We start from the raw sequence: 288,358 nt of genomic DNA, 5'->3' as shown, positions 1-288,358 counted from the left end.
AATGATGGACACAAGGCGAGACAAAGATGGCACCACAAGAAGCAAGAGAGATGGCTATAGGGGAATTCCCTGAATATTTTGTCATCTTCAAATGGGATTTATGCTGCACGGCACTAGCAGCACGACGGTGGCATTGTCATTCAACGCGGTCAGCATTTCTTCGTGGCACTCCTTCAACTTTAAAGTTAATTGGAAATTTTTAGCAATTTCCCTGGCCTTCCACCTATGATTTCCGCTGCTTGTTGTTGTCGGCCAATCGTGAAATTCGCCGTAGAAAATATGGATTTATGTCAGCAGCAATAACAACAAGTGCAACAAAAGACGTGAGTCACAACAATGTCATGTCAGGCACATAGATGTCATTTCCCCGCCCTTCTACACAAATAAAAAAGAAGATTTAAACGTGTAAGGCTCTTTGAATATCTGTGTGGCATGGAAAATCGATCGAAATAAATAAATGTAAAAAGTTAAGCATAGAGGATCGCATTACGCCATTCTTTTCAAAGGTCTTTTCGGCATATTCGCACCTAAATTTGGTATGTCATCTTTGCCTCTTTTTCGCTGAGTGTAATGCTCTTCATGGTTGTCAGCTGCTGGCTGTTGGCAATGCATCACTGATTATGAAAAGCTCGCTAAAAGCTGGACTCGTGATATATTGCTTTTGTTGTTGCCCCCCGCCGTGTTGCACGTTGGTGTTGCCGCTGCTGCTACTGCTGCTGCTGCTAACGCTGCTGCTATTTTGCGGTATCATTGCCGCTGATGCGACTGCCAGATGTTAACGGCATTCTATTGCCATCATCGCACGTAAGCGACACGACGCAATAATGAAGTTTTATGCTTTGCCACCTGCAATACATATACTCGTACCACATAAACCAATCCACCATCCAGTGGCTCGGTGGGCGGCCGGAGGTGGCACAAAGAGGCGTGGCGAAAAGAGACAATCCAACAACAGCACCTGCAATCAACTGAAAACGCTAGAGATTTCTTCTGACTTTTATATGTGCGCGATAAGTACGAGCATGCGAAGGAGCTGAGCTGTCTGGGAGTTCGTTAAGGGAACCGTCATCAATAATACCTGCAACCGGCCAGAGAGATAGTGCATCCAGAGAAGAAGCTGACTCAAGGACAGGAAGGTATCTGCAGATAATGAAAAATAATAACCTGTGGTCCTAGCTGCTTCATAAGGATCCTAGAATGTACTTATGACAGATGCGAGATTCGTTCCCATTAATTGATGCATTGCAAAATGTGGAAATATGAATTAAGAAATACAAAATCGTTTAATTGGTTTACTTATTTTACTAATATGATTTCATTTTATTGTTTTATATGCTTAATGCATATTCCGATTAATGAAAGTGCAGTAACAAAAAACACTCATAAGTATTCCAAAAATAATGTAAACGACCAACTTATTAAGGTCACATGCGAGTTAATTTCCCAGGCATTATTAACTATTAACCCACATAACCTCTTTGGGGCCCGTTTGTAAATTAACAATGGTGCTCAGCCACACCCAATTCAATTCTCTGGACGTCTCACCTGAAAAGGTGTGAGCTGACATGACGTCAGGTGGCATTAATGGCAGCAGAAATAACAGCAAGCCCCGCTAAGCCAGAAACTTCAGGTGACAAGTGACAAGATTAATTAACTGCCTCCGACAAACAGAAAAAAGGACGCAACAGAACGAGGACGACAGGACAATGAAACATAACTGAACATGGCCATGAAACAGTTGTGAAATCACAAACTGTCCAAGGACTCACAGGAACCCCACCCCACCCCACCCCACACACACACACACACACACACTCGCACTGTGCAGTTGCCACGTCACACGCCCTGGATTGCGGCTCGCTGAGGGCCACATACAACACACCACATACAACAGGATACGGATACGATCACGAATACGAACACGGATCCGGAGTCAGAGAATCCCTGCGCCTAAATGACAATGGCAAAAGTTGCCGGTGCCAGGTTTCGTTATCCTAATTTTAATTAGCTGCAACAGGAGACCACAACAAGTTGGGGAAAGCGCTGCGCACGCGGATTCTAATATTTGATACTTATTGATATGGGAATAGCCAAAGTTTATCTGATTTGGCTAGCTGTTTTACTTGGGAGTTTTACAGAAGACTGACTGAATGATCGATACTCAAATACCATTTTTAAAAATTCAATACTCAGTGGGTTGTATTTCAATCATTGTATTAATACAAAAGCAATACATAGTTCGTAAATAAAAAGAAAATTATTACTTATTTAATGTTAGTTTTACTAAAGTTAAATAGTTAAGCATTTGATTACATTCTTAAAGATTTCACTAACAACCATATGTTTATATAATATACCTGTAATCACACTAATAATAAATAGAGTAACTTCTGCAGCAGCCATAATTAAAAAAATCATTTTCTCCTTAGATCCACAAGTCCAGCAAAAGCCCGCCAAAAAACGCTAATTCGAGGGTATCTGGGTTGAAAGTGCCCCGCATTTCTTGCCACATGAGTTTGCCAAGGGGTAAATGCCGCTTGCTGCAGGTGCGTGTAGCATTTATGAACTCGTTACACGTAATTAGGATCAGTGTGTCTCTCCCGTTACGCGTTACCTCTATCGCTCTATCCGTCCCTCTCCACAAGTTGCTATCTCCCTCTCAGGATCTCCTGCGTTTGTGTTCGTGCGCGGAGTGACAATTAATTACTGAACTGAAGTTGGGATGAACGGACAGTTGGACAGTTGGGCCTATTGAAATACAAAACCGGGTTTTTGGGCGCCGCCATAGTCATAAAGCTTCTTTATGTGTTGACTTTAATTATGAGTGCATGCACCTGGAGAAAATCTACTTATAATTTCATTTAAAAGTACCAATAACTATTGATTTATTCTGGTACAATTTGTAGGTATTACAAATTTTAACTCATTTAGCATTAAATGGATGGAGTAAAATTATAATCATATCCAAAATATGTGAATATTTATGTAAGTAGTACAAAATCATTAAGCATTAATATTTATAAGCAGTATATTTTAAGTTATTTAAAGCTATAGAATCGACTAAAATTATAAATATGTGAATATTTATGTAAGTAGTTCAAAATCATAAAGCACTAATTTTTATAAGCAGGGGCACATGTAAATTGGGGAAGTTCAGGTGCCACGCCCCGCCAACGAGCCAACTATTTATTATGGGAATTTCATGCATGTTGAGTGGGTGTGTCGCGGTCCTCTTGGCCAATGGCCACCTTAATTGGCAGTGGCCAGTCGGTTTTAATTAGTTTTCGCAGCGCTTGAAGCCTGCTCCTGTTCGGCGTTACTGTTCACTGTTCCCTGTTCAAAGTTCCTGTTCCAGTTCCATGCGTGAATTATTATGCCCAGCGCAGTATATTTTATAAACCGTCGACTCCTGGCAGCGGGAAATTATGCAACAGCGAATATTTAAGCCACACAGTAGCCGTCGTCCCGCCGAACTTAATTGAGTTGCATGTGGCGCTCGCAACTCCCCATTTTCGCTGCCCCTCCTGTAATTTTCCCATATGGTTTTCATTTTCGGACCGCGGATTCTGGCCCCGTTCGATTCAGTTGACCAACAGCAAGTTAAGCTGTTAATAAAGCGAACCAACGCACCAGCGTTCCAAACCGGGCTCATTTGTCAATTGTGCCGGCCTGGATTTTGGCACTAATTACATGGCCAGCAATGGTTTATTGTTTGGGAAGAATTGGCATTGCCTTCAAACCGAAAAGGAATGCAAATGTAACGGAAAACTGTTGATCAATTAGTTGAAAAGCGGAGAGAATAGAAGTAGACGTGTTCTTTGAGTTGGAAATTTATTTAAAAATTCTAAATACTTTATGTCGTATATACAAATTGAGCACTATTTGATTGGGAATATACCCTAAATCAAAAATAACACGAGAAATAACAAAATACTTAAAAATTGTGGCTTAAATAAATTAAAATTTAAGAATATTGTAAGACTTAAAAGTCAGATATTTAAATACCTCAACAGAACTAGATCCCAATTCAAGGAGTGACCTAAGGTGTGAGTTAGTCGGAAGTAGAGGCAACTTGTGATGTCAAAGGTGAGAGAACCACTTGATTTCAGAAGTGTTTGTTTGAACTGAAAATCAGAAAAATTTACTGCAAGCCATCGAAGCGTTAAGCCCACAACAATCAATTATTTGGAAAAGAAATTAACAAGCAAACTACGGAAAAGTGTTATCCCAGAATTGCTGGGCAGAACAACCGAAATACTGAAAGAACCAACTCATGAAATTTAATGAAATTATTTCAAGCTGCAGACTGACTATATGGAATTGGAATAAACTTTCTACGAAAGTCCCGGCTCACTTGGCTGTGCATTCAATTAGAAATATTTCCGATGTCCAAATGATGTGGGAAAGCGTACATACATACATATATGTATGTATATATTTTACAAACAAATCAAAGACGAAAGGCAAGCGTTTTCCATACAAGTCTTGGACTATTTTAATATGGAAATTGATATGAGGGGAACACTTTGCGTTCGTTCTGCTTTTCATTTTCTTTACTTTGCTTTGCTGCCGAGCTTATTTATGCATGAAGATGACTTTACATTCCATGGCAACGGCAACACTTTTACGGTTGTCCGTTTGCTCATCTGTTTGGTTACGGACTGTTGGACAGTGAAATCCAGGGAGATATAGTAGAAAGGGCACGGTTAAGGCGGAGGGGGCGGGGGCGTCCTGAACGAGTTGTGTCTGTGAAAAAATATTTATTTGACTACCTTGAGAGAAGACTGTCCGGCCCAGCGCAGTCCCTGAAATCCCTCTGCGATTTATAATGCTGCAGCTGCACTTGAAAAAAACTACCTATACTAAATAAAAGTACGAAAAACCATGTTTTTTGTTGTAGAATATTTAACAAGATTTGATTAAAGTTTACTGATTGAATAATATTAAATAATTTAAAACCTTTATATGTATCGCAATGATACTATTATTATTTCACTGCTTATAATATAATTATATTTATACTATATATATTTTATTTCTAGAATTAACCATTACACGTTCTAAAAACATTTTTGAAATTGTTTCCGCTTTTCCCAGTGTTTCCCAAGCGTCTTTCTTCTCGAGTATCTGTATCTTTTGGAGCGTTGTCTTGACCTTTTAGTGGTCAAAGTGCATACAAGCATGAATCGAGAGAGGTCTACCTGGAAATGTTTTCCTTCTTGGCTCAACCCTAGCTGTCTCGCTGTCTGTTTGCCCTGCTCTCGTATAACAGGTTTCCCGGTTTTCATATGGGTTTTCATGCCGTCCCCACACTTTTCCAACTGCTCATTTGATAGATGGTCGGGTTGTCTTGAGCCCCGCTCCCCGTCATAAATATTGATTAATACTATAGTTTTACATTCGCTGGAATGCACTTTAGGGGCAGCTGTCGGTGGATTTTCCCGGGATCATCATCAAAACAACTTCATTGTGCAATTGACTCACTCGGCGGACAATGGAACATCCTGGGCTAAGTAGCTCTTGGATGGTCGAATTTTCCGGGGTTGTTTCATTCAGTTACAGGTGTTGTTTCCTTCACACGGTTTCCTAAGGGTTTTACTTTCTGGCCTACATCTTAATCGCGGGTGATGTGTATTTATTACTCGATTCGGTTGCAGGCCAAATAATTGGCCCTGTCTTGAAGTCTCATATTGTGGTTTGGCTTCTTAGGGAGTTTTCCGGCTTCGGTTCTTAAGCGTTCCCCTGAAATGGATCTGAGCTGGTGGACTTTATAAGTGATCTTAAGGGAGTTGTTTTGAGGTCTCGGGTTTTGCATAATGTTACCTTGTGTTTTGGAGAGTTTCTTATTTCCGAGAAGATATTTTTTATAGGCATTACAAAAACATTTATACCCAAACAGTTATTCATTAAAACTCTGTATGTATGATAGTTTTGTTCTTATAGTTCCTAAAGTTGTTTGTCTAAGGTCTTTAAGACTGTCTAACCAACTAAAGCTCTGAGAGAAGCCCGGTGACCAGTTAAGCGGCTGACTCACTGCTGGCCATTACCCAGCCCCAATTGGACCTTAACCCCTCGCCTTAACCGCCCTAACACTCCAATTTAGCTGTCTTCGTGCCCTTCGGAATGGGTGGCACTAAACAATTAGAGAACTTTTGCAGTCATGCATTAACACAAGGACAACAATTTAAATGAGCTGACATTCGGGTGGGAAAAAGTGTCCGGGGAAAATCACAAGCTGCTGCTGCTACTGCCAGGCTAAAGTAACAATAAATTAATTAAAACTTTTTAGCCAATTCAATTTGTGTTGTGTTGTCGCCTGTCGCCTGTCTGTCGACTCCTCGCTTTTCCTCCAGCCTCTATTGGGTTTTTATCTATTTTCCCTTTTTCCTGTTGCTCTGTCCCTTTGAATTATAAATGCACATAAATTGTTGCGTACTGGCCAGGATTTCTGGTCCTCCTGTTCCCATTTTATTGCCTGATTTTATAAGTCTCCGTTCTCTCCGTTCCCCACTGGCCGACACATGAATTTCAAAGTGATCTCGCCACTTAACAGATTTGAATAGCAATCAAAGTTTGTTTATGTGCAAAGTTTAGTTTTAGACGGAATTAAGTGAAATTTATAATGTAGTTGGGACTGTTGGGGTACAGTTGCATTGGTCGCAAAAGAGATATGATTTAGTCTTATATAAGTAATTATTTAAGCAAAATCAAATTACGAGCACTGAAGCACATGAACAAAGTTTTGTGCGTTTCAAATAAAAACCATGAATAACTTACATTTTCTATCCTAAGCCCTTTCTGAAAACATTATTACCTTGCCACCTGAGGAGTCTGGACCACGTCTCACAAAGCGAAGGTTCAATTGCACAAACTCAAATGGAACCCACAAAAAAGGGTCTGCGGCAACAACTGTTTGTTGTGCTGTGACATTTTTATTGAATTTTAATTTATACCCCTTCGAGTGTCGGACGTTCAACAAAAACACACAAAACACATCAAGTATTTATTGTCTCAGAGAGAGAGAGGGAGAGACAAATCACAGAAAGTCAATAACCTGACCAGATTTTCCCTATGATGCTGCGGCAACAAAAACCAATTCCAGCTCTTGAAGCGTGACATCAAATGACATCGAAAAAGAATCTCCATTGGACACGGGACACCCAGGCTATCGAGGAGGAGCGATTCAACCTCTACCTGAATGAATCTGGATAGATTATTGACATTCTGTCTCCCGCGGTGCGATAGTTGCCCCAGAGTTCATTCCCCCAGAAATCTGAGATTGAAATGGATAGGAAAACTTATTATACTCGGGACCGGCACTTTTGGAGGGCTAGGATAAGGAATTGTTTTTTATTTCATTTGCCGAATATATTTATGTAAATTTTACTAATCAGAAATTCCCAGCAGAGAGTAGAAAAATTCAATTTTCACACTCTGCTTGGTCGACTAGGCAAACATGTGGCATTGGCTAATAACCTAAGCAGCAAGTAAACAAGTGGCAAAAGTCGTTTGTCCTTCCCCTTATTGCTAAATCTCCTCCATCCACTCGTAGCTCTCAACCGACTAACCAAAACCCCAAGTATGTCCAATGCACTTTATCCAGATCCTGTTGCTGACAAGAGAAGCGTCAGCTTACATGGCAACAAATTATTTTTACTTTATAATAATAATAATAAGGTTGCTCCATTATAAATTATCAATTGAAATATATTTAACTTTATGTGAAAGTTAAAAGATTTTCGTTTTAATAGTTTATACTGGTAAAACCAGAGAACATTTCACTTTGATACCTATTTATGGATATATATTTGCATTGGAAACACAATTTTCCAGATTATGTAACAGTGCACTGGGAGACAGGAGCAAAACTCATACGAAAAACTAATAAAGACAAGTGGCAAGTCAGCACCAGCAACAGGACATATAGCTCCCCAGACATCAGCTTCCCGTTCCCTGGCTTTCCCGCAGTTTTCCCCCATTTTCTCCAGCATTCCGCAGCCCTTGTGTGGCCAAAGCCTTTGAGCAAACAGAATACTCTCGCCCATGTCTCTGGGTTTCCCCCATTAGTGCCAAGCGCTAATCGCCATTGTCCACCCTTGTCAAAAAAGAACCAGGACTTCCAGCTTTCCTCCAGGCAGTCCCCCTACTAACCATCTAACCACATTGGCTGTCACAGAGATCGTAGCTAAAAAAACCAGCGTGTGTGGAAAATTTATCTCAGCGTGTGGCGAGTTAAAAGCGCAAATAAATAATCAGCAACAGTTGCCGGATAGATCGGAACTTTTTCCCCCAATGATGTGCTACTTTTTTGGGGGGCGTTACTTACTAACGTGACTTGTCTGGGCGGTTTGTCACCATCTAATCCGTGTTGCCCCAAGACATTAGCCACCATCTCAGCAGCGCGGCACAATAAATTGCCAAAGATTATTGTCAGCAAGATTGCAGGAGCAACCCTCGCATTTGTCACACTTCTTATGTGGGTGTAATCTCTGCGCTGCATGCGCAAACCGAACCTAAACTATATATTGAAACAGATGTAAATCGTCGATAGGCGGGCAATGAAACCACTTACGGAAAGCCAATGGTCCACGAGTGGCCAGCGAATGGATATGGATTTTGTATGGCTTTGCTAATTGTTTCCAGGGCGCTGGAAGCCCCATAATTGAATAAGTCCCGAACGCAAAACAAACCAAATTTCTATTGATATTTCGTGAGAAATCAAGGAACGCTGGAATTGCAGTGTGAAGTATGGGTGGTTGAAAAATTCGGATAAGCCCAGAAGAGATTATTTTTATGATAGGGAATGTAATAAATATGATTTATGTCCTTCTGCGCCTTGAAACGTTACCCAATGCCCTCACATATAATATATATGTACATGTGATATTTCAAGGCAAAGTATTCATAATTTTCTTGTTTTTTATACTAGCCATGTCCGTCTGTCCGTCCGTATGAACGGTGTGATCTCTGCATTATAGAAGCTAGAAAGTGGAAATAAGGCATGCTGATTGCAGTGGAAATCAAATAAGCTGAAGCCCTACATCCTTGAGCTTTGATCGTTATGAAATGTATTATTTTCGTATAGTCTCTCAAGTTTTACTACTTAAAAACTCACCAATAAAGTAAGGAAAAGTAGCAAACGTTTGCGTCTTCAAAACCATTTTTTTTTTATCAATTAATAAATTATAACCGGAAAATTGTACTTTTCCCACAGAAGTGTCATAATTATTATGAAGACTTGCAACGTCGAAAAGAAATAAAGCTAACAAAATATTACTGGTTGTTGATTCTTGTATTTAAAAATTTAGACATTTTGATTATTTTTTTTTCAGTAATTATTAGGCAAATATACCACTTCCTATAAATCTGAAACACACTGAGATGAGATTTAATTATCCGGTTCCAATTTCATCCTGTTAAAACAAGCCGGAGCCCGACATCGTGGAACTATAAGCACTAAGAAATGTTTTATATTCGTAAAGTTTCACCAGATTTCGGGTTTTTAAAAACTTACCAATGAACAAAAGAAAATTAGCGAAGCTCATATTGTTTCAAGATGAAATAAACTCTTTATTGAACGTGTTCGTCTTTAAAAACTATTTTTTCATCACTTTATATTAACCGGAAAATTTTAATTTTCACACTAATATGTCTGCTGCTTTTAAATGCCAGCATAAAAAAACTAAAGCTAACAAAAAAATTCCCAGTGCGATTGTTATTAATATTGGTTGTAAATACTTGTAGATAAAAGTTTTGAAAGACATTATATTTTTTTTACGAAAGGGTATTATTTGGGTAAAGCCTTAGCAATGATAAAATCTTACAAAAGGAAGTAGACCAAAAAGTGTCGAAAACATCCGCCCCAACCGAAAGCCAAAGAAGTGACTTTGCCATTGTCCATTTTCCACGGGCTTAACTTTTCGGTTAGGACTACACCCGTCTACCCAAACGATTCTTTTGTGGCCTTTAAGGCTGCCTCAGTTCCTAAATTTTGCCCCTCGATTTTTCCACATGCGTTCCCCTTTTTTCAGAGGCACTGCGGTCATTTGCAAGAGTCGGCAACATGCCCCACCACCTGTGCCATCACTTGCCACCGCAAAATGGCAAAACATTCAACATGCAGCACGAGGGGTGTGCGTCCCAAACAAGGTTCCTTTCCTGCACCCCCAAAGATAATGAAAGATTCTCTTCGCTTAACCGTAACTAAAGTTAAAGTAATGCTAGAAAAATCGAACCTTATTTTCCCATTTTTGCATCGAAATCGTTTGTAGAAATAAGGATTGGCAATATCATAATTGTATATGATCAACACAATTGAAACAATGTAATTTGTTAATTTCTTAACCCTTAAAGATTTGGTACATAGAGTGTGCTTTTTACATCCGTTGCTCGTAGAGAAACGGGGTATACCAGCTTCGTTGAAAAGAATGTAACAGGTGGGCGGCAGCGTGTCCTTCCCTGTGCCAAACCTTTTGCTGCACTTCCACTCAATCTGTTCAAATATGCGAGCCGCAAAAAAAGTTCAGCTTGTGCAGACGAAAAGTTTACGCCCTTAATACATATCATATTGTCCAGGAATAACTTTTTACTGCTCCTTCTCTTACAAACTTCGGCAACTTTCGTTTAACATAAAATTGCAGGCCAAAAGCAAACACAGTTGGCTAATGTATTGCCTCCGGGTCACAAAGCCCCGCAGCTGACCATTGGATATTGGCCAAACCCCAAATTTTACCACACTCTCGGCCCCAAGTAGTTGCAACTTTTAATTGCGCTCACGGATTTACTGGCAGCGTTCTGGACAGGGCCAAGACAATGGATAAAGCTGAGGCCCTCGGCTCAACTTCAACCCTAACTTCGACTGCGCGTAGACAAAACTACTAAATGTCAAAAGTGTCAAAATTTTCTTAGAATTATGTCTAGCGAACATCAAAAGTTGCCCGGGAAAAGAGCGCCATGTTGCTGTTAGCCCCCAAAAGTTGCGGTGGCTAATGCACTGCGAGCAATGTGATGAAGAAAATGAAATACTTTTCATTTATCATGGAACTTTGAAGTACGATTCACAGAATAAACAAGCACAATGTGATGTTCTTGAATTGTTAGCTTAAATTAGTTAGTAAATTTAGTAAAAGATATTTTTGGACTAATATAGTAAATATAATATATATATGAAACTTCGATAAATCTTTCACCCTAGCCTTAAAAAGTATTCTGTGTATTGAATTGAGAGAGGGCTATAGTTACTTGGTGCCTTAATTTCCTCGCAGTGCAGGTTCTGTTGCTATTTTGGCGTTGCTGCCGTTGAGTTGTGGAGCTCACAAGCCACATGTTTCTGCTCGTAACATTTTCGACACATTAACAGACTCTGGCAGGAGAACAGGGTCGCAATCGAGCCATGGCCAAAAGCAGAACACCCCGGCATATAGCACATATACATAGCATATAGCAAACAGCGCATATGGCAGGTAGCGAAGCGTCGTCTTGGATTTTAGCCTGCTCGAAAACAAGGAACCCAACCGCTCCAAAGCGGGAGTTTCGCTGGGTTTTTGTGTGGCGACGAGACGCTTGTGCTAGTTGGCCATGCGATATGTGAAATTGAGAACAGTAATGACGTTGTCAACTGGCAACACTGCTGGCGGTGCAGTTGGCCAAGACTGCAGCAGCAACAGCAACAGCAGCGCGGCATCAGCAACACATCACATCGCATCACGTACGCAGACCAGAACCAAAAACAAAAGTCGGGCCCCAAAGCCCATGGAGAATGGTAAATGGTAGACGGTAGATGGTAGATGGTAGATGGCAATGGCAGCATTACAACTTACCCGGTTTCGGCTGACTCTGTGCAACTGCCGGCTTTTTCAATTATCCCCAGCGTATCAAGCAAGAAGCCAACTTTAAAGCCGGCCTATGACGAAATGAAATTTAGCCAGCAACAGGCGAACAGCAACATTGTGGCCAAAACGGTCTCATCGATGTGTGTAGGTATGTATGTCAATGGGAAAACTCCTTCTGTATTAGCGGTTTTACTGAATATTCATATATGTATATACATACATAATATACATATCCTTTTTTTGTTAAGTTATTTTAAATAACTGAAGGTGAGTTATTTATGCATATTTATAAAGTACATACTTATATTGTTCTGACTGTCTGGTCGTCCGTATGGACGTCGATATCTCGGCAAACATAGAAAGATGAATTAGGCATGTTGATTCTAGAGCCGTAGCTCTTTTCTTTCTGTCTTTTTAACTGTTTTTGTGTAGTGTTATCTGTTGTTTATTAGAGCAATTGTTAAACAGATTTGGGAATCGTTGACCAATCCTCGCTTACAAATTAATCACCCTCGAATAGCTCGATATCCAGAAACATAGTTCATTGGAGCACCATTTACGCCAGCAACATGCTAGCAGCAACATGTGCGTAGCCACCGACAACATTTAGTGAGAGTGGGTGGCGTTGCTCTTCTTTTCATAATTTTTGTAACATTTTGTAAATGCGGCAATAAACGCCCCAGGCAACACCGAAAACGAGACACCTACGGTGTGGCAGCAAAGCAATTACATGGAGAAAGGAAAAGGGGGAGCACGGTGCTGTGCTGTGGACCAGGTTTGTTTAGTTTAGGCCAGGCCAAAAATAAAAAACTAGAGAAAACGAAGTCGAACTGAGACGCATTGAAAGCGAAGCTTTAAGAATCAGCGGGAGATGCGAGGGAAAGATGACTCGAAGACGGAGTTAGAGTAGAGAACTGGGTGCGACTTGCAACAGTAGACGCCTGTGGTATACTACATGGTGCATGGTAGTGGGGGAAACCTGTTCCACGCGTATGGAAGAGGGTCCCTCGGGGGGAGCACAAGACTTTTTAGTGACGACACAAACGGGTTTGGGTTTTCAGAGGGGCAGATATGGGGACTCTAAAGTAAACTTCACACTGCCTTCGCCTTATTGTTATGTTTTATAATATTTTAGAGACAAAAGACAGAAACGCAGACTTTTGGAGTTTTGGTTAGGGAGTTGCAGTGGCTGCACTGAGGGAAATTAAACAATTTTAACTTAAAATTAAAACTTTAGCTCCACTTTAAGTGAGTTATATAATAATCTAAATCATAAATATCGATCTCTCTTTTAAAGATCGAGAGTTAAACAAACCAAAACCTTTACTTTCCCGATAAGTTCTGCTAAAAAGGAGATAAGATCTTGATTGATGATGAAATTCTGAATACTTTTTTGGGAGTCCTTTCAGAAACTGCTGACGAACACTCTTATTGATTTCCAGAAAATGCCCTGATTACATAACGATTTTATCGCAGTGCAAAGTCGTTGAAGTCCGAGTCTCCGAGGCGACACTTTAGTTATTTTCCACTTCTTGCTGCACTCCACTTCACTTTTCAAAGGCCGCATTAAAATGCATGATAAAAACGAGCCCATGAGCCACATGAGTTGGATGGAAATGATGACGCCCAAGGAGGCGGTGATGATGACGACGGACATGATGAAGAAGGTGGGAAGCTGGAGGAGTACGATGATAATTCTCGTACTGATGAGGCCGAAGCCTCCCCGAGGCGAATGCTGCAACTGGTTGGATGCAACCATGTCAGGATTGTTGTGGGTGCAGCATATATAAAACATTTTACATGTGATGTGTGCCCAGCTCCTTCCCCGACCAACTTTCCCCGCCCTCCTTTTCCTTTGCGTCGGAGTCGGCGTGGGCGTGGGCGTGTTCCCTGGGCAATTGTTGAGCTTGAGCCTGAATCCGAGGCAGAGTCCGGAGCCGGAGTCTGGCGTTGGCGGGTTAATGTCAGTGTCGGGTTTTGGGTTCAGGTTCCTGGCTCCTATCTGCCAGCCATCTCCTGCAGTTTGGCTCGCTCGAAAGGTTAAGTAGTTGGGACAGACGACGCCGTCAACTCTTCCCCACTCGTTTTTAACCCTTTACTTATACACGGCTATAAAAAGCAATAAACGGATATAACTTTCAAAATATGAATATCATATATTTTATATATGTATTTATTTCGAACCTACATATATACAATATGTGGACTAGATTGTAATGTAACATTTTTAAAAACTACAAAAAACATATATGATGCAATCTACTAAATAGAAGATATTTTTTGTAATATGTAGAAATCTGTAACTTAAAATATACAAATTATAGTTAAAAATATTGAATGTGTATAATTATTTTTTCTGCTAAAACTATTCACATAATTTAAGTGTAGATCTGCTTAGCCTTGAACATAGCCAGAAGTTAGCTCAAGACCTGGCTGTTGCTTTTATGTTTTATGTATAATTATTAGATTGCATTTTAGTGCTGGATGCTTGAGCGCGTAGTAGCCGAAGGGTTTGACCTTTTTTTGAGCGAGCAAATAAGTAAGCAGTATACATCTCTCAGCTTCTCCCCCTCTAAATAGCAGCTCATGGAATTTGTATCTTTGTATCCGTATCTCTCGTATGCAACTGTATCTAATCTAGCCTGGCGACCAGAAGAGAGAGACAAAGCTCAAACGTTGCACGTAGTTTCTGAAAAGGAGAGTAATCTTGCTGGCAAACAGTGAATAAATAAAAGACCAAGTCACAATTTGGTTTCAGCTGTCCACCCGTCTCTTTCTGGCCCGCAGTGCACCTCCTCTCTTTTTAAAGTTTGACCGTTTGCTGGTTTTTGGTTAAAAAGAAAATGTGGTCTGGAAAAAAAACGTAAGGCAAATGGTAGCAGCCAGGGCAAACAAACAAACAAAAGATACGGATACAGAGATACAGCTAACACAGATATAGCACACATACATGCACGTACTTATACAGATGACGGGGCAAAAGCGCGCGTAAAGAGCATTCGAAAAAGCCAGGGAAATAACAACAACAACAAATCCAAACCAACAACAGGTACAACAAAAGGTACAGTCACAAATGACGGGGCAGAAGTGGTTAACATTCTGTTAACTTACAGTCAAATTTAACAGAGCTCTTTATTGGACAGTACTCTATTTAAGCTACACTAAACTATTTATAAATATTTAAAACTATTCTGTTGGACAATAAATTTCATCCAAAGTTACATTTTATTCTATATATAAATAGTATAAATAGTAAATATAATATGTAATGAAATTTAAAAGCACAAATCTGTTAGAGCAATTTGAAACGAATGGAAGTGAAACTCATTGGTCGCATGTTGCCTGAGATCACTACTGCAGCTACAAAGTTGCTAGGCATCTCTCAGCAACATTTGGGAGCCACTGGAAATAAGACTCTGATTTGAAAACTAATGTTGATAAAACACGAAGAATGCAAATGATTTAAGTCATATTAAATGCGACTCTAGGGTATTGTGCAAGCGAGTGAATTATTACTATGCCTTACAATGTTATATATGAGTTCGTTTTGATAAAAACATTTAATTAAGAAGTTTTAATTATTTGTATCTTTACATTAAAACTTAGCTTTGGGCATCTTACATTTTCCAGTCTTTTCCAATTAAACTGTTTTTAATTAAATGATGCTCTGCGTACCTAGCACGTGCCTCACACAGCCTTACCCGTTCGTTAAATATGCATTTGTATCGTTAAGTGCGCAGATGAAGAGACTCCCAGCCAAGTACTTATGCACAGCCAAAATTCCCTTAACCCTTGGCCAAGAACTTTGTGCTGATCATCGCGCCCCTGGCCCCTGGTTCCCTGGCTCCCCTGACCTCCCGCATCCGCCCTCAGCCACGCCCCTTTGGGCTAATGCGGCAGTGCCAAAAGGCGACAAGTTGGCAAAGTTTTTTAACCACAGCTGGAAACTGTTAACCCATTGCCAGTTGCCATTTCCCATTTCCCAGACGGTCACCAGGCCACACTCGCTGGAAGATGGACGGGGGGGCGGAAGGGTAGTAGTGGTGGGAGGGGCAGGGAAATGGAGACACTCACAGAAACACAATTGGCTGAGGTTGTGCAAGTTTCGCACACATAAATCTCAATTTGTAGCAACACTGAAAGTGCGAATAGTTTGCAGTTTGCTGGATGCCGCAGGGCAGGGGGCTTTGGGGGGTTAGGGCGGAAAGGGGGTGCGGTGCGCTAAAGTGGGAGGTGTTATGGGTGCACCGGCAAGGACAACTCATAAGCTCTCTCCCGCGGAGGACGACGTCTCTTTTTAATTTATGCTCACTCGAATCCCAATTGCACGCAGCCGACCGCAACATGTTGCACTGCATCAGCAAACTTTTGTTTCAAATGGGATGCACTCCGAGAAAATGTTGCTATGTTAAACAATTTATTGAGTTTTCTATTGAAATAGGGTAATTGCTTTAATAGTTTCCAAATATTATCAAGTGCAGCATACATCTTATCTATTGAACACTAAAAATATTTTAATTCGTTTTATTATTGTTCAATAAAGTCAAGTGCACGATTGCTTTAAAATCAGAACTAAGCTAGTCTCTTCTACGTAATTGCGATCGAAAATAATAGTTCACTTGAATTTAAAATATTGAAGCTTTTCATTTTTTCCAGTGCTAGAACTGGATTGCTTATGAAAGGGCTTTCTTCCATCCAAACTAGTACAGTTCCCCCTACAGTCCATTCACAAGTCCTGGAACAGCTATGTACCCGACTCAGTAATACGTTTTTTCTCCTTTTAAGTGTGACATAAAATCCAAGCTCTGACCCGATACCTTTGCACACACTCATTTCGCACAACAAAAGACGTGGGTGTGGGGAGGCGGCAGAGAAGTGGCAGGAAAAGGAGCTGACTTTAATGCAAATTGCCAGCGGCGCAAGCCTCCACCCACCGAAATGTGCAGCACCACCCACACATGCTGCACCACCCAGGCGGCTGCACCACCCACAAGAGCAGCCTCCTCATCAGCAGCATCATCAGCGAGGTGGAGAGCAGAAATTCTCATTACAAGCGCAGTTTAATCTGTAGCCTAGGGGCTGCTGGGTGGTGTGGTTGGGTGGTGGGTGGTTCCATGGGTGGCACCATAGTGCTGTAGGGAGCGAGTCGAATCGAGTCAAATGTGTTAAGCTGGCTGTGAGTGACCCAACTCCAGTATTTCATTCTTTTTCCGCCCCAACTGCACTTACTATTCGCTTTGCCCAGTTTGCTGCCCACTTTTCCTATACTTTCCAGCCCGAAGCCCCACTCCCCTCTCCCCACTCCGCCTGTGTTAAACCCATCACTTTTTTTATCCTGGATGTTTATGTAAAACTAAGAAATATAACTCAACACAACAAAAAAACAACAAAAACTGGGCAACGAGGACTGCGAGTATAAATTCATTGTTTCGCACAATATGAACATGGTTCCCTGCAAACCACTCCTCGCCCCCCTCTTTAAAGGAGCCCAGAACCCAGGACACCCCTTTTCGAACTAGTTACTGCCACAAAGGCAACAGGGCTAAAACGTAACTCAATTGTAATGCAAGGTCTCACTCGCTCATCCGCACCAGCCACATTTTTTCACCCCCGCCCCTGGATGCTTAATTTACATGTTTTCGGGTAACTTCATATAGAAAAGCTCCCCTGGCTCTTTGGCTTTACATGTTTTCCATAACGCCCACACCTTTCGGGCCCCACATTTTCCACTTTTGGACTTCTAAGCGCTACTCATTTCAATAAACTGTTCCTTTATTGTTTTTGTTCGGTTCTGGTTTGCGGACTTTATTTATTTTTTGGCTGCGAGGTGTCATGGAAATGACTTGCAATGCTGTTGTAATGAGATTCACTTGCAGGTTGACAGGTGTGGGAAATGTTCAAATGCGAGGGTTTGACATTTTGGAATAATATTTACAAAAAAAAAGAAATGTTTTTTAAAAACTTATATAAATTTAAATTGATCTTAGCTGGTTGCACTTTTATAAAATATTTTCATATATTATATTATCGATACTCTTTGTAATGCATGTTTTTTTCTATTTGTTGTACTTGGCCAAGTCACTAGGAGGGAGGCTTAAATTTGAAGTAAAATGGCATGCAAAGCAAAAACTAAACGCAAGCCTCAAAAATGTTCCATGTTTCTGGCTGCTTTGGGCCATGGCCGCTTCGATGCAGCCATCACATGTGGAGAACAGAGTGTTTCTGGAGCAGCAGGACCAGAAGCAGCAGCAGCAGCAGCAGGAAAATAGCAAGGAGACCAAGGATGTGCCACTGGCGGGAAGGGGGGGACGCCTGTTTGTTTTTGCCGTCTGCTGGATGCTATTCCGGCTGCTTTTCCGGGGCTTCACACGCCGCACTCACAGCTACGGAAAAGCTACGCCCCCGCCTTCGGCTCCCCCCTTCTTCCTTCGCCCTTCTGACCATTACACATTACGTATAATCATCATTTTGCGCTGGCAATAAACACATGCTGGCTGCTCCCAGCAGCTTGGCTTCCTTCCCCTTGTTATCATCCCCAACCGATCCCATCCCCCCTTAAGCCCGCCCATGGACACGAGCACACAGCAGGAATTTACAATTTCCAGTCCTGTGCGCCCTGAAATCACACGCCTTGTAGCATGCGATATTTTTATTGCATGCTAAATGCAAACCTAGCAAACAAAAACATTAGTTGAAAATTCAAGTTGAAGCTAAATAGAGGGGAACTTCACTTACTGAAATGCTCTAGCATTTTCACAGATGATAATTTATAAACATCAACATTACAGGAGCTATATTCCTTCCCACAAGTCACGCGACTCTATTGCAACGTATAGGGTATGCGATTTCTATGCATTTTTCATTGCTTACCTTTTCAAAGTCCAAATATTGCCCAAAGCTTATTGAATGTGTGCGCTTTGATTAAATTTAAAATGTTTGATAATACTATTTGCTGCCTGGTGTGCGGGGCACAGGGATGCACGATGGCAAGTGTAATAATGCAGAAGTAAATACATTATGGGGCAATGAATCGAAAATGGAAATGGCACAGGGTGGGGGTGCGAAAATACGGGTCACTTTAAATATTCCGCAGTTGATATTTTTCCGGCGATGTGACATTTTAGAGTTACGCACAGTATAGTTACGTACAGTAGATACCCAACCAGAAGATGTGCTAGCATTTGCTCACTTAAATGAAATAATTTAGTTAAATGTGTTTATAATTATTAGGTAAGCTATACACGATCGCACTATTTGATACCTATTACAAACTTCCAACGCCGCCTGGTTTACTTTCTACTGTTTACTGTTCTCGCCATAAATCGAACCTGCACTCACATCGTTCCAATCGAAGTGGGTTTTAGGTCACAGTCCCTTTGCGGGCGACTCTGGGACTCTGGGGACTCTGGGGATCTGGAACTGTGGCAACGCAGCGGGCAGCCCTCAATATTTGCGCCAGGGAGCGGGAAACTGGGAATCGGCAACCAGAACGAGGAGCCACTGTGCCAAAGACTCGCTCTCGGTTGGAATTTGTATGTGTGCCATTCGACAACACGACAGGCAAACAAAAGCCGGCGAAATCCAAGGAGGCGGCCTGCAAGGGGGTAGATTATCAAACGACAAATAGACAGAAATCCGGCAGTTGCAGCAGCAGCGGCGACAGCCTGAAAGCAAACTTGGCCAAATCAACAACAACAACAACAACAACAACAGCAGCAGCAATAACAACAAGAGCCAAAACTGCAACGGCTATACACAACACAAGAGCCAAACAAATTCAAATCAAACTAAACAACAAGAACGGCGGCGGCAAAAAATATTGCGCTGTATGGAGTGGACTGTTTAAATTCTATTCACTGCTTTCCTTGTTTTTGTTGATCCAAGATAATTTTTCAGTGTCCACCTAATTTGTGTTTATTGATTTGCCTAACCTGAACTTATTGGGTTTTGACAAATTATCAAGTGGCACTATTGCCTGGTGTTTTCTTTTCGTTTAAGTAATTAAATATTCACTTTCTTACGTTCTTCCCATACTTACCGCCAAAAACTCCAATCTTCCTAAGAATTTATCAAAACATATGTGTATGTGGGTCAAATACAAGTTGTTAGCGGCTTCTAATAGGCTTATTCTACAACGAAGTAGATAATTTACTACGCCATTTCCATAAGTAATAAATTAGCGCCTTGCTAACAAACTTAGTTCGATCTCCAGTGACGATGCATAGAAAAATAGAACACGTTAGTCACCCAAATTTTTCCACCTAAATAGATGTGTCATCAACACAGGCTTAGCTGTAATGAGTTTGTTATTTCTAACAATCTACTTAAAACTTTAAAGTGTAAGCAACAGAACTCATATTTATTATTGAGGCACACTATCTAGACTGTGCTGCTATTTAAAGCCTTAATAAAAGATTACAATCTCCTTGCACCCATTTTCTTAAATGACTTAAATAATGTAATTAAATATAAATTATAAAAAACTCCAGTTGCTTTAAATTAGCAGCACAACGTTAGAATAGTAGATTTGAGTCGATACACCTCTGCAGTTTACCCTGCACACAGGGTATTTTCGCTGTAGGCGAAAACTAGAACGAGCAATGCTGCTAGCTCGTCGCGCATGTAGCGGCAGCAACATGCAGCAGCAACATCTGTGAACGGCAGCAGCATGCAACATGCAGCTGCAACCCTGACGACTGCATATGTAAAAACGCATACGCTGCATGTTGCTGTGGCATGTTGCTGCAGCATGTTGCCGCGTGATATTGCTGCCGCTTTGGCAACTTTATAAACACACAGCGGATTCAGTCGTTTGGTAACTGTTGCTCCTATCAGTCGTTCTCTGTCGCTCTTGGATTGCGTGGGCACATCGGTCGTTCGGCTTTTAGGTTCGGCATTTCGGGATTTGATATCGTGATTCGGCTCGCCGTCGTATAAACCTAAACCTGCGTCCGTGTGCGTTAGCCGGCCATTGAGCACTATCGCTGCCACAGGCATTTGGCCCACCGTGTGTGTTTACGAGTGTGGCATAATCTTCGATTAGCGCAACCCGACCGATCGGATATACCCCTTGAAAATAGGATATAGTACCGCAGAGTTAACAAAGAATCAAAACACACATTGCGCACCCCGAGCACACACACACGTCACATAAAAAGTATAAACCTAAGCCCCAGCGGCTGTAAAGTGCCACCAAAAAGTACTTGGCCGTGTATTTTATGCATGAAAAGCTAAAGCAAGTGCAACCAACCGCCGAAGTGACACCCAGAAAAAATATATACATATAAGGAGACCCAAAAAACAAACCCGGGATTACCGCACACTCACACGCTCACGCTCAAACAGAAACAGAAAAAATACGCGAAGCCAAAGGAAGTCAGCAGCAGAATCATGTCACGGATCGTTTTCATATGTCTCGCAGCCATCTTAACAGGTAAGAACAAACAACGGCTCAGAGGAGAGAAAACCAAAGTCCCGCTCATGAGGTGATATCACGCGCTCGTTTAGGAGCCGCGCGAATGTGTGAAAAAGTTTAGCTTACTTCCAGATACTTATGTATTTGAATAAGAAGATGCCCCCCGAAAACGTGTTCTCACCTCCAGCGAGCTGTATAAAAATATCATAGTTGAACGGCAAACTTGATTGATGAGAAGACATCGCCCCGCGGGGCTGCGGAAAGTGTTGTCTACATGAAAGTGATGATTGAGTGAAAAGTTCGCTGTCATAATATCCATGAAATTGATAGTTACTCCTCTTTTGGCGGCTGACCCCGTTTGGTCCATAGCTCCAACTGCGCATGCTCAGAGTGTGACCGAAGCTGTTTCGAATCTGTGTCCGCGCCAAGTGTGACCTTTCTCGTGTGGGGTTCAGCTGGCATTTGCCATGCGCCAGCACCGGTTGAAAAGGTCAACCACACTTTGGTGTCTTTGGCGTCTTCTAAAGTAATTCCAACGAAATCGGGCTTGCCCGAAAGATCGCCGCAGATGATTCACGCATAGTAATTGATAGCTTTAGTAGCTCTTTAATGGATTTTATTTGGCTTTGTGTTTATACGTGAGAGGGTTTGATAGCTTTGTGTTTTAAGAGAGGTTAAGAGGTTTGCTTGGCTTTATGGCAGTATTAGGCTGTTTAATAGCTTTACTTTATGGGTATCGACATGTGATCATTAATGAGATCTTCAAATGGAATGTTTTTATTAAAACCATAAGATTCACCATATTTAAACACTTGCCCCCCAAAAATGTCACAAAGTAAATACCTTGTGAATTGCAATACATCTCAATACTCTCTGGACTGTAATTAGTCTTTATTCGCCCCTTTTTTAATATATTCTAAGTGCCGCATCTTGAGCCAGCATGCATCCTTGAAATTAGGAGACAACATCAGCATCCACTTGAGCATTACTTTCATCTCTTTGTACCACGTACGAATGCGGATATAAATTCTATGCCCCCGTCAAGGCCCAAAAAACGCTGTCGGTTCTATTTAATTAAAATCCTTCAATGTTTCAGTCCGTGCTTATTATTTTGTACCCCCTTATTACGTCCTTGAAGAGCGAGAGGGATATACGAGTGCAGAGCTAGCTGGGGAAACTGAGACAGATTTCTCATTAGCTGAAAAGAAGATGCTGGTTTATGCCAAAGCCTAACAACATTAGCACAACACACGGCATACGGCACATGAAGCTGTTGCTTTTGCAGCTGTCTCATTACTGCCACATCCCCTCGGCAATTCAACAGCCCCTCCTGCGGGAACCGCCCAATGGTAAAGCCACCCACCCCATGGAACCCATGGAGCCCATGGCACCACCCACATGACGTGACTTTAAGACAGCCGCGTTTTATTCAGTTGCTAAGCCTGCCTGCAACCTTTCAAAGGTTTACGAAAATGTAAATGCAAAAGTGCACGGAAAAAACCAAACTAAAGTACACCAGGAAATCCACTGCAGGCTCAGCCCTTCTCCTTCTCCCTATCTCTTTCCGCTGGCCAGTTTCCGTCTTTTTCTAGCAGGGCTTTGCCACTTCACACTGAATACTTTTACATTTTTATAGGACTGACGCATCGCAGACATCGCATCAGTTGACTGCCGGCTGGCTGTTGTCTTGTAATTATAAATGTTTAATGCAGCTCCGGCCAGGGCACCATGGACCATTTTTTCAGATGGGTATGGGCCGGAAACTCAACTATCCGACCCAAAGGATACGCTTAAACGTAATAAAATTATTAAACACTATATGATGTTATAGGGAATTGAATTTCCCGTTGTTATAAACCATATCTGTTAACATGGCATGGTTAACCAACGAAATGTTTTATTTCTCGCCACCGTTTCTGGACATACTCCAAGTATACGTAGACTTTAAATTACTAGCTCTTGAGATAACTATCCGCATTTTTTAATAAAAATAAACTCTCCATGGCATACTCCACTTTCACAACTATATATGTGTATGACCAGAACCCACATAAAAATCAACCACAATTTCCTTTGCAAACTTCCCATTCAATTTTATGGACGCTCTTTGTGCAAGGACATAAAAAAGGGATGAAGGAGACACGAACTGCAACATGTGCAGCATGTAAATAAGGCATTGCATCCAAAAACCATTCACAGTAATTCAAATGGCCAAAAGGAGCTCCAGTCGTGACGTATTTAGTTATGACTGCCTCATCTAGGAGCGAACAAAAAGCGGTTCAGCATTTATGCATTTTAATGGCCACCAATTGAGGCATGTACTATGCTATATTTTGTACATATACATACGTACGTGCATATATGCCAGCTGGTGTGGTCACAAAAAAGATTCAGGCATTGAATTAAATACGTGCAGTGTTGTTCGCCCAGTTTGCTGGTTCTAAATGTGACTCGGACAGTGACTGTTACTGCAAACTGTGACTGCCCCTATATCTATTCCTTTTTGTTTTTTGGCAATCCAGTTCATACCACACCACCCACGGCCCCTCCCACCCATGACATACATAATTTTCAACTCTCTTTTTCTACCTATGGTAATTGCAATGGGAATCGCAGAGAAGGGCTAGCTCCTCCGTCTCTCATTCATATTCATAACATCGTTTCATTTTGGCTTTTTGCTTTGCTACCTGGTCAACAAAAAAGCGTCCGAGCGACCAGCTCAAAATTTTGCAGTAACTGAAACGTTGCGAAAAAAGGACTGGCCATGGGACACAAAAGCTTTATCGCGCTGGGGGCTTTAGTTTACCAAAAGGTATTTCCCAAATGAAAAGCGGGGGTTTTCCCGCTTGAAGCTGCGAAAGGAAGAGCCGGTTTATTGCTAACGGACTTTCAAATGCCTTTCTTCGCCACTTTATTGTTTGCTTGGCTTGTAAGTCTGTAATCAATATAGGATTTATGGTTGGGCATTGTACAAATTGTGAGTATTTTATGATGGATCTATATTGATCTCACCTCAGCAAAATCAAAGTTGTTATATGAAAATGATACCTATTTCTGAATGCACTCGAAAATAAGTCTATGTATCCAGGGAAAATGTAGTTTAAATGTAAATATTTGTCTTCTTCAATTTTCATTATAATTAAAACTACATTGTCATGCCGAAACTTTCAACGCTTATCCCTTTCCAAACGAATTGATTTGTTTCCCAAAATTTGCTCTATCATTTTTCAATTCGAATTTCCACATTGGCACTTATATATATGGCTGAATAATCGCCGGCAGCCAATTTTTATTTACAAATTTAGCAATTTGGGCGAGAGACAAATAGAAATGCACAATTTCATGACTAATTTGCTGAAAAATGACTGAACATTGTCAACAACAACTCTTTGCATGCATCCCTTGTACATGTGCATACATACCTATATATACCAACGCGTTTATCTGCATGTTTGTCTGTCCCTCTGTGAGCTTGTGTGCGTGCCCAGGAAGTTGGCAGCGCTTTGGGCCATGCTGGAATTTTCGGGCCAAAAGGGTTGGGAGAGAGGGTAGTGCGATATTGACAAAGCGTATGCCAGGCAAATTAAATATAATGGGGGATCTACCCTATTTATTCTGCTCCTCTGCCGCACGACAAAACAGTTGAAAGGACAATAAAGAAAGAAAAGCGGCAAAGCCGGCAAAAAGTTGCACAGCTTATGGAAAAGTTACCCGTTTCCTCTGCTGCTTTTCGGGCTGCAACTGCAAACAAGTGTGTGTGAGTCTCGGCACAATGAAGCGAACTTATGATCGATTCGGCGGCACTGAGTTGTCTTTATGAGCACGTACCAGGAGCGTGAAAACGTGGCCAAAATAAGGGAAACCGACACAATTCCAAAGGCCGACACAATTGCAAAGGAGTTCCAAAATATCCGCTTCTGAAGGTGTTCCGTAATGAAAAGAGACAAAATTATGGGGATGGGAAACCAATAAAATAGATTTAAACCACTTTCTTGAAATCATAAAATAAAAAGAGTTTGTAATGTCTATTACGAATATTTAAAGTTGAATCAGCGGGGCTTCCGAGACTTGTTATACTAGAAATATGTGTGCCCTCAATTTGAAGGGTTATCAGCACGTTTCGTTGTAATTCCCTTTTCATAAGTGACTTCCCCCTTTTCAAAACTACTTATATAGTGTACTTCACTGCCAAAGTTATTTATATGAAAGCGTACAATTGCGATGATAATTGCACTTATTGTTTTTCTCCATTTTCAAACAATTATTATTTATTCTGTGGCTGTTGGTGAATCATAAAGCTCGCAGGTTACTCATGCAAGTGGCGTACAAAGGCAGTAATCGACTAATTTGACGTGAACAGAAACTCGCTTGATTGACTCAACTTTCTATATCCCCGCACGCTTCTTCTATATCTTCCCATGTTGGTCAGCCCCAGAAAATTGTGTCAGGTTTGTTTGGCTTTTTCCCGTTCTCATTGATTCTTTATATTTGCGCCCAATGCAGTTGGCTTTGATTTGGGTCACGATTTGAGCTGTTGATAAGGCGCACACTGAGAACAACCAGCTTAAAGTTCTTTCTTTAGTTCTTTACCGAAATAAATATCTATAATAGTTCACCTCTTTAATATAGTAGAAATTATGTAAGAAATAGTTGTGTATTTACAACGATATCAAATCGACCATCTTCTTTAAATTAGTCAGAATTTCACTCTGTGTACATCACCTGCAACAGTCTCACCTGCAATTACCTCTTCACGATACACATTCAGAAGTTGCTCTGTATTCTGAATTCAGTATTCTGGTTCTGTTTTTGTTTGGGTCGCATGGGGAAAATGTGAACGATTAGATAAGGTTTACGTGGGCAACACTACGAGTATAGAGTGGGTGGTGAGAGAAGGTATACAAGGTGTCCCTTATCTGCTGACAAGAACACTCTATGCTCTATGCTAAATGTTGATAATAGTTCTTGGGTATTACTGGGTCACCATTGTATGTATGGTGCATTAAGCATATAATGTGGCGAATGCAATTCGAATCGCACAAGTCTCTGCACGGCAAGAAAATATGCTCGAAAATCAAATTGCTAATAATTTGCTAAATACGTTCGATTCATATCAACCCGAACAATAGAGCCAGCTTTCAACCCTGCGAGGGCTGTCTATTCATAGTTGAATATTAGGTAATTGGAAATGTAAAATGTGTGCGGCAACACAATCTGGTCCATAATGCAATCTTTGGGCTTACGGGCACACATGTATGCATATATCGACATTATTGGTAATAAATTCAATTAAAATTTTATCAATGTCGAAATTGCTAAACATTTGCACTTACATCGCTTTCCATTCATGTGGCACTCCCTCCGTTTCTCTTCGGAAATTAAATCAATATGTGATATGATTTTTCTGCTATATTATGCCTCGCCATAAAGTGACCGATTGAAGGAACACCAGAAATGCTCTATAATTGCTGCATTAAATCGTAATCTGTAATTTGAGGGTGTGGGTGTGGCTTAGGGATTTCTATATACTAATTAAATGTGCAGTTCTAATTAAATTTACATGACTGTGTAAATTGAATGGACTGGCATGTCAGGCAGACTGACTTATTGCTGCGTTTGGGTAGGTGGCTCGGGTTTTTGGCCTTTCGCTGGAATGAGGCTTCCTGCTAACCCCGAAAGTGAAAAATAATTGAAAATAATGTTGCGCCGGGCATTATAATTATTAATTATATCAAATCATAATGCATTTGTTCACCGAACAGCACAGAAACGCAAATAGACGTCCAAAAACAGACGTGCAGAAAAAACTACCGACTGCGGAAAATGCCAGCCGTTAATTAAATATATTTAGTGTGTGCAAAAAACGGGGCTTAATAATACGAAACCAGCACCTTAAATGCAGTAATCACGCGGTATTAACATTTGGATAAACAGTCAATCAATGAAATAAGAGAGCTGCGGCGAAAAGAAATGAAAAGATTTTGCAGATTTGCATGGAAATCGAACAAAGAAAATTGTGATTAAGAAATTAAAACAGATATGTATAATAAGCGAGTAAAGAGCTTTTAAAGAGGTAATGGAACTGATTGATGTGTGTAAAAACGTGTATTCGTGAATGCGATAATTGGATTCATTCAAGATTCACAAAGATCTATAATTGGTTACGACTGCTAAATACAAAGTGAAACCTGTTTCACAGTGAAATTAATACAGAATTGTATATATTTATAAATATTTATTTAGTTAGGGCTCATGCAAAATTGTAATTTTAAAATTCTGCTTAAATCGCAGCAGATCGGCTTACATAATACATAATGATTAAGTGATGTAATCACTTAAAAACGCCGTATGAAGAGTAATCTGACTTTACCATATGGCCCCACTCTTTATTCTAGAACCTAGCAACAGGTACGAGCACCGTGCCCCCAAATCCGCATCGCAAAGTTCAGAGACTCGGCTTCTCGAAGAAGCCATTCATTGGCCTTATAACCATTTCTTGGTATTAACTCCCCGCAGACCCCGCAGACCGTATTCATCATTGGGCTCGGAACAAAAGCTTCGAACAAAACGCAATCTTTAACCATACATCTCAGAAAATGCTAAAGTTTTGCCCACCTCTCTCCCGCTCGCTCGCTCTGCGTTTGGATTTTTAATTTCGTATTTCAGTATCTCACGGATACACAACTTTAGCTCTAGTAGCTCCCGAACCGGTTTTAGTGCGGTTTTTCAGTTTGTCAGTTTTTCAGTTTTTTTGTATTTCAGTTTCAGTCTTATTTTATTGTCTTTTATTCGACTTTTCATGTTGTCGGCTAGCTGTTCCAACTAGTTTCCATTTTTGTTCATTATTACTTGCTGTTTTTATTTCCCCAACCTTTTCTACAAGCATTTTCAACGTTGTTTCTTTTTGTTTTGTTTCGTTTGTTTTTTAATTTGCCACAGTCTTTTCTCTTTCAAGCGTAAAAACCAAAGCACGCACACATGCGCAATGATTGCCGTAGCTGTGTGTGTTAATATTTTTAACTGTTATTATTGTTGGTTTTTTTTCCGTTCTACATTATTGCCTTTTATTTGGTTCTGTTGTTGCTCACTTCTGGTTTTTTACTTTACTTTACTTTTTTTTTGTTTACCCAATGGGTGTTGGCAGTCAAAGAGAGTAAAAAAGAGAGGGCGTGTGTGAGAGAATTGTTAAAGTTAATTATTTTATATTTGTATTGCCTGCACGTTGTATTTGCTCAACTTTTTTGTTCGCCTCTTGCTGTTTGACTTTTTGAAAAAAAGTGCAAGAAAATACAGAAATACTCGTACAAAAAAGACGAATTAAGCTCCGTAAAAAGTCGGTGTGTGCCCCCCTCGTTGGCACCACCCCCTCATCATCATTCCCGCCTGGGAGCCACCAATTTGACAGTTTCGTTTCAGGTTTCCGTTTTGACCCATTTTATTTTGTTTATTTTATTTGGGACCCACTTGGGCGTGGTTACTGAACCTAGATCTCAAGCAAGTCGAGCTTAAAGCCCAGAGAAAAAATTAAAACGGAAATGAGGAATATTATTAGACTATTAACGGTCGAGAAATAATTTTCAAAGTTGAGATCCTAAGCAATTGAGTTATTGTGTTAATTGGAAATTAAAAAGATGGGAATACCACCGTTTTATTTGAATATTCCACAACTCATTCCACAACCAGCATGTATATAATATATAAATTTCTAATGAAAACCTTTGTTATTCATATTATGAGAATAATACTAAGCGAATAACATTCCAATTAGGCACTTTCATTTATATAAAAGTTGGCCCATGTGTATGTTTTGTTAAATTCTTTCTGTTATTTATTACTTATTTCTATAATTTATGTGTGCGTTTCAGCAAGCAATAACTAATCTCTCTAAACCCACCACACAGATAATTAAAACATTTCTGGCTTGCAGTTTTTCTGTTGCTAATGATAATTCCTGGTGCGGACAGTGCCAAACATAAATGTCTAAATTTGTGTTCCTGGCAGTTAAAGCGGTTGGGCAGTGGCAGTTTGAAGAGGAGATGGGATGACATGCCAGAGGCTTGAATCCACACCTTGGCCACACAAACAGTGTTCTCAGTGCTCCTGTGTGCTGGCAATCTCAGCCATCTCCCTCAAAACTCTGTTTAATTTGATAAATGTCTGGCGTTCGTGCAACAAAACAGTTGTCAGCTGGCTGGCTATCTACTGTAACCGATGCACTGAAGAAAACTGCAATTAATTAATTAATTTATATTTATGGTAAATAATTAACCACAGTCTACTAAAACTCGAACATGGCCGCATTAATGCTAGTTTACCTTCAACTAGGACCCATAACATACCCCACTTTCCTCCAGTGTACTGCTACTGGATATCCAGATTTACTGGTGTCTTTGCTATCGCAAACAAGCGTGGGTTTGTGTGCCTGTCATTTACTCATTTATTGGCCAGACAATAGTCTCCACTGAACAGAAAGATTGACAGAGGGACTGGACCAAGATTAGGATTGATGTTAGCATATTAACATGTCAATTCAAGCGGTCGGGGAAATTACTACAGGTGGATTTTAGCTCTACAAGCTGCGAATTCGATTTCATTGAATGGGCAGGCAGGTAAAGGGTTTTCACGACTTTCCTCCTCTTTCACGTCTTTATTTAGTTTTCATTACGGCCTAATGGCGTGCGTGACTAGGCCCTGAAAAAAGTGAAAAGCTTTGCCCATAAAAGCGATTGCGATTTCGGCCGAAAAACACATAGAATAGAAATTTAATTTAAATAAATTTCACAACTCACGCACTTCTCCTGGGAATTAGCCCTGTTTAGCCCTTCTTCTACTTTTTTGGCCATATTTTTTAGGCAATTACTTTCTAAGTGAGCGTGTGAGTGCGTGAGTCAGGCCGCCAGGCCGTCAGGAAAGTTTTTCACTTTATGGCATTTAATTTATAAAACTTGTGGCAAAGGGCTTGCCAAGGCAGAATAACTATAAAAAAGAAATGTATAGTAGAGAGAGCCAAATGTCAGCTAAAAGTTTCTCTGTCTGTTTTTTCTTAACTAGCTTTGGGCTTAGTCACGCCTGTTAACTTATCGCTCGGAATGAATATTCCCACTTCTTTCTGCTTTTTTCTGTTCGCGTCTAGCCAACTCTGATAGTGTTTACCTTGTGTGTGTGCGCATAGTATTTGCGGGATTTATCAGTCAGCGACTTGGCTTTATATAAATTCTATTTTTTATTTGCCACTTTTGGCCCGGCAACTGACTAAATGAAAACTTCTTGGCGGCAGAAATGATAAACAAAAGTAATGGCAGCAAAAAAGTTCAAGTTTGCTGCGGTGGATTATGGGGGAAAATTCCGAAAGTTTAGATGATGGATGAGCAGAGGATGGGGCGGTATTCTGTCTTGAGGGCAAATAATGGCAATTAAATATTAATGCAATGTTATGTCACAAAGTCTTGGAAAATAATTTAACTAAGGCATTTACTTTCTCGTTTGATAAGAAAATAAGCTGGTATAAGATAGCAGGCAATGAATTAAATTCTATAAATAAGTGTATTATGAAAACATAAATTTTGTTTAATAATAGACACCCTACTCCAAATGTTTAGTTCTCACACTTGGTGTAAAACGCCGATTAAAAGTTTTGCAAGATTCTCACACAAAAAAATTGTGTTTGTAATAAATATCAAATGAAATGATATGTTCCCAAGTTTATCATACACATACATTAACTCTCCATTCTTCTAATTTCCGCATTTAATTCGGTAATTAAAAGCTACCGCACGCAGACATAAAACAGAAAAACTCTTTTACAACCGAGAAGCAGAAACAACTTTCACCTTGTAAGCAGACAGTACAAGTATTCACCGACATTCACAGTGCGGACAAAAAGTTTGCTCCAATCATAACGCTCTATTCGAGAAAAATACGAAATTAAAGGCATGAAAAACTTTGCGAGAGGAACGCAATTCAACAGGCCGAAATTGCATTTAACTCCCACCAAACAGGAGTAATGAAAATGTTTGCAAACTAAATAGATGCGATGCGAAATAAAGTGGTGGGCGATAAAAAATTTAATAATTTCGCGCATTTAAGCTGAATTGATTATGAATTTTATTTGTTCTATTAGCAGGCAGTCTGGCCAAATTTGATTGCTGTAATTATGCCTGTAATATGATAAAAATACGAATTCCCGTGGCTACCACTTCATATGTACATATGTTCAAATTATATGCAAGTGTGTTTAAGTGAAAAATTATTTTCATAATCGAATTATGGCAATTATTTTGCGCCACAGCCCCTGTGCTTTGTATAGCGCAAATTTCACTAAAATCATTTCTAATTTACCACAAAAATTCGAACGTTTATGCATTGTTTTTGTTGCCCAAATCAAGGAATTATAATTATGAAAAATTGAGATTTTTCATTTAATTTAAATATCAATGAAATCAGCGAGCTGGAATAATACCACTTTATTTTGAAGAGTCACGGGCAAAACGTTTAGATTCAATATTTTTGTTTAATCAACAGATAGTTTTCATGCCAAGAGAGATTCTAAAAAACAAGCTAATTTACTCAACTTGTCTATAGATAGATGCTGGCAACTGTTTCAAGGTTGAACGGCAGCATTTAGAACTAGTTTTTGCATCTTTTGCAATCTAGTTTGCTTTAACTTGTTCTGCAATCTGCGCACTACACAAGTTGTCTTTTTTTTTCTTTTGCCAGACAACGGATGGCTCGTAAATGGTTTACAACTTTGTCGCCTAACTAACTGAAAGCCTGAAAGCGGCTAAAGTGAAAGGCCAAGCGATTGTAGCTGACCCGGCAGTAAAACGTCATTAAGTGCCCAAATTCAATTTTCCCTGCAGTTAAGCGATTGCAGTAGACGGCTTAGAAGTCGGGAGAGCATTTGGGTAGGACCAGTAGCGAAGCAAAACCAAATCAAGGCCAACAACAGTTGAACCTCTAGCGGCAACTTGAAAATCTGCAGTACCAACAGCAGTAACACCAGCAAGTACAGCTTAAAGAAAATTGCTTATGGAACAGCAGCAACATCGGTTGTTTAAGCACCAGCAACATGGCTGCCAAGAGCAGCAACATAGGCTACGAAACAGCAGCAACAGCAGCAACACCAGCAGCAGCAGTGGCAACAAGGGCACACAGAGAAAAATGGTGTTGAGAAATTGTTTTGAATTTTGATTTTATAAACAAATAGTTTAATCAATGTCCCTTAAATATATTAAGTCCCATAATACTCACAATTATTTTATAATTAATTTAAATAAACTGCAGAGTTTAAACATAGTCCTGAAACACAAAAGTGATTTTGACCAAATTTGACCAACGACGCCCATTTCTTTTTTGTGCAGCAGCTACTCAAACTATAGCTGGTACAAACAAATCTCCGGCTTTGCTATAGGAAAGCTACTTCCATGGCAAGTTGCCGCTACTAAAGCCAAAGCCAAAGCCAGAGCAAAGCGACCCACTTTGCCGTGCCCAACCCGAAGCCGACTGCTCCGCACTTGACTGGGTCAAGTAAAACCTTTTTGTCAGCGATAAACAGCGGCTGCAACCAAGACCAATTTAATGGTCGGCCATAAACCGAGCGACTGGCTTGACAGCAGCCCAACAAAAGGCAGCAAATTTGGCCAAGTGGTTCTAGGATTGGGCAATTTTTCCCTATTTTTCGCGGCACACATAAAAAAATTATAAATAAATACGGTCGTTAGCATTAAAACATTTTCCTGGTCTCCCCCCAAATTAGCGGTTTTTGCTGTAATTATTGCTGTTGCTGTTTTGCTGTTTTGAGTTGCTATGCAAAAATACCAGAGCAAAACAAAAGGCAAATGGCGAATGACATAAGACCCTGTGACGTTCCTAAGTGAGAAATAATTGCCATATTCCGAAACGTAGTGAACTTTTTCCTTTCATTTCGCTGACATTGAACGTTTTTATGAATGGAAACTGACTCACCAGCTGTCGCCTCACTCGCATTAATTGAAAATGATTCACGAAGTGGTCGTGAGTGTGAGTCGCTCTAATCAAAGTGCTGCTCGCCCCGTTTTCGGTATTCGCAATTTCCCCCCTTGCGGAAAAATCGCAGCTGCTAGTTTGTGGGACCCGTTTTAGCCGAGATTTCAGCCCGACCAGACCAGCAATTGTGGGCTATGAAACGTGTTCTTAGGCATGGAGCCAAATCCGGGCCAGGCCTTTCTCTGTGCGACGGTGGATTTCGCCCAGAAATATTCGGTATTGCATTTTTGGGGAAATGTCTATAAATTGGGCATGCAACCGAGCAACCCGAAACGAAATGAATTTTGTTGGCGCCAGGAACGCAAAGGAAATGCAATGGAGTTTACCAAATGCTGACCAACTGATAGATGAGTGACAGATATTTTTAGTGAATTTCGGTGAGCAGAACAATTTGAAAAAAAAAATATCAATTGGATTGAAAAACAAGTTCATAGACTGGAAGCTGTTTTCCTTTCAGATGAACCTTTAATAGATTTCTATTCGAAACTCCAGGTTGGCTTTATGCAAACACGGTATCAGTTGTTTTTAATAAGCAGGAGTTTTATATTCTGAAACAATTAAGTTGACTAACAAGAGTTCCTGCAGAATATTGACTTAGGTATTATGTACTTTGAAATTCGGGTTTCCCTCTTATTTTTAGAATATACATTTCACTTTATATATCTCCTGATAAATTCCAGATCAATTAATTCGTAAACCTTAAAATTCCTAATTAATTCCCCCATTTCTTCCGATTTTTTCAGGTAAGCTGAACTTCTCATAGATTTTATTCAACCTCCGTGATCTCACGTAAGTCAATTCGAAATTTATGTATCTGAAGCAAAAGTTCTGTGTGGAAATTTCGGGAGCCAAGACACGTTCACAATAAATGTCACTTGTTGGCGGCTGGCTGCCGGAAAAACTATCAAAAAAGAATTATCACCTTCTCGAAAATGTCATCAACACGATACACGAACCGTGAAAAGGGAAAAATAGACGAGGCGAAAAAGAAAGTTGCTGTCACAATTGGTAAACAGAAAACCGCCTCAAAAGCGGAAGCGAATTGTAAACAAAAGCCGACAAACGTTTGCTTCTTCAATACTTTGGTTTTTGTTTTTTAGAAATTCAGAGTTAAGTTTTTAAATGCTGGGCTGCTGACAGCTGTTTCACTGAGCCGAGTCCCGTGAAAGTGGAAGGCTCTTCGGTGGGTCGAAAATGCCGAATTGTTTACGTTTTCGCTAGGGAGAAGTTCGACCCAAGAGCGAGAAATGTAAACAAAATAGGAGCGAAAGCAAACGAACACGCCCATAATTAAAGCAAAACAAAAGGCGTGAGGTACACGCATATGAGGGCAGGTCGTAAATATCTTTTAACCCGAGTCGGAAAATCTTCTCTGTTCACTCGCACATGGGATTTTCATTAACAGGAAGGTTGCGGCCATTAACACGTCCCGCTGCGAGTTTTCCAGAACTTCAAATCTAAATCCAGCAATCGGAACTGGTAACTGTTAATGATTGTATTCACACACTAGTACTTTCTGATTTTAGAACTATTTTACCACTTACTAGTTCTATGGACGTTCCCTCGGAGCTATTATATTTTCCTCAGTGCAGGCCTCAATTAGTTTTAGCACGTGTTTGAAACAAGTGCAGGCAATTGCAATCCGATTACGATTACGATTCGAATCAACTGCAATCAAGTGCAGCAACTGCAAATGTCATTGCCCTCCTTTGAACTTCACTTGGCTCGCAGTGAGTGTTACCTTTCTATTTTCCCTCCCCGCTTTTCCAGCTGCCCTTTTTATTCAGCAAGAGTTTCCCGGTGCGCTTTCATCAAATTGTTTTCCGGCTTTTGTTTTCGTTCGCTCCCTTAGCTGCCAATTTTCTCCCCCAATACTGCGGTTTCTCGTGATATTTGCCTTGTGATATCGTTTAAGTACATTTTCTGGCTTGGGGGCGTGGCGAAAGCAAAAGTTTAACATGAATTTTATGCAATTTCACTTGGGGAAAATGAAAATGTTAAAAAAGGCCACCCAATTCAATTAAAGTTTTCGGCCCCAAAAAGTAACGTAACAAACTGAAGTCAACTCTAATTGAATTCCAAACGCTCACCAATTGCGGTTGTAGAATTTGGCCTTTTCGGGTGGCCTATGACAAATCAATTGACTTGCAACCGAATAAAATCAAATGTTTGCGGCCCAAAAACCAAAATCCGCAAATGTTTTCAATGTTGTGCGGGTGTTTTGTTTTTTAATCTGTCGCTTCGAATGTGACACAAAACGCAAACAGGCGAACCAAATCCGCAAAATATTCTCAATACAGAGATTTAGAATGGTTGGTCAAACTGGTTGGGTTGAACCACAATCTGTTGCACACATGATTTCATTTTTATTTCCTATTAAAAACACATAAAAATCAAACGCAAATAACAATGGCTCGTGCAGGCAAACACAGAAATATATAGGAGAACGTCTAAAAAATATTTATTTGCCACATATAAATATCAGAGTAAGAAAATTGGATTGGGATTTGGGGAGCGATGGCGCGGGTTTATCCCTTTAATTTTTTATTGGTTTTAGTGGTTAGGCGGACGTTTCGTAGCACATTTTACATAAAGGGTTTATTATTTTCAAATTGAAATTGGTTCGTTGTGGCCATTCGGTTCAATGAGAGCGCCAATCGAGTTAGTCTGGCCAATTTTAGTTTTACATAACTAACGTTTCTATAATAAAGTTCTAAAGTCATATACATACACAAATAGACTTAAAAATATCCAATTTAATCATCGCTATTTAAAAGTAACAAATTCCCATTATCTGACAGTGACTTCGTCGCTTCTCATTTGTAATTATATGTCATGCCTGATCCAACACTTTCTTCTGATAATCTCTGAACACATTTCTCTAACCTATAAATAGACCCAAAAAAACATCGATCGATTCTAAGGGGCCTCCCTTCTTTCCGACCGAATGCGATGCAATCGAACGATCTCAAGCTTTCCGTTCTGTAAACACTTCACACAGACAGTGCCCATCTTGCATCTTTCAGATTTTTCCGACTATTGTGCACCATACGGCCCAGCCCTTTTGTGCTCATTATTCTTCATTATTTGTATTTTGATTGTGTTACTGCTGGGCCCACCTCTCGCCCGCAATGTAAACTCTGTTTAATTTCAAGGAAAAATATTTATTGATTGCACTCCCAGGAAATGGAACACACAGATGTAGGGAAAAACCTCGGCTGGGGAGGATGTGAATTTTTGAAGAATGCCAATTGTGATGGGCATGTGGGTGGAAAGATAGGGAGTTTGGAGTGATACCACTTGAGTGCCAGACAAGTGCCGAGCTTTGCATGCCAAGTGGGGCTTGCATCTGTCAGATTCGCTGATACAGTGGGACTTTTTTAACTTGTACTGACAAGTGTGTATTACTTTTTTTGTGCAGGTACTAAGGATTTGTATCTTCTGTTATCTATTGAATTTTAGTTAATGCTTTGCTGGGCATGGATTGACAATTTATTACACCCTCATTAGTCATAATCTAGGGGCTCGACATGTTGCAGCCTCTTGGGCTAGAACGTTTCTAGTTAATGGGGGGCGTTACATAAATCTCTGAATAATGGGAGGGCAAAATGGGAGTACTGACAACTGAATCTACCACATCCACGCCCCGTGCCACAGCCCTTATCATTCTCGACATCGCATGAAGTTCCGCTTGGCGGGCCGCCGGAATGATTCCTCGGATGCAGTTCGACATTCTCCAATCGTTCTCGTTTTCGCTCCCATTTCTCCAGCTGTATCTGCATCGGTACGTTTGTATCTTTGTGGCATTGTATCTGTATCTCAGTCATCCAGTGGCATGTTTCATTTGGCATGTGTGGCATACACACAAGTGCCTTTCTCTCAAGTGGGCTGCAGATTGTTTGTTCTTTTTGTTTATGCATCTTTGTCGATGCCTGTCCCTTTTTTCTGTGGCTTAGTTTTGCATTTCGCTTTGTTTATCCATCAATGACGCCTGACAAGAAACATGCAACACCACCAACGACAACAATAAAAACTACATCGAATAGGTATAGACAATGGAATCTGCTCTGTCGATTTATGTTTTTGTTGCCTCCTGCTCAATTTAATTTCCTTTAATTCCTATGGCATTGCGGTCCTCTCCTTTGCGGCTGCCAATGTTTATTCGATTTATTCTCCATAGGGTTTTTATGAAAATGTTTATAAAATATTTCCGTTCGATTTGACAAGGCGTCGATTGAAATGGGTTAAGGCAATCATTAGCCATCTTGAGAATTCGATTTCGAAGCAATTGATTTATGAGTTGTTCAATCATCGAGCCATTTGATTGCGAATTAAAAAAATGTATATTAAATGCGGAATGTTGACAGCTTTAAATTACTTATTTATATTGTGATTTGAAGGCATTATTAAATATTTGATGAACCCAAATTTGCTTCACATCTCTCCTAATTAAAAAAATCTGAACACGAAAATAGGTTTATTAATTTGGTGACTACACTGACCGTTAGGTTGTGTGGAGTAATCCAGTAAATAAAAAAAAAATCATGACTGAGCCAATTTGCGCGCTACTTATGTGAAACGAAGTCAATGCCCTAAAAAGTCAGTTTTCAGCATTCTCATCACCTCAAACATTGAGAAAAACAAGCAAACCAAATATGCCAGATGATTTCCCAGGCCCAAGTCGACGATTTCATTTACCTTCAATCTTGGTCAGTGATTTAGATATTTTCTTTAACCTTAACGAATTTTTATGTAAATGAATGTTTTCTTTTGACTTACATTTTGCGGAACTCAGGCACCACAAAAGTTAATTGTCTGGCAGAAACTCATAAAAATTTCTGCATAATAATTATGGGAAAACGCAAAAAGGTGAATTAATTATCAGGAAAAGTACACAAAAACGTGAGTGGAAGCTAGCGAGAACAAGGACTTCCTGGACTCCTAAACTTGCAATTGCTGAGTGTATCCTTTCGAGCTTTTTGTTGCGAAAGTTGTACTGGTTATTCGTGAAGTTTATGTTGTTTAATTTCATTGTTCAAGTGACGAGTGCTTTTCGCCCACGAAGGTCAATAATTAGCTCTCACAGCTGTCTCTTAATTGACTTAATTGCAATTGCAGAGTGTATCCTTTCGAGCTTTTTGTTGCGAAAGTTGTACTGGTTATTCGTGAAGTTAATGTTGTTTAATTTCATTGTTCAAGTGACGAGTGCTTTTCGCCCACGAAGGTCAATAATTAGCTCTCACAGCTGTCTCTTAATTGACTTGAATTAAAAGGCTCGCCTTAGTTTGTTACTGTGTAGGCGTTTCTTTCAGTTTCAAATCGATTAACAGCGTATTCAAGGTGGAACCAAAATGCTTAGAGACTCACTTGACAATTTCCTGCAATTTAGCTGTTTGTTTTTTCCTCTTATTTTTAATTTTTCGTTTTGTGTTTACGTATCTCTTGCCTGAATGAAGTTTTGTGCAAAGCAACAGACACAAAAAAAAACAGAAAAAAAACTAAAAACAATTAGGTTGTTGCGAAAACACAAAGAGAACTCCGTTTTAGGGGTAAAACGGGGTTTCGGGGATCCTCTACATGTGCTGTTGTTAAACTTTTTCTCAGTTTACTCGTTGTTCATGTTGTTTTCGCATTGCTTTTGTAATTGCAACATAATTTGCTATTACATGCTACTTTTTGTTGCTGCCTCAGTTTTGTGGGTCTCTGGGTCTCGCAGCTGTTGCGAATTGCTCATAGAGAAAGAGAAAACCCGGCAAACGGGTAAGAAAAGACAATTACCAGCAATTAGAAACGAATTGCTTAAGGAAAAATAAGAATAACTGCCAACGATAAAAGAATACTACAGGAAATTGAGTGCTCTGTAAAGTTATTTTTAAGAATTGCCGATTTAAAAACTTTTTTAAAACCAATCCATTTTTAATTACATACGAACTCTCTCCTTTTTATATATAGCAATAAAACTTTATATAAAATCAAGCCAAATACCTGCAGGTAAAAAACCTACCAAAATAAGTAGCTTTCTGGGGAAAAGATAAATCTGCTGCTTAAAGCAAAAAGCACAAAAACGGAAGTTTAGCAGATTACACATTGAAAATATTGACTTCCGGCCAGAACCATTTGGCCATCTGCCCTCTCGCCATCCGACAGATAATCCGTAATTAGTTGCATATTCAGTATTCAGTGGGCCACATATGCTGAACTCACATGGCCAGAAAAACAAGCCTCTGCATTTGTATCTTTTACTCTCCAGAGGACGAGTACCGCAGGCACGGATACGCTAACTATATATAGATAGTTACTCGTTGTTGTAAATAAAAAATACCAGTTAAATGGCAATTCGTGTTCTGTGCTTTGCGACGGCACAGTACAAAAATAAATTCAACACGGTTCACGAGCTTAGTCAACTATTTGTATTTTCCTGTAGCATTTTTCACATTTCCACTGGCCGAGTGTGCGCAAGCTTTTTGCACATACTGTGTAAGGGCTGCGAATTGATGTTGCTGTGTATGAAAACGTAATTAACAACATTTTACGGTAATTTTTTCCAACTTTTAAACTCGCTGGAAGGGGGGAAAATCTGTGGGGGGCCTGCCAACGCAAAATGGCATAACTTATGGCCTCGTTTGCTCACTTGTGTTTTTTGCTTTGTGCAACGGCTGCCTCGACAATTAACTCACTTAAAATACTTTTGCCCTAGAGTTGCATTTAATGATTAATTTTTTTTTCCGTTTTTCCGTCAGAGTGGCAACAAAAACAATTGACTGCAGGCTTTGCTTTGATTGCCAAAACAGGAATTAATAAAATTAATATGGAATGGCCCATCAAAGTCAATGATTGGCCGCTGCCCTCAAACAAATTGGGGCCCGTCGTAAAAATGAAAACTATTTCCATGCTCAATTGATAAAGTTCGTGGCCCCGAAGAGAATAAAAACCGACTGCCTCAAAAGGGAACTTGCCACTTGAACTTTTTTTAGTGGAGGAGTAGAGAGCATAATTTAAATGAATATGCCAGAGGGCAAGCAGCAAAAAAATGCTTTTCAAGTGACTCACTTGGGGATTAAGCTGATTCATTTATGCAGAGGTTTGCTGTCCAAAACTGGAAATATTCATATAAATTGGGGCAAGTCAGAGATGATTGGGAGACCACAGGCCGGCAATTGGCATAGCTCTAAGTCAAATATATTTATTGAGGTCTAAGACTACAAACAAATGTGGAAAATGGTTGTTGGCTATTGAATTCAAATAGAGCAGCTTTAGTTTGCCAGGATTGAAAATGCCTAAAAATTAATGCTGCTAGAAAAATAGTCCGTTTAAATTCGAGTATTTAAGTTCATATATATTTTGTATATTGACAATACATAATGGTATTGATTTTAATTGATATTTTTATAGTTCGTTATAAAATTTGCATAAAAAGCAGAACTGTTGAACTTCAGTTGCTGCGAGATGCGAAAAAGTTTAAATACTAGTTAGGTTTTCCCTTTTTAAATACGCGGCTCAACCGTATTATTAGGGTTAATTTGTGGGTTCTTTGGCCGACTTCTTTGCGGCAGTTTTCCACACACGCTGCCGGTTGCCACGCGTCTTGCATAACATATTATGGCTGCCCTGTGTGCGTGGATATATGTAATTATGCCTATTTCCTATGTGCGCCACATTTCCATGGGAGCTGCGCTGGTATATATATGTTAATGCACATATTTTTTAATGCCACTTAAAATACAAATTGCCTGGATCTCAGTCTGAATGGCACACGTAGGGCTGCAGGGCTGCAGAGTTCCCCATACTATACGCTATATTCGTAATTGTCTCAATTATTCACCAAAATGAGCCGCCATGCAACTGCATTTGTGTGTTTGCTACTGATTTCATATGCGCCTTGTCTGCAGAACTTGCTTGCTACCAAAACCGCCCACCGCCACCCAGCACCGCCGGCCCCTTAACCCTCGAACGCCACCCCCTTAACCCGTCTTATCCGAGCTGTTTGCATTTGGGGCAAGAGCGCGCGCGTTGCAAATTACATTTGTATGCGTTTTGTGCACGCATTGCAATCGCTTGCATATAAATTGCGCCGCAAATGCAAAGCCACAACAATTGTTGCCTCCGTTGCAGCACCGCCCCTCCCCACACCCCTCACCCCACAATCCTCTAACCCACCATGAGCCTCCTCCAAATCCCCTGGATCCCCCCTTCAGGCAGTCATTAATGCGCCCGCCATGATGATGACTATCTTATGCTTATGCATGTTGACTTCGACTACGGCTCCCTGCACACTGAGCGAAATTAGTTCCTCGTATGGGGACTAATTCATAAGTACTAACTGCGATAGAGAGATAGAAACACTTTCATCCCCACCAAGTTCTTTTTGATTTAAGCACAGCTGAACAATATATTTTAAAGCAATACTTGATAGTATACAAATCAAGTTCTCAGTGAGAAAGGGGCATGAGGCAGTTGCAATTCAGACGGCGCCTGCTCCACATTTGGCAGTTAAAGCCGACTTGGAATGCTGTTTGCTGTTGGTTGAACGCTGATGACTTGATGTTGACTTCGGTCGATTTATTTGCTGAGCTACGATTTACATGAAAATTTACCACACAAATTTAACCAAGTCTGATCCACGCCCCCTTTAGCCCCCCTTTTGCCCCGTTTGTGCACCCAACCCTCTTGGCACTGCAATTAAATGTTTTTTCGTTGGTGGCCATATCGGCGAGCTAACTGGAAACTAGCCAAGAATGATTTGGACTTTGGCTAGCTCAAAATCTGTGTAATTAGTGCCTTCCCCTTCATTTGATGTGGCTAACCCCCAAACTACTCGACTACGTCTGCGGTTTATGGCTGGTCTCAAGCTGATTTATTCGGAAGTTAATGCCTTTGGGTCGAGTTTAAATATTATTAGCCAATATCCGGTCGTGAAATCGGAATTCAAATTGTAAATGGGTTATAAACATAACATGACTCTTAAAAAGTAGTATTTTATGTATATGCATGTATATCATTCAACCAGAATTGCCATTAAAATGTGCCACCTCTTTTTTTAAATAGTTCACATACTCGTACTTTACATTTATGTTTTGAGCAGAAAATAGTCCATTAACATGTCTTTCTAATTAATTGAGTTTAAATTAAAACTGCAAATGCCGCAAATAGCAAACATTTTCATTGCTGCGACTGAAAAAATGATTAATAAATAATTAAATGCCAATTAAAAGCAGCCATCAAAGACGGCGACGACAGGCATTTGTCGCAAACTTTCACTCGAAAATGGCCACGACCACTTAACGCCCTCAAAAAGGTTTAATAAAATATGAATTGTATAATTTGCAAAACCCACAAGACTAAAAGCGAAAATTACTTTCCCCCGGCAAATTAATCACTGCCAAGATATGCATTTTCCTTAGGCCAGAGCAATCAATCTAATTACTGTCAATTTGCTAGCGACTCACTGCGAGAAAAGCAACGACACTCGCACTTCAGTTAGCCACTCGATCTCCCCACCTTTTCCACACTCAAAGTGCAACGCACCGAATTTAACTGGAAAAGGCTGTCAACTGAAAATGGAAAGCTAACATCTATTATGCAGGCGACTCCGACTCTGGTCTGTCCAGTTTTCCACTCTTGGACTCCCGAACCGAGGCAATTAATTTACGAGCTCAGTGAACACGGGCTTAGCTTTCACATCACTCGGGGCAAATAGATAAGAGCCTGGCCAAAAAGTCGGTCTAATCCATGGCCTGGCCTACACTTGGATCTCGCGTCAGCTTTATGGCATTTAGCTGTTGCTTTTTATGATATTGCCTCTGCTGGATATTTGCTGGCAACTCGGCCACTCCGCCTGTAACTGTAACTGTAAGTGGCTCTAATCCTGTCCAGCAGTTTGGCAGCAGTGACCCGGCAGAGCTGCCGTTTCAAAGTGAAAGGGTTTTAGCCCGAACCGCAGTTGGCCATTGGCCACAGAGGCAAACAAAACATTCGCATCGAAACAAAACGCTTGGTTGTGTTGCCGTTTTCGGGGTCACTTTGCAATCGTTTGTTTGTTTTTCCTATAACACTGCAGTGCTCCAACATTTTCATTTCCCCCCTCTGACCAACATCCATGGCATTTTCCGTGGCCTAGTGTGGAGCTCAATTTGGCTCAAAGCTAACTAATCTTCTGACACTTTTGAACCATTTTGCAGCAGCATGCATAATATCAAAGGCATATACTATTATTTTGGGCCACAGAAACGACAGGTTCTCACTGGCTGTTACTCTGGATATATTTAGTATTATATATATTTGCAAATTTTATGTTTAGTTTTTTTCCCCCTTTTTATATTAAACATCATATGCAATCTTACCAATTAACTTGCTCCACATAAGCAAAATTTACATTTCCATGCTTCCCTTAGAAAGGAGCTCCTTTTTAAGCCCTTCAGTCAGACGTTTGCCACTCATTCAATTCCACCATGCTGTGATCATGATGACAAAAACTCTTTTGATTTCCTACCAACTTTTACAACGGAACTCACTCATACACCGATTTTGCTCAGGTTTTCCCGCCCCGCCCACTTTCCGCCTTAGCAAGTGCTGTGTTTGGGGTGTGGCATCAGGTGGAAATGGCAGCCTTTGTTTTTCCATTTGGACATGCAATGCCGCACTTTTTTGTCTCCTTCTCTCTGGCAACACTTTTCGGTGTTGCTTTCAATTCTGTTTGTTTTGTTGCCGTTTTTATTATTCTTTTTTTGTGTTTTGTGTTTTTGGCCTCTGCAGTTTCCTTTTTTGGCATCGGTAGTTGTAGTCGAGTTTGCCATTTCCGTGGCGCTCATGCGTATAATTTTGCTTGGGGCTGTCGCCGAGTACGAAACTATGGGGCCACCACCCCCGAAAACCCCACTTTTTACATTTTCTTTCCTTGCTCCACTCTATCAGTTGGAAAAAGTCGAAAGTCTGAAGTGAAGCCAAAAACTGGGGCCACCGTGACGTATGCGCAATGTGACAAAACAACAGCAGCAACCACAAACAGAGAAGGAAAATGCCAAAAAAATATTGAACCTAAATTGCAAAATGTAAAGCACTCCAGATGGTGTGGGGCATTTTACTTTGCTTTTAATTTTCATGCAAAAATCAAAGTTCGTTTCGGTCTGTTTTCTCTGCTTACAATTTCCAGAGGAACATCGGGAATTCCTCCACCGTTTTAAACCTTAAATTATGGCCTTACATTGACAATTGTCACATGGCTGGACACAGCATCGGAACTGGTAGGGGAGTGGGACTTTTCCAGAAAAGCCTGGGCGGCTTTCCACGCTTCAATGCCCCCATTTCAGGGGCTCCATTCTCGTTCGGGAGTGGACATGGCTGTGTTAAAGAATCCGTTTTCCACTTTTGTCTGCACTTTTTCGCCGGTCTTTTGTTAAGGCAACAACGTGTTAATGCTGCTGCACAAAAATGTGCATTGGAAACCTTTAAGTATTTTTCTCTTGCATTTTAAACTTTTTTCTTTTTCTTTTTCTTGTTGTTTTTTGTGTTTGTATTTGCCTTTCGTTGATGTTGAAGTTTATTTATCTAAGTTTAAGATCAACACGAAGGCAACCCCTTGAGAAAGTCCAACGCGGGTTTCCTCCCCCTTTTGCAACATGCAATCATGCACCACCTGCTGCTGCTGCTTGTGTTGGTGTTGCATGCACGACAGCAACGTCAAAAGCACGCAGAAAAAATGGGGTCACTTTGCTATGCTAGGATCAATAATAATGAGATAAATAGTGCTGCAGGATTTGCAAGGAAGTTCTTATTATCCAACTTTAAAGAATGCGCACTCCATTTATACAACTCAGAACTTATGTTTCATTCATTTCTGGAAATCTTACTACAAATCACAGTTTTGTTTCCTGTGCATCTGCAACAACAAAATGTGGGAGTGCCTTCAGCGCCATCATCGTCGTCATCATAAATGGCCGATGCACAAAGCTCACGTTCTCCTCGTTACGCGGGTCTGCTTTTGCCTTCTCAGTTTTCCCTGGTTTTTCTTTCATTTTGCATTCTTTTTTTTGGTTTTTCCAAGCTTGGGTTTTCCTTTACTAGTGGTCCCATATGCCTCAAAGTCGTTGCTTCTGGTTAAAGGTTTTTAGCACGGAGCCACTCTCCGCACTTCTGCGGCCTGGAATTGCCTGTCAGGCAGTCAACCGTTCTACCTCTTTCTACCTCAGTCTCTAAAATATTCCCTCCTCTCCCTCCTTTCTATGCACCGCCACCCCTCCCTTTGTGCTTCACACTGAGCGTAGGCGCATTAGGCAATTTCTTGCAGGCACATTACACGATTTACTTTTCCATTTCAAATTCGAATTTCTAGCCATGCAAATTGCCGAGCGGCACAGGGGGAAAACCCTCTGAGAAATAGACAGAGAAAAGCAGAGGCCCTGGCGAAAGAGCAGGAGAGAAAGGCAAGTCGGCTAGAAATGAAAGAAACAAATAAGAATTTGTGGCTACCACAATGCGGCCAATGATGCACGCACAGTGTGTTCAAATCGGGCGAAAAGAGATGACAATTTAATCGCAATATAGGGAGTGTTTTATTAATGTAAATAAAGGTGTTTCCAAAAATTGAACCATACAGTTAATACAAAAATGTCTTTGGACAAGTCCGTTGAAATTGGTATGTAAGAAGGAGTCTGACAAACTTTAACCACTGTCCAAGGCGCCGAGCACAGTCCCACTGTGCCTAAGCAGACTTGGCTGGCTTCTGCTTCCCTCGCTGCATTTAATGCACACGCTTGAGGGAGTTTATTGAAAAGTCTGTCGTGCCAAAAGCATTTCCTGCCCCTCGGCACAACTCCCCCGACCAATCGCGATGTTACACAAAAGACAGGTAATACCTATGTCGAGCATATTGGGCTGGTGGTCCATTGTTGCCACTCCAACACACGTACGCACGCACACACACACTGGCAACGCAAACGGCCGCACGTAAGTAGCTCTGCGATTTGGCGGCTATAGCTTTCGATTCAGAGATCTTATGAATGCGAAGCATGCCGATAAGATTTCCTCCTTATTTTTCCGCCAGCCACCATCCCCTCTCGGTGATAAGCGAAACGTGTTTGGGACGCGTTATGGGAGGGGGGAGCGGAGTGTCGAGGAATGTCCATGGCGACGATGATGGCGATTATGAAGATGGAGGTAGAGATAGAGGTCGGAGATAAAGATAAAGATGCTGCTGCACTGGGGATTCCTTGGCGTTCCCAGGTTTCTCGGCCGCCCTTCCATTCGCATTTTCCTCCTTTTTTATTGATTTAGTCTAAAGTTTTCTGCACTTGTGCCAGCGCCATTGTTCGACTTTGGCCCTTTTGTTCGCCCAGCGAAGTGATTGGCTGCGTATGGGAATTGAACGCGAAAATAGCTTCATTATTTAAAGTAGATCCCCAGTGCTGACTGCCGGAGATGTGAATAACTTCGCAATTGAGCTGTGCTCCGGGGACGGACTTCAGTGAGTGCGGGCCCTGTAAATTGCCTAAATAATTTGTATGCTTTTGGGAGACTTGGAGCATGTGCGTGGGAGTTGCCAAAGTGCCGAGCAGTCCACGGGAAGGAATTTAAGAACGGGTTAAATAAGTGGTGATTGGCCGTTGAAAATCTTTCCTTAATTCGAATTTTATCGGATATATTCAGAGAAGTTTGAGCCAGTTGAAGTTCCGTAGGCTTTGCATTCAAAGTGAAGCCAAACTTAAATAATTAGGACTTACAAATGTATCACAATTATTTAATAACAAAATATAGGTACAAATAAAATATATTATTTTGGCGCCCATGAAAATTGAAAACTTTTCGGCTCACAAAATAAAACAACAAGCTTGGGCAACAGTCGAAGCCAAAGTTCAACTGCCAATCTCGAAGCCCGCGCACTCAATGCACAAAAATGGGAAAATAAATGGGAGCAAAAAATGAGGGAGTGAGCTGGAAAAAAATTTGTTTGACTGGGTGGCAAAAATTTGTCATCGCTACAGGAAGCCGGAAACTAGCAACAGTTGCTGTATCTGCTGCTGCCAAAGAACTTTTGTTTGTTTTTGCAAGTAAAACCCCAGATCCAACACACACCGGACCCCTCTTGTAGCTTCTGTTTTCTGGCTTCTGGTGTTTCGCCATTTTTTATATTTTCCCTGCCTGCAATCATTGCAGGTTCAATGTACCTGAAATACAGATGAGAGCAGCCAGAACATGCATAATGTATGTAAATTATGGCATAACAAACAGCAGCGCGAAGCTAAAACTGTGGGGCGGATTGGGCGGAAAATGCAGGAGAACGCAAAGTGCGAAAGTTACCATATTAACCACCTGTGGCTGCTTTTTCGCCCTTTCTTGGCAAAATGAAAACGCAAAAAATAAGCAGAGGAAAACAATAACAAGCTGCGTTTATTATGTGTCTGCTGCTGATGTTGTTGTTGTTTTTGTCTCTGGCTAGCTGTCTAATGGGGCGTATGTGTGATGCACACAATATTAAGTAAATAAATGTTCTCGGAGGAGCCTGCGGCGCCTTTGCATAGGAAAGTAACTTGCTTTGACATGAGAAGTTTCTTTTGTTCTTATTCCTAGTCGTGGGGGATGGCTTCTCCATCTGCATTTCGCTGTGAGGGAATGGGTTTTTGACATGAAATGAATAACACATGAGCTAAGGATATTACTTTCAGTGCACAGACAGCGCATGACGGAGCATTTTGCGGAGGATTCTGCTTAATGATTTAACAATATTTCTGAGATATTTTACAGTGATTCTAGCTTGTATTACTCTATTAAACACACTTTAATTAGGCATAAGTTAAAACACCTTAAAGCAGTACACAAATTTTAAATTCCAATTTCTTTTCGTTACAGGTATGTGTTTTCTCCATCAGCGTGCGATTCAATTAAATTAAAAGTCAGATAATCCACACTTATAACTCAAACATTTGCTCGATTACAACTTAGACTGCGACTCAGGTGAGAAAAAATGAGGAAATGGAGGTGTAAAAGCTGCGGAAGCAGAAATCAAAAATGCAAACGAAGAAAAGTCGCGGAAAAGGCAGAATCGCAAGTAGTAGCACTTTGCTGGTGGGCAGCGTAAAAGTGAAAAGCGAAAAGCAAAAAGTGAAAAACAAAGCAAAATCTTTGCGCCAACAATTAAGGCAGTGAGCGAAGGAGAGGTGCTGGCCAAAGAGGGAAAATTCGAGGGGATTCCCACTCAGCTACAGGCCATTTCTGGACAATTGGGTCAACAGGGGCCATCAGCAGCGCCACCTAGCGGCGTTAAGCGAATTACAAGCAAAACAAAAAGAAGTGCCAGAGCCAAAGTGGCATAAAAATAGAAAAACCATTCTCAAACGCCGGGGATTGCATACAAAGTGCAGTCTCCGACCATGGATTTCCCTCTCCTCCTCCCCTCCTCGCCCATTTTCCTCGCTTTTCTTTCCACCTCTGTCTAGTGTTTGCAATTAAAATGAGGCCAAGAATGGGAGCCATAAAAATGGTAACCAGAAAGTAAGTTTTCAGGTCTGCGCGACCAAATGAAATTAAAGAAAAAAGAATCTTGCATGGCTTCGTTCCCTCTCTTTCCTCACATGTGAGGGTCCGTGGTTCTGTCTCTTTCCTCGGTCATGCTTGACCGTAAAAGTAGCGTTCCTGACCCAGAAACGTGCCAACTGGTCCAACACGCATTCTCGACTCTTCACCAGCTCCGAACTCCGATTGCGATTCCGATTGCGACTCCGATTCCTCCAAACTCAAAAGCCAGCCACGCTGACTATGATTGTGGCAATGATGACGGTGATGGCTTTCACATTCCAGAGGCTCCGCCGCTGCTCACTTGACCAAGCTTACTTCCATTCGCTGACAGAATTTATTCCGGCCAGCGCGAGTTTTCACTGAGAAAAATTGATTACAATCTGCGAATGGTTTCACAGTAACTTGTTTAACAAGGCGCCTAAGCTACCCATTAGCAATGAAAAAACTTGAATGAAGCTTTTCCAATATTCTGCATCTTCTTAAACAATTCAGCCCATCTAAATTTATTGAAGTGCATACTCTACCCTAGCCAGTCCCGAGCCTTCAGAGGCACTCAGGCCACTTTCCTGACAACTATCCACTTGTTTTACCCAACCTCCAGGCACTCTTGGCCTCCAAACAACCCACACACAATTGCAGTTTATTGGATTCCAGTGCGAGTTATCCGACTGTCGCCTGTCGGTGGTACAATTTTGTATTTTCTAAACATTTTTACATTCCATTCCCCGCGCATCTGCCCAATATCCGCGCTAAAACGTTTAGCGCTCTTTGTTTGAAACAAGTTTAGTGGAAGTGTTCAGCTCGACGCTTCGCGGTCAAACACTCTCTGTTTGCATTTTCCTTTAGCCGAACACACCGACTAACAGACAGACAGACAGAGAGTTTTCCCCCACAGCAAAGACTCGCTCAGCGTAATTAAAGTTTTGGGGTTTTCCCGCGCGAAAGCAAATGAACATTTTTCTCTTCTGGGGGAATTAATGAAATGCGATTTTGGCCATTTTAAAATGCTTAGATAGCAACTAAGTGCTACAGATGCAAAGCAATTGACTAATTGTATTTCACTTGTACAGTATTAAAATTAAATTAAATTATTAAGTTTAAGTGTGGCTAAAAATCAAAAGTCCTTTCGCAACGAATAAAAAGCTTCTCTTGCTGTTTTAAACCTTTTCAAACTGTCTGTTATGCAATGATAAATAACCTCAGCCAAGTAAATTACCAAAAAAGTGCAAGAAAAGAGCGCGAAGAAAAATGAAAATGAAATTAATTTAGCTCCCTCACTTTTATGAAGAAGCTATTAATTAGCGCTGCTTACTTTCGGCTAGACACGCACTTTAATATCACAGCACAAAAGAAATAAAAGGAAAAAATACAAGAAAAATATTTTCGGTTATAAATTGTGCTCAGCTTTGAGTGTTTGGAAACATTAGAAGCTAAGACGAAATGAGGGAAACAAAAGTCGCTGGCTGGCAAATTGACTTTCACTTTAATGATGTCTTTAGCAATAAACTCGTAAATTAATATGGAAACTAAAAGGCATAAAAGTGGAGAGGGGCTGAAAAAAACAGCATTGACTGTCAGTAATAATTTATTTATTTCTATTTTTTCGCCAGAGAGAGAAAAACTTTCAAATTTGAATATATGAAGTGCACGTGCATCGACTGCAGTTTTCTGTGCCCCTTTTGTTTACTTGACCGGTTTGCTGGCTTTCTGGTTTTCTGGTTTTCTTTTCCGAATGCAGACCATGACTTTCAATTGGGGAGCGGTTCGGCTCGGCTGTGTTCGGGTTTGGGATTGGGTTTTTGGTTTTTGGTTTGACTTTGCAATCGGAGTCGCCATTGTGTGCCAAGTTAAACATGCAAATGTTTCGCCCAGAGTGTCTGCCATGAGTTTGCCATTTGTCTGTCGGATTTTCCGAGGGGTTCCGTGTACCGGGGCCATAACCATAACCATAACCATAACCATAACGATAACCCCAAAGGCAGGCGCAGTGCCATAAATGTCTTGTCCATCAGAATGTTCTATTTGGGTTACAGTCTCTGACTCTCTGACTCTCTATACTCATATATCCATCCGACATTCGGGACTCGCCTTCATTTCGCCTGCCACTGACTTCTCCCCCTCCTGCCAAAAATTGACACTTGGACAATGCAAGTTCGGAGCTTTGATTTGGCCTATTCACAAGAGCGGGGAAAACACCCTCCAATTGAGTTATTAATGCTTATTTCCAGCCGACTTTGTTTTCTGGGTAGGCCATATTTCGTTCAGATTTATGACTCTAATTAGTTAAATATTTTCCCTTTTGTTTTGTGGCTTCGCAACATGCAATCCCCAATCCCAGATCGGGATTTTATGTGATTTATGGAACACATGTTGAGAGAGGCGCCTTTCTTTTAAATGGTCAACTAAGGCAATTGCCCCAAAAATGTAATGCTAATAGCACCAAACAATCGTGTTAATTGCATAGCGTTGAAATAGCCAGCGATAAAGCGAAAACACTACAAGTGATAGTAAGGAAAAATGGAAAAAGGGTAGGAGCACTCTTAAAAAGCCATCGAGAACGGTAACGTTTCGAAGTGGGCTATAAAAGTGAATGGATATTTTTTATGATATTTTTAAACTAGAAACCAAAATACTCTATAAAGACGACTTTCCACTATTCATTTCATCTCCAACTCTTTTACAATATTAGGTTACGAAGAGTAAAAGCTTTGCTAGTCTACGAAGGTGATATTAAAATAAGAAATATATTTGCTTTATTGCAAAACTTGAACATTTTGCTCAATCGATTAACTTAAAGTCCCTACCTCAATACCCTCAATGCAACAGAGTAACCACACATTCCACATGCCCATTGCAACGCCCGCTGTTGCAGGAAACATTTGCCACCGCCAGCATGCAACATCGACAGCCGCTGCAGCAACCTGAAGCGATTGTTCAAGGTTTTCGCATAGAAAACATATTTACAAAGTGGCATTTGTGTGCTTGTTGGCTTGTTTGCAGCTACTATTATTAAATTTTCCTTTGGCTTCATGACTTTTGCCGAGCGTATCTTGCGGCTATTTGTTGGACGTTGCTGGGCGGGTACCATTATCATTTGTTGCCTGGCTTCACTTTAAATAATCATTGGCTCTTCAAATTGTTTTGTGTTTCGCTTGTATTTTACTCTTTCTTTCTTTACCTCTTGCTGTGTAATTTTTATCAAATTTCTGGTGCTTGTGGTTGCTGCAGTTGCACAATGTGCAACATTTGTGTGTTTCCCAGCGACTGGGGACAATGCGAAGATGACGTTGATGAGCTTTTTATGGCCCAGCCATTAGGGGGCGTGGTTGAGGGGGGTGGGCGGTGGCGGAGGGGTCTGCGCATTGTTTTGTGAGGCATTCGTTGTCGCTGTTGCAAGTTGCAGCATTAGCCTCTCCTCGCCATGGTTGTCATCTTGATGTATCTGCATCTCCCTACTCGCAACCGGTTTGGGCGTGCCAGTTTGCGTGTGCCAGCAATTTGCCTGAACGTTTAACGATCTGTTTATGGGGTATCTCGTAGGGTGCCCACTTCTTGAAAGGAAAAATTAAACTTTTAGAAACCCTTTACTTGCATTCCGGCCTTTGCTAGCAATCAGCTACTGGAAATCTAAAATCGTTGGTTCTGTTTTCTTGCGTTCCCCTGCTCTTTCTTTGATTTTCAAGTGGACAGCTTTGCATAACTGAAGCCGCATAAATTCAAATGAAGTACTCCAGCTGGAGGCACAGCATATGTCGAAAGATTTCTAAGAGATTTCAAACAATAGTTGGCCCTATACAATAGTTTTTTCCCTGTGCTGCCTACCTATTGCCTTTGTCATTCAAAAATTCTCTGCTTATCCGCTCATCTTTCTATCTGTGGTCTGAAAGACATGAATTTCTTGTTCGGCTGCTGCATGAGTTCTTAAATTTTTTATAATTTTTTTTATCGATGCTGGTCGAGTTCTACTGCAGTCCTGATGGCTAGTGTTGACCGAGAGTCAATAGTTCTACAAAAGAAATCGTCGCTGCCTTTAGGCACCCACATCCACCAACACGCTCGATTAAAGCTGAAAATATATCCACAGCTCGCCCTCTTTTCCATTCATCTTTCATTTTCATGCACTTGGCATTTCTTTTTTCTCCTTCATCGCCCTGCTTTGTTTGCTTCCCATTCCCAATGCTAACCCCTTGCAATACCCCTTTTTTTGTCGACCGCATTCAAATGCTGTTTCAATGCCAAAGCTGCCCTCTTTGCATTCCGGCAACTTTCGAATGCCTGCAGTCAGACTTGTCGGCTTAGGCCGCACTCTTTTAGCCAACTCCCCCTGATTTGCACCCCTTGCCACGCCCCTAATCCACCAGCCATCTTCTTTAGCCCTTCTTGATTCGGTTCTGGCCCACTCCAATTCATTCCACTCCATTCCTCACAATGGCCACATACACGCTCTTCATTTCGAATGCTTCTCCTGCCTTCTTATGTGCACGCCCTTGTTTTACACTACTAAAAAACTTTTACAATCTGGGTCATTACGAAATAATACATAATAACAGTAGGCAGAGTACAAACGTCTAGCTTACAAGTAATAAAGAAGTAATAAACCGCCTATACCGGAAAATTAAAGTGTACGTTTATGAACAATTATTTGAATAATATATGAATTAAATCAGGGTCGTTTTAAAAGAACTATTTAAAATTTATTAGTTTGCCAAGTTTCTCAAATAAGGCACGAACCTTATATTCTCTGCGTTTACACGATTAATATTTCCCCATTAGGACTTACTCAGTTCTTTGCATCAGTGTGGGCTCAACCCGTTTCGTGTCTTGCGAGTTACGGTAGTCATGTAGGCCTTGTAGGTTTTAAGTCCTGCAGCTCATAGTACTTCCTTCCTGGTTGATTCCGGGCCCCGAGGACTGGGATCCGAAGTCAGAGTCAGAGCCAGAGTTTCGCAGTTTATTCGTTTATTCGTCACTCAAGAAGCAAGTTTGGTTGTTCTCGGAAACGTTTAACTCCGTTGATTGATTGCAGTCAGCAGTTTTTTGTTCCTTATGCAACATTTATTTGCTGTTATGCGGTTAGTCACAGGTCTTAGACTAAATCCCTTTTCCCTTATTTTCCGAGCTTTCCTCTTTTCCCAACTTCGTTAGGCTATGCTAATGCATTTTTTGCGGGCGAAGTTTTTGCTGCCGCCAGTTATCTTTAATTGGCTTTTGAGTCATTTTATTGTTGGTCGTAACAACGTTACGTTGTTTGTGTTCTCGTTTTTGTTCTTGTTTTCTCTGAATGTTCAACATATGCCCATAGCTATAGATCAAGTTACATAAACACACACACACACACGCAGACACACCATGTGCACAATCAAATTGACAGGAAAATACGCCTACAGACCCGCCCACAATTTTATAATTGGTTAAGTGCTATGCCCTTTCCTCTTTCAGTGTGTTCAATGATTCATGACTAAAGATTTGAATTTGTTTTCTAGGCTGGAAAATGTTTTGATTTTCTATTGCGTGGAAAGCTCAAAGGGGAAGGCTAAACTGGCAATAACTTCTTGGGCTTACAAGAATTTAAAATGTGTTTTGCATTTTTAAGGCATATTGCTGTAGTGTATATTCGGGGTAAAACAAAGATCGGCTTTAAATATTAATATATTCAAAGGCACAACATTTTCATGACTGTTTAGCTAAGGGAAATCCGGTGCATTTGTGCGCTATTGTTTTATTATTTTCGGCACGAGATTAGTTTTATTATTTTTTGTAGAAACTTTCGAGCTCTATACATTTATTATATTTCTATAGATGCATTGAACTCAACTTTCTTTGATGGAACAGCCCACACTAATGAAGTGAATTATTAACGACCTTAGAGTCAACTAACCAGCACTGTTAAACATCATTCAATAAAGTTGCATCGATTAAATTCGAGTTTTAATTAAATCCCGCTTCAACTGCAGGATCCCATAATTAAGAAGTGACTGGGAAAAAAGCGGAGGAAAACCAAAGCGCACTCAAAAAAAATAATATAGAAGGCTGAGTACTGCAAATTAAACACTAATCGAAAACGAACTCTGGCCGAGGGAACCGGTGGCTCTGTCATTCGTTTATTGGTGACTTTTTAGTTACGGAAATTGATTGACATAATAAAATAATCCTTGAGAGTTAATTGAAATGGACGAGGCGGCAATGTGATAAAGAGGAGCAAAGCGTGCGCTCCATTTGATAGACAGCTGGATCAGGTGAGACAGGTGCGCAAAAAGGGCAGCAGAAAACAGAGGGTATAAAAATGGCAATGGCAATGGCAATGGGGGAAAAAATTACGGAAAATAAATGAAATTAATGCGACTTTTATTGAAATGAAATTTGCCGTAAAAACAAAGCTAAAAAGCGAAACAAAAAGGAATTTGCGACAAAATGAAAGAAACGCTCAATGGGCTAATAAAAGTCCGAGAAGGACGACTCGTAAATTCGATTACTTGCCAGTTCGATTCCATTCTACTAAGCAACAATGTAATCTTTAAAGCTGCTCGCCTTCAATTGAATTTCAAAATTATTTCCCCGAAAAGGATTGATGTGCATCACCCCGACTTATTTACCATCAATCAACGGGGCAAACAAAGCCAATAGCAAGTTCAGGCCCGGGAAAAACTTGGCTATAATCTGCCCAGGGGCTTACAGTACGAAAATTTTAATTATGCCCGGCTTAATGCTGGAAAAACTTTTGCCACGGTCAGTTTCCCTCGCCCTCGTCCTCGCCCTCGCCCTTTGCCTTTTGCATCTCCCTTGACAACACAACTCAAATAGCTAAACTTTCGCAACATTTTATTTATTTGCCAAAAAACGAAATACGAAAGCATCTAAGGAGCAAAACAAAAAAAAGCGAAAGAGAAAAGTTTAATTTAGAAAACCCTTTTTTCACAAAGCTCTAGAGATTTTCCCGCCGGCGACCGGGGAAAACTGTCAACCAATTTTAATTGACTCGCAATCCCCAAAATACAAAACAACTGCTTAAAAGAGACAATATCAAATACGCATTACTTTCTGCACCCAATTTTAATTGGCCTGGACCCAGAACATTGCGCACTACAAAGTTGGGGTAGGGAAATTTATTTCTGCCCACTCTGGCGTAAAATTGTCTTGTGTTTTCCTTTCGTTATTTTTTATTTCCGTCTCAATTGCTGCACTAAATACTTTGCACAAACATTTCACAAAAGTGAAGCGAAGCGAGTGTGGGAACCAGTTTTTGCACCTCCCCGGAATCGCGTGTCCCAGCTCAGACATATGTTAATTTCTGCCTGAACTCCCGACAGGATGATACTTTTATCAGCCCTTTCAGCCGAGTATAGCCCTTTCGCCTTGCCTGTTAAATTAGCTAGATATGCTTATTTCCAGCATTTTCAACGCTCGAGCGAGAAAACCGTGGCTAAATCAACATTTGACCGGGGTTTGCGAGTTAACAAGGCTCGACAGCTGTCTTTCGCTAAGGGATGAAATTGCAAGTTAATCTGTGAGGGTTGTAAGCCGATAGAGAGGGCCAAGATTAGGCTACAAGTTAATCAAATTATAGCGCAGAAAACCATGCAATTAAGGTTTGTAGCTTTGGGATGTTTTTGATTAGGTAACTTGTATCTACAGTTAGCAGTTTAAATGGCAAAAATAAGATCTATTAAGAAATGCCTCCCAAGAACAAACATTTTTGTTTTATTTGCTGTTTTTCATTAGCATCCCAATAAAATGATGTACACATTTTAAGTTTTCTATTCTGCCATTGCGGCTGCTCTTCGCCAGTGTCAGTACTGTGAAAATAGGAATAACTTCTTAACCTAACATATTGTCTATCGGCTCAAGACTTCCAATCAGTTCCGAATGAACATTTGAAGATACGTTAGACGATGACTGCGACGAGGAATGAGACGAAGACTCCGACTTGGACTGCGACTGAGACTTAGAGCTCGATTGATCCAGTAGCAAGGAATTCCCGTTGTCTGCCTGCCGTCGTTGTGATCCAGAATTTGATGACGACTGTGATGACGAACTCTGCGAATTTGCTGAGTGGCTGTGTGAGCTCGAGGAAGAAGTTTTCCGTACATGATCCGTCTGGAATCGACCCTGCTGCTTCAATCGTTGAAAAGCTCCGCTATTATCAGTCTGCGAGCCTGAGGCTCCAGCTTGATGACCCAGCTGTGACTCCAAGTTCTGGGAACTGGAGCCACCGGATTGTGACGGTTGGTTATTAATTGATTTCTGAATTTGTAGTTGCTGTTGATGGTTGTTTGGTTGCCTGTGCTGCAAAAGGTTCAATAAATTTACATTTTGATGCTTTCTTTCAATGATGTTTTCTGGCTCGATTCCCTCGTTTCGATTATCTCCAGGTATTAAATAAATAGTGTGCTGGGGTCTTATACCGGCTACTGGCACTTGTTCCAGTAACATGGGTAGTTTCACCTGTTGCGTTTGACGAAGATTTGGATCCCGCTTCAACTGTAATTGCGGCTGCGATGGCTTATTTATACGACTCTTTATAAACTGATCAAGGTATTTCAAGTATAACAGCATTTGCTGTGGCTGCAACGGCGACTGTGGCTTTAAACTGGGCTGTAAGGCAGATCGGATCCACTGGTCCTCTTCCGCTTGTTCAATTTTTAGTAACTGCAACACTATTAGTTGTTCTAACTCCGATTTGAACGGTGACTGCGGCTCCAATTTGGAGTGCAGCTGGAGAAGGTGCAAATTTGACAGAATCTGTTGCGCTAACTGTGACTGAGAGGCAGATTGCTCATCTAATTGTTTTCGATGCACTTGTCGAAGTTTTGGTGAATGCAACTGTATCAGTCGCTTTAGCTGTGACTGCAACTGTGATGCGAATTGCGACTGTGAGGCAGATTTGTCATCTGACTGTTTTTGCAGCAACCCTTGAAGAATTTGAACCTGTGACTGGATTTGATTTCCTAGCTGTGACTGCGATTGTGACTGCGATTGTGACTGGGATTGTGACTGTGATTGTGACTGGGATTGTGCCGATTTTTCATCAGACTGTATTTGTAGCAACAGTCGCAGAATTTGCAACTCCGTCTGTATCTCTTGCTGTCGCTGTGACTGCTCTTTCGACTGCTTTTGTGACTCGGACTGCGATTCGGACTGTGACTTTGATTCTGATGCCTTTGTCTGCGATTCTAATGCAGGTGGGTTTTCGACCAGTCGATTTTGCACCTGTGACTGGGATTGAGATTGTGAAGATGTCTTTGATCCAGATTGTGACTGGGTCTGGGACTGGGACTGAGACTGAGAATCTTCATTTATTTCACCGATTTTGTACTGAGGAATCGTTTCCAAATTTGGAATGTTTGTTCCTTCTTTTAGTACTGGCCCTTCAAATCTAATATTCAAGTTATTGTTTTGAACTTGTTCTTGATTCTGACCTTTTTCTAGGAGCTCCAGGGCTTTATAATTAGGAAACGGCAATAGCTGTCCGCGAATTCCTATCTCATTTTTCTGATTTATAGAATCAATTTTTGGGTAGAGTATGGGCTTAAGTATCAGATCCGGTTGATGCACGTGAATCACTCGTGACGACTGTAATGTTAATATACTTAATTTCTGGATTTAGATTGGTGGAAACTATCTAATTACCTCGGGGTTTTGGGTCACTTTCGGCTGCTGCACTTCAATCTGTGGAGGTTTGTATCCAAATGTCGGATGAATGATGTCCCTTATAGTTTCGCCAATTTTCCTGATACAATTGGGGCACAAAAAGGATTCAGTGGGCATCAAGGTGCCTAGAAGGATTATGGCGATAAACTGTTGACACGTCAAAGTCCACATTTTTGGGTCAAGCTCTCTCGGTAAAGCGAACATCAAATTGAAAATATTTCTTATATAGGGCCTGAGGGCATAACACCGTGAAATAAAATAAGCCATGCTTAATGTGTGTTTTTTACCGAAGATAAGCCCATTATTATGCTTTTACATCACAAAAGGTTATAGATCTCGAAACCTTGAGGTTGAGGAAGTTCTGAACAAAAAAAGTTTATTGTTAATCGTTTTACCTAGAACCTTATAATCTTCTAAACAGCCCTTTTTGGTTGCCGGACCTGTCAAATATGGATTCATGTAAATTACATCTCAATTTAAGCAAATTTGATAAAGTTTCGAGTAACTGAATTCCCATTTAACACCCCCAAGCCCAATACCCATAATAGCCGCAGTGCATCTTGAAAAAAGTAGAAAATAAATAAAATGTAAAACAGGCCTGAACTTGTTGAAAAAAACTTAATTAAATTGAAGGCATTGAACGATGCAACAACTTTACAACGCTGTGCAACATAAATGGGTGAACTGCATGGAAAAAAACATATATTGATTAATAAAAAAGGAGGAAAGAAAAAAACGTGAAATATATAAGTGGAGGCTGAAACTGAAACGCAGTCTCTTCAAACGGCTGACTCAATATAAATTTTCCGAAACTGCTTGTGTAATGTGAGAAAAGCAAAGTTTTCAGTCTGATTGTTTTGAGTTTGCCTGCGTGGGGAGGGGGAAAACTATTTGGCGATGACAAAAGTCGGTTTTTTACCGAGTCCTAAAGAGATTGCCTGCGGGGCGTTCGTCTATTGTGATTATGCGATGGCATTCCGCACTGACAGCCAACCCAGGGGGCAATCTGCAGTCAAGTCAAGCCGCACCGAAGCAACAAGCAACAACCTCGGCTGCAGTAACGTGCAACAACAGCAGCAGCAACACCAGCAACACCAGCAGTACCAGCAACATCAACGTCAACAGCAACTTCAACGCTTCATTACGAAAGTCTGGTCAGGAAGGAGGCGTTTCCCAAAAGAGACCAACGAGAAATGAAAAGCCCGATAGTGAGAAAGAAAAAGTGCAAATAGCAAAAGTCTCTGTGCTTTTCCTTCATCTTCAACTTATCTGGCAGATACAATTTTCCAAATTGCCAAGTTACTCTCTCATGGCAAAAGAAAAGCAAAACATTCGGGGGAAAACCAGATGACTGCTTTCTGCTCGAGTCTCGGCAGGTGGCAATTGAAATTATGCAACAGTTTCCAGCAAAGTTTAAGTGGGAAAGCTCTCTGGGCAGCCACAACATTTCGCAATTCTCTCACTTACTGCGGATTTTGTTTCTTTTTCGTCCCTGAACCTTGACATAGTTTTATTTAATTGAGCAAAAGAACCCATATAATGGAGTTAACTCCACAGCCAGCTGCTTATCAGCCCCTATCTAAGACCTCATCAAAAAGCAAACACTGTTGACAGGGAGGGATAATAACAGGGAGTTAGTTTCAGCTAGATCTAGATAACTGTGGCAGAGTGATTCAATTAAGGCAGTCGAGAGACTGTCACATCTGACATTTATTAAAGTGCAATTGTTGACAGTTCCTTTCGGGCAGACCCATTACATTTGACTCCTATTTCTATATGTGTCCTTACTGAAGGTCTACAGGTACAGGATATGTGCTCATGGGTTGCGTTGTCATGCGGGCTTTGGTGGTTGCCAATTGTTGTCCGTTCTGCTCGGAAAATGAGTGTAATCTGCGGTTAGTTATCGCCGGGGGGTGTCTCGGGAAAATTTGAATGGTTTGAAGCCAAAGTAGAGGGAGTTGGCCTACTGCTGGGCTTCTGCGCTGAATGGCCTAATGAAGTTATTGACAAGAGGCGGTTATCAATAATTTCCAATTATAATCGCACAGATGAGCATTCAGAATGAGACTCTGATCGATCACATTAAGCCCACTCAAAGAAATATACCACTAAATTCTTTGCTCAAACAAATAATATCTTCACCATTTTACTATCAAGATATATGCTACATTGACATGTACACATTTAAATTAAAAACAGAATATCATTCGTAAAGGCAAAATAAAAGTAATAAAAAAAATAAAAGTCTATATACAGTCTTCGGTGAATTCGTCTAGCTAATTCCACTTAATGGAATCCGAAAAGAGCTCAGATTTCACATTGCACACGAGCAATTTCCTTCCGGCGCACTATCGATGTAGATACCTCAGATTATATATATTGCCATTAGAGCGTATATCTCGGTATAATTCCCTTAAATCTGCTCATCCCGAACATATCTATGTACATACACATGAGTTGGCTCTGCCAAACAGTCGTGTTGACAGTGCATCTCCGGGACCTCCGTCTCTCTCTAATCGCCGGTCTCCAGCTGAGCCAGCAGCTGAGTTTTTCCTGACGCTGCTTCCACTTGAATAGCAGGCTGTTAACATGTTGCAACATTGCGCACACTTACACGCGTCCCCCTCAGGAGTTTCGCAGCACCAATGCAACCATTTTCCGTCTCAACTGATGTTGCTGCTGCTCTTGCTGTTGCTGTTGCTGTTGCCAGTGTCATCTGTCAATATTGATTTAAAATCAATTCATCTCCCGTTGCGCCAATGTCTGATTTTCGACGGTCCGAGCGCACAGCTTGAGGTTTTCATTAGCCGGGAGAATTTTTCACCAATTTCCCCCCCTAAGCAGACAAATTTGCCGCAATGGCGCTTAAAGCCTTGCCAAACTTTCGCATTTCGGAAAAATTTTTACTTTACTTTTATAAACATTTAATGGGTTCAAGTTACAGATGTGTATAAAATTCCTTACGAACGGTCTTTGTATTTTATATTTCCTATTTTTATTTGAATTATTCATGTGGAACTCAATAGAAGAGGGCTGCGTAGGAATTTAAACCAATATCTAAAGTCTCACCTTACTTCTTTAAACGCCTTTAAGCCAGCCTTTAAGAATGCCTCTTGAATTAATCAAATTTAGAGCCTCGACGACGCACCTAAAAATAAAATGGAGAAAATGTAATTCATGTGTAGGACTGTGGGTCGATGACGATGGCCTCATGACGATCCCTCATTCTCGGCGTTCATGACACTTGTCCATCAGTTGGCCAAACAAAACGGGTGGAGGCGTCATTTGAGACGTGTTCGCTCCACCCAAAACGACAGCGATGACGATTACATGGCGGACACAACCGGGAGAAACTACTGAAACTTCTGAAACTACAGAAACTAAAAAGCAAAAACCAACCACCCACCCGATCCAGCGACTCTGACACGAGTTCAATGCTCCTTCGCAAATATGCAAATTCCAGCTCGATGCGATTCCACGCTTTTTGTATTTTTTTTTATATTTTTTTTTTATTTTGGGTACGCGCACGCACAGCCAACTTGAAAAGCGGCTTAAAGTTGTTCCACAGCCTTGTTATTTAAGAATTACTGGGTAAAAATAACGTTAACTTCGCTCTCACCCATGCAAGGACTCACTCGCAATGCAAACGAGTAGAAAATGCGCTTTTCATTTGCGATTCTGGACCCTCCGACTCCTCATTTCAATTGCATTCAACGACGCTTAACATTTTCACTACCAAAATGAATTGCACACACAACGCACTCATATCAATAAATTTTCGCACAATAAAAGGAGGCGGGAAAAGGGCTTTCCACTACCGGGGGAAAAGCCATGAATGACATGAGGACTACAAGGCCTCGGATAGCATTGAAAATATTTTATTAAATGGAATCGCCATTGAGCACCGAAAAATAAATTTAAAAAAATGTAAGCAGTCCACATTCGTGTAAAAGTTACACGACAGTATTGAGAGAAGGCGAAAATAATTATTTTCTTTGTTCACTTGCACTTTTTTTTATATTGAAGAGCTTTTCGTAATTGGTTTTTGATTTAACACATGCTTAATTCAATTGAGACAAATTTTTGCTTGTGCCTAATGAAACGCAAATAGATTAAATAAATTAAAGAATGTATTAACCCATTGCGGGACCATCTAACTTACTTAATTTGTAAATGACATTTTAGCCTCAAATCTAAGCCAGAAAAGCTTATTTAGAATCCTTAAATTGTTAAACACAAAACCCTTTGCATATATTTCCATTTGCCGAAATAGTCGAAACAAATTTTGACAAATATCAACACAAAACACAAAGTTTTCTGACAATAACAGAAATTGACAATTATAAAGCAAATTGTGGGCAAAAGTAAATGAAATTAGTTTACTGGTTTATAAGCCCAATTCAAATGCAAAATGCCTACACACAAAACTTTCGTCACACATGTTGGCCATAAAATTTGCATACACACAACTACAACCCTTTATGACTTATAGAGAGCCCCCAAAAATGTAATCAACATTCGCCAAATGTACCATGTGAATTTAAATTTGCGATTTAATTAAATCAAAGCATAAATTGTCTGAACTTTAAATGTGGTTGGGGCATAGATGGCCCCAAGGAAAATGATTTTGGTCGGGTTTTGTGTTAAGAAAGATATGCACGTGTTGTTCTTACAAATGAGTTTCCATTAAACGCAGACAATTGAAAATTCAATTTTAATAACTCTTGGTGTGTGTTTGTTGACATTTTGATTATCCATTAGATAACTTAATAAGGAGAGAAGTCATTTCACTGAATGCTTCATAATTACTTAGAAGTCATTTCCCTGAAGGATTGATAATTATTCAGAGTCGTTATATATAGTCCCACAGAGCTGTAAGACTATTTTGGGTTCTAAAATCTTCAGATAGATTGTATCTAAAAAGTAACCAAAAATTTGTTGACAGTTTCATAATATATAATTGGAACACATAGATGAAAACACAACATAGTCGTTGCCGCAAGTAGTTTTGTAATACATTTTGGCCTACGTTGTTGGCACCTTAATTCACTTAGACGGAAAAACTTGTAAAAATGTAATTCCATGAAAATGCCAAGACAGCAGAAACATGTAAACTGATTTCTGTTGAGTGACATTCCCATGAGCAGAGGGAAGGGAATGGTAAGGTAAATGCTGCATGTGCAACATGCACATCCACACACACGTGCGGCCAATTTTGGGGGACAGAGAATTTTAAAGTTTTGCATCTCTAATTAAATTAAGCAAGAGGCCAACTAGAAAAGTTTTCCAACACCTGTGACAGCCCCTTTCGGACCTCCCGATTCATGAAAATTCCCATGAACAGTCTACCACCACTTAAGGAGGCTTTCATCACCTGTTTTCGCATAGGGTTTCAGAGACCCAATTTACTTAAATAATTACTGAAGTTGCCTAAGCCAAAAATTTGAGATTTATGTGCCTGAAGTGCAAAAACTTTTAGTGTCCTTTCTTAAGGGACATTTCTCAGGGAATAAATATTATGGTTCTTGTAAAAGTTCAAACCAAAATGTATTGAAAAACTGAACGATTTTTGCCTAATGTTTATTTTAAGTCGGAAAGAATTTAGTATTTTATTCATGTTAAAATGCGCAGTAAGATAGTGAATAAGTTTCGCTAGCTCAAGCTATTGTACCAATGTTGCGAAACATTGTTGTCGCTGCAACATTTGGCTTAGATACATTCGCAGGGGTGCAAATTCACCCCTAAAATTGTTTAGCAACATTTTGTGAACTGCAGCCAATAGAAACTTTAGATATTGGGATCTCTTAGTGTGATGATGCTTGCTTTCTGCGATGATGATGATGATGTTGATGATTTGATGAGGATATGGTGGATATAGCGGCAGATTGCTCACCCCGAAAAGCCGCAGGAAACCCAATGGCCATCACAGGTTTCTGTGGCCCTCAACGGTAAAAGTAAACGCAATTTGGTAAGCGAAAATTTCATTAGAGCTAGCGAAATTTAATAAACCCATAGCGACATCGTGCGGATGGCAAAAATGGCAGCACAGTAAACATCAGCTTGAGGTGAACGGCAACCACGGGGTTAGAAGCTTGCCATGTCCGCACCTTATCGAATAAAAAAGGGAAATGGTGGAAAAACCTTCAACAGTTGAAAATTAATTTTTCCAACACAGGGGTTGTGATGGTCGTCGTTTTCAAAAAAGGGGGATAAAATATACATATGTATGTACATATCTCTAAAATTGTTCATGGTACAGCTTGTTTCGGGTAAATTCTTGGCATATTTTTGCGTTCCATTTGCATTGAGGTCATAGGTCACACATCTCTCTCACACGGCGGGGCGGCGACCATTTTTGATTTATTCGACGCGCCCCGACACACAAACATAAAATGGAAATTTATTGGTTGCACCACACCATTTTCCGCAAAAAGGTGAATCAGGGACAAAAAAACCCAGCTTTACTTTGTGGATTTCAAAAATGGTGGCTTAGCTGGGGTGTGTGGCTCAAAATGGCATTGATGTGGGTTAGAAAAGCATAAGCTTGTGCTAAGGATAACGAATGGCTTATATATCGATGATAGTCTAGTACAAACGATTTTTACTTTTGTACACTTTATTGTTTTATTAAAATTAAAGGGATACGTCATGACTTTAATAAAAGCAGATGCACAACCTTTTAATCATGCCAAACAAAAAAAATAGTCCAAATAGATTCACCAAATAATGTCACTCAGAGCTTAACAGATTGGCGGGCAAGGCAAATTCCTATACATCACATTGTGTGGTTAAGAGCTCACTTAAATTTGTCGTTCAATTTTTCGTGCTCTTGCTAAACAACTCAATCGAAAACTAATGCACCACGAGTCACAAAATGCCACCTCCGGATTAACCCGTTTGCACTCACTTAACCCCCTGGTTCACATCTTGTTAACAGCTATCTAAAATTCTATTCGCTTTGGTTGGCAATCAAACTATGCGAATTGCTTTGAATGTATTAAACGCCACAAATTGAAAGACTCATCTGTGAGGGAGAGAAATTTAGCAAAAGTCCCGAGGACAGGTGAAAAATGCGACTTCATTAATTTGGATGTGATAAATAAATACGTGAAAAATTCTCTCATGTTTTGTGAACATTTTTTGGGGTCTTGGTTTTCCCAGTCGTTGGCTTCCACTGCAAATAAACGTAATTTGTAATGAAAATCATCGCGAAATACAGGCATCAGAAGTTGACTGTGGCGCTCCATTTGGGCCACGGCTTGTGGCATTGTTGGCATTCCCAGTTTCCAGTTCCCCCGTTGTTTCAGATACAGTTCTGCTTTACTTTTTTAATTTTTTGTGTCTTTTTGCATATGAAATATTTCATGATGGCACTTTAAAGCTTTGTATATATAAGGTGTGCTCGGTTTGGCGACGGAAGGGCAATAAAAATTCCGCAATGGCGTTAGCATTGCATACGTACAGCAAAAATCCCCAAAACTGTCGCACATTCCCCTTATTTTATTTAGTTTCTTTTACAATGAAATAAAACTAAAATCATAAAAAATTTTTTGACTATTTACGAGACTATTTATGCACCAGCCAGGAGATCTCTTTTCTCTGTTGCCGTAACTCCATGAAATTGTATTACTGCACGCGATTCCCCTGAAAGCCATTAACCCAAAACAAGACCGAAAAAGCGAGGAGATACGGTAGCTGTATCTCTATACCTCCCTAAGCCGCAAAAGTTTTCGTCGGCAGGAGGGGGTGTGCGAAAATATTCTGGCCCCACAGTAATTAGAGTAATAAGCCGAGATGTATGACCCATCGGTGTGTTTTTGTGCACATATGTGGCTAGGAGGGGTTTTGGAATGTATCCTTCTATTTCAGCCGATGTCTAGCCCTTTTTTTTTGGCTGGCTATTTCTTTGTTTGTTATCAGTTTAGTGAATATTTTCGCTAATATGAGACGTAATACTAATTTAGTTATTTCCTTTGTTTCTTTACAGGTAATATCACATTTCAATTAAACCTCAAACCAGATTCTTCAGCACAATACTGCAAATCAAACAATAAAAACCCTTCAAAGGGCCACGAATAAATTTCGAAGAAGGGCCATAATGAATTTGCTCAATTAATAGGCAATCAGTAAGTGCCCCATCTTAACCCTTTGAAGCCATCGTGACCTCAGAATACACACACACATGCACAAAGGCCCTCTTGTGGTTTGTGCTCCTTCATACAGAAAAGTTAAAATGCAAATACAATTTGCCACTTTAAATCTACATAAACTGAAGTGTGGAGGGGGCTAAGAAAAACAGAGGGAAATCGAGGCATTGGAGAGCCTCTTGAAACAGTTTACAATAAACCAGAGTAAAGGCTGGAGAAAAGCACCAGTTTAAAGGGTGTTTCGTGTGGAAAGAAAATCAATGAACAAGATAAACGCTCCCTAAAAATGAGTGCTATTACTCGGTTTCTGCGCAAAATGAAAGTGTGACTAGAGCAGAGGAGAAGTGTGTTAGCCAGCAGAAAAACTGTGTGACTAAAAGGTAGTTGTGAAGTGAAAAAAAGTAGCTTTGAAAATGGAACTGGAGACTCTATGAAAGCCTATATCAAAAGGAGTTTGCAAAAGCAAATGTGATTGATTGCTTTGATTTTTACTTGTGCGGATGCAAAGAGGTCATTATAAATATTAAAGAAATTTAAAACGTTCTTCCTTCTGAATTAATCGGAGCATTTTATTTTTCTTTATGAAAGTTATCTCTTTACCTGATTTACCTTTTAATAATTTTATTTGGCCAGCTGTTGGCTGACATTTCCATTCAGTAAAAGGCAAAAAATGTTCTTTGTAATTACCCAGAAATCGTAGACAGAAGCAATCGCGTTCCATAATAAATTCATAATTGACAGGGGCTCGATGAGACCGTACCCTTCCCAGTTACTCCCCTTTGTGGACTTTGTTTGACAAATGTCCTGACGCCAGTCGCCAGACGAATTTCACGCATAAACAGGCTGTTTCCACTGCCACTTCCTTCACTTCCTCATCCTGTTCAGCCACTCCAGTTCTACGCCTCTCCAGCAGAACTTCCGGCCAAACACGGAGAGGGTTATTTTCCGGAACCCTTTGGGTAATTGCAAAAACTATTAAGCCAAATTATGGGTTTTACTTTACGCCGGCGGCAACCCCTTTTTATTTTGCACTTGAGAATTAGAAGTGCCGTGAAAATCAAGAGCACGCCAAATTATTATATAGATTTACCCCGCTCAATTCCCAAATATAATATTTGCAGCTCCTGTGGAATGAGGCTAAATAATACATGTTGTGCATGTGTGCGAAAAAGAGGTTAATATTTGCTTGCCTGCCCTCGTTCACACACTGAATAATCTGACTGGATCTCGAACCCCCGATAATTCCCATGGCGCTCTTTAAAGGGCCCATAAAATTGGCAAAAAAGAAGAAGGGAAAATCCAGGGGAAAAACAGTAAAAAATTTGTGGCGCCAATTGATGCACAACAACGGGAGTGATAAAAGAAAAAACTGCAACCATTTACCCCAAACACACTCAAACGCGGAAATGTGGGTGGTGAAAAAATGAAAAGTCATTTTCACATATTTGTGGAGCTAACGAAACATTTTTCACTTTCGGCTAGTTCGGTTTGGTTTTTGTACACTTTGGGTGCTACTTTTTTCCCGTAAAGCTCATCAGCTGATAAATAATTTAAGCTACCGTATTTAAGAGGAATTATTGGCTGCAAAATATTCAATGGGGCAGCTAGAGGGAAAAAGGTGAATGATTGTTGCGACAATGGGTTTGAATCCGACCAAATTGCAAATTAAATGCAATTCTTTATAATTTGATTGCAATGAAATTGTACTTATTTCGACGCAGAGAAATTTCCAACGGTGGAGATTTTCCAACAGCAGCCAAATTGAATAGTTAATGGAATAGTATTGAACAGTGTTTTCTGCAGTAAATCTACAACCAGAAAATATATTTTTATGTTTCTCTATCGCTCCCATTGGATGCTTTACTTAGCCACGCGGAAGAAAATAATTTTCATTACATCTGGTCATACATTAAAATATAACTTTTTGCATTGCAAATCTAGCGAAATCCTCACATCAGCGCCTCTAAAGTATTTCCGAATGGAAATTCCCTAAATGCGTGTGCGCGTACGTACTTTTTCCGAATGCCAGCCAAAAGGGTCCCATGGCCTGTTCACTGAAATTTTAATAACTCAATTACGCACACATTTGAATTCATTAGCGCAAAGCACCCGAAAGGGGGAAAATCAGCAGGGATAGGAAGGATGTTAAGGGTAGCCAGGAGGCAGTAACAAATATATACAATCAAATGTATATAAATCACATTTAGCGCGGAAATGGCGTTGAGAACCGGGGGTTCCTTTTTATTTCCTAGTCTTAAAAAGACCACAGGGGTGCATACAAAAATTCATACACAGAATTCGGAAAATTATTACCTCTGCCAGAAGGAAAAGAAAAACTAATAACCATGTACGGATTTAATAATAAATCAAGCACGCGCGAGAGAGAGGGAGAGAGTGAGGACTCTATGTGGCACAGGAAGCGGAAGGAGGGACTCATGGCACATTCTAAATCCGCATTTCAAATAGACAAATGAAAGTACGCACAGTAGCCTGCATATAACAATGGCCATTAGCCGGAATTATTCCTCGCACTCCCGAAATCGGACATTTATCATGCGTATTGCACAATGCTTTCCAAACTGGCAGTTACATATGTCCCATTGTGGTGCTCTGCGCATTTCATTCATGGGAGCTGCTGATCTACCGAAAAACCCCAGACAATGATCTCGAAACGAATGCGATGTTTTTTTAGGCCACTTTTCGAATTCAGGTAGCAGTTTCTAGTATAATCCTCTTCCTCGGCGAGTTTGCAAGTGGAGATTTTCTACCCTCTGATCCTCTCGTTAGGAGGGATTAGCAAACTCAGCGTGACTGCTATTATTGTTATTTTTTGCATTCACTGTTCAATGAATCGAAATTGGGTTGTTCCAGGCGATAATTGACAGCTCAATTGGCAGGGTGGTTCGGCCTTATGAGGTCACTTAGAGGTCACTCGAGGGCTTATCGCTGCCCATGGAGAGGTAAAAGGAGCAGGAGGGGGCCTGGTTCCAAAATATCAAATGAAGAGACATGGTATGCGCAATGATTGCTTTCAGTTCCATAGATTTAGATAAAAAAAAAAAAAATAAAAAAATTATATCTAAAATGCAACAAGTGTGTCTAATGTATATTCTTATATAATATATTGACTGAATATTTTCCCATTCCATTATTCGTATTCGTAATTAATCGCCCAGTATTATGATGCATCACTGCAATGATCAAATTGTTGGCATATGACCTCATTCATGTCCATGAGCACTAATATCAGTATCCTCATAGATAAAAAGAGACTGTCAAAATCAAATGAAAAATGTATGGCATATGCTTCATCATAGATAATAAAAAAAACAACAAAAAATAAGACAAACCACTTATTACTATCTAAAAATCGCAAACAAAAAGTTGTGTTCTAAATGTATATTCTTATATAAATATATATTGACTTGAAGTATTTTTCCCACTTCCTTTCTTATTGGTCACATAACTTCATGTTCCTGATTAATTTTAGTTTCGTAATTAATCGCCCAGTAATGACTCACACACATATTTTGCATACTTCGAGCATAATAATATAATATATAGTAGTAAGCCAAATGCACAATAGTCCGTATTTATGTTACTAATCTCATTAACACTTGAGTTCATTTTCTCTCTATTGTGAGCTTATTCTAATGAAGCCTACTAATCAGTCCAAGGCTTTAATCAAATTTTCAAATTTTCAACGAATAACAAAAGAGGACGCCGCGCATATGTTCAAATTTTGATACTTTGTGCTACTGCCATTTAACCATTTAAAGTCATTAACTGTCATTGTGGAAATTTAAATGAAACTGAAACTGAGCACAATGCTGGCTCAGACACACATTAGCTAAAATGCAATTTTCACAGCGCAGAGTGGCAAAGAAGGCAGATTGTTTCAAAGTTGCATGCAGACAGCACCTGTTTGCATTTTCCCCTATTTTTTGTATACGTCCCACTACGCTGACACTTTTCCTGCTATTTGGCCTCAGGTAACGAGAAGAGGAAAACTTTTCCCTGCCATTGTTGTGGCTGTTAAATCCAACCCGTAAGTAGCCCGAAAACCCCCGATCTAATCCGGACAAGAAACCCTGAGGCCCTCTTGACGTCTCAATTTCCAAATGACCAAGCTAATCACAAAAGGCTGAGTGAATGGATTTCCCATCCTTCTTTGTTTCGTTCGTTTTCCGCTTTTCCCTGATGACATAATTCGGAGCGCTCGAATTTCTGCCGCCTGACTTTACACACTCTGACATAATTAGGGTGAACTACCCCCTGCCTCTGGCCTTTGGAATCCCCTATTCGTGAACCCCCTTAAAATGGCATCGACACACCCCTGAACACTTGTGTGCGCAGCTGGCTGTCTTCATTTAAAAATCAAATGCCCTGCGCTGCAATTGTTTAATGAAAACTCCATTTTTTGTGTAGTGTTTAATTTAAAATTATGCAAATTCTCTAAAGCATTTCTATGCACCCGAAGAAATAATATGGAGAAACATGCAGGAACAACGAAACTCAGTGTGAAGTGGCATTGGCTTAGCTGGGTTTTGTTAATTAAAAATATATAATTTGAAAGACTTTTTATCTGGAAAAAAGTTACAAGTTTCGGCATGACATCTTAACTTTTAAATCTACATGTCCTTCAACTGATCAAAATAATCTATTTATCCTTGGTTGTTGCAGAGTCTTTTGCATAAGTTCTTGAATAAGGTATCGCATTATCCGACAAGACTTACCCTCACCTCAACCGCAATAAAGTTGGAGTATTCCCCAGGACGAACTGACATTTATTACGGCTCCATTTCCCTTTTGAGAAAAGTCCTGCCCTGCATAGAAATGCAAGTCAGTAAAGTCGTGGAAAATCCACAAGGATTTGCTCGGTGATAGCTGAAAGCTTTTTCCCATTCCCCACATAGAGGTTTGGATTTCCCTTTCGGGGATTTTCCGATTTTGCACTCGTAGTTGATTGTTGTCAAAGGTCATGAAATATGCAAACAATATACCAGCACATTGTTTGTTTCCGATCCGATACGATTAGCTAATCGAAGCGATAAACTCTGTATAAAAATCACGGCTGACCTGCTTTCCATTTTTAATGGCTTCGAAGGTCCCTGGCTATTAGTAGATTAATAGTTCGCAGGCTTTTAGTCGAATTGCAAGTGCTGACTTTTCAATTGTCTGATGCCTTGGCTAATGGAAGTAGCTACAGTTAAATGCTAATCACCAAATTGCCATTTGATTGATAAACTGGCAGACACCCACTCTGAATCGAAAGGACAAGCCACAAAAACCCGAATCGGAAGCGTTTCCATAGTCCCGACCTCAAGTCCGAGCAGCAACCATAATTAAATATTGCTTGCCAGTCTGGTTTGCAAAGTCCAAACTGGTTTCGGCAATAATTACTGAAACTTGGCACGAAGCCACACCAGAATTGCGATTTGCAAGGATGGGGAGTCGAGAACAGTGCCCGTGTGCACTTCAAAAAATAATGCAAATGAATCATAAATGTTTATAAAATAAGATTTATGTTCAAGTGTAATAATTGTAATAAGAGTAGGAATAGGATATAAGGATGAGGATTCTTGGAACCTATCCCGACTTAATTCAATAGCTAAATGGCGTAGATTTTTTTTGAGTGCCTCACCGACATGGACAGGGATAGCTCATCATCATTAACACCCGTCCTGGAAATTCTCGTCGTCGATTGAGATGGGATGTAGACTTCGCCATTCTGCTGGTCGGCGGTCGGAGGATTGTTGCTGTGCCAGCATAATAATAAGGCGACCAGGGGAATCGATGACAACGTAAATCAATGCTCTAGCTGTAAGCGAAGGCGACTCGAAACAATCATTAATTAATGTCAATCGAATCGAATTGAAGCGAGCTGAAATGAAATTTGGCGACAAACGTTTTCCGCTCGAAATCAACGTAAATGAGCAGGACTATGGAGCAGTTTCGGGACCGGGAATCTGCGGGTTCTGCCAGGTATGAGTTGCCAGCAATCCCTTGTATTCGGTTGAAATATGTATTTAATTCGGATTGCTTCACAACTGCCAGCAGCTTTTCATTTTCCCATCGCAAACGTGTTCGCCGTGCTGGCAATGGAAATCTGCAGTAAGTTCTGGGAATCGCAATCGGAAGCGGAAACGGGCTGGAAGACATGACAACAAGTTTTTGGCAGAGCGAACATCAACAAATGTCCTGCAATTAATTATCTTCTAAATGTCTGCACAGACGAGTTGAATATTAAATGGCAGAATCTGGGGCAAGTTTAAGTAAAAAGGAATTTGTAAAAGTGCCGGAACAGTCATTTTTTGTCTGATCAAAAATGCAGTGTTTTCGGATGCTTCAATGAAAGCCACTTTTGGCTTACTAAACCGCTGGTTGAATCCTTAATACATATTTAAATTATTCATTTTTCTCAGAAATTAAAAAAAGAAAACCTTCAATGTTGACGTCCTCTTTTTATATTTTTCAATGCATTTAAAGGAACGGCCTTCAGCTGGGCGTCGCATGTGAAGTAATATTTACACATTCAAAGATAGCATAATAACCGCATGAACAACTCGTGCAGCCAATATTAAAATGCATTTTTAATGCACTTTTGCACTTTGTGGTTGCCACTACCCCAGAAAGCTGCAAGTTGACTTTGCTTTAATTAAAAAAAAGTGGTAAACAGAAAAGGAAGCGAGCGAAAAGGTTTTGTAAGTGCAAACAACAGGCATACGCACTGTAAGCCTCCTGACGAAATACTCACAGCCATTTATCAGGCTGTTGAATGCTCAATGCCCAATGTTTAATACTCGCCGGTGCTGTCAGCGAAAGCAACAGCATAATTGCAATTTAATGCACTTTTATTGGCATTCAATGGGCTGCGAGCGGAGGAAGCATCAACGTCATTAATTAAAAACACTGCCTCGCAGGCGGTGTTAAAAAAATAAACTTTATTCCCCTGCTAGTTACCTCTCAACTGCTGGCCGTCCAACTAAAACAGGAAGGGCTTGTGTATGCAGTTGGCAAATGGCCTTGAGCCATGTCAAGCAAAATCATACAATTTATTAAAACGGCGAAGCTTTTAATTAGAGAGCTACCTGGCAAATCCTGTGTGCCTATCCCTCCGCCAACCCTCGTGCATTAAAAAGTTATTCCATCATAATAAATCTTTGGCTTGCGCTGGGTTTGCATAATTAGCCAGCAACTCGGACAACTTAAACTCCCACCTCTGCAGACGTTTCCCGGGCCCTGTCATAATTATGCAAACAGTGTGAAACTGAAGCTGTAGGAGAAAAAGTTAACTAAACAAACCTTGCCTCATTCTGCTCAGGCTTTTGCTTTGGCTGCTGTTGCTGCTGTTGCTGCTGTTGTTGCTGTTGATATCCCCGGCTCAACTTTCACAACATAATTCGTTATTTATGACTTCAATTATGTTTGCCTGTGGCCACACACAAAAAACCCAAAGGTTAAATGGGCGCAGCGAGGCAAAACTTAACCCCTGCTCAAGGCATCACACTTTAACCCCCTGTTGGCCCCTGGGCATCCTTCACATTTGTCGCCACCTCAGTCTTTTGGCGAATGAGTGACCCCCCAGGAGAAAAGCAAACGGCAGGAAGATAGCATTTTAATTACCGCTCTAACGAAAGGTTCCACCTCCCTGAATATTCTTGTGATAAATTATTTCGGAACTTCGGTAGAAAGTGGAGCCGAATCTTGGCTTGGTCAAAATATTTCATTACGACTCAATTATTTATATTGTTAAATTAATATAAACACTATGATGCAAAACAAAATCGTTTCAGAAACAAAAGCTTTAGTTCATTTTCCAAACGCTGTGGAATGTGTGTATGGGAGTTTTATTTGGTTAGATAATGTCAACACAGCTTATGAAATATGAATGCCTGTGGCAAAAAAATCATACCGCTGGTCCAGCCAGTCTGTCAAAGCGCATTAATAACAAATTGGCGCCGCATTAAAAATATATGCTATTTTTTATTACAATATTTTCACAGTTAATATGGAAATATTATTAATAAACTTTAATTACCAGAAGATGACATTTTCTGCGCGTCTGTCATTTAAAATTTATACGGTCGGCGCAGATAAAAAATGGATTTAATAAATGATTTCCCGGGCCGAAAATAACACGATTGTGAAAATTAAAGGCAGGTGTATCGTTAGTGAGGTGGCGTGTCATACAAATACATAGAAGCCACAGTGGCTAGCCTTGGATGAAGACAAGCCACGTCTTCCAGCGCCGACTGCATTGGCAGTGCAACTTGGACAACTCTCAGCCTTGGAGCTCGATTTTGTTGGTCTGGGAAAACATGTTTCCCACTTAGCGCTGGCACATTTGCATGTGAATGAAAAGCGAGTCATGGACGCCGACGAATGTTGCATTCAGCTGGTGTTGTTGATTTTGTATTTTGTGAAAAGCGCTTAGTTGCCAAACTGTTTTCAAAGTCTCTTCAAGTGGGCAAACACAAATGCACACAGGGCAATTAAATTAAAGACGAAAGGTAAACAGAAGGCAGGGCAAAAAGTTGATCTTGCCAAAGTTCAGACAAAGTTTATTTTAGCTGGAAATTCAGCATTCTGCTTTTGTCAGCATATTATTTTATGCTTTAATTAGCAAAGCATTTCAAACGTGCAAAAAATTCTATTTCGACAATTTTGGGTCAGCTCACACAGAATGAGTCATACTCTATCGCAGATCAGTGCGAAAATCAAACAGAAAGCAGAAACACTTCAACTCTGAAAACTTTAAGCTGAAAGTGGGTTCAAAGACACACATGGCCCAGCCAACCGTTAAAACATAACTGTCAAGCTGTTACTCATGAGCAAGCAATTTCTTTTATGTGCTTTTGCGCAAATGAATGAAAAGAAATTGCGAATATAAATAATAACATATTTAGCATACAAATTAGTTTTGCATATTAATTATGCAATTTAACTGGGCGCGCATATGGAATTCCACGGCGCGAAGAAAAGGTCGAACTTAACACAAAACTGTCGCATTTAATTTGACCCCGTTAATTGTGTGGGCAATCAGGCGTTGGGCGGGAAAGGTCGCACAATGTTTTAACGCAGATTGATGGATTTGAAAAAAGTGTTTAAATAACACGCGGTTTTTGTACTGAGTGTAAATTCCAGAGGGTTAATTACAATCTAGTCAATCAAAAATTGTCAATAATTTTCTGTGTATTTTAACAAAGCCAAGTTGAAACATAATAATGGCTTTTATTTAATCACACTTATCAATAATGCCTTATTTTGAAATACATTTTCGATAACTATTTATTTACATTTATTTTGACTTATTCGTATTGGTTTACTAATAAACTTGCATTACTTCTCCATAGTTGCTTTACCGAATGGTCTTTAAATTCCCCAACATTAAACAAGCCCCATTAACAAACAGCCATAATAGTCTGGCACTCCCCTAAGGATATGTCAACACCAATGGAAATCAATATCCTCCCTCCACCTATATGCGTATTCCTTCACGACACAACACAATTGACAACAGGAATAATTAATTGATTTCGCTTGCCAGTAACATAAAATTAATGTCAGTTTCGTTAACATTTACAAGAAGAGCTATTCCAGAGCTATTTTTTGGGAGCGAGGGCTGGCATTCTCTGATTTCCAGCCATTTGTCAAATTTCGCATTCAGCATTTTACTCTCTTTCTGCCCCTAAGAAAGGCTCATAAATTATAAGGCCAAAACCACAGATCAATTTATTTTGTTGCCGAGACAGGTCGCCATGCCTTAACATCCTGTGAAAATGTCGGCGAAAAAGGAAAAACAATTAAAACCCACTCGCAGACACTTTTTATGAGCACCGGCGACGTCTGGCCTCCATTCATATATATATACTCGTATATACGTATATATAGAACTTCGTTGACTTTATCTACCTTTGGCCCGGGTGCTGATGTCGGTGTTGTTTCTGATTTGGCTGAGCGAAATTTCAGTCTGTCTGCATAATTTCTCTGTTTCTCTGTGGTTTGATAAATGTCTCGCAAATCGCCGGCGACACTTGGCGTCCTTCCAGCCTTTATCCCTAAAAAAGTAGGCAGCAACAATTGCGAGACAGTTTTTTTAGCATATATATTAATAACTGTCATTTGGGTGGGACACTGTCATTTTCCCATCCCCCACAAGCACTCACACAATTTCTATGATATTTTGTCCTAAAGTTAAGCAATTCATATGTCTCTCAAGGTTCTCCTTCCTTCGTTTTCCGTATCACCCAGCACTTTTTTCCTTCGGCTAGGTTGAGGTGTGGTTGCAACTTTTGGCGCGTGTATATGAAAATTATGTTAATTTATACTCCGCTTGGCTGCGGATCCTGCTGTTTGCCTCGTTCTCTGGAAGGTTTGATGGCTGCTTCCCCTTGGGGCGTCTGTTTGGGCTAACATAATGTTCTAGGGGGTGTCTGCAGGGAGTGCCCGACTTCTGGTTCGCTTTGACCAAGAACAGTTGAGATTGCTATTTGGAAAAACCGTAACTTAAATTCGAAAGTATAATTCTAGTAAAATATTTGTTTAAAACAGATTTTCTTCAGGTTTTAAAGAGCAGCGATGGGTCAGTGGGCAGTGCCATTATAAGTTCAAATAAATCAAGAACTTTGTGAATGGTACTGGGTAATACAACATTCTCATCTTAGTCCCAAGCTTCCAGCCACGTCTGTTGCTTGCGTGTGCGTTTTTCTGCATTAAATTAGGCAGCCTTCGTCTGGTCTGGAATATGTTATTTCAGACTTCTCCAGTTTGGCAGACGCTGTCATCGTCACAATTTGTATAAGCTTCTTAAAGGGTTAAGGCCAGAAAGCGAGTTGCACAAGCAGGCGACCGCATATTAATTTGGCCGGTAACATGTTGCACAACGATGGGGAATAATATAAATTGCTAACTGCAATTTTGAACTAGTATTGTTGAATTTATGAGAAATATAGACCGCAATATTTATCACATGGCTAGTGCCAAGTTTAGCACTCCTTTCTCTTTGTCGACCTAATCGTACGTGTAGAATATATTGTACAATAATCCTGGACTTAGCACAAATTTCCAGCTAGAGAGCTGGACAAACTTCTTCAGTCCGTGTTGCACTTCTGTTCGGGGCATTAATTATGATAATATTTCTTTGACTCTAATAAGCAATTGGTATTCAGGGGACGCTCGAATATGCAAGCAGTACTCCCTGTCCTGCCAACGCCACTTAACTTCATTGTCCCATAATTACAATAAGACGCTCACAAGCTCATCGAAAAGTGGAGTGCCAAACGCAAGATGCAAATGGTAGAGGACCACAGACCTCATTGTCTCCTCCACATTAATTAACTGACAGATGTGGATGTCTGCTGGGGCAGTTGTCTTACTTTGTTGTCTCTGTGGCTCTGCGGCACGGCTCAGATAAATCTGTAGCGTTTAAATGGCCGAACGTCTATAATTGCGAAAACAAATGTGGAATGTTTGCGTTGTAAAGGGGATATTAAACTGGAGCATGAATAATGCAATTGGTGTGCTGATGACTTGAAAGTTAAATAAAATATAACAGCATAATGATTTATTGCTTCAAACATATATGCAACAAGTTCAGTGCTTGAATGTCAAAGCGACTTGAAGTCCAAATATTTTATGGATATGATTTGTAATGTAATTTCCAAAACCACTCCAAATAAAATAAAAAAAAAAAAAAAAAAAAAAAAAAAAAAAAAAAAAAAAAAAAAAAAAAAAAAAAAAAAAAAAAAAAAAAAAAAAAAAAAAAAAAAAAAACCAAATAATTAATATTACATACTTGAATTTATTCATTTTATTATTTGTCCTACCAATTTATATCGATAAGCCAAAATGACTGTTAAACTTTCTCGTTCGCACTTCCACTAAAGGGGATCCGATAGTTGAGAAAGTCGACAACAGCGTTCACTCTTGTTATTAGGCAATATTATTATTTAGGTAGAAATCTTGGATATGTTTCTTAACGTTGAAGCCCTGACCTGCCTGTCACTTTTACATCTAAAAATGCTGCTTGCATACTGGTTGCTGCTGAAAATTCCTTTGGTCTTGCCTAGCAATATTACCACGGGTAATATAAACCATTATCGCGAGCCAACCTATAGTCATCTGAGTTCGTATCTGGTATCCTTGCGGACTCGTAAATATATCCACTCTCCTGGAGATAATCACTTCTGCACCGGAGTTATCCTTACCAATCGCCATGTGCTTACCTCAGCACACTGCATTACGGAGTGGGTACATCATACATATCTATTTACCAAATTCATTGCCAATTTTAGCATCTTTAATTAGTAAAAAGGGAGTGATGATGAGCCCTAAACGAATTGTGGTGGCACTGTGCGCGGCCCTTTTTAGGACCCCAGAGTCAGAGGAATTTGTTGTAGATGTTCAAGATATGCTTATCCACCCGTACTACCATAGGAACCAGCACAATGATATAGCTATAATTAAGCTGAAGAGGTATGTGAAATTGGACGGCCATCACTTGGCTCCAGTTTCGCTTGGCAACTCCTCGCTGGAGGTGGGAAATGATTGCAAGACCATTGGCGGAAACTTCGGCGTACGAGTGGGTACTTTTCAAATACTCAAAACGATAATGCCACAAAACCCTATCCCTTAGAGGCAAAGATTTGGATCATTTCATAGCATGCTGCTTGTGAATGTCGAACTGCGGCCATTCGACGATTGTCTGAAGGTGAAGAAGAGTCTGATGGATGCTAGACCAGAAAACGAGGACCTCATATGTGTAAAGTCCATGGATCATCAGCTATGTACCACAGATTTCGGTGGTCCACTATTCTGCGATGGTCAGCTGTATGGGATAGCTCTGGGATCCATTAATTGCTCCAGTCCAGATCCGGTGTTCTTCAGTGACGTGTCGTTCTACAACAGCTGGGTGTCAAAAATGATATCGGGGGGAGTGGAGTCAAGCCCATTTATCGATGCGAGGTTTTCCCTTCATTTATACATCATTTTATTGATTAACGACGTTTTCCATTTATTCCTACATTATCTGAATCAGGACAGGGAAATATAACTCTCTTTAGAGGAAGGAAAAATTGACCGGCCCCTGCAATGCATGGAAAATTGGGGAAAACCCTAGGAAACTTTCACCTGTATTGCACCTGTGTGCCACGTGTGGCACGTTCACTTTCCCCCAAATAAACCGCTCTGACTTTCCTTTCAACTCCAACAACCTTATTTCCAGTTGGTGCTCAACGCTTTTACACTTTTGCATTAGTCAAGAAGCAAGGAAAACTGCCGAAAAACTTAATAAATTTGTACATAAAACATGATTGATAAAGGCCATAAATAATCCCAATAATAAATAGAAAATTGGTCAAGAAAAAAGTAAAAGGCCGCGACACGGCAATTTGATGTAACAACCAATCATTATTAATAGCCACGAAACGCCGGAAAAAACCGACCCGTTAAGGTAACAAGAAATTGCACACACACGCGATAATATTGGCCGAAAAAAGGAAAAGCCAGAAGTTAACAATAACATGTCTGCGCTGAACTCTCGTTGCTTACCTCCCATTGACTTTGAGTTCAAGACTCGCTGTCAGTGGTCGGATGGAAAGCCAGCCATAAATCGGTAATAATTATATTTTTTGTTGCTCTGCAATTGCCCGAATGCAGGTAGCTGGGTATCACAAAAGCTGATAAATCGATGCTGATAAATTGAAAATTACCAGCCAAGCGATATATAATGGTCTGGTTGATAAGCTCACAGATTGCACACCCAAATATATACGTACTCTTGCATACAGCATTTGATTTTCCTTTTATACTGCTGAAATTGCATACCAATTTGTGGTAGCCACCATCCCAGACTTGTGTGCCCGATTTGCCTTTCTCACTCTCTTTGAAACTTGATGTTGAACTCAGCAGTGGGATAAAGGAAAGACACACGAAGGTGTATTAATTAACAAAAAACATTTATTAGGGGTGTTAATAGTTGAACCATCAAATGAAAGAAAGCCTAATATTTTTTTAAAAATCGAATATTGTGCTTGTGAACTGATATAGTGTTTTAGTAAAGAATATACATTTTAAAGGAATTCCACATGTTATAGGTGAAGTAAACCAATTAAAACAAAGTGATAAATATCATATTGTAAAATGGTATTCTTTATTCATTCCACTGTACGCAGGAAAAGCTTCGAAAACACCCAACTAAAACTGTAGTTGAAAAACCAAAGTACCCGAACACAAAATTCAAGTAAAAATCACGTTCCAAGCAAAAGACGCTAACGTGGCCGAAAAATAGGAAACAAAAGCCACAACAGGGAGACGAAGCATCGATATGGACTCACAGACCGAAGTTGATTTTTATTGGGAAGAGTGAGGGCATTAAATTAAATCTATTTGTACAATTTATAGAGGGGAAAAGTGAAGTGAAGTGATTTCTATGGCCACACACATGTGTGTGTTGCAAAACCATACAAAAAAAATCACTTAAAGTTGGGCCAACGTTTCCGCTGAGGCCAGACCACTGAACTGGACAAACGTTCCTGTGAAAACTGCAGACATGGCATCAAATAAAACATGGGGACCGACGGAGGAGGAGAATACAGTCGGGATCTGTAAATCCAACCCAGAGGACGACGATGGTCCGCTGAAATTTTCGCCTGCGAAAAAAAGCTAAATAAATAAATATCACCAGCAGGGGGAGTGGATAAAAAATAGATTTGTGCTGTGAATATACTCATGGATACGTAGCATATGTCGATGATGGAGGGGAAAGCGTGAAGAGTGTACCCAATGAAAATAGCCATCAGAAATGTGCTTGTCTTGTAAATATACCTTCTTAACAAAGATACCATTATGCTTGAACTTGAAAACAGAATGTTTTGATCTCGCAAGATTAAGAAGAAAAAGAGCACGCAATAAAGTGTATTTTTCCAAATAAAATTCTCCATTTGTATACAATCGGTGTTTTATCACGCGCTCATCTCTATTCGATGCAACGTCTCGAGTTCTGGCGTTTGTTTTCATAGCTGTGAATGTGACATTGTCCAACTTCAACTTCCACGTTTCCCCCACATTTTGCAGTTTTTTCGAAACTCGAGCCACAGTTTGTTGCAATCCCCGTTTTTATTTGTGGGAGAAAGTGTGAAACCGATTTTGCTGACTCTGGACTCTGGACTCTGGAAATTCAAGCTGCAGCAAAACTTCTCGCCGGCATTTCATGCAGCCCTTTTGAGAACCCTAAGTGGTTTTATAGGGTCTACGAATTCCAGTGTGAAAAAACAGAAACAAAAAGAGCGCGGGAGTCTCATAAAAATATCACAGGCAGCAAAAAGGAGTCTGCAAGCGAAGCAGGCAAAAAATTCACTCACAACTCAATTGTCAAAAGTTAAACGACAACTCATGGGGCGGTCGAAAAGTTTCGAATTACATGGCCAGCTGGCTGACCCGATTTTTAAAGTCGAATGCAAATGCTGTTGATTTTCCGCACGTTTCCGGCTGACCAAACAAAACTTCACTCAACCAGCAAGCCAGTCAGTCAATCCGTCATCCAAAAGCCAAAATGGGCAACGGGATCGAGCGGAGAAATCAATTCATTTTTGGCCAGCTGCAGTATTGAGGTTCCCCTCACAGCTCCTCCTTTTTTCACCTCATGTTCCCATCAGCTCCAAGTCTGCAGCTGTTTTCGATGCCCCACCTCTCATATTTCTGCCACAATTTGAAATTTTGCGTCTTTGATTTACAGAAATTAGTCGGCGATTTCAGAAATCGTAGCCTGGCGATACACGAAGGCATTTATACCAAGAACTCCTAAAAATTTAAACATTTTGTGCGATTAATTACGCCTAATAAAACATTATGAACACATTTTGATACCTAGCTATATTTCACTTAGAAAATTTTCTTTTGTTTAAAATTCATCGTTGAAAGAATAGGTCAATCTAAAACCATATGAACCATAAATCATCTTTTTAAATTAGGCTTTTATAGTATTTCTTTGACATCCTAGCTAGAATTAGTCTTAATCCGCTTATATGTTTGCCTTCCTGAGCTGAAACACAAAACCCAAGCAGACAATCCAACTAAAATTAAAACCAAATCATTTAGCAGAATCTGGATAATCCCGAGTCAAAATTGCATTAGAAATTAGGCTCCACCGACATATTTGCCCCGCCTAACCGACAAGGCCAAAGTCGAGCAAACAAACAACCAGGCAAACAAACAAGGCAAAGAGCTCCACTTTTGCTGGAACGTTTAATGCTCGACTTAGAAAATTGCTCAAATGTCTTAATTGGCAAATGGGAAATGCTTAAAAAGAATGGCAAGCAACTGCAGTTGGTAGAACTTTGCGCCAAACTTTTTCAACTGCGGCAATGGGAGTGCGGAAACATTTCCCAACAAAACCGAGAAAAAAGAACGAACGAATAACTTAATTGAAACTTAATGAGAAAATGCAGCCGCATTGTTTGCAATGGCAAATAGAAAAACAAACTGCGATCTCTGAGTATGCGATGCGTATCTTAAAGATGCAAACGTGCAGGTGTCTCCCGCTAAATGCTACAGTCATTTGCCTGATTGCCGAGACATTAGGACAGCGTGTCGAGTGTTGCATGGAACGTGCCGTTTTTTGTTGCCCCTCTGGCGAAAGACAATGCTTTGCAATATGCGATACCGAATACCCAGATACCAGATACAAGATACCTAAGTGAATTGCACAACAGCCACAACCTAATCGCCTCTTTTGTTTGCACTTATCTTTCAGATGCACTCACCTGGGCCCAGGTGAACGTGGAACCCAACACAGCGCTCCTCAACGAAGGCGATCGCACTGAGCTGCTCTGCCGCTACGGCAGATCCATCAACTACTGCCGCATCGAGATTCCCGGCGAGCAGAAGGTCCTCAACCTGTCGCCGGAGTGGAGCAAGACCCCCGGATTCACGTACTTCGGAGCGGGTCTTACGGCCGGACAGTGCGGCGTCAGCATCGAGAGGGTCAAGGCCAGCAACAATGGCCAGGTCAAGTGCAGTCTGGGCGTCGAGGGAGAGGAGCTGTCGGGCATCATCGACCTGGTCGTGGCATGTAAGTATTCAGAAACCAAATCACCTGCAGTTCATAACATTTTTATACATTTTCGTAAGCTTAGCTTACGTAGCTTTTCAAAATGTTAACATTATTGTTATCTACTCACCTTTCAGTGCGTCCGCAGCAGCCCATCATCGAGCTGCTGTCGCGGCCAAATCGCGAGGGCTACTTCAACGAGGGAACTGAGTTCAGGGCCCGGTGCAGCGTTCGCGATGGTCGTCCGCCGGCGAACATCTCGTGGTACATCGACAACATGCCGGCCAACAAGCGCACCACTCAACTGAACGTCATTTCCTCGACCAACGACAACGTGGAGCTATCGACCTCCGTGCAGGAAATCCAGTGGCACCTGTCGCCCGAGGACAGCAACCGGAAACTGGTCTGCCGCTCCCACCACCAAACCGATCGCGAGAGTGTGCCGCCCCAGGAGGCTGCCTACATCATCAACGTGCGCTGTAAGTGTGCCAGCATAACTGAGCACTAATTAGGCTTAAGCTTAACCCCTTAAAAGTAAAATCTTGAATTATTGTTGTCTAATAATATCATGGTTAAACGGGACACTTCCTATATTCCAAGCTAGAAACCTATGTAGTTTTGAATAAATTAACTGGTGGATTTTAATACTAACTTGTACCCCTCCCCAGATGCGCCCGTCCACCAGCCAGACGCCGCCGTGTACGGACTCTACCTCGAGCACACCGCCATTGTGAACATAACCATCCGTGCCAGTCCGCAGCCCAAGATCGAGTGGACCATCGATGGAGCCATCGTGGGGCAGGGACGCACCGATGGACGCTACTCGGCGTATGAGCCGCAGTATCTGGGCAACGATGAGTACAACGTGACACTGGCCATTGCCGGTCTGACCCTGGAAGATACCACCAAAATCTACAACCTGAGGGCCAGCAACGAACTGGGACTGACGGACTACCAGGTGCGCATCAGTTCGTCCAGCAAACCGCCCAGCAGCAGCCTCGATGTGGCCGCAATCGTTGGCATTGTGGTCGCCGTTGCCGTTTTGGTCCTGGTCGTTTTGCTGATTGTGTTTGCACGGGCTACGGGCCGATGGTGTTTTGGCGGTAAGTAGACAATGTTTTCTCGTTTCCTTTTTTTTGGTTTTCCATACACACAATTTTGCTTATTTCGTGGGTGAACATCGTCATTAGCTTCTCAGCCACATCAACAAAAACAAAAACAACAGCAACATCATCATCATCACGACCATCCACCGCCACTATTGTCTCATCATCAGCTATGCTAACAATAAATTCTGGCTTTAGGTTCCTCCCACCCAAACCGCTCAACTCCAGCACCCATTTCCCCCCCAAACTCCACCACTCATCCTGCAACTCATATACGTACTCTTTGGTTTTTTGGGTGGGCCTTGGGCCCGGCGCTTCTGCCACAAGCCGTTGTTAACTTTCGACACATTGTGCGGCTCTTAAATTTTAATTAGCGTTAACATAGTATAAGGAGCAGCTGAGCGGGCGGCGGATGAACGCAGCAGCCCTAAAAAATTCATCTAATTAAAAAATTTCACTTGACTTTTCGGGTGAAGTTTTTGTGGAAAATTGTCTTTGCCAAGTATGTGGCACGGGCAACCAACTCAAATGTGGAGCACATTTAGAAAAGCAAAGAATTACTGGGGGTTTTAAAAAATATACAAAAAGGAATTGGTTTAATTGGAAAAAGGTAGTTAATAAGTAAGTAAAAGTGGACACAAGTCAGGAGCAAGGTTAAATTAAAAATTAAAACCAATTGATTGATTGATTGAGTAAAAAGACTGTTTAAAGTGGTCGATAAATTTAAGTCCACTTTATTTTAACAAAAATCTAGTCGCCTATAAACGTATTATGATAAAATGTGAAATGCAACTCGAAATATGTAACAAGCTGAAACAAAGTAATGTACTTGGCTCTGAACCAAAATAAATTATCTAATCATAAACCTAAGTTTAACACAACAATTGTACAACTCTCTGAGAAAAAGTGTCTACAAATGACAACAACAAGAAGAGCTAACATTGAAAACGAAAATTGGTCACTAAAACTTGCCTGGAAAAATTCCAAATTATGTGTAAAAACGTGTGTTTGGCTTCTTATGTAAGAACATACATGAAGATAAATTGTATTTCTCTGTTTCTTATTGCTTTCCGTACTTTTTGCCTGATAAGCTTTTTGGTAAATGGACTAACCTCGACTTTAATATGGAATTTTGGTATCTTCGAGATCGAAATCTTCGAGATCTCGCTCTGTCTCTCCCTCCTCTGCCTTTCCCCTTCTCTCTCTGCACACAAAGCTAAATGTTAGTTCTTGTTGTTGTCGTTTTTACAGGCGCCACTCTAAACACGGACATCGGTCCCGATTCCGAGGCCCAAATCCACCCGGAGTTCAATGACGACGAGGAGCTGGATGGTCGCGATAATGGCGATGAGCATATCGATACCACCCAGCAGTCGGAGGAGGCCACGCCCCCCGTAACCGATAAATTGGAGGCGCAAAAGAAGGCGGACCTGAAGAAGAGTGCGGCAGCCACAGCGGCAGCGGTTATTGCCGCTGGAAATGGCAGCCAGCACAATTTAAACGGGATCGAGGCTCCCAAGCCGCCAAATACTTCCGTTTGAGCCGTTTAGGCCGCCTTTGCCACTCCCAGTAAAGGGGCGTGGCTCTTGGCCAGTTAGCTGTGTGCCCCATTTGCTGAAAGCAGAAGGGAAAAGAAACAAAATCGAATAATATAAATCCTTACCACTCTTTGCTCTCAAATAGTTGCTCTCTCATACAAATTACAGAAATCTCGAAAGGCGCACAACAAAAAGTTATATATAATCTTACTATAAACAAAACAAAAGCAACAATTTATCTTAGGCCAAGTAATTTTAAGTGACCAATTTCGTGAAATCGCGAGTCTCGCAAAACCTTGAATTTCCCTTGTCCACTCGAAAAACAACTAAAACAAAACGTATAAAATATATAAATTACGAATAATGAATCAACAATGTCCCATTTATTGTATTATATTTTGTCCAGCAATATTAATGTTCATCCATGTATTTATTTAAGCTATAGGAGCTGCCAGCATTTTGCATTTTGCTTATTCTAATTTTTATTTTTGTCGATTGGCAATATTAATCAATTTGAACGTGGCACGCAACGCAAATTAGAAAATTAAACATGCCTATGATTTATTTTAATTAGTTATCCGCGTCACACTTGTGTTTTTTTATGTTCTTTGGTAATTAGCAAGACGAAACAAATAAACAAAAACATGAAAAATACAAATTTGGTTTATGTTTAAGTTTGGTGTGGCAGAATGAAAGCTGATGATGGTGTTGTCAGGTGGGGTACCTATTCCCCGATCATTAATCATGAAAATCATTTTTATCTAGTATGCATATGACTCTGCAAGTATTTTAAATATGCCTAATGGATTTTTTAAATTTCTCCTCACAGGCAAATCAATCAAGACGCCCACAAACGAAACGTAAGTACAGTGAACTCTTCCATCAGTCCTTCAAAAGTAAAAATAAGCTCAGGAAAGTGCAATAAAACAGATGGGGCCATACAATCATAAACTGTTTTCACGGATCCACAACTAACCCGTCGACGGTATCTGGTTTGCTTGAATTTGCTTAATTTTCGAAGCCATTAATCTGTATGCATTAGTTTAATGTTGCGTAGCTCGGATGTGTGTTTGTTTGTCTATTTGCATGTGTCTCTTGAGTGCATTTAATTTTCGATCTCACATTAACCGTCTGCCGAATTGGCAATCATCTATAGATACATATATGTAGCGCAGCTCATTACCATTCTAGGCTAGTTTGTAGTTCATTTTAGTCAAAATTCGACTTAGACTTAAGCACACGCATACACATACGCATAAGCACACCACACACCACATTTGATAAATCCAAAAAATGAAGTTCGAATTCTAATTTCATAAAAGCGAAATCGGTCTCAAATGTCTCACGCTGTCTCACACACACCATACACACACACATACATGTGATACACTTCTGAACTTTCACTGTAAAACGCTCGCTAGTCGCTCTGCCACGCCCACTGTGCTCGCCCGCCCACCAGAAAAAATAAACAAGAAGTGTCGGTCTAGCTCTGTCTCTCTCTCTTACCCTCTGAACATCATGAAGCTCTCTTGCTCTGTCTCACGCATTTACTAAAATGTCAAAAATGTCGCTGTCCCAGTCATTCAACCAAAACCAAACCAAAAACATAAAATAGAAGTCAACAAATGCATTGAATAAAACAACTCTAGTGTTAGAGCCACTTTGCTAATGCATCACAAAAATAATAAATAACAACAAAATGCTCAACCACAAAAAGAAACGAAAACAAACTTCTTGCTATGTTTTGTCTTCTTTTTCCACTACTTTCATATGAACAACAACCCACCAAAAACACCTCAAAAAATGTGTGATGGATCCCAAAAATGAAAATGTTTCCTTGGTTTTTGTTTCCTAAATATTTCAAAAAAACATCGATTTACAATCCGTAAATAGTCTGATCGATAAGCAACTGGAGTTGGGAACCCAGCAGAATCACGGTCAAAACGTAGCGCTCTTGGAAACCCCCAACGGCATAACCTTGTTGGGAGCTAGTAAGCTGCGAGAGGTCAATGGAAATGGCCAGCAGGATCGGTTGTCGGTTGAAAGACGCCATCACGACGAAGACGATAGCTTTGAATACGGAACGGATCGGGAGAGCAGTGTCTATAACCCCACCACGCGACCTCTGAAGAGCATTCTGATGAGCCAGGCGGCAGGACGCAACTCCCGGAGCTCTGCCAGCGATAAGGAGGATGGCAACGAGAACGCCGATCTACTGCAGAAGGGAAACCAACTGGGGATTCCCGAGTCGCGCTTCTCGCGATGGCTGCCCAAGGATCAACGTGCGCTGATCGAGAAGCAGGCAATGTTGCTTTCCGGAAGGGGCAAGTCGCCGGCGCCTGCCACGCCCCCCAAGCCCCAGAGACCCCAAGTCGGAGGCACACATACCACTAACTCTACCACAACGACGACGACTCCGACGACAACACCGACGACGCCAAAGTTGCCACAGGAAACGGAAATCTGAGCGCACAAGGCGTTCGTATTTATTTATTTCTTTTTCGGTACAGGAAACGCCCAGCAGGATTAAGAATGGAGCAGTTTTGTGACCATCGGGAACTTTTAGGGGGCAGCCTTATGTGTCTGGACCATATGTCTTATCAACCGATAAAACTTTAGTTTAGCAGGCATAGGCAAACCATTTCACAACCCACTGCATATTATCAAAAGAGACCTCCATGATGTGAAAAGGATTCATATTTTATACTGTTTGATAAGTAACTATAGCAAAGTATTTCGATCATTTCACAACTGGAATATGAATATGAAAACCTTTTCCTATAATAACTGGACTTAATAAATAAGTACTAGGCTGATATATTTCCTAACAAATTTTATTCGGATAGAATTTGGATGATTAGTCAATTCCCAGATGAAAACCTATTAAAATTTAACAAGTTCCGGCGCAAGACTGTCCCCATATAAGATTCTAAGCTTGGCTTTAACTCACGAAAGTCTATTTCCCTAAACAACAAAAAACAAACGAAACATTAAGCCTACAATAAATTATCGAAACTGATTTATTTTATAGAGATTAAGCCGGCATGAAGTTAAGTTTTTATCGAATACATTTAAACGAAAGAGTTTGCATGGCAAGCATGAAGCAAAAAAAAATTGTTTTACGCAAATATTTATTGTAGTCATTGTAGAACAAAGTCGTCAAATGAGTGTTCAACTAAGACTCGCACAATTTACTCTAAGAACAGAAAGAAGCTTCCACTAATTTTCGATCCTTTTAGTTGGTTACAGTTCAAGTGCCTAAAACTAAACCTAAATTTAGTAATTTAAAAAGCGAACGATATAAAATAGTTTAAAACTTTTATACGTGTGGTTTTTCTTATTTTTTTTACAAAACGTATGTTTAATATTTAATTAAGAAGAATAAATATTGTTAAAAGTGCGATAGCTTCCTGTTTTGGATTTATTTATTTTGCGAATGCCTGAATATGTATGCGTGTGTGAAGGGCGAGTTTTGAATAAAAGGGAATTATGTAAAGTTCACCGGGCCCTGAAAGGAAATTGCTAACAATGCGGCGTATCAAAGAGGAAATCCCCGTACAATATTCCATTTTCCATAACAAAAGCAATATCATTAAAATACGAAAGGAGCGTTTCACAAACTAAAGCACGAACACACAGACACGGCACACACGGCTAGCAAAATGTATCCATGAGATACTTGTTGAGCTGGCCCAGACAGCAGGCAGACATACAAATGAGCCAAAAATATTTATAGAATATAGATGAAACTCATTTTGGCCAAGCGAAAGCAATTTACTTGACCAGCCCACGCCAAATGTAGGTTTAAATGGGGGATGGAACTGGTTAAAGGGTCCATAAAGGGTCAAACTCGGATTAAATTTCCCATATGCCATTTCGTACGGGCATTAGGTGTGGCACAGAGCATAAATTCTAGGTTATTAAAATATTAGACATTTAAGAACTTTTGTAGCGACACATTAAGCAGCGAATTATTAGTCCTAGGACTTTGATTTTGAACATCGCTTAAGCACAAATACAAATTGTGAGCCACAAAAACAAATTAACAGGGATACAAATATTTTAAAGCCTGTGCAAGTTAGTTCAGTTATATGGACTGTTTTCCAGGTTTTTACATAAGTAAAATGAGATTTTAACCTTTCCACCCGAATACTTGCTTTCCTAACACAATTTGGGTTTTAATGGTCCACACACGAACAACAATAACAATTACGTCATAACCAAAACACAAGTTCTTAAACCCACTAACAACCACCAGATAAGGTTAGCTCCAAAAAGGCAGAAAGTTGCCGAGAAAGGACTTTAAACCACACGACTAACCCCAAACACTACAATGGCTATCTTTTGTTGACTTATTTTTTACGGGAAGAAATTCGCACAGCAGCGCACAGTAATAAGTATAATAAAAATAAACAGAAACATAAACTTTCATACCAAAACAAAATCATGAACCCATCCAAAACCTCCTCACACTTTCACAACCGACAAGCAGCAGCGACACCGAAAGCGCCGATATAAAAGCCACGTCAACAGCCACTGCCACAACCACCATGGGCGGAGTGGGCGTGTCGGCCGAGGGGGAGGAAACCGTTAACGAACAGGAGAGCCCGCAGGAGCAGCAACAACAGCAGCAGCAGAAGAAGGCCAAGAGATTGCCCGCGTTTGCCGCGGCAATTTTAAGGCGTTTCAATGAAAAGGATTCGCGGAAGTACAAGGATAATCAGGAATCGTTGAATATTGTAGAGGGAAGCGTACAGGAGATTCCAGCCACCCATAATGCCATCGATGGCAATGACAATGAACCAAAGGTATTGAAAAATCTTCCCGATTCCGTCCTTCCACCTTCCCTTTCCAACTTCTCTGTTTTTAACTGGGCACACGGAAAATAATATCTTTAAAAGCCACTAGACAATCGATATTGTTTCCTGTTGATATCCATAAGATAAAAACTTAAATTCGTAGATTTATGATAAAGTTTTTTAAATGTTGAAAACTGTTTTGATAGAAGAACCATCTCAATGCACACTATTAAATATACATATGTACCTCATTGTTTAAATATTTTTATCATACATCTTTCTACTTATAAATTAAATGGTTTTGTAAAAACATTCCAAACTTACTTATGGAGTAAAGTTGTATAGTTTTTCATAGTCACAATGACAGACAAATACATAATGAATTCCTTTCAAAGTTGAGATGGTAATATAGAATTAATTTAGGTTATACATAATTTCTCGTATATGTATTAAATGTGTGCGTGTGTTTGAGTGCGAGCTGTATTCACCTTAAGCTTAGCATAATACTTTTATCTTAGACGCAAGCTTTAAGCAAATTTTAAATTCGTTCTTTTATAATTTTCCTTTTGCTATTATCACAAAGTGTTCTACATAATTTTCTTTGCCATTTTCTGCTCTTTCCGTTAAAAAACAAAAAAAAACCAACCGCATGCCAAATAAAATCCGTTGTATAACTTTGTATATATACGCAAGTAAAGGCTATAGTTTGGCAGAGCACCTCACCAGTGTGGACATTTAAATAAAGAAAAGCAATAAGCAGTTGAAAAAGGTATACCAAATTCCCCTATATAGAACCTACGATTATCTATTCTGTAAATATTCACCCATATAAGAAAAGTACTTATAAAAGAATCTCTCATTTATTTCCAAAAACACAGCAAGACAAACAACTCGTCTATGCTGAACTTGTACTAAAACCAGCCAATGAGGCGACGACCGCAACAACACCAGCACCAACAACAGCAGCAGGAGCAGCAGCAGCAGCAACAACAACACCAGAGGGCCCCGGAGTCGGGGTCAAAAGTTCAACGGAATACGCCGAAATAGTCTATGTGCAAAAGGGAGGCGAAGGAAAAAAATAATCTAGCCCATCAATATAAATCCCTGGGAGGCTGACACAAGTAACAAATAACAGATGAATGCACAAAAATTAAAGAGCAGAAACGGAAACGTAAACGGAAACGGAAACCCAGTGCAGCATAAACATAAACTCTACAATGATATTAAGAATGCAAAACAAAAAGTGAATAAAATGTCAAAGTGGTTTTTCAAAAACTTCTTGAATGTGTGTACTAAAATTTAAAAAAAATGTGAAACTAAGAACATAAAAGCGTAAAAATAAACTTATACAGAATAAACTTACTTCTCCGCACAGAACTCTTGACACAAGACACCCCTCAATCAGAACCCCTCCTCCTCCCTCAGCCCACACATTAAATCAAATTTACAACAAGATAAAGATACCAAGAACCTTAAAAAAGCTAAAAGAAAAATTGCAACAAAAAAAAACTAAATATATATAAATAAAATTTACATAAACATAGGCAAGAAAAAGAAACCATTTGAAAATCTCAATTATTTACATAAATGTCTCGCATTTAAGCTAAATGTAAATTTAAGACAAGAAGCAAGAAAAATATAAAAAATACGCGAAATTTAAGAAAACCTATTTAAACCATCTTTAAATTATTTTTACGCAAACATTTTTACACATCGCCGTTTCGAATATGCAAAATTAGAAACAGTAACTATTTAGGCAGCCAGAAAAAGCATTTAAACAAATTAAGGACAAAATTAAAAAGGGAAAGTATTCACCGAAATCTCTTACAACTGAAAGTATTCTATCATAAATAATTTTGTTTGTCTTGTCTCTCAACGACGTCCATCCAATTTCCTTACAACTGGCAATTTATGTTATTATTTAACACTTTTTACACAATTACGTATTAATTAATTATTGAATAAGTTAAGTGCATAAATAAATTACGATGTACTCTCATGATGACGATTGATTTTTGTAAGTTATAATTTGTATAAAGTTAAGCTGAACAAGAAACTTTTTGAATAAAATTCTTTACCGTATGAGCTGTGTGTGTATTTTATTTGAGTCCCAGCAAATTTTGCCATTGCTAAATACAATTTGTAAGTATTTATTTAACCATAAATATCAGCATAACATTCTGTGTAATCCACTATCGAGTGCTGACTTCTCAATAACAGAATTGCTTGTCCAATGCCAAAGTTAAAGGTAAAAGAAAGCTAGTTAAATGAAATGTCAAGTTTAGAAAGAAATTAAAATGGCTGCTGAAGCTGCCGGCAAAGGTTCTCTGTGGCATCTCTCTCTGGCCTTTCAAGCACCGGAAGACTCACAACAAGAAGGTTGTCAATTACACTAAGTAAAGGCGCACTTCTGATCCGATCTGCAACGGAAAGAACGATAATCATATCGCATTATTCATAGCCGCATTGCCTCGAATATATTTTGGCTAATACCGAAAAAGAGAGGAAACAATAATAATAAAATATGGCGAAGTTTTGCAGTTGACTTGGCTTTCTCCACTGGCGGATTTGGGTATCTGGCTGTGGCTGCTTGTCAGTCAGTCAGTCAGTCAACTGCTCGGTACTGCGGCTCCCTCAACTTTTTCTGACATTTCAATTTATAAAGCTCAAAATCTGCACGCGTTACCCGAAGCGTCGCATTTTACATTAGACAAAAACAGAGTGAACGTCGTATATTTTATTTTCGCCAGTTCTAGGGGCTGGTTTTTTTCCACTGAGTCCACCGCGATGGCTTGAAAGTAAAATACAGTTTTGCTGTTTTTCCCTTTGTTTCATGCCAAATGCAGTACATTGAAATAGACTTGAGGGCGAATGAAATGAAACTTTCAAGGCTTGTGCAATGCACAATGCAGAGAAATGGCAAACGAAGTACTTTTATTTGCATGTGGATAGAAAAAAGTGGACTGAACCGTTTCCCCCGTGAATAGAACTAACCAAATATACTAAGTGTTCACCATTGGTTTTATGCATTTTTAATGATTGCAATACGAGCTACACATAAGACATATTATATATACTCGTATACTATACTTAATTTTCTATTTCAATAGTAAGTATATAAATTGAGTTTTTAAGCCCCCCTTTGGCTATCCGTCTTCCTTTAATCTATATCCCTGCCACAAGCCATATTGTTAATTATGTAATCAGGCTTAGGAATCCGCGACGCATTAATTTCGCTTAATTAGTTTGCCATTTGCAGTCAACTGACTAGAAACCAGGTTGGATTTGTCTGCACGTGCTACTGCTCAAATTGCATATTAATAAACAATGTTTCAGGCACTGATTCAATTACCAGTTAACCCACAACCGCCCATAAATATGCATGCAACGTCAGTTTATTGTCCACTAACTAACCAAATGCGAATTGCTCTTCAGCTCAGGACGGCAGGTTCCCTCAATCTGCATACAATCTCGGCACAACAACTGCTCTAAAGTTTCTCCATTCTGAGACAATAATGACAACAACAACAGTCATTAGAAGAACAAACCAAACTCAGGAGGAGCAAGAAAATATAGAAGGCGGAAAAAGACAAATAAAAATCAAACGAAAATTCAAAATCAAGGGTCGAGCAAACTCTGCAGAGCTCTGTTAACAGCAGGGGAATCAACAAAGTCCCCGAAAATATGCAACACAAAAGTTTTTGCTCCAATACTAGCCGATTTCTGGTTTCAGGTGTTGCAACATGTTGCCTTGCAAGCTAGTTGGCAACGGTGCGGATGTGTAATGTCAATACGCAATCCAAAGAAAAACAAAAATAAACTTGTAGCTTACATATTACCACTAAACAAAACCTATACGGTTAATGCTTAATAGGTCCATGTTCTACAAAAAACAGGACTTTATACCTATACATAACTAAAATCTTATAGTTAAGTAAAGATTTAAATGGCGGACAGAATAAGAATTTGAATTCGAATTAAATTTTGTATTACCTCTTCTCTTTCTGACCCAATTCATCAAATTTACATTTTAGCGATGCAATCTTTTGCTCCAGTTTACAGCAATTGAATTCGATTCAATCAACCCACAGAACACAAAACCTACACGCCATTCAATTCCTTTCAAAGCTTTTTGGGAATCAGCTGTTCCTGTAAATCCTTATCAGAAGCTTCCAATCCACAAGAACTTTCTCTTCGCTGAATATAAACAGAGGTTAAGAGAAGGTCAAAGAGAAATTGTGGGTGGTAAGCTCTGAGCGATGAATCTCTTACCTTACAAGCTTTTAAGAGAGTTGAAGAACATTTCGAGGTTCTGAAAGGCTTGAAATGAGTAAATAGAGCTAAAAAACTAAGTCATTTGGACAATTGTGACAATTACTGTGGCAGGCCCACCAAATTGGATAAGCTCTTAAAGTTCTCACAGCTCGATTCAGAGCAAGTCACAAAGTTACCGAAAACCAGAAAGAGATATTAAGCTGAATGTGAGACACATAAAGGAACTGTGCCACTCGAACAGCCCCAAGCTTTTTCCACTGTCATTCATAATTTGCACTGGTTGCCATTTGTTGGGCAGCAACAGGTCTGATTAAGTTCTCTTTCCAAAGGAGGCACACAAAACATCAATATGACAAACTTTTATAAAGAATTATCCTTCACCGCAGTCCGATGTAAATTTGCCAAACTTTTAGGTCAGTTTTTCTGAAACCCGCTTACAATTGCGCTTGATTGCCACAAATTGCGTAAATTAAAACGCGAGAAGTACAAAAAATAAGATACAACAGATAACAGAGGGCAAGATGGAAAAGAGCACAAACTTTTGTTCTTTTGCTCCTGAAAGGGCAACTGGGAGCATACTTAATTATAATTCGAGCTGTTTATACAACGCTTTCCCACTCAGTCTGCTTTCCACAACGTTATGGTTTCAATATAAGCAAAACGAAACAAAAGCAGTGCCTCATGGAAGGGACACAATTAATTACAATTTGGCAGAAGAAATCCATAGAAAAGCCAAGAAACAGAAAACAACTGTGCAACAAGCTTAACTTTTCCTGCGAGTTTGGTCAGTGAAAATGTATACGTACATATGTAAATACTTTCTAAAATAAAGGGATTCAACAGAATTGTTGCGAAGGTATCAAGTAAACTTTTGCTTTTCTTGATGGAAACCTACCCAGGTGAAAATGCGAGTGATGAATTTGATCGAAGAACTTGCCAGCCGCAAAAGGTGCGATTTTAAGTGGGTATCCATGCTTGAAGAGTATTTTATGTACATAATAATACACAGATGTGGCTTCGGAAACTAATTTAAAAAATGTTAAAGGTACGTATTTATTTCCTGTACTTCAACATATATACTATAAACGATGTCTGACTTTAAGTTTTTTTTTTAAATTAATTATTAGTCACTGAACTTTTTTATCGAGGATTACAAGTAATTGATATTTAAATAACGCTTATGTGAACCTTTAAATAATTATTTGAATGCTGTATTACTTTTAATTTTTGGCAGCAGCGCAAATGCATCGACTGGGCCTACAAAAATTTAAAGTCAACCCGGCTCAAAATTTATTTCGCTTAATCCAAGGGCATCGCTCAACTCGACTGACACTTTCGTTGGCCATTCGGAAAAACCCTTTCCCTTTTTTCATCTCTGTGTCGCCTACTCATTTCATGCTACATTAAATATTTATACCCGAAAATGTTTGACCCCATAGGGCCGCCGCATATTTGTGGTTTTCGGTGGGTTTTTTTCGAATTTTATGCTTGTTTTCATTACATATGTGCGTTATAATATTCTCATGCAAATGTGGAGTGTTAGTCAAGTGCATGGAATATTATTTACATTTTTGAGCTAGCTAAAATAATTTTAATGAACTCGGCATCTGCTGGAAAGCGGGGCACAAATCTAGAGCAGCTAAAACTGGGCTTCCGAATGGGTCAAAAGTTGCTTTTTTACCCCTTTTCCGTGGCCATTTTCAGTGACATTCAATTTGGGAAATGTTCTCGGCGCTGCGGCTTGGAGCGCGGAAATTGAAAATGTTGTGCTGTCCCACACACAAAACTGAAACTGAAATGCGGCAAGACATTGTCGGGGCATGTCGGTTAAACAATTCTGTTTGCTGATTTCCTTTTTAAGCGCCCCGCCGGATGCCCGCAACTTTTGATGCTGCCATTATAATTAGGCTCAAATTGGTGCACTTTGCTTTGCATTTTAATTACTCAACAACAGCTCGAGAGGAAGAAAGGCATCTCGGAAATGTTGCACAATTAGAGCGAGAGTGAAAACGAAAACGAAGACGAAAACGAAAAGAAAAACGAAAAGGAAAATAGCACGAACGGAGCATCGCTAACAAGTTGCTGCCTCGCTGCCTTGTCATGGGCTGCCTGTTTCGTCCTTCCACTGTCACACCCACACCCATCCAGCCACGCCCCCATCGGACGCCCACCGGCAGTCGTCAGAGTAGCATTTCAAGCAAAGTATTTAATTTCCACATCATACACACGGCCGCCCAGGCAAACAAAGGGGGCGAAAAACATAAAATGTGTGCCAAGGCGAAGGCTGCCAGTTGATGGTCCATTCAACTCAGCAGAAGACGAGCGCTGGCCTAAAACATATCCACCTTATTTCCCTAGAACCGAGGAAAGTTTTTGTGATTTTCCAGAAATTTAACAATTAAATAAATTAATTCCAGATAAGTATTATTTTAAGCCCCAACTTGGTTGTGTTCGCCTTAATACAATTGTAATTTAGCATGTCAGCTAAAGGCGCTTTTTCTGTTGGACACTTCAGATTTTAGCGTATATCGAAAATGCTTGGAATTTCTCAGCCGAAAAGAGGGCTCACGAAAGGTAACTAAAAGTTGAAACTATGACTACTTGTGTTTCTCTTGGTTTTCGGTCACGAAAACCCTTAAGCCCGAGTAAACTATTTAATGCAATTTTTTACTTGCTAAACATCCATAGGTATTTATTTTTCATAAATAATTTCAGACATTCTTTGTAGCAATCATTGTTTCTGATATGTACTTAATCCAAGGGGCGGAAATTTAAAAGATACAATCAGATTAAAAGTCAATATTCGTGTAAAATTAATTGTTTGTCTCAATGCCAATTGTGCTAATTGTGCGATACATTTGGAACAACTAAATGCTGACGCTACCAAAACTGACCTAAAACAATTCCCTAACTTCTGTAAAAATTGAGTGGTATTTAACTAATATGTAACCCATATATCAACTAATGAATTAAAAACATCTGAAACAATTCATATTTAATATTCTTCTATATTTCAACCTGACTATTAGGTGATTTTTAGGAGTAATTTTTAGTTTTACTAGGGTGAGCTATTTCCCTTGCATGCGGCTTTTCATGCAACCATTAAATCGAATAATCTCAACGCCAAGACTGCCAAAGTCACATTTATTCACAGGTAACGTAGCCAAATCTAGAAAACCCGAGTCTCCTTGTTATTATTGTTACTTTTTTGGTAGCTTAGTGACCGGATCGTTTTTTCCCTAAAATGAAGTAATTTTACCTAAATTGGCAATCACACATGTCTTATTAATTGATTTATGTAACGTAAAATTGCTTTGTTATAATCATATTGCAACTAAACCAACAATTGGTTTTAACTGGAACGAGGTCAAATTGTGTTATTTTTTATTACAAATAAAAACAAAAAAATAAACAATGTTTCCTTTCAACCACTTTAACTCTAACAAGCAACTTTTTTCTTTAGCTATTTTCCCTTTTCGGTAGGTGCCTTGCAGCGAATGGGATTTATTCAAAGACTTTGTCTGCTTTTGGCGATAGAAGAATATTGCTAGTGCTTAAACGTGACATATTTAGACTTTGGTTTCGATATTTAACGAATCCTCAGCAAACTATAAACTCCTTACATGTTGCTTTGTATTGACAAGGAATGTTAATGTTCCCTACTAAGAGGTAGGAATATTTTCAGAATACCTCCTTTCTTCACTATTCAACTCTGCGATTCTGATTCATATGCTGTCGCTCAGGTTCCGCGCTTCATCCATTTTATTGGTTTAATTTTGTCACGTTTCGAGGGGAGAAAGTGCTGCCAAAGAAAAGGGAGATGGAAAATATCTGGGAAAAGGGCAGACAGGCAGGCAGGCCGGTGAAAGGTTCTTGCAAATCATTTCCATTTCCATTTCAGTTTCCTTTTCTTTTGCCTCTGCGAATAAATATAAATAGCGAAATTTGCCATTTTGTGCAGCGACTTTAGAAAGTTTTCAACGAAAGTTTTCGTTGGGCAATTGGGTTTTTATACATTTCCATTTTTTGGGTAAGAAACTGTTTTTTCCGGCACTCAAATCAATTCGGCGCAACTGAAGTCCTTAAAGCTCCAAATGATTTAAGGATTTGTGTGCATTATAACGCATATCCTGTGTATGAGAAGGTAGTGAGGTGAGGTCAGGTGGAAAATTCAAGGGGAAAAGGGCAGACGGCGACGGTGACCCGCTGCCAAGTCAATAAATTCTCATTGCCTAAGCCATAAATCAGCATCATGGCGCGCTAAGTGTCATTTTTTGTGACGTTTGGATGGCTTTTTACCTGGTCAAACAACAGGGGCGGCTCCAATGCGCTGGGGCGTGGCAGGCGAGGACTGAGGGAAGTTTTACACTGAAAGAAACACAGATGCCAATCCTTCATAAAATATGTTTATTATAAACACTCTTTCCTAATTAATGCAATTCAATAAAAACAAAAAGAGTAAAAATGAAATAAAAGTTTTTCATCTACTGATTGCTTCCTATTTCCCAGTGTAGATTGGCGGAGAATTGGATCTGTTACTGGCAGCTTCACAATGCGCGTTATAATTTACACCGGGCGAATAGCGAACGGCAGGAGCAGCCAGCCGCCAACAACCTCAACCAACTACAACTGTCATTTGACCTTAACCAGACTTCGGTTTCCATGGGGCGGGGTGCACAGGGGGAGGGGGTGGACGGAAACGGGGGGAGGGAAGGTAATCTTTGTTGCGGTTGAGGTTGGCTGAATGGGGTGCAGATCCACACACTTCGGGGCGTTATATAGTGCCATGATATATTCTTCACTTAAAAGAGCAATTGCTTCATTTGAAAATTGTCAACTGACAAAGTGGAAACGAATTGGAGGGAGACATATAGAGACGAGATGTCGTAGGTGGTTTGTCTTAACTTCTCCGGTGATGGATGCCTTTCAACCTCGGTTGTGCAGCAGAACATTCGTTGCAATGTTGCTGCACCCCCAGCAATGAGATTGAAAAACGCTTACCTGTAAGGGGGATAATTTTATTAAGAATAAATGCCTTATTGGTTTTGTTCAACTAGTTCGCTCAACTCCTCCAGCTCACTCGGCTTTCCTGGAATCGATGGACTGTAAAAGGACTAATAAAATGTTCCAATTAAACCAAATGCGATCAATAAAGGACACAGGCGCTGGCAACTTAAAGCTTTACGCTTATTGAAAGCCCATCTATCTGGCTCTTACTGCCAGTCGTGCCCCCGGCAACACTCGCTCTTCATTCTCCTATTACTCCAGGCAGCTGCGTTGATTGCCGTAACAGCTTTTGAAATTAAGTCGCTGCAAGTCGGCTATAGTTGGGGCACGGCACTGGGGCGACCAGGGTAACGATTGCAGTACCGGGGGACAGTTCCCAGAAAGAGGAAATGAGGCTCAGAGCTAGCTCAGGCCACACAGAGAAAATGTGTGATTCAAGGTGACTCTACCCTTTTGTAGCTCACTAATGCTATTGGAATTCATAACTAGCTCTAGGTTAGTTTTAGTATTTCTTGGTTAATTTTGTAATGAAGCTATCTGCTATAAAAGCTATATTTGAAGTAAAATAGAACCACACTTCATACTGTTAGTCTCTGTGTAGGTCCACACACTAGCACAATTGACGCAATTGCAGCGATACTTTGATTTTATTTCATTTGCCGAGAACATCTGAGGGTATGCCATGGGTGTCAGGGTCGGGAAATAAACGGGGCAAGTCTTTGTGGCCCAGAGGAGGGGGCTGAGTATAAAATGCAGGCAACAGAGGAAGAGATGAAGAGCCAACCGGCGAAACAGTTGCCAATAAAAATTGCATTGAAAACGCTTAACCAAGCAGCGTGCATCAAATTGATTTCATGCTCTTCCAACGTTGACTGTAGTTTTACAACGTGCATCATCCTCACTCGCGCAGATAGCGCGATGGCGCGAGTCCCAAAAAAATATGCTACGCTTTTCCCGAGTCGCACAAAAATATTGTCTGTCAATATTCGAATACCGCACATCGCAATCCACACCACCCAAGCCCCAAAACGTGGCGAAACCAACCCAAAAACCATTGAGGAGCGAACGGTAACGAAATGTAATTTTTGTTTTCCCTTCGCTTTTCCACCTCCCCCCAATCGCCCGCGTGAAGCGCTGAAGCAAAATAAAGGAAAACAAGTACTAACATTTTCCGGGTGGAGACAACCAAACTACGAATTGTATTTGCTCTGGTCATTTCAATTGGTTGGAATCTTTAATTGCACCAAAGCAAATACAAATCCTATTTACTTTACTCAGTTGCAAAAGATATTTTTGACACAACTCGAATGTTATTTGAGCACTCAAATAAACTATAACATAATGAATCTTTTATAATGGCCTAAAACAGCTCTCAAGAGAATATGTTCATATTAAGTATGTACCTTCATTTTACCTATTTTAAATTTCAAAAACTTCCAACGCTTACTTAAATAACGTGAAGCTCGTTTTACTTAAAAGTAGAGACCTACTATAGCCAAGCATTAAAGTGCGCATATCTGGAATGTTAGATATATTTTTACCAAAGTGTTCATGCCACTTTTTAAGGGTATTTGAAGGGGGGGAAAGCAAAGATGGCATGCGTGAAAAACGTGAAAATTGCCGCCGCTGTTTTCGATTTTTATACTCAATCCCTCAATCAGTGGCCGCCTTCACACCCCGCGTGCCCCCCGGTTCGATCAACCAATTCATGGCGCCAAAGAGGGAATCCAGTTATCCTGGCATTGGGAATGGCGCATGCCTTTAAACTTGTTATTTCAAGGATATGCACAGCGCTTTGGTTGCAAACCGAGAAACAGACAGGAGCTGACTCTCGAAAAATCTGACAATCGCGGCTTTGGCAACAATTTCGCTGTGTTGTTGCCAGATTTCTTTATCTGCACATAAGCATCGAATAAGAATGAACTACACACTACAATTGAGTTCAGAATAATAGTAATTTTACTAAAAGTCATCAAGCTAAATTTATTTATATCAAATACTTTTAAATTTCAATTCAAAAATATTATTTTATTTGTATATATTTTTAATATGGCTAAATATTTTCGGGAAATTTCTTTTTAAACTTAGTTTTATATTCCAGCAGCAGCACGTTCAAACGTCTATACAAACTTAGCTCCTTTCAGCATCATATCTATTCAATTTGCAACTCTCAGCGTTGTTTGGCATGTTTAGCAGCTCACTGAGCAATTTGGATACCAACCAATGCCAAAGCAGTTGCCAATTGCAATGTGAAACTCACCAAAAAAATGCGCTTGATCCAAGCCGAAGGATCAACTTAAGGCACTAACGTATTTATGGGAAAATATTTAATATGCTTGTTCGAGGATTAAGGTTGGTAAGCTTCGCATATCTTGCTCTTTCTTTTTGCCCAATCCTTTGTTTTCAAGTGCATCTGACGTTCGTAAAATTTCATGTTTATGACAAAAATAATATTTTATATGCTTCGAAATGCAACGCAGCTGGATTCGAAGTGCAGTTTGGCATCACATTCACATCGGGAGGTATGTGCTTTTTGCTAAATTGTTAGGGGGAGAACATTGTGCGCATTAAAACTAAATACGAGGAACATGTTCGTTTGTGCTGGGTAATAAAAATTGAAATATATACCAAATGTAATGTACACACTATTTGGAATTAAAACAAAGGAGTTTTCACCTTATGGTAATCACACCACAGAGTTTATGAAAGCTTGAATGCATTGCAAAAGTATTTATACGGCAATTAGAGTTAAGACCCGACTATTTGGAGCCACTTGTCAGCGACAGGTGATTTTGCACCTGTTCATCACACACGCAAACGCACACCACATCAATCAACCCACGAAACGAAAGGGATACCCAGCAACAATCGTGTGGCAACCACAAATTGGTTCTGGCAATCGAAGGCTAATCGAAGGAGGTACTCGGATGTGGGGCTGCTCGAGTGTGGTGGCATCGTTGAAGTGTCAATGGCAACATTCCATAAAGCTCAACCAACACTCCTTCCTGTTCTTTTTCTGCACCCCAGCTCCCAGCTGAATTTGATTTAAGACCAAACTACTACTAGATTTTCCACGACGAACACACAAAAAAAAAACTGAAATAGAACCCAGAGAAAAACGCAACTGGAGTGAAAAACTGACACTACTCAAACACAAACTCACACATACACACACCAACTCGCATATAAGTTCGGCAGATACGCACACACAGTCGATGGGCGGCAGGGGCGGGCGTTAGAACTAGTGGGCGTGGCGCGTCAAAGTCAGTCAAAGCGAAGGCAGAACCTTTAGTCAAGTTTGAAAGATTGATTAGTTTTTAACAACTTGTGACTGGGTGCAGGAGCGGGGGCGGGGAAACTGGGTTGAAAAAGGCGGCGAAGGATATCGTTCTAGTTCTGCTTATGCGCTCCACTTCGCCGATAAATTATGCGAAATTAGAGAAATGTGAAAAGGTGAAACTGAAATTAGTTCGACATACTTTGAAAACTCATTCGTTAGTTAAACGTTTCTTAAGTTTTAGCTGTATGACGAATGGGCTTTTCAGCATTTTTTAAGAACTATTTTCCGCAGTGCAGAGGGTGAGCTCAACACGTGCACTGAATTAACCCAGAGTGGATTGCAGCGGGGGAACAGACATTGGCAGGCCGAGAGTCCTGGGAAGGATATTTGTCGAACCAGGAAGGCTGAATGGCAGCAATTAGCCACAAGCCAAACCGGCCACATGCAAAAATGTCAAAGAAACTTGGAGAAGTGAGTGGACTGTTCCAACCCTGTGGGCCTGCCATAACTCCGGATTTCGATCTTGGCTAGAAAGTGGGTTTTAAGCCCCCAGAAAGTGACCACGTAAATCACGCTGCACTCCCACTTTCACTCCTATTTTTAATGCATGTGACATACTCCTGCATTTACGGAGCTGCATACGGAATCACATTTGATATTTGCATGCGAAATGTATTTGCGCTCCACGAAGCACAACAATAAACATTGTAAATATATTTCCCCCACATTCTTTCCTTGTTTTTCCCAGCGTTTCCAATTTTATTTATGTTTCATGTTATTCGTCCTTTGCTCTTTTCTGCCTTCGGTTGTCGCTCAGCGTTCTGCTGGTGTTAGTTTTTATTATTATAGCATATATTATTCAATTGTCGACCAGGACCATTTGAAAAAATGCTATGTTTGCCCCGGTCGTTGAATTTTTTTTACATTGGCCGCAGAAAAAGCAAATCATATAATATCACAAAAAATTGATCAAAAACAGGAAACGATTACATTTAACCCTTAAATCAATCAAGTTGAGTGATTTTTAGATGGCGGAACAAGAAACATTTAAAGATAGATTAAGTAAATCACTTTTGGAAAAACATCACTTAAATGAATATATATTTAAGTATTTTTAATGTTTATATTTACTTGTACAGTCAAAGCGTTAAAAAATTATCTTTAAGCTAATTTTCATTTAAATACAAGAGAAAAAGCTATTGTCGAGTTCTCCGACTATCTGATACCCGTTACTCAGCAAGTGGAAGTGCAAGGGAGAAATTACAACTAACATATTTTTTGCAAATCGAGATAAAATATCAAAACATTTTTTACTCGTGTGGGCGTGGCAGTTTTGGTGCGTGGGTCATTCGCGCTGCGTCTATGTCTCTGGAGACTGCATGCTGAATCTTAACGTTCTAGCTTTTATAGTTCCTGAGATCTCGACGTTCATACGGACAGACGGACGGACAGACGGACAAACGGACATGGCCAGTTCTACTCGGCTATTGATCCTGATCGAGAATATATATACTCTAAACGCTTTCTTCTGCCTGTTACATACTTTTCAACGAATCTAGTATACCCTCTTACTCTACAATAACGTGTATAAATAGATATAAAGTATTCTGGATTTATTGTTCTCTAAAAAAACTCATTTGTTGATTGCATACCCATTTATTCCTTTCCGTTCTGTTAGCTAATTAAAAGGTATCTAACAGTCGCATCCTTCGCGTTTACAAAACGCGTCATTTGCTGGCAAATTTCAAATTGCACCAGCTTATTAAGAACGAAAGGCAAAAGCTCTGAGCGTAAACCGCTTCCTCCATTTAGTTGATTCAACTAATTTGGTTAAGTTCACATTAACTTCACTTGCAGCGGCGGCAACAACAACAACATCAATTAGCATCACGTGTTGCTGAGCAAAGTGGAAAATTCAAGTAATTGAAAAAAAGAGCGGAAAATAAGGTCTCAGCGGACCACGGCAAGTGAAACAGATCCAGAAGATAGCCTGGCCAAAACCCAAGGAGCAGATTCTAATTAAATTCGCGCTCGCACTTTCATTTAAGCAAATTTACAACGTGGCACTGGCAACTGCAAAAGGGAGGCGCAGAGGTCGATGGGGCGTGGGCCAAAGTTGAAGGCAACATTAATTGCAAATCCGCACAGGCCACACAGCTAGTGGGTAGGTGGGGATATGAATGGGCGGGAAACCAAAGCCGAGCCTTGTCAACCGGCGATGTCCTTTGGCGGCGCATCCTTGACCCGCTTTGCGCTCTCTTTGCCGCGCCGCAATGCCGCAATATTAAAATGACTTTTTCTTACTTCATTTCATTGCATTTCATGAACAATTTAAGCCAATTGTGCTCGTAGCTCGTAGTCGCAAAGTGTCCTTGCACACAGGACCCTATAAATTAATTTCGAAGAACGGTTTACTGCAGTCACAGAAACCGGCTCACAGAGTCAACGAAACTACTAGCCTGGATCTAATTTAAATACATAACTTAAAGGGATTGGCCAAGCAAATGAAATCAATAAAGCAGATTGAAAGCGAGAAATGTTGAGTTTATTTGGGTTAAGTTCTTCTAAATGTTTCTAAAACTAAATTTTACTTTACTCTAAGCTTGTTGGTAACAAGTATAAATTCAATTTAAATTTCTTCTCAGAATCAAAGTCCATGAAACTAAATTCGCACAATTTTGCATTGAAATGAATTCAATGAGTTGCAGGATATATTTTGCATTTATGTATATGTATATAACCCACACATCACGTCTGGGACCTCACACGGTTTTTAATTAAATTGGAGCGGCGTCTTTCGTGAAACTTAACACGAAATCTTATTTACACGCCAACCGCAATTTAATGTAGCATACATTTCAGCTCGCCCGTGCGCAACCTTTTTATTTACGACTTCAATAACATGAAACGCGCCTACTTGTGTGGGCGAGGGGCGTGGCACTGGATGGGGGTGGTGTGTCAGTGTGCGTGTGTGTGTGTATTAGGAGAGAGCGTCAAAAAGTTATTAAAATGTTCCAGCTTTGAGCCCCAGTCCTTCCTCATTCACTCTCGCCCACTGTCTGCGACTTATTTATTGGGGCTCCGCTCGCGACAGGTGGTTGCCCCACCAATCTACTTCACTTGGCCACATGCTCTAAGTGCTGCGGTGGTGTGGTGGTGCTGATAATGGTGGTTCAGATTTCTGTGAAGCCGCCACAGCAAGAAAAGGCGAAGATTTAACGCTTAAACAACTGCTGCAAGTTCTGCAGCTTAATTCAATATTTAATATTTCACACAAGCCGCCAATAAACTCATTGCCAAATAAAACGACACCCAAGGGAAATATCAAAGAAATCTTACATTTAAACCAACAAATGAAACGAATCTTTGAGGTTATTTCGCAACATTATTGACAGCAGAAGGCAACATTATGACGGAATTTTCACCACGAATTCCATGTGGCTTAGTTGCACCTGTCATCTCTTTTGAATTCGTATTGACCTCAACCTCTTAACTGGTTTCCAGACGTGACACAAAAAGATATTTGCACAGCACTTGCAGCTAACACAAAAATAACACACACACACACACACACAATCGTAGGGGAGTGCCATTGAAGTTGGCTTTTCAATTGCCAAGAAAAACTTTTGCCAGAAGTTCACTCCTTTTCCTCCGTTGACTATTTTTATATAATAATTCTTACTTCAAGCGGACCGAAGAAAGAGAGCGAGAATTAAAATAAACATCGCAAGTCCTGTGAAATGCATATAAACAGTCGTGGGCAACACAATAGCACCATTTGCATTGCTTAAACATAGCAACATTGTAAAAAATCAGACCTGCATAGGTGTTTAAATTGTAAATCTGTTTGGTTTCACAAAACATGTTTGTGCCTTTGGATCACTGCGAAAAAATGTGAGCCAGAGCCCATAATTATTTGTGTGACCACCATTGCGTAGTTCAAAAAAAGAAGTTCGAGCTGAAACCTTCTGCAGGGAATTTGAATATTTATAAAGATTTTTGCATTTTTGGCCGAGAGAGAATTTCTTCATTGAAAAATTGTTTATTTGCTCGAGTCGAACAACTGCCAGAGATCGTCAACGCCGCGGGGCAGCAGGGGGTTAAGGGGATGTTGGGGATGCTGGGGTCTAACAAAACTTTTGCCTAAGTCATGCAAATGCAACTTTGAAGTTGTATTAAAAAGTTCAAGCTCGTACCTCTTGTGTGCTCCGTAAAGTTGGCTATATTATGCGTCCAAGCGTTGCAAGTCTATTAAAAATTACTTGTACATTTCCACAATATACAATCGCCACCATGGGTTAAAGCTGTCCCGGCAATTTGACGGCACGAAAATAAACACCAAACTTTTTCCCAATTCCCATGCTAGAGTCATTTTCCTCTAGAGTTTAAGAGACGTTTCTGGATGGCTGGATTTAATAGTTTTGGGTTCAACAGTTGCCGTTATTTTTTTGGATTTATGCTGGCAGTTCAAAAACGTCAAGTTTGGCACTCACAAAAGTTTTATGGGTTAATTGGAGTTGAAACAACTAAATTTGGCGAAAGGAAAATCTTTACAATCATTTATTTCAAAACATATACCTCAATCTCAGAATACTATTCTATGAACAACACAAATACAGAAGTGTGCACTGTTAGATTGCACAAAGTCAGCTCGAAATATTTGTTCTGGTTCGTGGACAATTACTGAAAACCCAGAAACAATTTAGCACAAAGCTACCTACAGCGCATGATTCTTACACGTAGGCTAGATAAATATTGGATATTTATACAACAAAATCTATAGCGACTAGCTGGCAACTAGAGCACGACCCATTCAACACTTTCAATTAAAATAAAGCACGGCTTTTCCGCCCCATCCATAAACAAGCGGCAAACAAACGCGCGTCGAAAGGCAACAAATGCGTTTAATCAAACATGCAAGAGATCAAAAAACTGTACAGAAAGTATCCCCTCCATTTGGAACGGGAGTGCATCAAAGCTGGGAGGGATTTTGGGTGCGAGTCAACCTACATAGTGGCCCCGAGCAATGGCAGAGGAAAAATAGAATGCGATCCGGGCATAAAATGCAGAAAAATCAAAAACCAACAAACAGCCTGGGCAAATATTTGTCAACTGTAATGAACATTTCATATTTCGCCCCCTGTTTTCGCCCCCTCGCTCCAACTCGCATTTCAGTGCACGCTTTTAGAATTCCTCAGCAACTTCATCACCAGTGTTTTTCCTGCCTGCTTTTCACAGCCCATTTTCTTTTCACATGCAAAAATTGTGTTCAGAGTCCAGAACTCAATGAGCGAATAGGCATAGGCTCTCACACCTTGCAACCCAGTTTGTTCTCCGCCTGCCGCTCCTGCGTTGCACTGAAGCACATTCCGCAACTTTCCGATAATAATTTATATTTTGTATACAACATAATTCACTTTTTGATTGGGTTGTTGAAAAAACTAATCATCTTTTCACTTGTAAAAGTGAAGTGAAAAATGATTGCAGTTTCACAAATCTACCTAACCCTTTTTGAAGCTAATGCTTTATGCATCAAATCAATTAGAAATTTAAAAAAAAACGTACACTTTAATATCTTTTTAAGAAGAGCCCCAATTTCGGTGCTGTGCATCCGTCTCACGTCGTAATAGAAATGCGACAAAACACATGTTGCTGTCCCGCAGGCAGATTTCACCAATTCCCCGCCGCTTTCTCCTTTCTCCTCACGCTGCGTGGCACGTGTAGACAGTCGCACACACTCGAACACACATCCATCTGTGTGTGCTAGCTGTTATCACTTAACAACACAAATCGGTGCGAAATACGTAGCCAGATTCTAATTTATTTTCAATTTAAAAAGGTAAATGTGCCAAGCAGCAGCAGACGGAAAAGAGGTTGCAGAATGAAGTATAGATGGATAAGTGGGTGGTGGTTGCTGGTTCGGTGGTTAGGTGGTAAGGTGGTTGGGGTTTTAGGTGGCTAGGTGGCTAGGTGGGTGGTGCTTGGGCGGTTTCATGGGCCAGCCAACAAGCAATTGCCCCGAGGCAAACTATTTGAACACAAAAATTGTTGCCAGCAATTTTTCAGCAGGTGAGAGGCGATGGAAAAGGATGGTGAGAGTGGAGGGAAGGGAGGGGAGGGGGAAAAATGTGACACAAAGCAAATGTTTGTGTGAAAAGCAGAGGCCTCTAGCAAATACCAGCTAAAAGAGGAGGTGGACCCGCAAAAAAAGGGAAGGTTGAAAAAGAGGTATTACCAGACATCGGGATCAGCCTTTGAGTGCTGTGCAAATTGTTTAGCTGGCCGTCAGTTAGAGAAATTAAAACGCTGTGCACAATTTAACTTCGCAGAGGCCGAGGCAAAACAGTATCCTTCCACTTTTGCCAGCTGAGATGCGTAGATGCAGTTCGAGATTTCAGTTGGCTGCTTTGAGATATTTTAGGCAGTTGCCTGTTTGCATGTTTGCTTTGCATTGAAATTGCAGCGCAACACAAGGAGCATGTTGCATCTTTGGGATGCTTCTGACACAAGAGACTAGATTAAAGCGGAGGACATTCGTATTCCAGTCGCTAAAAATTCACGATTCAAGACATTTCTTCACGCGCTTATTAGTCTCTAACTCAGTGCTTAAAAAGTAAAGAAGTCTTTGCGAAGCCGAAATTATTAAAGTAGGGGTAAGTGTTGGATAAATATTATATAATAATATGACGAGCAAAATGCCTAAACTGATAAGCAAGTGTCAGGTCTCGCCCAGCTTTTCAGCTCTTATTTTACAGAAAATTCCAAGTAAAAATGTTGTCCTCGGGACCCAAAAAATATTGAGATACAGGGCAATCTCTTTCGCCTGAATTTATAATCCATTTGCCTAACATTTCATCAGCTTTGGCGCTGCTTTTTACAAACACAACTCACGTACTTCACCTGCCACTGCTGCCGTCCTCCGACGTTTTTGGCCAAAAACAGTTTTAAAGCCCTAAAACACTGACAGGCGACAACAACATTGAAGTGGCAACAAAACGGGAGCGAAACAGCAAAAGTAACAGCAGCGACCTCAACACGCGGCTGCTTATCAGAGCAACAACAGCTGCGACCAAGACACAGGTACAGTCAAACGTCTACGGGTCGAACTTTAAATGTCCGACTATCCTAGACAAACAACTTAGCCTTAAGATACATACTGTATTTAGTTAAAAGGCTGAATGTCTACAAGCTGTTGTGGGACTACTTTAAATAAAGATTGCTATGATTATTATTAGACAAATTTAATAATTGAAAAAAATGTTTTTTTCAATGGAACCAAATGCACACAAAATTTGCTGTGTTAGATGAGTTCAAATGATTAAAAGTATAGACGGATATTTGTGTGCAAGGCTATAGAAGTTCGACTGTAGACACCAACACAGTCACACATGCAGATTGCTGTGTTACATTTTGTGTTGCATAAGCCAAGGCGCGAGTGACTCTAAAACAGCCAACAGCCATTTTATTATTATGTGCAAAGTTTTTCAAGCGCAACGCTGCTGAGAGAAATATAAAATAAATAAAAATAAAAAGGAAAACGAAAACACAAATTCTGTGGAAACTGGAAGCTGGAAACTGAAAACTGAAAACAGAAAATACGAGAGGAAAAGCGCTGGCTCATTTATAACCGGCGGGTGTGAGGGTGATAGCCGACACTGTGAGAGCGAGACAGAGAGTGACAACGACACTTGATGCATGATGACAGCAGCAGGGTAATAATGACAACGACGACGACGACGACTGCAATGGAGCAGACAACGCTCCAAGACCCAAAGACCCAAGACCCAAAAGCCGGCTCCCGTGCACAAGGTTGAAAGCTGCAAGCCCGCTGAAGATGGAGTGCGCGCGGCAGGCAGGTGGAGCATTTTAGATGCATTTCGCATGCAAATGTTTGCAATACCAGATAAAAATGACTTTCACAGGAGTCGCTCGGCGCAAATGAGCGAGGGAGGTGGGATGGAGATGGAGATGGAGATGGGACAGAGCGCAGCGGAATTGCAGCTATTCCGCAAAATATTTCACTGGAAAAAACTTTATTTCAATAGAACTTTGGACCAAACTGAACAGCTAACTAAGCCTAATTTACTTAACTGAATGTGTACACCATTTCAAGAGATTTTATATAAGATCTGTCGCTTAGTACCTACAAGTTTTTCAAGGTGTTCCATTAGCCAAACCCGCATTGACCCCAATGACAATCAACGAGACACAAAGCAAACTTTTGGGAAGCACAAATGCTCCCCTTAAAAATGGCGATAAGGCAGAGCCAACTCAATAGAGGAAAACTTTCCCCCACACACACACATACACTTAGATGTCCTGGTCGAAAACTTCATAGGAAAGAAATTACGATTTAGTTTTAGACCATTGATGGATTGTTATGTCTGAGTTCGCTTAGCTTGACACAAGTTTTGCATGGCACTACACAGGCAAATTTAGATTGATCTGGCTAAGCAACTTGGCTTATTAATTTGCATCAGCTAGGAAGCTGAAAGAGCAGCAGCTGCTGGGTAAAGTTTAAATGGCATTGAAATGGCGGACTAACTTTTTGTCAGCAAAAGCAGTTTTAGGGGCAGATGAAAGATACAGACAGGTGGAGAAGCCGACAGAGAGAGAGAGAGAGAGAGATGGCTAGAAGGTGCGCGACAGAGAGGGAGACAGGCACACACGTTGGCTCACTTCAATCACTTTAATTGAAACACGAAGTCTACGCATTTATCTACATCAGCTGCAAATATTACTTTTTTGCCCCAGTCGCCCGGCTTCCTCATTGCAGATAATGATGAAGGATCCCCCCATTTTCCACCCAACTCTCCAATTTCGTACGTGTGTGTGGGTTGCGTGAAAAGACTTCAATTAGGCGAATTGTGAGCAGTGGACGGGTAGAGGCAGAGCATTTCCCCAAAAATGTTTATCTCCCAGACAGGAAATTGACACAATTTTTTCTGTCGCCCGAAAAAGCTATAGGAACATGTGGATGAATCAGGGATGCAGATTCAACAAGTCCTTGTGGCTGCTGACGAGAAAATCGATTGTCTCAATGAGAGCAAACGAAATTAGTGAAATAATTAGTAAAAAATAATGAAATAATAATGAAACCAATTAAAATCATAGCCAGATTCTAATAACAATTGGCTGGTTTTTAACCTTATAAAAATTACGTAGATCCTGAATCTAAATTATCCAGTTCATTATTTAAAAACACGTAACAATATTCGCGCTGCATTTAACACACACATAACAGCTAAGCCAAAAACCAATCGTTGGCCAGTAAAATACACAGTTTGAAATGTGCATTTAATTAAATCGACTTAACATAAATAGTAGGACGCAAAAAACCAATTTGCCAATTCAATAGGCCACAATAAAACAACATGTTTGGTGGCTAAACAAAAAATTCCACTTTATGAAAATAAGCAGCGCAAGTCGGTGTAATGACACATGCAAATTGTGGTTATCAAATTGTGCAAATTAATTACAGTATATTTTTAAATCTACATGGCCTAAGTATGTTATACAAATGGTCTTGCAAAAACACCAATAATTAATAAATAAAATAATTATTTCAAGGTAATACACAAGTAAATATCTATAGAAACTTTTGTTATTTTATTCAGAACTGTTCTTTCTTGTTAAAAAGTATCAAACAAGGTGTCTTCAAGCCCCTTCAACCCGAAGCGTATTAATTTCTCCCTCATTAATTCCCTCCCCTTGGGTCACATTTTCAAAGTTAGTTTATTGGTGGAAAATCCTTAACTGGCCATACAAAAACCATTGCCATTTATGGCCGCCAAATGGTTTGAGTTATAATTTAATGGCGGCCAAGGAGAAACGCCGCTGGGCTCGTCGTTATGTCTGAGCCATAAATTGACGGTATTAGAGAGGTGGCCAAAAGCTTTGTCAAGTGTCTCAGACGGGCGAAAACGGACGCCCTAACTCCAGGTAATCAAAGAAACTTACTCTTTGCGAAACTCTGGTTTAAAATGCCAATAATATTTCGGCCATTTTTCCTTGTTCACAGACTTAGGACGTTATTAACAACACGCAACAAAATATTCCCAAAATGAGACAAATATTTTTAAAATTATGCGTATAATAAAGTTTTTCCAGGCATATGTACATAAAGTACGTGTAAGAGATTAAGTCAAAAGAAAACAGAATAATCAGATAGGTGGTAATCTGTGCATGTTGGCCAAAAACCAGTGCTGAATAATCTTAATGCTGATATTGATTATTATAAATCTGAAGATATTTCTTAAAGCTTTTTCCTCTTGTCTGGGTGTTTTCCCCATTAGGGCGGCTGCTGAGTCACCAGACATCTGGTGGCTCTGGCCCATTTGTCCGGCAGAGTTCTTCTTTCCTCCCAGGGCGGACTACTATTTTTATCACTAATAGACGCCACTTTGTTGGGGATGTTGAGGATGGTCAAAAGTAAAAAGAATCACAAGTTTCGCTGGCCAAATTGTTGACAAATTTCGAGGCGCACCTGGAAGACAAATTATCAAAAAAGTGGGCAGGGTACAGCGACAACTTTCTGCACGGTAATGAAATGATGACAAAGCTACCGAGGAAAATTGGGAGGAAGTGGGTGGTAAATAGGAAAACCAAAAAAATTCCCCTTTGTTTTGTTGACTTAGCTGTGGGATGTAAATTTTCCTTTTCTTCTATTTTTCCCTCCAACGTCATTAATTACACACTTTGAAGGACGGTCAGTGTGGGAGGTTGAAGGTGAAGCAGGGGCGTGGCAGCCATCGCCGAGAAGACTGTTATATACCTTCGAATAGGTATTTGCTCTGAAGTCTGGATCTCAGGCTCACTTCGCTCGTAAAAGCCAAATGTCTGTCATTTAGTTGATTACAAACACAATTAGCCAAAGGTTTATTTGATTTTCAAGAAGCTATGCAAAGAATGTCTAAGATTTATTTGCCCATTGAGGCGAGAGTCTGGAGTGGACAAAGGAGGACCCTTGATGCTGGGCAAATATCAACGCGTCTGTGGGTAGCAAATTGCGATCAATCATCTCAAGTAACATTTGCAGGTGACAGGTGCAAGTCTAGGGAAGAAATTCTTCCTAAATGACATTTAAGCGAATGAATTTGTAATATCTTAAGGAATCTGTTGAATTGACAGCCAAATTAACACAAATAATAAGCGAAATTCTAGACTTAAACCAAATTTTAAATTTAATTGCAATATTTTATACCCTTTACTCATTCAGTTAAAGAATATACATTATACTATACAATATAGAGGGAAAAGGAGGCGACACCAGATCAATTTAGGTATCTGGATCGACTCAGTCATGTCCAGATTTTAAAAACTAGCGCAGTACCCCGGGGAAAATACAACATTTACTCAAAGCCAATGGAAACACACTGCAATGGAAATCCGTAACAGGCAGCACTTTGCAGCTATGCAATCTATCAGTGCAATGTGGAGAATCCGGGGCGAAATTTCTGCCTCTCCTCATTTCCTTATTTCCATTCACCCATCTATCCCAGCGACCTGTCAAAAGTTGGTAATCCGGAACTTCATCCCCCGCCAGACAACAAAACCAATATCAATTTCAGGCTCCAAGCAAGTGTTGCCTGGACAGGCTCATTTTTAATGCTCGACGACAGCGTGCATAATTATGCATGATCCTAAGGCAAGTCCGGCCATGCCACGCCCCTGGCCAATATGCACTTGGGAAAATAAAGTGAGTTAAGTGGGAAAATTATCATTGCCAAGCTACTTTTGAAATAATAATGGAATTCGAATTGTCATTACAAAAAATACACGCTAATGATTGTTAAGCATGTAGGTAAATCAAATGAATTTTTTGAAAAATAGAAAAGGAAAGAATTAATTTGTTTATTTTTTAGAATTATATAATATATACTTCAGCAATTGTTGTAAGCTTTAAAGTAACTTTTTTCCAAGTGATTCCAGCGTTTCCCGTTTTATTTCCCCCGCAACCATTTAAGCCACCAATCAGCGTCATTGGCAGCAGCGCCCAGTCGCTTCAGTTGCCCGGCTAATGCCAACACGGCTGGTGCCTGTTTTGAATTTTCAAAAAGTACGTGAAGGACTCCCTCTATCCACAGGCTCCTCCTTATCAAACGCCCCACAAGCCCCCTGCCAACAGTGACTGCATTGCCCAGGACCAAACTGCACCAAAGTATGGCAATCATTTTTGCTTTAAGGCTCGCGCTGAGCTCCTGGGCTCAGATCCACGGACTACGGCTCCATCTCCATAGCTGCGCCATCTAGGAATGACCAACATTTTCAATTACAACAAAGGAATGCCGGTCATTATTTATTATGCCGACCGCATGGCCTCCAGACTCCGAAGGGAGGAGACTACCTCTCATTTCCTTGCCATCAGCCGGCGGACTTGGATCGTTGAATGATGCACAGCGAAAAAAAAACCATCTTTAGACCTGATTCATTAAATTCATTAAATGTGTTTTCCATTAATTTGTATTAAATTCAATATTCATTATTTAATATAAATAGATTTGAACACAATATACAAGAACTAAAAACAAACATTTATTTCCATTTACATTTGCTTTTGGACAAAGGAAATAATTACATATTTTCTTAATAGATAGTTTTTAGTGTTTTAATAATAATTCTAATTTGGGACCTTACCTAATAAGTGGTAAGAGCCAGTTGCGGGACCTTAATTATTTTAAGGTGTATCTTTTGCATTGCTTTTCCCTCTTCCACAGCTCATTTCAGTTGGCGCGAGAACTTAAGCCTTCCACAACTGTCCCTTAGCCTTTTGGCCCTGCCCCACCCACTCACCATCCCATATTCATGAAGAAAGCGCTGGCTGGTATATATATACATTTTGCAGCCACTGTCTGTGCTTCGTCATTTTTCAGAAACAGCCGAGCAGAACTCCGGCAGCCCCTCGCCGAAAAGCGGCTTTTCATAATTTTCCGTTTATAAGACGTGCAAGCTGCAGTTACCACCCACCGTTTACCACTGGAATCCCCTTTAGTCCCGTCAATTTTATGTGTTTAAGGAATTTTTACGCTGCATATTTCTGTTTGTGTATACGTATTACATAATTTTCCACAAACAAGGCAAAACTCCCATAAATCAAGAACAGGCGGAAAACAACATCCCCCATCCTTGAGAGCGAGTTTTGGCTCTGTTTTTGGCCTAAAAAGTGCGAAGTTCATTTGCTCCCCCGAAAAACGGGGCGAACATTTTAATTGCATTCTGAAATACTAGTTTATTTCCTTGCTGCCAAACGTTTGCAAACGCTTCAAGTGCACACAAAATGTAGTCTGCTTAAAAGGACATAGGGTCAGAGATATATTTTAATATTCATGAGCCATAACGGCAAACTGCAAAACAGAATCTGGCCTGGACATTCATAAATGGCCAACAAAAGGGCATGTGGCCCTGACTTGATTAAACTGTTTATGGCCCATAAAACATTCAATGCGATAAGGCTTAAACTTTCTAAACAGAAAACTCTTTGATTGGGATATTTAAAAAGTGACTTCTTGACCAAGTTATTTGAATGACTTCACAAAAGCCCTTGGCCTTGCCCTCCTTTGGACTTTGTAACGCTTACTAGCTACTCTGCTTATGTTTGATAAGTCTTTCCCTTCCTTAATTCAAATCCAACAAGTAGGTCGGATTTATTAGAACCCATTCAAAATCAGAATAGACAACACATCACCCTACGCTGATGCAAGGATATTGTATTTAGGAATTATAAATACTCCTTGAGTTAAATAATGTTTATAGTGTATGGCGTTAATAAATAAGCAATAGAACCAATATGGATATAAATATTATAATAAATTATAATAATTTAAATTTCTTAGACTACATATTGGTATTCTTTTTAATATAAGTCCGAATAGTTTTAGACTTTTGTCAAAATAAAACCACCCGGATGAGTAAGTATTCTAAGGAGAACCTCGTCATCGCTATTATTTGTGTGTCCTGGTTTGCTTTCTTTTCTTTTACGGCGCGTTTTTTATGCTTTTCTGTACTCAGTGAACGCAAAATTAAGTTGTACAAGCTAACCCCAAAAGGCAAATGAAAACAATGATGATGACGACGATGACAGACCAAGAAAACGCTACTAATTTGCTCGTTTTGTATTCATGTTGATATTTTCCCAGCCATCAGCCATCGGCCGACAGTAGAGCCTGCCTAATTGTTGACCAGCCCTGACACAGAAAGCCCAAAAACAACAACAACGGCAACAACAATTAGGGCGGCAACAACTGCCGAGTAAATCCAAACAAAAGTAAAAACCCTTTCGGTAAAGCCAAACAAATGAGTTCGGTCAACAGCAACAGAAGCAACGTGGCGTATGCGTAATATTATTTGTGCTTGCGGCCTCTTCTCTGTCTCACGAGCTCTCGATTTGATTATGTAACAAATAAGCCGCACAAGTGGTTACCCCAAACGCAACAATAAGTTGGCCAACAACAATGGATAAACCACATATAAATATATTTTTGATTTATTTGAGCGTGTAAAGGGACACAGGAAGTGAAGGCAAACAACAGAAGCGCCGAAAAGTTTGTTCCTTTTTGGTTCCTTTATATGTTCGGTGGTAAGATATGTCAGATGAGTCCTAGCAAATGTACGATGCGCTCTCTAAGATCTTAAAAAAAAGGAATGCCATTTCTAAAGACTTTCTTAATAATAACCTAAAGTATTTGTTCAACAAAATACTCTCTTAACCGTTATAATAAAATATATATTTTTAATCGGATAACAGAATAAAATGTATTTAAATTTGTTTTAGACACTTAGACATAGGACATTGGTAGTCCAGTTGTGAATTTGAATACTCTTTTTTGTCTGTTTTTACGCTGTTCTCTCTTTTTTATCGCAGACAATTGTTGGCCGTGTCCCCACGCTTCATTCGCGTCACACCTACGATAATCCTGTTAAAATTTGTTTGTTTCAAATCGTAAAAGTTTTTTCCTCGCCGTCCTTTTTTCGAGGCACCAAAACAAAAACTTTGCCAGGTTAACCAAACTCAAATCGATTTAAGAGCGATGGCAGGGGCGATATAGCAGCAGCAGGAAATTGATTTCGTATGCCAAAGACCCATCACGTATTCAAGCCCGCCCCACTGAAATCCCCCAGAGTCGTGTTCTTTGGAAATGTTGCAATAAAAACACGCCAGAAATCCGAAGAAAAATGTTTCTTTGATTCGACGCTGAAGCGATGAGCAAATTAGCCAGCTCCATAGTTGCAATTTCCCAGTGCTCCCCTTACTTTATCCTGATTTTTTTTATGACTGACCATAAAATGTTTTTGCGCGAATTTTAATTTAACTGAGGAATAGGGAAAAGAAGGAAGTGCTTCCCCATCAACATACATTTTCCTTTCTCTCCGGGTGTTTTCATTGTTAGCTTGTAACTCATTTGAGCGTAAAACATTGTTCCACTTTTCTTTTGGTTTTTTTCCCTGCCAATATTTCGCCTCAAGAGCTGCACATGGCGCACTTGTAAATGCAATCGATGTGATTCAATTTGTGTGGACATTAGATTCGATTTATTAATTAATTTTGTTACTTCGCACAAACACAGCTTGAAACAACTTTCGCAAACTAAATAAACGCCGGGAAAGCTGGGCTATAGATGAATGGTTTAGGGAGAGTTTTGCGATTTGTACCGTCGAGCAATTTAGTTAGTTTTGCACACTCGGCTCATTGAAGAGTTCATGAAAATAAGTTGCAAAGCCATTTTACACGAATTTTTCATATAGTTATAAGCTCAATTAACATAACTGCAATGTAGTTATTAGGTTTATGTCTGTATGATTATATAAATACAAATTATGAAAGTAAATAACACAAATTTAATGATTTTAAATAGCTGCACTTCTGTAATACAAGTTTAATTTGAATAAAATGTAATTAAAAAACGTGATTTTACAGCCATTCATTTTTCCATTTTTGATATACAGTTCTAAAAATTGCTAAAAGCATAAAACAGTGCAGCTTTTTCAGGCATCTCAACTATTCGTATTTGTACAAGTGATTGCAAAAGCCCACAAGTAAGTGTAACTGAGATTACTCAGAAATTGTGGATACAATGCTTACCCCAAAAGGACGACCTACTTTATGGGCAACTTGAGGACAACTTAATAACTTTGGCACAAATGGGAGTGCCATTACTACCGGGGAACTGCTGACGGTTTATTAAATATCCCGGCCAACAGAAGACTGAAATTACTTGTAACATATTTAACAGACCCAACCAGCAAATGTTTCATTCGGCCAAAGTAACACTTGAAAGTCATTAACTTTCCCTCTTGAGCTGAAACAATTTGGTGATGATGAAACGCTTTTCCAGTTCTCCGTTTCGGGAACTATTTCTCAACGATATTAAAAACAAATTATTCGACTATTACAGCATTTCGGACTGACACAAATTTATGTAAACGATAACGAAAAAATATTATTATTTTCACAAACTCACAAATCTCCTATATCATGCGAGCGCATAATTTTCTTTTTTCTTCGTGCGAAAAACTTTTGCAGGGTGAGAAAACTAATCAATCTTTACGTCGCAAACGAGCAACAAGCTACAAATTTGCGTGTTGTTGCTGGCGTCGTTGTCATTAGAAAATGTTGCAGGTAAATGGCTGCAAAAAAAATATATTTAAAAAAAAATGTTCACACAAGTGTAAGAAAGATCGGAAAATGTACAAACTTTAAGGGGGCGTGGCATCGAGTGAATTTGACAGTGCGTATTTTTGGGAGAATGACAAACGCGCAGCTTCGTGATTGATGTCTCATCATCCAACTGGCAAGAGAGAATTCCTTTCTTTTACACAGAATTTAAGGTTTTCCTTTTCCCCATGTTATTTCTTTACTTCTTGTTCCACCACCACCCTTTTAAAGCAGCTTTACAAATGTTTACAACGTTGCGTGATTTGCAATTGAATGAGAAATGCGAGGATAGGGAAAATGTGAAGAGGGGAAGTCGGTGCAACAGGGAGAAGAAATGTGAGAAAATCCTTCTCTTGAAATCAGATGGGAGATGGATTCGTGTTGGGTCACAGAAAGGTGAGAAGTTCATCGTTGTGGAATCCATGAAAAGGGGAGGGAAACTTCAAATATTTATAAGTACTCAAATGGCTTGATATATATTGGGAAGAGAGTGCGTTGTGTTCTCGGATTTTTAACAAATTAGTTTAGATAACATAAAATTATCTTGATAAATTTAACTCACTTAACTCAAACACTTTTCGTTTTTTCTCCGATTCATTCCTTAATAAATGTCTACGCCCTTTACTTCGCCACCTTGTTCAACGCCTTTTTCAATCCCCATCGATTGAGGGTCGTCGTGGCAGTAATGTTTTGTTATCCAGTCAGATTTTGCTGTAAGCTGACAAAAAAAAGTAAGACGGAAATCGCTTAACCTTGAAAGGGATATAACAAAAAAGGCAAAATGACAATAAAAATCGAATTTATAAGAGGGCTACATCGAAATCCATGAATTTAAATTTAAAAAGTGTACTTTCTTTTACTTAAATTATTAAAAAAAATTAATTCTTGTTATGTAAAAGGACTACACGCACGGAATAACTTTAAGAGACCAAAATGAACTATGAATAATTATAGATAGCTTATGTGCTTAAGTAACTGTTAACTTAAGTAACACTGTGTGCCAGTATTTGTTTAAAACATATATATATATTTTTTTAGCATTTCCTATTTGATTCCCAGCCACAGAGGCAAGCCCACCGAACATTTCACACGCAAATCCCATAAATACAAGTAGCAGCCGCCGATGCCAAAATAAATTATCTGAAACGTCCTCAGAGCCGCCGCACGCACACATGCACACATTTACCCCACGAACATACCGCCGACGCATGCGATAAACAACAAATACAAATACATACTCCAGATGAAATTGGCATGCAACATCCGGTGGCGTCTGCGCTTAGAATTGCAACAACTGCACAGCCCCGAAAACAAATGTCGAACTGAATGTCAGAATATTGTTTGGCTTCTGGGGGGCGGAAATCAGGGGGGTTGAGCTGGGGGAAAGCGACAACAGGATCCCGGGCAGCTTTTGTGTGTAAGCCAAAATGCATGTCAATGAAGAATATTTTTGGCGTGAGATATGCAAACATGGACCAAAAATGAATTTACTATACAGAAGGCGGAAAATCGGAGGTCAGGATATTTCCAAATATTATGAGGCGCTGCTTTTTTATATTTTTTGGGGCGGCTCCCGTTTCGCTTTTAGCTATTTTTATGCATTTGTCATGACTTCTGCGGGCTTTCAACTTTGCACAAAAAACAATTCAATTTGTTTGCAAACTTTGCAGACAGGAGATGGAAAAGTGGCTGGCATTTTTAAATGCAAATCGGAATGACAAATCGGAATGACTACTAAGTCTCACCTAGTTTCAGTGTTTGTTACAGCAAAAATATTAAATACCTACAAGAGTTAAGAAAGTAAGTTTCCATATATGTACTATATATATAAGAAATCATTGGTAATTTAAAATGTGGAACAAGTTCATGTAAAATAATAAATTAAACAAGTGAAGCATGTTCAAAGAATCCAATTAAAAGGACCTAATACATGTGCCAACCGTATGAAGTGTATTTAAAGCATCCTCGAAATTTCACAACATTTAATTGGAAAATCAAAAGCAGCCACCGCAGCGGCTGGAAGCCATTTTCCAGGGAGCCCAAAAGGCCAAGTCCCAGCAAAGTTTCTTTTCCATACAAAAACTCTGTCAGGACCAACCCTTTTTTTGACAGTTTGAGCTGCAAGCTTCAGATACAAACAGAGACAAACAAGCTGCAAAAGAATGAGAGCATTTTCAACCCACACAGAAGGCACACAAGAACGGAGCGAAATACTTTTCATATTACGTATACGATTCACATTTGTGACCTGATTTCGGCCTTATCAATGCAATGCTTTTTGTTATCTGTGGTTTTTCCTGCTCCTGTGGCACTCACATGACAGTCTGCCGGTACACGGTCGGAAAATTAAATTGTTGTGTAATGGAAAGATCAATCCGGGAAGCAATAAGAATAATAGTAATGTTGTTTTTTAAAGATACTTTGATGACTTTAACAGACAGTACACGTGGTTTCCCGCTGTTTTCGGCTAAGCAGAATATAGAAGCCCGTACATTCAAAGATTATATACTTATGATACCACATTGAAACACATTATTATATAATCGCCACAGCATAGGGAATTTTCCTCTGTGCCTTCTTGTGGCGTTGCAATCTGCAACACAATCTCTGCTCAACGACGGAAAAATGAAGTTATTGGAAATGACTGTCAAGCAAAACGTCCACCAGCTCGGTCTACACAATCCCAAGTTCCCGGCATCTCAACATATTTTTTTACTCCCTTCTATAGATATTTTTTGTTTTTTCTTACACTTTTTGCCCGGCCTGCACAATACGAAATGTTTGGCATCCTTGGATTTCCTTTCCTTTTCTTGGGCATTTGTTGTTTTGCCAGGACCACATGGCAGCATTTTTTACTGGTAAGCAACAATCCCAGAACCGTGTCGATAATCAAACGTCAGCGTATAAAACTCAGGGCTTTACTATTCCTGGCATCTCTTTTCTTGCCGGTGGACACTTCTCGGGTTATTCGGTGCGATACAGGGCTTTTTGTTGAGAAATTTGTTGGTTTTCTTGGCTCGAATTGAATTTGCGAGAATTCAATTTGGTAGCAGAATGCATGGGTTCAAGTAGGTGCTGTATGAAGTGGCCATTTTACAAGGAGTTGCAAGAGTAAAGTTTATGTTTTAAATAAACACCGGCAAATCCTGCCAAGCAACGAATTTCTCCCGAATTTTTCAGTTTCAATATGCGGTTCTTAATTAATGCCTAATCGAACCACATAGACTTACCTCTTAACCCAACCTGGTTTCTATGAGCCTTTTATTTATTTTTCATTTAAAAACACACCTCCGCTGTGGTATCAACACTTTGATTACATTGTCAATTAAATGTGCATTGAAAAACCGCAATTATATTTGCCATTCATGCCCTTCCGCCCCTCCCATCATCCTTAAAAACGGTTAATTGATTTTGATCAATGAAAATAATTTTACATCCATTGAAGTAAACAAATGAAAAACAAGGCTTGAAATAATATTTAATTAATTAATAACATATTGACAATAAATGGAGCAATTAACACAGCTTTGATTATGGGACAATTCTATTGATTATTGCGAGAAATCCAGATAAACCGATAAGTATGAGAATGGGATTCTCATTCGCAGTCCCACGTACGCTTTTTATATATTTATTCTTGCATTTCGCTGCACTTTGCTTTTATATTCAGCCATCGTACGGTGCATTAATGGGCAATTAATTTTTTATTTGTCAAACCAATGCCAATTGAGGCGTAAACATTTCAATGGATAACCAGACAAGAGAATTTTGACCAACCGACAAATTGTCCCCGTAAACAATGTGAGTGGACCATATTGGCAGCAAAAAAAACCGAGTCATTAAATAGTTATATAAATGCAAAAACGGAGACCACCCCGCTAAAGACCAAGCTGCTAAATTCCATTACATTTTGGCTTAATCAATTGCCTGAAAAAACGGTTGTCGGAATGGGGACTGCATTTAAAAGTGCATCAATATGCATCCAGATGAGTTCTCCAATTCCACCATTTTTAAATAAATAATGCAGCGACACCAGATCGAAAACGTACCATTGCCATTGCCTTCGCTTTATCGGATGACGCATTTTATAAACCAAATACATTATAAATATATATATTATACTCGTACATTTGCCTGATTTCACTTCCGTTTTCAACTGTCGTGCGCACGTAAAATTTTATTTTTTTCATCCTGTTCATTAATGAATTAATTGTTGCACCGGATATTTCAAACATTTTAGATTTGTGGTTTTTAATTTCCTGCAAAATAATCGGCCAATGATTTTAAATAACCACCTCTGCCTCGTGCTGGCGAAAATCAAATGAAATTTTATACGAATGTAAACATTTTGCGGTAATTTCGGTTTCAGCCTTCCTGACTTTAAATTGCCAATGCAGGGAAACGGGACAACAGCAAGGTGTCGGGAAACGGGGGAAAATGTCGGAAATGCGAGAGAGATGGCACAAATGTTGTGACAATGGTTGGCCAGAGCTGCCAAATGACTGACAGAATGTGTTTCCCTCGCCTATAACTATGTTTGTATGTATACGCCTGTCTGTTTTTTGTGTTTGTTTAGTGGTTAAATTAGACTAAGTGCAGTCAGCCAAACGTCAGTGGTGGGGACATTTTTACGATCTGGCAAAACTTTCCACTAATAGAAATGATAAAATTGTGAATGTGCTAAGTGCCTTTTATATAGCTTATGAAATGGTAAAGAGAGTAGTAAATCCAAAATACTCTGACTCTAGTTTTGAAAAATTGAAACTATGGGGACTGTTCAGAATTCAATATTCAAAAATCTGATTTTAATTTATACTCCCAAATAAACATACTTATTCCCAATAATGTAACTGCATCCTTAAACACAACACACTTCATATTTATTTTCGCAGAATTTCCGTTGAGGTACCTTCATCAAAGATGATTTCGCTAAGCCGCTTAACGTAACAGTTTTTGGCTACAGCTTTTGGCATTTTCTTTGGACCAACTTAAAGACTTTCCGAAGAATTTTGGCAACATGTGAGAACGAGAAGTACACCCGCCCCCCGAGTTGGCGAGTTTACCCCTCGAGTTTCCCGGCCGGCCAAGTTGTTTGCTTGCCATGTGCAGCGGGCCTACAAAACATATTTCCGTTTCATTTACTGGCCAAAAGGAGAAAAAGTAAATATAAAAACCGAACCCCAGAAAAGGCGATATGAAAATCGCCGGCCAAAAAATACCAGAACAACAAATTCAGAGCGGACCGAAACTCCATAAACTGGTCGACCCCAAGTAGAAATTGCTTGTAACCTATTTGGCAGCCAAATTTCATCATCGAAGCCCAAAAATTTGCTCGACCACAAAAATGTTCTCCTCTCAACTTTCTTTTTGGCTTGGGTCTATTCTTTCCTCGGGGTTTCCCTACCGAATTTTCCCCGCCTACCCTCCTCCTGCTGTCCCACAATGTCAGCATGTCCTGCGAAAGGGGAACTGGGTTCCCGTTGGCCGGCTACTTCATTTTCAGCTTTATGCTTTCCATCGTTAGCACAGGCGACGCCAGCGAACCTAAATGCGCTTTTCCCCGCATTTCCCGGCTTTTCCCATCGTTTCGAGAATTCTTGGCACCAGCTGTAGGTGCCGTCCGTCTCGCTCGCACACCCTAACCCTATCCCCGTCTCATTCATGGGCCGACAAGATAAACAGCATTTTAGGCAAAGGTCCTGTCCAGGACTTTTTTCCTCCTGCCTTTCGTCGCGATAACTGCAATGACTATTGTTTTTTTTTTGTTTTTTCGTTTTTGTTGGTCGCTGGCTTTGTGTCACATACATATGTGTTCATTGACCGCATTTTAAACGAACGCTTTTCATTTTTTCCCTCACTTTTCCACCCACTTTTCCGCTCACAATCGCATTGAAAGTGCATATATCTAAATGGGCAGTTTCACATTGATTTCGTTTTCGCATAAAGTTCAATGAGTTTCTAGAACAAACGGAAACATTTTGGCCAGCCAAGAAATAGCTGCATATAAAACGTAGAAATATTTATATGGTTATCTGTCTTTGGACTATGGAGCACAGAGATTATCCTGATAAACTGTTATGGGTGAGCGTTTTTGGGATGCCAAAATTCTTGGAATCATATTTAAAAGATTTGGTTTGGGTTGTATATCAATATTTTCAAAAGGTTTGTAATTGAATTGCTTATCTTGATTATTTATTTTTATAGCTAATCGTTCCTATTTAGTTTATGACCCTACATGTACTTGATTTTTTCCAAAATTCTGTTTGCATTCACCATAAACGCCTGAGCAATTAACTTATCAACTTAGAGACGACGAACGCAGATTAAAATTTTGCAAGTCTGACGAAGCTGAACCACAATTAAAGATGCTAAGCTGTTTGCCAGAATAGCACATACTCAGCTCAAAATAATTTTATGATTTAACTACTTATTAATGAACAGGAGGAGAGAAGGAGAGCAGAAAGCGCCTTCTGTTCAGCAAACCAAATGACAAACCACAACAAGTCAGCTGCCATTAGAACCGAAATAACCGGAAAAGCCATGAAAAGACAATAAATAATTTTAAAATGACCGCAAGATTTCCATGCGAGTAGGCAAACATTCTCGCTGGGAAATTCCTTAAGAGATTTGCCCAAGTGTTAATAGCTCATAAATATTTGAAAATGTTTTGCATTTTCTTTGGTGCTGCAAAGCGAGTCGGAGCGGACCGATGGAATCCTTTTAGCAAGGACACTCATGTGGGGTCATAAATGGAAGACGACAACCTACACACGGCCTCCCTTAAGTGTGACATAATATCTAAAATATTTTGTGCAAAGTTACACAAAAGACGAAGGGAGTCAAAGGACCAAGGGCGCTCACATGTGCTTGGCTTGCATGGCCATTTAATTTTGCAAAATGTTTGTTTGATGTCCTTAATAGGCTTAGAGACGCTACCTTGCAACCGAAAAATGATGAAATATTCAAAAGCTTGTGGCTCGTGGGGAGGGGAGGTGGGTAAGCCAAGAAAGCTGCAAGTCAAACACAAGTTTTCCCAAGATTTTTTTCCCATTTTCCTCGGCCCGCTTCCTTAGCTTTCCACATATTTCACTTGATAATGCCACGACAAGCAGTCCAAGTCCACCTTCAGATATCCTTTTAGCCCAACCTTATCCTGCTGCTCTCGAATTGCATTTGCCTTTCCACATGTGTACACAGAGAAAATGAATAATACGTAAGTATAAAAGTAGAAAAAGTATATACGTATGTACGTATATGTAAAACAATGACTATGTTTATGAAATGAACATATGTTTATTTAAGAAAGTTGTAACAATATAAAACCACACAATTAGAGAAGGCTAACTAAAATACTTCTTTATGCTTTATGGGACGTAGAAGTTTGTTCCAGTGTAACTCTAGGATTCCGTGTGCAGTTGTCGCGGGCGAACTGAGAGCAAAACTTTGGCACATTGAGGTTGTCGAAAGTTTGTCTATTCATTAACCCAAATACTTTGGGGGGACACAAAGCGATGCGAGCTAGGCCAGGTTTTAGGCGAACTTCCAAGAAGCTAATTTGCATATTTGAGTGACTGCACATAGGACTCTCGCTTTTTTCTTGTCTTTTGTTGGCCATGACAGATGACAGCGATAAGGCAAGAAGTTAGGGTTTAATGGGTTTCATCGTTTTTGCGGTTTATGTTGTATTGCAATCAAGTAATCCAATTATAGTCTACTCTCCGCACTCAAACTGATTTTTAAAGAGGTTAGTAATCGGTACGATAAATACATACATTTCATTATTTACCGCATATTTACTTTTTGAGCAGGTTTAGTAGTTTTTCCACTGTCTGTAGCAGCAGGATAAGCACTTGCAAGAAATCCTTGCAGGATTTGAACTGCCAAATGAGTAACAACGTCAAGCATAAGCGAGTTAACACCATTTTAATTTTTAATGAAATCAGATTTCCTCTTAACTTTTTATCTTTAATTGTATCGCTTGCTCGGACTGAGATTGAGCTTTTGTGGCTCCATCTGTTGGGCATAATGGGTTGAAGTGGACGCCGTCCCTGATTTCTAGGCATTGACAGCGAGACATGGTCGGTATCCTGTGCAATAATTCTGCAGAGAGGCCTGAATATGCAGCAAATCTAGAAATCCACCGATTCAACCGATTCATCAGCAGCTACGTCATTTCAAGCACGTGCTTTGATCAACCAGAACCTGACCTACCTTAACCTACATAAGTATCAGCAGCCGAAACCAATTAGCGATTAGCGACCATTGGAAGGGTGGGCGAAAATGACCTCCAGGACATTTAAAGAGGCATGAAAGAGTATCGGCAGGGGGAGAAATATAAAGTTTTGCTTTCCAGCAGATCGTGGGTGTGTTGTTTACCGGTATAGCTTGTCCTTGCACGCGATATATCTAATTATCCTTATTAATAGGCATCAGTGAATTCGAGCAAGAACATCACTTTCATAGCTCGTATTTCACAATTACATTATGCACAGTGTGCAGATTCGTTACACTAAATTAGTTTAATTCTGTCAGAATTCGGTTGTGGAAAAGCCAGAGTTTCTTCAAAATGGAAATCACATTTGTAATTCTTAAACTTAACCTTTAATTCTTTAAGTCTTTATCTTACTCTTTAAGCATTTTATGCAGTCCTTGAACACCCTCCATGCTGTTCCATTATCAAATCCAACATTTTTATCTCATAACAGCACATGATTGTTTCGTTTCCTTTTATGACAATCAAGGCCGCAAATCAAATACGCCCAATTAAGCACCGCCTATTTTTAATCCTGACGAAGCCTTTGCCTTTGCCTTGCCGTTGGCTGCCTTTCCGTAATTATTTTCCAACAAAGTGAGTTGGCTGGGTAAGGGGCATTGGCATTAAACGTTTAACGTTCATAGAAAGTTGAGATAGATTGTGTGAAATCAGCGCCAACCAATTTCGAATCAATCACCAAACTCCAGAGCCAGAGAAAAAAGCAGCCCAACGAATTGAGGATCTAATCGAGCGTAATGATTGCGTTGGCCTCAACCGAGAAAAAGTTTCAATTTCTGCTGCTGGTTTTGTGCTAAATTAAGCGCTCATTATTTTAAGTGTGTGTCAGAAAGGAATGAAGAAATTTGGAAAAGAATGTTTAAAGAACGTATTAAAATTTGTAAACCTATCTAAGTTTCCTTTTGAATCGTGAACTAGTAGCAGCCCAAAATGTTGGACGCTTACACGGTCCTTGGGCTGAGGTCACAGTTTGGCATTAATGAACACATGTTCGCAAGACATTAAAATTAAATGTACCGCTCATTAAAATTTGAAACATTCTAAAGGGACCGGCCGACAAGTTTCGAGGCAAATGTAGCTTGACATACGCAATTTGGTGGGTTGAAAAGGATTTTCCTCCGACTTTTCCCCGCTCTCGGCCATGCATCATATCACAATAATAACGAAGCATTTAATTTTAAGTGTGAGAGAAAGGGTTCCGGTTCCAGGTCTCCGCTTTCAGGCTTCCACCAGCGTCATCATCATCATCGTCGCCAGCAGCATCGGAAAGTCAGAGTGATGGCTCGATGCAGGAGGTTCAGGAGGTTCAGGAGAAGATGACCTCCAGGCAGGGCCATAAAACAAAACCGACAGATTGCTGGAGTGCGAAAAGGACAGACCGAAAGGGACACCCGCCGAGTGACCGGCATGAAGTGACTGACATGGAGATTGTCATGGACGTGGGACATGCTCGGACACAAGTTCAATTCAATTTTTCGGCCATGTTTTTGTCATTTCCATATATGCAAATGAATATGTTGAAAACCGGAAAATCAGCCGAGGGGCGGTGGCGAATTCCGGCAGAAGGAAGGGTTTCAGGGATACGAGTCCCGTGGATTTTGGGTTTGGAAATGAACCGCGTGTATAAACAAGTTCGACATAAACACTAGATATTCGTATATACGGACTGATTAAATTACATTGCCGATTTTAAAGCATGGATGTTAAGAAAAACATTTATTTGCTAGAATTTCCACTATAAATACATTTCGTTTAATTCGTTTTAACGTCCATTTCAGAGCCTGCACCAAAATACTCAAAATTCTGAAAAACTCTTCTGATATACTCTTTTACTTTCTACAAAATCGATAAACTTTGAAATCCTTTATTGCTGGACGTAGGAGAAATAGCTCATCATTGATGACAAAGCGATATATGTAGCAATGAAGTAATGCTGGAAATTTTGGGGGGCACACTACAATAAACATTTAGCAGGGGGCTTGAACTAAAAAGGGTCCCTGGGCTTAGGCAAACATTCAACGCTGCCGAATGATTTGCAGCTGACGAAAAGCCAAACAGGACGAAGGCAACAGTTGTTATGCACGGCGAAAATAATATATGTATATTTATCAAAAAATATGTTATAGCAATAGTGGAATTTTAAATTGTTTTTTTATTTGTATGATGAAAACAGAATGAGTTAATTACAACGGGATTATTTAATAAGACTACACATCAGATAGGGCAATTTTCCAGTGCAGATGCCGCAGAGAACGGGGAAGAGACGAAGTGCGGAAGGAAGAGGGGGAACACAGAATGAGTCAGATGGATAGATAGATAGTTAGATAGAGAGCGATACAAAATACAAATGAACATACGCAATGCGGCAATCAAAAGCCAACACGCACAAAGGAGCTTTTACGGTGGATGGTTGAGGGGGGAGCGGTTGGGGGCAGGGGGCGGGAAAATAGGGAGGACACTGGGGGAAAGTGGGTGGGAGTTTAGAGCGAGGTAGCGCCTGCACAGAAGGACATCCGGTCTTTGGCCGTACAACGACAAATGTCATCAAGCAGTCCAAATAATAATAAAATATACACTTAAGCCTCGTTTTGTCTGACTGCCTGTGTGCGTGTATTTTGGCCACATGTGGGGTGCCCCTTGCCACCACCCACCACCTACTAACTCCCCCCCAGCTACCACCCATCTATCCCCTCTACTCCGCTCCCCCCGCCCGACTATGCGTGGATTTAAATAAAACGGAAATTTATTTCGACAAATGGCATTTACTTGCAACGGATGTGCCGCCATTACAATGACACGGAAAGGCTATACAGACACATGGGCACGGAGAAAAACGCGGTCAACATTTGATTGGCACTTTGGGTTTTTATTAGTATAAGATTGACTGCTATAAAGTTGCCCCTTAACTTAGTTTCCCTATTTTATAAATCACTGAGCGTAGTAGGTACATTATTGACCTCCTAAATTATAGATTAAGAGTACACCAAAATGAATGGCGTTTTTCTCTGTGTAAATACAAGCAGGACTCCACAGGATCTCCGCTCAACTCGTGCGCTATTCAAAAACGAGCGCCGACTGGGAAAGCCAGCGTGAAGCCAAAGGAATCGCAAGGACCAACAGTCTGACTGACTGGCTGACTGAATGCCTTCAATGTGCATAAGTGGGATAATGGGTCAGACTAAGCCACAAGATATCCAAGTGGCTGCCGTCACGATGATGATGTCGGTGATGATAATGACGAAGGATAATGTCCCGTACCGGAAAACCCCACACGCAGTTGGAGAATGCGAGCCGGGCGAGTCCTGGAACACGCACAACTCACTTTGCAGTATGATAAATTGCAGAAGATATCACGGCAGACTCTTGCATATGTACATTGTACTTTATAATTTCGCACTGCCAAAAATACCTAAAAAGCATGACAAGAAGGACTCTTTATCAGGACTGTTTACTTAAACATAGAATTCGTTATTATATAGACAATACATTTAAATAGTTAAACTATTCCAAAGTGGTACATAAAATTAAGACTCCTGACAATGTTAAAAAAAAAAAAAGTAATTTCTTTCTGCGTAATCATAACCGGAGGCATAAAGGCTTTCTCGCAATGTCCCTTTATCATATTTTGCCTCACAGACGCTCAGGGCATTTAGCATTCATGAGATAATAACAACAGCAAAAATTCAAAAAACAAAAAAAAAGGCAAGTGGACAGCAATAAATGATTTCGAGTCCAGGCCGAAACATGTCATGATTCTTGGTATTTTTTGGTTTGCCTTCGCTAACACAACACTGCGTATACGCAATCGTAAGTGAAAGTCGGTGTTTAGGCCTCGGGCTATGGATAATTTGGGTTAAGCTCACGCACACGCACACATATGTATGTGAATGTGGCACAATATTTTCAGGCCAATTTTTACTTTGATCCATTTATGGTTCTCTTTTTTTCTGTTTGCTTGGCTTTTTATTAAAAACAAAATGTTTTATTTGACTAACTTGTTTATGTTGGGCCTTATGGCCGACCCTTCCCAAGAAAAGGTCCAAACCGGAGAAGGGTTTCTGATTGTGCGTATCAATTTTTATGGCCATTGGGATGGGGATTAAACGGTGGATGAGTGTGAATAGCATAGGAAATGAAATTCTTATCAGGCCATTTGGGGATTTCCCGTTTTAAGTGAGATAGCCAGTGGTTGCGTGTTGCTTGGGTGATGGTAAATTTAATTTATTAAAGCGTTGGTGGTTACGAATCAAAGCATAAATCGAAGCTTACAAAAATTGCAAAGCTACCTCATTTATATCCAATAATATTTGTGATCCTTATTATGGTTATATTTAAAAAAATAAATGTTTAAACGTATCGGAGTAATCTAATTAAAAGTTCCAGCCTCTCGCTTTATTGTAACTCAATCAGTTGCAACTTTTTCAATTAAGAACACATTGCTGCCGATCCCAAAACACTTTCACCTTTAAGGACCGAACCGTAACCGCAATTTTCCAGCGCCCCTCGGCTCCCTTTTGCCCCTGCCCCAGCCGCAGCCCCAGCCCCGGCAACCAACCAACGTGCCCCACGATAATTGAATTATGAAACATCATTTCGCTGTCTGCGTTAACCATAAACGCATTAAGTTCGCGTTAATGAAGAATTATGCAGATGATGTCCAGGTCCAGGTCCAGGTCCAGGTCCAGACCTCAGACTAGACTTCAATACAAAGGCGGGAATGAGCGGAGAAATATAAACGAACCTATAAAAGCCTCGGCCATTAGCAAGTCTGGTCCATTAAAACTGCACACACAAAGGATGAAGGAGCTGGGTAGAAAGTTCTGCAGTGAATTTGCTGAATTATTAATTAACCTCAAACAATTAAAAGTGAAATATTTAAAAAATGCTCGTATAATTAAGCAATGCGCTGGCCAAAAAGGGCTGAGTTAAATATTTGAAAACCCTGTTACGCGTCCCAGGCATTCGCCGAAGGAAGTGGTTGGAGGTTTCAAGACCGATAAACAATGTAGATTGTAATTAACTTGACCGGCTGCCCCACCTGCCCCATCTGCCCCACCTGCCCACTTTTCCTGCCATTTCCCATCGGCATGTAAGAGTGGGCACCAGCGAATTAATTGCATGCACGAAATGCACGACTCGAATGAATGACATTCATTTTCGACTCGCTTCCACTGTCTTTGCTGCACTTCCGCTTGCCACACACACAGGAAGGCAGCCGAAGGATTCATCCAGGATAAAACTTGGTGGGTGGTGAATGAAAGTTAAAAATCGAAGGGGCGTTGGCAGTGGCGGTGGAAAGGCATCGGGAGCCATCAATGTTGAGCAATTGGGTCGTCGCCCCTCTCGAATTTCATAAAGCATTCTCATTGAAAATAATTAAAATGCGTCAAGCGTTTAAAATCAAGCAGCGTGGAAATTTAATTGTATTGAAACGAATGCAGGAATGCTCACCTGTTCCCCACTATTTTTCCCCATTTTCTCGCCCCGCTATCGCTGCGAATGAATTGGTTCCATTTCGCAATTGGGCCAACAAATGAGTCCAATTCTTTTATTTTTACTTATTTATTATCACAGTTGACCGATTCGGGGATGAATAAAGCAAATATGGAAGCTGAGTGCGATAAGTGCAAATGATCAAAGGGAAAGAAGCGAGAAGAGGTAAAAATTGTTAAAGAAAATGTGTGTGTGTTCTTTAAAAAAGTCTTGATGGAGTTGTGTTGTTTACAGTATGTGTAATATTCAATAAAATACTTTTTAACCGGTATACACTGATACAGAAACATTGACTGTATGATTAAACAATGCACTACTTAAATGCAGAAACTGTCAATCGAGCAATAAAGTTTAAAAACCAGCACTCAATCGTGCTATTTGTATTTTTCTTGAATTTCTCTGCCCAATGATTAAAATTCTGCTTCCTCCCCCACGCACACTCGATTACAAATAAAGGCTTAACATTCATATGCATATAAATATTACTTTCCGTCTGTTTTCCTCATTTCAGCTCCACTTTGCAGAGGACACATGCCACATTTCCCACGGTCAAAGGGAAAAGCGAACAGAGCCCAAGGCCACGCGAGTACAGTGAACACTGGGTGGGGGGAAGAGGTGTTGGCGAAGGCATGAAAAACCCGCAGCTGTCATTGGCAATAAAAATAATAACACCCATCGAGTGCTCGAAAGCAACAAAAGCAACAGCAATCAAACATTTTCGCTGGTTCGGTTTTTTATCAATCACAATATAAACACTCAACAATGGAGGGGGCGAATATATGTACATACATATATGTTTATGCATTTCAATGCAAACGTTTTTTTATATTATCATATTTATTTATAGGTATCACATACCCCACAGGAAGCTGCAGGCGTCGTCATTCGCGTTCCACTTTGATTATTGACGTCAAAAATACATAAAAAAGCATTTTTAATTTCCACACGAGCCTTTTCTCCGCCAACCTCTCTGCCATTATTGAAGAAAAAGCCAACGCCATTTGATTATTTGTATATAAATAAAGGAATGCTGTTTTTACGATTTGTTTGACATGGAATCAAGCAACACAAAAAGCCAGATGTAAGTAGGCGGCAAAGGGAAAAGCTCCCTTCACGTCCCTTCATGTACAACCATATTTCATTTCCACCGAGGCAAAGAAAAATGAAAAGTTCACAAATATATGGCAGTCTCATAAATAGGAAACCAGAAATCAATTGACAATTTATTGTTTGAGACATAACAAATGAGCGAGTCCAAGTTGAGAATGAAAGGATGCTGGCTGGGTTCGGGGAAAAAATCTATATTAAATTACGAGCCGGCTAACAAAATGTCAAAATAATAATAATAAAAAGAAGACATTGCAAAAAAGAGTACAATTGGGCAAACTAAAAGATAGAGGCAACTGCAATACCGTTTGATTTAAGTAATTTTTGTAGGAGTTACGTTATATCTTGGAAAGAAACCTCCAATCATATTATGTTAAGCTCAGTATATAAGCCGCTGATGGTACGGATTCTTAAACGCTTATGTTAAGAATCATATCAGCAATACGAGTTCTTTTAATGATGTTAAATATTAATAAGGACTAATTGTATGGGAAAATTGTAATATAGCTTAATAGGGATTGTAATAAGTGAAATCAGTAAAATCTTTTCCCTGCCCGTGGCTGATTCAGTGAAAGCAAATACTCCCATTAAAAGAGCTTTCCATGACATAGACATACGAGTATACGTATCATACCCATTTATATATAAAGAGATATTGTATGTGCATTGATTGACTTTTTGTGGCCATTGTTGCTCGGTGGCTGTTGCCGATGTTCTGGTTGTTGCTGTTGCCATTGCCGTTGCTGTTGCTGTTCTCTGGTGTGCCCAATTGCCTTTAAATTGTGCCGAGTGTTAAGTGGCGCACGTTAAAAAAACATTTAACGTTTTTATTTACGATACAGCGAGTGGCCAACAACAGAAGCCCCAGAAATAAAAAATCCTAGGACCGCCGGTGGAGGAGGCAGTGAAAGTGTTTTGTTCTGTCCCTGGCATTAGGGACTCGCAAAAATACATGTATATCTGTATGTATGTACGTACGTATGTATAGGTACAACGAAAATAAAGGGGATATTGGAATCGCAAGCGAGTGAAAGGCTCCAGCCCGGCAAAAAATGAAACGGAAATTAAAGTTAAAATATGGCAGGAGTCTGAGAGGCTGCATGAGCGATTGAGGGTTAGAACTAAAGGACGAGACAATTGCGAGTGGAAATGTGAAAATGGGAAAGTGAGCAATGGCAAAAAGTTATCGCCGCTATGCAATAAAAAAATCGAGTATTTGACTATAGAACACGCCTACTGAAGTGGAATAAGTGGGCTTGCAGGCATTTTATATGTATATTATAAACAAGAGAGAACGCTATAGTCGAGTTCCCCGACTATCTGATACCCGTTACTCAGCTAGTGGAAGTGCGAAGAAGAAATTTCAACATTGACAGTTGTTGACGGTTTGTGGGCGTTAGAAAGGGCGTGGCAAAAAGTTTTTTAGCACATCGATAAAAATTTACAAGACTAATACAAAAATAAAAAAAATTTAAAACATTTTTTAAAGTGTGGGCGTGACACTTTTATGCGGTTTGTGGCTGTTAGAGTGGGCGTGGCAAAAAGTTTTTTGGCAAATCGATAGAAATTTACAAGACTAATACAAAAATGAAAAAATATTAAAACATTTTTCAAAAGTGTGGGCGTGGCAGTTTTAGGCGGTTTGTGGGCGTTAGAGGGGGCGTGGCAACATGAATCGACAAACTTGCGCTGCGTCTATGTCTCTGGAGTCTGTATGCTTATTCTCAACTTTCTAGCTTTTATAGTTCCTGAGATCTCGACGTTCATACGGACGGACAGACAGACGGACAGACAGACAGACGGACGGACAGACGGACATGGTCAGATCGACTCGGCTATTGATCCTGATCAAGAATATATATACTTTATATGGTCGGAATCGCTTCCTTCTGCCTGTTACATACTTTTCAACGAATCTAGTATACCCTTTTACTCTACGAGTAACGGGTATAATAAATGCTTGATAGATGAAAACAGGTTTAAAATGTAAATATACGAGTAAATTAAGTTGAACAACCTATTGTTATGAGGTAGGACACAATATAATATTTTGCATAATTATATGAGGTTACTAAATTAAGTTATGAATTTAAAGTTTCCACTATTAGTAAGTGTTCTTGATAGAAGTTATGTATTATCATTTTCCCTAATCCAATAGCGCTGAGTGAACTTTCTCAGTCTCACCAGGAAAATGATGAAGCCCCGAGGCAAAATCGAACTCTGATTCGCGACCTATGCGTCTCCAAATACTTTTTAAGCCTCGTCAGTTAAGGAGGAAATTGAAACCATGTTGTCCTGCGAGACAATCGCGATTGGGAAACGGTATTCGGGAATCTTTACATGGAGCGATTAATACGCGGACTCCGCCATTTGTGCATTGGGAATTCGGTGGGATGGGATAAACTTATTACAGGATATCATACCAAGGATTATATGATAGGCGTTTAGGAGAAAATCCTTGCATAACAAAGCGAGCTTTAAGCAATCAATAGCAAAGATAATTCTTACCGATATCTTTTTATAATTATAATTAAAAATTGTACCTATTAAGGGTATTTCCTCCAGTGAGTAATCAAATCAGTGTTCAACTTTGAGCCCTGCTCATTCTCCTCATAATTTTCATTAGCACTTGAGTGTGCTCTATTTAATTTATGCTAAATGATCAACGGCTGTTGCTTGTGTCTACGTTTTATTTTTATTTGCCCGGCAAAACGAAAACAATAATTCAGCTCAGCGAGCTGCTGCTGAACCAGCAGAATGCGACGAAAAAATTGCTAAGGCTCAAGAAAAAAGGACGAAAAGGGGTAAGCAGGAACAGGAAGTGTACACACACTCATACACATGCATGTGACCCATTGGAGGCAAGTCCTTCATTCCCCCTTGGCCCACGACCACGCACTCATTTGCCTTTGCACTCACGTCTGTGTAATTTATGCCAAAAAACAGTATGCAAGGATGTACCCTAGGAAAACGCAATTGCGGTGGGTATATTGGACTGTTTAAATGCAGCATGGGAAGAAATGTGCTCGATCAGACATTACAATTCCCAATCGACATTATCAAAATGATGATCAATCAGCACCATTTTCAAATAATGAAACATTGAAAACTCTTTTAATTTCACACTTTAGCCGCACTTAGAATAGTGTATAAGTGATAAGATACACACATATTTTAGGGAGCTTTTTTTTTAATCTAATCTAATGATCTAATAAATTAAATCTCAAGAACTACAGCATTTCTAGTTAATGAGCTAAAAGTTGATGCGTATTTTACATTTTACATGGCACTGTGGCGCCACCGCGGTGGAGCATCGATACTTTGCTTTTCTACATTTAATTTTACTTACAAGGCGTTTATTTGTCCAAAAGTTCCACTCTTACAAACATGTAGCCCACATTAAAGGGTTGTCTTATTGGTTAAATTCATAGTAGTTTACTCTTCCTCCTGATTCCTGGATTTTAAGTAGGTGGTGGCCGGAAATGAGATATCACACACGACTTAATCACTGCCGAACAGGAAACAGGTGGAATCGTCGATGCTGCGTGTCAGCTACGTATGAGTAGTTAAGAGTTAAAACCACATTTACGGGTATTAAAAACCTCATTGAGTTGTGTTCACCTGCTGTGAATTGTATGGTCATGTTTAATATAAATATAAAGCTTGCATCTCAAGGGTTTCCTTCCAAAGGCTTTTCTTAGTCAGGAAGGACACTATCACCCAATAGCAGATTTCTCCATGTACATTCAAAAACCGCACCTTACATTCAAACTCACCTTACTTATCCATCGAGCATTTTTAACATTTGGAAAATAATAACTTTTGCTTGGCAATCACCTACATTTATACTCCGCATTGCATATACAATTAATAATCTGCTTGGTTTATGTTTGAATTGCCGATTGCCAATTGGATTGTCGATGTAAAAGCAATGAGATGGCAATAGATGGGAATGGGAATGCAAATGGTAATCCAAGTTTATTACTCGCATATATTTTTCAAGCGGGCCTCACTCAAGATTCAATGTCACTGGCCGTCCAGTCCAAGTAAATTATCTCCTTTAACTGGTTTACCTATGATTAAGTGTGGTAATGGCTAGCAAGTGTAGGTGATGGTAGTGAACTAGCTTTTCGTCAAACCTAATCTGCCTCGGATCGTTCCTTATCAAAAGTACGGTTGTTTGGAAGAGCCCGCCAAAAAGTCGGACTCCATCACTAGATGGAAAGCTGCATTCTGGAGGGTCTACTTGCTGATCCCTTTCTCCGAACAATAACTTTGTGGTTCCAAGTAATTGGTAGTGATTGTGGGTACAAGACACTGAATACGCTGTAGATTTGAAGCCAAGACGCTTGTCTCGCATGGTTCCAAAATAGAAGTAGTTACATATTTGTAGGTTGTAGCTGTTTCCCAATGAAGCACGCTGTTTATTTGAAATTAAAAAAGAACTGGGTGCATATATTTCGTCTGCTTATCTTGGCGATTCCGCGGTCCCAGTACGGAAGCGGGATTCCGGCTAGACTGGTAGACTCCATATAGAGATGTCAGGGGCTGCACCCAGTGCTCCTCTCCGGCTGGACGAGACCTCTACTTCCTATTCTGGTTGTTGCGGGCCATGTCCTTGGGGAAGGAGCGCAGTGGCGGCGTGCGGATGCGGCGGGCCTCGCGGGATCGGTTACGCACCACCTTGGAGTGGATTGCGCAGGACACGCAGTAGTGGAGCTTCGCGTAAAGCTTGGGCAGCACGTACGAGTCCCAGATGCTGGCCTCCGTGATGTCACGCACGGCAGCAGCCTCCACGATGTTGCGGATGACGAACTTCTTGATAGCCTTGTCCTTGGGCACGCAGCGGGCGCAGTTGGTGCAACGCACGGGCTTCACATGGCCGCGGTTGTGCTTGTTGCGTCCTCCGTTACGGCGCTTCTTGGTCATCTTGCCGGCTGTTTTTCAGTGGATTGAAACAGTTTGCACGTCCATTAGCATTTATCACTGCGTTTGCGGTGCGGATGGCTGCCATAATTACCTTATTTATCGATTTTCAAAATCCGCCCACCGAAATCCGCGTGTGTTCACGTTTCGGGAAACGAAAAGAAAGAAAATAGTGTGGACACACCCGGCGAAACTCGGATAAACGGGCTAAAAAATACCGAGCCGGCGATAACAGCGTGGTTGGTAACCAGGGCTGCCAAATTTTCCCGTAAAAGCTGTGCTGCTCTCTACGTTCCTCGCATTTTCTTTCAAAAATGAGGTAATGTTAAATATTTTTCAAAAATCCCTTCCGCTTAAATTGAAATGCGTCTTACGGGAATATCAATTAAAAAAAGATAATATATAATGTTATATTTCTAGCTATTACCCTGTCTTTTAGCTAGTTACAGCTTTAATCTGATAACAAGTTGGCAACGCGACACTGAGTGCCCAGGTTTCTTAACGGGTCATTTCATCAAAATAAATAAATAATAATCTATAAATTGCTTTCTGTTATGTTTTATCTTAAGGGTTTTACTATGTTTCTATTGCGATCTCTTTATTTTTAAGTTTTCCTAATTTTTTTTTTTAATTTCAACTTAATTTTTTATGGCAAAATTTGCGTTTGTTTGTTTTTATTGCGATCTATTTATCTTTAAATATTAGGAATTTATTTTTTTTAATTTAAACTTCATTTTATGGCAAAATTGTTTAACAGAAAAAAGTCTACGTCGCATAATATGACGTAGCAATATATTTATGATTCCACTTATAGATTTTATTTATTATTACAAGTTAAAAATTAATATTAGAAATCTTGTTAGAAAGTAAACAAAAACATAAGTTCCTGAAAAAAAGATTAATCAAAACCTAAACAAAATGTAATTTACATTGCAGCTTTTTTATTATTGATGAAAACGCGAAAACGTTTTGGCCCAAATCAGTATAGAGAGGCGCAATACTATCAGCTTTAATCACAAAAAATAATTCATTAAAAATAGACGTGAACAAAGTTAGGATCGATTTTAAGATTTTTTTCTTAGGTAAGGTTTACAAATTATGAACGATATTTCGGAAGGAGGACGATATTAGTCAGTAAACCGATATTTATTTTACATGTTACTAGTGTAGTAAAATTCGTAGAGAAAGAATTGAATTGAAACATAAATATAACTCACTAGCCGAATTATTTTGGCCATGTCCGTCCGTTTTTCCGTATGAACGCTGTATTCTCGAAAATTAAGATTAAGAATTCTGATTGGCCGAGATGATGCTGAGATACGTAGATGCGCGCAAGTTTATATCAATATATGAGCCCGAACCTGTCACGCCCCAAAATCAATTTTGAAAAATGTGTTAATAATGTTTTTCTGGTTGGTATTTTAAATTAAATTTTGTATTTTTTGTTGCATCTAGCTTGAAGATTGGTTTCTCTTCATTTGAAAGTTTGGCCATTATTAGTCGTAGGTCGTAATGGATATTTTATGTTATACAAAAAGTCACACAATTTGTTCAAATTTGCATTTTGTACATTTATTTTTGTTTTATCTGCTTAGTGGGGTTTCTTTGTACACAAGTAAAAGTAAAATATTTAACACAAATATTCATATGCCTTTGTTAGTCACGTCACGGTATCCAGACTCCAGATTCAACTGCGTCCCTTGGAGCGGCGTGAGTTGCGCTCTCCTCGCGACCGATCACGGGATTCGTCACGCTCACGGGACTGAACACGGTCCCGGTCACGTTCTCTCTTACGTTCCTTATGTCCCTTCAGATCACGATCACGATCACGATCACGATCCCTATCCCGTTCCCGTTCCTTGGCACGATTGCGTTCCTTTTCATGATCACCGCGATCTGACCTCTCTCCACGCTCTGACCTCTCGCCACGATGTGAACGCTCTCCGCGATCTGGCCTCTCGTTTCTGGAGGAACCGTCACGCCGGCGGCTTTCTTTTTCATTGCGACCACTGCCGACCCGCCTTTCGCGAGGAGCAGAATCCTCTCTTATTGGGGGTCTTTCATAAGAAACTGATCGATCCCGTTTTCGTTGTCTATCGTAGGAAATTGAATTTCGTTTCTTCCGTTCTTTTTCATATGAACTCTCCCGGGTTCTTTCTCTATCGTACGAAGAATTCCCTTGGTTTCGTTCTCTGCCAATTGAGATGTCTCTGCGTCTCTGGCCATTTCCATTAGACTCTCTAGATCGTGGACCTTCTAGATTGAATTCATCACTATCATGATGCTTTCCTCGAAACTTATTTTTTTGGACATTCTCCTGGCGCTTGATCTTCGACTGAGGTTCAGCGTCGCTTTCTTCACTGGAAGAATTCGAGGACGACGATTCGGAGGAGGACTTATCGCTGTCTTCACTGCCGCTGGAATCCGAGCTCTCTTGACTTTTTCTTCTGCGCTTTGATTTCTTTTTGGCAGCCTTCTTTTTCTCCTTCTCACGCTTTTTATCCTTCTCCTTTTCCTTTTTGCTCTTTCTCTGCTTCTCTTTTTCTTGCTCCTGCTCTGCTTTCTTCCTCTCCTTTTCTCTTTCTCTTTCCTTGTCCGCCCTTTTTTTCTTCTCCACCTTTTTGTCCTTGCTCTTTTTGGCCTTTTCCTTAGTAGCTTTCTTAGATTTATTTTTATCCTTGTCCTTGCGTTTGCGTTTCTTTTTAGGTTCCGAGCTAGAATCGGAGCTTGAAGATTCACTAGAAGAGTCGGAACTGCTGTCCTCTTCACTGGAGTCTTCGCTGTTGGTGTCCGAAGACGACGATGACGACGATGTTGGCGCCATCTTGGTATTTCCAGCGGGAGCAGAGCCATCTCTGAACGGGTTCCCCCCGGCACTGGCCAGAATTTCAGCATTTATTGCGGGCACAGCTTTTGGGGCGTTTTTAAGGAATCTTCTCAAATCGTCCGTTAGACCACCCAAACCAATCGAGGTGAAAAAGTTGATGGAGAAGCGGGTATTCCGCGGATTATCCTTGGGAAACAAACCAGCTAGGCTTTCCACCAAAACATCTTCCTTCAGCTTTGCGTTCAGTTTGCCCAATCCCATATACTCAGCTAGCTCCTGGAACAGAATTTTTATGAATATCCGGCTCGATGACGTGGTATCATCCTCGTTCAGTAGGATGCACTCCAGCACATCCCAACTAATGGCGTCGGTAAATAGCAGATGGGCGAAGAACTTACTGACGTTCCGTAAACGATTCGTATCCAATCGGTGGGTGGTTTGATAGGTGTCCTTAAAAATCTCCTCGAAGGGCGGTATGTAGATCTTGTTGATGTTGCAGAACCGCTGGGCTAGCAGTCCGTAAAACTTCTCATATGTTCTCTGTTCTGCACAGCAATCGAGAAACATGTGACAGAGCTCAATTTCTTGTCCGGGTTTCAGTTGCATCTTCATCAGTTTATGGGCACACTCCTCATAATCCAAACTAGAGTTGATTGTTAGGTAAATGGTACGACGCAGGGCAATCAGATTGGTTTCAGTGCTGTCAATAATGTCACCAGCTTCGGCTTTCTTTTCCGCATCGGAACCGGATTCTCCGTCCGAATCACTATCCGAATCTGATCCAGAGCCCGACCCTGAACTACTGCCATCGTCGCTGCCCAGGATCTCGCGACTCAGCCCTTTGTATTTTTCCTCATTTTCGGCATAGTTATCGTCAAACTTAAAAACATCTAAAATAACAAGTTGAAAAGGATAAGAATAGAATATAAATTAACTTTTTCATAGATAAACTTACTTAGTATATCTTCTGTTTCAGTGGCTTCATCTAGCATCATCAGATGCGTGAACTGATCGTCCTCCTCAACGAGCTCTAGTTCCGAAACAACAGCCTGATGATCCTTAAAGCCATCCTTTCGAATCTGGAACAGCACCTCAATCATGTACTGTACTCGCTTGTCCAACTTTCCCTCGTGTAGGATGTTTCTCAGCATCTCGAAAATGGCCCCAATGCCTTTGGACGAAACCTCAGTCAGTTTCATACCACACTCTTTCAGAAAAGCGATGGCTACCTCTACAGAATCATCCGTTGGCGTTTCCACCAGCAGGGTAAGGATTTCTAGAGCCAGAATTTCATGAGCCACCCTCTGGTTGACCAAATGGCCAATAAATCGAGTGGCCGACATGCAAACCAACTTATCATTACGTCGAAACGCCCTACGAAATTGGATGACCAGGCGTTTGAGGAGGAGCTCTCCTATATTCGGAAACTTTGAATTTACAATGCTCACCAGAGCAGCGTATACATGGGTGAATGTGGGCGAAGCAGCCTGTGCTTGGATGATACTCCTGCTAAGTAAGCCCCTTCCCCTGACGATATTCTCTCTTAAAAGCTCTCTGGTGATAATCGCTATATTCGTTACATTGACTTTGTTAATGTAACCATGAATAGATTTCTTGAGGGCCTCCCAAGCGATTCTCTGATAGGCAGCGGATGCTTTGTCCGTGATCTGTGACTGCATCAAGCGCAGCTTCGCCGGCGGAATATAGGCGCCTCCAGTCCTAGAGGTCAACACATCCACGGTCTTTCGTTGCCGCTCAGTAATTTTAGCTGCCGGTTCGGTAACGGTTTCATTATCTGCATTTGTGGTTTCGGGCTTGCGAGTGGTCTTTGAGGATTTGGATCCCGGACTGGAGGAGTACCGATCTCTTTTGCGATCTGGCGACCTCTTCTTTTCCCTGGAATCATCTCTACGCGTGCTGCTGGACTTGTCACCCTTTAGATGGCGTTTTTCACGCTCCTTGGCTCGTTCCTCATCACGTTTATCTCGCTCCTCATGACGTCTCTGTCGCTCCACACGCCTTCTCTCCAATGAATTGGATCTCCGACGGATAGGACTTTTACTTCGACTCCGGCTTCTGCTGCTCTTGCTCCTCGAGCGACGTCGACGACGACTGCTAGGTGACGGACTCCTGCTGGATGATCGTGGCCGTCGCCGTTTGCCATCCGGGCTGCGGCTTTGTTTTCGATGGGTTTCATTGGATGGACTCTTAGCCACGACAGAGTTCTTACTGTCTTTTGTTAGTTTGTCATCTTCGTCTTTCTAAAAAATTTAAAATTTAAATGATGTAATATAAGCATGTATGATTTTCCGAGATAAAACAAGCTCATCAAAGATTGCGTTGAACTTATAAGTAGTGTCAAACATGCTTACGAATTAATATGCTTTGATAAAAAACATATTGAATTTCATTGATGACGAAATAGTAGACCTGAATACTGAATCCTAAGCAAACATGAAAAACATTAGAATGCCTAAGGACTTACGTCGGTTATCTCGCCCTCTTCTATGTGGTCTGCAGTGGGAGGTTCCTCTGTTTCAGCAGCAGCTTCCACCGGCGATTCCTTGCTGCTTCCATTGGTGGTCGCCGGCTGCTCATCATTCTTCCTCCGCTCCTCTGATTTCAGAGCAGCGCTTGGGTCTTGTTCCTCTTGGGTCTTCGAGCTGTCCAGCTCTTTCGTCACACCTGTGGCTTCTCCTCCCTCTTTTTGTTGGACAGGTGTTTCCACTTTTTCCGCTTCATTTAATTTCTCGCTTTTCGCTGCAGCAGCTGCTGCTTCTTCTTGCTGCTTTTCCACGCCAGCAGAATGGGAAATGTGCTGGCGTTCCGAACGGGGCTCTTCCGCGGGAGTTTTCTTTTGCTCAGCAGGATCCTTATCCTTTCCAGACCCTTTCTCCGTGACGCTCTTCACCCCCTTATTCTTATCGTCAGTTTTCTTGGCGTCTTTGGCGGATTCCTCCTGCTTTGCTTCCTCTTCCTCCCGCCCGCTACTTTCGGAGGACGAGGACTCGCTCCTGGCATCACTGTCGCTGCCACTGGAAGTGTCGCTGCTGCTGGAATTGCTGCTCGAATCGCTCTCGGCTTCGCTTTCCCCCATCGCGCGCTTAATTCCGGAAATTTTCTAGGAAAACAACGATGAAAATTACTCTGCCGCAAAAAACACAACGCGGCGATAGAATTAGAGCTGGGAACTACCAAACTGGTGACGAAGTTATCGATATATGCGTTTGAATCGATAGTCACCGATAGTGCTTATCCTTTAAACAAATCGAATTTATAAGGAATAAACATATTTTTTAATGAAAGCTTATACTCAAGTTCTAGATTAGAAAACATCATAGTTTAACATTAATTTAAAAATATGACACTAGCCAAAATTTGTTAACACAGCATGTCTCGATCATTTGCATACCTAATGTTTAACTTAACTAAGGGTCAAGATATATAATATGTATATATTTTTGTATTATTTATCAAATGAAGAATCCGTGCATCATAATATTGCATCTTAACATAACTTAAGTGCATTTATTTTTTTGTACAAAGTGAGGCGCCTTTAACTACATTTGTATTATGGGAACCAAGTCTGCAGAAATTTCAAAAATGTTACCTTAAATTAATTAAGAATTCCGGGAAAATCAACATGCAATTTGAAAAAAAAAAAACGTATTTTAGTGATTTTAAATCTCCAATCTTAAAACAGCATGCGCTTTTCCAATTAATTTGAGGATTTGATTTGGGAGGGAGACTGAAACGATTTTAAGACAGAATTTTTAAATTAGAAATCAATCCCGAGTCTCGGAATTAGTAAAAGGGACTCTTTATCGCTTAGAAATCCCCTAGAAGAATAACTGGCAGACTTTCGCAACAAAACAACTAGATTTATTTTAGTTTACAAATGTTTATCCATAGTAAATACTTTAAAAATAAGCTTTAATCACGACGGGCTAAACTAACGAAGGACCTTTTACAGAAGTCTCTAAGCCTTGCTGTCCGGTTTGGGTGGAACGGTTTCGGGTACCGATGGCGACACATCGTCGTCGCTGGAGGATGAAGAGGACGACGAGCTGGAGTCGTCGGCCTTTGTTCGCTTCTCGGGGATCGTGTAGGGGAACTTCTGGGCTTTCTCCTCCACCGCCTGCTTTAAACGAAGCAGAGCTGTCCTGTTGATGTTTTCTAAGGAGACGTCCTTAATGGCATTGGCCAACACATCCATCGCCTTGTCAGAGTTTCCCTTGGTAGTCTGGATGTCGATGAGGCAGGAGTACGCGTTTCCGATCGCTCCCTCGGAGATTTTGCTCTGCTTCAGCTGGGAAATGACTGTAGAGGCCAGTTTCTCGTCCTGCTGCTCGCGAGCCGTCTGCAAAACGCGCTGGAACATCAGCCTTGGGGCATTGGACAGGTGCTTATCCCAAATCTCTTTTGAAGCCGCCTCCTGACCACTGGAAATGAGATGCATCCATAGGACATTCATGGGCCCCAGTTGATTGTGAGCAGCAAACTTCTCAGCGAGGGATTGGTCTGAAAATTATATGAAATATTTATAGTTTTAGCACTTGTATAATACCAGATTCTGAAGACTTACACTGCGGCACCAATTCCGGGTGTTTTTCCAAAATGCCTACGGCTCCTCCGCGTGGAAACTTCTCGGCCAGCTTGGTTGCCTCCTCAGGAGTTTTGGCTGCCTCAATTTCCGTGGTCAGGTGCTTGAGAAACTGCTCCGCCTTTCCAGCCACTATATTAGCATGGCAAAAACGATTGTCAAAAGAAATCAGACGCTTTTGCTCCTCATTTAGTTGCTTGCCAATTCTCTGCAGTGTTTCCAAATCACCTGCAGCGGCAATTTTGTTCAGGTAAAACTTAAAGATCTTGGGCTGTGGGTGCAGCTTATCTCCCAGGAGCTCCTCGACATATTTAGTGGCCTCTGTTAAGCGATCTGCTCGAACCAGGAGTTCGATCAGTCGAGAGGTGTCCAAGGCTCCAACTTTCTCACCACTTAGGACACTTTGTTTATGCGAAATGGCTGCATCAGGATCATTGGCCAGGATTGCTTTGCGAAAGCCTGCCAAATGGGAGGCGGTTTTGGCTGGCTTTTCTGTTTCCGTTTTAGCTGGCTCCTTTTTCGCAGGCTTCTCCTTGGGTGGGTCCGCTACTTTTGGAGTTGCTGTTGCAGCTTCTGTTGTAGTTGCATCTTTTGCTTTGCTTTTTTTAGCTTTGGTTTGTTCTTTTTGGGTCTCTGGCACCACAAAAGGCACGTCAATATTTTTCCTTCTCAGGATTTCGGCCAATTTCAAGAGGAAAGCATCATTCGGTGTCACATTCTCCTCCTGCATTTTAGTCCACAACCCAAGAGCCTTCTCGGCCTCATCTGCCTTGTCGTAGCTTAAAAGAAGGGTGTAGTAAATCTTATTCCTGTCAATATGTCCCAGGTCTTTCGTTGCTTCAATAAGACCTTCCAGGGGTTGTAGTAGTCCCTCGTTCTTGTAGCGATCACAGGCACTGCTGATTCTTTGTGGACGGGTACGCAACCCGGGGGTTTCCAGGATCTTCCTGGCCTGCCTTACACGGCCGCACTCCACAAAGGAGAAGACCAGGTCGTAAAGGCTGTTTACTTCACCATGGATGCCTGTGCTCAAGTCGGTTAACTTTTGTAGATTCGTGGCATCTTCTTTCTGAATTAGGCGACAAGCCAGCTCGTTCTTCCAAGGGGTAGATTTATACTTTTGACAAATCTCTTCGAAAGCTTCGATTGCCTTAGGAATATCATCCTTGACCAAGTGAACCTTGATCAGTGGACCCAGCAGCACATTGGTGGGCACAATATAATTGGCACCCACCAGAGCATCAAATAATTTTCGCAGCTTTTCCGGCTGACCAGCCTCGGCTAGTGAATTCAAAATTCTCCACACGGTGCTCACGTAATTAAAGCTTCCTTCGGCCTCAGCAATAGGAACATCCTTCTTGTTCTCCTCCAGTACCTTAAAAGCTGCATCCACGCGTTCCTCTTGCAAAAGGAGATCAGCCAAACGAACAGCCTTTAAGTTATCTAACTGGAAAGTAGCGTCTTTCGCTTTAAGTTTGCCGTAAGTTTCCAATGCCTCAGAGCTTTTCTTGTGATGCGTGTATAGATCGATGAGCTGGGCATAAATACCAACGGGGATCTGGAATTTTTCAACCTCGAATTTCTCGATGACCTGGAGGGTCTTTTCCAAGTTTTGGGAACGGAAACAGGCGTTCAGAAGTTGCCTCTTGATGTTGTTGGCATTTTCTCCCTTGCCCTCCACATTGACTATGAATCGCTCGAGTTCTGTATAAAAATATATAGGCTTTAGATATCGTTTTTAACGACAAAAGGGGCCATAACTTACCATCGATGGACAACGAATCCAGGCTTCTCTTGCCGCTATTTGGAAGAGGAACTGGTTCCAGTTCTCCAGAGCTCAGTTTACCCAAAAGTTCGGAAATCTTTGGAGTCAATTCAGAACCCAATTGCTCGGACAGCTGGGTGGCTTTGGCACTGCTAATGGACAATCCCTGCTTGACCAATCCCTTGAGGATTTTCTCCAGCGTGGCTCCGCGATCTCGTCGGAAATAAGTGGTTGCCTCCTGGACAATTCCACCAACAACATCGGGAGTGATGCGCTCCGTAGGAACGGCAGCTCCGCCTTCAGCCTGCTCCACTTCCTCCTCCTTGCCTTGCCTAAATTGCAATCCTTCGTGAATTTGGCGGACACATCGGATGAACGAGGCATAATCGTTCGTGTGGCTGAGGGCCAGAATCAGAGGTTGTTTGAACAAGAAGGGCACATAGTAGGCCCTGTTCTTCTCCATAATCTTGGCTGCTTCGGCAATTTGGTGGGTCACTAAGGCGGAATAGACGGCCGAGGTGACAGCAGTGGAGTTGGGAACTCCAGCATCCCTCAAAGAGGTGACGATTCTTTCCCAGTTCTTTTCCTTCAAGTTGGGGATGACATAATCTCTGACCGTTTCGGAGTTGGGAAATACTGAAAACTCCTGCTGCATGCGACGTACGATTTCCAAAACCTGGTTAGATTCCGCGGAACAGATCAATGGCCAGAAGTAGTGCTGTCTGATGGGCAAGCCAGCATTTTTCATTTCCTGCAGCAAGGGTAGGGCATTATTGACCACGCCATTGGTCAAGCCAGCTTCAGTGGCAATAGTCAAAGCCTTGGGATTGAGACCCTCGGACTGCAGGGTCTTGCAGATAGACAGGATCTTTTCCACTGGCCTATTAGCCTTAACCATCTGCCTGATAAAGAAGGCTCCGACATCAACGGGTTCGCCGTTCACACGACTGCTTCTGGGCATCACTCGAAGGAGTTTTAGTCCCACATCTTCGTGCCCCTTGTTGACCAGCCGCAGGATCACATTCACTGCATCCTGATTAAAACCAGGCGAGAGACGAAGCTTGGGCAGCACCTCATCAACGTGTTCGCCATTTCCGTTCACTGTAAGGGTGTACACAATGTCCAGCAGATCCTTGTCCAGCAAAATGATCTCCTTCTGCTCGCACTCAGTTAACGTTTCCTTTAGGGCAGCCAGGTCTCCGTGGCGGGCAAAGGCGCACAGGAGAGTGGTGTAGGTGTCAGCACTGGGCTCCAAGCCCGCCTGTTTCATTACTCCCAAGATGCCCTTGGCGGATTCCAAATCGTTGGCCTAATTGGATTGTTTAAAAAGTAGATAAAACACATGATTACCATGTAATTCTTTGTGACTCACCTGCGAATGACCCAGGATAAGAGAATTAAAGACGTTCTCATTGACGGGAAGACTTTTTGCACGCATAAATTCCAAAATCCTAGTGGCGCCTTCGATGTCTCCCTGCTGGCAATAGCGAGCAATCAACCGCTGATAGGTCACCCTATTGGGCTCGATGCCTTTCGCCTCGATCTCCGCCAGAAAATCGGTGGGAGCGAACCCATGCTCGTTCTCCAAGTAAACTCGCAGCAGGGCATTGTAGTGGGAGATGTCCATGGGTACGTTCAGTGCATTCAGCGTCTTCCAGATCTCCTGGACCAAGGCCGTTCTCACCTCAGGAAGCTCCTCCGGCACCAGGTTTCCGCAGCAGCGAATCACCAGCAGCGACTGCGAGCTGGTGGCCGTCCTGTGTGTGCGGATCTCATCGAGCACCTCCTCCAGATCGCGTCGGGAGATGCGTCCAATCCGGCGAACATCCTGGTCCAACCGGCGAATCTGTTTATCCAAGCTCAGCTCAGCTTTCGCCGCCGCATTCGTAGCGAAACCACTAGAGGGATATACAAAATTAAAATATATTAAATATTCAGATGCAGTATGAAAAAATAACTTGGGTATATCTATTTATTTCCTAAAAGCTTTATAAACTTTTCTGATGATCAGCTCGGCTGATCCTAATGGGAAACTAAATCGTTGATGAATCGTGTTGCTTCTAAAATAAAAATAAGATATTTAAGCTCCGGTATACACACTTAGCTCAACTTGATACAAGAAAAACACTCGACTAAGGCAAAATTGGATGACCACATAGTAGGCGCTCCCAATCCGGATGAGGTTATGTAAATACGTGGGCTATAAGTCGACTGCCATTGCGGTGATCCTGGGGGCAGGTCCACCGCCTTTCGGGTTTCAATCGTTGAAAAGTGGATGGTTCCCCGCTATTTACATAAATACTCGACTGCATTGCGTAATGCCGGCGCTTTGTGGCCAGATTTTACTCACTTTTGGAACTGGCCGCACATGCAGGGCGCATTGTTCAGCAGGCTGCTGGTCTCGTTCTCGCGCACTGAGTTTACGAGCACGTTTCGCGTGAAGCCGGCGAAGTAGCGCAGCAGCTTGCCCGTCCTCAGGATGGATGCCATGGCGGAAGCGTTCGGTTTTAATTAATAAATTGAGCTTATTATTAAAATTACGTTCGCACGAGTGCGGCAGAAACCGATGTCTGTTCGGTCTGCGACAATCGATTGTTTCGGTGTGACCAAAACGAATCAATTTAGTGACCCGGCTAGCGGCGACACAAGCCAAGGGATATTCGGGCAATGCATAGCGCCCTCTATCTGCCAGCTTAACCAATTTCAAATTCAATTTGTGAAAACAGGGACTTTCTTTCAAAAACAGCTTTTTGGACAATAATGCGTTTTGAATTGGTTTGCTATTTCAACTTCGCAAGGTAAATTTGACAAAATAAAATTTCTTATTGAATATTGCGCATTACATTAGAATTAATGAAATATTGGTAAACTTCAAAAGATGCTTGTATTATTTTCGCTCGATTTTTATAGGCTTTTAATTTCAAACGAACTTCTAAACATCGCTGATCAACGTATAGGCGCAGATGTTTGCGGCGATGTGTTTGCAAAACCAACAGTGCGCTGCAAATGCACCGGAAAAAAAGAGAAGCCACACGTACACATGCAATTACAATCCACCTGACTAAGAGAAACTGCAAACTCTCTTTTCACTCGCAAATAATTTTTGCTGCTGTGGCAGAGCGTCATTTTTGCAGCGGACGTCAGCGTCGACGTCGACGTCGATGTCGACGTAGCTTTCTTTTGTGGCGATTTGGAAACTGAAAATTGCATTTCATTTGCAAAAGTCTCGTTGCACACGGCGGTTCGCGAATCGCGCTTCCTCTTCCCGCTGCAGCTGTGTGCGTGTGGGTGTACTCGTATTGGCTGCGTGTACGTGTGTGCGTAACTACACTGCAAATTGTGACGGATTCTTGTGGTCTTGAGGGGGAAATAACTTGCTTTTGACAGGTGCGATCGAGTGTGCCGTCTCAAAAAAATAAAAAAGAAACGAACAACCTAGGATGTCTGGTTGCATTCTCTTTTTGCGCCACTGGTAAGCGAGAAAATTGATTAAAATGCACATTACAAAGGGGAAATATATTAAAAAATATATGTAGCTCAAATCTTAAGTATTGCCGAGTGTGTGTGTATGAGAAAGACGGAAAGAGAGGGAGAGAGAGAGAGAGAACGGGAGAGTGCAGCCAGAAATTGCAATACACACAAACAAATTGCCACGCAAAAAGCGGCCGGCTTGCCCTCCCCCTCCCCTCCTCCACTGCTGCCCCCCTTCGTCCACCCCTTTGTATGTGTGCATTGGATGCACTTGGTGCGATTCATTTGCTTTTATTACCATTTTTGCCCGTCTCCGCACTCTTTTTTCCTTATTTCGTGGGGCCTTCTGCGCGGTGGCAACCCTGGCAGCGAAATGCGTTGGTGAATAAGTTCTCTACCCTTTTGTCAGTGTGGGACGCGACTTTGAAATGCTTGGAGCTGACGGTGATGCAGCGGTAAATGCAATGCAAACGTTAAAAAATAAGAAATAATATTAACTGAAATCAAAGAACTTGTCAATATGTTATACTTCTACTACGCTTTGACATGGTGATCGGCCAAAAGAGAAAAATGAACAAAAATGTGCGTGAAATGTAACCAAATACTTAAAACAAAAGTAACACTTATTAATATCACATAAATGAAACACTCAACTAATACAATATAAACTTCTTGCCCTTTAAAATGGATCTAATAAAACTAGGATTTATATCAAAAAGTTCTGCTAAATTAAAAATTGATCCGTTTTTGTATTTAATCTCAATCATATTAGGAATCGCGGAATTTAAAACCATCTTGTGTAATACTCTTTAATCTTGGATTATGTGACAAAAGTCATACATATTCTTACATTTGAATTAAATTCTATTTTTTTAAATTATGTTTTTCACCACGTTTTAGTAGATTTCAGGATTGAATTAATTTTACAAACCCTTTTTATTTAATATATAAAATCAATCTTAAATAAAATAATATCCCTCTGCAATTTTCCTGCCGAAAACCAATTGAAGGCAATTAAAACGCATTTTCTGTGCAATTGATGATGACCTACGACAAAGGAAATGAAGTCATACCCATACACACACGACTCTTACACACACATCCACACAGCGAGAGGCAAAGTGCAAGCCAAAAGCGAATAAAGAACAAAAACAACAAGCAGGGGCCCTACGAAAGCCCACAACAACAAATTGCAATTGGCAGTGCGCATGCACATGCACTCACACATAGACAACCGCAGCACACACAGATACTCCAACTCAAGGCGAATTGCAGTGGTGTTCGGGCGCTTTTGTTCTCCTACGAAAAGAAAAAGCAGCTCGAAAAAGTACTTAAAAATATAATTCCAATTAAATTTTGCTTGAAAGTATTCGAAAATGTCTACAAAAGTGGGAAACATTAATAAATTAAAATTTTGTCCGCTCCCATCCCTTCTCTTTCTACCTTCCTTTATTTATAATATTAAAATGCGCGTCATGCCAACGACAGTTGAATGCACTCGGCCTTTGCCTCCAATGGCTTCCCCCTTGACTGATAATGATAATAAACAGATTATTCGCTTTTTCCAATACATTTTTGTTTTTAAATCAAGCTTTGGAGCCGCTAGCTTCACTTTTATGCCACAAAGCCTCTTAAGTAGTATTCGACATTTCAAACACTGAATGTGTGAATAAAAATCAACTTTTTTTTTTCTTTATGTAAGAAAGGCTGTGAAGAATATTTTCCATTCGAAATTCATAGCTTTTCAAAAACCATTGCATTTAAAAACTTAGTAAATCTGTTGATATTCTTTGTCTTTAGAGTTTCTGAATTACTGATGTGGTATCTTATCCTGAACGAGCTGCATTGTTCATATTTTATACTCTTACTCCCATGAACTAAATATTCTGACTCATTGTCCGACGGCGTTTCCTTTCGACCTTGAGTGAAGTATTTAAAGTAGAATGGGCAGTGCAATTATTAAATTCTCTGCGAGCCGCAGAGGCATTCCATTGCACTTGGTGGTTGTCCCTCTCTCGGCCATTTGCTCATGTTGTGTATCTACAACTAGAATTACTCATCATCAGCATTTCCATAGAAATCAGAACTCAAAACAATAAACCAAAGTAGGGACGACTGTTTAATTATTAAATAAAATGGCTATAATAGAACCTTTTCTTGCTATCTACTTGAAAACAGTTCGACTACTTTAAGTATATTTCTAAAAACAAAACCTGTTGTAAGAAAGAGTATGAAATGCATTGAAATTAAAAAGATCAAAAAGGACTTGAAATCTAAAACTATATAACAAAACAAACTATAAAACTTGATATATAAATGATATTGAACAAAGGACCTAAAAGCACCATAAACCAGAATGCTTACCATTTCAAAAACTAAAATCAAAGTAAATGTGAATTTATAGAATCCTTTCAGGATTGCAAGCAGAAAGGCAAAAAAAATAAAAGAAATGACAGTACTTTTCCTACTTCCTTCTTTCGTACCATTTGAACTCCACATTTTTTGTTGGGCAAGTGCAAAAGGGATGGGTAGAGGTGCCAAAGGACAATGGTTCAAGTGCAAAGAGGATGCCAAGCCGCATGCAACAATGCCAACAACAAGGACCGAACGAGCGCCGAAGGACATGCCGTGCAATTTCCTTTTCTGTGGTGAGTTGCAGCTATTGCGTATACGCCGTGTGGTGTACAGAGCGAAAGAGAGGCCACTATGCCGTCTGGATAGACAGAGAGAGCCGCTATTTAGAGCAGGGAGCTCCAAAACCGAGCTCAGCCTTGATTCCGCCCTTGAACTAACATTGCTGGGGAACTATTCCTGTCTCTCCAGTCCCGTCCCGACCCGACCCGTCCCTTCCCATCCCCTTCCATCCCGTCGCGTTTTCGTACCCTCCGAACCGCCCAGCAGTCATCACAGCTGGAAACCAGTTGGGGGAGCACATATGAGGAGGATGTGCCAGGGGAATACTGGGTTTACAGGAGGTACTTGGGGCATCCAGAACCACACAGAGCCACGCAGAACCACAGTGCATATGCTGCCAGTCAAGCGGTGATTTTGAGTTGGCAGTTCGCTCTTTCGCACTGTCCCAAGCCCCATGTCCTTGCCCCGCCGAACTGAACTCAGCAGGCTTTGACATTGATTTTGTGCATCCTGCAGCTGTGTTTGTGCCTCCGCTCCTATTGCAACCATTCCACTCCCACTCAACTCTACTCAGCTGTCAGCAGTTGCTGATGTCATGGCTGTTTATACAAATAATTTGATTGTTTAGCAAGCACTTAGAAATAAAAGCTTCAAAGGCGGAAAGTATGATAGCTGGTATAGGATTGGAGTTATAGGCGAAGTGGGATCGATTTACGGATAATATTTAACCTTGATTTTGTTTGTGAAATCCGCATTAGCTGGTATCGAAATTGGAGAAGTTGTTTGACTAGCAGTTGGATTTCAAACGAGATCAATATATATTTCACGCAACTCGCATACACAAATTGTAGGCATTGAATGAGCCGGCGCCTCTTTTGATATATTACGAGGATAATCAAATCCGAATTATACTGAACTATAATTTCTTAGGCTCAATTAATTTATAATTATTTGCCAAGAGTTGGCTAAAATCTATTTTGCAATTGAGTATAAATACTTACTCCAAGTTGTGATCGAAATATGTTCGGGATCAACTGGAGTCTTATTAAAAATCGCCCTTCAATATTTATTTAAATTACATTCATTGACTTAAGAGTCATTCTCTGACAGGCAACTAAGTTACTACCTGTAGCATTGACAATCACACTCCTTCTTGTATAAATTATTAAAATTTAATGCGTAATAAATGCGAAATAAAAGCAAAGCTGGCTGATGAAACAGAAACAAGAACCACAATTGAAACTTGAGCAAACAAAGGGCTGCGGAAAATGTTTGCAAATTGAGTTTCAAGTAAATATGAGCAATGCAATGTGAAAAGTAAATACACGGAGAGAAACGCACACCAGTAAGTCGCTGAGAGCGCACATCTACAAGCGAAGTGCTGCACTCACAGATAGATGAATAGACTGAGGAAAAGTCTCTCAGCTTGTATCTTTGTGTGTGTGCGAGCTTGTGTTTGTGAGCATCTTTGTATCTATCGGATGCAGTTTTACGCTTTAAAAGGAATTCTGTAGTTTATGCATGCGATGCGTTGTCTATATAAAGTTTTTTCCCCAACCCCCCTCTGCCACCATCTGCTGCCGTCTCTTTCGCTCGCCAACAGACCCTCTCTTTCTATGACTGTACTCTGGCAGCCATGGAAACGACGTCATCGCATCATCGTCGTGCGTTGAGATGCCGAACCTAGCTAGCAATGGCGGACTCCTCTCCAATTCCACGTTCCACCTCTCTGTCGCCGGAAAAATGCAACCAAATTGGGAATCAATATGGGCAATATTGAATCATAATAGCTTAAATCAGATTTATTCATTAAGTCTCAAGAGAGCGTACAAAATAAAACGGTAAGCGGAGGGTAAGATAGGCAAAACAGTGGATAACTTTTGCTGCGATAAGATACTTTAAAGATGACAGTATATGTTTCTGCAGTATAGGGCGCAGAAATGATTTCCTAAAGAACTAGCAGCAGCAACAAAGCAAGTTCTAGTACTTCAGCACTCCGTCTCCCACTTAAATTCCTCGTTCTTGGTCTCTTGTGTATCTGTGTATCCATGGAATACGACGTCTTCCTCTTTGTCGTTTTTTGCCACATGCAGCCGTTAAAAATTAGAAATAGCGATGGGAGATGGAAGATGAGGTGACGGGACTCATAAGCAGCTTAACGCTCAATTAAAGCCTTCTTTCCTTCCTTTATTTTGAGCAAAAGCATTTCAATTAGAACATATAACGCATACGCCACGTTGTCTGTTAGTGAGAAAGAAGCGGATTAGGAGCCTCGCTTAAAAGCTAAAAAATCATCAGAAAGTATTATTAACGATGCTGAAGAATGTTTGAAAAGTGTGGCTGATGCTTAGATACAGAAAGAAAGGAAATATGTTTGCTACTTGACGAAGTGGTAAATGTAGATATTAATAATACAAATTTTTATTAAAAATTCTACTAAAATTCTGCAGCTAAAGCTGTAAACGATAATTGAGTTAATTCTTGCTTAATTGCCCTGAAAGCTTGTAGCTTGCATTTGCCATCGAAGCATGTGCACTTAAATATGTGTGGTTCAATAACACAACGTTATGAGATCACATAATCCAGCAAGTACATAATCCTCAAGTGACTTTGCTGATGTCACAAACTGCTGGTCAGAATTGCGTATACGCCATATTGACTTTCACAAAGTGCCACACTAACTGCACCTGTTCAAAGCTCGGTCTCCTGCTGTGTCATCAATAACTAACGACCATAATCCTGGTCACCCGCGGCTGGTTCTGTCCCTTGTTTCCTTCTCTCACTTGCTCCCCCATTGTGTACTTTTTGTTGCCAAGCACTTGGAACGGAGATGAATTCAGAGCGGTAGACTGACTGCAGCGGAGGGTCGACAACAGATTAACCCTTGGCGAACTGCTTGATTGACTTTGGTGCGCATGTGCAGGAGGATCACCCTCTCGAAAAAAGGTTCCGAACTTGTCCCATAACTGTACTTGTGCAAAAAGAAACTAAACCGTATTCAGAGCATGACCATCAAACAAAAGGGGGAATCCGCATCGCCAGATACAGGGAAATGCAAAGAGGAACTAAGAAAGTGAGCGAGAGTCAGGGGGAACACATAGAGATTGCATTCCAAGTCGTATGAAGGGTTAGCTTTGTCTACGTTGCAATTTTCGAAACTTTTCCATATGTACGTTTTTTCTGCTGCTGTCGCTGGTCTCGTTCAAATGCATCGTAATGAATGTCATCCGTTTCACTTTGAATTATGTCATCCACTGTGACACACATTTGCAAACACTACCAGCTTGGATACACACACCCAAGTGCAATATATAAAATCGTATATATATACCATCATATATGTAAATATAAACATGCATAGCCCAACCAACTGTTTCTCATTAGCCATAGAAAATGACCCCTTCCTTCGCCTGGTTCCCCATTTGGTCTTCGGTTTCATTAAGGCTTTGTTTCCGTTTTTGTTACACAAGGTTTTCGTATACACATATCTGAAATCGAGACGGTTTCGATAACTGCTTAGCTAGAGCATAGCTAATATACAATTAATAGAATAACAATAAAATACCTTCTTTTGTGAAATAATTATTTCGTTAAGAACACGGAGGAAGTAAAGTATGTAAACAAATTACAATATTCCATATGGCTGTAATATATTTTTCTTATTAACTTTAAGCATTCTATACATTCGTTCATTGTGTAATCCGAGTTGATTCCACAACTACAACGAAATGCAGTACATTAGGGAATGTATTCCTAGACCGACCCGAAACAATGAAAGCAATTTTAATCGTTAAAAAAGTGGACTAACCGACAACAATAAATAAATTCTCACAACCCCCTGTTTAAATGAGCAAAATTGAAATTGATGTGAAAAGCTGGTGCTGGCAAAAAACGATTACGTGGGTAACAAATAATCCATACATTTCAGTGCACCAAAAAATATTGTTAAATTTGTTGTTTTCTTACTTCACTACCAATAAATGCAACCACTAACTTCACAAGGTTCTAGCATCCTCTTTACTTGTGAATGTTGGAAAAAGAAGGATAACAGATAAATTTCCTTGATTCCACAGGTTTGGTGAATTCTTCTGTGTGACTTAGGATTGATTTTGATTTGAATTTCCGTTCCTACCATTTCGTCCACGATATTTATTCATGTATCAAAACGACTTATCCGAATTTCTCTATATACGAAAGGAAACCGGATTGTAGATAGTGAATCTGCGGATGCATCATTTTAATGCACGTAAAAAACGTTTTCTTCATTTTTGTTTTAACCAATTCAGTTGAAGCTGGCAAACTAATTTTCTGCGCAATTTCTGAGCCTGCTCATTACTAAGTGGATCACTGCCAAATCATGTAACCAATATAGTGTAGGTCCCAATTTCATCAGATGTTATCATAAACATAAGCCCAAATTACCGCCTTCGTTCAACACCAGCAGATGCCTTGTAAAAACGCAATCGTTCGCTTGTGTCGACCAGAAATTGCCCGAAAATTATATAGTCGCTATCCTCAGCCCTTACTCCGATCTTCTGTTGCTGTCCAAGTTGCTACATTTAACGGTACAACTAATTTATGCCGCCAACCGAAGAAGAAACTTCTAAAGAATTGGCCCGAAACAAAGTCAGAAAAACAGACAATGAGCTCGAACTGAACAGAACTCTGCTGAAGGCGGAAGTTCGCCAAAGAAGCCAATTGAATGCAACAAAGTTTAATAAAAAAGGGAAAGAACGCAAAACTCGAGTCAAAAAAGAAGTGCAACTCAACGAGGCTTTAAAGTTTTGGTGAAAAATAAAAGGAACGCACTTTTACCAAATACTCAGGCAATATAAATGTGAAACTTATTTTTAATGACTCTAAATAAATATTATAAAATCAATACGACGTGCATGGTCTTAACTTTAGTATTTATTCGTTTTATTAACATTTGTAGTACAATCACAATTCTAAGCAAATGAAAAAGAGAGGTATTGTTGGAACGTGTTTTTAAATCAAACGAGCTAAGATACAAAATGACTCAATAAGAAAGGGCTCATTTCTAACAAGCAAAGCAAAAACACACGGAGTAGAAAGGAGTTTGAAACCATAATGGAGAAGGGAACTGCGGTAATTGGCAGCTGCCTTGAGGAGGCCAACAGAAGGAGCCAGGAGACGGGTCGAAAGGATAAGTGAAAGAACTGCAACCGGTTAGCAGACACTTCTTCCTCAGCTTCTTGGTTAAATTTATTTGTTTGGTCTACACGGCGTATGCGTAATTAGATCTGTGCATATACATTAGGTTCGTTTGCTAATTGGACTAAAGTTGCTAAGCGCACTGCACTCGGAAGCTAACAAAGGCAGCAAAATGAAGTTGGTGAAGAGAGAATTAGAGAGGTATCAGAGAGAAATACACTTAAGAAAACATATTCGGTAGTTCTGGGAGATGTTTAATTTTTAAACATACATCGTAGATATGTTTAATTGAAACCCAGAATACTCGAAATTGCTATTTGTTTTGACACAATGAAATGTAGTTTGACAAGCAACGTTTTAATGATCTGGTTTGTTGATTTACGAGATTTTAAATTTCCAAATTGCTTAAAAGTCAGTTTATTGGCACATTCCGAGGTCCGTTTATTGGCTTAGGATTTTACGTGGTGCTAGACACACATTGGCATTGAATCGATGTTGATAGTGGCGAAGATGATATTCAGGTTTTGGCTTTAAACGATCCTCGACCCCTGGTTGCTCGCCAGAATGTTGGCCTTCTCTTTGACTTTTGCAGACCCCTTTTTGTAACCCTTTCCCCCTCAGCCAGTGACGTTGCATTCATTTTCTGCAACAGCCATAAAACGAGTTTTTGCCACCGTTCTTCCCGCTTTTTTGCCGCTTCTTCACGCCGTTCTTCCCCCCTCAGCACATACACTCACATTCTTCTGGCACTACCCTCGAAGCCCCCTTTCCCCAGCCTAACCCCGTTTTGAACCCCTTCCGAACCGAACTCCCCTTCCGCTGGCCACGCTCTATTGGATTCTTGATGTGGTGCGACTTTGGTTCGTCTACCTTCTGGCTTTTGTTTAGTTGCCATGTTGCATAGGATTTTGAACCCGTTTCGCTCACCCCCTTCCTTCCTCCAACCACCGCCCATGGCCCATTGCATGTGGCGTCCCTAACCTAACCCAACTTTTTAGCGCAAACGCTTTGTTTCTCTGCTGTTCTGTGTTTGTTGTGTTTGCCTTGCACGTTTGCTGCTTGTCTTCACTCACACAACACTCGTAAGAGGTATAGAAACCGAAAAAATCAACAATATTTTATGAGCTTTCATTGTGGAAATTGCATTTGTGGCTATCTCTCATCGGCGGTGCATGTGTTAATTGTTCAATTAGGCCGATTTTCTTAGAAGCGGTCGACATTTAAGAAAAGCTTCCCACATTGTCTCCTTTTAAATCGCTGAAATTCAATTAACTACTAAGTCAATGTATCTCTTAAACTTGAAGTCACTTCAACTGCAGATTCTTATATGAAAACTCAAGCTATATAAAAGAGGTTTTAAGAACCATTGTGGTCTTAAACCCAAATACAATAACTGATAAATTTATCAGTTATATCATCGACGTCCCAGAAACTAATTTAATTTTGCCACTTTCAAAATTTTTCACTGGGATTCTTGACAACTTTCCTGCCTCCCTTTTACTTTCAAACTTTGGCTTGTCAACTGCGAGAGGACCGCTGCTCCCACAGGAAAAAGATCTCGTTTTAATGGAAATAATTGCAATTTTGTGCCAGATTTATGACCGGCACCCACGCACACTGCCCGAAAAGTCGAGCAGAATCAAAGTCTCCTGCACTCGCACTCATAACTCACTCAAGCCAAAGACAACGGATGCTCTCTCCCGCTTTTCTGGCATATGAAAATTTGCAAAAGTAATTTGTGGCACATGTGGGTGGGCTCTGAACAAATGCCAGTTGTGGGCGCCACGAGGGGGGCGTGAAATGCAATCAACTACAATGAGAAATTACGTGCAACAAAAATGAAAAGGCAACAAACAAAAAGACAGCAGCAAATGTGTGTAAGCTGCGCGTATTTCCTGTTTGCCTGTGTGTTTGTACGCAAATATGCAAAGTGAATGAAATCGTCAGCGGTCTCCCCAACAGGAATGCACTCGAAGAAATCATTGCAAAATTCGGTTTTATCTTGCCTCTCTGTAAGATACGCTATAAAATTTATTTCACAGCTCAAATAAAAGAGAGAAGTTAATTGCCTACTGATACTCTACAAGTACTTAACCTAAATGGTTGCTGCAAATAAAAAAGTCCTTTATGCTTTAATCGCATAACCTAAAAAATCATTTAAGTTTTTATACTTAATAAATAAAATTGTGAACCAACAAAAAACAAACATCATCAAATTTGTAGTTAATATTATAAAAATTGTAGTTCAGTAATAAAAGCTCTGGAATATTTTAAATACTTAAAAAACAAACCAATATCGTAAGCAACCCTTTTTTAAGTCAAACATGAAAGAACTCCAATTTTAAAATGCAAAAATTTAAGCACCAAAAGCTATTGCCGAAGAGAGCGGAAGAGCGCATTCTCTTAGGTTCTCTTCATCGCGCATCGCTGCTGTTGCTGCTGTGCTGCTGCTGCTGCTGCGCTGCAAGTTGCGTGTCATTGACCTTTGGAATTGCATGTTGCTGCTGCTGCCGGCGTCGCTTTTTCGCTTCCTCGATTTCGCTTGTGTGCCGCCGCTCTCCTCCGGCTACGTCATTCTACGCTACTTCGCACTGGAATACTGCCACTGCCACATTGAAGTTTTTTCATCTTGCCACATGAGGCAGCCTGCCTGCAGTTGAGCCAGTGTGTGTGTCTGCCTGCTCACGTGCGCCCCCTCTTTCGCCCTCTCTTGGAGTGCCAAATTATATCAAGGAAGGAATAGTGCGCCGCTTATCTTCCGCCTCCATTGTTGCCCCCGAAAGTTATTTCAATATCTCCGGGGTGCCTCACTCCCAGCTCACTTCGCTCCTTCCAGGTTTTAATGCACTTTTTCGTCCAATATCTGGGGATTTCTTTTGGTTTCAATTAGGTGCTTAATCTTTCACTGAGAATAATTATTTGGAACTTTTTATTTAAATTTGGTTAACAAGAATTTTACATAGATTCATAGCATTCATTTATATTATTTCATATAACTGAAAATTTGGTAAAGTTGAATTCTCTCAAAAGGATTTAATTTGTAAATTAGAAATGGTGGGCATTTAAAAAAGTTTTCTTATGGTGTACACTTAATCGAAGCAATCGAAATACTTGCAGGAATTGACCGAGAAAAATTGCTTAAGTGAAAACCATATTTAATTGTTTGCTACCAGTATTCACTGAACTGATGTGCATAATAATATAAATGCAAGTTAAGAAAAAACTATCAAAAAGAAGATAAAATTCAATAAAGCCCTTCTCCATTGTTCCGCCACTGAACCATTGACCATCCGGCGGATAATTCGCGACAAACTCCAAAAACGAAAGCAGCTGAAAGAAGGGAAAAAGTTTGCCAGCGATTGTCTGGAGAGTCTTGTCTCAGGGTTTCAGTCGCAGAGTTTCCGAGTTCATTGAACGCCTTCGCCTTTGCCATCGTCATCGCCATCGCCATCGCCTGCGCCCAGACATAAAGCAAACGCAAACTCAATAAGCGAACGCACGAGCAAATAAACAGCAGCCAATAAGAGATACGAGTGTGCAGATACAAATCGCAGCCAAAGATACTCTTCTCCTGCTGTCACAACAGGCCCAAGAAGAGCCCAAGACGGCGAAGATGCATGGAAGAAACTGCGGCCAAGCCGAGGGAACAGGTTGAGATGGTCCCAGCATCAAGGGCCATGGGGATCGATCGATCAATTGTGTTTATAAGTTGGATTCTGAACCGGAATGGGACGATCTTTAGAAAAGCGAATGGCATTAAAGTGATTTCATTTCAATTAAATTTTGTTTTCACTACATATTCAATTATTATCGAAAGTGTAAGGTATTTTCCAGTAAATATGGGATGTTCATTGTAAAAATAAAAATGTAAACGACACACGGTCGCTACATACGGGCTATATTTTAAGAATATTAATAATGTCATTTAAAAGGTTTCCCTGAGGAAAAACAATGGAATTAAATGCAAGGAATGCCCTCAGAATCTAAAAATTACAACACGTTGAGAGACACGCGTCATCTGCCATATGATTTAATTGGCGACAAAAATATTGCACAATTGTGGGCCTGCAGCTAACAACCGAGCGACAAAATGCCAGTCAAAACACGGCAAGTGCGGCTGTCCCAGGCCCAGAAACAGCACAAAAAGCCAGACCCAGACCCAGACTCGGCCATAAAAAAAGCAGTCAATGTACCCAAAAACCAAAAAACACAAAAAAAAAAAAAACAAATAAAAAGGCAAGGAAACGCAAAAAGGAGAGGAAAAACAAAGCAAAGTTAGGAGGAACCGTAGCATGACGCGGCAGCCATGACCCACACCAACAAACAGGAAGAGCGGAGCGAAAGGCCAAAACAACTTTTGGCCAAAAAGCGGCAACTGTAATAAAAGTGCAGGAGCGGTGCGAGTGAGGTGGCAGCACCCAGTGGGAGCGAGAGGGGCTGTGTGCATAGAGAGCGAGCATTTACTCGCATCAACGCCAAATTTCAATTACTATTACCAACGCGATGGAGAAGGACGAAAAGTCCAGGAAAAGTAGAAAGTTTACATCACCAGGATAAAAGAAAAGTGCCTGAAAGCAGGGTCTCAAGTAAAGTAAATGTCGACTTTGGTAAGAACTGACTTTTTCTTTGCTGCAAGGATTAAAGAGTATACCTCTTATTGAAATGAAATATTAATAGCAATTTAAAAGCTTTAAAAATAAAAGAGGTAAAATAACATTTGTATATGCATTTTTCTAAATGGGAAAATAAATTTGAATATGTTTTTTTGTAAAACCTCCTTCTTGTTAAATTTATCCAAAGTACAAACTATCAAGAAAACATAGATTTCGAATTACCCAAGACCGCTTTTTTCCCTGTGTAAATGTTTATGTTGTGGGCCAGAAGGAGTTTGGCGGCTTAGAGTGAATGAAGCATAAGTGAGCTGAACTGCAGATGGAGGTTCGTTCTCCGGATTCTCTCTGCTGTTGCTGGATCCGTCGTATAGTCGTACATGGCCATTAAAAATGGCTGCTAACATGGCTGCGAACAACACTCACACAGCCGTACACAGAGAAAAAGAGGAGCATCAGACACTGCGGAAGGAGACACATAAGGCACACAACAACACAAACAAACGTGGCACACCAACACAAACGCCACTTGCGGCAGCATTTAAATCGGAGCAGCTCCACGAACGGAGTTGCAAAACAGAACGCCCAAAGGTTAATCAACTCTGCAACTCTCGACTCTCCCATCTGCAGTACAGGGTTGCCATCGCGCAACTCCGCATTTTGCTGTTGTCTGTGGCAAGAAAGGGCGAAAAAGGGGGATTGTTGCAGGTGGAGGCGAGTGGGGGCATGGAGCAGCGAAGGCCAAGCAGCAGAGTCTAATTGAATTGGTTGGTTGGATGATGTTGACTCTGCTCCACTCTTTTTTGCCCACAACTCCAAGTCCTTCTCTGCTTTCTCCCCCTTTCCACCCCCCTCGCGACTCCGATGACAATGGCATTGAGTAAGAGTCACAGGTCTCTCTGCAAAGAGAGCCCAAAGAGTTGGAGCCCAAAGTGTGCAAAGAGCTTGGCGTATTGCATAATTTTGTGCAACTCCCACACACATAGGCGCTTTTGATCTGTCTGTGTGGAGGCTCCTCGCCCTGCACGTGTATTCGTGTGTGGCATTGGCTTTGCTTGTGTGTCGGAGCTTTGGCCTTGGTTTTTTGCAACGCTGGTGTCGTCGTTAATAGGAAAATCAAATCAAATATCACGCATTTGGATGATTTGCGCATTAACCGCAAATGGGGGACTTTTTATGCATAATAGAATATACCAGAAATCGAACATTTTTAAAGTAAATTACAATTTAAAAACGACTTTTTTGTGTGCATCTATTTTAAAAGAATTTTTAATGTATTTTATATTAGTTGTGTTCAGGCCAACGCCGAAAAAGCTCAATCACAGCTAATAAACATTGCAAATGTCGCGCTTTTAATTTAATTTTCTGCTGCCAGGGATAAATGAAAATTAATGGCACAAACGCCGCTTGACAAGCAGCGAGTGAAGAAAAAGCAAACAGCTTCCAGATGATTGCATCCTGCCGACTGGACGCAAATGAAAATGTATTTTTGATTAATGAGCAAAGGGCCAAAGGATGACTCCTTTTTTCGAACGTAAATAAAGAACTTTTAATGAAATTGGCTAGCAAAAAAGTCATTTAAATATGACCATTAAATTTATGAGGACAGCGCACACGGCGTATGTGTGATATTTGCGATAAAATTGATGTTAAGTTAAATAGCAAAGGTAAACACACAGAGAGTGCTACCGATGGGGTTAAGAGAGCTAAAGAGAATCGAGAACGAGTTGCAAAAAAAGCATGTTGCAAAAATTTGCAGCGCTGCTCTGCTGCTTCTGCTGCTGCTGCTGCTGCTGCGGACTGTTACCGGTTTTTAATAGGAAGGAAACCAGAAAGCAGCGCCTCATGCTGGTATTCGTGTGCCTGTGCGCTAGTGTGCGCTGGTGTGTGTGTGTGTAGCGTCTGTCTGCTGTGAATTTGTTGAGGCAGGTCCTGGCTGAAATACGCGAAAATAGGTACAGCCAACGAACTGCGCTCCAGACGACTGTCTGCTACCACCGAAAGAAGCATTGAAAACATGTGGAAAAGTGGCAGGGCCAATGGGTGAAGACGGCTAGAGAATCGCATCAGCAGTACCCAGAGCCGAGAACCCAGAGCCCAGAACCCAGAACTCAGAGCCCAGAACCCGGTACCCCCACTAGTACATATGTAGTATGGTAGCTGCAACATGGAACTGGCAACTGGCAACTGGGAACAGGGAACAGGGAACTCGGGACAACAACACACATATAGCCAAAACACTCGATAGATACAGCCGCAGTCGCCGCTCTGCCGCCGCTCAGCCGAGCATAGTGGCATAGCTATAGCTTCAGGTTCAGCCTCAGTTTCGGTTCTGAGCTTCAGCTGCAGCAACGTTTCCTCACCCAATCCACAGCTGCACATAATATATATACCACCATCTGTATATACCCCTTCTCCGTGTAGCTCACTTGGCTAGCTTCGCGTCGAACTATTTCTTATGTTCCTATACTTTTTTTTGGTGATTCTTCCACGTTCGTGCAAAAAGATGAATATGTAATGCAATTTTGCCATTGCTCGCTTTTCTTTGTTGCAAATTGAATCGAACTGCAGTGAGCTGCCCGATCGGCTTACGTGGCCGTGGAGGCAAATCTATGGGGGATTAGGCCAAGTCAAGTGGAATTGTTCTTTCACAAAGCTCCCTTTGGTGCTTATTCATGGTCAATGTGCAAACAAATAATAAACATTCAAACATACAAGACGCTTAGGCAAAGATTTATACGAAAGAAACCAATCTAATATGGATTTTGACAAATGTAGTGACATTAATTTTCTGCATTCATCTTCTCTTGCAGATTATCCGAAACTCAAGTGACAACAATCAGCAAATAATCATAAACTAAATGGCAATCGTGGTAAAGAATAATTTAATTATTTCTCTATTTTCTCTTATCAAACTCAATTCAATACATCAAATTCAATTTTATCTAATTATGTAGACAATTTAATCATTGACTTTGTCGTGGGAAGGATCAGAGATCTAAGCTCAAGGTAACTATTATTCAACGCGTTACAGTTAAATATATATTACAATTTTCCTTTAACTTTACAGTTTACTCAGAGGATTCCAATTTCACAACTTCACTTAATGGATGAAAGGGGTTGCTTCTTGATCCTCCGAGACCAATTGAATTTCACGACCTCCCTAATGATTTCTTATAACATGAAATGGTGCATACTTACATATGGACCATTAACAGAAACCCGTAAATCCGAACTTGTGCTGTTTTATATCTGTTACAAGACCGGCATTATGGGAGTCTGTCAATGCAAACAACTGGTTTTTGGCAACAAAATCAATGACAAATCTAAAAAACGAATAACGGCGGAGTAAGGATAAAAGTTCAACTTAAAAAAGGATTACCTACGAAATACATAACTTTAAAAGCTAAAGATGACTAAATGGCCAAACGAAGTATAAAAATAATCAGTAATAGCCTAACAAGCAATAAATAATCCTAAAACTTAATTAAAACGGTCAGATAATCTCATAAAAATAATAATAATAATAATAATAAAAAACGGCATAATGAGAAAACTTACTATTTTATAACCAACTTCAGTTTCAATTTGAATAGCACTGTTGTGTTAACTTAACTTAAAGACTCATCTTATGTATATTTCATTTGACAATCAAATTGAACATATGTATATCCTTTATAGGCGCTTTTCAATATGATTTATCCCAATTATTTTCGTTCTGGTTTGCCAACATCATTTCAACCCAAAACCGAACCAGAGAAATCCAGAAGATCCTTTAAAAAACCAAACCACCTAGCAAAAAGGACTACACCAAGGACCTTTTTCTCTCTGGCAAATTGAGGTAGTAGGTTGTATAGTAGTAATTACACATCATACTATACAATGTGCTAGCTTTCTTTGCTTGACTACAAGCCGCATTTGATTAAAGAATCCCAATCGAACCGCACCACTTACTACACCCAATCCCAGCCATACAAAAGTTGGTGGTGCAACACATTTTGATTGTGGGCAACGAAAAAGTGTTCTGAGCCGGACTTTTGTTCAATTTCATTACGAATGCCTTAAGTATGTAAATGCATCCGGGCATATGTAAATATTGGCATTGGTGACATGTGCAAATGTTTGTATGGCTGATTCCCTGAGACCCTAACTTGTGACTTTTAATACCAGTTTCACAAGTTTTGATCTCCGGTATTGGACGCAAACTTGCTGATGTTAGTAAAAAATAAGGCAACAACAAAATTACTTTGAAGGCACGAGTATCGGAAGATCAGAAAAGTTTTCCAGAAGGTAAAAGCTCCCACAAAACTATTACAAACTATATAACCTAAGATTTCAATTTCTTCAACAGACATATGCTGTTCTGCCCGTTATTTGGTTTGGATAAGATCTGACCTTATTGCAGAATTACTCTTGGATCGGATGTAGTGACCTGTTCATAAGCTGGTGTTCTTAATCAATATTTATCTAAGAGTGTGTGTATTAGAAATATATTTGCAATGGAGGCCAAAAGTATTTCGACAGCATTAATAAAGGTGCATTATGACAATGGTGGATGGAGTTCAAATTTCAAAAAATCATGACCAGATATAGGGTAATAAATTCACGTAATTCATTTGGTTACATTAAGATTTTAAAGTGCAGTTCAAATACTTTTGCCCTTTATTGAAATGAATGAAGTGATCTAGCTTGTCAAATATAACAATAGCTTGCATTTCTTAAATACACGCATATTCGATTTCATTTGTTTAATTCCGTTGTAGTCAATTTGAAATAGTTCTTTAGAAACCCCCATTTACAGACAAGAACAGTTATTTAAATAATTTCTTTAAAAAAACATTTATTGTTAGCCCAATGATTTTGCATATCAAAAATATCACTGAAACCACACATTTAACTATACATGATATAAATGTATTTAAACTACAAGCTACTTCTAAGTTATAGAGATACAATGTGAGAAAGATTTGAATAAATCGATAAAAGTTACGATTTTGATCTGAACAATTTCATTGTCAAGAGAGTACAAAACTTATGTATGTATGTAGGCATTGTAATGAATAGGTGATTATGGTTCACTGATGCGTGCACTTGTCCTTGGACTTCTTTTTACGATCTTCACTTGAATTTGATCTTCGAGTACCCTGAATTGGCATGTAAGGCGGAGTGGGGCTGGCACTTTGATCTGAAATGGAAATATACATCAATATATAGCGATACATTCTACGAAGGGTCTTTCTATACATATATACCGAAATTGCCGGACTTGGAGTACTTCATGTGCGGCGATACGTCTTGGCCACTCTGATGCGAGCTGTCGTGGGATCCGGCTTCTGATCCATAATGCTCGGATCTGTTGTAAGTCGAATGAAATTAAATCGAATTAAAGCATTTGGCAATAAGTAGGAGGGCACAATTTTGTTTTGTTGGAAACATCCATTCCATTTACCCGAAACATGGTTTTCAGTGAATCTAGTATACCCTCTTGCACTGCGAGTAATGGATATACAACTTGCAACTCACCTGGTCATGGAGTTGTGGTTATGAACTGGTTGCATTGCCTCCGTCACGTGCAATGAAAGGGGCCTTGGACCTGGCCTACAACTGTCGACGGGCAGCGTGTAGATATCATCTTCTCCTCTAATGGGCACCATGTTCCTTTGTTGTCTCTGCATGGAACTGTGATTGGAGCCCGAGCCCCCATCTCTGGTCAGGCTGCCATTGGTCAAAGGTCCGGTGTGGGGCCGCTGTTCACGACTACTGTTTAGCACGTCTATGGGATTCGAGTAGGCCTCCACATCGATGTCGGCCTGTGACTGATTGGCATTGCTGGAAAGGCAATCCGGGGGCAGGGGCAGCAGTGGACCGCAGTGGGAATTGGTGCCACAAAGCAGACTACCGTTTCCATTCGCAGCCTCTGCGGCTTCCTTCTGCTGCGTTTTTCGCAGGCGAGCCTTCTCCTTGGCCCTCTTGGCTTTGGCCTTTTCCTGGAGAAACATATGACATGTTGTTGTAATGCACATAACAGTGGAAATTACAGCAATTAACTGCATTTATGATTCAAATTTAAATGCATATCGGCGAAAAAGTGTATTGAGAACTTGAAAATCGCAAAATAAAAACCAGAAAGGATGTTGATATACCCTTACAGTAAGTTCATGTCTATAAGAAGTGTTATACACCGAATAACATCTCATTATGATCAAAAACAACGAAACAGTTTTTCCTTTTTACTGCTTTCCTTTAATTTTGCTACTGTTTTTATTTTTTAAGCTCGATTTTAATTAAGCTTGAACCAAAATCATATATTATCAAAAAACTTGCTGTTAACCGTTTAATAACACTTTATGATCATAAACAACAAAAGTAATTTTTTATACCCGTTACTCGTAGAGTAAAAGGGTATACTAGATTCGTTGAAAAGTATGTAACAGGCAGAAGGAAGCATTTCCGACCATATAAAGTATATATATTATTGATCAGGATCAATAGACGAGTCGATCTGGCCATGTCCGTCTGTCCGTCCGTCTGTCCGTCTGTCCGTCCGTATGAAAGTCGAGATCTCAGGAACTATAAAAGCTAGAAAGTTGAGATTCAGCATGCAGACTCCAGAGACATAGAAGCAGCGCAAGTTTGTCGATTCATGTTGCCACGCCCACTCTAACGCCCACAAACCGCCAAAAACTGCCACGCCCACACTTTTGAAAAATGTTTGGATATTTTTTTATTTTTGTGTTAGTCTCCTTAATTTCTATCGGTTTGCCAAAAAGTTCTTGCCACGCCCAATCTAACGCCCACAAACCGCCCAAAGCTGCCCAGCCCACACTTTTGAAAAATGTTACGATATTTTTTCATTTTTGCATTAGTCTTGTAAAATTCTATCGATTTACCAAAAAACTTTTTGCCACGCCCACTTTAACGCCCACAAACCGCAAAAACTGTCAGTGTTGAAGACTCTCCTGCGCACTTTCACCATCTGAGTAACGGGTATCAGATAGTCGGGGAATAGTCGACTATAGCGTTCTCTCTTGTTTTTATTTATAAATAGAAAAAAGACTTTTATTTGATGCGAATATATTTAATATAATATATATATATATATATATATAATATAATATATATATATATATAATATAATATATTATAGAATATAATATGATATCAAGAATATGCTACTTTAGTATACTTTATATGACCGCAAGCTACTGACTGAAATCAATATATTCTTTGCATGGGAATAATGCAAGTTCATAAATAAGCCAGGAATAAAATAATTTGTGTATTAATATGTGTTTGATAATGGATAGCTGCAGTTCGTACTATGTAATCCTATTATGTTACATTGAATAAACAATTTACCTTTCTGATTCCTAAGTAGTTGTACCTACAGGAAAACAGTTTTTTGGAATTCATCTATGTTTTGAGTACCAGAACGGAAATTAAATTTGGAATAAAGTAAGGGGAAAGCTTAGGTTAGTTTAAAAGTAAGTCCGAATTTTCCCCTAATATAAAACTAACAATCCTGTGGTAAAACTATCTATTAAATTTGACAGAATTAGAAATATATAATTTTGCTATCTAAATTAGACTTGCATTAGTCTTCCATTGTAGGTAGATCGTGTGCCTTACCCTATCCTGCAGCATTTTGGCCAGTTCCTTGTCCTGTGCCTCAATGGCCAGCAGGCGATCCCTGTGCTCCTGGCGCACACAGTCCTTCGACTCAATGGCCTGCAGACGGCGAGCCAGCAACTAAATGAAAGGCCAATTTAGTTATCAGGTTATCAGGTGATTCATTCAAAGCAAATACTGTTACCTCATCCTTCTGTTCCTGCTTCAGCTTCTTGCTCATCTCCTGAATTTCCTCCAGCGGCAGTCCAATCTCCCGCAGACTCGCATAGTCGCACGGATCAACGTAGAGCTCAATGTCATCGGCGTGTTGCTGCATGTGTCTCTCAGCTGCCTTGGCCGATCCGGATCCGGATCCCGATCCCGATCCCAATCCTAATCCCGATCCCAATACAGTTCCAGATCCAGATCCCAGACCGAAATTGCCCACAAGTTGATCGTACTTCTCGGGTGACAGTTTCTGAAATTTGGGTTCGGTTCTTAGGAGATTTTCGTGTGAGGGAGAGCGTTGTTTCTGAAGTGATGCTGCAGCTGCATCGACAACGCTGGCCGATGTTGCTGTCGTGCTCGTGGCAGCGATGGTGTAGTCGCGAATGCTGTCAGCAACATCGGCGTAGTCCACCAGCTCATCGATGTCAGCCGAGTGGGTGGTGTGTGTGGGAGGGTGCTGAGTTATGGATGAAGTGCTGGGCATGTTAGGTATTGCAGATGTGGTGGCATTTGTTGGTGCCCGACGTGCTGGCGATGATGATTGATGTTGCTGCTGCTGCGGCGGCTGCTGTTGCTGCTGCAGTTGCTGCTGCTGTGCATGGTGAAAACGTGAATGATGTTGCTGCTGCTGCTGTGGCGATGATAACACATCACTCACCAGCAGCTGATTGTGTGCCTGTGCATTTCTACTGGGAGTGGTGCATGCTGCTGCCGCCCCTGGCAACTCAACAATATTTGGTATTAGCGATAGTCCTACATAGTTGTCTGTTTGTGAGAAGTGTTGCTGCTGCAGCTGCAATGGTTGTTGCTGCTGCTGCTGCTGACTGTGATATCTAGCCTGCTGTGAGGTGCTCGGCTCTGGCTGATGTTGCTGCTGTGTCGACTGTGTCTGATGTTGGTGCTGCTGCTGTTGCAGGTGTATACTTGCTTTGGCGGGACGGGGCGGCGGACGACTCTTGTCCCGAGTGGCAGGCGGCGGTACGGGCGGCAAATTAACATAGATTTCCTGCAATCGGGTAAATCGCTGGTGGCAAAAGAAATTGGCAAGATATCGAAGGTACACACCTGCATTTGCTTGGCTATTATCTCGCTCTGCAACAGCTCCTTTTGCTGCTGCTCCTGCAGATCACGCTCCAGTTTGTCAGCTATTTCTTTGGCCACTCGCTGGTCATGCTCCTCCCTGTTGGGATATTGTGATTAGTTCTATTAAAGTAACTTTTATATTTGAATTTTGTTTTAATATTATCAAAACTCACTGTTCTGTCAGACGCCTTCTGTAGGCATCGACTCTGCGCTGTGCCTGTTCCTTTTCCTTGATTTGTTCGTGCAGGGCAGTTGGGAAGTCCTCACGAACCACTGCGTTTCTGTACCGGTTTCCCTTGTAGAAGTCATTAACTGGGGGTAATGATTTTGTGCATTAGTTTGATGGTTAGCCATTAACTTTACTCAGGTACTTACTCTCTTGGGACTGCAGTTTATAGGCCAAAGCGCCATCCTCTCGCACGAGCCACTCCTTGCACACTGCAATGAGGAAATGAAAGAAAAAAACAGTTGAGTACCTTGATCGCTCTTTTTATGACAGACATAAACAGTATCTAATAACAAGTGATATTTAATGCTGGAACTATCAGATTACCGGCCAAATCTCTAATGAAGCCCTGTAAGATCGTAAAATTCGGTTTGCTCCACTTGATGCCCCGGTAAGCGGATGAGTCACCTTCGAGATGCAGTCTTTCGAATCGGGGACAAACCCGGCCTCGAACAAAGGAATTCCATTGAAGATGTAATGCAGCTGGAGTGGGAAAGTTTTCAAGAAGTTGGGGCAGTATTTTGATCGATTAAACCGCCATAGAGCGATCAGGGCTCGTTGATAAGCGAAAGCGTGGTATAAACAGCCTCTTAATTGTGTGTGTAGAATTCGGGTTGGGGTACGCTTGGGGTTATTTATATATGTTTTTGTTACTTTGCTTTTTATTCGAATTCGGTCGTGTACTCATATGCTTACACAGGGAAAACATTTATTTTAGATATTATTTTTATAATTTGTATATAGCACTTTGAATGCTTTCATAAGTTAATTTTAGAAAAACTCTTGTGCTTCAGGGCGAAAGGAAAAAGTATATGCTTTCAAATTTTAAAAATGAAATTAATATGTTATTGTGTTTGGAAAAAGCACTAAATATATTCAAAAAAAGATTTGTAAATCCTTAAAAGCAAAGATGACTTTGTTAATCATTTATATTTTTCTTCAGTGCACAAATGGACGATCACGCAATTGGAACCGTCTGGTTTGGTGTTCCTGTCTGTTTCTGAGTTGCTGTCATTTATCATTTAATTTAGTTAGGAAGCCTCGACTCTCAGTCACTGTCTGTGGAAAGTGGAAGTGTGGCAAAGTGGGAAAGTTGTTTGCCTGATGCGAGTTAAAGTTGTATTTTCAAGTACGACTTGTTATCGAATTGATAGTTTGTGTTTAGGTAGATATGAAAGTTATCTACTGATAGACAATGACAGCAAAGGGAGTTTATTGGAAAAGCGTGAAGTCGAACTATTTCTTTTGAATGTATGAAATATATATTATATTTTACTTTTGACTATTCTTGTATGGCATTAGTAACGCTTAAAAGATGCATAAAATGTTTTTAATGCGTGCTTACATATTTACATACATATACATACATATGTACATATTACTTAAATATTTACATATACTTTCTTCCTTATAAATACTAGTTAAGTAACAACTTTTTAGCTTCCCAACCATCTTTTTATTTGTAACAAACTCTTGCTTACTCACTGTATATCCATAGTTTCCGGAACTTCCCGCACTTTCAGCTCACTTAGCTTCTTCCATTCAGTCCATCTATTACCACACTTAACTTTCTTATCTGGACACTCCGATCACCCCATGGTGACACTAATTTAAAGGTTCTTTGGCTTGAAACTGTCAACTGGCAATTAGTTGAACTCTGGCCCTAGAATTCTACGCCATCAGGGCGAGTGCAATTAGAACACTCCAGCTGAAAATGAATTATGGTTCGGACTTTCGGGGCAGCTAATGCATTTAGAGCCGATTGCACTTAATTAACAGCAATTCGAAGTTAAACTGCACTTGCAGCAGGAGCACGGAAACGATGGCAGACATAATCAATTTAGTTGTTTGATTTCTGACTGCACATAAGCACTAAGTATATACCCGCAACTACATAGCTAAGCGGATTCTATATATGTAAGCATATGCACGGGCATGATACTACAAAAAACACTATATGTTGTGCCGCTGCATAAACTGAAATACAAAGTACGTATTTTTTTGCAAGCTCGCGCTTTTCTTGGCCCGCTCGGCTTGCTGAGTGGTTCGGCCTGATTGCTCAGCTCAGGTTGCTTACCCCACCGGCCCCCAAATCCCATTCTCAACTTTGGCTTGCCACTCCCCAGATCGCTCAACACTATGCTTATGCCATAGAAGAGTGTGGTAATTCGAGACAGTTGTTTGCAATGACTTCAAGAACAGGGTATTCAATACTCGATACATCAGGAATCTGAATTCAATCTTACTTGGCAAAAATGTGGGGATATTCTTTTCTTATATTTTGTAAGCGTTGATTGTCTCTTGTATTCTGAGAAGTACATTCCTGTATTTTTTAATGTGACATTATTTGGTGTTAAACGTATGTTTTAAAGGGTATGCAAATCTTCGGTTGTATAAAGCGAGCTTCAGTCTTGCTATTTCATACTTTCAGCATATAACTTACAAAGTCTCGAGTAAGTGCCAGTATGTGTGTATACGATATTCTCGTTGTTCTTACGTCTCTGCACTTTTTCGTTATAATTCCCCGTGCAAGCGCGGCTTTTTATTATGCACAACGGGCAACGGGCAAAATACGAAAACAAATTATACAGAAATACAAAAAAAAAATGTGTGTATGAGAACAACACAAAGAAAACCTGTGCTGAAATGAACTTACTGTACTCCATACGGTGGCCGTTGAAAAATGTTTCTTCTTTAAGAGAGAGGAAATGACCGAGTCATTAAAATCGTGCAGCATATACATAAGTCTAGGAAAATTATTGCCAGAGCCATTTGAATTCGCCAGTTGCCATAAAGTCACACGACAAATTTACAATTCTTTCGATTTCCTCTTTCGCCACTGACAGCTGACTTATTGTGGCTGTCCATATGGGAGATATACACTTTTTAGCTGGCCCTGGAACGGGTTTTACCAAAAACAAATAAAAACTTTTAACCTCTGCTGCCCCAAAAATTCGCACCACAATGGGTGGTGCAATGTGGGTCAGCAAAAGCATTTTATCGACTTGACCAAAAAAACGACCTGAGAACGGGTTAGTAAGTCAAGAAATGCATGATTCATGGAGCTTAAGGTTTCTGAAGAATTCTCTCCACGGGCGTGAAAGCAGGTGGTGGGGAGGGGAAGAATTTCCTGAAGAAATCATCTGAGTGAAGGTTGATTCGAAACTGTTGATTGGGAAGGAATGATTTTACCACATAAATATAAAAATATTTGAAATAAAATTATGAAATTATTTATTCTAGATAATCATCATATGAGTGAAGGTTGATTCGAAAGTGTTGATAATGGAGGTTTTTTTTTATTGGGAATGAATGATTTTACCACATAAATATAAAGTTCTGTGAAATAAAATAATTTGTTCTAGATAAACATCTGAGTAAAAGTTGACTCGAAACTGTTGATAATGGTCTTTGTTTAATTTGAAATTAATGATTTTACCACATAAGTATACAAATCTGTTAAATAAAATTATCAATTAATTTATTCTATGAAGATAAGATAATAATATTCCAATATACAAGTACACATTACTCTTTTTGTTAATTTTTTAATTAATTTGCTTAAACATTTTTTTTTAATTAATATAAATTATTGTTGTTATTGGTGGTATTGAAATGTGAAAAGCAATAAACATAGCCAAATGGTTTATATTTACTCCCAAAGAACCCCGTTAAACGATGCCCCTAATTATAAAGGTGCAGCAACAATTGTTTAGATGCCGCCTCTCTGCAATTTGGTTGAAAGTGCTTGGACTGCAACCTTTACAAATTTGCCTGCCACGTTCAATTAACCTTGCTGGTCAGTCCATTTGCAGTTCACAGTGTTTTTGCATGGCACTCGCACTCTTGGCACTTGCAGGGCTTCCCCACCTTACTTTGCGTTTGGTTTTCCCCATTTCTCCGATTCATTATTCCTGATTGGCAACCAAGTTCAGATGGCTGAACCGCATGAATGGCCGCCGATCGCGTGAAGAGTTACACAACCCGAGATGGTAATGAATATGTAAACCTCTGCATATGCATATATTAAGAAAACTATAAACAAGTGAGGAAAGCCAAAATTAGAAAGCAGTTTGACGGGAAAATTTATGAGAGAGCCCCCGAACAAAATCCAGGAAAATATGTGTGTGCGGCGTGGAAAAAATGCTGTTGACGCTTGACGACTGCAACTGCAACGACTGCAACTGCAGCAGCGAAGACGCGGCGCCGAAAGTGGAAAAACCTGACTCAAGGTTGTTGAACATGCCACTGCCACTGGACGAGAAATGCGGCCTGCAATGTCGACTATTTGAATGTTGCATCTGACAGATACAGATACGGCACACATATACACATGCGGATACACACCGGCAGTATATTTAGCCAGCCTCACATTGACCTTAGCCCGGGTGCATCGTCTCTCGAATTTATTTTATTCAAGTGAACTCACATTTCGGGTTCAGTTTCAATTTCCGCTGATTGATTGAATTGCCTCTCAGGCACTCATGAGCCTCATAAGCCAAGTTATGCATATCCAAAGCAGAAAGGCCAATAATTGTCTATCCAAGTGCGGTGTTGTGGCAACAAACCAAAGTCCAAATTAGCTTTATTTCTGTTTCATGCTACGATACTTATGAATTAAGCCAGTCAAGCTTTCACTGCTGTCAAAATGAGGAAGTTTGCTTTTTAGTCTGCCAGTTTGAAACTGTAAGTATTCAGAGTTTGTTTTATAAGCAGGTTTTAATTGTTGGTTCATTAATATTTGTAGTTATTTATTTTAACACGTCGCTAAGGCCTTCGTAAACATCAATAAACACTTTGTAAATATTTATTCTTTACATATTGCCAGTTCTTAGCTTTAAACTCGTGAGTCACATTTGTTGGAAGAGCTATGATAAAGAGGAACATATACCTGAGACAATATTCTGTTTTCAAGTATAGTTACATTGTTTAAGGTAAGCTTGAGGGCATTGGCTTCATTATCATTATGTTTTACCATAATGATAGGAATAACTATTAACAATTATTAGCCCCACTTAAGTTGTTAATAAGAATTCATGAATTAGTTTCTCACATTAAAAGGGGCAACAGGTAATCCTCGAGGTATTCTTTACATTACCTAAGTTTGTGTCTTAAGTACAAGTGCAATTTTTTCCATAGCTCAATTTAGTTATTCATACTTTCATTTGTGAGCAGCAGCACTTGCGGTGTGCAGCCAAACTCCTTGGAAACTCCATTATTTGGGCTTCTCAAAAAGTTGTTTTGTAGGCCAACGCAAGTCATGACAAAGCGCCATCAAAATGAGAGGAGCAGAGTGAGGTTTGTGTTTCCTTTAAGTGCTATCCCCATAGAAATGTTAAGAGCCAAATCCAAATGGAGGAGACCTCCTTCCTGACACTCGCACATCCTGTCATCGTGGCCTGGCAAGTGAATCATTCCTGGCATGCAGCGATAAAAATGTGGCAAAGAAATAAACTGCATTCAGGCGGCTCGTCATGCAACTGCTGCTGTTTCTCTCGCCGTTGGGGCTGCTGCTCCCCGAAACCCCCTTCTATCTGGGCCCCCTCTTCCCAAAGAAACCCCTTCACTTGTCAGTCAGTTAGGCTGGTTGGCAAAAAAGGGGAAAAAAGAGGCCAGCAGTTCAGTGAGTTTCAGTCGGAGGCACGGCTATTTCAAACCGAGGGCCGACTCTTTGTGGGGGTCTTTTGTCATGCGTGCTTGGGCGCAAATGAAGCGGCTGCAATCCCCTCGGCTAACCGTCAGCTGTTGCCTGCTGCACGCGCTGAATCTTTAAGATACAAATGCTGGGAAGCAGCCTTTTTGCATGCTGCACTGTGGGAAAATCTTAGCGAAATCGGTCGACTATGGTGCTTCTTAAATTACCGACAGTTTCGTGATTACAGTTAGAAACATATTTTTAATTTTGAGTAAAACAAAATTATATTTAAAGACGTTACACATTGAGAATGAATACTTTTCTAAAAATGTTACTTTAGGCGAAATTTCATTCAATTTATACAGTATCATAATACAGTATCGGGGAAGTATTTTATGGAACAAACTGTTTTTAATTGTGGACTTCAGTTTTTTCTTTAGGTGCATTCATTAAATGGAAAGTGCTCGCGGCAATCATTTTTTGCACCTCCAAAAGAAGAAAATGAGTATGTATTTTCCCTTTCTGTGGCGGGGATCGCTCGGCTTCCCCTCAATTGTTCTAAAAGAAACTAAATAAGAGTTCGCTGTTTGTTTATTTTTCAACTGAAATCTCTTCTTCACAGCTCTGTCCGCTTTCGGTCGTTGGTCTGTACTATGCGGTTTCTTCGGCTGCTGACTGGCAGTCTTTGTTATTGTTTATCGTCTCATGAAGACTTTCAAAACCGCCCAAAAATGAGGAAACTCGCCAACTTCTAGTGATTGTGACTGAGAGTCGAGAAAGTTGTTCGGCTCGCGTTTTCTACGTATTATTTTGTTCGTTTTTGGGCAATCTTTTTCATTAGCATAACAACAAATACTACTCACATAGTAGCCAAAGCGATTTGCACAACAGCCATTTCTTTGTCATCGAGCATTTCGTATTCGTTTTCAATTAATTGAGCTTATTCAACGAGTTGAATGAGCCAGCTTTCCATGTTGTAACATTTTTCCTATGCAAACGTTTTTATTATTACTTAAGGTCAACTCAGACGCGATAAGGGAAAACGTGCTGGATATGGTTTGTTTACATCTGAATCAACAGAAAAATAGCTTACATTCAAGCCCCAAGGCACCAACAAACGGCACAGAAGAAGTTCTGAGAACTCGAGTGTTTGTTTTTGGCTGATGTCGGCATTCAAAGTCATCGGATCGGTGGAATTAATGGGATATGGATATTGAAATGGGATATGGCATTTTATATTTTCATTTATTATTTATTTTATTCATTTACTTTTTCATTCACATTTTCGATAAGTAATATATTGCGCCAAAAGGTGGAATGTATGGATTTAGGCCTTTTCGAGTTGCATTAATTGGCAATAAACTTTGATTTCCTATCCGAAATATATTTTTAATCAATATTGTTATAATCAATATAGACGAGACAAAAGGCTCTAACATTCTTTATGAATAAATACAAATACAGCAAAATAGTTTACAATTTAATTTGATCGCTGGAGATAGTTAAAGATATACCAAGCCAGGGGAAGGAAACGTTGAAGAGGAATTTTAAAAGACCTCAAATTAATCACATCTATGTGGTGCTCATGCCCCAGCCCAAATTCTTTAGCCCCTTCATCTCAATAGCTCCACTCAAACCCAATCAATTTCCAATTATCCAAGGCCCGTACGAAATTGTTCATGTTCAACCAATTTCGAAATGGTTTGCTTCGGTTCGGTTCTTAACCCATGCTTACCCTCATTAACATGTCCTGATCGGGGCAGCGCTTCCTTTGGTGGTGCGGCTGCTGTTGTGGTTGTGAAATTATTCATCTCTCTCCTCCTCGCGCCTCCCTTCTCTTTCTAACAGGCTCTGGCTGTCTCTTTCGGTGGCTCAAATCGCTATTGAGTATTTGTATCTCGTTCTAAAACAGGTGTTTAAATTGGGTAGCTCAAGGACGCGCCTTCCACTCCAGTGAATTTTAATTTGTGTTGGTTTACTTGTTGAAGCGGTCTCGCAAAATAGATACAAAAACACGGGGATACAGAGCGTGAGTAAACTATAATTTCATCTAATTGCGTCGCTCTTGGTGCAACTATTTCACTTTCACACTTCCACACGAGAAATAACGCTTATAATTCCACAATTTCCATCAACAACACGCGCGCAACAACGACAGCTGCAGTACAATATTCGTTTCGATTTAGGTATTGTATCTCAACGATACGCGACTAACCGGCGGCCGTCGTTCCACGAAAGCAGCAAAACAGCTCATTCAACAGCGAAAGCCGCTCAGCGAATGGATGTTGTTTGACTTGGCCATCCAGTCCAGCAAACTGGAAGCCACAATAATACTGCAAGCGGCACTGGAACTGGAAGCAGATACAAATGTATCTCGAAAGCGGCACTGCAATGGAAGCGAGCATAAAACTATGAGAGAGGAGAGAGGAAGTATAGAAACAGTGCTGCCAAGTTTCAAAAAGAATTTAAAAATAAATTCATAAAGTTTAAATCTTACAACTGGTTTCTGAAAGCATTAAAATATATATGTATATATATATTGATTTTCTTTCTTAGTTTCCTTTATATTATTTAAATTCTAAATCAGTTCGGAACAATAAATTTCCTGTGTCTTTTCTTTATGTATCTGGCATTCGCTATTTAGTAAAGACATACACCATCACGTTAGCTGAGCAAGGTTTCAATCCTCATCAAATACTACACTTACAAAAATTTCAAATAATTGATTTTATAATAATTTAGTCTCAAAAATTTATTTTTATGTTTGCAAGTTAGTTGTAAAAAGAAGGTATTACTATTAAATGTAGGAAAAAAGAAAGCTTAAAACCGTAATAATAAATTATATTGGGAAGGACCAGTTCTGAGCGACAATAAAATACAGCATTTTAATAAAAGTTATTTGAAATTATTTTTGCCTCTACATAATATTATTATCAACGATTTTGGAAATTTTGGATTAAATATCCGCACAATTTTAATTCATTTGCCTCGTTGTGAGTCAGTAATAAGACTCTACAAAATTGTTTTTGAGGTTCTGCTCCCGAGTTGTTATTTATTTTTATTAGTCAAATCGCTGCCGAAATTTAAGCAACTGAAGCCGGGTTCAAAGTATTCCGAAGTCGGGAATGATTTCACTCGAAGAGCAAAATAAACAGTCGATCGCAGACACACAAATACTTGGACTACCTGCCACAGCATAGATATAGAGATACTTTTGCATCTACAATCGACGTGAAAAAGGTAAACAAAAGTCAAGGCACGGTGCGGATGAGTGTATATTTGAGATAGATGCCTCGGTGTGAGTGCTGAGTGGTTGGTAACAGCGAGCGATCGAGGCATTTCAGCCAGTAACGAGTTGAATGTGGCTCAAAACGCGTCGCTAACCGCTGGCTAACAACGTTTAATGCTAAAGAAAAAAAAGTGAAATCATATAATATCGGTGTAAAAATACAGAAATAAATCTGAAAATTAAATCCCCGGATATCCCCTTTAGAAAAAGTGTGAAAATGTGGAGAAACTAACAGGAATACTATGAAGCATGCTGTGAAACTTGGCCAAGATAAACTCGTTTGCACCAATACACATGTGTTTATACATACGTATAAGGGCAACGCAAAATACTCAGGCTCCAGAAGCCAGCAATTAAAAAAGAAGTTAGTCAGTTAGCGTCTGGGCCGCGTTACTGGTGTATGAATCATACTTTGGATACCTTTAAAAATAACAAAACAAACGCCTTCCAAGCAGGAAAGAGTTGTAACAGTGATTCGATCAAACTTAACGGAGAGAGCTCGCTAAAAACCCAAATAGCCATAACAAATAAATTAATCACACGTTATAAAATACCTCAAATGTCGGTGAGGAAGTTAAGTGCCCTATCGCTCTCCATTGGTGGAGCTCCGCTGATCCCAAGTTTTTCCTTGGTAGCTGCTGCAAATGGAGAGAGTAAGGATTGTCATGGCTCGATCTGCCATCCGGTCAATGAATTTTGCTATGTTGCAACGGAGAGCTGCCATCCGTGCACCGCGGTCTGTAATAACGAAACCCACAACTACGACGGGTTTCTGTGCGCCAAGGAATGTTCAGGCAAGTAGATTCCGAAGATTCCCCAAAGATTAACTCACGATGCATAGGGTAATTTGGCAGGTTTTATGCGGGTTCAGGTTTTTCCAGCCGGATTCAATTGTATTTCAATTACTCGCTTAAGCGAGTGATTAACTCATCGCCCATGAGGTGATAAAACAAGCAATGAGGCAATTTTAACGATTTATATTATGTACATATGTAAATTGATTTGTTTATAATAGTATTTTAGTATAAATATTTTAAAAGTGATCTCTCTTACGGAACTCGCCTTGTAAAAGTTATAACGGGAAGATAAAGTCAGTTCATATTTGCAGTGGCAATTTTTATCTGACTACGGAGTTAAGGGTAGATATATTGTCTTGCTATAATAGTTAGTGATGGAAGAAAACGTTCCTGTTTCCTGTGAATTATTCATCTAAAACGATACTATTAATACTATTAAAATGTGTCCCTTGTGATGGTTAATAATTTCGATATCAACCCACAGCATACAAGACATTCGAGCCGTTGAAAGCGGAGATGCTGGACATCCAAAATACCCAGCAGCTGATCCTCCTGCTGCTAACTATCCTTCTCGTCCTGATTGCGCTTCGCTGCGCGTTCCAGTTCCTTCGGTGGCTGATAAGCAACCGGTGCTTCCAGAAGCTGTTGCGCCGTCTCCAATCGAAGGCCTACCCGCATCCGGCAACTGCAAATGGAAAGGATCTCAATGCTACCACCATACAGAACCTGAATGCCATTAACCATCCTGGCAGCGACCTTGAGCGAGCGCAATCACAGATCTACAGTGTGGCAGGTAAGTGTAAGGATCTACCTGTCCGGGTTTTCACATTAAAATGTACACGCTAAAACTGCATTGATTTATTACAGGTGCCGCCGAGGGGTCCGTTGTGACTATGACAACGCCGGTGAGCACTCGCTATCCGGCGGAAAACAGCACCACGCCCACAACGGTTATGACGGAGATCGGATATGGATACGACAATCAGGCCATGGTCGTAACGCCAGTTTCTGAGAAACCCTCACCAGCGACAGTTGCCGTCGCCTTCTAAGGCCATACAAGTACTTAAAAACTCTTATTTCTAAATCAGTCCAGCGAAAGCAAAATGTGCACCACATTGAAACTAGTGATATTCTCCTAAGTTGTTAAGCAAAAAGTCTTTTTTGACATGTTATACATAAACATATTTGTAGGTTGTAGGCGTAATTTACAAACAGGATTAAATGTGTTGATTTATACATGGAACATGTTTAATAAACCCATGCGGCCTTAAATACTTATATTCGATCTGTATGAAATTGTTAATTAAGGAATTATACATATTATTTTAACTAATGGAATGTTCAAGAATACCTTATTTTACTATATTCCTTTAAAAAACAATAATACAACATCACATGAACGAAGATTAATGTTTATAGCTGTTAAGAAACATATTCATTATGATAAAGTTATTATCATGCTACATTTCGTATGTGGAAAAGTTTTGTAACATTGTAACCACACTCCCATCCGGTTTAAATGGTATCGAATGCAAGACCTAAAAAATATTTGAATTTTGAAATAAAACAAGGAATTACGCTTAAAGGTATTGTCATTTATTGTAAAATGTATTCCACGTTGGCAAACACAATCCTAAGGCTAAGTTAAGTTGGCTTTTTGAGTATAACTCTTGTTCTCGTCCTTAATGCTAATCGTTTGTATATGACACGCCAGATATGTATGTGTGCTTGTTTCCATACTATAATTATTGTTTTCTTGTATAAAATGCTTCACTTCTCACAACGAATCTCATAAATCAGCCTTAAACGTAAGCTTATACTTAAATAAATAACATAGGACTAACTCCGATCGAATTGGACACACTTATATAGATCCCTTTATTGCAGAGCTTCCGGCTACACCCTACACCCAATACTGATTCCGCCTAAGTAGTGGATTTGTGGGCGGGGCCGAGGGCGGTGAGCTGACCGATCCGGAAATACTTTGCGGCACAGAGGCATAGCCCGCAAAGTCATTCGCCATATCGCAGGACGAACTCCAGGCATCGTGCTCCAGGTGGTAGGGATTATACCTCTGAGGCAGCATCATTTGCTGCGGATCGCACTGATCGTCCGTCTCCTCCTCGTCGGGATCGTAATCGGGATACTCATGCTTATACGACTCCACGGGTATTATCTTGCAATGGGGAATATTGCTGAAGCCCGGCAACGGTGTTGAATTTCCGGTTGCCGGCACTGAGTCCGCCTCGGAACTTGCGTAATGGTGGCCATGATGATGGTGCAGGTGGTGCTGCGGACTCACAGAAGTCAAGTCTGGTGGACACGGCAGCGCCGGCGGCTGATCCTTGGATATGTCTGCCTTGTGCTTCCTCAGTTTCCTGATTTTCAATATCAACAGCACGATAAGCAGGCAGATCAGCAGGATAAATATGGCACATCCTATCGCTAAGTAGTTTATGGATAATCCTGCACTGCCCAAATGAACCGTTTCGGTTTCCTCCACGCGACTTCTATACTCAATCGAGACGGTGGCCTGAGCCGGCTGAACTGTTTTAATGAGCAGTTGATAATCGAAACTATCATTATCAGCTTCTGTTTCCTCGACAGAATTATGGGGCACAAAGTAGACCACGCCACTCCGAAGCTCTTTATAGGAGAATAAGTTTGTGGATCTATCGCTCAGGCCATCGGTTGTCAGTCCAGTGCTTCGAATTATCTTTCTGATTTGCCCAGTGGATGGCATCCTGGTGATCACAAACTTGGGGTTGAATTGGTTGAGCGTCAACGACAGAGGATTATCGTTGTCCAAAGAGGTCATTAGCTTTATTTTACCTCCAGAGGATTCAGCATCCTTCATTACTATGTCATTGATTTGTATCACAGGCTCCACCTCCATCACCACATCCACACGAGCAACGTAGTTGGTGCCCGGAACAGAGGCACTGATCTGGAAGGAGTCATTCGACCTGTCCAGGGTCGTTTGCATATAGCTTATCTGCGACGTTTGCAACTTCTGCTGCGTGAAGCCCAAAGTTACTTGATGATTGTAAACCAGAATACCATACATCGGCGAGTTTGTGACATTGTAATACAACCTCTCCATGTGCACATTTGTGGACACTCCGATGTGATCCAATCTCATAATAGTAGAAGTAGCTCCTTGCTGAACCTTTACTGGCGCTTGGATTGCTGACGGTTTCAGATTTATAGAATCTATTTTAATGGTAAATATTTCGTATGCAGGATTGGATTGCCCGTCGGATACAGTGAAGCAAAATGTCGTGGACTGTGGCATTCCGAAGTGCACGTAAATAATTCGATCGTTGTTGATGTCCGCTTGGGTAAACTGATTGGAGAAGGACAATAGATCCTCAGGGTGCCCATCGTTTGTGATCTTTTTAAGTACCCCCAATGTGGGACCACTCATCACATCGTATATAATTTCTTCGGGAGGTGTATCCGCATCCTCGGTTAGTAAATCATTTCTGGTTATAGTGCGATTCTCGCCCTCGACGACTGTCATTTGTGGCAGGTGGGTAACCAAATGGAAGGGTTGATCGTTAATGGGGTTGATGGAAACGGGAATTGTCAGATTGCACAGAAAAATGTTCCTGAAAATAAGAACATATCTTATTTCAATAACTGTTTACTTAGTTCAATTCATTGAAGACTCACCCTTGTGTCAGGTAAACCGACATGAGTATGGTATCCTCCAAAGTGTCCGAATGATCGTGTATGTAGTAGACCTTCTTGGTAAAGAAATCGCTTGGGTGGTATCTTTGCATGTGCTTGAAATCATGACCCAGACCAATAGTGCCGTGTGTGGGTTTTTGGATGGCTTCTATGAACAACTCCGGATTATTTATGCCAGCTTTGGTTTTCAGATACTCCAGAATCTTTGAGAAATCCAGCCTAATCGGCACCGAACCACCTTCGTCTACGTTGAGCTTATTAACTGGTAGAAATCTGAGTAAGCCTCCGGAGGAAACCGATATCTCAATGTTGAACTTCTGATTCAATAGACGATCGCTTCTTTCAGCAACCACATCGAAGTAAAATGAATCATTTGTTCTGAACTCCATGATTACAGCTGTGTGTTCGTAGAATATATAGCCATTATCCACATCGTTTTGGGTAAATTCACTGACTTCCTTGGTGAAACCGTTGTCTATATACTCATTCACTATGCGACCCAGACTTGGAGGAACTGTAATGTTGTATCTGATCTCTCGCTCCTCGTCGGAACATTTGAAGTGCAAGTAGTCTCGCAGAATTTGCTTCTTGGTTAGGGGAAAGACATGCAGATTTTCATTGTGGTCGGCCAGAATTTCTATTGGCTTAATTTCAATATTCAGCATCTGAGTGGTGGTGTTAAATAGCCCATCTGTTACCACGAAGGATAGCTCGTTTCTCCTGGAGTTGGAGTCGTGCATGAAATATATTTCTTCGCGGTTTATTTCAGCCTGGGTAAATTGTTCGATTTTTTGGTGAGGTGCGGAATTTCTGGCCAAGTAACCGCCGTATATGTGATGCACCACAAAAGTGAGATTCTCCGGGGGAGTGTCGTAGTCTTGAGCCACTGAAAAATCATCAAACCAAAATTGAACACTTTAATTTGAGTTGGGTTAAATAATATTTGTCAGCTTACACAGGTCAGTATTCTTGATGACATAGCGTCCGCCGTTCCACACCTGCAGACCCGTATTGGTGACCATCATGGGCTCCTCATCGTTCACTTGGACCACGGCGAACTCCAGCTCGAAAGGAACACTTTCCTTGTTCCTGGCCATGGCCACCAAAGTAAGGCTATCGGTGGCGTTTTCGCTGCCATTGTGCACATACTGTATGCTACCCTGCTCGAGTTGTTTTTGAGTGAACCTCTTCACCTTTGAACTCCCAGCCAAAACGTGACCGGAACTCGGAGTAATGGTCACCATGTACTCCAGAATCTTTCCCCGATAGTATTCGGAATAAGGCTGTATATCCGTGGGGTTCAGCTGGACAGTCTTTCCCTCTACAACTGAAATAATATTTGAGTGCATATACAGCTTTTCTGGTATGATCACAATCTTTATCATCAGTTGCCGTAGCCACGTAATGCCATTGGTAACATCGAACACAAAGTAATCTGTGGATTGGTTAACTCCTGCTTGAATATAAAACATCTTTTCAGTGTTCACAGAGGACTGATCGAACACCTTGCAGTTGTATTCATCATCGAAAGACATGGACTGCATTTCCAGATAACCATGCATGGGAGAAGATGTTACTAGAAAAGTAATGTCTCCGGGCGAAATATTAGGATGAACCACCTACAGAAGGAAAGTTGGTTAGTGAGATTATAGGTTTTCTGAAATAACCATATCTACCTCTAAAACATCTCTGGAGATTAGTACACTTGTGGATTCCTCCACGTAAAGCGTGTGGTTCTGCTTCACCTGCAGGGGTTCCCAATACGCAGATGGATAAATCCGGAACATGACCTCTCCCTCAGCAGTAATGTTCTTGATATGTACCCGATATCTGTGGGTTTAAAATAAATGTAATACAACTTGTTTAATAAAATCGGTCCCGTTCTTACCTAACTTTATCCATCGAGGCGATCTCCGTATTCCAGTAGACCAATCTCTCCCGTTCAATATCCAAGTGGGTAAAATTACTCAGGGACGTATAATTTGTTGCCTTATAGATGGTAGTACCGTTCTCTCCCTCATTTGCCCTGCTCAAGTACATGAGTATGCCATACGAAGGGGGCTTGATCACTTCGTAGTAGATTTCATCCAATTTCATATCCAAGTTTGTTTCCAAAATAAAGTCTTTGTTCTTGAGGACGACAAATTTACCCTCCTGAACTATGGATGCATTGGTTGCCATCATGGAGACGAAGGGATCTGAGGCACGGATCTCCAGCAAACCATTAACCTCATGCTCACGATCGGTGACTATAAATGCCGCCGTTCCAGAGTCAGCACCCGTATGCTGGAACATAATCCTCCTGTTTGCTATGTCGTCCTGAGTGAAGCTATCGATGTAGTGGCCACTCTTGTAAAAAGCTCCATTGTTGCTATACACGTGGATATAGTGGATATCTGTGTGATTGGTGTTGACGTCAGCATCCAGATACTGAAGTACTGATGGATTGAGGGTCCTTATGCCGTTCCTGACCACATGGAACACGCGCTCGATGGCCGTGCGATAAGGCTCATTGTCGTTCACTAGTTTTATGTGCACTTCCATGTTGGAGACAAACTGAAGATCAGTTTCGTTTTCCGAGAGTATGAGCAACTCAAATGTGTCCCTCGTGGATTCGGTGTCGTCGTGGCAGTAGTATATATCATTTCGAAACAGTTGTTCCAGGGTAAACATTTCCACTGGGGTGGTGAGCCCCGTCTGTTCATTGTATTTGCATATAACACCGTGTTCCGGGCTCGATGAAACCTGAAACTGCAGACTTTCGTAGATGTTAAAGCGTATCCCAAAATGATTCTTGGTGATGAGAGCCCTTTCTCCCTCCTGCACCTGCAGAGCCTCGTGGTTTTGATAGCCCAGCTTGCTGATTAGCTCATCGGGGGGTCTGTAGCTAATCTCCAGAGCTCCCGTCACATCATCGCATTCTGCAACGGACACCACAAACTCCAGGTGATCACTGAAGCTGGAGTAGCTGGTGTGATGTGTTTGATATCGGATTCTGCGCTTCTCTATGTCCTGTTGGGTGAAGGAGTCCAGCTTCTTGGCCGCCTTCCGCGAGCCCTCCACATAGATGCCCCCGTATCGAGTGGGCTTCGTTATCTTGTAGATCACGCTGCGCGAAAAGCTCCCGATGGGCGTGGTCTCGTAGGAGAGTATATCGCTGGTCAGCAGAATCTCCCGGCTGCCATTGATCGCTATCTGCGAGGGTCTGGTGCTCGTTATGCGCAGGCGCGTGAATGTGATGCGGAAGTCGAACGTTTGCGTGGTCACAAAGCCGAACGAGGCAATAAACTGTGAAAGTGAAATCAATGCAAATTTATTGGCTACTCTGGACAGCAAAAGTGTTGGACTGAGTTAACAAAACTAAAACCATCAAGGGGCAGTATTTTACTTACTGCTGGACTTAACAGAAAAAGCAAACGAACTGGTATTTAACAACCAAAAAGTTGACAAAAAATATTCTCTGTACAAATGAAATGGCATATGAGGCTGGTCCTATTTTCAGAAGCAAGTACTGGTTAATAGAAAACTTTTGTAAAATTGGACACTTCCAAAAAATACCCTGCTTAAACTAAGAAACATGCAACATAGTGTTGGCTCACTGCCCATTTACGGCCCAACTCGTGTTTGATTTCTTATCCCCCATACACACCTTGAATTCGTCTTGCCAGGGGAAATCGCTGCTGTGCAAATAGCGAATGTGGCCAAGGAGCAGCTGGCTGTCGCTGAACCAGTCCACGTTCACCCAGGACCCATCAATCTGCCGCAGCCGCTGGAGAGCTCCATGCTGTGGGGCCTTTACAATATCGTAGCGAATGTCGATGTGGTCATCTACAGCGTTGGTGCCAATCGACAGATTAGCGGGAGTGATTGGCAAGGAGCTCTTGTGGATCATTATGAGGCCCGTGTTATTGACTAATCGCAGCTCCAACGGATGCACCGAAACTGGCAGATAAACAGTCTCACTCGTCTCGATGCCGTCGGATACTTGCAGTTGCAGTTCATAGCTAAAGGACTCCGCTGTGGTGGAGTTGTACAGGTACGATACTTTTCCCACATTCACTTCGGCCTGGGAGAAGGCTGAAGTGGTCGCACCTCCGACCATAAAACAACCAAAGGTCTCCTGTGGACTCTGAGTCGGCAATATGGTGTAGATCAGATTCCCAGGCTCGCTGTCCGGATCGTCGATGTTGAATAAGTCCACGTCTAGTACCCTTTCAATTCCCTCGATCACTCGCAGGATTTTATGCGAATGCAGTCTTAATTGCGGTGGATCGTTTATGGGCGTTATATTGGCGTGTAAAAGAAACCTATGTTTGCCCAATATATTCTCCGGTATCTTGTGCACATCTCCAAAGATCTGCATATCCAATGTGGCGTGATCATTGAAGTTCTCTTGTCCACTGTGCACATACTTCAATTTATCTGTGGCCAAATCAACTAAGTTAAATGTGCGGCAGGGCACAAATATGGCCTTTTCAGCTGAGTACTGCAGGAGTTGTCCATATTTCGGCTGATGTACCACGTGGAAAATAATGGATTGCTCGTTCAGACTTGGATAGCGTCGTAGATCGAGTATGATGTCTATGAAATGGGGCGATAGAAAGGCAGTTCCACCTTCTAAAAGCTGCATGGGGGAGACATAGAGGAGCTCCAGCTCTGGACTCGTTTCGGTGAAGATCTGTGGGAGGAATGTAAATTGTAATGAAAGTGGAAAGAAGCTACTTCAATTACCAAATTAAAGAGATTATTATGTACTACGATTCTAGGAGCTCCTAATGGGGCTCCAAGCACCCAAATTAAAATTCAATATCTCTTAAACTAACATAGCTACATGTGTCTTTAAATGTATCTACTAAATACATGTTTCATTAACTTGTAGGTCTTAGGCATATTTTGTAGATACCTTAAAGGGTCCTTGGAAATCGGCCTTGATGCAGTAGGACTGGTCGCAGTAGCAGATGAAGCCGTCCACTCCGTGCTGACTGCAGATTCCGCTCTTCAGGCAGGGATTGAACTCCACGCACGGGTACTTCCACAGGCAGTTGAGGGCCAGACTGCGAGAGATGGCCATCTCGGAGAAGCCCAGTGGAAGATCGTTGACCCGGATGTCGCGCATGCAGCCCTTGAAGCTAATCTCGTTTATCCGCAGTCCCTTGCTGATGAGCCGGCGGCGCATCTCCTCCTGGACGCCGCCAAAGAAGACGCTCTTCTCGAGATTTATGCTCGCCTTGGTCTCATTAGCGTGAGTGCCCCGATAGCCGCTCGTGGCATCGTCGAGGACTAGCTCCGCAATGGCGGCGTTGTAGCGCAACAAGACCCGATGCCATTTGCCATCGGATATGTGCTCATTTGTCATGAACTGCACCAGACTGCCGGCCTTGTTGAAGGTCACCTTCAAGTGCTGATCCTCTATTTCGAGGAGTATGAAATCAAAGCCGCCGTTGAAGAAAATAACGCCTGCACTAGCCATCGTGCGGAATTGCAAGGAAAGGCTGTGAAGAGGAGAATTATTAAATAGGCAAGGAAGCAGATTGGTTTCCCTGGAACCCACGTTTCTCCCATAGCGTGCGATTCCTTCATCATCAGTGAGTACGAATCGTTCCTCATGAAACTAATGCTATCCTGGCTGGACCCATCGAACTCGGTGCTGCAGGTCCAGGATACGCCAGTACTGGTGGTGTGGCTCGTGCGGTCCTTGGCGCGCTTGATGATGTTGATGTTGTTGTAGAAGACCTATTCAATTATTTTCGGTAAGTTCAAAATGAATCATTTTATTGCCTTATACCACAGAACATCTCACCATTGTCATAATGAGAGCAAAGTAATAAATTACAACAAAAACTATGTTTTATAACACAACGCATTTGTAAACCACTTGACTATTGAAATAATCAACTTTGAGATGCCTCAGCAACTTCTTTTCTTCTTTGTATATACTCACATCCGATATGCAGCCCCGAAAACCAATGACACCATCCAAGAACTCGGCCGTAAAGTCCCCCACGCCGCCCAGAAATGTTCCGAAGTGGATATTGAGGGCGGCGAGATCGCCTGGAAGCTGTTTGCGCATTATGTAGCCGTCCACCTGCAAGGTGATGTTATTCTCGAACCGCTGCACCGCCACGTCGTGCCATTCCAAGTCGTTGAGCTTTTGCTTTTTGGGCGATCGCAACTGTAACCGGACCGGAATCGCTGTAATTGCGCTCATATGTAAGGGGATCGATCGATGGCTCACCTGCACCACATCCCGTTCGATTTTATAGCTGAAACTGATCAGACCGCTCTCCAGGCGCAGCAGGCAGTAGTCGGTCCGTCCGGCGGCCAGGAAGAGGAAGGCGTTCTCCTGCCTGGTGCGAAACTTGACGCGGATGTTCGTTGACATCTTGGCCTCCTGCAGCGGCATCGATACGTAGCCATCGCCGAAGAGGGAAACTGTGGGTGGATGGAGCAGACATGGCATGGGCATGGGTAAATTGAAATCGCAAACTTGAACAGACAGTGGCGGAGATAATGTGGCAGGTGTTTGCAGCTTTATAACGTTTCGAGCTAGTTCAAAACGAGTTTTTAACTTTCTAAAATATTTAGTTCATCATTTAAAAACGTTACATACATAAGTCTGAGATATTGACAGAAGTTAGAAAGATGTTCAGGCAATTTGAAAACTTCTTAGGTTTGCATTGCTACAACACTTATCTAAGTTCTTATGAATTCTGGATGTAGTGCTTAAGATAAGAATCTCTTATTTCTTTAAATGATACTCAGCTGACAGATATGGACTAAGTTCAGCTGATGGAAATAGATACACTGACCAGAGCTCATAATGTTGCAAGAGCTGCCGCCAATTTGATTGGCAACCGCGTTCCATTGCAATCCGTACACAAATTTGCCAGATCGGTGGATCGTTTTAGATCAGGCCATCAGCTGTCGGACTGTCAGTCAATGTCTGTCGAGGTCACTCAGTCAGTCAGTCATTTATCAGGCTATCTATTGAGAGCCATCTTTTGTATCTTGATTTGCGTAATTAGTTGTGGGCTTGAGTCGAACGTGTTTTTCTGGGAACATTCGTATCTCAAATAAAAGCAAAGAACTTCGAACGTTGTATGAATAATTTTCCACCTTTGTTTGACTTTCGAGTCAATCCCACCCCGTAAAAATTGCATGATTAATGATTTTCTACATTCTGTCGTACGTTTGTGCAATAAATTATTTTGGAAACTCACATTTGTCAAAACATGGAATTCAACTTTGCGCGGGACGCGATAAATATTTTAAGAATTTCTCTCACCACCCTGCGGAAAGAGGGAAATGTTTGCTGGCCATTTGTTTATGTGTTTGTTTTCGCTGCTGCAAAGACGACATATGTATTGACCTAACCCACATAGAAATCGTAGGATAAACATGAAACAGTTGCATACGAATGGCAGACAAGCAGCAGACTGCCGGATAAACCGGCACAAAGCGAAACGGGCAACAAATGGTCAACTATTGATGCCTTGCTTTGGCCGTACCATTTTGACGCCAATTAGCAGCAATCAGGCGTCAAAAGCGGCGGAAAACATAGGAAAAACACTTTCCCATCTGCGGGCCCGGGCAGTTGACCCACATTAATGCTCGGCTGCCGCTGTAAATGCTACTTTTTCATCTTCAGATGATGCGCGTGCCTGAGCCCGAAACAAAGGCGATCCGAGATGCGGAGGCGTTATCGTTGGCCAAACAATAACACAGAGTATGGACGTGGAATACGTCACCGCACATTTGAATACTCTATAAACAACCCACTGTTGCGATAATAGAATGGGGGCTTGAAAGCTTTCGAGGCTTACATATCTTCCATTAGGAGAGTAGAATAAACAATCAAACCAGCAAAGAAACCTGAAGGTTTATTCGCTTCGTTTTGTGTATCTCGAGTAAAATAGTACTTATTGCAATTGAGACAGAATTAGTGAATGTAATTACTAAAAATACCTTTGTGGAAACACATTTGTCAGCCCTCTGTAAGACAGACAGAGACCAACCTTAAAGATCTAAATGCTTGTCAAAAACTGCCTTTCTTCTTGCCAATATCGTGCGCAATAATCACCCTTTGTGAGGGCAAACACATGCCTTTCAGGAAGTTGGGTGCTTAACAATAAATGCAATTTGCATCAACAAAATGTGGTGCAGTCGGAGTGGAGCAGACCCAGCATCAGCATCAACATCAACATCAGCGCCAGCGTCAGAAGTCATTCCAAATGTCGGGCGGCAACAAATGAGACATCATCAGGAAAAGTCCGTCCAAAAATGGGGAAAACATCAGAGGCGAGCACACGACGCAAGACTTATGGCCACAGATGCCGGGCACCTCTCCACCCACCCACTCGGGAAAACCAGAGGAAAAACCCCGACATCAAATGCAACTCCCCTATCAAATGCTAAATTTATGTTTATCTTTTATGCAGCACGGAGGTGGAGCTGGCTAGGTAGCCAGCGAATATTTATGTTATGGCCAATGTTTATTTTATTTGAGTTATATGTCGCTCGGTGTCCCCATAGCTTTGGAGCTATTCGAGTTTCCATAGGTTTTATGATCGTGTTGCTTGGCTTCTCTTTTTGGTTTTTAATTAATGCTCCTTTGGTGGCCCGCCGAAGTCGCTGTTCATTAAAACTTTATCTGACATTGGCAATTTATAAATTATTTTTTCCTTTTCGTAGCTTTCATTTCACTAATAATGTCACAGTTTATTAGTGGAGCTCGTGATTTGTGGGCTTATTACGTGATCTTGAGTGGATTTTTGTTGGCTGCGTGCAGTTTATATTTATGGAGCTGCGAGTTCTGCTTATGGACGTTAATAGGCAAATTGATGGTCGCAAAAGAGCTATACTTTATTGGCTCACAGTTTTAGGTGATCGGAGTAGTAAAACGGCTCACAAAAGTTGATCGTATTAAGATTTCTCTGAATACAGTGCACATTAAAGATATTCAGTTTGCTAAATCGTTACTAAAAACGTTGTATTCTAGGTATTTTTCACAGATTGAACCCATTTAAGTTTCGTTCTTCGAATTATACATTCCAAAGAATTCCCAAAGGTCTCCTTTAATTTATTCGCTGGCCATAATCATTGCAGCAATTCCTGTGATCTTCCAAGCAGTCATTAAAATAGTTTCCCCTCCCATTAACAATCGCATCCACATTCTGAGAGCCCTCGGATGGCTTAAGAGATCAATCTAAATCAAATAAAAACCGCACTGGAGAACCCCTTTGAGTCGGCATTTCCCTGCCGCTTCCCTCGTTTTATAATCTTCAATGGGCGAACATGTGTCGCTGTTGCTAGCGTCCTCAGCATAATTAGACTCTGGGGCCGCATAAAATTCAATTATACAATTATCTGCGAAGGGTAGACTTCAACTATCGACAATTGAGCTGCGCATCGGCAAGTCATAAAGACACATTTTCTCATGACTCAGGGGGATCTAAAAGGAGAGCACACACTGTCGCCGAAATAAATTGTTTAATTTTATATGCAGGCAACCGCTTTTTACTGCGCCTGCAGTTAACATTGGGCATGTGTTGATATTTATATTGCAAATGCAAATGAATAATCAAGAGGCGACACACAGCTTGGCAGATGGCGCGAATCGGATACAGATACAAATACGGATTCAAAAGTGTAGATACATTTGTATCCACACACGTCTATGTTAAATTTGGCACAACGCTTTGCGCGTGTAAATGATTTACATTTCACGTATAAAAACAAATATATATTTAAATGCACGCATAAAAAAGTATATCTCCAAAGAAACAATTATCTTAACAAAGTTGATAAGCTGATAATTCCCAGATAAAATTAGAGGCTAGTAAATCATAGGAATATAAAACGTATGTATTCATAACCCATTTGAAACAGTATATTTGTGTTATTTCTTTGGAAATGGAAATTTATTTTTGTGTACAAAATCAAAAACGCAGACTAAAAAAGAAGAGGAAAACAATTTGCGCCTGCCGCGGATGATTCACGTTTGGCTTCTAGCCCCCAAGTGACGTCACATGCCAACTAAAAATATCATTAAAAACACATTTGCGCCAAGACCAAAATATATGTATATCGTACATGTGTCTCACTGACTGTGCAGATAGAACGAAAATTAAGAGCACGCCTGACTTTGGATAGCTGTTGCGGTGCACCGCACAGATACTTTAAGTTTTTCAGTTTCAGATACTCTGAGTTTCCCCAGGCCCAGCAACAACAAAAGGCAGCGGAGAAGCAGAAACGACGACGACAACGAGAAAAGTGCGCCCCAAGTCAAATGTCAAGCGTGAAAAATGCGTTAAGTGCACTGCTGCGGCGCATTGTAGTTAAGTAGTTGGATTTTATGGGCCGGCCAGGGTTGCCAGGGTTGCCATGGAGCATTGCGAATGCCAAACTGCGGGGATAGCTATACATAAATATATCTGGGATAGATAGCAACAGGAAGGAAGCCTGGCAGCGACCAGTTGGTCAAATTAGTCAGAGAAATGGATTGACATAAATCTTTCAAAGTTCAACAGGTCACTGTGAAATACTCGTGGGAAAACCTACGGAGCAAATTGTTGTGCTTTAAGTGTAGGACAACTTAAAAGCATAAAGTCTTCGAACTCCAAAGGAGTCTAAATGTTCATTAGCCGGTTAAGCGATGAAAACCAAAATGAATATACACAAAGTTGTATGTAACAGTACCTTTTCTATGAGAGTACATTCAAACATTAAGGAAAATATATTTAAAGTGCTTAACTTGTAATATTTTAAAGCTTGTGGAAACATTTTATAGGAATTCCCCCCAGCTGGCCCACTGTATCTGTGCTTTAGCGCACGCGAGTAACACCAAAATGTATGTGGCACTGCACCATTTGCAACTCTTTATTTTGACTTTTATTTATGTCGGCTTCGATGGCAGCCAAAGTAAATGCAATTTGGCTTCAGCTGCTTCTGCCTCTCTGGACCGCTTTTTTTTTGTTTTTTTTTTTTTACTGGCCAATTCGTGGCTGGCCATATTTGTAATGAGCATAAATCGTGCGTTGATCATTTGCCATGATAAATCTCATGTTTATGCGCGGTATTAAGTTCTGGGGCGCGTATCTCTGGCTACCTGACTGTCGAAACATTTAATTAACTGTACGTTCTGTGTCGCAGCTTCTTGTTAGCTGCTTCTTATTAAAAAGTTGGCTTTTTCGAACTCACCTTTCATGGCTGCGACAGTTTGCAATTGCAATATGGCCAGCCATGCCAGCCACAGCCATCCGAATCCTAATCCACGGAGGCGCGACATTCCGTTGCAGCTGCTTTGAAGTTATAAACGCGAGAAGATGGTGTGTGGCTGCTGGAAAGGATGATCGGATGGGATCGGATCGGATCGGTTTGGAGGATGGGGGACTGGGACTGGGACTCGAAGATCCGGAACCCCAAGTACCAAAGTACCACTCGCGCTCCGTTCGTTTTCGTTTTCGTCTTTGTTTTTCGTCTTTAATAATTTTGCGTGTTAATTGATTTTTCATGGGGCCACGCATCCGTCGTCGTCTTCGTAGTCTGGGGGCCTCATAAAAATAGCATCATCGGGGGCAGCGAGACATCGGAACATCGAGGTTTCCTCTCTAACAGCGGCACAGCATCACGTCCTGGCCCGCTGGCCACATAGACAGATGCTGCATGTCATTTCGTTGACAGAAGTCATACAGGAAGGGGAATCACCTCGACTGCTGCCGACTGACTGACTGACTGACTGTGTGACTGACTGGCTGGCTGGCTGCCGAACTGGATTCCTTTGAAGCGGCTGCTCCTCTTAGCTTCCTCCCTTTGGCAGCCAACTTTCGCCCGATTACGTTTCAATTTCGTTCGAGTTTTATCATAAACACATTGGACACTGACGACTGATGCGCCTACTCGTTTATTGGTTATTTTTCTTGGCAACTGCACTTCACTGTAATTGAAAATAGATTTATGGGCATTACGACTCTGCTTTCCTTTTTATTTAAATTTTCACTGGTATTTATTGGTATATTGCACGTTTTACGCATTTTTAATTGGTCAGTTGGATAAAAGCCATCTACTAGTATTGAATGTTATGTTTTTGTTATTAAATTTAATGAAATATGTTTATCACTACTTCATTGGCACTTCGCAATTATTTTTTTGTACATTTATTTAATAAATTTACATTATATAATTCACCGCCGCTCTAATGATTTTATTCGCTGGCTCACATGTTCGCATGTTTATTTTCATTGATTTTATGCTCAATTTGATTTTATATTCTGTGGTATTATATACAGCTTCCACTTGAGTCATTCATTTGCTATTTTAATTGCCATAGATTTTAGGCCAAACAAATCTCAAATAAATTCAAGTACCCGGGACCCCGATGCTCTGGGGCTACATATGAAGATACGTATGTATACCATTGATTAGCGTATCTGCAGATACTTTATGGAGACTTAATTGAGTTGCTGCCGCAGCAGGCTGAGACACGAGTATGCTCCTCCACTTCGGTGGAAATTGTTGCACAGTTGAGTAAAATTTATTGTATTTTTTCGGTGGTGATGGAGCGGGGGATCACCCATAAAAAGTGGCCTTAAGTGGCCGGGCAGCTTAAGCTCTTTCCCAGTCATACGAGCGATTTGGTTTTATATGAAGTGGAATTTCTAGTTCAACATTTTGCAACAGCAGTCAAAGTTCATGGGCCTTCTTTCGGTAACCGAGAAGCGTTCATAGGCCAAAAATAGGACTCTTTCAAGCAACACAATTTGAAACGCTATGCCGCTGCAGACGACACCGAAACCAAAAAAAAACAAGAGAGAACGCTATAGTCGAGTTCCCCGACTATCTGATACCCGTTACTCAGCTATTCGAAGTGCGAAGGAGTCTTCAGCACTGACAGTTTTTGGCGGTTTGTGGCGCTAGAGTGGGCGTGGCAAAAAGTTTTTTGGCAAATCGTTAGAAATTTATAGACTAATACAAAAATGAAAAAAATATCAAAAACATTTTTCAAAAGTGTGGCGTGGCAGTTTGCGCGGTTTGTGGGCGTTAGAGTGGGTGGGCACAGAATCGAAATGCCTGGTCTTGTTCGTAGTTGCTTCTAATTCTCTTGTTAATTTTATAGCACCGCCAAGCGCGCCGAAACAAGCCCGTCGAGCAGTCAAAAAACAATTGAAACGCTTCCCTGCAACAACGAAAAAAAAAAAATAAAGTGACAATCGCCAGGGTGCCTTTTATGACAGACGCGTGTTCCCTCTTTCCCCCCAAACTTTTTCTCCCCATTAACATAAAAATTAATAAATGTATCTACCGGATTGTCGTCTGCCAGCTGCCGCTACATGCACTTTGGGAAAGTTCTTTCATACTAGTTTATATTTTTTATGGTAATTAAAAATTGGTGGCACACAAACTTTTGTGAAAACAAAAGGCCAACAAAATACCGCTCTACAGAATCGAAAATTGATTTGATAAGCCATGAAAACGGCGTTTTCATTTGGAAAATTGGTAGGCGTCGCTACCCACGCCGATTTATACGCTTTCCTAACTCAAGAAAGGCCTCCAAGGCGTGCGGAGTTTTCCAACTCCATAACTCCATCTCAGTTGCAGTCGATGACTTAGTCACACTCTTTTCGGGCACTCTGATTTATGATCGCCGAGTACTGCGATTGATGAATGGAGTTGTGCTCTGGTGCGACTTCAGCACCATATGTCACAAATATGAATTTTATAGGTGCATATATCCACGGGCGGAGTCTCAAGGGTACAGTTTGAGTTTTGGGTAAGTTTTAGCAAGTTAAAAAATATGATTTATTTTAAATAATAACTTTATACTTTGTTCATATTGCATTAAATTCAATTTTTTTAATTAATTGTTTAATAATAATTCATCTTATTTTGATAAGAACTCTTGGTTGTAATTTTTAAGATTTTTAATATATATGTATTAAGTTGTTTATTAATTAGGCGAACGTTTCTGTTTTTCACGTTGGTTTTTCGGCAATTATTTTCATTTTCCTCATTTTGATTCATTCATTTTCTCGACTTTCTGTCCGCGATTTCAGCACCTCATTTTTCACACTCTGCTTGCCTTAAAATTAAATGATTTATATTTAATTTTTCCTAGCTGCTTGTGCACACATCTCTCGTTTACTTCCGTTGAGATCACTGACTTTGTTTGACTTGGCCCTTTGGCAATTTTCACAGAATCCTCAGAATAAGCGGTATTCACGGTCAATTTGCAAAGTTCTGTATCTTTTCGTATTTTAAGATTTATCTACCACACGCACAACAACAAACGTTTTCATTCACAATTAGTTTTTAGCCGGAATTCTTGACAGAAGAGTGCCGACCGTAAGCATGGGGAGGAAAGCCAGAAACTTAAAAATAAATTAAATTTCTATTTCTTACACATCCACTGGCCCACTCGCGTTTGGAAAAACTCTAAAGGGGCGCGCGGTCAGAGTTTTCCGCGTTTTCCGATTGCCGCCACCCGCGCCAAGAACCAACCGAATTTCCCACTTTCCGATAAGCAAACGAACCGAACACGCCAACGATTTCTCACAGACTGAGCCGAGAGGAAAGAAAATTCCGCACGCAGCAGTGCGCTCGCTCGAAGCGCCCAATGTGCCCAATGAGACCGGGCCAGACCCCATGGTTCCCGTTCCCTGAAAGGCCTCCGATGCCTCGATACCTCCGCCGATGTCGATTTGGTGCCACCACTCCATGGCGCACCCGCGAGTGACTTTTGTGCGCTCTGCGAACGCGCGAACGCAAACGCGAACGCGAACGCGGCCCAATATGTATCTCTATCTAGATAGCAGTGATGAGCTGCCCGCTCGCAGGCAAGGGATGCGAAAGGGATACGTGTGGGAATCGGAATCAACTGGCTGGTCGGGATAAATATTTAACAATAAGGACTTTATATAATACTCGCTTTAAGTTTAAGTATTACATTAATGAAGAGCTGTTCTTATGTTGTGACTTAGGGGAAATATAAAAAGAATGAGCAGGGTTTTTACAAAAGTATATGGTTTAATTAGCAGACAATAAATGTGATTAAATGTGTTGTCCTCATGCTACGACATTAATCTTATTAGTATTGCACTAGTCTCAGTGTGAGAAGAGATTGGAATAAAAGAGGTATCAACTTAATTGTAATAGTGAATGAAATCTTGTAAAGGACTCACACATGAAAAAATGCCTTTCTCTATATGGTACTTTGTGTCATATATTCTTGGTACTGCAAGTGAATCATAGCTGGCAATGTGAACACTCTTCAGAACTTTTGGCATCATTAATTCTATACTATAATATATGATTCTTCGAAAAACCATTCACCCCTTTACCAAATTTGAAAGACGCTTTGCTCATCACTGATACACCGCTGATGACACTCTGTTGTTCAGCTGCTCATTTTCATTGCTGGGTGCTTTCCGCGTTTCCCCCTTTTCCTTTTATTTTCATTTTCCTGTGGAGCACGCGAAAATACGCGGATTGAGCAATTGCGAGCGCCAAGAGGCTGAGGACTTGAAATTTTTCAATTTGTTTAGCGGTGCTTGGACGCTGCTCTCTGATGATCTTCATCTTCATTGTGGATAGCAGGGGTCTCATACATGGAAAAAAATATACAGAAACATGATTTTAATTATTAAAGAAAGTTTAACGAAATGTTACCACCCCTCCATGTGTACCATAATATAGAAATATTAAAGGTATAATATGAATTGTTGTAAGACCAGAACACCAGTTTTCAGATTCCTTTTCGATTTTGGACAGACTTTTTTTTCTGTGCACCCACACATGTGGCTTCAATTTGGCTGGGCCATCGCCTTTGCCTTCGACTCTGCCACATGTTGTTTGCCTTTCTCTGGATGTCTCTGGATGCCGAGTGATAAAAATCTCAACCATTTTTCATCAGCCTATTAAGTTACATAAGTCACACGGTCCCTGCTTGCTGTTATGCCCACCGTCTGTCCTGTTGTGTAAATATCCTTTTGGCGTGCCAATGAACCCTTTGACACTAGGAACTAACAAGCGGCAACCCGCACCCAGCGATCATTCGACCTCCCTGACGACCCTCAAATTTTCCTACTGACAGCAAAAGCCACATAAATTAGGCGCTGCGAATGAAGAATTCGCCGTGGTCAGCTCATTAATAAATGAAGTGCATAAAATCACACAAAACCACCTAGGGAAACTCCTAAGCCAGCTATGGCACCGAAAAAAAAGAATTGCTTTTACGAAACCATATTGATTTTATATCAGTTTAAGACTAAATTGAAACCTTTTGTTGGAAACATAAAAATACTATAACTAAACAAAAATCCATACTAATCTAGAATTCAAAAAGGGAAAGAATGAAAGTATTATGAATTTAATGTATGAGTAGTAGAAGTGACTTCTCCTGCGGTTTCTAGTTTGGTTTCGCGCTGATCCCAACATAATTTACACCGTCTGATTTGGAACATATCGATTTTTTCCAGTGTGCCTTCGACTACACGCCCTCTTTTAAGGCCGAGCAAAGCAACTGCAGCGCAAAAGGAAACCCTTAGGGGCTGTTCCTGATAACGGCGACGGCAACGACTCCATATCACGCACAATTCGTGTTCGGGAAAAGTGTTGCGGAGGAGTGCCTGCAAGAGCGTCTACGTGGATCTAGGTTAGGCCACACAGCTGTGGCATATGTAAAAATAAACACATAAAACTGCACTTTTACTAATTGCTCCAGGGAAGCAAAGAGCACCACCGTCGAAAACGGAACGAGAACTGCTGAAAATGCCTTGGGTGCAATCCCAAAAAAACATTCAAAACAAAATCGACGATAAAGCCCCAGTGAGATAGATACGCAGTCAAATGTTTTTCGAAAGTATTATGTTTGTGGCAGGAAAACTTCAATGTTCACGTGCTGTTTGCTTCAGAGTTGTCAAGTGGTACAGCCATATTTCAGGCTATTTGCATAGACTATCATAATCATATGCTAACATTTGTGTTCTTTATACTACTACATAGATAGAGAGTTCTACCCCCAAAAAGGGGCGTTTATTCCGATATTTGGTGATGGGATCATATACGTAGTACGTATTACGTACAGAAATTAGGATATATTAATGAAAAATTCCTTAAGACTTAAAACCTTTTTAAAGAAATCTGATAAATTGACTGATATTTTTGAATCCACTTGAAAAGTAATACTACATTACTTCACACAATGTGTGGAGACGGCAAGTGGACCATGAAGGATTTCCAATCGTGGAGCCCTGGAAGTAACCACTGGAAGAGGTATCTTGGCAGGAAGTGGTAAGTACACCTAGCATAAGTAGATTCCAAGGGGTCTGTGCATCCTTTTACGCCTCAACAGTTTTTATAGTTGTTTGCCTATACGTAACCAAATGTTGGAAATTCCTGGTAAATAGGGGAGTTCCTTCGGCAATGAATCACTTTGCGGGCGTGTCTAGAGTTCTGGTTCACAGCCTATGTTGTGTCAAGGTAATGAACTAGGAATTTATTTGCAACGACCATGTAATTTGCTCATTAACAAATTGGTGGAGCTAAAGGCTGACAGAAATACAGCGAATAATTGAGATTGTGGGGTGGTCACTGAGCCATCGAGTATCTGGAACCACTTGAGTTCTGTCTACAACCCTTAAAGTACCACGCATTTCGAGACCATCTCGTCTGTCACATTATAACTCAATTTTAAATTGTGCTGAATTCTGCTTTCGACATATTAAATTAATATTGACACATTGACAGCTGCCAAAACAAGATTCCCTCCCTTCAAGCCCACAATTTTCTGCCATCGTGGGCACTTCGACCACCCGCTGATTTCGTTGGATCTGAGTTTTCCCCGATGCGGGTTCGGATCGAACTTCTCAAATTCGTTGACTAATCATGCGCAACGTTTGCTATTTGGGTGAAATTTTTAATTGCCCCGCGCAACGCAACACGATCGAATTGAAAGGCCATCGTTCGGTGGAAAATGCCAGTGTCATCGCGGGGTTTGGTTCCCATTTTATGCTCGATGGTCCCTTTATCTAAAGCGCGCCTGGGAAAGCGCACGTTGCCTTAATTGATTGATAGATACATGGATAGATACAGACTAATGGCTAGCATGAGATACAAAGGTCTCGCTCTATGGTTTTGTTTGATTTACCCTAATTTGGCTGGGGAGTGAAGTGCAAAGTAAACATTAAATTGGCGCAAACTGACAAATAGAGCTCTGTATTTTAATCCCATTTTAGTCCACTTCATTTGGGCTAGGCTTGGGTATGAAATGGTTTATGGTCCGGCTCCATTGATCACAGCAATCTTATATGGTGTCTGGTGTTTTGGGCAATTTGTCGTTTGCACCTCGTAAATGATTCAGAGTGAATCATTGGATATTGTCGCTAAGGGTTGTTCAATGCAAGTTCATACTCCTAGAATGGAGATTTCTAACGAGTTTCGCTTTTTAAGAATTTATTTAAGGTGTAGTTCTCATATTTTCTAATAACTTGCTCAGTGTTCGTAATGTAAAGACATTTAATTGTATCTCTTTAAACGACTATTAGCCCTTAAATCTTACTTTGATTAACCACTTTACTGCTGAATTAAATATATTCAACGATTTACTTAATTTACCTCTGATTTAATGAGCTGTTTGTTCCACCACCATTTCTCCTCGCTTTTTTACGCCAACTTTTTTGTTACAGGCCATTCATTTTCATTGTGGCATGTCCACTGCGATCTTATGAATGAACATTTTCTTTTCGGTTTTGTGGCCTCTCCGGCGATCGTTTGCATCAAAAGTGCCGTTCTTGGCCATGTCTTGAGTTGCCATCAAAACTGCGCCTGGAGCATGGTCGTCCATCATCGTTGCCGGTTTGGGTGCACGCCCACGCCCCCGCCCATGCCCAGCCACGCCCTGCGCCCCTTTCGCCCCTTTTGGAGAGCGTTTTCAGTTTTTTGTGACTCGCTTCAATGGAGCGTGCCAATTTTCAATGAAATGTTTCGGCATCTTGTGTTGTGTGCCCTTTTTTAGATGACTCCGAGTTCCTTCAGTTTGCTTTATATTAATTTCTTGGCTTTTTTTAATTTGTTGCATGTTCTCAGTGGGCTTTATGACATTTGCGTTATCTTGTCATTGCTGCTCTCCATTTGTTTGCTTGCCATAAGAAGTCAACAAACATTAATTATCATTAAATGATATGCGTTATCGTGGAGTGAACTTGACCGCTCCCAAGGTGAATGCACAATTAACATTACATTTTATTGGTGTTATACCTAAAGTACTGATCCCACCAAAAATGTCGGCTTTCCTTTCCGCTTGCAAATAAAACACGTTTTCAACAAACTCAATCGATGGGCATTGTTCAATTCCGACGAACAAGGAAATGCGGTTAGTAATTGGCTCGGAAATCCCCTGGCAAACCAAGTGGTTTTCTCACATACCGAATCGTGATTTATTCAAAGATCCTGAAGCGGTTTTTATTTTAATATCACATTCTTTAGTTATATTCTTGGTTAAGACTTTTTATGTTTCATGGTTTAAAACGCTTTTCTTAATATTCGGATTGTTGTTCACCAACACTATTTTTCATGCAGGTTACCAATCACTTTCGTATTACCAATTACATGATTAGTTTTGACTATTAAAGGGTATGTACCTCAGAAGCTGTCGCATAATTTATTAAATTATTAAGGTTTTAGAATTGGTTTCTTTGTTTGGTCGATAAGACCAAATTCTTGCTTGACTTGTTCGTTGTTTGTTTGTTGTCAAAACTCGCACTCGGTGAATTTTTGAACCCTGTTGTCGAAAGTTCATTGGCCAATTCTATTTCGCAGTACAAATGATATGTTTGCAATTGCAGGTCTGTCGATCGACACGTGAGTGGTCATCTGTATGTGTAAGGGGTGAAATTGACAGGTAATAATTATTTTGGCAACACTTGCAATCAACTGTCTCAATACAGTAATTATCCTAGCACACATACGAGGCAATCAAAATCAAATAAGATTAGGGCAAACAATGAGCGTCGCCGGTTGATTTGCCTTTGTATTTTTATATCTCTGTGCCAGGGCGGCACTAGCACTCGAATCTCACAGATACATCTAAGCTTTCGTGTGTATATGCGTTTTGTATCTGCTGGCGTCGGCTGAGACTTCGACTTCGACTGAGGCTAATGCTGATTAAGTTGAGGTGTTCGGGGCTTTGTGCCGTCGAGTTTAGTGATAACCGCACTTTGGTGCCCAGCGGTCGCGTTTCGCGGTAAACTTCAATTTGAATTCGAAACGTGCTAATTTTGTTAAATTCCAAGTGCAAATATTTTTCGGAGCTATTGCTGCGCAACAAAGGCAAACTTAAGGTTAATAAATAAACAAGGAATATAAATAATACTTGAAGTATGTCTAAAAATGTTCAGGCATTTGAAAAGCTCACAAAAGTAAATAAATATACAATTCTTGTGTTTGAAACAAATCTTACAATAAAATATTCAATATATCAAATTGAATTTTCGAGTAATTTTGAATAATATTTTGTTAATTTGCTTAAATTAAACCCAACAATTTTCCGGAAAACATTTGATTTACAGAAATTCCAAACACTCAAGGATATTACATATTAAGTCCAGCACCAAAAGCTGGACTTTAGTTGGTTCGATCTAGAGGAGAATATATGAGATTGATCGGTTAGATTAAATTGTTATAATTGTAATAATTAGGTCATTAAAAAACTCGTAACCCGTTTTTATTGCATTCTTTAATTCCGGTAATGTAAAAGGGTCAAATTAATCATTATACAGTATTTTCTGTTGATTTTTGAATAAAAACAACAAAGAGAAAAATAGCAATTTCATAATCACAAAAACTTTCACATTCATCTCGCACTCAATTAAGCTTTTACTTTCAAAAACCTTTGCTTTCAATTTTTTTACTTTTTCAATCATCAAATCTTTTAAAGTGTTACAAGACCCATCCACCATCCCAGCACTCAAAATAATAAAAATTAAATAATTTGAGTTCCCAACTATAAACAATTAGTGTTCGCACGTAATAAACGAATTATAAACAATTATGCCATAACGTGCAACCTTGACCAAAGCCTCGAAAAACTTAGTTACACAGCTGGCATTTCAGTTGGAATACAACAACAGAATGCTCTCAGCTGTAGCTAATATAAGGAAATAGAATTTCGCAACTAAGTATAACAGTAAAATGCAATGCGAAATGCGGCTGCGATGACAAAATTATTTCCACATGCTATTTATCAGCACGCCTCAATGACGACAACTTGTGGCATGTTTACTGGAATTCCAGTTAGCTTTCTGTTACAGTGTGTCAACCCAAATACGCTAAGCTGTTGAAATAAATTTGTAATATAACAAAATACCCAAAAATATATAAAATGGTTACACTCAAACTAAGTGTGATTAAATTGCGAAACGTTAGTTTAAATGCAATTAAACCCAATTTTATTTTAAAGCCTCCTAAACAAGTAAAATCTTTTTATTGCTCGCGTATGTTGACCGACTTTCTGATGGCGACAAGGAAAATAAGATTAGGAAAGACAAAACATAATAAGACTTGCATGATGTGCAGAATTTTACGATGTCTGGAAACTAAGACCTGAATGATGGTATTAATGGGAGCTTACCCGCCTTATATGGCGGGTAACAAGCTTTCTGGTCCACTTCAATATTAATTGCTAATTTCAAAATGATGAAATTACCGAGCTGCATTTCAATCAGATTCAATTCTCTGGCAGAAAGCCAGAGGTGTGTTCATTTAGCGAACTGATTCTATAAGTCGCTAAAAAGCTTGATCAATTGCGAAAAAGAGCTGATCAGATATGAATTCCATATTAGTTGCGTTTTAGAATTAATAATTTATATATGCCAAGTTAACAAAGAACATGAACGTATGTGAGTAGTTTTTAAAAGTGTGGGCGTATTTAATTATGCCAATGTAGCAATTTCCTTTCCATGTGCAACATATGTATTCATTTTCCACCTGATCTTGCGATCCATCAATCCAGAAATCCCATCAATAACACTATCATTTGCAATCAGAATGTGCAAAGCAAAGTGCTTTATGCTAATAACGAAATCAAACACCGAACATAAACTGTAGCTAATGGTAATTTGACGCTAATAACGCGACGTTTTACCCTACTCGGCGGACAATTTAATTGAGGTTGTTAATTACCAATGTTGATTTCAAATCAGATGGAGACGCAGCTGCAGTGGAAATGTTGGATATTGATCTTCCTGGTCGGACGGCCGGAATTTGGATCTGCCTCCCGTATACTCTTCATGGGTCCATTTCCAGCCCCAAGTCATTGGCTCTGGCTGGAGCACTTCCAGAACGATCTTCTGCGACAAGGACATCATGTGACCAGTGTGAATAACCATCCCACAAAGCACTCCCACGAAAATCTGACAGAGATTATCATCAGTCCTTCCTTTGATATACCCAAACACTGTGAGTAATATAGGAAAATGGCATCTATATATAAATACATGGCTTATATTCTTGTAGTTCCAAAGGAGAACATCTTCTCGATGCAATTCGTGAGCGATTTCAATAACCTGGAGCTTTGGTGGACCATTGGACTTATGACCACGGAGCACGCCTTCAAGGATCCCAAGGTGAAGAAACTGATTGAGAGCAAGGATGATCACTTTGACGTGGTCATCCTGGAGCAGTTTTTCCATGAGGCCTTTCTGATGTTCGGCAAGCGGTTCAATTGCCCGGTGGTCACGATTGGCACCATGGGCTATGCTGATAACATAGATCACGCAATGGGCATCCTAACGCCTTGGTCCTTGATTCCCCATCTACTGCTGTCCCATACGGATCGCATGACCTTCGGCCAGCGATCTTACAATGCCTACTTATCTCTGTACGATGCGGTTATGAGACGATGGGTTTACCTGCCCAAAATGCAAAAATTGGCAGAGAAGTACTTTCGCGGATCGATAGAAGGTGAGTTAGTGTGATATACCTTTCGCAGCATATGTATTTATTCCTTTTGTTATTTTACAGGCCCCCTTCCAAATGTTCTTGACCTAGAACGAAATATTTCCCTTGTCCTGATTAATGCCCACCGGAGTGTCGATCTTCCGAGGCCCAGTATGCCAGGACTCATAGACGTGGGAGGAGCGCACATTCAGAAGCCCAAAAAGTTGCCCACTGACCTCCAGAATTTCCTGGATAATGCCACCTACGGTGTGATCTACTTTAGCATGGGCTCCTACGTGAAGAGCACTGATTTGCCACAGGAAAAAACGGCGCTGATTCTCAAGGCCTTCGGCCAGCTGAAGCAGCAAGTGATTTGGAAGTTCGAGAACGATTCCATAGGCGATCTGCCCTCGAATGTGATGATCAAGAAATGGATGCCCCAGAACGACATTTTGGCCCATCCGAATGTCAAGCTCTTCATCACGCACGGCGGTATTTTTGGAACCCAGGAGGGTATTTACTGGGGTGTTCCGATGCTGTGTGTGCCCCTGTACGGGGATCAGCACCGGAACACTATCAAATCGGTTAGGGAGGGCTATGCCCGATCCCTGGTGTTCTCCAAACTCACCACTGATGACTTGGTGCGGAATATCGAGACCCTGATCAACGATCCCCAGTACAAACGCAGTGCTCTGGAGGTCTCGCAGAGATTCCGCGATAATCCCATACATCCGCTGGACGAGGCCACCTTCTGGATCGAGTACATAATCCGGCATCGTGGGGCGCGGCATCTGAAGTCCCAGGGAGCCTTCATCCCCCTGCACCAGTATCTGCTCCTCGACGTCTTGGGTTGCCTGTTGCTGGGCGCATTCCTCGCCATCTGGCTGCCATGGCGGATGATCAGGAGGGTCCACAAGTGGTGGCTCCAAGGGGAATCCGCTGACAAGCTGAACGAGAGCAAGAAGCGCTTGTAGGAGAGGGCTGTCTCTCTACTAGTCGCAGAGATTATTTATTGTGATATATTTTTAGATCACATTGTTCTCAATTACACGGGCTGATTGTTGCTAATATGTATAATGTTTTCAATCGATAGTAATACAAACGTAAAATATTAAAAGAATTCCAAAAGTGTAGAATTTAATAAAATAAATAAATAAATACAAATATTGTTTAAATGAGTGGCTTAAAAGTATGCAAATGTTTTCCGTCTTTTATAGTCACATTTTCAACTGTTGCCTACTTGAATGGGGCCTTATGATACGGGGAATAAACATTATTAACATTCTTATTGGGGCAAAATGTATAAGAAATGTATTGTAAGATGTCAAATTACGGTATGTAATGTAGAATTGGGTTTCGTAAACAAATGGGTAAGCAACTAGGCCAGCAGATTTCTAAAAAGGGTATTATTCTTATTATTTTAGAAACTTATAATTCAAATGTGTAACTCCGAATATGAAACATTATCTTGTTTTTGTTAAAAGTGTTGTTTAAGAGTAAGGGTAATATGAATTAGTTAATATCCATTTGGCAACGTGGATTATGTGAATTAATTGAAACCGATCTGTTTGATGTATTTGTGTTGATTTTTAGGCTTAAATTTATAATGACTTAATGACTATCGTACTCAAAGTTACTCAGTTACTCAAAGAACTATTAAAACCAATTTAATATTTATATCATTATTTAATACTCAAGTCGAAAAATAGTTAAAACATTACGAAAACGCATAAAATGCCAATAAATTTCTTGAAACTGAAAGTGTTTGCTTGTTTTCGGGCCATTGAACAATCCAATGTTGGATTCCACACCTACACAAAGCACGTTTTGTGGATTTTAAAAACAAAATGAAAAAAATTATGCATGTTAATAGTGGAGTGGAGAACAAAGAATGGCAATAAAAGAGTTTGGAAAATTAGTCTGCACTGTTTTACATTCTAATGTTTTTGGATGGTAAACCACTAGTTGTTACTAGTTTAAAGTATTATCTGTTTAATATTGTACACTTGGTACTTTCAAGACTATTTGAGGTATTTATTACGCTGTAGTTACATTACTACATCATTACATTCAACTTGTTGAACTAGGTCCTAGCAATCTATGTAAAATAAATACATTTTGTTTGCCGATAATGAATTGTACATTTTAACTTGAATGATGCATAAATTACCATCGGCATCTTTCGCCTCAACTCTCAGCCATTGAAATTAGTTTGACATAACGTTCAACACTTGAGCGACTTTATGGAGGCAGCTTTTTATTATTTTTGACTAACGGAATTCATACTCGTTTTTGTCTCACTTTGTATATGAATTGTTTTCAATATCATTAAATCGATATTTATTTATTTTTCTGTGTGCGTCGCTTTTACGTAATGCGTTAAACCGGACCTCGAAACTTGGCAGATCTTGACGCCATTTGAAGAGAAGTAAAAAAATAGATTTAGTGCCTGGCACACGATATTCTCGAGGCTGAAGATTGGCCAATGGCCGCTGTATGACATGAGAGGCTCTTCTGATACCGAAACCTATAAAAACCGACGAAAATACCCGGTTCAAGTTCGTAACTTTGGCGCCGCACACTAACGATTAGAACCGGCTTAGAAATTCCCCTTCATTTTTATCGGTCACATGAAATAAGGATTTTGGAGGGCCAAGACTACTGTATAAGCCCCACATCCGTGTTGACAATTAGCAAGTGTTTGTCCATAGCTGACAGTAATATAATGTGTATGCCCCGCTATTGCATTTTTTAATTATTGTTAACCAAAACAAAAGTTGCCTCTCAACGTTCGAGCCGTACAGATCACATGAGTCTAAGTCTTACCAAAAACCACCAAAAAAACCACACCAACCACTTCGGATTTCGATGTTTTGTTTAGTCAGAGCTTTGGGGCTCGGTTCCTGTTACTACTACTAAATGCTGGGGCCAAGCTGCAGAGGGCCATCACGAGGTTGAAAACGCTCAAAAATCCAAATCGAGATTAGCATTAAGCACGTGACGCTGACTTGTGTTGCCATTTTTCTGTATTTCGTGAAATATCTTCGAGAAATATTTTCTTAGAGACGAGGCTTTTCTATGTGTTCAAGTTTGTCGACACATCCATTGTAATTAAGCGAGCGTCAACTGAAATGGTCGTTTAAATGTAATTTAAGCTGAGTTTTTGTTTTGGTCAACAGGTGACAAATTAGGGCCCCATCGCAAGGTCATGTGAGGGGCGTCCATTAGCCATGAAGCGACATCAAAGTGGCAAACCAGCAGCAACATCCAAATAACAACGACACTGGCTTCAGATCTTAAAAAGTAAAATGTCGTGTCATTTGTCGCCGTGCATTTCGGCTCCCGTGCGCAGATTGATTGGAAAGTTAAGGTTGTCCATCATCATCATCATCGAAATGAGGAAAACATAATGCCAGCTAATGTGAGATTATGCAAATCAAAATGCGCATCTTCCAGCTCGCGATAAATACATTGACCTGCATGCCTGCGAGCCTGGGGGCCTGAGCAAAATCAACTCAACACTGTTTTCCTCATGTCTTTAATGATGAAATTATTCCGAAACGAACACGAAAAGGTGGGCCTCATGTCAGAATGCACTTTCTACAAGGGAACATGTCGACGTTGTTTTTAAGTTGTTTACGATTTTGGAAAGGTATTTTACACATGTTTATAGTAGGTTAACATCGGGATGAGTGGGAATTTATTAAGTCTTAAGAGTGCAGCGTACTTCTATTTTTTGGCTTTAATAAGTTAATGTTTATTGTAGCCTTGGTTTTGTCTTCTTTACTTTAGCACAATGCTGGGGAATTCCCGACTAGTATAACAACATACGAGTATAATATGACCGCTGAAACAGAGCTAATAATAAGTTTAAACAGAATTATTCAAATTAGACCAGGCTATGACGCATTTCAAAATATTGGGCAGAGAGTCGGAACAGCTCCTACTTTAAATATTTCACGTGAGCCGGTTGCATCAATGCTAATTTCTTTGTATTGAATTTTTCTGAATCGAAAGTTCTAAATGCTTCTGGCTGATTTCAATTAGCAATTCAGGTGTCACCCCTGCATAGTCTTTATTTTTGGGTGAAGCCTCCTTTTTGATGACATTTAGCTGTCCAATTTATGGCTGTCGGACATGCGCCACCTGTCGGCGGTGTTTGACTGGCATTTTAGCACCCGGCTACTAATCGAAATGTTTGGCCAAACAATCAACTTCGCCAAGTCAGCTTTTGTGTCTGGGCATCGCGGGGATGCCCTATCACTGATGGCTTGCATTCGATTTCTAAATGATCTCCAGATTGCCCAATGCCAGAGAGACCTTTGCAGCTGGCTCTGAAACTGAGTCTTAGACTGGAACGGGAATGGGAATGGGAATTGGAACCCCCAGATCGAGACTGGGTCTGGGAATGTCTATGGTCTATGGTCTGGGGTAATGGGGTCTTGGGTGCTTGGGTGCTTACATCACAGCAGGAGATCCCAGACTCGAGACTCGTCCCACAATAAGAAGAAACTTGTTTCCTCTCGACTCTTTGCCAGCCATAAATATTTGCCACCTCACTCGGCTTTTATATCTTCTTGATTGTTTTTTGGGGAACCTTTGTTTTTGCTTCTTGTGCAAATTACAATGCGCGTGACTCCTTTCACAAGATGCGAGTTGAAATCAAAAGTGCAGACAAAAGGTGTTAAAAAAGCGCCTCTGACCGCAGACGAAACAAAAGCATGAGTTTTTGGCCTGGTTTTTATGGATCCTATACATATAGATGTATTTTCCCCCATCTCTTTTTGGTCAATATTGGTGGTATTGGCCCTGTCCCATGCTGTGCAGTTGAGTGTACGCCAGTCGCATCATTTTACTTTCTCCCCTCAAAACCCAAACCCAAACTCAAACTCAAGCTCAAGAAAGAAGCCAAGAGAGAGGGAGAGGTGTGGGCCAAGAGAGAGCCCGATCCGAGAGAGAAGCTTCGTGTCGGTGTTACCGGTTTCGCTATGGGGTGAAGCTTGGCTTACAGCAGATCCGTTTTGGTGTCTGTGTGAATGCCTTTTAAGCCCGGCCACCGGGACTGGCAGCTTTCAGATACGTTTTTGCCTCTGTCGCGTTCAGAGTCAGAGTCGGATTTATCGTCTGGGTCTGGGTCTGGAAAAGATCTTGGATCTTGGTCTCGGCTTTCGGTTTCGTTTGTGTGTCTTGAATTCGGTTTCTGTTTCGGTTTCAGTTTCAATCTCGAATTCAGTTTGCTGCCGCGTTCGCACGGATCGAGTCGTGTGCACGGTTAAAGTCACTCAACAAAAAAAAATATATATATTAGAAAACATATACCAACGCATTTTGTGGCCAAGATAGGCTCCTCGCTCTTATATTCGGGTCAATGCTGTGCTCTGCATTGCCAACGTTATGCTAATTACCGAAAGGATTCAAATCATAGCATACATCATCGGTTACAATCTCTTTGGCAAGACTTCGTCGCACCGCTGGTGAAAAATTCCGCGCCCGGTGACCAACCCGCCAAATAAGCGCTAGAAATAAAAAGATACACAGCCAGGAGAATAGCTAGCAACATATATGAATATATATTACGAATATATTTATTAAATATATCAAACAACAAATTCGCAAAACGTGCCAAATATAATTTAAATCTATTTATTTTGTTTAACAAAGAGCTAATAAGACTAAAATATATAAATTAGTAAGTCGTTTAATTTAATTCCTCTACAAAAGGAAGTTGACGCAGGAGCAGCCGTTGGCTTCATCATGACGAAGCCAAAACTGCTGATTAGTTTAATTTTATGGTGAGTTGAAAGTTTTTAATTAAGTCATCAAGCATTTGTTGGTGTAATTTTTTCCAAAATATAGTGCGGTAATTATTTGCTTTGAAAATACATCTGCATCTTTTGAAGGACTAATCCTTAAATATATCCTTATATTATCCTTGTTTTATAGTGTCCTCAATTTGTGTATATTAATTTGTGATTTAACACTCCCTCGATTGCTAGAATATGGAAATTTTGTCTTAAACGTCCGGCTTGAGGAACAAGTTTCTTGGCATATTTCTGAAGTAGAATTTAAGCTGCATCAATCACATTATTTATGCACTAGCTCCGACCATTGAAGCTTTGGCCAAATGACCGGCCTACTACGACGAGCCACAAATAAGCAAATTATAGTTTGTAAGACTATACATATAATTTGACTGTTTGGTCGGCTGAAGAGCATCATTAATCATGCATTTTCTATTCGACTCGCGTTCGACAAGAAGCGTCAACGGAAGTGAGAGATTGACAGAGCTATTCGGCTTATCACCAAGCGATTCGACTTCCCCGTTTTAATGGTCCTTGAGGCATTTATTAACTCTACAAAAAACGAAAAACTATTTTCAAGAATTAACATCACGACAAAAAGATGAAATCGGATGATTATATCTGAAGTCTGCATATGAATATTTATTTATCGAGGCGCGATCAAAGCGGGGCGATCATGTAATATCGATCCGAATTGGATTTCTTTGCTCACCAGTGAAAAATCAATTTGAAAAGTTTCACTTTCATTTTTCCCTCTCTTGACTGGGAAGATGCCAAAACAAATTGAAGAGAAAAAGTTGTCAGTGGCAAGTGGCAACAAAAGACTCTTTCGCTTTTTATGTTTGTGTGTCGTGCCAGGTGGTTTTTGGAACGGTTACACAATCGTGACTTTATTTTCGTTTTCAGTCCACCTCTTTTCGGTTTTGTGTTAACCGCATTGACATAATTTCCAGCGTAGGCATCCCAAAAAAAGAAACTGAAGCATAAAACTTTACATAATTGGCAGGCGTATCCGATTCATAGGCCTGCAATTAATCTGGCTTTATCGATGAAGACGCTCAGCAGCAGAGCCTAGTTTTAATTAACAGATTTATTTTCTGTGCGAGTTTAACAGGCGGCCGCTAAGTGTAGAAAGTTTCCTCCTATCTCTTGCCGCATTAATTTGGCGTTTTGTGTTAATCAGTGTGTGTAAGTTATGCAAATTGGATCGCGGCATTAGCAGTTCGCTTATGCAATGGATTGGATAATCCCCACCCCGGCTGGCGACATTGGTCGACCAGGCCAGGCTCACCAGGTTTTCTATTTTCGAGGCCTTGGCCAGATGTGACTTCTTTGGCTTAGTCATGCGGCGACGCTCAGAATGCAGCCGAGCAACTTGATTGCTCAGGCAAATTAAGCACAAGTGCTGCCGATTGCCGACTGCCGACTGCGCTGCCAGATGCTGACATTGTCTAGTTGACACACTTAAGTCACTTAGATGTCGTAGAATTCTTGCTAAAAGTTTTCTCGAGTGTTTTACAGCATACAAACATTTTTTAACACTTTTTGACATTTTTCCATCCACTGCGGCGCGGCGTCAAGGCTTGGCGCCCCCTAATGGGATGTCACCGGCTCACCGAAAGCGACAAATTATGGTTATTCATAATTGCGATAGTCGCGAGCGAAATATTTAGGCGAATTAGAGCACTCGCGTGGGTCGAAACGAAAGACTCAGGCAGCGAACTTGAAATTACAATTTGACTGAAAGCTTCAGCGGTAGCAAGGCCAAGAGGATGTGGGTGCAAATTGTAGGATGAAATGATGGGACACGTGCCTAGGAAAGGGGAAAACTGGGAGTGGTCAAGCATAGGAGATTTCGAAGGTTAAGCCTTAAACTAAGCAAAAAGATATATTTTCATACCATTATTATTGTAGATTTATTTATTTTTTATCAGAAAAAAAGACTTTAAAAACACAGAGCATGACATTAAAGAGCTGGCACCTAACCATAATCTTAAATCATTAACATATTTATCTCTTTAAAACCCGAACATGATAGTTTAGAATTCATCCAAGTATTAATGATCTAATTTATGTTGGATCCAACAATTCCGCATCTTCATAGCCATTCAACCCCACCTTAAGTGTAGTCGTTGTCATTAATCTATTTCAGAGACATCCATTAGCACTCTTCCAAAAGGGAAACTTAAATTTAAATTAACTCTAGCGCCGCCTTGTCGGTTAACACATTTTGTGAAGAAAATTAGTCAAGATCTTGTCTTTTTGTTGTGCTGGCTAGAACTCTTTTAAAATGAATTATAAGATAAATAAGCAATTAGGAGAGAAAAACAGAACGGCGAGTTCAAGGCTGAAACAGTATCTGAAACCGAAACCGAATTCTCTTAGTCGAGAATTCGTTATTTTATGTGTTTTTGTAATTTAATTTGCAAGTTGTGGCCGTCTTTCGATAGGCAGTCATTTATCATATTTATTTCATCCGTTGTTTGCTGCGTCTAAGACACGTTTTTTATTTATGTATGCCCATGTCTAATTTATTGACTAATTTATCATCATTTGTCTGGGCTGGAGATCCAACAACGAAAGTTTATCCAGTGAAAAGTTGAATAAACCTTTTTGTCATGTGGCTGTGGCTCGGTGGCCGAGAATTCCTTTTCTTCCTCAGGCTTCCTGGTGAAAGGCGATCAAAACTAGAGATCGCTTAGTGGCTGACCCTGAGAGAGCCCGTATAACTCTGTCGTTGGCCAATTCCAAGTGATTCGATAAATCAAGATCCGTTGCTCAACTTGTTTTCTGCTCCGCCAAGAATAATTCAAAGCGCACGAATATTTCTGCGAGTGTCCAACTCTGGCAGCGCCTGTCTGACCACTTTGCTCATTTCTACATACATGACTCAAAAAAAACGGGTTAACCCGAATAAAATAAAAGTATAACGACCAATATGCACAGCAGCTGGATCCGAAAAAAATCTAAAAGGAACGCGGTGCCAATTGTCTCTCAATACATGTAGCTGGTGGTCTCTTCCTTCAATACACAAAAATGTGCCACATACAACCGCAAACAATATAAAATGTACATCCCTGCAGACATCTGGTTAGCGACTGGTTTATTTGGGTTAAAAAGAAATTTTTCGGATTGGTCCGAGCTTCGCTCTTTTAAAAAGATAACGGAACAAGCATCTGTGAAAAAAATCAAGAGCCCATAAACAAAATCCGAAGCAAAATGCCAAACACAAGAAAGTGAAATTTTTGTTGCTGCCACTGGACGACGTAATCAACTTCAACAGGATCAAGTGGCCAACAGGCTTGACTGGGCATCATTTTTTCGGGTTTTCAGTAATTTTGCTCTCCAGCAACGGAACTAAATATTTGTTAATGTGGCCAGCTCTTCAAATGAAGTTTAAAGAGCCTTTTGAGGTTTTGCTTTTGACACTTGCCTGCTGAGAGCACCTGGCCTCTTCCGTCACTTCAAGGCGCCGCAACAGGTTGTCATCTTACATAAGTCGAATGAAGATGGGTAAAATATGATGATTATGATGAGTTTGTTGCCTTAAAGCACGGGGCTTACGGAACTAACCAAGGGCTGGGATCTTGTTTTGTTTTCTGAAGTATTATACTTACTCAATATAATTCATGAACAAATATGTCCCATTTTCCCTCTACAGATTTTCATCTTGGTTTCCATTACCAAGCCCCCATTTAACTTTCTCACATTTCGCCTTAAATTGCCCGAAAAGATTTCACAGCATTTTCACTATAAACACATGGGTGCGATGTCAATGTTGGTAAATTACTTGCAAATTTTTGGAAATTATAAACGATCATCTAGGCACTGTCAACATAAACGCCGATTACAGCGTTTTAGGCCTAAAATTAGACAATTATATTTTCTCTTTGCCCAATTGGGCGGCCGTTGGCCAACAAACAGCGACCTTGGTGTTTGACCGGTAACCGACTGACATTAAATCGCAAATCAAATGAAAACTTCCAGTCGATTTGCATGCAGGCAACACCCTGTAAGATATGGAGATACGAGGCCAAAAGCTGCTCCTCGAATTATTTACCAATATCAAGTTGTATGCACTTTCGCAATGAAAACGAAAGTTACGCCCCGCCATCCGAATATTCGTAGCTCCATATGGTTGTCTGCGGCGCGTGACTTTGCCAACGTTTACACTTTCTTGCCATAAAAAGCAACGGCCCCATGGGGACACACACCGGCATAGAATTATGATCTTCACGCCTCTTGGCTGGCGTTCAAGCTACGTTCACCAGCAGCCAGCAGCCAGCAACCAGCAACATCTGCGCCAAGTACAGACTTGGCAATGTAACCAATATTGGAAGCCACATCGATGAACGTCACTGAAAAAAGAAGTAAACATGAAAATTGCATCATGCCTGCACTCGACGTTCGTGTGTCGTTGGTGATCATCACAGTTGCCAATGAACATCGTTATGGTAATGAAGTGCACTTGAAAATTTCTGTGTGCAGATCTTCTATGGGTTTTTTCATGCATATTTCCTCATCCGTCCAAGAAAGAGCCATACAAAATGAGTAAGGGCGTAATGTATTCAATCATGAGTATTTTCATAGCCTGTTGTCTGGTTTTCTGCCTGGTCTACTCCTACCCATTGTGCAATGTTCAGAGCTAAGAAACTGGCTGTGCAATAAACACAAAGAAACCACTAAGCCAGAGTGAAACAAATAGTGTTTGGGGAGTGTATTTTGCTGATCACATGACCATCACATGACTGCAGAAGGGTATGCGGATCAGTTTCAGCTGTGATGAAAATCAACCTGCTTTCCTGGATGTTGTGTTAAATTATATATAGTTCCTTTCTTAAAAAAAAATATGATGATGATGATCAAGTATTTAACAGTTTGCATTCTATATTTTTCAAAATTCGCCATGTTCTTTAGTTAGCTGATCATTTAAGTTTTGCCAGTAGAGTATGCAGGACGCGACTTTTGTGGAAAATACTTTCGCTTTCTTGTTTTTTCCACGCCTTTGTGGTAGTATTGCTGCCGTCGCTGGTGTTGCTGATTTTCCTGTTGCCTGTGTTGGTGGTAGGAAATCATGTGCAAAGTCACATGACGATGACGCTACGTGCCTTTGGAGTAATTACAGAAACACATGGATGCCGATGCCAGGGGAGTTGCCAGCCGTCGAGAAGCGTGCAAAATACGGATGAAGATATATACACTCGATTCGTATGTGTTTGCTCGGCCCGTCTGCATATTTGGCCAGGCGGCCGCAGTGCGGACTGTTGATAATGAAAACGACGTCAAACGGGCGGTCGCATGAGTAATGCGCATACCAAACATTTGATGGCTTCCGCAATTGTGTTTTTCTGTTATTATTGCAGGCTAGTGCCACACTAACCCATTTGTGTAAGCCCTCTTGGCAGGCGCAAGTAATTTTTGTATCGGCTGCTGTTACCAGTGCTGCATGATTTGGCAATTGGCAGCGAGTCAAGTTTGTTGCCTAAGTCTTTTGTTTTCCCGCTGATTGCGCAAAGCGATGGCGGGTGTTCGGAGATTTTCCGTTTCTAGGTATTCCCGTGCCGCTTATGTTGACGCACATTACTCATTCATATGTGGGTAGTGCCTTATCTAAGGCCACTTAGCTCATGAATTGCACAGACAATTAATTCGTGACTCTCAATTGCGCAGAGCTACCGAACTATCAGCACTTGCAAATTAAACATACATCGCTTATCGGCATCACCGGGAATTTATGCAAATCGCAAAATAGCATAATATCCGAGCAGCTAGCGCGTTGTGCAATATTAATTTAATAAGTCAAATTAACAACGATATATTGTTTGCAATTGTGATGGGCTTATGCAAGCTGTTTGGCTGCTTCGCTAAAGTCAACTATTTTAGGACTGGCACGCGTTTGTCAGCTCTTTTGTGCAACTGGTTTGACTTGTTGGATGTGCCATTTGGTATTTTTACAGTTCTCACTCACGTGTTTTATAATTGCCGATCGATCGAGCGAATGACTAACTACCGATTGTAAAACGGCTGTAAACAGAATGCAAATACCACGAGCTGGCGCTGACAATGGGTTTATGAATCTTAATATTGAGACCCAATAAATATATAAAACCAATTACCCCGAAAGATGTTGATACGACCGATAATCAAGTGAGATTTTTACGAGGAATTTGACTCAACTTGAATTCTTATAATTTTTTGGGGATTACCATACTGGACGCCGTTTCCGATTGCCAACTGGTCATCCGAACAAACCCAATAAATGTCAAGCAAATAAATACATTTTGCCAAAAACAAGTTCAAGTAACCTATACACAGATCAGAAATCTAGAAAACATTTCCTCCGTCCAAGCGAAATACTTATGACAACTTAAAGTCTATTTTCGCCGCCGTTTGCCAATGGACTGATTGATAAACCCCACACGAACTTTCCTTTTTAATACTTGATGTATTTAATTGTTGGATTTCAGCAAACGGCGCTCGATAAAAATAAAAAAGAAATGCTAACTATTGATGTCATAATGTTGTTAAATAACGAATATGCGGCATGTGATGTGCATTTCTATTTGCTTTTTTAACGCTTTTTTGTTTTGTTTTGTTTGTTTGGTTTATGGGTGCCATCAGTGGCGAGGCATGACACACATTTTTGCATTTCAGTTGGTGACATAAATACCAGACGACCCGCTCCATGCCGCATAAAAGCCATAAACAAACAAATGTAAATTGCCAGCACTTCTGCTTTCGCTTTCAGCTCGGTTTCGGTTTCGGCCAAGTTATTGAGATACGTGTCGGCAGTCAAGTTCTGCAAAGGCACAACTAAAGGGAATTACTCGTGCCCGGCAATAAATTAACTTATGTGTGCCAATTGCCTGCCGTCCGTTGCCTGCATATTGGCCAATGGTTATGGATTTGACTGGCCTCAATGGGCAGCCACGCACCTGGCAAATGGGTAATCGCATTACGAGTTATTTTCGGTGATCGTTACTTCACTTGGCATTTCCTTTTCTTATGCCAGAATCGCAATAATGAATTTTGTTTTGCAATGCGTTTTCGTTCGTGGCGAACAATTGATAGAGATTCGTGTTTAGGTTACCTCTTAATAACCATGATTATGTGTCGAAGATGGCACATCTTATTTATCCTAACCATGAGAGCTCCATCATTACTCTAATCATTTCCTGCGTTTTTTCACAAGCAAAATAGATTTATGTGGCTCTTGAACTCAACACAAGTTCAAACACCCAATCGTAGCTATCTTGAAACATTATAGTCGACTGGAATCTTTTTAGATAAACACCACAAGCGGTCACTTAAAAGTTACTAATAATACAATAGCCTTGGGCATTCGTCTAAACAACCCGAACGAAATACCACAAATTACGTTCAACTTTTAAATGAGTGCTAAACAAAATATATGTGTGTATAACTCAATAAAATAAGCAAAAATAAACCAAAAATAAAACCAATTAAAGCGAAACAGGAAAGGTAACTCTGCTTGAATATCATTTGGGATCAGCGGAGTTTGGCAGAAATTTATGTAGGGGAAGGTGAGGACGTTTACCCAAACACCGAAACACCGAATTCAGCTCATTAGGCGGATTCTAAAAGCGGATCTTCTACGCCCACATCCACCAGGTTGCAGAGTGTTGCATAATCTCGGATCTTGACGTCAGGGGCAAGCACATAAATTGCATATTGTTGCTGTTGACAAAAGACTTCAGTTCGGAAATTAATGTCAATGCAACCACAAAAGAAACTCCGTCACGTGAGCCGAGACGGCTGGCCGAAATCAATAGAATAGCATAATGACAGGCCAACAATGTGCGGCTTAATAAGCCATTCAGTCAGTCATTCAGCCAGTCATCCAGTCAGTCAATAAGTCAAACATAGCCTTTTGGGGGCAGACAGCGTCATTGTTCATAATTCAAAATTGATTAGTTCGACAGACGTTTCTCATATCCGGTTTGGCAGAAAATCGCAGCCCTACGCCTCCTCTATTATACTGCTTTTTATATGCATAGTTTCAGTTTCAGTTTAAGTTTTTGTTGTCTGTGCCGCGTTTGATGAACAGTGTGAGCAAACGATGGCGATGTGAGAAAACTTGTAATTAAAAGCCGGAAAATGCGATGCGAGCCCACGGATGAATGAGACGAAGGCGATTCCGCGCATATTAACAACACGTGATATTAGCTTTTGGGTTAAACCTATTTGTGATAACAAAATAGGAGGAAAAGCCCATTAAAAGATTTTAAACTTCTGAGTAAAGCCAAAGGGAATGCTATCACGGAGTTAGCGCTGGATAATTTTATCAGAGACATTCCGTGATTTGATTGCTGTTTTAATGAGTCAGCAATCACCCAAAGTCTACTTAGTGGAAAGCTTAATTGTATTTTATTCATAACTCATTCGAATTGTTTGATTGCGTTACAATGAATTAAATGAACGAATAAAACTGGGATTATATTTTATATTATTTCTTTCTAAGTAAAATCTAGCTATTAATCACAAATACCCAATTGCCTCCAATAATTACTAAAATCACCTGTGATAAGACAACAAACTCTAGCTGTGAACGTTGAAGTCACAAAACTTATTTTGTAATGATTATTTTATAAATCTATAATTGTAGCAACCAATTAATTGATTTCCATTTCTTTCCAGGTGCCTTTGTGCTCCCAGTCTGACACTCCGTATCCCCGAGGACCTCGAGAACGCCGCCATCAATGCCCTGAGCTCCGAACGTGCCCGGTCCCTGACCCCTTGTGGATCCTCGGCGGAGGCGGAGGGCAGCGTGGCCGGCGACTATGACGTTTGCCCGCCGAGCAAGTACCGCCAGCCGACCGCTGAGTGCAACAACGTGTCCCACCGGAAGTGGGGAGCACGGGGAGACATCTTCCAGCGTCTGCTGGCTGCTGATTACGCCGATGGTGTGAGCCAGCCGAGGACCTCTAAGGGCACCCATGCTCTACCCGACGCCGAGCTGGTGATCGAGCAACTGCAGCGCCATGTGGAAGGCGAGCTGCGCCACGCCCACATCACTGCCATGCTGCCCGCCTGGGGCCAACTGTTGGCCAATGACCTGGTCGAGGTAGGACAGCTGCCCATCTCCGGAAAGTGCTGCGAGCGCGACTCCGCCGTCAAGGATCCCAGCGAGCTGCAGCAGTGCTTCGTTCGGGCAGGACCCGACTGCAAGGAGTACAAGCGATCGGCACCAGGATTCGACTCGGAGGCGTGTCAGAAGCGTAAGTTCAAAGGGCTCTGAGAAATGGGTATTGTGTTTACAATAAAAATGGTTCCCTCCTACAGACACTCGCCAGCAGATGAACATTGCCTCGGCCTACATTGATGGCTCTGGACTGTATGGCTCCACTCGCCACGAATTCGACCAGTTGCGCACCTACATCAGTGGCGGAGTGAAGGTGGAGTCCTGCAAGTACTGCCAGGTGGCTGGAGCCACCGGAGCACTGCATCGTGCTCTGCTGCAGCAGCACAACAACATCGGCGAGCGGCTGTCGCACATCAATCCCGATTGGTCCGAGGAGGATGTGTTCCTGGAGGCCAGACGTATCATCACGGCCACCATTCAGCACATCACCTACAACGAGTTCTTGCCTTTGGTCCTGGGCCAGGAAACCACTGCCAAGGAGGGTCTGAGACTGACTGCCGAGAAGCACTCGAGCAACTACTCCAGCTCGGTGAGGGGGGGAATCTACAATGAGTTCGCCACCGCCGCCATGCCCGCTTTCTGGAGCATGTATCCCCCAGAGATGCTGGCCAAGAAGATGTCCGCCCACGAGCTGCTGTCCATTGCCGCCCTGCAGAAGTCACTGGTTCCCAGTCAAACGAATGCCGAGGGTTGGTCCGAGTTGGCTCTCGCCGTTCATCGCGGTCGTGACCACGGAGTGGCATCCTATGTACATGCCCTTGATCTCTGCGAGCGTCGATTCGCCGACCAGAGTGCTGCCAATGTGAGCTTCGATACCTTAGCCCAGGTTTCCAACATTCCCGAGGAGTACATCACCAATCTGCGTGACATTTACCAGTGAGTTTTATGACTTTGCTAAATGGTGAAACCTCAATTTATGGTAGACCTTTTAAATACCGGTTAGCTTCGGTCTTTGCAACACTCCAGTCAACTGATCTAAATGCACGCTCAGAAGTTTTCAAAATACATATTTAAATGTCAATGACTTTATTTCAAAATTGAAATGGTTTATGTAAATTTTAAATATGTATACCTCCAAAAGAGTTTTGTACTTATATATGAAAGGTTTCATAACAAAAGAGTATATCCAACCATGTTTGTTATTTATTAATATACTCATGAGTTTAATATTTTGTTCCCTTTCAGAAACGCAAAGGACATTGATTTGTTGGTGGGTGCCCTTCTGGAGGAGCCCGTGGTTGGAGCTCTCTTTGGACCCACAATCAGCTGCTTGCTGACCTTGCAGTTTGAGCAGCTGAAGCAGACCGATCGATTCTGGTACGAAAACGAGATCCCGCCCTCGTCCTTCACTCTGGACCAGCTGAAGAGCATTCGCCAGACGACTCTGTCCGGTTTGCTGTGTGGCTCCCATCAAGTGAGCACCGCCCAGTCCAAGGCTTTCATTCTGGAGGACAACTACCTGTGAGTAATTGAAGATTACACTTAAATGTCAGAAATTCCAGAGGTGCTTGTCTTCTTAGGAATTCCATTTTGGACTGCGACCAGCTGCCCAAGTTTGATCTGAAGCCCTGGCAAGTAAACCCTGAGGATGAGGTGCACGTGGACCACGTTGAGGTGGAACCAGCGACCAAGGAAGCAATCGCCGAGCTGAGTCCCGAACTGATCGAGGCTGCTGTGGAGCGTGCCAAGCAAGAATTGGAGGAACGCAAGCGCTTCGAGTACGAAGTGTGGCGCACTAGTGAGTTCTTTAAGACTTTTGCGTGTCCTTCAGATGTAAACTAACCATAAATTCCATCTTTTCGCAGAGGGTGGCATCAGTGCCCGATCCCCCGACGGTACGGCTGCCTCCTTCAGCAAGGCCAACTTGGCTGCCCTGAACCTGGCCAACTCCTCCCTGATCTTCGAGCTGACCTCCAACGAGATTGTGAAGACCCTCAACCACATAACCAGACGCAAGCGTCAGATCTTCAACCCCAACCAGAATGCTTTCAATCGTAACGAGCTGACCGATACCCTGCAAACGGTGGACATTAGTGGACTACTTGGTGGTGCGCAGAACTCACTGGATACATGCCCGGAGCCCAGTCAGCAGTGCGATGCGAACTCGCCCTTCCGTACTCTGTCCGGAAGGTGCAACAATCTGCGTAATCCCAACTGGGGCAAGTCACTGACCACCTTCTCCCGCCTGCTGCCCGCTCAGTATGAGGACGGCATCTCGGCACCCAGGGTGACTGGTGTGACCGGCACCGCATTGCCCAATCCCAGAACCATTTCCACCACAATCCATCCTGATATTTCCAACCTGCACACTCGCTACTCCCTGATGGTTATGCAGTTCGCCCAGTTTGTCGACCACGACTTGACTTTGACCCCGATCCACAAGGGTTTCCACGAGTCCATCCCCAGTTGCCGACCCTGCAACTCCCGCCAGACGGTGCATCCCGAGTGTAATCCCTTCCCGGTGCCCGCTGGCGATTTCTACTATCCCGAAGTGAATGTGACCAGTGGCGAGCGTTTCTGCTTCCCCTCGATGAGATCGCTGCCTGGACAGCAATCGCTGGGACCTCGCGATCAGATCAACCAGAACACTCACTTCCTGGACGGCTCCATGGTGTACGGAGAGACCACTTGTCTGTCAAACAAGCTCCGTGGATTCTCCGGACGCATGAACAGCACCCAAGTAAGGGGCAAGGAACTCCTGCCGCTGGGACCCCACCCCGAGTGCAAGTCCCGCAACGGTCTGTGCTTCCTTGGCGGCGATGATCGTGCATCCGAGCAGCCAGGTCTGACTTCCATTCACACCGCCTTCCTGCGTGAACACAACCGCATTGTTGAGGGTCTGCGCGGAGTGAATCCTCACTGGAATGGAGAACAGCTCTTCCATCATGCCCGTAAAATTGTCAGTGCCCAGGTGCAACATATCGTGTTCAACGAGTTCCTGCCCCGCATTCTCAGCTGGAATGCCGTCAATCTGTATGGTCTCAAGCTTCTGCCCCAGGGATACTACAAGGACTACAACCCATCGTGCTCTCCGATTGTTTTCAACGAGTTTGCCGCTGCTGCCTTCCGTATTGGTCACTCCCTGCTGCGTCCCCATATTCCCCGTCTGAGTGTCCAGCACCAGCCTGTGGAGCCCCCACTACTGCTCCGCGATGGTTTCTTCCGCATGGATGCCCTGCTTCAGCCTGGAATCATTGACGAAATCCTGCGTGGTCTGGTGGCCACTCCAATGGAGACCCTGGATCAGTTCATCACCGGCGAGGTGACCAACCATTTGTTCGAGGACCGCAAGATTCCTTTCTCTGGCATTGATCTGATCGCCCTGAATATTCAGAGAGGTTTGTTTCCCTTACTATACACACATTTATGTAGAAGATTTTACCATTATTGTTATTTCCTCAGCTCGTGATCATGGAATCCCCTCGTACAACAACTACCGAGCCCTTTGCAATCTGAAACGCGCCACCAACTGGAACGACTTGAGCCGCGAGATTCCCACCGAGGTCATCAACCGATTCCAGAAGGTCTACGCCAGCGTAGATGACATTGACCTGTTCCCTGGTGCCATGACTGAACGTCCCCTGCAGGGCGGTCTGGTTGGACCCACCTTGGCCTGCATCATTGGCATCCAGTTCAGGCAGCTGCGCAAGTGCGATCGCTTCTGGTACGAGAACCAGAACCCAGAGGTCAAGTTCACGGAGGCTCAGCTGGCTGAGATCCGTAAGGTGACGCTGGCCAAGATCGTTTGCGAGAACCTGGAGATCAGCGGAGATATGAAGCGTGCAGCCTTCGATTTGCCTAGCAACTTCCTGTAAGTATAACCCGGAGGTTTTTGAAAATGACTCAGCAAGCTAATTTCCTTGAACAACTATTTTTATAGGAACCCACGTGTGCCCTGCTCCTCGATGCCCCAGATCGACCTGAACGCCTGGCGCGAAAATGTCCAGGGATGTCAGATTGGCAACCGCAATGTCCGTGTTGGTGAATCCGCCTTCCCATCACCCTGCACCAGTTGTGTCTGCTCCGCCGAGGGAGTAAGTTACCTAGTATTCTTCTAAGGGAATAGCCTTCTAAAAGTTGTTTTCCCACTTGCAGGCTCAGTGCGCCTCTCTGCGCATCACGGATTGCGGCCAGTTGATTCGGCAGTGGCCCAAGGAGGCCATTCTGCGTGATGAGGTGTGCAACTCGCAGTGCGGCATCTATTTGACCGGTCAGCAGGCCAGTGGCTTCAATGCCCAACAGCGACAGGGTCAGGCTCAGCCACGTGTGACCCGATCCCGCAACCAGAATCTCTTCAAGTTCCCCGACCTAACGCCCTTCATTGCTTCCCTGTAAGATGGAGCGACTGAATCGTCAACTTTGGGTGCGGAGTAAGCACAAGCTACCAATATTGAAACGCATTTTGTAAATAAATCTTGCGTTTGTACATATGTTTCTTTGTTGATTGCTTGCCTGAAGACTTGTTCAATGCAACAAACAAACATGACTTAAACTAAACGCTCGGCCCCATCATCAGACACTTGCAATTCGCAGTGTCCTAGCTATATCCTAATTAAAATTACAGCATAACTATTAACAAATTACAATAAACGCCTTATGTGAGTAAAATAATAGTCACTCGTTGTTTCATCTGCGGGGTGGAAGCCAACGTACTAAAAAGACGTTTTAGGTATTATGTTGCTTTATTTAGTTTTGCCTTATTGAACATGGTCCGTTACAGCAAATAGTTTGTGTATTTTTGATAGGTTTCTCTATAATGCCGACAATAAATAACAAAACTCACAAAGTACAATCTAGTCTAAAGAAGGATTACATGAATTTATATACGCGCATCTGCAACTATGCACGAGCAGTGGTTCCCAGTGGCACGCAGAACGTTAGACGTGCCGTTGCCACAAGGATATATGCTCCCGAGATGGTCTGGGCTCTGCACATTGGGCCAGCCCATCAGGACCATCCAGTATCCAGTACACATGTAGATACAAATACATTTCTTATCATCGCATAACATTACAATTATTTAAATTCGAAAAGAGCGCAGAGACGGGGAAGATCCGAGCGCCAAGTGTTTGTTTTGTTTTCTGGTTACCGGTTTCGGGTGTATTATAGGTGATTATTACAATCTAGGCTCGCGATCGGTTCGGTTTCGGTTTCTCGTTACTCGACAGCTAACATCATCACTAAGCGGTTGGCTAATGCTACTAAAGTTAGACTTTTGGTACCCATAGAGATAATTCAACTAACGCGTACAGTTATACAGTGTTATCGTACTCGAATATGTATGTGTTTCGCGGACATTACAATACTTTTATCCTTGCTGTGTTCCATAAAAATGAGCGTAGCTTGCAAGCGAACGACAATTAAAGGGTCCACTACTCTGCCATTTTTGGTAAGATTTATCTTTTGTTTTGTTTCTTTTGTTGGTTGGTGCTTAAACATCTAGAGAATTTGACTTCTTTGCATTATCATTAGCTAACTCTGACGGTACGAACTAAAGATTTAAGTTACAAACACACACAGATCAGAATATACACATACATAAGTATATGACGACTTTCATACGTTTATAGGAATCTTTCTATTTAGATTTAGTTGTAGGCTTTCAAATTGCTGAGCCACAATTTGCTTATGTTATGTGCTTGTCTCAATATCCTTTTCTACTGCTCCTACTGCGATACTGTTGCTCAAAATGGATGTTATATACAAGATGAGAGTGTGCGGTATTGGGTTGCGATTCGGATGAGGTGTATAGAACTATGTACATATTGAAGATATGCTAATGTGATCCAGAATTCCCGCCACAGCGGATTTGTCTACAGAACCTTTTGAAGAGTTTTGACCAATACAAGTAAGAGGATTTCTTGCATACTTTTAGGCATCACATATGTGGTTTAGGAGTTATCATGCTAAATATGAACCCCTTATCTGTTTCAGAGTTTCTAGGAACACACCAGATTGGGATGTATTTATTTTTCAGCCGCCATAGCGGTGGCCCCATTGCTATTTGTCTCCGAGTGCCGACGCGCCAGTAGATGATGATGATGCTGGTGAAGATGATGATGCTGATGCTGAAAGCTGCCAAAGGGCAACCCATGGCCACTTTGTGGACCTCCAATGCCATTAGCGAAGGGCAGGCCTTCGATATTTCCAATTTTGCCTACGATTTTTGGTATCCTATCACTGTCCATAGCCAGCAGTGGAGTGGTCAGGCTGATTAACCCACTACCGCCGATGCTGGCACTGCCAATCCCAATTCCGTGCTGACTGTGATTGTGATGCGAGTGATGATGATGATGATGGTGGTGGTTATGGTTGTGGTTGTGGTTGTGGCTGTGACTATGACTATGGTGATGGTTGTGGTTGTTGATCACGGGCGTGCTTTTGCAGAGAGCAGCGTGTGTTCCATTTTTTGCCTTACTCTCTAGCTCGAGTTCTTGCGCGCCGCGCAGGGAGCTCGTCTTGCGAACCTGCAGCCCACTGCGCGAATGGTCGCAACTCTTGCAACGCTGCTTTTGGGTCTGGACCTGATTGGATGACTGCCGTTGCAGGGCCTTCAAATTGGCTGCCACCAGCTTGGCCTGGAGGGTTTTCGAGGGCGAGACGGGCGTACTGTCATCCTCGCCGGTGGGCGGTGGAGTGGACAAGCGACTGGAGGCGGTCGAGGAGCTGCAGGTACTGTTGGAGCGGCAGGACGCCTCATCCACTTCAGCATCGTGACCATTTTCCTCGGCGGGCTGCTCGTCCACTTTATCCACATCCGCATCCGCATCTGCATCTGCATCATCATTATCATCATCACTGGGCTGGGTGCTGGTGGGGTGAGAAGCGACGGCAATTTTCTTATTAGTTGAGCTGCTGTTGGTGGCAACGTTGGAGCCATTTACGCTTGCTTTCTCGCTCGGGGAGTCCGCTGGCACTTCCGCATCCGTCGCAGCCACATCACCATCACTCATCGCCTTGCAGTCACCGTTCGATATCACATTTTGCTGCTGCTGCTCCTCCTCCGGCTCCAATCCCTGACTAGTTTTGGTTTTCACGACATCGGCCAGATCAATCCAATGGCCCCGATTACCGCGCACGCCCTCGACAAGAGGCTCAAGCTTGTCGGAGAGGGTTGCGAAGGCCTGTAAAGTAAGCAGGGCCTTAATAAACATGTTCACAAAATATTAGGCCAGGACAAACCTCATAGATTGGCAAGCAAATGGAGTCTATAAAGTTCACTTGCATCATGGGCAGCTCGTCCTCCTTCTCGCGATTCATGATATCCTACAACAGACAATTACCATTTAAATGTAACATATTATTTAGCCTTTCGTGAACTCACAATAGGAGTTATATTGAGCTCCTGCTTCTCCATATCTCCCTGCTCGAAGAACTCCGAGCTCACCAAATCGGCCACCCGCTTCTCAATCTCCCACGGCTTCGTGATGGCCGACAAATCACAGACAGTCATGCTCATTGCACGCAAAAGGGCGCGCGGCTCCTCCGCCACCCAGTAGCTCGTCGGCTGGCTCACACTCTCCAAGAAAGGACCTCGTTTTCTGTGAAAATAACCCGGAGTTAGGACACTTACGCAGGACAAAATGTGCCAGCTATGCTCACTTGAAATACACGGCCAAGTCAGTGGACAAAATGGCATCCTCCAACACCCTGATGACCCGACAGTAGTCATCGGAGGAGAGATTGGCCAGAATTTGATTTCCAGGACTATTCAGGATCATCAGGCACTGATCAAAGTGATGGTGTTCCATGGTGGAGGTTGAGTACAGTTGCGCCAAAGGCGACGAGGCTCTAAAAACAAATGTTAAATTAAGAAATTTAACTTTATATTTCTTCTCTATACTTACTTAATCTGGAAGGAGTTGTTGGTCCCCCGATGATCGAGATCATGACACAGGCAGCCAATAATAAGCGCCAAGCATTCGATTTCCCCAAAGATCTTCCACCATTGCGTGGTCTGCAGTAAGAAGTGAATATAAAATAAATGACATAAATAAAATATCATTTTATTTCCTACTTACAGTCAGAATGGCAAACATCATCTGGGCCACATTGAAGGCGTGGCGCCAGTTGTGATAGGTAACATTGCGATAGTTCTTCTTGACACTCAGCAGCCATCGGCAAAGAACTTCATAGTCGATATGAAAGCGTTCTACAAAGTCGAGATCCAAAAACATGCGCAGGCAGGCCTAAAGAAATCGGATTAGATATTTGTTCACATTTTGAGAATTTTGAGAATATTTGAGCTCACCTTTAATGTATCATCATCTTCAAAGTGTATGTCATCGAACTTAAAGTCGTGTAGTCGGAAATGTACAGCTGAAGGCACTCGCAGGCGCTAAAAAAATGATTTCAATTAATTATTTCAACAAGCATAAGAACAAACATCTCAAATAAATTGGTGCGATATGCTTCCGACTCTTGAAATGAATACTAGGTTGTTGTAAAGGTTTTATAATCTACTACAAATGACTTTTTCTTTTTACTAATCATAATCCAATTATTATTGTTGCATTGCTAAAGGGGCTTAAAATTTAAATCCCCACAATTTGAAAAACTTTTGCTTGCACTTACTTTCCACACCACAAACAAACCAGCACGTGCCCAAAGCCAAGATGCCCCAAGAAAAGAAATAAAAGCAAAATCTCCCACTGGACCTTCATCTGTTTGCTGTCAGCGAATGTAAATGGTGCTATATTAGCCACCAAAGCTGAGAAGTTTATCAAAATTTCTGACATTTTTCCGCCGAGGCACCCACAAGAGTGCGAGAAGGAAAAGCCCAACCAGAGGGCAGCTGCGGACCGGAAAAAGGGTTTTCCCAGCTAAATGGCATAAGCGGCGCTCCGCCTTCGTGTGATGCAGGAACAAAGCCTAGTATGGCATAATTTTAATTAAAATTAATAACCCAGCATCTTTGTCTGGCTGGCAACTCGACAGGCGGTCATAATTTTCCCAGCATAATTACAGAGTGAGTCCGAGTCCGGCGATGAAGAGCGAGCAGCGTGGAGTCGCACGATTCAGTAGAAAAGTTTCTTTTTGTCATACTTGTGCGAACAAACTAATTACAACTGTCAACACGTTGAAGCTTTTTCCGCGGGGGCAGCGACAGAGGAGCTTGCCTAAGGCCGACAGCTTGTTGCTGCTGTTTCTGCTGTTGTCCCACAGAAATAATAAACGAATAAAAACCGTGAAGCTAAAGCAGCAACAGACAGCAGACAGTAGACACAATGCACAGGGAAGCAAGCACCCAAAGCGGGCATCCGGCAGGACACATTAATTTATGGCCCAGCGTAAAAATTAAGAGACCAAACTAGTGGACGACCTCTTGGCCTCCGGCAAATTAAGTGAGTGCAAATAAAATTAAGTATTTCACTGGCCTCCGAGCTACGACACCCGGGAGGGCCATTTAATCCGGAACGGAACGAACTACGAGAGTACTGCAATAAGGAGCACCAAACCAAAAGGAGGAACCAACTGAGGAGGAACCGAAACTCACCCGCAGTCGATGAGCCTCGTCCATGGTGGCCGATGCGTGGTAGCTGAGCACCTCCAGGGTGACACTCTGCTTGGCCATTGCCACAATGGCCTTCTCGTACATGTGCGTGTTGTGGATGCCCATGCCGCAGAAGATGGCGAACGCCTCCACGAAGTTCTCGTCGTTCTTGGTGAAGTCCTGGGGGAACATAAAAGCAGTTTAAAATATGCAGCACGCGATTGGGGCTTAATATGCTTAAATTATAGCTTTCTGTCTAGAATCTAGACACTTGAGATTCGGCTTATTAAAGCATTGCAATTAGAATATTTTAAATAATATTTAAAATAGGGGTGTACTTACCAACTCATTGAACTTGTTGATCAACTGAATAACACCAATGATCTGGCCCAGCGAGTTCTTGATGGCCATGCAGAGGATAGATCGGTGCTTGAAGCAGGAGTTCTCGTCCACACTCGCATCGAATCGATCGTCCTCGTAGGCATTGGGCACATTCACTGTTTCCCCGGTGGTGGCCACATGTCCGGTGATGCCGATGTTGATGGGAAACCGCGACTCGTAGGGGCTGGTGCGGGAAGTGGCCTCCTCCTCGCTCAGGTCATTCGCCTCGAAGTCAAAGACCCGCGAGAAGCTGCCCTTGTCCGCCTCGTGGACCAGGAGGATCTGGACTCGCTGGCACTGGATGAGACTCTGCATGTGGGTGAGAATGCGGAAGACCATGTGCTCTATGGTGCTCTGCTCCTCGAAGATCATGCGGGCCAGGTCCAGGAGCACTTGATTCCGCTTGATCTCCAGTTGAGATTTCTCATACAGCTGTGCGTTCCGCAGTCCAATGCCACAGAATTGAAGATACGAGGAAAAGACCTGATGGGGATTACCGCAAGGGATTAACATTACTCAAGCAACAGAAAATAGCAGAGTAGAGCTTGCCATAAACGCCATAAAAATTATGAGAGAGTCCCCCACTGGCATCACACATCGGATAATCCCTTATGGCATTTTGCCTGACATTCTGCTAAGCTTTCTTAACAAGTTTCCCCTTTGTTGAATAATGAATGCAATTTGCCACGGCAGTGGGTGCAGCTCTTATGCGGCTTTATTCGGAACAAAAGAAACCATCAAACTGCCCCGTCATGCGATCTCCACATGGCCCCATTCGCCCCCATTTCCGCATTTACCCCTCAGCCCCCAGCCCGCGGCCATCTACCCTTCCCATCCCCGAACAGTCCACTCACCTTTTCATCGATTTCGGAGAAACACTCGCCATTCATTTTGTTGATGACCTGCGCCACGCCAATCACATCCCCGGATGAATCCTTGATGGGCATGCAGAGCAAGGCCTTCGTCCGATAGCCGGTCAGCGAGTCAATTTCACAATTGAATCGCTCGTCCTGTGGGGAGGGGGAAATTGGGGAAAAGAAATTAATTTGCGCACGAATTAGTATCTCATTTAAATGAGTTTCCGTTGTTAACTTGAGCTCTGTGTTCGTAAGCCTTTACAAATGGATTTACTTCCTTTTTTTGCGATGGCCCCTTTCTAGCAAGTACCCATGAACAAAGACGTAAGTTCACTTTTATTTGGAAGAATTCTGAACTAGGTTTCGTTATTTTGTGATGCTTATATAAATAACCACATTTTAATTTGCCAAAATCCAATACTAATAATACAATATCAATACAAAATCATAGTTCAAATATTTGAGCAACAAAGTTCAAATTATTATTATTATTTTAGATACTTTTGGTTTTAAAAGTAAAAAAAGAAAATCAATCCATTTAGGCTGATTTTCATCACATTTCTAGACTATTATCTGCATAGATGAATTTCTTAAAAAAGAATACAAATACGTATCTTTCTTTTACTCCAACTAACACTGAGGATGTTCCGTATCTATCAATCATTCCATTCCATTGTTGGCCCCGCTATTTTTATCCCACTTGGCACACATTCCCCATGATCTATCTGTCTTTCTTGCCTTTCCTCCAAAAATTGGGAGGTTATCAGATTCCAGACGCCTCTGAGCATCGCTGCCGGCTGACAATTGTTTGGCCAGCCATTTAGCCGAGTCAAAAGTCCGCTGGGATCGACCGCAAGATCTGCACCCGAGCGGAACTGGTGTGCCTAACCATAATGCGCCTCATTCGCACCGAGAAACCTTTGGTCGCGCTGTCTGGTACCGAAAAGTGTCAAATTTAGGCCTTGATTAATTGTGCTAACAATCTAACAGAGATCTGCGGGGTACAAGCGATCTGTCTGTGCGTCACGTATTTGCGGTAAGTTTATCTAGGCGCTTAGGAGGCGCAATTGTTATCTTCAGCCGGGCGGCTTAAAGTCGCAAAGAGAAGAGTCGAAAACAAGCATTGGGACTCCATATCCATATCTGGGTGATATAACATGCCTAACACGGCCTTGTCTTGGCGTAAGATTAATTACGCTCCAATTGGCAGACAGGCCGAAGAAAAACTGCCGAAAAAACGGACGAAAAAATAGGAAAATGTGGCAGCGGCCAGGGCGGAAGCTGGGAAATGTGAAAAGTGCTGTGATGGCCACCGCCGAGTTCACTGCGCAATATTGAAAACTTAAAGAGCACCACACTAATGTACTCGTACACACACACACACAGAGACACTGGATTGGTATCTGCCTCCATAAATCTTACAATCGAATGAATAATCTGCAACTCTCGCAGCAGAGCTTGATTTATGACCCAGTTGGCATTCAAATTTGTCAAATTTCCCTCAAGATAGCACTACTTGCTCGGTACTGACCTGGTAAGCATCTGGTATGTTGACGGGCTCCCCGCTCTCGGCCACATGCCCGGCGATTCCCGTGCCCCATGCCACCCGCACTTCGTCCTGCTGCTCCATTTCCTCCACGGTGCTCCGGGGGCACACATCGAACAGCTTCGAGACGAGGCATCTGCAGGAGAAACCGAGTACAAAGTTGAAAATTATAAATTGTGTTGCAGCGGCAACTATCGTCTATTGTCATCGGACACAATGCAAACTTTTCCTATTCCACTGAGAGGAAAAATAATAATAGTGTTTTCCAAAATGTTATAAACAGAATGACATCAGCTTGCCAAGTTGCTCGATAATTAAGACTGGCGAAAATGGCCAAACTTTTAATTAGGCCATAGTTTATTAAACCGAAAGTGCAGTCGCAAGCTGGGCCTGAACATAAATAACATGTTATTGATTCCCATTTGAGCCATTTCTCTCTCAGTGCCTCGCCTACTTTTGCAGCTTTCCTGCTGCTTTTCTTTGGCTTTAAAAAGTTTTTACCCAACAGAATGCATTTGCCAAATGCGCGTGCAGACAATTGCAATTAGTGTTGGCAGAAAATGGCGTCATACGATGCATACAAAATGGCTGACGTGCCCCACTGACCCCCTCGCTGCAGGTTGCAGCCGGGTTATGGCACTTATGGCACGGTTTTGGGGGGGAAAGAAGACACAGCTTCCACGCAACGCACTCATAAAATGCCAAAAATAAATGCCATAAAAATGTTGCCAAGACAAAGTTGAAGCTGCGCTCCTGCTCCATCCGCAATGTCCACAAAAATGCAGCTATATGAAGTCATCATCAAATTGTTGAGAATAGCTAAGGCGAACTATAATGCAGCTGATTTATGATAGATGGCTGTCTTTGTTTGAGCTCTCCTTTCCAACTATGAACTGAGTAATTTACAAAATTTACAAACTTGCACTTTAGGATTTTTCAGAAAGGTTACACTTGGAATTCTAGGGAACTAACATACATTAGTAAACATCCTTTTTTTTAATTTACGAAGTTTAAGCTTGGTGAATAAAGCATTAATTTGTTCGTATATAACTAACTTCGCTTACTTTTTTAGTCCATCAGGTCCGTTGCAACGTCCTTGCACCAGGAACAGAGATCCGCGATCGGCATTCAGCAGAATGGACACGTTCTGGAGTATCTTGTGGCACAAAGTGCGCACCTCGAGCTCGTTGCAAATGTCCTTCACCTGGAAGCGATAAACAGCACAGTCCGGTTATTTACACGACTGATAAGCAGTTGCATTTGAAAAGAAAGGGAGCCGCGGAGAAAAACAGACTGTGACTGACGTCTTTAGAGTGTTTGCCGATAACAGCGTCAATGGGCCGACAAACAAACACGTTTGCGGAACTCAACAAATAGCCATTGACGAGCTATCGAGATTCGCGCGAACCTTCAATTCGATATCTAATGGTTAGGCCTTCTGGGGAAACTTTACTCATTCACTATTGAGTAAGTGAATACTTTTATATAAACGCGTGTGTCACGGTATTTCTGAATCAATTGCACTTTTGAATCATGGGGGCACTAACATTGTTATCAGAACATGATCAGAGAGCCACAACACTCACCAGCTCGAAAATCAACTCCTTCTCGTCCAGCTGCTTGAGCTCGTTGCGAGACAAGCGCTGTGGTCGCTGGTGGCAATGATAGTAGGGATATGGATGGCCATTTCCCGCTCCACCGCTGACAGCCAGCCCAGGTGCTCCTCCCCCTCCACCGGTGCCACCGGTGATGCTCAAGCTGCTGCTCCCAACGGCGCCGCCCGCCTGGTAATGACTGTGCTGGCTGTGGTGCAGATGGGCGTGGTTTTGGTGGTGCTGCTGGTGGTGATACTGATACTGGCCGGCCACGACGCCACCGACATTCTGCAGATTGCTGCAGCTGCCGCCCACGCCGCCGTTGTCCATCGGCGGGCCAATGCTCAAGAATGTGGGCGTGCCGTCAATTGTGTTGACAATCGGCTTCAGAAGTCCGCCGCGCTCAAACTCGTGAGCAGAGATTTTTCTAAAAGGATTTCAAAGTCATTAGTATCTTTGGAAATAGTATCTTTATTTTATGGCTCGCAAAGCTTGCAAAAACGATAATATGTTTGCTTTTCTATACTCACAAGCTATTATACAAAGCTTTTAGCAAAAATGATGCAATTTTTCAGTTTATCTTGCTGTAAAAGGGTTTCCCTCTACATTTTGCACATTGAATGCGGCCAGTATTTAATTTTCGTGGCTCCAATTGAATCACTTACCGCACTGGTGTGGTGGCACCGGATCCACCACGCGAGGAGCTCGTCTGTCCGTTGGCGTGGGTGGGCGAGGTGCTGCTGACCACATCGTTGCCCGCCGAGGTGGCGTGGGAAACCAGCCAGGCATCCACCGTCTGACGTGTGGCCTTCCTGTGGGAAATAAGCGGAAAAATGCAGTTAGTAAACGCGCTAAAACCTTATTAAAATTATAAATGAATAGGCGCTGGTCGACGCACTGGGCGCCGCGTTCCATATGCATGTGCCGCATGAAATTGTCTAATAAAATGCGAACTCATAAATATTCAGGCTGCGAGGCTACCCAGCATCAGCTGCTCCTCCTGCTCCTGCTCCTCCCCAAAATGTGTCCTTTTGGACACGCGCTCTTGGCATAAAACCCCTAACAAACGCCACAAAACGTCGGGTAATCACAGCATACAGCTCTTTGGAGAGGCGAGTGCGTGGAAATTAGGAAAATATTGATATTCTACCAATGCTATCTTTTTTTTTTTACCAAATAATGAGACTTATAAATAAGAAGTAAGGAAAGCAGAAGTGTACATTCGCCAAATGGAAAATTATCAAAATATAGGTTTAGCATGATTTAACTATATTAAGTCAGCAATAAATGGTTTAAGGATATTTTTTTCAATGCTTAAAATTCTTTCGTGATTTGCAGAAAAGCTGATACTCTCTCTTAAAGATAACGAATAAACAAGGCGGAGAACCACCAAAATGGTTGAACTGTTTAGGACACGCGGCATATTCTTATGCAAAATACACACACAAGAGAATGAAGCCTTTTTCAGCCTCGTTTAATGACCGCCCCGCAGGCCAAAAAGCCGGAGGAGCAGTGGAGCCGAGTACGTTGGCCGGCTCCTCTCGACCATGAAAATAAAGCCCAATTTATGCTTTTAGTTGTTAGTGATTTTTATTATGTGTCATAGGCAACGGACGTCCCTTAACCCGCTTTGCTGCCGGCCTGCCGGGCGGGCTGCCCTGTATGTCCTGCTGTGGCAAAGGCAATTTCCGGTTTATGGCGGAAACGAGCCATCCACGCCCATGGCCAAATCCCCACCAACCCCATCGGGAAACCCGATTGTTTGGCGTGCGGCTGTGTCAACCGACAATGCAGTTTCAAATTTAAGAATTTATCCCGTCGATGGACAAAATAGATTATTGGCTCGATGGGTTCATCGAAAGCGCCTGTACGCAGATGCAATTTATGTCCCTACAAGGATTAGGTTAGTTCTCCGTCTGCCTTGGCTAACAGAAGACTATGGATTCGATTGCCTGTCGGCCAGTTGCAGTTTAATAACTATATTGCAATATAATATTGCTAAAATTGCAAGCCAAACCCATTTGGTTTCCCAAATAATTTGCAAAATACTGAATTGGTACTCAATGCATAAAGAGTGTGAAACCTCGACTTGCCTTATAAAATAATCCTGTACAAATTCCTGATTCTCGTCCAGCCAGGCCTCCATCCGCGCGTGCTCCGGATCGTAGGGTCTGTGGTGCTGCGGCGAGTTGGCCTGGTGGTGATAGTGATGCTGGTACTGGTACTGGTACTGGTACGGCGGATGCACCTGGTACTGCTGCTGTGGCTGCGGCGTGGCCGACGTGGGGACTCCGCCGCCGGAGGAGGGGGATCCGTTGGAGGAGGAGGGCGGGGCTGCGCCGGAGTGGCTCAGCGGCTGATAGTGGGCGGGGAGTGGCTGTTGCTGGGCGGGGGGCGGGGGGACACCGGCGTGGCGTGTGGCGATGAGCAGCGAGTGCTCGCTGGATCCGTAGCCGCCGTACCCCGTGCCCCCCTGCTCCGCGTTCATCCTGCCAGTCGGCTGGAACTGGAGCGGCGTCGTCGCTGGCTCCTCGATGCTCCGCAGATGCAGGCCTGCAACGAGGAAGGAGTAATGGAAAATAAATACATAATTCGCACTATTGGGAGATATGAAATTTTACATCTTATTACTCATACTCATTACTTATACACTCATTATTATAACTAACATTTAAGTACTTATATAAATTGTAAATATTTGTTTAAGCTGACTTTTTGCATCGTGTGTAATTTGCCTGCTGCATGTGTCGACAGTTTTATGAGCTCTCCACCAGCTCTTGTGCCCTTGACGCACCATTTGCATTGCAAATGGGTCATATCCTTTAGGGGAAGTCACACTTGGCACGTGACCGTGGACACGCCCCTCTCCACGTCGCCCCCAACTGACATGCCTTTTCTCGCCGCTTTCCTGATGCGTTCTTTTCAATTTCAGCAGTTCGGCTGTGAGAGCAAATCACATAAATTTGTTGAATAGCTTTTTCAGCTCATCAATTTGGAGCTGTTCCTGTCTCCTCGAACAATTAAGTGTCAAGTAGCGACTTTTAAGGGACTTCACCGAGACGTTCTCACGCAGCTGTGTGCATATGTAACACATGGCAAACGCGGCGTATACGTAACGCAATAAATAACTTGGCAGTTGGGGCCCCCCAAAGTGTTTCAGTTAACATTAACCGGAAATATTGGCAATTTCCTTGAAATATTGACTCCGTGTGGGCACGCTGCAAAGTGTCTGGCGTCTGTAATGCCAGCATTGAGCGCCTGATTAAGTGCTAAAAATAGATATAAATACGACAACGAGTACGAGTAACACACTGACACACGTCTCAAGGATGCGATAAAAGGAATTCTGCCACATTTCCTTCTCCCTCTTGCCCCATTTTTGAGGTCCCAGTTTGTGTCCCAGTTATTTATTCTATTGAAAATATGATTTATGTGCTGCTTTTCGACTTACACAAAAGAAATAAACAAACGACTTGTTCCTGTCGCTTGACAATTCGACTTTCGGGCTAAGCTGGTATACAACAAATGCCAAGGATATTCCGGTTGCTTAAATACGTTAGATGAGTCTATTTTTGGCTAGACTGCAAACGGAAATATTTTGTATGGGGTGGCTTTCTTTAATACACAACCTTTTGGGAAGTTTATTTATGTAGTCATTCCTTATTTACATAGAATGAATCCTTGAATGTTTTATACTTTTTTTCGGGCAAAGAAAACATGTATTCCACGTTTATAACAAGCTTCAAAATCTACTTCATGTTTGGGCTGTAAATTATTTATATGTTTAACATAAGGGTTCGATGACATCTGAGGTCTTTTCTTTTTAATGGAATTTATACCAGTTAAAATTTAATTCGATTTCATGCTAACATTCTTTTCCTGCGGGTCCTTTCGCGTTGCCATTTAAAATTCTCTTTAATATTAATTTCAGCTTTTCCCCCATGATTTGTGCCCCCAAGAATTTCCCCGTTCAGACATAAATTTCCATGTTAAGCATCTGCAAGGTCTCCCACTCTCCTGAGTTGTAGATACTTTTCGTTGGTCTTTCTCTTCTAAGCTTGCCAATAAGTTGAAAGTCGGCTACTTAGTGCTGCAGTGGGGGATTTGTGTAGATGGAATGACTAGAACACCACACACATGCCACCCGTGTAGTGCAGCCTCAGAGGAAGGGAATTTAATCTTTTAAGCTGCATTTGCCTTGCACACAGCCAACAGCCAACATCCAACATGCAACATGCTTAAGCTGCTGCAAAACATTTGGCACAGAGCAGGAGCACTTTGCCACTCCCCGCTGAATTTCTTTGGCCATTTCCTGCACTCGAAGTCAAATGACAACTTGACAGAGTCGTGTGGGAGGGGTTCTGTGGCACCCATTTTCCAAGTTTCCCACTTTCCCGCCGCCGCCAACACTTTGCTGCGGTTTGATGCGTCAGCTTTATGTAAGACATTCATATGGCCCCTCAACCAACATCCAACCCCGAATCCCCCTCCCCCTCCGCCACCTTCCTCTGAGTCGGGCGAATGGCAAATTTTTATACAACAGTTGTAATGGAATTTTACTTTTAGCAGGAACATGCAAGGATCAAGAGTTCTCGGCGATATGACCACAAATGTAGTACTCTTCATCGTGGGATGGAAGTTATTTGATTTACATGCTCAGGCAAATGGCAATAAGTTTACTCGAGTGCTAAAAATCGTCAGTACATTGGGAATGGAAATACGATGGATAATAATTAATTTCTATTTCTGAATAATTTAAATGGAGCCCTATCAGGTTAAAATATATGATAAAACCACAGTCTTTATTGACTGATTTCTGTTTCCGTTCTTGGCGACCATATGATACTACCCCAAGCTAACATATAGGGTATGATCACCACATACAATACCATATATCTGCACACACTCGCCTGCATACATGAGCGAGTGTGTAAATGGCATTGTTGCTTTCGAGTGCAGCCAAATGCAAATTGAAAGTTGGCAAATGTGCAAAAGAGAACAATTTTTTGCTGCCACTCGGATCGATGTTGGGATGCTGAAAGGCGGAAAAACGTAAAGCCGAGCACCGGAAGTTGAACCAGAAAAAGAAAAAGACCTTCTGGGCATGAAATAAGCATCGCTGTTCTTTCAGTTCTTTCAGTTCTTTGGTCTCTTTGGTGTTTTCCTGTTTTGTTTGTTGGGCCCGAAGTTTGTGTGACGAAATATTTATGCAAACGCGAGGCATGACCAAAACTTTCTTGCTTGCCACTTTCTCACCTGTTGTAGCTGGGACTATTTCAGAGTGATGCTGAATCTGAGGACTATGTGTTGGTGTTTGCTGCGGCTGTTGTTGCTGCTGTTGTTGCTGTTGCTGCTGTTGTTGCTGCTGCTGTTGCTGCTGCTGCTGCTTGCTGTTTTTGTTCTTATTTTTGTAGCGACAACCACGAAATCGACACATACTTGCCGCTTGGCCCATGGGGCCCGCCAGCAATGCGAATGTTAAACCCTCCGTTTTAATGAATTGAATTTTGTCAAACTTGAGCAATTCAGCCGCGTAACGTAAATTGTATTTTGTGGTCGCAGTTGTCGTGGAAGTTGAGGAATCAATTTTGTTGATTTTGCTGCCGCCAAAAGGCCGCAGGATATCAGCCAATTGAAATTGTCGAATTTTCGATTAGTGTGCACACTCTTACTGCGATCGCTCGTATTTCTCGTGCCTTTACTCTGTCTCACTTTCATAATAACTTATTTACTTTGTCAATTATTCAGTTAGGCGAGAGGAAAAAGTTTCTGCCAAGACCTGTTGGAGTTTTGTTTTGAATAAATATGTTTAAGCATGACCCGAGGAGTTCACGTGCTCCACGTGAACTTTGCAGACTAAAAGTTTTCCGCCCAACAATTTCGCAGAGTATCTCAAGAGTTTCCTGACCACTTTTCGTTTATTTCACTTTCCTGCCAGTTTTTAAAGCCCTACGCTGCCGATTTTCCCATGTGTCGGCCAGAGCGAGTCGAAGCAATTCAATTAACGCGTTTGGGGTCGCCGCAGTCAATTGGCCAAGAACAGGGGAATGGGGGAGAGGGGAGGGGGAACAGGGAGCTCGCCTGACGGGCCGCCAATTGATGAACAAACAAGACTCCAAAATGTCGCGAGAAATTCGAGTGGCGACCCCGTGGGACAGACGGTGCAGCACGGGCACACGTAGGCCATAGTAAAATGTCAGTTAAGTAAAGTAAACATGGCCAAAGCGCCTGACATGGCTGAAACGTCAACAATGCTCAAAAGCCAAAGGCAAACAATGGCAGTAAAATTCGGCGAGAGAGGGGGGATGAAAAGGATAAATGGGGGGGAATGCTCTAAAAGGTTTGTTGTGGCTTGCTTTTATGTTGAATAGGTATTTATTAGGTTTATTTAGATTTAAAAATGCTCTTCGATATTTCATTTAATCATTTTAACAATGTTTGAAGTGGCTTGCTTATGTACAGACAGAATTAATTATTTGAAAAGCTCAGACTCCTGGTCATAGTTTATATACCCGCTTGCAAAGCGTTCTCCTCGAGAAACACGTTACCACAATTCGACCCAATTGCACTGAGTTGCCACTGACTCGTGTTTGTTTTTGGCAACCAATCCACTTATGTTCTGCCCTCTAGCATTCCCATCCCGCCTTCCACATTCACTTTCATCCGCTTTTCACCCACTTTTCGACCATCACTTTCACAGCTCTGGTCCCTCCCACCAGGACATTCGAATTCCATTCCAATTTTTGTATTGCATTTATTGACTGCAACTTGCCATGAGAATTTAAGCGGATCTTCACCAACTTCGATTCGACCGCCCACTTCCACTTGACAGCTGTTGCATGGCAGGGGCCTGCGATAGTTGACAGCGGAAATGATTTAATTTCCGTTCTACAACAATGAGAAATCATCCTGCTGCGTTTGGCAGCTGCAAAGTGAAGTGAAGGCTGCCCCAGGATTGCACAACTTGCAATAGAGACTATGTATATTTCTGCTTTTGTTCGCATTTTAATAGACAATGACAATGAGTCCGCACTGCTGACGGGCAATGTTGCAGTTGTCTGTTAGAAGTGCTGATCCTTCAACGCAGCTTAAGGGATATAAACGAATACTATGTATGCATTAAACCCCTTCACTATGTATTAAACCCGTTCACCTCTCAAATTCCTTACTAGTCATATTTTGTTCGGATTATCTTGATATGCCGCATTGCTCATACGCAACGTTAGCTGGCCATTAAGCATACGCACCGTTGTGGCCTGCCTTTGTTTTTCGCCATCCTTTTGGCCATTCTATCTTTGTACACCTAGCAACTGGTAGCCAAAGGAGAGAGGACAAAAAATGACAAAAACTATTTTTACGCCACGAGAGCTAGAGAGCGAGTGGGAAGCAGAGGTACTCTCGCACAGACGGACTTCGACGGCTTACATTATGTCAATAGCATAGGTAAAGGCACTGTAATGAGAGGGGGTCATTGTGGGGCCAGTCTGGATAAGCAAAGGATGTTCATTAATGGCGCACGCCAACCACTGAGAAAAAATCGATTGATTTCGCAACTGCGTTTAGCTTTAAAATGTGAAATACCATATTTTTGTCAATAAAAGATCTGTGAATGCATTCCGTTTAATGTAGCTAAGTATATGTTATATGATATGATTTTATAAAATATGTTTTATGCTCTGTCGCATGTTTTTCCGAGTGCACCATTTGTGCGAAACTCGATTCGGTTCGGTCTGCATTTGGCTGACAACGGTGATAGTGGCACAAAAGGCGGGCCAGATAACAGATAACAAAGCCATATACTATATATATCTGCGCGTACGGCGGTGTCTGTGTGTCGTCGCCGGGTATCTGTGTTGGCCCAGCTTTCGTGGTGTTTGTGGCAATGCAAACAAGCGGGGGCAAGATGGCGTAAGCCATCGAGGGGCGGCAAGCCGAATGTGGCGGTTTAAGGCGAAAAAACTGTCATTAGGCGGCGGCGCTGGCGCGTCATGAACTAGCCAAAGTCGATTAGTGGAGGAAACAGTCAGAAAGGACGAACCGAAATGCTATTTGCATTCTCGAAAGGCTCGAATTGTCGGCCTGGATCAATAACCTGTTGCTGGCCAAAGAGCGTTGGATAAATAGACGGAGAGAAATGGTAGAATATTGTTCTATTTAGCATTTGCCTGTGAATTATGTTACTTGTCCCACATAACGCGAAAAACAAAGAGCGCGAGAGCAAAAAAGCAAAGAAAGCTAAATGAGCGAACTCTGGCAATTTAAATTAAATAAATAAATAAATCTCATTATCACATATGGCTCGTGTGTTCAATTATATTGTCAGCTTGGTAAACATCAAAGCTTAAAGCGGGAAATACCACCCCACGCACTTGATGAGCTCAAGTCTCACACATTTTCGATAAGTTATAAACAAAAGGCAACTAACTGCTGTAATAAACTTAAAGGAGATTATATGTACAAGAGAAACAGATTGAAAGAAAATTAAAACGTAATAATATGACGAAAAATTCAATCTTGGTGGACATTTAACTATCCTACAGACCTAAATAGTACGCACTTATCCACATATTTACACATTTTTATTGCCAGTCAACATTTTAGCACACACAGCTTATATATACATAAACGTATGCATATTGTAACTACGCGTGTTCATGCATGGCCTCAAGGTCATCGCGATGAAAAATTTATCCGAGCGGCAGCCATAAACGATTTTCATTTGTCTGGCGGCAAAAGGCGAACTCCGAGGGGCCAATATGGGAAAGCATTAACATTATACAACTGATGACGTCCAGTATTGCGCCGCAGTCCAAAAAGTAAGATAATAGTGAGATATACAAATCCAGCACTAAAATGCGAATACCACATTAGACAATGAACGTTTTTATTGAAAAACCAATGTTGTACAATTAATGTTGATAATTGATAAACACAGGAACATAAAACTTAACAAGGATTTTCTGACCAGTGAATACATTTCTATATACAACATAAGACAAAACAATTGAGAAGAGATTGTCTAATTGCATGTTGTTGCAACGAACTCCAACGAATTTTAATTAAATTCTGCTTTTATGACACGGATGCAAGTTTTATTTATTTCGCACTCGGATTTAATGGCCAAGGAAACATTAAAGACCAGCCGACAACGGGGCGTATGAGCAAATTTCTATTCTCTAGCGGAAAGCAAACTCCCCGAGCTGTTTTGCTGCGTATCGCATTTCCAATTTGAACGCATCCGCAGACAAAAAAAAAAAAAAAGAGCAGGAGAAGCCAGCTACAAAATGCTGTCAGCTACTTGAGCAAGATTTTCAATTTACTTCCACGGAACGGACTGAGAGAAACCCCAGACGCCTTTTCCTCCTTTACTTTGTTATCCTGATGAAGAAATATTGAAATTGTATGCGCGAGCAAAAGGCGTCGCCAGTTAGTTCATCTCATAAATCTCGTTTGCGGCCAACTTATTACACGTCTTCCCATTGTGCACGAGAACTCGAGCGGATTATGTAACATTTTTAATAAAAATATTATACGGACGGAGTACGACAATTTGTTGGCTGAACGGAACCACTTCAAAGCTACTTTTCCTGGAATTTAATTTCCCTTTTCGAAGCATTGTCTCGCAGACTCCCCCTTTGCGCCTCATGCCTTTCTTTTATCAATTACATGAAGTGAACTACGTGAGCCGTTGGCCAAATATTTGCACAGGTCTCGGCTTAATAGCTGAGGTCGCCGAAAAAGCGCAGGAAGAGTTCAGGAGTTCTGGTCTAAAAATAAATTATAAACAAACATTTGGCTCTTTGCATCTCCAACCCCTCCCTCTCCATATGCCCACTGTTTGTTTGAGTTATCATTATGACATGCTCGAAATTACCAATGACAAACGTGCCTTGACTATCCAAACGACCACATCCATACTCATCTCCCCAGGCGAACGCTGCACTGCGAGAAAATAATATTTATATTAAGTTTTCATAGCTAATTCGGTTATTTTGCATACAAGGCTGTTTAAAGTAACTCGTTAACTCTACTATGCTTATCAACTGACATAATGATATGCCTCTGCACCTTAATCCCAAATTTTCCCAACTTAAAGCCCTTTTCTGTCTGTGCAGCCCTCAATGAAGGTCAAATATTTGGAGCCTGCCTAGTTCTTCTGCTTGCTGCTTGTGCTCCAGTGTTATTGCGCTGATTGCGCTTGTCGCCGGAATGTTCGGTTAGGAGACCCCACTCCCACTTCCACTGCCACTCCAGATTCCACCGCCTCCTGGCAGAAGCGCCAGTGTCGAATCCCCAGAGCCATGTCCAGTCCAACATGGTGCAGCATGACTAAGCGGGGCGAAATTAGGTTGTTTGTTTCTCCATCGAAAAGGCAGGCACCATCGGGGGGCAAGAAAGGTCGTGAGGGGAGGACAGACGACCAATCTCTGCGTGCTCGCCGCCTCTTGCAGCAGGAAGTCAGAGCTTTGCCAAGAATTTAAATGCTCCATTTGAGATTTTGATTAAACTATGTTCAACTGCCAAGATGTCAGAACTATTAGAAACGAAAATAGATGGAATATAGAGTATACGCCATGGGGATCTCGATAGCTCGGTCGCAGTGGGAGCGGGACTTTGAGTTGCTCTCAAATACTAGATATTCTTCACAGGCGTTTAGTGTGAAAGTTAAATAGCCTACTTTAATATAAATGATTATGGTAATAGAAACTCTTTCTGAACATTATGAATATTAAGAACAAACTTAAGTCAAGCAAAGGCAGGAATTCAAGTGCTGCACTTCCATCACACCATTTCCCACCACACCACTTCCTTATAGCACCCCAAGCATTATCTCTGCTTCGCAACCACTTGAAAGTTGCCCGTATCACTCGGCGTGTTTGCAGCCACGCACTCAGTAAGCAAATATTTGAACACTTTCAACCGAGCAATCATTAATTAAATTACCTGACAATAAAAGAGTAGAAAACACATTTTATTAGATATAATCGAACCCTCGATGTTATGAATGGGGCCACAACGCACCCGAAATAGAAAAATCCAAACGAAACAGCTTGAAGTCGGATGGTCGTTTCCTGTGGGTGGACAATTGCCTTCTGGAGACTATTTAAGTTGGCAGAGCTAAGCAAACACTCTATTTTCGGTGTGGAAATTTACCAACTTGCGATGAAGGAAACAAAGCGAGTTCAACGCTTTTGTTTGTCTGCTAAAATTAGCCGAAACAACAGTGGCTGACCACAGGGAAAATCTGGCTGCTGCTCGAGTGCTGTTGCATTTGCATGGTGACGTCAAGAGGAAAACCAGGGAAGCTGGCAGGAGCGGCAAAGGCGGCAAAAGCGGCGGCAGCTCTAATTAAGACAAAATAGTTTTGTGCCAGTCAAGGCCAGAAGATAAAGTGGTGGAGGCTGCTGCTGGAGGTCTTCTGGCCTGCTGGGTTCTGCTCTCTGCTGGCTGATTTGCTGATGCCTGCTCTCTGCACTTTTGGGCAAGCAAGCAGCACGCCACCAAACGTAGCATACTGTGCGGCAAAAGCACAAGCACAAACCAAGCACAAGCACACAAGCATGCCCGCACCCAAAGCAGGCTGCAAGTGGATGCACCTGAAGGAGACTTGAGTTGGCCGGGCCGAAAGAGAGGACTTAAAGCTGTCTTTGGCCAACTTTTGCCAGCAATTAAACGTGGCTTCAACGGCAACCGTAACAAGAGTGATAAAACCGCACAGCCAAAACAGTTGCAACAGCAAAATCTGCACCAACCACACTGCACTCTGAAACATGACAAGAAAACTGTTGGTTTTAAGCACACAAAGGTCCAAAACAACAGCAGCCTCCCACACACATACGGAAATCAATACAAAGCAGCTGTAACAACAGCTCCAGTTGTTTTAGCCACAATAGAAACAATAGCGATTCGCATTACTAGCACAGTTCACATTACAAAGGCCAGTTCAATTCAATTACATCCTGCAAATCCAAATTTATAAATTGCTATTTTTCCAGAGAGCTTTCCATTCAAGCTCCTAAGCATGTGGAAGTGACCACTTTAAACCTCATTTCTGGCGAAATTCTGGTACTAAGCGAAAGTCAACCGCATTTCTCAGAATTAGGAAAAGCTGAATTTAAGAATGCACAAGTTAGATAATAAATTTAGATACATAGCATGGATGTACTCTAATTAAATGGAAAACAATACTTGAACCTACAAACGAAGTATAATTGAACGTGAGACAATCACATGGGAGAACAGCAACCAAGTTGCTAATAGAACTCGATTCCGAAGAGACTAAGAGCAGCATTAACCCCAACAGCCACATTAACCCCGGCAGCTGGTGTTGCTGCTTTGGCTTCCACTAAATGCGAGTTGATTCCATGCACATACATTAGATTTTCCAGCAATCCGACCATAAAAATCAACAAACAGTCAATGAACCCCTTGCGCGTCAATGGGACAGAAACAAAAGCAGAAAAAACACCACCATGGAAATGCGAAATAAAACTAAACGTGAAACTGACGCACCGAGCAAAGAGTGTTGGCAAAAGTCAAAGACTATCAGGAGTTGGCGTTGCCATTGCCATTGCCGTTGCCTTTGCCATTGCCGTTTTATTATCGTGTCATTTCTTTGGACTTTTTTCAAATACTCATTCATTCACTCGCTCAGTCGTTCATTCATTCATTCATTCATTCGGCGTGCTCAGAGCTGCCAGTGCCTGCAAGACAATAACAAGAAAATAATATGTTTTGTAGCAGCCATTGTTGCTGCACTTATAATTGCCGGCCAGCAACAACAGCGACGCCAGCCAAAGCAATTTCTGTGACTGACTCTCGGACCTGCTCCTGACCCGCCTTTCCGCCTTCCCGCCATCGAAAGCCAAGTGAGCCGCCAGCGAGGAGCCGCCAACATGCCCTGCTCAAAGGTACTGATACTACAGCCACAACCAGACTAGAATCGAATAGATTGTATTTAGAAGCGACCATATGCATACTGACCATATGCATTTTCATACATTTGGGAGTCATTATGACAGTTTCTGTAATTATAGCTTCCTCATGAACTATTATAGTGTATATACTCGCATACTCGTATAGATGGTGTGTCTGAGTGCCGCCTTCTTAACTAGTTCTTTTTTTAGCTGTGCCCCTCCCCAACTGCATTTGCCTTGGAGGAGTGTGTGCCCATTGTGTGTGCGAGTGTGTGAGCTTGGCTGGGTGCAGTTCAATTAACCGGTTGATTGCACACACACTCACGCACAGCCGACAGCTCCCACACTCCGCCCCCTCGGGCTATCAACTCCATCTTTGGTGGAGCGAAGATTTTTAATTAATCTGCCGAATTAATTGCTAATTTTTTGCCATTTCAGCGGGATATTTGAGTTATGGCCAGCAGTTAGATGCTGCGAATGCGATCTCGTGACATGCAGAATGGTCCAAGCAACTCAGCTGAACAGAGAACCAGAAAGTCAATCAAGCGAAAATAATTTCCAATTTAACTGCAATAATTATGAACGTGATTTAATAATCCATAACTGAATATGTTCGCATTCCAATTAGCGGAAAATAATTAGTATTTTATATTGCTCGACATTTTAAATTGCTTTTAAATTAGGGTGGCACAACACGTGGCGTATACGCAATATGGTTGATAGTTGTAAGTTAAATCGGTGAAGGTTTGCAATTTGTGTTGCAATTTTAAATGCAGCACGAAATTTTGAGGACTACAATTAAATACCCGAACAAGGAGGAACTCCAGAGAACATTATTGAAACCTGCTTAAAACCATTTCCGCCCTACACTCGTCTCGATTCGCTGAAACCTAAGTATCTTTCAAGCAGTTTTCCCATGAAATTTCCTATGAAATTTTCCAAGCCTTGACGTCCTGCTGACTTTGCTGGCCATCAGGGCGTGCAATCAACCCAAGCAAAACCGAAGACCTCACAACCCATCAGCAGATGTGGACAGATCGTTAAAGGCTAAGCCATTTTCGAAAACAAAATCCAACTGCCGCCTGTCAGTAAGATTTGTCGAACACAATCATCGAGGGAAAACGAAATGAATACAAAATACTAATTACCCAGGTAAACAAAAACATGAGTGAGAATTACTCATGCAGCGAATAGATTTGTGTCATTGGTGAAACATAGTTTGTTGCCTGAGTGAATGAATGATTGGCCATAAGACCGATGAGTCCCCGAATATAAACGTCATTGATTCGAAGGAAACGGACGTCAATATCAATAAAAAATAAATAAAAACCACGCTAGATAAATCGAATCCAACAATTAGCCATATGCGAAATGCCCGCAACACTTTTTCACCAGCGTGTGAAAACCTAATCAACACGCACACGATCTTCTCCCCTTTTTGAAATGTATAAATGAATAAATTGATAAACTTTTCTGATGCCGATTTTGGTTCCGATTTAAGCCCATTCGTATTGCTGCGAGCAAAGTAATTAATTTCATAAATGGAAATTTGGCTACATTTTGAGCGCCTGCCAGCTGGCGACTGTCGAGAAACGGAGGGTAAATATTTACGAGTGGAAAAGGTAAGTTCTGAGCCAACAGATAATTTGGCTAAGTATGGACTGGAAACAGTATCAGATAACGAAAAGGGGAAGTTAGGGGAGAAATTTAAGAGTAATTTATTTTTGTAAGTCGCAAAAGTGTCCATTAGACCTTACTACGCTTTAGGAATACGAATTGCACTGTTTTCTCAAACGTATGACGAAGCAATTGTATTTTCCATAGCACAGCTGAGCCTGGGTCATTTCCCCATATTTCCTTGCGATTTTAAACTCAGTTCCAAATCATTTTTCGTTGATCCAGCCTTAAGTAACCAATCGCGTTAATAAAGTGTTAATTAGCCGATGATCAGACGTTACGTAGCGTCTGCGACAATATTTGTTTACTCTGATATATCGCTTGACTTTGATCTGGAAACGCCCGACAATGACATCGAAAATAAATAGAAATACCTTTACAAATATAACTCATTAATGGAAACTTTTTTACACACGAATCTTGGAATTGTCACGGAGTCTAATTCAAGGAAATGAGCCGAGCAAATAAACAATACGGAATCGCCAGTACCCGCACTCGATGCTCCGCTACCATAAGGCAAACAGATAAATATATACAATATTTATTTGATATTGTGTTGATTTAGTGCGCGGGAAGACGGTGACTGGAAAAGTTTCAGAATATGTTTACGCCTTCGATCCACTTGTTTGTTTGGTTTAAGCCATAAATCGTAAATAGCTACGCTTAAAGAGGATCAATATCGATGTCAGTTGGTTCAACAGTTGGAAGGAACTTTTCCAACTCTTTGGCAAGTTCCGTTCTAAGGAAGTCCTCTTAAAATAAACACCGCCACGAGTCTGAGTAATGGATATTCGACTTGGTTTGAGTTGACTTGGCTGTGTACCCAGCAGCAGCATAAATTGTAACACGATGCCTGGTTGTGTCTGAGCCCTGGGCGATCCGCGAAAATACAAAAAGCTGCACACAATATTCAAAATATTGCCCGACATTGCACATTAATAAGTAAACAGAAACGGAAAAAGGAACGGCAACTCCGACCAACTTGTTCAACTTCTTGGAAATCGGGAAATTCGAAACGATACTCAGTGTAAGCCCTTTGCGAACTTGCTGAACAGCTGACGACGAGGGAAAGGTTAATTCTTTTGAAGTTCAGAAAGTCTGCACAAATGCAAATGATGTTGACGTCTTGTCTGATAAGGGTAATGAGCACAGTAATGAAATCATAAATAATTTCTGCTCATTCGAAGACGCTTTTGTCTTCTGTTGGCGAATGTTTTTGGCAGGCGAAAGGAGCTTGAAAAACCATTAATATTTATAATGGAATATAAAAGCATTTGTGAGCTATGATGGATTTAAAATTGCAACAAAGATTATGCCAAATAAATGTAATAATCAAAGTGTACCTAGGCATATACTCGTATGTGCATAACATATGTGCAATTATTATAATTATTTTGGTACTTTCTGTTGGAAATACCTTTTCCCACAAATTAATTGAGTAATCTGTATCGCTCTACTGTCCTAGACAATCTCATTTGTGGCTATGCAATTTGTATGATTTCCAACCAGTTTAAGGGCTGATTGCCGACCGCAAGCCTCGTAGACCTGCGGTCGAACAACAATCGCAAATTGCCCCTTTGGGTAATTAAAAAAGACTAGATAAAAAGACATATAAACCGGGAATAATGCAATTGCTTATAACAACAAAAGCGTTTAAGCTGGCGCCAACCCCAGAAGCCTCTCCCACCTGCAGTGGTACGACCCCCTCCCAGCGGTTTTAGATTCAATTTTGTTTCTATTCACTTACTGAGCGTTGGAAAATTTTCCATCCAAACTCGGCACAAAACAAAAAAAGCAAAACAAAACAAAACAGAGGTAAACAACACAAACGGAGGAGAGAGCCGCTGAGCATATGCCAGATATAAATTAATTAAATCTGTTTGATTTCTATAAACAAAGCGAAGATTAATTGCAGGCAGACGAAAAAATATGCGTTATTAAAGTATATTAATTAAGGCCACTTCTTCTTCTACTTGTTGGACTGCAAAAGAGAGGGAAGACTGCGCCGGAAAGAGACAGGGAGAAAAAGAAGGGGAGCACCGCAGAGAGTGAGAAAGAGTGATAAGCGTGGGGGAAATGAGCAAGAGCTGCACGACTCACTTTGCGTCGAATTGGCGGAGAGCGGATACACAGAAAAAAACTATATTTAAATTATAATAAATTGTAAAGATAAGACCAACATGATCTTGGTAAGAAAATATTATTCGTCTAAGAAATGTAAATTTTAAATCACGCAAATAACGAATATGAATATGTTACACTGTAAGCAGCGGATTTTAGGAACATTTCCTTAAACTCTTATGATAAATTAAGATAGTTAGATGAAATTCGATTTAGTGATTCTTTTCCAATCTTCCAAGTGCAAATTTGAGAGATTTAAGAGAGAGAACTATGACGATTGTTTCCCCTTCTCACAAACGGCGTGTGTGGGCAGCTGCCTCGATTTCTGCCGATCGTATTTTGTATATGGAGCGTATGCACATATACGAATTTTAAATCGTTCAATTGGCACACATTTTCTTTTGTCCATTGGATTGTGACGCAAGCACACACCCCCTCACATGGGGGAAATGCCTGTGAAGTGAGTCAATTCCAAATGGGTTTCCCGAAACCACATTTTCCACGCACGAGAGCCCAGAATTTCTTTTCGGAGAATAATTAAAATGCATTTGATTCACTCACATTAATTAGTAGGAAAAGCTGTCAAACGTGGAAAAACTCTTGTTGAATATGCTCACATACATATGTTTTGAGGTCTAGCCTTGAGACATCGAACTGCGAATGAGCAATACATATATGTACATATATACATATTTACATATGTATAAACAGGAGTGCGAGTGAAATACTTTTGTAGACAAAAGTCGGGCAATATTTTCGACATTTTACGAGTTGCGGGAATTGTGTAAGATAAAATAAAATCTTTTCGCCGTCATAGTCACTTTGTCATATGATTTTTTATCATATGCGCGACATAAATAAGGAGCACAGAAAATAAACATACAATTAAAGAAATTAAAACGATGTCAGGTGGAATTTCCGTATGGTAAGTGGATAAACAACTCGTTGCCATGAAACTGAGGATGTCTGAGGAATTTTCTTTCAGATATCGCATTTCTCAGTTAAATCCAAACAAATCATTTTTATCAATCAGCCAAGTAAGAATTTGAATTTCGCCATCCACAGCACGCAGGCATTGGAATATTTAAATAATTAATTTGAAAATACTGCACATGATTTAAATTTGGAGGGTTTCAAACGAGTTTGGCAAGCAAATTACCTCGCAAAAAAGCCCCTCCAAAGCTTAGAGCCTTTGACGAACCATAAACGAGATGCAAATGAAATAAATCAGCCACACGATCCGAATAAAAGAAAATAAAACGTATCCGCAAGATCAACAGCAGAAGATACGACTAGAATTCATGCAGCTGACACGTGCCAGATTCCAGCGAGAGGGGCAGCAACACTCGAACACTCGAAGACTAAGTAAAACAGCTGTTTGGCATTCCCCGATAAAAAGCAATAACATCAATAAAAATTAAACAAACCAAAAGTCGGGACAGCCACAACCACGGGGAAGACAAAATGAAGCGAACAACAAAAGGTGTCAAACAATAAGCGAGCCAAGTAAAGGTTCAAAGACTCGGCGAAGAAGCGATAAATATGCATAAAATGTCCATAAAGAACTCTTCATATCAACATACTGGCTTGTATATACGACTGAATGCATTTATTGATTTCAGTAATTTAAACGAGACCCAAGGAGAAAGAAAGCGTTCTCGATAAGCTCCATGATTCCCCATAATCGGAATAAATCCAAATTAAATATATTTATAATTATAATAAGCGTATTAATTTATAAGCTTTTAGCAAGATGACATGAATAAAACATACAGACAATTAAGAACTTTATAAAAGTTCAAACCTTTTTAATCTGGTTATTTATTTAAAGCTAACCTAAAGTATAAAACTATAAGGTAACTGAGAACTAGGATTCCGATATTAATACATTAATTAAATTGAGAAGAAATAAAACCACATTTTAAAAATCCATTGAACGATTGGGTAGATTCCGAATTTAAGTCGAATACATTTATTGATACGAGTATCAACTGCAAAACGAAGTAAAAATGCCCAAATTATGGGCAGTTGAATTTTAAATAGCTACATATATTCATTAACAAACACTGAGAGGCAGGCCGAAATGAATAAAAGTGGCGAGCCTTAACAAAATGTGATTTTTTATTGATTTCCAATAACGAGGTACTAATAAAGCGCAAGCGACCGCCAGCGTAGTAGGATTAAGAGTGTCTTTCCGATTCTTTTGTTCGGTTTTATTGGAATTCCTCCAAGAACGGTTAACCCACATCGAAGAAGGCCTCCAACGAGCTGGGCCCAATCCCACCAAATGTGGGCAGCAGGAAGCCAGTCAGTCAGGCAGTCACATGCAGCTGAAACTAGCAGTCAGGCCAAACCAGCTAACAGCTAGCAGCCTCCATGGACCACCTTCTGCATTTGGCCATAATAATCCGCGCATAATTACCATATATGTGTGTGACTTTTGCCATTGCAATCAACTTGAGATCTTTTATACTGTATATGCCAACTTATATTGGTTCAATTTCACCACCCCTCCCCACCCCTTCTCCATATACAGCTGGGGCAGGAGAAGAAGAACGGTCATGGAGAACCCATTTGGACAGCATGGCGACTACTTGATGTTGTACCACATATAATCTGTATCCACACACAAGCACGCTGCGGCTTGTAGAGAATCATGGATAACTGGTCGCAAGTGCGTCAAAGAAACTTTATTAAGAAGTCGATATCGGAAGAGTATTCATTGGGTCAGAGCAAAAAGGTCCAAAACATGCTTAATGTCGAGCTTCTTGGAAGTGTTATAATCATGACGTCTTTATGATGGCCATTATACCAATTAAAAGATTATTAAAATTTTGGGGGAATCACATACGCTTTTCAAAAGATACTATGGGATCTTGAAATATTGCACTACCAACTGGTTTTGTCGAAGAATGGTGTAATTATAAAGTGCGTATAAATCATATTTTTGAGATATCTAAAAGTATTGTTTGTAAAACTGGATAATATGCTCAAGTAGGTCTTCATTTCGGGTTCCATGATGGCTGAGTAATTATACTTCTGGCTCTAGTGCCTTTAAAAATAATTCCTTTAGCATTGAAATCCTAAGTGAACTGCCCACTCTTCCATCAGCCAATTCCATCTGCATGGTCAACAGCAATGACCAGTCAATGATTATTTTGGCCAAGTGACGGCACCATTTCAACGTGACTGATAGCCCCACTGGAGGAGTGGAGCAGGTAAGCCAAGTCAGGGCGTGTTATCAGCATCAAAAGCACGAGTCGGACGCCCACTGATAAGGTCGCCTTGGGTGCGAGCGAGATGAGTGGCGCGTGAGTGAGTAATGACTAGATTTAGCTGGATAACAATGGTAATTCCTCCTGATAATGACAACCATAAACAAGAAAGTCGCGTAGGAAGCGGGGCGCTACGGGGGGGTTCGCCAAAGCTGTCTGTGTGTGTGGATCTCGTTAGCATTGGCACGGCTTTTGGGCAGCAGGATGAATTTGAGCTGCGATTCGCACAAATTGTAGATTCCAATCGAATCAAACTTCACCGCAGGGCTCATTAAAGTCGCTTGGTTTGCGGCTTCGTTTAAATTGCATAGACTTAGTTTATAACTTTAAGACGAATCAATCGTATAACACGACCATAAGTGTAACATTTTTATACAGCTCAGTTTCCCAAGTGTGGTTTTCTATATCTGAATCTCTAGTTTTGAACACAATTCTATAAGTTCTACTTTTCGAGTCGAGCCACAGAATTGCCAAAAAAATTCGAGAAATAAAAAAGAGAGCGACAAAACCACTTCCGTTACCGCAAAAACAACAACGACGGGCAAAAGACTTCAATGACTAAACTTGCCGAGCACCCACACACTCACACTCACACTCACACTTACAAGGGAAAACATATGAGATCGCGTGTGTATTGTTCCCTGATAAAAGAGCGAGGAGAACGACACTAGAGCAGTGACAACACAGGCGAATTGAACTCGGCGAACGCACCTGTCCGTTGGTGAAGGGGTGGAGGGGGTCCGAGGTGGTCCGAAGGGGGAAGGGCTGCCCAGACAGCTTATCGCCTACAAACTTGCACACTCTTCCCTCTCTTTCTTCCTCACGCTCTCTTTCTTTATCTCAGTGCGCAGGAAAACGCGCAGTTTCTGTCAAAAAATCCCAATAAACTTAACTGACCAACACAAATTCAAACAGTTAGATGCAAAATTATATTGAACAATAAATAAGGGTAATCACTTTATTAAAGGAAAAAAAATGGACAGATAGTCTATGGAAAATTATTTTTATATTTACTTTTATACCATTGAAATTCAAGAATGTACAGTAAAATACAAGCAGTTATTCGATTTATGAATGACATTTAGAAACTTAGAATTGTGTAATCCGTCCCCAATTTTATTAGTTTCACTCTGCAGTTTTTAGAGGAATGCCACAAAAAGATTACAAGTAACTGCCTAAATGGGCTCTTACAAATAGTAGAGGGCAACGCTTTTAAATTGTTGTATTTATTTCTTTTGCACGCTTGGACGCTCTGCAAATTCGCCGCAACAATATCAAATAATAAACAACAAAATAGCGAAATGCACACACACGCACACACGCTCGCACCCGCAAATGGCGATAAGCACACGGGGCAAAGAAAATGCACAGCTGGCAACACTGGCGACAGAGAGAGAGAGAGAGGGAGTCGCTGATCAGCTGCAAAGAATAAATGCATTTTTCCCCACTGCGAGATACTCTGCGAGAAAAGATCGTTGGATCACAAAACCATTTAGTTTGCCCAGCCACTTAGCGGACGATCTAGAAATTCAAAATTGCTTTGCTTAATTTTACACCTTTTATTTGGCCTGCGTTAATTGTGGCACCGCTATTATGCAGTTGTGTATATAGATACTTTTTCGTTATATCGGTTGAGATATTTATGTATGTACTTTTGTGGGTATATTTTCACACCTTGGCGACACACAGACATGCACACACACACGCGCAACGGCGAATTGAGTACGCAACCGTTGATCGCGTATTAAATACGTTTCATGGCTCATCTCGAAAAGATTACTTTTGTATTCGCAATTTTCTATTTAATTTTTTCGATTTTCTTCACACACACGCACAAAACTCTGCCCGACTTTCAGATATATATGGTTTGGGATCGATTTCCTATTTTGCTCAGTTGCCATAGAGCAGTATTTTAATGTAATTTATTTTCGGGCCGCTTTTGTCGCGCGTTCTCCTTTCGAGCGAACCGAACGCTTTGAATATCTGAGCGATACTAAGGCGAAGTGCGAGCGGCGAACGTAGCTGGCAGATACGCGGCGAACAAGCACGGCGAATTCGCCTAAAATAAACAAAGCCAAGTCACTCAATTCGTTTGCGAGTGTGCGTGTGAGTCTGAGTGATTTTCTTTGTTTTTGACTTTTTATTTACATTTGCCGTTTTTAGTTTATCGCGACTAATGAACTTTCGGCTCTCTGTCTCTTTCCGCGCTTTTCCCTCTCCACCTGCTCGTTTAGCGTTTGTTCCCTTTGCGTTGGCATTCGCATTCAACTTGTTGATAGCGCTACATTATTCTTTTTTCTGATGTCTTATCAGCGAAAACAAATTGTATATGTGTTCTGTGACCTGGGAAATGTGCGACTTTTTTACATTCCATTTCACTCTTGGCGTTAATGAGACCATGGCCGTAATTGATTCCGACTGCCTGCAAATGGAATAAATAATCGATGGCGAACACTAAAAGTCCGAAAATGAGACACAAAAAGTGTTTTTCCATCTAAAGTAATTACAGAAAAAACCTATGACCTGCAATCTAAATAATTTATTTAAGTTTATTTGTTTGTTTTCAAGCTGAATTGCTTATAATAACCACCACTTTCGTTATAAATTTACTTGTTTATATTTTATACCCCGTTATCAAACGAAACATTCTTCTCCGTTGTATCAGAAAATATATTATCCAACATGTTTATGTCTTTCTCTATCATAGATAAGCACGAGTGAGCTCGAATTAATAAAAGAGATTAGGAGGAATAAAAAAAAAATGAGATAAATAATTAAACTTATATTCACTTTACTCTCTAGAGATATACATATGTATGTTCGAACAAAGACAACAGCTGTTTTCCTTATTCCCCGAAGAGATACAATTATGCTATATGACTCAAAACCCATGCGAATCGCACTGTATCCAAGAATGCACCGTTAGTTGGACAATAAATATAACTCCAGAGCCACAAATACGCGTGCAAGCTGTATCTGTGTGCAATCAGTCTGTTGGCCAAAATAACCGGCTTCGAGCCGAAAAAAAATTGTGGAACAGAAGCAGAGGCAAAATCCGCAAAAAAGGGAGAAAAACAAATTAAAAATCGCTCAAAGTTCGCTTTCGACTGCAGCTGTTCGAGATACACTTTGGATAAACTTCGAACAGCTTTTACTCCGCCAATAAAAAGCTCCAACCCCTTCGCACTCAAAAGTTACGATATTGGATCCGTTTTGAGCCCGGAACTGAACTTTGGCTCATTGCCAAGTTGCCGGCTAACGGAGAATGGAGTGGAGTGAAAACATCGCAAACAAAACAAAGTCAAGTTAACGCAAAGACAAAAGCAAAAGAAAGCCGGTAAAAAGACAAGTTCACTCCATTCTACTTTTATGCGGGGCCTCAGTAAAAAAAGACTTAATCTTTTGAGTGCCACTTCTGCGGATGTAAAGAAGTCTAGCGAATTATTTACCTCTACTCTGGTTTAGGTTTAGTCTCTACTGATCTATCGTTATTAATATGGAAGAATACGAAAAATACTTTAATAGTAATTGTTTCGTTGTGGCTCACGAAAATGATTTTTAAATACAAATATGAAAAATAGTTCAGAAAGATAGCTAATGTTTTCAAAACCATTAATCAGCTGTCCTGTTACTTTTCTCTATATGTAAGTTAATGGAGTTCAATTTTCACTTATTTTGTTGCAGCTTTTGTTTGCCAGTGTTTTTGTGAGAGCGGAAACGGAAATGGAGGCACAACGTGTAGTGTGTTTGTGTGTGTGCAGGAGGCCCTATAAACCACATGGAGCGTGACAGCGACGACTTTTGCTTCCTGAAAAGTGTTGACAAAGCGTGGCAAGTCTTCTCCGCAAGCCGGCCATTCTGCTGCTTCTTGTTACCATTACAAAGGCAAACACAAAATCCGCCGGTCGGGGGTTCACTGTACCGAAGGGGCGGGCTGCGAAAAGGGGGCGTGGGAGCCACGCGACAGCAACCATAAATTGTGCAAAGTTCTCTAGTTCTGTTGGTTGGCTTTGTTTGTTTGGCTGGCCCGCTGTTTGTTTGGCCGCTTGTTTGAAATTAATTAAAACTTTATGTGATTGTTTTCAGTCGGGCAGAAGTTGGGGCTAGTTGGGTCATCCAGGCCCCACTTGACCCAACCAAATAATGGGACCTGAAAAATGCAAATCCATTGCCATTGATTTCTATGCTGATCCAAAATTCATTACCTAATTTCAGGCACACTGGGACTGTTCAAAAATGCATAAACCTTTCTTTGATTGCGTGTTTCCAATTTTACGCTACTTAAAATCTCGCCTTGGCTCGTTAATATTTTATGGCACAAGCACGAAGCAAGATTCTAAGCCCATCCTCCTGTTTTCAGCAGGCAGGCAGGATAATGAACACTTGAACATGCAAAAATGGCATTGAACCCTGTTGGCTTTCGCCCTTAAATTCAGCACATAAATCTGTCCAAGAATTAATGACCCAGCGCAGCGTTGATTGATAAGCTGGAAAAATGGGAAGAGGACTTTTGGGTTGGAACTTACCAATTTTACGTCTCGCCCGCCATAAAACAGGCGGCGCCGCGTTGTTTGGGGATGATGCCATTCCAATTTAATCTGCAATTGAAGACATCGAATTAGTTTCATAATTTTGAGAGGGTTTACCTAGAAACTCATTTAACACTTCCAACATCATTTAATTGCCAGATTAATTGCGGTTCCGTTTCAAATGGTTCAGCGGAAAAACCCTCGAGCCACGAATCCGGCAAAAACTTTTCAGTAGACCCACGAAATTGCCAACCAAAAAAACCAACAAAAATTATGCGAAGATAACATTGAACAGCCCGAAATACAAAATACATCCGCCAGCGAAAAAAGGCAGTGAATGAATCCGGCTGAATGGGTGAATGACTGAGTGACAAGATTTGATTAATGGAATCAGCAGTCAAAGCAACATCATTAGACTATTTATGAATGCTTACAAAAAATATGCAAGAGTTGGCAACATTTATGGCATCCTGAGACATTGGAAGGCATAATTTGTAGTTTTAATACTGAAGAAATTTACATAGAATTGCAAAAAAATATTTTAAAAACTTAATAACTGTTTGTGCCAAATAACCTGAGTCCGAGTTAAATAATGTCCCATAAATATGATGACCAACCCTACACAATAAGATCTAAGAGCTTTGCATAAATTATTTATCTTATTTGAACGCACATTAGAATCGATGAAAATTATGGAATTATTCATTGGGTCAACAAGAGTCGTTTATAACAGCCAATTTAAAAGAGGTAAGCCAAACAAAGAACTGAGTAAGCATTCGTGAAGACAACAATGCGTGCTTTTGGCCACAATACGATCGGTAGTATATGGGCAGTGATTTGCCAAATTTTGTATGAAATTCCATTCAATGTAGAGGAACTTTCCTCTGACTGTTCGCCTTCTGCTTTGTGGCGGATGAGGATGATTGCCCTGGTTTATGGCTTTTCTCTGCGCATTGCTGCTGGCTCATGTTTGGTTCCTCTTATCGCGACACATTGCTGCCTTCCCTTATCAGCGGAAAACAGACCGGCCCGACCTTGACTTTATATCTCACATTCATACGCCACTCTTCAATCTGCGCCGCCACTCAAACAGTCGCCCAAGGCGTGGAAAAGTCAATGAACCGAGCGCCAGCCGATCGCGACTGACTACCGAAAGGTTTCTCGCTTCGATTCAGTTCAATTAGATTTCAGTTGATTTGATTTCATTTCGTTTAGGGTTTTAATGAATTTACCAGCAACAAGTTCAGTCCTACTCCTACAGTAAGGTTTGGCTACACGCGTCTTGGTGTTCCATATTCTGATAAGCAATAAATTGTGAGCGCATCAAGAAATGACTTATACAAATAATAAACAAGAAGCATGTGCGTACACGCAGAAAAATTGTGCACTTAAATAGTTAAAGGTTTAAAGGTTTAATAAATTAACTACCCTCAGTGGTTGTATATCTTGAGAAAGAAAGAAGGAAAGTAAATAAATTTGGTAGAAAGTTGCAAAAGATTAAAAAGTCTAGCATTATATTAAATAAATCTTTGGTAGTTTGTAAGACATTTTTTGCACTTCTTTTACTTTGTTTATGGGGCTGTCAATTTGATTGTATAAATTTCATTGTCAGTTGGCGCCTATTCGTCGATCAGCCCGTTTGAGATTAGTCGACAGGGGCGGAACAGATAGTGTGAGGGGCGAAAGGGGCCGGAGCAGGGCCCGCTTCCACGGACTTAACTGCGCACAATTTATTTGCAATTAGTGGTTGCGAAACACAAAAAACATAGTCTGGAAGACAATGGTGAAATGAAATACAAACAGTTAGCGGGCACGGAAAACAGTCATTAGATAAGCTTTTTAGACTTTTAGAGGCAGAACAGCACTATCGTAAGGTAACGGCCTTACAAATGTACAAACGATACACTGATATTTCTGATACACTGATCGCGAATTGTTTTGCATCAGTAGGGTTTTCTGTAGTACTATGACTTTAAAAGATTTATACTTTATTATCATTTTTGTCGAGTCCTATTGTCAGCTAAATTGGCCTTCCCTCAATGTTGGAACTTTAATTTAAATGGCCTTGTAATCGTCATTGGACTACTTCAACACTGGCCCAACCAATTTCGCAACTTGCCCTCTCAAAAAACCACAATAAATTACCAAAAAAAAAAGAAGTAGCCAAGGAGGAATAATTCATAATTAATACGAAACGCATATCACGCATATAAAGCGTTGACCGTTTTGTGACTACAAAATGCGTAATCATCTAAATAATAACAATCCACCTTCGCTGGGCCCCATAAACCGTAAACAGAAATTATTGTTGCAAATCAAACAGCAGCTGACGATGGGTAAACAACAGGCAGCTAGAGAGCCCGGTAAACAATAAAACACGAGCGGAGCAACTTGGCAAACAGAGGCCCCAAATTGGCCTGGCCAAAAAAAGAAATGGGAGAAATAAAAAGGAGAGCGCAGCGAATCTAGGTGAGATCTGCGGGGCGTTCCATCGCTATGGGGCCAACACCCACGCCCTAGCCATCATGGAGCTGTGGGTGGAGCGGCCAATGCGACAGGCAACAAATCAATCAGCCAAAAAGTACATAGGAAAAAGTTGCGACCTGTTTGGCATTTTAATATCTCTGCGCTGCCAACTAGATGATGCTTTGCAATCTTAATATATTTCGTTTGTCATTCGTTTTTGTGTACCCACTCTGCCATTGTGGAGTCGCTGTAGGGCCATAACCATAGCTGAAATTTGTGTATGGTAGGCCATAAAGTATAAACTCTATCTAAGCCGCTTAAGTGAGATCTTAATCACAAATCTGCTTTTTATAAAGCTCGTCAGAAGCTGAGCCCCATATTTGAAAAATGACTTTACATTTCTGCTAACTTTATAAGCCCCTTCATAAGAGGAGTGAGGCATTTACCATCCTAGACTACTTTGTTCACCTGTTAGTCTTGAACATTTTAAAATCTTAGTTTCAATAACAATGTTCAGCTTTGAACGAGCATAAGTTCAAACTTTATAAAACTTCTTTCTCCATGGCATTATAAAACCACCTCCAAACTTATCTGTGTGTTTTCATGGCCCGAAAATCGTGTGCTTTTTTTCTTCGTTAAGTTGGGGTAATTGTTTGGCATACAAAACAACCTCAAACTTAAATGTATCCGTGAGGTGAGTGTTTGCCTTTGCAGTGCGGCTGTGCGGCATGCCAAACACTTTTCTTTTGGGCCAAACTTTCATATCTTTGGGGACTTGATAGCTCGATGGAGTGAAGTGCATGGAGTTGGCTTATGGCTGGTGGCTAATGCGTCGTTTAAGTGCTGACATGCACGTTGCGAAGAGATAAGATAATGCCATATAGCACATACCACAACGTGAAGTATATATGTAATATACCATGTACTGCTGCGCTGTGTACTTGGCACATATTTGATATTCGGGCAGATTTGTTGGTGCTGATAAAAGCGTTGATATCAGAAGCCGGGTCCGTCACATTGCTAAAAGCCACGCGTATTTCGAATTAACATTAGCGTGCTGATTAGGCAAGTCAATTTCATTCGCGGCCCGCACATTTTCAACACATTTCTCAAAAGATTTTATTGTTATGGGCTCGAAAAGTGGAACTCCTTTTGTTGCCAGCTGCTGGGAAATTGCAGTGATTCACTTGGCGACATCGACGCGTCTCAGGCCTCTCAGCCGAACCAGTTAATTAACAATTTCTCGCCAAAAGCCAAAATCTTTCCACGCTCGGGCTCAGTGACGTGCATTCAGGTGACGCAAGTCTCTGACGTCTTCGATTTAATATCGAGTTATTTCTGGTCACTTGTGGGCTGTTTGGCTGCCTGGCTGCTTGAGGAACACATGCCGATGGATTACCGATTACCGATGCATTAGCCGCAGAAAGGGGGAGTGACTCTAAATGTGGCCAGCAGACACACACCTGGCAATTGAGTCACCTGGAATTCGCGGGGAAATATTAATCTCTTTAGTCGGAAAAGGCCCTGCCAGTTAACGGGTATGCAAAGTTGAATTAGTCGCTGATAAGTGCCTGGCCTGGCCTGAGTCACATGAGCACGTTTGACTAATTGCATTTCCAAATATCTTCATTTTCCACTTGCCTTAATTCAATACAGCTGCCAAACATCATGGCCAGAGTCGTTCGATTTGCTTTATTAGTTTTAATTATTAAAATCTTCAAATCAATGGCTCTAACTTATGAATGTCAAACCGGTTTGCCAAAATTTACATATTAAATTAAATCATTTATTTTCTGTGGCATTATGAAGCCAAAATGTATACGTATTTCGGCGAACTTGATGGTCTTTCGCATGCTAAAACAAATATTTAAATATTTAAATGTTTACTTATTGTACGATTTTCACGGCTTTTTAGATTTATTTTCCGCAATTTAAATATTATCTGCCACTCATCTGGTCACTTCCTGAAAATTTGATAAACAAACAGGCAGCCCCAAAATGGTAACGAGTACTGGCGCTTATCTGATTCACGTGGCCGATGGAGCTGCTCCAGTTTTCTGACAGCTAGACAAATGCCCGTTCTCACCGCTCCAAAAAGCCCACACACGGTCATAACAATAGCCATAATCATCGTAATCGTCTTCATCATCATCTCAACATCATCATCATCGTCGTCGTGGTCGTGGCAGAGGGATCTCTCTCCCACCTGAGTTAATTACAGGTACAGGTGTGTGCCAGGTACAGAGAACTACGGCAGTAAATTGGCGGGCAAATATGATAGTTATAATGCGAAACACGTTGAGCGGCTGCAAACCGACTGAAACCGAGGAAAATGTCAACCGGAGACCTTAACGACGTGATTGATATGGAACAGGAAGAACCAGCGGAGCGAAATTTCGACGGGGAAGTCATCGCACGATTTATTGTGCGTTGCGGTTGTAACATTTGTTCAATGTAGGAATCGGAAGAAAATCAACAGTAGAAATCAACATGAAGATGCAACCATTTCGGGCACATACATATGTATGAATAATAATGCTATCAAATTTCCATTTTTATATTTTCTTAAATTCACAAATGGCAAAGTGCCAGTCAAAAATCATTCAATAAATACATTGGTGACTTACAAATTTGTGACTGTATCAGCTTGGCTTTTAGATATTTGCTAATCAGATAAACTCATAGGAACAAAGGAGTAGAAATCTGTCAATTGAGACGTTTCTATATAAAAGTTAAAAACCGTTTCAGGCAGGTAAGACTGTAGTTGCAGACGGCGTTTGTTGCAAACAGATAAAAGGGCGGAGCAGATCTTTAATTAGCTAACTGTAAACCTAGTTGAGCTGACGGGTAAGGCAGTGCTTGTCATTCACCGAACGTTGAGATATTTGGCCCAGGTGGGCAAAGAGCTGTCCAGGGGGTGGGGGCGTGGTAGGGGGAGTCAGGAGCGGGGCAGGAGCGGTGGAAGAGGAGGAAGGCAAGCCATAAACATCAAGTGCTGACTGAAGTGTCTTATCTCAAGACCGACCATATAACATGGTAACTCTCCACCGCGACCGTTAACCGGCTAACGAGCTCGCAAAATCGCTTCGTGCTTTATTTATTTCACTTATTTTTCGTGTATTTATTTTCATCTTTGACAGTCTCGAGCGGGCACTTCATGGCACAAGTGAAATGCCCGAGTAAGCATAAAATGCAATTAAAAGAGGCATCGCGACGTGAAAGAAACTAGAGCAAGTTTAAGAGTGCCCAAGAGAAATGGGCAAGGTAAAAGGTGTGAGCCGAGTTAGGAAAGTTAACACTCTGAAAAACTAGGCACTTTTAAGAAACTTTAAAAATATGTTTACTTTTCGTGGAGTAAAACAATTTAAAAAACAAAAAGATCTCCCACAAGCTTTTCACCGCGGTTTTCCCGCTTTCCCGCCTTGGCCATTGAAACTTACTGTATTTGTCCGCCTTTGAGGGGTTCCCCAATTAATCCAAATTTATAGGGTGTACTATGCTATTCCTCAATTTGTTAGCTTATTTATTTTCTGGCCGACTTATTTTTCCACCGACTTAGCAATTGAAATAAATTTGCTGCTATGGGAGCGTTGTTTAATATATCACAAAAACGCGCATGTGTGTATGGATTTTACGCGCGTGTATATATATTTCACTAATTCACTCAACTCTTCGACTTTCGATCGAAACATTCGCGTGTTGAATTTGTATTTTATACTTTTTGTTACTTGTGTATTTCGGCCTCCCTTCCCTTTGTTTCTCGCCCAGCGAACCGGGCGCAGGCAGAAAATTGAGAAAAAACACTGTCACTGCTTTTAATAAATTAGAAGATGTGTGGAGCCGAGACGGCGACCAGTAATTTCTTGCCCGGTTTCAGTGGTTAAAGTCATTAGAAAACGATTGTAAAATCTGGGATATGGAATATGGTATATGGGATTTGGGATATGCGAATGGGGTTTATGTTTCCGCACACCAACGCAGCTGTAAATCAGACTCGGATTGGTAAACTCTGCCTCCTTTGCTCAGCTCTTTCGCTTTGCTTTGCGCACTGCTTCTGCTTCTGCTTTTGATTCTGCTTCTGCTTTTCGCTTGTGCTCTTTCTCTTGCTTCACAATACACTTCACTGTTATTTGAAGGGGGAACTTCTGGGGTTCTGAAATTTCCCTCGATTTCCGACCCTCAATCGCATTCGATTCCTCGTCGCAGTTGAAAAAAGGCGTAAAAAGCGAAACACACGCGCACAACACGTTCAGCCCGATCGGTTCGCGATCATCATTATCTCGATCCGATCCCAAAAATATGATCCGCATCCAGGCTGCTGGCTGCTGGTTGCTGGCTGCTGTGCACCTATTTCCTTTCGCCTCCACTTTCGGCGAGAATCCACTTTCGCACGAGAATCTTCCACGGCCGCGTCCGGCGATCCGACTACTGCCAGCGGTGAACGCGAACTGAACGGAAATCTTATGCGGCCCAGCGATCGTGGAGCAGCGCAGCGGCGCTGGCGTTGGCGTTGACGCTGGCGCCGACTGAGCAGAGATGGCGACTCAGCCGTATTATCGCCCTTTTAGCCATAGCCATTTTAGTACGAGTCTCAACGAAACCGAAGGGGGTATAATTACTTATTTGTATTCGAAATCGAAAATTGGTCTTGTTCGTAACTTTAACACTTTTAGGACTTTAAAGTGTGTTTTTTTATACAGAGTTTTCCTTCTCGGTATTTGTATCTTAATTTGTAAGGAAATTGATTATAAGGATATTTGAGTTCGCTCATTAGCCCATTTTGTTCTTATTAATACGCAAATAAAACTATCCTGTACAGTAAATGGTAACCAAGAAATCAAGTTAATCCACTGATGTCTAGAGCAGTTTGAAAAATCAATCAATAAGCCTTACCAAAGAAAGAACATTTTCATTGTACTCATCATTTGCGGGAATAGCAATATTACGAAAGCTTCGTATTTGTCGGCGATGAAGATGTTTTGAAATCTTGAACTGGGCCATCACTAGGAGGCGCTGCTTCGTTGGGAGCTGCAGCTGGAGCACTTGGATCCCACGTTGTAAAGTGTTCTTTTTGGTTTGTTTTTTGGCTTAACCCCCTCCCCCTCGCACTCCCCCTCCCACTCCCTTTAATCTCTTCTCTTTTTGGCAGCTAACGGGTGCAAAGTCCATTACCAAGAGCGAGTGCATCCGATAGGTATTCGCATTCGGGACTGCATCCAGTTTTCAGTTTTTCTGTTTTCTGTTTTCTGTTTGCCGACTGCTGTTTGCCTTCACACCTTCCGTCGCCCCCCTCCCCCTCCTCTGCGCCACTGCACAGCCCCCCTTTGGGAGCCCCCCGTGCGCCCATGCTGGACTAGTTCGCCGAGCTCGGCGGTGCTAACAGAAACTAATTCTCGCGCTGCGCTTTCTGCTTTGCATCCCATTCCCCTGGAATCCGCGGAGGGTATTACGTCTGCGAGATTTCAGATGACACTGTAAATGGAGTCACGGGATTAGGGAAAATAAAAAGATCAACGCACTAGTGTAGTCTCGGGATCAGGGAAGATACCTATAGGGCTATATCGCTTTGGAGGGCAATTATCTGTAAGATACAGATACGGATATAGGACAACAAATCATATATTTCCCTTGCGAGTTAGAACTACATAATAAACCGCTATATTAAAAAGAAAATTTATGTCAAGTCGGGCACTCAACTTGTTTATATTTATTTGGTGATTCAACTATCGGCTTCCTAATTCACAATTTTCTACTCATCCAAAAATAGATCGAGCGCAGAGTACTGACGTTTCATTGTGCACAAACATCTGTTCCCGTTCAAGATTTCTTCGAGCTCCTAACCTTTGCAGTAGTCTCTGCAGTGTCGACACATTTTATTTTGGGTCAAGAAACCACCGAAAGCAAAGCCAACGGAAACTTGCAGTGATTGCAGAAGGCCCAAAAAGTATCTTTCTAAACCGAAACCGCAATCGCAACTCAATAGCCCAGAAACGCTCGCGTGATTTGATTAGTTGGAATTGTGTTTGTTTGCACGGATACACAGATGCACAGATACGTAGATACATAGATACGCCGATCCGCCAGATAGTCCGACAATCAGATACCGATACTTAGGAGCCCCAACATATGGTGGATGTGTTCATAGCCACTCTGGGATATCAGTTGAAACTACCAATTAGCGACCTCACAGCAATCGGGGCGATTAGTCACAGGCCATTTGGCAATAGAAGGTGGCGATTTGCTAAACTTTTTTGTGTTGTTTTGTTTTGTTTTGTTGCCCTATTTGCATTCTGTAAAATGCCGAAAAATAAAAACTGAGGAAAACACCTCGCCGTCACATTTGCTAGGTTGCTAGGTTGCTAGGTTTGTGGGCCGTCACTTGCGATGTGTACATACACCCATATCTGTTTGCTCTTGGTGGTCTACATAATGGCCACGAAAAAACAGACACCACATGTGGCTAAAGCTGACTGTGACATTGCCCTCCGCCAGACAAGCAGCCAAATACGAGCGGATAAAGAAAGCCCCCAAATCGAAACAATTGTCGCCAAGCTAAGCAGAGCAAATCGAGAGCAAATAGTCGGCATTTCAACTAAATCAGGTGATGTGCTCGTGTTCCGCCAACGACAACTTATCAAACAACACACCGGAAAATTACTGTGAGAACTCCGCATCGCATAAAGAAACTGCTGGTGCCTGAAATCTCTTGTCCTGCTCCCATCATTGAAACACATTTATAATGCATTACTATCAACGGAACATGGCTTGTTGAAGACTCTGGATTGCATTTATCCTTAACTAAAAGAATAGTTATTAAAAAGATGATTCATGCTAAAATCAATTTAGACTGTAAGGTCTATTCTTTTCCAAACACATTGAAATTGGCGTAATATTTGGAAATGTACGTTGTACTCTGTACGTTGCACATCATTAAGCAAGCCAACATCACAAATGGTTGTGTGGCACCCCCCAGCCCCCCTGAGGCGTCGTCGATATACACATCAACATCACCGCCATTAAAAATAAAGCACACATTGAAAGGCAACGTGCGCCAATTGTCGGAAATGCAAAAGAATTGTGCAAATTTCCACTGAAAAGAGGGAAATCAAAAAACTTGTTCGCTTGATTGGCGCTCAGGGCAGAAAAAGGCGGGAAACGGTAGATCAAATAAACATGTTCGACTGATTATGTTCGGCATTTGTTCCCTTGTTCCCCCGCCCAAAAAGAGCAGCGAGAACCAAGTTACCCAGGCTTCCTTTCCATTTCTAAAAACCGCCAGCAATTACGAAAACGTATTTATTTTCATTCACATTTACATTCGTTGACAAACAGTCGCCATAGAAAATCTCACCGCTGTCAATAACGGGCACGTTTCGCATTTCGGCCGAACAAAACTGCATTGTAATGGCGAGTGCTATCTAAGTGTTGTATCCACAATTGTTATATCTAACAATTGCCTCAAAAACACACACAAACACTCACACACACACAGAAACCCACTCGTAGGAAGCCACAAATTAAAGCCAAGATAATCAAGATGGAGAAAAACAGTAAATGAAAATGAAGATAAAAAACAAAACACAGCGCGACTTTGTGATGCAAATCTTCCACAACCAGCACGAATTATTCAATGAAGACGGAGCAGCTGCATCAGGTAAATAATCGCGACGAGGTGTTAATCGAATGCGCAACGTGCGACACGAAAAGCGGGAAGATATTAAACAGAGCCACCGCCACGCCATAAACATAAAGTGCGTCCCAAGTCTATACATCGACTGGCCAAATGCCTCAAAAAAATATTCCAAAACTCTGATAAATCAATTTAGGAATTCATAAAATAGAAATGGCCGAGTGCTTATGAATAATATTCAAAGAACTTCACGCCCCATCTAATGAAAACAATGATATCTTACAACATACATTGTGTAGTATAGGTCGAAAAATATCTACTGACCAAGTCCTTTATAGTCATGATCTGTACTGCACCCACAGAAAAGTGCGGCCTGCGGTAATGGAGAATAAGGCAAAGTAAGACACTTATGAGTCGACATGAACTGGCCAGTGTATTGGCTTTGGGGTCGGCGTGGCTGGCCTTTGGAAAACCTTTTAGCGCTGCCAGGGATCATCGAACGGTGACCGAAAAGCGCGACCAGCATTGAACTGCAACTTGCAAATTTCTAAAGCAAAGAAAAATGAGGCAAACGCCTAATTGAGCCGTAAATGACGGAAGTCGCTTGAGACGCAAATAAAAGTCAGACACGAATGCAACAGAAACAGAAACAGAAACTGACAGCTGAACAAGTTAAAGTCATTAAAATAACTTTGCGACAAATGTGGTGGCGAGTACTTGTCAAATCCGCGCGACTGAGTGATGGAATTATGCTTTACGAGTATTTTGAGGAATTTGTGTTTCAGGAAACTCGCAAGACGACATTCCAATGTAATGCTGATTAATTCTACAACTTGTATAGCGTACATACTATATACTATATTTGTTTGGTTTGATCAGACGCGTATTTCCGTTCTGTTCGCATTACTCATACGCAGCGTTAGCATCTCACTACGCAATGCTAACCGTTTACGTCACAGGTTCTAATTTCACTCAAAAAGCTTTTTGTTACGATTTTAGCCGAGACACGAACCGCACGTAAGAGTGAGCACTTTACTATAAAGAGCCTTCACGTAGCTTTCACTTTTTGGAACCCCTAATTCATATTTTAAAAGGGATTTTATCGTAAATAATTTGTGAGTATATAAATAATGGTTAAATAATTAAAATCTACATAATAGCCAAACTTTACGTAATACTCATATAAGTAATACAAAAGTGCTATTTGTAGATGAGAAACAAATAAGTCTCGAAATTTAAGCTCAATCCAAAGTGGATACAAACCATGGAACCACGCACAGTATGTCGTGTTTACAAATTTAATGCCTTTTCCGATATTTTATGGCTGCTAAATACCTTATATTTATTCTCCTTTAATGTTTGCGTATATGTAAATCCGATATTTACGCTCTTCGAGTCCTTCACACACTCGACGAAAAGTCATTCAACTTCCAGTGCTCCGCCGTCACCCCCCCGGAAAATCGTGACCATAACGCAAGAAAGTGACCCCGCCAAACGACCGAATAAGCTGAATACTCCAGGCCAGGATTTCCACCTGTGGCCGTCGTGATGAGCTTCAAAAAAAAGGAAAGTCAAAAGCCCAGATAATGGCCATAAAAGAGCAACAAAAGAAGGCCACGGCGAATGGAATGCTGCACAAACGATAAATACATTCCTAAATGTTCAAATGTTTATTGCCCCATTTTGCTACTTTGTTGCCGCATCTGTTGGGAGATTCAATTTTAAACTTTTTGATCTCACTGTTGTAAAATGCCAAATGGCCAATTATTTTGCACCTTCCACGAGGCACTTTAAATTCACTCGCTGCTGCCTTTTCCCACTTCAAGGAAATTTCATTGGCCACAAAAGATCCAGCCAAGGACCAATCTAGGGGCCATTCAACCGTCGTTGAATGCCACAACTTGTTGCAGACACTTCTCAGCCTCGCAAACAGCCACCACTTTCCACCCGGGGCAACATCAAACGCTTCCAAGGCCGAATTGCGTCAAAAACTTTGTCAAACAACTAATTAATATGCATATTACAAGCGATGAAAGATCAGCGGGGGCAGATTTCTAATGGGTCCGCAATTAACATAAATTAACAAGAAGAGGGTAATATTAAAAATCATTTAAGGCCATATTCAGCAGCTCAGCATTAAAATGAATATTTCTTTTCGCTTTAAGAATATTTTAGTTTATTTTACGACAATCAAAGTCAATTTAAAGCACTTTGTAAATATATATCAACTCTAGTTCGGGCTTGGAAAACACTCTTCCTTTACGTTGTAAACATACGTACGGTCCAGAACACTTTCCCAGTTCTCTTCTTAATTTCATTTGGCTGCGGACCACTCAGAGGAAAATTCCGTGTCCGTAGAGAAAACAAAGGCCTTTAAGCTGCTTTTGTTATATTTTGGACCGACGTTTTTGCCCAAGTTATCAACACTTCGGGCCACACGAGCACACAGGCTGGTCAACAGCTGCAGCTGGCTTTCCCAGGCGGAAAATTCAATAAAACCGTTGGCCACATACTGGAAAAGGGGGCTGAATAGGCGTGGTTGTGCCAAATTAATTCTATCGAGATAACCGCAGCACACACAGCGCAGCGGCTCGCATGGGAAATCATTTCAATTTGACCAACTCGGGCGAGTTTCTTGGCCTTGGCCAATTAAGCGACTGAAAATCTTCACCACATAGGAGTTCATTAGCGCGGAAAGTGCTAATTGAAAGGCGCTCGTTGATTTAGATGAAAGCCTGTTTGATTTCGATTACCAAGACGCCGACAATTAAATTATGCTCAGTTGTCGGACGTGCGTTTTGCGATGGCCAAGCCCGCATAAGTAGACTATGGGAAATTCTGGGAAACTCATGGTATCGGTGGCGAAAAGCCTGGTCTACTGTGTCATTAAGTGGCATTAACAAGCACTCAACTGGAGCCTAATTAAAGCCTGTGCTGTGTTTGATTGGCAAACTGTGTACGGCATAAACTTTATTGATTTCCAAGGAAAATATTCAGATTCATGATGTAGTAGCTCGATAATAAAATAAAATATGCAGAAGGAAAACTACCAAGCTATATTCATTCAACGTGGCCCAGTAACCTTTACTTACCCTAACACTTTTCACTGATGAAAATTTTCAGTATCCGCATATTAACTATGAATATGTATCATGGCGAAACCAACTTCCAGAGTCTACAATTTCTGCCTGGATACCTCTGGCAAACAGCTTGCTATCGCTAACCCACACACATGACCTTCGGTGTTTGCCACCCCCTGGGCTTTTCATATGAGCAGCTTCCTCCCCCGCTTCCTCCCCGGCAAGAAGGCCATAAAGGCAAATGGAAACGGGTGGATACCGAGCTCCCAGCGAATCCCTGCTCGCTCGAACTTAATGCGCTATTAGCCAACTTTATTCGGACCATGTTGTTTGCCGGCTAGTGGCGGCCACCCAATGCGGTTATTTGTTATGCTACAAATTAGCCTGGTCAATTAGCGCGGGGCTGATTCAATTTCAACTGAGTCCCTCGGGCCCAGAACTTCGCTTTTATGGCCCGGACTTTTAATTCAATTTTCACAGCGTATTATGGATTTATATCGGGATAATTCGCTGCCGCAAGTTAAATTTAATAAATGGAAATGCTATCAAAGGAAATTGCACTGAAGGGCTGCTCTTAATTCCATTGTTGTCCATTTAATCCGTTAAAAAAGTAAAAGCTTTCCTTGTTTTATTGTGGGTATTTTTATTTGATTATCTGGGTACTTATTTACAATGTACTGTAAATCCTTTTCTGTATTCAATGGCATCCACATTGAACGAGGGAAATTTAATTTAGTTTAAGTCCAAATCCTTGTTGGTTTCTGTTCTGGCTTTGGAAATTAGAGTCAGTTAAGTGTATCAATAATTCATCACAAAAAACACGATAAAAAGAAGGCATAAATTCTCATTAAAAGTTGTAATATTATTGCCATTTCATCTTCCGCTCTTTCTGTCTGCCATACTGGCTTTTCATCTGCTTTTTGGCCGCTTGACAACAGTGAACATGGAAAAACTTTTATGGCTAAGCCCAGAGAGAACGTTGCCAGTAACGCAGGACAACAGACGAGGACAAATGGCAGGACATTCGATAGCACAGCCTGCGAAGTCAGAGGAATATAAATCACAGCGAGGATTGTAACCAGAGAGAATGTGGCCAGAAGGATTTGCAATGCGATGACCGAAAAAAAAGTTGCATAATTTTGCGAGGAACGAATCGATAGTCAAATCAAACAACAAGTATTTCCAAAACAATAGACCCCATAAAAATATAAACTTGGCCAAAGTTCACTGACCGTTAAATTGCCAAATCAAATCAAATGAGTCATTGCCAAAAGTTTTCCTTCTTGTATGGAGCAAAACTTAAGGACCTGACTTTTTTGTGAGGGACGCGGATCTTTGAGTGGGTGTCATTCAATAAACCCAGAAAACTTACATTTTTATAAGCCGAATCACTTATTAACGTTTTGAAATTATAAATTATAATAGTCAAACGATGATATCCAGGGAATTATTCCAGCACGCAATTAATGAAGTAAATCCAAAAAAAACCCTAACCCATGATTAAATACTCAATCCACTTAACAGGGCACCCAAACAAAAGCACGCAAATTCATTCCAAACGAATAAATACAAGTCTATTAACCCATCAGGCACAAAATTTATGGATTCGAACCAGGAATCCATTCCATTCAATTCCATAAAGCGAGCACAATCCTCTGGAGAGGCGGACATGCAAATGACAGACCTTCAATAACTCATCTGAAAAGCCTTGACCAATAAACCGCTGTTTTCCCTCAGCCAAAAGCTCTCGAATTAATTGATCAGCCAAGCTGCCGCCCACGCAGTTCAATAAACAAATGGCGACGAAATATTGAGTTCAAGAAAAGAGTGCTCTGCTTTTCATATTTTTCAAGTAAGGGGGGTCAAGTAATAAGTTGAGTTCGAGACCCCGTCCAGGTCCCTGTTGCATTCGATTTATTCGATCCCGTATTGGCATTCGAAACTTCCACTCAATTTATCTCGCAGCCAACTTGGCAGCAACTTGTTCCTTTGTGGTTTTAAGTAGCCACTGGAAAATTGGCCACGACTTGAGCGGGTGGAAGGGAGAAGTCCGGAAAAGCGGTCAAGCCAGGGAAAACTTTTTATGTTCAAATTGAATTAAGCTGTGGGAAGTGGGAAGGGAAGCTATCGATTAGCTGGCTGGAATGTTAAGTAGATTCGGGTTGGGATTTGAGAATATATTAAAAGACTCTGATTATCTGAAAATGAACTGCTTTCAAAGTTAAAATGTCAACGGTCCAGCCAATTAATCGATGGTTACCAACACCTAAGGATAGATTTCATCGTGTAACTTGTCCAACGTGACCCTAACCCAACCTGAACTGACTTGGAAAATCACTTAGCAGTCGCTTTCCCCGAACCAGAGGGAGAAAAAAGGTTCAGGTTAATTTATTGATGATGGCGCAGCTCCTGAGGATGTTTATGAGACTCAACCGCAGCGCCCATAAATTCGCGCCGAGCCAACAAATCATCTTCATTATTCTCCTCCGTGGCCTTATCCTCATCATCCCCGTCATCCCCGTCATCATCGCCGTGATTATCGAGTTCGAGAACAGGTGAGTGGAGTTCATGGTGGATCACAATATACCGGCATCGTTGGCCCATGATAATGCGTGTAAAATGTAGGTTTTTCTCCCCTCTGCCACTGATTTTTGCCCCATGTGCAACCAACTCAATCGCAAGCATATTGAATAAGCCAATGTGTGTTCTAGGAAAAATGAACTGAAGTGGAGGCACGAGCCGCTTATCAATGAATTACCATTCCCCACCGTCGGGCACAAGGATAAAATAGGTAAACATTATTATGTAAATGCCGTGTTGATAAAAACCCATGACTATGGGCATAAATCACAAAAGTCGAATAAGGAAAACGCACATATAGGCGCTTATATGTAATATCCCACATATGAAAAATGGTGTCTCCGTACTCAGAGTTAAAGTATTGCAAAATAAAAAAACGCTGTAAAAGAGTTCATCAACTACCACATACCCCTTACTCTAACGCGCAAAACCATTACATCCACTCTTTTGAAACCTAAATTCATTTATTATTAAATCATTATTGGTATTACTTGATTATTTCTACTGATATGGCAAAGAGATTTTAAAATATCTCCCACTAGCAGGATAAGGGGTATCTGATAGTCGATTAACTCGCCTCTGGCGTTGTCTCCTGTTTTTCTTTTGTTTCCATTTCCATTTCAGGAGATCATATTTATCCACCTAGAAGCATTAAGTTCTTTATTTCATTTCAAGCGTTCACCAGCTCTCCCGTTTTAAGTCCTTATATCACGCACCCAACAAGTCCCCAAAAAACCCGAAATGGAAAGTATCATTTTTTGTGCCTGCGCGAAAATGCTCACAATAACAGTGAATAGCAAACGCAATTCATTTTCCCGACCTCCGAATGGATTTTCCATGCAAATGGCCAAGTGGACCGGCAACATTTAAGCCCGACCCGGAAAAAATGTGTGAAGAACAAAAGGGAATGGCGATAAAAGTGGTCCAAAAGTCACGTTAATTTTTAGCACTTGAAACGCGCTGCCAAGAGCGCTGTTTCCTCTGCCGAGGAAAACATTTCGCACGTCATTTTGAGCCAAGAAAATTTGTAATGCAAAGTTGTCCAAAAACAGTGCTAAAATATCTCAGAGCGGGGGAGACGGGGAACAGGCAACCACAAAATGAAATTCAAATAAATAAATTCACACACGCGCCGGCAAAACAAAATGGGGGATAAGTATTGTAAATTTCGGGTAAAAGGCAAAACAATTTCATTTCGTTGAGTGGAAGTGGGAGTGTGGCAAAACGGGGAGGGCAGATACAGATACCGCCTTTGTCAGCCACAAACACACATCAATGAAATGGAAAATCGCCACAAGCAATCCTGTCGACGTATGTACATTTCAGCTAAAAGTGTGTCGGCCATATTAGATGAAGAGCGTATTAAAGATAGAACTACAATGTAAATTAGAGTACAACTAACTAACTAACTAACTAACTAACCGAACTAATTCTTTAAACGCAAAAGCATTATAATATAGTTTGAAAGCAGTGCAGTGGTTTACAGTAAGCCAATATCTAATCAATAGTTAGTCAAATTGGTATGGAAATGTAATAAGCGACTGGCAATGTCCCAATACAATTATCAACGAGGAATGAGAAAGTTTATCTGTGAAACTAATTGATGGTAATAGATTAAAGCACTTTCCAAGCTCCTAATCAAAATATATCAAACGCAATTACGTGCACATACTCGTATTTTGTTTTTAGTTAAGGCATTGAATGGGTAAACGATCCCATCTTTGGTAGGTAAGTTTGCCTACATGTTTGCTTAACAGGAATATTCAACCTTCAATACTGTTATCCGTAAACTTTTCCCACAGCCCGGTGCAGCATAGTTCTTCCAATCGAACGCAAGGAAAACTACAAGCACAGGACTCACTAAAAGGAATGCCTTATTTGGCTTTGGGCCAGATGTCAAGGATATCATTGGATGGGCTGAGTAATCTCGTGTGTGGCATTTGTAAACAGGTCTGCCTCAGCTTGGCTTTTCCACTTTAAGGATACGGCTCACGGCTCTTCGTTATGCAAAAGCAATTGTCTCCGTCGCTTTTCTTGTCGATTTCAGTCGCAAGGCAGCCCACTTTTTATGCCCTGCAGCGCGTGTGGCCCTTTTGATTTTAACACAAAATTATTCGCCATAAAAGTGAGGGCTTAAAAGGATTGGGGGCATCATTTACAAGTAATCCCGCAGGATTTAATGTGAACATCTTCGGGGTGAAGTTTGCTGCGTTCTGTTGCGTGAAATAATCATTTTGCGCTGCTGGGGACACCACTTCACTTCCCTTTGAGCTGCGGCCTAATTGTTGGTGAAAACTTTCGAGCTGCGCATTAAAAAGCAATTAGCATTAAAAATACAGCACATTTTATGAAAGCCAGTCGCGGCTAATTACAAATCCCATTTGAGAGTGTGTGCTCTGTGCAGCATGGAAAAACTTTGCACACAAGCCCGGCCAAAGGATAATGTCAAAAAGTTGTCTAATGACAAATAAAAGGCGCAGTGTGTCGGCCTAAGTAGACTCCGCTACCATTTTACTCCTTTGATTTCAAGCTACTTTTGCTATTGCGCAAGTGACTTTTGTCTAATGGCAGTTTGAGTGCCAGCAAATGTGTTTCTTCCATCCGATCCTGCTCTTCGACTTTTAACGATAATAATACTTTTCCTTAAATATGACATGCAAGTCCCCTGCTCGAAAATTCCTCACTTCTTGGAGTTAAACTGGTAGATTCAGCCTTGAGCGGGCTGCTGAAATCACAAAAAGCTTTGATAAATTCCAACCCTCCGTCAAAAGACAAATGAGCCGCCATGATGTAGGTTGTCACCTAAAAGTGTGCGCAACACATTTTGTAATAAAGTTAAATTATGCATCCAAATGAACAAAATTCCACAGGCTTCCCTGGCGCTGTGTCTCGCAAAAATGATTAATTATAATGGCCGGCACCTTGGCATCCGCACACACACTCGCAGGAGAAAGGAAATTTGATAACGCACACTTTCCCACGCCGTGTTGAGGCGTGTGTGTGTGTGTGTGTAGGTGGGTGCACTGAAAAAATACTGGACCAGCTAGCAATCTACTTTAGATATGCGACATTCTTGATTCCTTATGGAACAAAAAAGTCTATTTTAAATTCCTTGATTAGCAGCACACATTTTGAAGTGTATTGTATATTATTATTTAATTTTTCTCTCTCTGTAGCTAGGTGCCTGAACTTTTATGGTCACCTTTAGCGTTCAGCGTCAGCGAAACCAAACAAATAAACCCAGGGTGATAGAAAAATACGCAGTGAAACAAAGGAAACGCAAAAAATCCAAGCTGAATGCAGAGGGTTGTTAAATGGAGCAACTAAGGGAAAAGATTAGCCCAACTAATTGGTGGAAATGATTTCTTATCGACCTGCCAAATCAAGGCTGCCAATGAGTGAAAACACAGACACAAAGAGGGAAACCGTTTGTGGCAGCACTCGGAAACTGATACGCAGCTGAGTTCCATTCAGGCGTGTCCTGAAAATGTCCTTGCGGGTTCATTGGCTGCGATGACGTGTCAGCTGATGCATGAAATATGAGCTGCAGCAATAGTTGTCGGATGGCCAACACAAACTATGATTAATGCAGCACATGGCCGCAGTTGAAAGCGGCAGTAGCAAGTACCATTGGAATTCTCTCCCCTTCTGGCACTTGACAATTGCATTCCGTTTGGTCTGTTTCTCTTCACATAACAGTATGCAAATCAACGGAATCTTCGCATATTTCATGTGCTATCAACTAAGCCACATTCTGCTCAAGACACGTACTGAGAAGGAGGGGTATTCAAAGGATAGAGGGCATTTTATGTACTCCTCGTGGTCACAATAAATCAGTGTTTAATGTAATGAACTTAATGTGTTACACTGAACAGTTGACTTGACAGGCTAAAGCTTAGGAACTTGATGTTGAATAATCAAATTAGAGAATAATAGCTGGCTAGACAAGCTGGGAGAGAAGAAATTTTGTTGGAATATGCTTAAATGCACACAGATTTACTGAATTTGCTGATTTAAATGGGTTTTATTGAGTTTTAATCAGTGCAATTCAAGCGGCTTAAAATATCAAACTAAGAACACATACTCTACTTATTGAATTGGGTACTGTTCCTATTTATATCGACCAGACAGTCGAAGTGCCAAATATATAACATAAATATGAAAATCAATTTGAACCTTAAAAGAATCGTAGCTATATAAGAGTACGATAACGTTGTGTGGCACTTTCTGTAAATACAACTTTCTGACAACTTTTTAAACCGCTTTTCCAGTCAAGTTAACTTGCCATGTTGGACTTGTGTTGAAAACAGTTGCCACCTGGCACTTTTCTTTTGCTAAAGTACCGAGAAAACAGCCACTTAATGCAACTTCAGAGAAAGAGATGAGTACCAAGAATTGCCAAGGCTCCGAGAGCCCTTTTCCAAACAATCGTGGGCCAGGGATTTTGAGGAAATGCGCCACTAGAGCGCTATTAAAATAAAACGTGCTCAACACGACGAGCCCGACGAGCCTGACGAGTCCTGCCAATCGTCCAGGAGCAGGATCCACGGATCTCAAGACGCAGCCATTGTTCGCACTCGAAAGTCAACAGCAGCGGCAAAAAAACAGACGCGACAACAATGGCGGGAAAAAGGAAAAACCAAGGCAAACAGACAACAGACGTGATGGGAGCAAAAGTAAGAAGTGCCAGTACACAGGAAAGAAATCAGTAATCATTTAATATAGCTTAAATAATAATACTGCTCGGTCTTGCCAAATACACAAGTTAAACTTTGAACCAACATCTTTGGTCCCCTAATTAATTCAAGCACTTTTAAAATCCATAATAATTTGAAGAAGTTCAAAAACTTGTGCCCTACCTTGAAGTGTACATTTTTGTACCAAAATGATGTGGAGCCGGAATTTTAGGAAGCCACGTGTATCTCGATTCTGGTGTTCAAATCACGTAGCAGACATTTTCGTTGCAGGTTGCGTATACGCCGCGTGGGACAGAAGTATTCAACAGAACGTTTATTAGCCGAATGGCGCGTTCGGGATGGGACCCTACAAGAGCCTAGAAGAGAGTGAAAGCTTTTTTTGCGAACGCCTTTTTAACCGTCGCTCGGGGTTTTTCCATTTTCAATTTGTGTGCCAGTATGCGGTTAACAATTCCTCCTATTCTCGATGCCGAATCATTAACGCTGAGCGCTCAATTAGCTAATTATGCAAGTCAAGCGATGCCGCGTGGCGAGTCCTTGGAGGCGTCACACGGATGGGCGTGGCTTTGGCAATGAATTACCAGGACAATGCTGCTGATGACTTGCGGGTTGAATGAGAGATGGCTCATTAACTCGCAGAAGCAACCAAAAAACAAGCCACGAGATATATTGCCTTCAGCTTGTTGCATGTTGGGAAAATGTGTTTCACATGGGCTTCCTTAAAGAAGTCTTAAAATGTTAACTAAAAAATATCACATTTAAGGTGCTAACGTACATGCTACATAAGAGCAGCTAATTAAACTTTAATATTTACATTTTTGCCATATTTCACAAATGAAATAAATATTATCGTTTTCCGTTTCCCTACAATGTTTCCTTTAAATTTGAGTTCCCTTTGAAAGTTTTGATATTTTATAGCATGTAATCCACAGAACAATTTTTAAATTACAATATAAACACTTCGAAGTACATGAAATTATTACATAAATTATAAATAAGAAATGTAAAAGTCTATTATTCATAACCCTTGCAAGAAGTCGAAACTACCTTAATATACCAAATATACGATTCCGCAACATTTTTTCAATTTCTTCAAGCTATCTCAAAATGTTTACGATGAATAAGTCATGTGATACATTGCGTTGCCCCCCTTTCCCCACTCCTTGCCATTTAATTTTTCCGAGGGGCAAAGTAAATTGTCATACTCGTATATGATAAATGAGCAGAGCCATGTTGACTTATTAAGTGCCAGCCACGGCAGCTTTCTCGACATCCACAGGAGTGTATCCCCGCGTCCTTTCCGCACATCCTGCTCATGCCCTGCATGTCCTTTGTCAAGCTGTCACTGAATGCCTGCGTTTTTGTTGCTTCTGCGACTCTGCGGGTTGTCGTTCTCACATATGCATGCAAATGGAAAAGAAAGCAGCCAAAGTGGCTCCCGACTCCTTCCCCGTGCCATGGATTGTGGTGGGCTGGCGTTTGGCCACACAATTGCCTGTGCGAGGAGCTCGTGGCCATCCATCATGTGCCCCTGGCAAACGATGCATTCAATTTGTCAGTTTTACCCCAGCCACCTACGGAATGCACCTTCTTGAATGGCTATGGCTAAGAAACTAGTCTGAAATTGGAAAACCAAATCAATGCCACTTTAAGCATTGAGACAGCGTAAACAAATATTGCCTGAACGGTATCCATACCGATACCGATACTTCAGCAACATTTATCATTCCCTTTCATATTCAAAGTAATCACGATCCGAAGCCTAGAACCACTTGGTAAAGAGGTGTTCCACAAAACAAAAGCTGTAGTGGGTACACAGTGACTAGCCTAATCCCGAGCCATCCAACTAATTTAGTGCTGACGCCGCACTTGTTTACGCCGTTTTCGGGTTTTTGCCTCCTGAGGCGTGGGATGCTGCCATGATGACGTCGATCTCCGCCAACGCAGGTTGATGGCAGCCATTTGGAATTTATTCCACCCTGTAGCGATTTTTCCCCTTTTTCACTACTTTCCCGGAAATGTTGACACACACTTTCTTCCCATGCACGACTTTTTCGCCCTGCCCAACTGACTGACTGACGTACAAATCAAAAGTTGAGGAGTGCAGCTGAAGTGGAAAAACGCTCTGGGATATGCAAATGAAAATGGGCAATTGTGCATATTCATATTCTTATTGATGTTGGCGGTGCATTCAACAGTTCGCATGCAAACAGAAGCTGTGGCAAAACTGAAGTTAAGTTTTCCGGGAAGTGTACGACACCGCGACACTGCGACGCAGTATGTGGAGTTTGGATCGGAAAAGCGATGAGGGAAAACGGCAGACGACGTTACCCTGCGAACGAGGAACTAATTGACAAACGCCAGCGAGTGTGTGCTCCACTAAGGACGAAGGTCCTTGGGCGCGGAAAATCAGGTTACACAAGTGGGAAGCCCAACGCTTTCAAATGCGCGATGTTGTCGTCGGAATTGCCTTCTAATTAGTGTTTATTGTTTCTCGTTGCGCCAAAGGTGTGGGCTAATTGTGATTATCGTTGAGTTTCTGTGGGCGTCTAGGAAAGCAGTTAGGGGAGGCTGTGTAAATGTACATTTAAAGCCAAGGGAAATGACGCCGGAGCACGGTGCCCGAAGCTCAAGGGATTGGCATGAAATGAGCAGATGAATCAACATTTGCAATCATACATATATTTCTCGAATATTTTTAAATACATTTTAGAACTAAACACTAGTTATTGAAACTGTAAGCATTCTACTTCCAAACTTTCCACTTACTGACTACGCAGTCAATCAAATCTGCGAACTAAGTTAACTCACCTTCCTAGTTAGTTCTTCTGATTTGGTTTTTATCACTTTCCTTCGCTTGTTTCCTTTAGCAGCGCTTTAAGTCACTCGAAATTCCGTTACAGTTTATCTAATTTTTTTATTGAGCTCAGGACACAATCAAAACGAAAGTCCTTGAAGAGAGAGCAGCAATTGAAGCGTAATTATTTGCTACGGCGCATTTCCTTGGCCGTGTGGCGTCGCTGGTCAAATGACCAGAGCCGTAACCTAGCCGGATGGAGAAAGTCCGGACGGAATGGTCATGAAAGTGGAACTGGGACTGGGAGTGGGAGTGTGAGTGGTAGTAGCACCGACACCGACGTAACTTGGCACTGGGTCAGTGGCGCAGCGTGGGATTTGGCGTTGTTATTGCTGTTGCCGCTGTGATTGGTGTCCTGTCTGTGAGTCTGTGAGTCTGAGCCGAGTAATCAGAATAATTACATGGCCCTAATGGCCACGAGGAAGAGGAGCTGGCAAAAAATGCAGGACACTTGCTCATTTCTCAGTTCGCAGCCAATCGTCTGGGGAATATAGGCCGGCCTACGGAAAATTGAATATGAAATTCTCATATTTCACCCATATTGCTCGAACCCTTTTAAAAACATCTCAGGAACATTATTACTTTTCTTGGCAAGCAATTGGAAATTCGTGTAATATACACTCTAGCTAAATATAGTATTTATATTAAACCAAATCCAATAAACTTGAGTATCCTTCACAGGGCTCAATGACACAGCATTTGATTGGATTTTTATTTCGTAGGCTCATTCTAATATTCAGTGTTTTTCCTTTATATACAATGTTTTCCCTGCCATATAATAATTCTACTTTTTGATTACTTTTCCTTGCGCAACTGTCCTGCCGAAATAAAATTAGGACGCGACAAAATCAAAACAACCGCAGGCGGTGAAGTAAGCGTGATTGAAGAAAATACTCACGAGTCAGGCAGGACTCACTTGTTGCTAACTCAAGCGGAAAATGTGGCATTTATTTGAGCCACAGCCACGAAACTACAAGTTCGGTTGTGTACTTGCGCCCTATTTGCGTTCTTACACTGGATCAAGTCTTTTCTTAAATTTCTCTT

The 288,358-nt window shown here is 41.1% G+C and overlaps 12 protein-coding genes and 2 long non-coding RNA genes across 31 annotated transcripts; 6 read left to right on the top strand and 8 right to left on the bottom strand.

Moving 5' to 3' along the window:
• Positions 1–9,273: 9,273 nt before the first annotated feature.
• On the bottom strand, positions 9,274–9,639 carry LOC122614988. Its single transcript, XR_006325774.1, has 2 exons — positions 9,515–9,639; positions 9,274–9,456 (listed from the first exon to the last, which is right to left on the bottom strand). It is a non-coding gene; the product is annotated as an uncharacterized LOC122614988 (long non-coding RNA).
• Positions 9,640–20,652: 11,013 nt separating this feature from the next.
• Positions 20,653–92,989, top strand: LOC122614985 (fasciclin-3). Of its 4 annotated transcripts, XM_043789804.1 has the most exons (7): positions 20,653–21,264; positions 83,326–83,643; positions 83,760–84,101; positions 84,291–84,725; positions 87,096–87,126; positions 90,759–91,074; positions 91,944–92,989. In XM_043789804.1, exons 1-7 carry the CDS (start codon positions 21,222–21,224, stop codon positions 92,145–92,147), a joined length of 1,689 nt encoding a protein of 562 aa, XP_043645739.1. In that variant the 5' UTR covers positions 20,653–21,221; the 3' UTR covers positions 92,148–92,989. The 4 variants fall into 4 exon arrangements, with proteins under 4 accessions (XP_043645739.1, XP_043645741.1, XP_043645738.1 ...); XM_043789806.1 differs by lacking the exon at positions 90,759–91,074 and having other exon boundaries at positions 91,944–92,111; XM_043789803.1 differs by lacking the exons at positions 90,759–91,074; positions 91,944–92,989 and adding an exon at positions 88,160–90,715.
• On the bottom strand, positions 56,486–58,619 carry LOC122614984 (accessory gland protein Acp36DE). Its single transcript, XM_043789802.1, has 2 exons — positions 58,405–58,619; positions 56,486–58,347 (listed from the first exon to the last, which is right to left on the bottom strand). Exons 1-2 carry the CDS (start codon positions 58,594–58,596, stop codon positions 56,593–56,595), a joined length of 1,947 nt encoding a protein of 648 aa, XP_043645737.1. The 5' UTR covers positions 58,597–58,619; the 3' UTR covers positions 56,486–56,592.
• On the top strand, positions 78,554–79,900 carry LOC122614986 (trypsin-3). 2 transcript variants are annotated; one of them, XM_043789808.1, is made up of 4 exons: positions 78,554–78,820; positions 78,882–79,155; positions 79,210–79,538; positions 79,612–79,900. In XM_043789808.1, exons 1-4 carry the CDS (start codon positions 78,594–78,596, stop codon positions 79,634–79,636), a joined length of 855 nt encoding a protein of 284 aa, XP_043645743.1. In that variant the 5' UTR covers positions 78,554–78,593; the 3' UTR covers positions 79,637–79,900. The 2 variants fall into 2 exon arrangements, with proteins under 2 accessions (XP_043645743.1, XP_043645742.1); XM_043789807.1 differs by having other exon boundaries at positions 79,210–79,900.
• A 46,547-nt stretch (positions 92,990–139,536) lies between the features above and the next one.
• LOC122613291 (40S ribosomal protein S26) lies at positions 139,537–140,323 on the bottom strand. Its single transcript, XM_043787395.1, has 2 exons — positions 140,171–140,323; positions 139,537–140,087 (listed from the first exon to the last, which is right to left on the bottom strand). The coding sequence occupies exon 2, from the start codon at positions 140,077–140,079 to the stop codon at positions 139,735–139,737; it is 345 nt and encodes a 114-aa protein (XP_043643330.1). The 5' UTR covers positions 140,080–140,087; positions 140,171–140,323; the 3' UTR covers positions 139,537–139,734.
• A 1,299-nt stretch (positions 140,324–141,622) lies between these two features.
• Positions 141,623–146,089, bottom strand: LOC122612216 (pre-mRNA-splicing factor CWC22 homolog). The gene is made up of 3 exons (XM_043785671.1): positions 145,389–146,089; positions 143,859–145,164; positions 141,623–143,793 (listed from the first exon to the last, which is right to left on the bottom strand). Exons 1-3 carry the CDS (start codon positions 145,998–146,000, stop codon positions 141,764–141,766), a joined length of 3,948 nt encoding a protein of 1,315 aa, XP_043641606.1. The 5' UTR covers positions 146,001–146,089; the 3' UTR covers positions 141,623–141,763.
• A 674-nt stretch (positions 146,090–146,763) lies between these two features.
• LOC122615326 (leucine-rich PPR motif-containing protein, mitochondrial) lies at positions 146,764–151,854 on the bottom strand. The gene is made up of 5 exons (XM_043790369.1): positions 151,622–151,854; positions 150,644–151,169; positions 149,272–150,580; positions 147,489–149,210; positions 146,764–147,424 (listed from the first exon to the last, which is right to left on the bottom strand). Exons 1-5 carry the CDS (start codon positions 151,759–151,761, stop codon positions 146,883–146,885), a joined length of 4,239 nt encoding a protein of 1,412 aa, XP_043646304.1. The 5' UTR covers positions 151,762–151,854; the 3' UTR covers positions 146,764–146,882.
• Positions 151,855–152,538: 684 nt separating this feature from the next.
• Positions 152,539–168,653, top strand: LOC122614332. The gene is made up of 4 exons (XR_006325738.1): positions 152,539–152,743; positions 167,975–168,034; positions 168,119–168,170; positions 168,232–168,653. It is a non-coding gene; the product is annotated as an uncharacterized LOC122614332 (long non-coding RNA).
• A 1,554-nt stretch (positions 168,654–170,207) lies between these two features.
• LOC122612250 (basic-leucine zipper transcription factor A) lies at positions 170,208–182,363 on the bottom strand. 9 transcript variants are annotated; one of them, XM_043785731.1, is made up of 11 exons: positions 181,677–182,363; positions 174,456–174,518; positions 174,254–174,392; positions 174,063–174,177; positions 173,656–174,003; positions 172,975–173,247; positions 172,791–172,910; positions 172,521–172,574; positions 170,685–171,148; positions 170,406–170,514; positions 170,208–170,346 (listed from the first exon to the last, which is right to left on the bottom strand). In XM_043785731.1, the coding sequence occupies exons 1-11, from the start codon at positions 181,750–181,752 to the stop codon at positions 170,230–170,232; spliced, it is 1,878 nt and encodes a 625-aa protein (XP_043641666.1). In that variant the 5' UTR covers positions 181,753–182,363; the 3' UTR covers positions 170,208–170,229. The 9 variants fall into 9 exon arrangements, with proteins under 9 accessions (XP_043641666.1, XP_043641667.1, XP_043641668.1 ...); XM_043785732.1 differs by having other exon boundaries at positions 173,755–174,003; XM_043785733.1 differs by having other exon boundaries at positions 173,926–174,003.
• Positions 182,364–183,306: 943 nt separating this feature from the next.
• LOC122613169 (protein grindelwald) lies at positions 183,307–185,612 on the top strand. The gene is made up of 3 exons (XM_043787213.1): positions 183,307–184,024; positions 184,512–184,820; positions 184,895–185,612. Exons 1-3 carry the CDS (start codon positions 183,631–183,633, stop codon positions 185,074–185,076), a joined length of 885 nt encoding a protein of 294 aa, XP_043643148.1. The 5' UTR covers positions 183,307–183,630; the 3' UTR covers positions 185,077–185,612.
• Positions 185,613–185,767: 155 nt separating this feature from the next.
• On the bottom strand, positions 185,768–203,173 carry LOC122613168 (chondroitin sulfate proteoglycan 4). Of its 2 annotated transcripts, none has more exons than XM_043787212.1 (12): positions 203,056–203,173; positions 198,920–199,655; positions 193,956–194,152; positions 193,662–193,892; positions 193,272–193,453; positions 192,624–193,212; positions 191,370–192,398; positions 189,609–191,008; positions 189,397–189,550; positions 188,676–189,339; positions 187,703–188,606; positions 185,768–187,638 (listed from the first exon to the last, which is right to left on the bottom strand). In XM_043787212.1, the coding sequence occupies exons 2-12, from the start codon at positions 199,005–199,007 to the stop codon at positions 185,931–185,933; spliced, it is 7,146 nt and encodes a 2,381-aa protein (XP_043643147.1). In that variant the 5' UTR covers positions 199,008–199,655; positions 203,056–203,173; the 3' UTR covers positions 185,768–185,930. The 2 variants fall into 2 exon arrangements, with proteins under 2 accessions (XP_043643147.1, XP_043643146.1); XM_043787211.1 differs by lacking the exon at positions 203,056–203,173 and adding an exon at positions 202,118–202,253.
• Positions 203,174–207,923: 4,750 nt separating this feature from the next.
• Positions 207,924–211,717, top strand: LOC122613119 (UDP-glucosyltransferase 2). Of its 2 annotated transcripts, none has more exons than XM_043787141.1 (4): positions 207,924–208,053; positions 209,914–210,169; positions 210,227–210,673; positions 210,734–211,717. In XM_043787141.1, the coding sequence occupies exons 2-4, from the start codon at positions 209,914–209,916 to the stop codon at positions 211,621–211,623; spliced, it is 1,593 nt and encodes a 530-aa protein (XP_043643076.1). In that variant the 5' UTR covers positions 207,924–208,053; the 3' UTR covers positions 211,624–211,717. The 2 variants fall into 2 exon arrangements, with proteins under 2 accessions (XP_043643076.1, XP_043643077.1); XM_043787142.1 differs by lacking the exon at positions 207,924–208,053 and adding an exon at positions 208,072–208,090.
• Positions 211,718–215,752: 4,035 nt separating this feature from the next.
• Positions 215,753–230,226, top strand: LOC122612785 (myeloperoxidase). Of its 2 annotated transcripts, XM_043786613.1 has the most exons (9): positions 215,753–216,441; positions 225,109–225,689; positions 225,754–226,489; positions 226,799–227,074; positions 227,134–227,351; positions 227,419–228,951; positions 229,016–229,424; positions 229,494–229,647; positions 229,709–230,226. In XM_043786613.1, the coding sequence occupies exons 1-9, from the start codon at positions 216,404–216,406 to the stop codon at positions 229,946–229,948; spliced, it is 4,185 nt and encodes a 1,394-aa protein (XP_043642548.1). In that variant the 5' UTR covers positions 215,753–216,403; the 3' UTR covers positions 229,949–230,226. The 2 variants fall into 2 exon arrangements, with proteins under 2 accessions (XP_043642548.1, XP_043642549.1); XM_043786614.1 differs by lacking the exons at positions 215,753–216,441; positions 225,109–225,689; positions 225,754–226,489 and adding an exon at positions 226,655–226,717.
• A 50-nt stretch (positions 230,227–230,276) lies between these two features.
• On the bottom strand, positions 230,277–270,904 carry LOC122612266 (dual 3',5'-cyclic-AMP and -GMP phosphodiesterase 11). Of its 3 annotated transcripts, none has more exons than XM_043785755.1 (17): positions 269,911–270,904; positions 264,002–264,073; positions 241,579–242,038; positions 240,151–240,297; positions 239,477–239,912; positions 238,955–239,094; positions 237,876–238,026; positions 236,342–236,497; positions 235,449–235,970; positions 235,110–235,286; positions 233,865–233,951; positions 233,635–233,802; positions 233,461–233,570; positions 233,216–233,404; positions 232,938–233,154; positions 232,796–232,879; positions 230,277–232,737 (listed from the first exon to the last, which is right to left on the bottom strand). In XM_043785755.1, the coding sequence occupies exons 2-17, from the start codon at positions 264,060–264,062 to the stop codon at positions 231,580–231,582; spliced, it is 4,263 nt and encodes a 1,420-aa protein (XP_043641690.1). In that variant the 5' UTR covers positions 264,063–264,073; positions 269,911–270,904; the 3' UTR covers positions 230,277–231,579. The 3 variants fall into 3 exon arrangements, with proteins under 3 accessions (XP_043641690.1, XP_043641688.1, XP_043641691.1); XM_043785756.1 differs by lacking the exons at positions 264,002–264,073; positions 269,911–270,904 and adding an exon at positions 244,742–244,988 and having other exon boundaries at positions 232,275–232,423; positions 232,498–232,737; XM_043785753.1 differs by lacking the exons at positions 264,002–264,073; positions 269,911–270,904 and adding an exon at positions 244,742–245,152.
• Positions 270,905–288,358: the final 17,454 nt, after the last annotated feature.

This window comes from Drosophila teissieri, chromosome 2R (assembly GCF_016746235.2).
Source record: "Drosophila teissieri strain GT53w chromosome 2R, Prin_Dtei_1.1, whole genome shotgun sequence".
Classification (NCBI taxonomy): Eukaryota; Metazoa; Arthropoda; class Insecta; order Diptera; family Drosophilidae; genus Drosophila; species Drosophila teissieri.
Note: the sequence above shows the minus strand (reverse complement) of the source record. Positions and strands in the feature narration are given on the sequence as shown.

What these genes read in the sequence shown, in the direction of transcription:
- LOC122614985 (XM_043789803.1), top strand. Translation starts at nt 21,222, where the DNA reads ATGTCACGGATCGTTTTCATATGTCTCGCAGCCATCTTAACAG. An exon ending in CTACATCATCAACGTGCGCT is followed by an intron (nt 84,102 to 84,290) that starts GTAAGTGTGCCA and finishes ACCCCTCCCCAG; the next exon opens with ATGCGCCCGTCCACCAGCCA. An exon ending in AAGACGCCCACAAACGAAAC is followed by an intron (nt 87,127 to 88,159) that starts GTAAGTACAGTG and finishes ATCCGTAAATAG; the next exon opens with TCTGATCGATAAGCAACTGG.
- LOC122614984 (XM_043789802.1), bottom strand. Translation starts at nt 58,596, where the DNA reads ATGTGGACTTTGACGTGTCAACAGTTTATCGCCATAATCCTTCTAGGC. An exon ending in AAGTGACCCAAAACCCCGAG is followed by an intron (nt 58,348 to 58,404) that starts GTAATTAGATAG and finishes TTAACATTACAG; the next exon opens with TCGTCACGAGTGATTCACGT.
- LOC122614986 (XM_043789807.1), top strand. Translation starts at nt 78,594, where the DNA reads ATGCTGCTTGCATACTGGTTGCTGCTGAAAATTCCTTTGGTCTTGCCT. An exon ending in TCAGCACACTGCATTACGGA is followed by an intron (nt 78,821 to 78,881) that starts GTGGGTACATCA and finishes ATCTTTAATTAG; the next exon opens with TAAAAAGGGAGTGATGATGA. An exon ending in GCGGAAACTTCGGCGTACGA is followed by an intron (nt 79,156 to 79,209) that starts GTGGGTACTTTT and finishes CCTATCCCTTAG; the next exon opens with AGGCAAAGATTTGGATCATT.
- LOC122613291 (XM_043787395.1), bottom strand. Translation starts at nt 140,079, where the DNA reads ATGACCAAGAAGCGCCGTAACGGAGGACGCAACAAGCACAACCGCGGC.
- LOC122612216 (XM_043785671.1), bottom strand. Translation starts at nt 146,000, where the DNA reads ATGGGGGAAAGCGAAGCCGAGAGCGATTCGAGCAGCAATTCCAGCAGC. An exon ending in AAGAGGGCGAGATAACCGAC is followed by an intron (nt 145,165 to 145,388) that starts GTAAGTCCTTAG and finishes TAAATTTTTTAG; the next exon opens with AAAGACGAAGATGACAAACT. An exon ending in TGAAACAGAAGATATACTAA is followed by an intron (nt 143,794 to 143,858) that starts GTAAGTTTATCT and finishes TTGTTATTTTAG; the next exon opens with ATGTTTTTAAGTTTGACGAT.
- LOC122615326 (XM_043790369.1), bottom strand. Translation starts at nt 151,761, where the DNA reads ATGGCATCCATCCTGAGGACGGGCAAGCTGCTGCGCTACTTCGCCGGC. An exon ending in ATGTGCGGCCAGTTCCAAAA is followed by an intron (nt 151,170 to 151,621) that starts GTGAGTAAAATC and finishes ATATCCCTCTAG; the next exon opens with TGGTTTCGCTACGAATGCGG. An exon ending in CCCGGAATTGGTGCCGCAGT is followed by an intron (nt 147,425 to 147,488) that starts GTAAGTCTTCAG and finishes TATAATTTTCAG; the next exon opens with ACCAATCCCTCGCTGAGAAG.
- LOC122612250 (XM_043785725.1), bottom strand. Translation starts at nt 181,752, where the DNA reads ATGAATAATTTCACAACCACAACAGCAGCCGCACCACCAAAGGAAGCG. An exon ending in AGCAGGAACAGAAGGATGAG is followed by an intron (nt 172,911 to 172,974) that starts GTAACAGTATTT and finishes CCTTTCATTTAG; the next exon opens with TTGCTGGCTCGCCGTCTGCA. An exon ending in CCAAAATGCTGCAGGATAGG is followed by an intron (nt 172,575 to 172,790) that starts GTAAGGCACACG and finishes CTCAAAACATAG; the next exon opens with ATGAATTCCAAAAAACTGTT.
- LOC122613169 (XM_043787213.1), top strand. Translation starts at nt 183,631, where the DNA reads ATGAATCATACTTTGGATACCTTTAAAAATAACAAAACAAACGCCTTC. An exon ending in GTGCGCCAAGGAATGTTCAG is followed by an intron (nt 184,025 to 184,511) that starts GCAAGTAGATTC and finishes ATCAACCCACAG; the next exon opens with CATACAAGACATTCGAGCCG. An exon ending in ACAGATCTACAGTGTGGCAG is followed by an intron (nt 184,821 to 184,894) that starts GTAAGTGTAAGG and finishes GATTTATTACAG; the next exon opens with GTGCCGCCGAGGGGTCCGTT.
- LOC122613168 (XM_043787212.1), bottom strand. Translation starts at nt 199,007, where the DNA reads ATGTCGCGCCTCCGTGGATTAGGATTCGGATGGCTGTGGCTGGCATGG. An exon ending in ATTTCCAAGGACCCTTTAAG is followed by an intron (nt 192,399 to 192,623) that starts GTATCTACAAAA and finishes TTCCTCCCACAG; the next exon opens with ATCTTCACCGAAACGAGTCC. An exon ending in CATCAAGAATACTGACCTGT is followed by an intron (nt 188,607 to 188,675) that starts GTAAGCTGACAA and finishes ATGATTTTTCAG; the next exon opens with TGGCTCAAGACTACGACACT.
- LOC122613119 (XM_043787141.1), top strand. Translation starts at nt 209,914, where the DNA reads ATGGAGACGCAGCTGCAGTGGAAATGTTGGATATTGATCTTCCTGGTC. An exon ending in CTTTGATATACCCAAACACT is followed by an intron (nt 210,170 to 210,226) that starts GTGAGTAATATA and finishes ATATTCTTGTAG; the next exon opens with TTCCAAAGGAGAACATCTTC. An exon ending in CTTTCGCGGATCGATAGAAG is followed by an intron (nt 210,674 to 210,733) that starts GTGAGTTAGTGT and finishes GTTATTTTACAG; the next exon opens with GCCCCCTTCCAAATGTTCTT.
- LOC122612785 (XM_043786613.1), top strand. Translation starts at nt 216,404, where the DNA reads ATGACGAAGCCAAAACTGCTGATTAGTTTAATTTTATG. An exon ending in CTCGGAGGCGTGTCAGAAGC is followed by an intron (nt 225,690 to 225,753) that starts GTAAGTTCAAAG and finishes TCCCTCCTACAG; the next exon opens with ACACTCGCCAGCAGATGAAC. An exon ending in GATTTGCCTAGCAACTTCCT is followed by an intron (nt 229,425 to 229,493) that starts GTAAGTATAACC and finishes CTATTTTTATAG; the next exon opens with GAACCCACGTGTGCCCTGCT.
- LOC122612266 (XM_043785753.1), bottom strand. Translation starts at nt 244,940, where the DNA reads ATGGGCCAAGCGGCAAGTATGTGTCGATTTCGTGGTTGTCGCTACAAA. An exon ending in GGACCTGATGGACTAAAAAA is followed by an intron (nt 238,027 to 238,954) that starts GTAAGCGAAGTT and finishes TTTCTCCTGCAG; the next exon opens with ATGCCTCGTCTCGAAGCTGT. An exon ending in TCAACAAGTTCAATGAGTTG is followed by an intron (nt 235,287 to 235,448) that starts GTAAGTACACCC and finishes ATGTTCCCCCAG; the next exon opens with GACTTCACCAAGAACGACGA.